We start from the raw sequence: 275,290 nt of genomic DNA on the forward strand, positions 1-275,290 counted from the left end.
CTACTGCGCTGCAGAAAGTTACAGTCGTTCATTGGTCATTACTGATTAGTACATACAACAAACAGCTGATCTGATGATGATATATTATAGCCCTAGATTTTAATTCCTTTTAAATGAAGACAGACCTAACCATTAGCAAAAGCATCTTAAACGAGCAACCTCTATGAGGCCATAGTAATTAGAGGGAGGGGGGGGGGGTGGGGGTGGGGGTGGGGTGAGCCATCTCTGAGTCGGAGAAAATCAGGGCTCACCGACGGCGGTGCGGCACGAGATCGACGGGGCGGCCAACCGCACGGAGGAGCCGGCGCTCCCCGTCCCCACGGAGGCTCCGACGAGCGCCGGCGCCCGGCGAGGCGGCGACGAGCCTGGCACCGAGCAAGCGGATCCGGGCCGGGCTGAGCAAGGCCCAGAGAGGACCATGGCATGATTTTGGCATGGAATGAGCAAGGCCTTGAGAGGACCATATTTTATTTTTCTTCACGGCCCACTCGACGTCACTGGGCCCAAAAGACCAACGACATGATTTTGGCATGGAATGCGAGGTCAACGAGGTGTACTCACCATCGTTGTATATAGTCTCAACTTCCACACCGAAAATATAGATAGTCTATCTACGAGTCTTCTTATTGTTTAACCCTTTTTTTCCCTTTGAATAGCACATAATTAACTAGTTCTTTTTTTTGAAATAATCCTTTCGACCATGCATGATCCTTAGCATGGCACCCAAATAAAATAGGCGCTGTTTTGGTATGGCTCTCTATGGAGATACTTTGGGCATATAGTAAAGTCTGCATAAATGAAAAGGATAAATTGCGTAAAATATCTAATAAGAATTAGAATAATGAAACTCGTATAGGTTTCGCAGTTGCATAGTACTCCCTCTGTTTCATAATAGTCAGCATTCTAGATTTTTTTCTAACTCAAATCTTTCGTCTTTGACCATTACTCCTAATAATTATATTTATATATATATATAGTTTTGCAAGAAAACAGATGAAGTATATAGCAAGCATCGATTTTATTTATTTTTGCAGGAAAAAACATATTTCTTTGTTGAATTCGTATACAACGAATTGACAAATACAAATTAGGTAGCATATATATCAAGCGCCACAGAATGCCTCCATATGGTGTGCACACAGACAGGCAGACGACAGGTGTACAGCTGGACGTACGACGGCGCGACATGCACGTCATCACATGGCGCTGCAGTCCGCCGGCTGGAAGGAGAGGACGCCATTGCCGAGGTCGTAGAGCAGGTGCATGTTCTGCTGCATGTAGTTGCCGATGATGGTCGTCTCGTTGACCGGCAGCGTCGCGTTCGGCCTCGCCGAGCTGAACACCACCATGCACGCCGTGGTGTCGTCCACGGGCGCCCAGTAGTTCTCCGGCGGCACCACCACGTCCGAAGCGGCGCCGCCGCCGCTTCCAAAGTGGAGCACCAGCGGCGGCACCAGCTTGCCGGCGTCCCCCCCCGCCACGCACAGGTCCAACCCTCTTGCCGGCGGCGGCACGAGGCTGGTGCCGAGCTGCCGCGCCAGCTCCGCCCTCAGCGCCTGGTACGCCACGTCGACGAGGCTCGTGAACGGGGAGCCGGAGTCGATGAGCGTGCCCGCCCACTTCCCCGGCGCGACCTGCCGGAGGTCGAACGCCGCGGCGGGGACGTCGAGCTTGGCTTTCCCGACCGTGATCCCGGCCAGGGGCAGGAAGTAGAACGTGCCGAACAGGTCATCGCTCGGGTTCTTGACGAACGGCACGGACGTCACCGGTGTGTTGCCGCCGAGGCCGGCGGACGCGCCGACGAACAGGCGGCTCGTGTTGACGGCGTCGCTGAAGTAGGGCGTGAGGCAGTAGGAGAACTTGGTGTCGCCGAGCTGGGAGACCAGCGAGAGCGCGCCGCGGCCGAGCCCGATGATGCCGGACGCGCCGTCGAGGGAGCCCGGTGTGAGCCTCGACGCGATGACGCACCCGAACGCGAGGCTCGCGTTCTGCGACCCGAACGTGAAGACCTCGGTGCTGAGGACCCCGGCGATGGCGCCGGCGCCGTAGGCGGTGAGGACGGCGCACGCCGACCTGTCGCGCGTGCACTGGGTCTCGGAGCCGAGGGCGCACGCGGTGCCGTTGCACGCCACGGGCTGGACGGTGCGCGACCGGGACGGGTCGTAGAAGGAGAGGTTCTGGCTGAAGCAGCCGCCGGCGGGGCGGCAGGCGGCGCACTGCGTCCAGATGAGGTTGCTGCCTGTGTCGATGATGGCCTCGGCCCGCTGCGGCGGGTCGCCGATGAGATACTCGGCGATGTACTGCGTCTCCACCCAGCGGACGGGCGCGGTCACCTCGCCCATGGACGCCAGCCGGCGGTGGGTGCGCTCGGTGGCGCGGCGCACGCGCTCCGCCACGGTGCGGTTCTCCCTGGCGTCGACGTGGACGAGCTCGAGGCGGATGCCGGCGCAAGCGGTGAATGTCAGGGAGGCGCACAAGAGCGCCAGCCAGAGCAAGGGTCTCGCCATTTTTGTCTTGTGGGAGAACTCCTTAGCGTGTATCAGTGGGTGTGTGTGCATGGAGAAGGAGAGGGTGAGTGTATATATAACAGATGGCATTATTGGATGGGAAATGAAGTGATCGAGTGCCCAACGATATATTGACGTCATTACAATTTGCAAGTGGATGTATTTGAGATTAACAAATTAAAGCATTAAAAATTTCAACAAAGAATTGGATAGGATAAGCAACATATATTTTATAAGGATTGATGAAGTTCTAGGTACATGATCAACGGGTTGACGATCATATCAGGCAGATTCAGTCGTGCATCATCTGGGAAACACTACTAGAAAAAAGTTTTATGGTATCGGTTGGAAACCGGTTTTAGTCCTGGTTTTTCAACCAGTACTACAAGATTGAGCATCATCGAGTAAAACACGTCGCAAGTCATAAATCACGTGATTTTTTCACACAAAATACGCGCACATGCGGCAGACGGGATTCAAACTCGGGGCCTCCTGTCTCGTGCGTACCTCCCTTACCATCTCACCTACAACACTTGTGATTGGGAGGAAGATACTTTCCTAATATGGATCTTTTAGTACCGGGTGTTACCACCCAGTACTAAAGTGCTCTATAGCCTTCGATCCATCTCAAAAATACCGGTATGAACTAGATCTGGTACTGTTACTTTACTTTTAGGGTAGATCAATAGCCCTTTTTCTGTAAGTGAAAGAATCAAGTTGACGAGACTGTATAACTGATCTTCTATATACTTTGCTAAATTGTTCAAATAATCGGACAAATTCTGATAGATGGTGTATTCTTTTAGAGCAGATGTCATGTACATGACAGCTGCTATATACAATATTGTGGTGCATTGGGCATTGGTATCAACGAGTAGGTAGCATTTTATTAGCTGTGTTATGTTGACTTGGTCATCTATACTAATACGTAGGACAAGTCTGTGCCAAATTGATGGCAAAAACAATCTTGATCTCCTAGAGCTTCTTCAGAACGATCTACTTATATCCCAACAAAATATAATGTTCCGTGGTTGGATGGGTATGGCCTGGCAAGTTACAATAGCAACTGGGGAGGTGGATACAATTATGAACAAGTCATAAATCTTGAGGGTTGCTTGCACGAGTCGCAATTCTTGTATGAGTGGTGCAATACCAACTCTCATTCTGTGGCACAAACTATCGAACGCGTGGTGACATTTTCAAAAAAATACTGGATGGAACTGTGTGCCGTGCGGCAACAGCAGGATGCTTTCGATTCTAAAGGTAAGAAACCAGCAGGATGAACTCTTTGGTTTCAGGGAAAGTGCAAGCAAGCTAAGAAAAGGAAGGCGTCTAGGTAGCAAAAACCAGCAGATGGATCGATGGATAAGGATCAATGCGGATGGAGCTCTTGACAGTAGAACTGGCGATGGAGGCATTGGTCTGGCTGTCAGAGGCCATCTGGGGATGATTCAACGCACGCTGTGAAAATATGTACGAAATGGAAACAACGCTGAGGAGCTGGAAGCAATGGCCTGGGTGGGTGGGTGGGTGGGAGGGCCTTGAAACAGACCGTACCACCATGGCAAGCATGTTGGTCAATCCATGTCAGGACTGAGACTACGAATTTAGTCAATCCATGCATGATCACCATCTTATTTGCTAATACGTGATCTTGGCCCAGCCGCCACACCCAATGTCATTCGTAGCGTGTGTTTGATGCACCTCTAAGAACAAACGCATGCATACCGTACCCTGTGAAGTATAGGTGGTCAAATGGGCCTGGCCCAATCAGCAGCACTAGGCCCAGCAAAAAAAAATACCACCCTAACCCGACACGGCCCAATAGAAATAGTGTCGTGCCAGCCCGACCCGATGCATTGAGCCGTGTTTAGGGCATGCAGTGTCGGTCCGAACACGGCATGAATTTAGACCGGCACGATCCAGCCCGTTTAACAGCCTAACTCCTCCCCTCTCCTCCTCTCTCTCTATCCCTTCTCTCTCCCCTGCTCCCCCCTCTAGCCCTCTCCCAATCTCCCCGCCGCCCCTTCCCTTCCCCTGCCGCCCTGCCGATGGAGGAAGGCAGCCGGCACGCGCCACCCTCCTCTATCTTTCTTCTCTCTCGCATGCACGCCTAATGGCCTCCCGCACCGCTCCCCGCGTGCCTCGGCATCGCCGGCAGCCTCCTCCCCGCGCGCCTGCCGCGGCGGCGGCTGTAGCCGCCCTACGCCGCAGACGGCATAAGGCCAGGGCCGGTACGACATGCACGGGCCAACCATACCATCGTGCCAGCACGACACGGTACGGTTAGCCAACTGTGCCTCGTGCCCAATTAGGCTCGTGGCGTGTTGGGCCGTGTTGCCCATCCGACCATCTATATTGTGAAGTATTAATATTTGCATGAGAGTAAGCCAGCACAACTTGAGATTAACAATGTCACCGTATGTTGTGACGAACACTCCATCTCTACCACTAGAAAAATAATTAGTTGTAAATGTGAGCACCCATCATGGGTCTTAATTTTTGAGTTATTTCAAATTCATCTATCAAATTTAGATTCTTTTATCTAATTTTGTATGTCTTCATGTTCACATTACTAATATTTTCTCAGTTATAGTCATTTTATGTTGTTTTAACATCCTTCATTCTCATGTAACTTGCATGTATATTACTTTCACAAACATGAACTTCCAATTAATTTAGCAACTTTTTTATATACTTAGAGGTAACTTATGCACAAATTTCTTGCTTGCCCTTTTTCGCATTATAGCATACAACTGAAATTTGCAATTCATAGAAAATCAGTGTTGTTATATGTTGTGTTGTGAATGTGACAGATGTCAGAAAGTATTATTCATATTTCGTTCCTCCAATATTTATATATTCTCAATGTAGTAAAATAATTTGAACTGTTTGTTCTCTGTACTGATTGTGGAATCTGTAAATTTGGTGTGTTATAACTTCAAAAGGTTGTAAAATATGAGGTGTTTGGTGTTGAGAAATTTCATCACAATATTCAATAATGAAAAGGGTATTACAGTTCATGCACACGTATAGCTAGCATCACACACATGACATGCATTGGCACACATAAACATGTACGTTCGTGCACAATGCACGAATTACATGGCACTGCAGTCCGCCGGCTGGAAGGAGAGCACGCCATTGCCGAGGTCGTAGAGCAGGTGCATGTCCTGCTGCATGTAGTTGCCGATGATGGTCGTCTCGTTCATCGGCAGCGTCGCGCCCGGCCGCGCCGCGGAGTTGAACAGCACCATGCAGTCCGTAGCCGTGTCCACGGGCCCCCAGTAGTTCTCCGGCGGCACCACCACGTCGCCGCCGCCCCCTCCGAAGTGCAGCACCAGCGGCGGCACCACCGTGCCGGCGTCTCCCCGCGCGACGCACAGGTCCAGCCCTTCGATCTGCGGCTGCACGAGGCTGGCACCCAGCTGGCGCACCAGCTCCGCCCTCAGCGCCTGGTAGGCTGCGTCGACGAGGCTCGTGAACGGGGAGCCGGAGTCGATCAGCACGCCTCCGGCCCATACCCCCGTCGCGACCTGCCGGAGGCCGAACGCCGCCGCGGCGATGGCGAGCTTGGCGCTGCCCACGGTCATCCCGACCAGGGGCAGGTAGTAGAACGTGCTGAAGGGGTAGTCCGTGGGGTTCTCGGCGAACAGCACGGATGTCACCGGCGCGTCGCCATCCAGACCGGCGGACGCGCCGACGAACAGGTGGCTCGGGTTGACGGCGTCGCGCAAGTAGGGCGTGAGGCAGTAGGAGAACTTGGTGTCGCCGAGCTGGGAGACCAGCGAGAGCGCGCCGCGGCCGAGCCCGATAATGCCGGACGCGCCGTCCAGGGAGCCCGGCGTGAGCCTCGACGCGGTGACGCACCCGAACGCGAGGCTCACGTTCCGCGACCCGAACGTGAAGACCTCGGTGCCGAGGACCCCGGCGATGGCGCCGGCGCCGTAGGCGGTGAGGACGGCGCACGCCGACCTGTCGCGCGTGCACTGGGTCTCGGAGCCGAGGGCGCACGCGGTGCCGTTGCACGCCACGGGCTGGGCGGTGCGCGACCGGGACGGGTCGTAGAAGGAGAGGTTCTGGCCGAAGCAGCCGGGGCGGCAGGTGGCGCACTGCGTCCAGATGAGGTTGCTGCCGGTGTCGACGATGGCCTCGGCGCGCTGCGGCGGGTCACCGATGCGGTACTCGGCGACGTACTGCATCTCCGACCAGCGGACGGGCGCGGCCACCCCGCCCGTGGACGCCAGGCGGCGGTGGGTGCGCTCGATGGCGCGGCGCAGGCGCTCCTCCGCGGTGCAGCTGTCCTTGGCGTTGAGGTGGGTGAGCTCGAGGCGGAGGCCGGCCGCGGAGGTGGCGAACCACCACAGGGAGGCGCAGAAGAACGCGAGACAGAGCAAAGGCTTCGCCATTCTTACCTCAAGTGAAAAATGCAGCCAGTTCATAACATATGCAGAGGATATCGGTGGGGAAAATGCAGATTTTTATATATATGCCGCTGCAAATATGCGCAATTTCGTTAAACTCACGGCCAATTCTACTCCCATGTTCTTTTTGCCATCACGATAAGTGACCGTGAGTTTATTGTGATTTTACCTACTTCCTTTGACTAGAAACTAGGCCTCAAGATTTTCGAGAAAGACCATGCTACCCCTGTAGGAATTGGGATAGTGGTCTTGTGGGATTACGTGTTCCTTCCTCGTTCAACCAAGAGAAAATGACGATAAGTTCAGGGCTTTGAATTATGATCAGGTCCGAGTCCTTGCTTAGGCAAGAGCATTCCCAACCAACTATGTAGAATAGTTTTTATATCATTAATTATACAGTTGCATTAAAATTTTTAGCTTATATATATAATAAATGAGAGAGAATGGAGAGAAAAAATTAGAATGCAAGATCCCGTTTTAACACGAAAATCTATGTGTAGCCACTAGAAATTGTGCATTGGAAGAGAATGATGTCTTTATGATAAATGTAGAATAAATATGATAAGTGGAGAAAAGAGAGTGAGTTTAATAGAGATCCAGATCAAGATACTATGGGTTGTATAGTGTAGTTTATAAAGGTGGTGCCTTCACGATATTACAGCATAAACATCACCTATAAATACTATAGGTTGGGACTGCCTAACTTGTACTCTCTCTATCCTAAAGTGTAATACATTTTGCTCTGTCCTAAGTCAAAGTAGTTTAAGTTTGACCAAATTTATAGAAAAAATTATTAACATCTAACATATCAAATAAGTAAATTATAAAAATATATCTCATAATGGATCTAGTTATTCTCATCTGACATTCAAAATGTTATTACTCTTTTTCTATAAACTTGATCAAATTTAGAATAGTTTAACTTAGAATAAACCAAAATATCTTACATTTCAGGACGGAGAGAGTGAGGCGCTAAGCCAAGGCGAGGGGATAATTGTCAATTGCCAAGCTCTACCGGGTCGAGCAGTGGTAAAAAAAATCTGGTGTACACTCTAAGTTTTATCCAAAAGCTCAATTTCAACCTTGCTACAATAATTTTTGGATACCATAAGTGCAAGATTCTATAAATTGCTGAAGATTTTCCTTACTTGATCATCGAAGTTGATATAGCGTAGACTTATTCACCTCTTCACGAATGAATCAAGTTGAACAGAATTGAGTTTACCTAGATTATTGTTTGTTAAATCTGAAAAAATTAGATATCCTCTAGAGCAGATGCCACTATGTCATTATTGATATTTATGTAAGTTAACTTTTTCACGTATTAGTTGACTAATGCTATATCTTTGTGGCAATTGGCAATTGTTGACACGGTTAAGATGATCAACTACATTCCTCTCATCACAAATATAAGTTCATTCAAAGGACGTCTATATGTGCTTCTAAAGCTTTTAAGCTGCCTAGCTCGCTTCGAAACAAAGCTTTTTATAGCTATGAGTAGCTTGATGATCCACCTCCGTAAAATAGCTCAGGATCACTACGTAATACTATGCTTGATGCCTGAACAACCTAAAGGAAAATCGAAAAGGCTTCGTCGAAAGGGCCCTTAGGATAATAAATGGAACCGTCTCTGGCTATGAAATGTAGCTGCATTGTTGGTCTTTACCCATCACGAGTTTGCTCATACCATCTCCAGTTTACTCATGCACCATGATCGCTCTTTGTCACGATCAAGGCCGCTTCATCAAGCTTTCTCCAGTGAGCTCCTGTTCCATAATGAATCGTTACACATTAGATTTTCTTAATAATAAAAATCAAATGCAAGCACTTAAACTAGTTATCCTTAAGATGGGCCTGTGATGTTTGTAGTATATATTCATCATAGGGGAGTTGTAACATCTGTTAGATGATGTACGTGCATAGGCTAATTCTTGCCTAGCAACTATCAATCTGGTTGGAAGTTTGGGAATCTTGGTCCAGTCTTATAAACGTAACAAAATATAACTTAGCATCCTAGCCTAATAAAAATATTAGATCGAGCGGGTCTTGGGTTTTAGTTTTGGTTTGGGTTTGGGTTCGGGGTTAGTTCTCAATCCAATATCGAGCTTTATGCATTTGCACCTCACATGTAGCAGACCTTGAGCTATGTGATGAGTGTATTTTGTATGTGTGTTCAAATCGACTGCCTAAAGAGAATCAAGAGCCAATCCACTATGGAGGCAGGGGGCTCATGCCCCCTTCCCTCTCACCCAATGGGCCACCATAGAAGAATGTCACGATAGTTTTGTGAATTAACTCTTCAAAATATTAAGCATTTCTATAGCTTCTATACCAATTCATTTTTCTATTCCGTAAGGTCTTGGAGTTTCGTCCACCAATAGTTTGGAACAATGATCATGCCGTCCTATGGTTTGCCTAGAAGATTTTTTTCTTCATATACATTGGAGACAACGTGATGGATGAGGACGTCTTCAAGATATTTCTTCTTAACAACATGTGTCATTCAATGAGTTTTGACATAATTTTCTCTAATACATCTTCGTAGTTCAGGTTCTCCGTGAAAGGAACAACGGGATTGGGATTCTCATTTCAAAATCCAGTAGGATGGATGGCCAACTTCTTTTCACTGAAGAACCCTTCTCAAATGATTTTTCTAATCCACGCGTAGGGATGGCAATTTTACCCGCGGATTGCGTACCTGATGGACAAGGATATAAAAATGAAAAGAAAACTAGCGCCAATCCACTATGGAGGCGGGGGGGCTCATGCCCCCTCCCATCTGACCCAATGGGGCCATCAGGTTAACAGGAGGAGGATTAGCACCCCACCTAATTATTTTTTCCTATATCTGTTGGTCATAAAAAAATCATGACCTAACAAATTAGAATTATTTTGTTAAGTTAATTACCAGGTAACCTTCTACTATATAGCATTCTTTATGTTTCAACTTAAGGATTTTCATATTAATTTATGAGGATACTTGATTGTATCTATTAAAATGAATAGATGGAATTATTAGTTCAACAATAATGTGATCTCAACAACATTGGCTAAAAGCAATTAATTTTAAAATGCATCTGAATACCTATGAGAAATCGTGAAATGCTTGGTAGTATGAATCATCCCAAAAATATTGTTTCCTATAAACAATGGCAAACCTAGTTGGTAGCCTGGAACAAACAAGCAAGGGAAAATTGATCAAAAGACGGTGTTTTTGTTCTCCAAATATAATTCCCCTAATTCATTTAGGCAAAGCCATGAGATAAAGTAACTAGTGCTACACGTACAGTACAAAATAAAAATAAAGACAAAACAAAGCAATATTTTTATTTCTTATTTTTTTAACCCCCATCCTCCCTAAAAGCTATTTTGGATGACCACGGATGCCGCTTGCAGAGAAATTTTATGGAGGGTTAGTCCCTTAGTTGATTCCCCCCTCTATATAATCATATGGTGTACATGGTACACATACTTTCTATTTGCTTGTACTCATACACCCTTTGTATGCTCTCCTTTAATTTAAGATTAACTATCAAAATTCTGATGCATGGAGTAGTCATACTTATGTTGTTATGCATATGCAAGCTCGTGGTAATGTCACGGATTGAATCGAAAACTCTTGGTCCTGCAGTAACCAAATGGACACATAAACTTTGCTTGCAGTTTAGGATGAATGCATCTCCACTTGTCTCGTGACTTAAAACTATCAGAAAAAAGAGGGTCAAAAAAAGTTTCAGAGCACCGGGTTGAGGATCGCACGTGCTCGGTTGGAACGTGGGGCCCACGTGGCGGATCAATCTGCACCGTCCACGCTCACGTCCATGGCGTAGGTTCGTTCTCTGTTCGCCTGGCCTCCCGGCGGCTCTGCGCCTAGCGGATAACGGGGGGAGGAGGAAAAGAGGAGTGCGAGGGAGCGAGCGTCACGGACGGGAGAGGCGCCATGGCGATGCGAGCAGCTACGGCGGCGGCGACAGGCTTCTTTTCTTCGCCCTCCTCCGTCTCCCCGAGGCGTTTCTCGTCCTCCTCGCCGCCGGCGTTGCTCTCCGCCGGGCGCTGCATCCGTCGCCATCGTCTCCGCGCCTTCCCGAGTATCGCTATCCCTCCGTTTCTTTCTTTGTTTTTATTTATCGGTGTCCCGATTTCTCAATGAACAGATAATATCCTCTCACCCCCATTTTCCTGGGATTTGTTGCAGGTTCGGAATTGCCTCTGGAGGAACTCAACCCATCCGTTGATCTACTCGTACGCAGCTTCCCTCTGTCTCCCTGCCCCCCTCTCTGCCATGTATTTCTCTCTCTGTTACTAGTTGAAATATTCATCCATTTACATGGTTTCTTGGCTGCAACCTGATGCAGAGAAAAACTGCCGAGGCCGTCGGTGATTTCAGGAAGACGCCAATCTATATCGTTGGTATGCTTCTTCACCTCCCTCTTGTTGGGATTAAAAATGCCTTTATGGTTTTCCACCAACGGCAACCAAGCCAAATGTTGGAGACAGCAATCACAATGAGACCGTATTCTTTTTGTACGAAAATTTGGTAACACAATGAAACCTAAATTTGCAGTTTACCAATCCACATGCGACCAAACTGCCCGTGGGAATGTTTCCTCTCTCCTAAAACAAATGTGAGCAAATTTGCTCTTGGAAATTTTGTCTCTCATGAAACCTGGCTTGGTTGCGAGCCAATCAACGTTAATACATTATTATGTTTGTTTTTGTTGCTAAATTTTGGCATATACCAGGTTTTTGTCATGGCAAAATATTTTGGGGAATAGCCTTGTCATTGTATAATGGGGAGTAAGTATTTACATGTTGCCTAGATAGTAGATACAAAGTGCCAGACTGCCAGGTCAGTATGCATCTAAACAGGACAAGAGAAAACAACTATCTGAGGATATTCTCGAGTTCTTGAATCTCTGAAGTTTCATCAGCAAACAAAAGCTGCAGTACTTGATCATCACCATGGAATAGGAACTTTGCTGTTGCTGCCTGGCTAAGCAATTCTAGTCCCACCCAGCCTTCAATTTTCTGGCAAACTTGAGAGAAAAATGCAGATTACTGTGTGGTCAAGGGCTATTTCATCCTTGTTCCTAATCCTACGGAGCTTTGTAATCGGATTGGCAACTCAATAGCTTGTGAGAACTTTGTATTGCCATAGGAGCCATGGACAAAACTTGCTTTCACTTTCAACCTATAGCTTCCAGTTCCAATCAGCATCCAATCTGTTTTTTTTCCTTTTTCTTTCTTTTTTTTTGGTAGACGAGCCAAATAATTGTGCCTTATAAGCTGATTTGCGGAAGAGTTTCCATGAGGAGATGAACACCAGGCTATCTTCTTCCTTGATACTATAGAGTTATGCCTTGGATATGGGACCAAACCAAAGTTTAGCAAACTGCAACAATTTGTTGTCGAGATGACATGCTCTGAAGGCCTTTCTTTTGGTTCCTGCTCTGAAGAGCGGCTGCAGCCTTCTATTTTTTCCTCTAGGCCAAGCTGTAAACTGCCAGTGCAGTTTCTTTCCGAGAAGTACCATATCTAGCTTGCTGTTCTGAAGCTGCTGCAATCTTCGTGCTCATGCTAGAATCTGACTTGTCTGGCTCACCTAGCATGACAGCTGCCCCAGCTCTGACGATTCCTTGTCACCCTTATCACATAGTGTTTATTCAGATCCATATTTTTTTCCCCTTCTGAGTTTACTAGAACCATAAACATCACTGATGTCAAATTTTGGATTGGTTCATTTGGGGCAAAAACCAAACAGGCCTGGCCAGGCCAACAAGACGCGGACACTGACTGGATTATTTTTCATGCATAGGCACGGACTGCACAGCCAAGCGCAACATTGGCAAGCTCCTTGCCAATTCTATAATATACCGCTACCTCTGCAGCGAGGAACTGCTCGAGGATGTTCTTGGTGGCAAGGACGCCCTTAGAGCCTTTAAGGAATCTGATGAGAAGGGCTATCTTGAAGTCGAGGTGCTTTCCTTCTTTCTTCTTTTCTTTCCATAATTATTGACTAGTTTTGTTGCTCCAAATATTGCTGCTCCTAAATTGCATTGCACCAATTTGTCATTCTTCTATCTTGGTACTAGACCGAAGGGTTAAAGCAGCTGACGTCCATGGGTAGCCTTGTCCTTTGCTGTGGGGATGGCGCCGTCATGAACTCAACTAATCTGTATGTACACATGTGTCTCCATAGTCTGTTCTTTTTCTTGTGCATGTTCAGTCAATCGATGCTGGTGTTTGTATTTAATGAACGTCCAGGGGCTTACTGAGGCATGGTGTCTCCATTTGGATTGATGTTCCTCTCGAGATGGCAGTGAACGATATGCTGAAGAGCACGGGAACACAAGCTACTACAGATCCAGACTCTTTTTCACAGGTTACCTCTGTTACCGATAGCCAGTTGTGTCATGCTCTCTGTGGACATAATAACTGACTGAAAGTCAAATATTATCCTAGTAATTAGTGTTCTTTTCCTGTGTGAAAGATGCTTCCACATCCTCTGGTTAGTTATTAGCATGTTTATCTCTAACTTGGCTTTATTATCTATGTACACGTGTAGGTGATGAGCAAGCTCCGTCAGCAGTATGATGAACTGAAAGAACGCTATGGAATTTCTGATATTACTGTTTCAGTACAAAGTAAAGATAGATCCTCGAACAGCCTTCCTACCTTTTGATTTTTGAGTAAAAATTAATGATAGATCAATCTTTACAATTAGGTGAACTTTTACTGACATGCCTTAACACCTTTCAGATGTGGCTTCTCAGATGGGCTACAGCAGTGTTGACTCTGTGACCCTTGAGGACATGGTTCTTGAAGTAAGTCAGCAATGCTAGTATCCATGGCACAGGCAGAGTTGCATGTGTCTTTATTTTGGGCAATTTGGCACAACACTTAATAACTTAACCCGAATACAACTGAAGTTAACATTGTCTACATTTTCTTACCAGATTGTGAGGCAAATCGAGAGACTGATCCGAACAAAAGCAATGATGGAAGCTGCAGGGAAGCCCTTCTAGACTATAGGCGTGACATTCCGCTCCGGCATTTACATATTATCTCCAGTTGCCAGAGCAGGCATTTGGCTCTTCCATGGAGCTGATTACAGTTAACCCAAGAATCAAGCACAAGCATTTTCAAATCCGAGGAGCAGAATCACACTGTTGTGCTCGAATATGCTTATTTCGTATTGTAAAATCGCATGTCATTTGATAGCGCACTGTGTAAATCTGCCATGGTGCAGCAACTTTCAGAATGTATTTACTGTCAATGGAAATGACAGATCTGCCTGTACATGGTCGAAAGGCCGAAATCTGGAGAATTTTGTTACGGGAAAATTTGAGAATGCCTTTACGATGAACATGTTGCCCTGTTAAGCAGAGGCTTTTGCAGGAAGTTGAGATTTTTCCCTTGAGCGATTTCATGAGGAAATATCCATGTTATTTTGTCATATCATATTTTTTTTCAGAGATAATGAGACATAAAAACTCTCGTCGCCTTTTCGGCTGCTGAAACTGAAAGGCAAAGCCGATCACGCAGTAGCACGCTGCACACGCGCTGACGAGGCGAGGTCCTGCGTGGCGGGCCCCACGTGCAGCCTCACAGGCCGCGTCACGCCCCGGGGCGGCGGGGCTATTACCAGTCGACGAAGCGAGCGAGCAGGCGAGACGAGATCCATTCCCTCCGCCGCTGCGCCTCAGCTGAGAGCCCTCGAACCCTAGCCAGCGAGGCGAGCTCAGCCATGGCGCGGTCCCTCGCGCTCGTCGCCTTTCTCCTCCTCGGCCTCGCCGCCGCCACCGCCTCCGCGGCCGACGCGCCCTTCGTCGTCGCGCACAAGAAGGTGTCGCTCTCCCGCCCCAAGCCCGGCGTCGAGCGCGTCGCCGTCTCCCTCGAACTCTACAACCAGGGATCCGCGTGAGTACCAGCCGCTCCCTCTCACCCCGCACCACCGATCTGGTTTGTTGCTTGTAGTAGTAGTTTCGCTTGCTCCCGGGATCTGATCTGACTCGGGTGTGCCTTCCTTTTCTGGGAGGTTTGAACGCACCTTCATATGCTTGGATCTGCGTCGTGGGGTGAGGGGGTGAGAGAGTCATGCGAGGTTTCCTTCTTAAACCTCAGCGGGGGATTTAGTTTACCTTTTTTTAGTGCAGGTCTGCTAAATCTAAATGGTAGATTTGCTTAATTGTGCAAGGACTACAAAATCTGATAAAATTCCGACCACTGATTGCTCTACTGATCATGGATCCCCCAATTATCCCAAACCCTTGCTGGAAAAGGAAGCAAACCAGCTTCTCGTCTGTTATGTTGCTGATGTTCTTAATTGAGTGCTAGATCACGAGCTTGTTATTCGCAATTGCGGCCTAATCAATGATTCCCCTGCATATGTTGTGGATGTATAATTATCTAGCTAAAGAGCTGGTAAGGTCAACGTTTCACTCACTGCATGAAGGATTGTGCTGGTAGGTGCCTCACTAATGGAAAATGCTTATAGTGTCCATCTGGTACGTTACATCATCTATTTTGTCACTTGCTATTCCTCTACGGGTCAGTCAAGCAGATGGTTAATGTTATCATAGTTTGTTTTGCATGAACATAGCTTAGTAATTTCTTTCATGTAGAAGAAACTGTATGTTTCCCTAGAGGAATTGATCCGCGCTGCGAAAAGGAAATGCACTTTCTATTTATCAGCAGAACTGTGAGTTGAGTTAGTTTCGGGATTAAGGCAATTGGTGCCTTTGCAGTTGAAGCATGCACAAATTGTGTTCCTTTGCTTACCACAAAGATACGCCTGTTTTGATATATCAGTCACATATTTATAGCTTATCTGGCTAGATCTACAAGTCAAGCACGTTATGACTGGTTGATTATGTTAGACATTATATCACCTGATAAAATGACCTGGAATTTTTTACCGCATGTCTAATTGTCTATGTGCTACTGCTTTCTCTTATACCACAGTTCCAGTAATACTTTTGATGTGCTTAAGTTTGAATTTGGGCATTCACATGTTATTACTACACCTTGGCTCTATCACTATCAGAGTAAGGTTTGGATAATTCTACAAGTGCATCACACCCTTTGATTTCCAAAAATCCATTTCTGTGAAATTTAATGCTGTGCTTGCAAATCTGATATGAACATTTCTTTGATTTAGATTTCTTTTTCTGATTCATATGATGGCAAGTTAATTCATATTTTTCACAGCACCTGCATGAACTTACTGTAAAACTTATTGTAGGACTGCCTATGATGTGACCATTAATGATGACTCTTGGCCAACAGAAGCATTTGAGCTTGTCACTGGAGAGAAATCGAAGACATTGGAAAGACTTGACCCGTGAGTACATTTTGTAATGCATCTCTTTGCTATAGGTGTGTCGGTAGTACGGAAAAAAATTCATTACTTTTACTCTTGCAGTGGTGCCACTGCTTCACACACATTTGTCCTGGAGACCAAAACACAGGGCAGGTTCCAGGGTTCACCAGCTGTTATTACATACCGTGTTCCCACCAAGACCGCTCTTCAGGTTTTGTCTTTTACCTCTACCGTTCCCACATTTCTTATGCTATGCATCTTGTATTATCCTCTTTATCTTATACATTGCAATTGCTCGAGCGATGCTATTTTGCTAAATCAGTGTTTTCTACATGTTGAAGGAGGCCTACTCAACCCCCATCTTCCCACTGGATATTCTTGCTGAGAGACCTCCAGAGAAGAAGTTTGAATGGGTAAGTAATCATGCCATTGCATTAAACATCCTAGTTTATCTTTCTTTCTGATACTGATATTTGGATGCTGTTTCTGGTGCTTACCGCTGTGCGTGGAAAATCCGGATTTTCTCTCCTCCTTTGTTCAGGCTAAGGTAATTTCTCTCTTTCCTTCAGTTTCAGTCAATTTTCCTTGTCCATCTAAATAAGCTGCTCTAAAGTATTTCTAGCATTCGTTTGAGCTGGATGGTAACAAATTGTTGTCCATCTGCAGAGGCTTGTGGCGAAATATGGGTCACTGGTGTCTGTTGTCTCGTTCGTTGGTCTGTTTATCTACCTGGTGGCGAGCCCGTCGAAGAGCAGCTCAAAAGCAAGCAAGAAGAGACGTTGATCTACTCGTAGATCGTTGTTGCCAGTGTAGCTGGCTGTTTTGCGTGGAGGAACTCTTGATCGTTTGAGCTGAACGAAAGCTTTGAAGTTTAGATTTACTCACCCCCACCATGAGTTGTAACGAAATATGCACATCGGTTAGCAAAGTGGACCTGTAATTTTGGTTGGTTACTTGGTTTTTACTTCCAGTTTCATTGTCAGTGACTTGACACAGAGGACCTGTAATTAGGAAAGTTAATTTTGCTTGAAAGAACATTTGATATGAGGCCCGTGTGTGAATTTGAGAGCAAAGCAGTTCTTGGGCAGAAGCTTGGCTGGCGAAGTTCATGCGCAGTTGCAACTGCACGTAATCCGGACCTTACATTTTTATACATTGTACTGCGGCAGCATTGCTTCATGGTTAGTTGGTAACCTGGAGATTAGCATATCGAGTGCCGGTGGTCATAAAGCTCTGCCCGATGGATGCCTCGATTTCAACATCTACTGCAAGTCAGAGCAACCTCACCTGCCCAATTCTACGACCTCTGCTGAGCCATCAATGCCATTTGGTAAGGAGTGGATCCGCCAAAAGATAATTAAAAAAGAGTAATAAGACAAGATGTTTGGGAGGAATAAGTAATTTTTGTAAGAATAGAAAAGGAAAAAAAAGTTTTTTAGGAAAATAAAAAAAGAATAGAGACGAGACAGCTCCACTGGGCCACCATTTAAGCTCTGCTCATTTCTGGGCGCACATACAGAGCACAATACAGTCGGCCTAGCCACCACACCTCACTCCACTGCGGGCGGCCCATCAGGACCAGCCCACTCCTCACTCCCCGAGCCTCTTTGTCTCTCTGACAGAATGATCCCACCACCATCCCAGCCCGATCCGACGGTCCAAATCCGCCCCGAAGGCTCAAACCCCCATCCAACCGTCCACACTAGGGTAAATCCCTCCCCAAACCCCCCGCTATTATACTATATAAGGCTCCCTCTTCTCCCTCCTCCAACCCTAGCCGCACAGCGCCCATTCCCGCATCCCCCTCCCGCCGCCGCGCCGCCGCCGCCGGAGAAGATGGGTCGCGTCATCCGTGCTCAGCGTAAGGGTGCGGGGTCCGTCTTCAAGTCCCACACCCACCACCGCAAGGGCCCCGCCCGGTTCCGCTCCCTCGACTTCGGCGAGCGCAACGGGTACCTCAAGGGCGTCGTTACCGACGTCATCCACGACCCTGGCCGCGGCGCGCCGCTCGCCAAGGTCACCTTCCGCCACCCGTTCAGGTACAAGCACCAGAAGGAGCTCTTCGTCGCCGCCGAGGGCATGTACACGGGCCAGTTCGTCTACTGTGGCCGCCGCGCCACGCTCTCCATCGGCAACGTGCTTCCGCTCCGCGGGATCCCCGAGGGAGCCGTCGTCTGCAACGTCGAGCACCACGTCGGCGACCGTGGAGTCTTCGCCAGGGCCTCCGGCGACTACGCCATCGTCATCAGCCACAACCCAGACAACGGAACCTCCAGGTACAAAATCCGATCAGCTTCTCTCCATTTTCCTCCGTATCATGAGATCTGTTGTGCCTCTGCTAGCAATTTTATTTCTCTAGATCTGATCTGGTGTGTCGTCATGAGCACTTATCTTGGTATTGATGCTGTTCTGTTCCCGTGGCCTGTAGTTATAACATTTAAGTTTGTATGCACTTGGTTGATGGCAATCGAAATCACTAGATGTGGATCGCTACTGTAGACATCATCTTTAATTTATTGATGCGTATGATTGAATATGAAATAGTTCCAAGAATACATCTATTTCAAGCTGGTTTTAGCAGTTGCACAACAGTTAGTGTTTTCTAACATTAGCTTAGTATATTGAGAATTCTGTTTATGATTAACTTTTCACGTTGATTCTGTTATGATGATGAGCCTATAAACAGTGTGGTCTATGCAATGGTGGTATGTCTTATAGTGTCAAGTTTGTGATTATTCAGTAGCTATCCATCATCATGTAATGGTCAAGTAACTTGCAGATGTTAATTTCAGTCACAATGTTTGTATATCTAAACAGCTTGTAGATGTCACCGAGTGAAATGCATGTGCCCACTCAACTGCATTTCATTTGTCAGTGTTATGTCCTTGTACCTGTGATGTTCCTGTTCATATGCAAACATAATCGTTTAGTGTTGCTGGATGTTGCGACTCATCCTGTTATGTTCTTGCAGGATCAAGCTCCCCTCTGGTGCCAAGAAGATTGTCCCCAGCAGCTGCCGTGCCATGATCGGTCAGGTTGCTGGTGGGGGTAGGACTGAGAAGCCCATGCTGAAGGCTGGTAACGCTTACCACAAGTACCGTGTGAAGAGGAACTGCTGGCCTAAGGTGCGTGGTGTGGCCATGAACCCTGTGGAGCATCCCCATGGAGGAGGTAACCACCAGCACATTGGTCATGCCTCCACTGTCCGCCGTGACGCCCCCCCTGGCCAGAAGGTCGGTCTCATCGCCGCCCGGAGGACTGGACGTCTCAGGGGCCAGGCTGCTGCCACCGCCGCCAAGGCCGACAAGGCCACTTAGAGTTGTTATCATCTTATCATCGTTTATCTATATCTGCTGCCGCTAGATGGTTAAAGGACATGTGTTCCAGTATGGATGTGTTATTGCCTGGTACTCTGGTGAACCATTGTGTCAGTTTTTATGGTTGCTGTCTGGATTTTGCGTTATGCCTAAAGAAGATTTTGCTCGGATATTTTGTGCTAAATGTTATGGATTTGCTAGGCCATGGTACTCTACAGTACCTGTTCGCATTCTTGCTTACGGTTCTGTTCTATTTTGGTTTCTCCCGAGTTTAGAATTGATGTGCGTGTTCTGTATTGGCAGCCATTTCAGTTTAATCCTGCCATTGTGCTAGTGTTGCAGTTGATCCAATATTAAACTCATTCAATGAACTGAGCTATCACACCACATAGTTGGAACTGAAATGAACTGATCAGATCCTGCGTGACAATATCAATTGAGTTTTGTAATTAGCGATGGAAAAGTGTATTCAGCATACATGGATAAGAGTTCATCCACTGGCATTCCACTTCAGTTTTCAGAGCAACAAGCTGCCCTGTCTGCGTGAAGTTGTGGCTGGCTGGCTGTAGCGCAGATAATGGTCGTGCAGTAATCTTCAGTTTTTCACTGTACGGCAACTCGAAACAGAGTCTCTGTTCTAACATTTCAAGCACTTGTCCTCAAGGATGGGTGGAATCGGTGAAACAGGTTCTCAGCTCCATGGGGCAGCCGTGTTTTGGAGGGGAGTCGGTGAAATTGGCTGTGTGTGGCCGTGTTCTCGGCGGCGATCGGCTCTGCACACTGTGTTTTGCTTCTGAAATCCTCGGGTTTCTGCGAGGTCCTCGTGCTCATGCTTCATGTGGCACTTCTGAGCGGCAGTTCGTGTGTACCATGCCTGATCGGACAATAGGTCCAACCTTCCCTTGGAAAAAAAAAATTGGCATTTGTGCTGTCCACATAAAGTGAAAGTTTTTGCCTGGAGGTTGGCGCATAGCAGCTTTCCAAAGCGAAGCGAAATCCAGGCTAGAGGAAGATGCAAATATGTGCGGACACGGACAGTATTGAGGTAGCTGTTAGTAAACTAGCAACAGATTCTTTTTATCAGGCCCCAAATCCTCGAAGGATGTCGTCGATTGTATCTTGAATGCAAGAATGCAAGGAAGCAATGGTCAACAAGGAATGCTGGGGATAGCATCATGGATTTGTTTGTCCTCAGATTCAGAGATGCTGTACTGAATTTAATTGGATATTTCGGTAAACCTGAAACTTAAAGCGTGTAAACCATTTTCAGACATGGAAACGTCCAAGGGAGGGCTACCAGGCTATGCGAAGAATCAATGCAGATGGTTCTTTTCAAGCGCATACATGCTCTGGGGGATGGGGATTTGTTGCTCGGGATGATCATGGAAGGGAAGGGTGGTTGCACCAGGGTAGGAGAGAATTTGATCTTGTGCCAATGGGAGCCCTCTTCCCTTTAGCTGAAGTCTATGAACTTCACTGATGTCAACAATTTTATTGGCATATACTCCATCTGTTCCAAATTATTAATTATTTTAACTTTTCTAGAATCATATAGGCTTTGTTATGCATCTAGACAATATATATATTTAGATGCATATAAAAACTATGAATCTAGAAAAAGCAAAATGACTAATAATTTAGGATGGGAAGAGTAGGCTCCGTGAATTTGTAGCTCGGTGGCTAGTTAGTATTTGGTGCTAGCCAGGGTCGCGGTGGAGTTGTAATCTAACCGCATTCAGTCGCAGCTGACGTAAGTAATCTCATTGGTAACCGCCGGTTCTGGGTTGGTCTCAGGTTAATGTAAGTTGTTAAAAGAAATGTTTCTTACCGTTTTGTGCCATTTTGGTGGTGCCAGAAAAGCAATGTCCGAAGTACGGTGGGCCTCGTTGTTATGTTCTTTCCTTGTCAGGTCTCGTGTTTAAGTGAGCCCAAAATACAGGCCCATCCCGTAACTGGACCGGAAGTTTAACGTAATCCTGGCGCACCCATGTTACAGGGCCACGACCGCTGGCCCAAGACCATCTGGCCAGCGCACCGGCTCGTCGTCGGAGACGAGGAACGTACGGCCCCAACGCCTAACCAACCTATGCCCCACCTGCCTAATTTCCTCAGCCGCCATGACGACGTGTAGGTGCCCAGGCCAGGCCAAGTCGGCCGTAGGATCACGCGACCTCCCCGTCCCGTCCCGTGCCGGCGCGCGGGTCCGGGTCGTGACCCGCACTATAAAAAATGATTTGCAGAAACATTCTACCCTTTTCTACAGTCCACTTTTATAAACAAAAGGTGGTTGCTGTAACATTCGATCCACCTCCAAAGAAGTAGTATTTATACACCCATCTCTAAAGTTAATATTTTTAGGAGTGGGTAATGCTACCACTTGTCCCTGGAAATGGTGGCACTTCTGTCCCTAAAATGTATTTTTAAGGGTGGATGATAGGATGACTCGCTCTTAAAAATTAATCTATATAAAAAAATTGATAATTTTTTCATATGATTTCGGATGAAATCAAACTCTACATCAAAATTACAGAGAATGACGAGATAGTTTTATAGTTGATAACTTTTTCATTTAAAGTCATTAATGATCAAAAAATTATTATAAACATACATATGGCTACGACTATATAGTATCTCGTACAAATGAAGTCATATCTTGAGATTCTAACAATCTTAACCTTTATATATACTGAAATATATTTGGCATATTTTTCTTTATATCTATAGTTTATAATAACCATAGTGTAGAAATTTTAATTTTTTATTTGTTTTGCTATATGAAAATATTTAAATAAAATTTTGAAATAAAATTAAAAATTATTTTTAGGGTGGGTGACGCCACCACCCGCCTCTAGAAACGGATTTTCTGGGGCGGGTGATAGCGTCACCCGCACCTACAAATCAATTTCAGAGTTAGAATTAAAGAATAGCATATCTTATAGAGTCAAAAGTGACTGTGTAGTGCGGTGGAGAGAAAGGTACACACGAGACTTGAGGTATGTGGTTTGAACCCCGAATGATGCAAGTGTGCATATTTTATCAAAAAAATATAACTCGATAATACAGAGGCTTGTGGTGGTGTGTGGTTGGCTGCAATATTTTTTTTATTTTTTAGAAATTAACTTTTAGAGACGAATCATGATGTAACTTGAAACGGATACCGCACGCACCTTCAAAAATACATTTTTACCCACTCTTGAAAATCTCTTTTTAGCAGTGCCGGTCGCGCGCGGCCGGCGGTTTCACACTCCGATCATGTGGGCGCGTCGTCCCCGGCAACGTCGGGTTCGCCCTAAACGCGTGCAGCGTCGGCCTGTCACGCACTTTTTTTCTCTGTGTTTTGACTTGGTGCACTAGATGGCCGACCGGTGTGGACCACTGGTGCTTCTAGCTTCGCTCCAAAAGTCCTTGCATGATCAGCTGACGTGTCATTGCATGACAGCTAGCTCGTTTTGTTCCTTGGATGGAGTAACCCACAAACTACATCTCACATTGGCGCACCTCCTCCTGTGAACGCAGCTACGCCTTTCAAAATATAGTATTTTTAAGTTTATAAATTTATATATATTTAGACATACAATATATCTAAATGTAAGCCCTTAATTCCAGAATATAAATTTATAAATTTTAGATTTATAAATGTATAGCAAATTCTCCGTGCGCGAAGACTTTGCGCCGCTGCTCAAACCGCGAGGCTACGCCAGCCATACGCACGCAGCACGTACACTACCAGCAGCTCTGCTTTCGGCGGGCGGTCGCCGGCCTTCGGCCGTGGTCACGGGGATCACGCCGCGGCCCGCGCCCAGGCGGTCACCTCGCGACCCCACCCAATCATCCGGGGCCGCCGCCGCCGGCTCGTCGCGCACGGCACGCCGCGCACCGGCAAAACTAAGCTGGCCCGTGCCACGTCACGCAAGCGCGGACCTGATGGTAGCCTGACTGAGCAAGCCGTGCAGCGTCGACCGTCTCGCTCAGTGACTTGTCAGCGCTCATGGGGCACGCTAGCACCATGGGTCCAGGACGTACGCGCGCCATCGTTTCTTTTTCAACGGCAGGTTGGGGGGATAGAAATGATTGCAACAGGGAGGGAAGATAGGAAGAAGACGACTGATAACAGATTAACACTGTGAGACTAAGACAGAGCGCACGTAACGTACGTGTCAAGCGAACGACAGGTACAGTTTGTCCGTTCGCCGTCGCGAAACAGTCACTGACAAGCAGGTCCGGCTGTAAAAAACATCTCCAACCGAGACCGCCAAATAAGATACTCGCCGCTCGTCCCAAGAATAGAGCTTTGGATTTGTGAAAAAAAGGGATATTCATAAAAGTTCAAGTGTCACTAGTTACCCGGCGAGGAGAAGGTCGGTTCGTTGTGTTTGCTAGCAGCACAACACTTGGCCTGTGACTCTATCGACGCTCTCGTGCCACGTGTCGGAAAATAAATGTATGAGATTTTCCGGTAACTTTGTACAGAGCAGGTTTGGTACCTGACATCGAGCTGATTTTCCCGACAAGCGCTTGTGCATTAGCAGAGCTCGAGTGTGCTGCTGGCCTGGCGGTGCTTTGGCGTGCAAAATGGACAGCGTCACAAGCGTACTACTCCACATTGATGCCCCCATTAATCCGCTCACATGTCCGCACCCACCCACCGGCCGCCGCACACCTGGCCAGCACAGCGGAGGCAGCTGGGGGCTTCCTCCCCTTTCCCCGCCTCACCGGCGCCGCCACGTCGGCGCCCGGCCCCGTGACACCCCCAGGCCCCAGCCGCTTGCCAACAGCGACGCCGCCTATATATACCGGCCCGAGACCGAGGGGAGGTCCCCGTTGAGCCAGCTGAGCCGAGACCCGCCGGCACCACGACGACGACGATGCCGCTGCAGAACGGCGCGCGCGCGGCGGCGGCGGAGGCGGAGGCGCAGGGGAAGGCGGCGGCGGCGGGGCCGCGGCGTCCCGGAGCGGCGGTGGTGGTCCTGCTGCTGCTCCGCGTGGCCGCGCTGTGCACCTCCGCGGCGGCCGCGGCGCTCGCGGCCACCGGCGGCGCCGCGCTCCTCGGCCGCGCGCCGTTCCGGCTCCTGCTGGCGGCCGACGCCATCGTGGCCGCCTACTCGGCGTTCGAGGCGGTCGCCGCGGCGCTGGAGGCGGCCGGGGGCGCCACGCTGCTCCCCGAGCCCGTGCAGCTCTGGTTCGACTTCGGCCACGACCAGGGGTTCGGCTACATGGCGCTGGCGGCCGCGGCCGTCGCGGCGCGGGACGCGGCGTCGTGCGGCGGCGGGGGGCGGGAGTGGGGGAGCGTCGGCGCCGGCGCCGCGACGTGCGCGCGCGCCGACGTCGCGGTGGGGCTCGGGTTCGCGGCGTTCGCGTTCCTGGCGCTCGCCGCGCTCCTGACCGGCTTCCGGGTCGCCTGCTTCCTCGCCACCGGCTCACGGTTCACGCCGCCGCCGTCCTCCTATTAATCGGCTGACCCGGCCAGCGGCTGATGGCTAGAGTAGCCTGCCGTGTGGGCGGCGTGCTCTGTGTGTGTGAACGGCGAGTGCTGGAGCGGGCTTTGGCAGCAGAGTGCATCAATGCAAGCAGACTAGCAGAGTGTTGGGTTGGTATTAGTGGTAGCATTAGTAAATCTGAGCGCGTGTAAAAATCTGTTTCAGCCGTACACGTACGTACTTGTGGTCTTGTGTGTATGCAATGCACGTACGTACGACTGTGTAGTTTTTCATGAAAATGTGTGGTGAGAGCAGTGTCAATCGTATCACCTCCCTCTGAACACGTACAAGTTTTTTTAAAAAAAAAGGTCTTTAAATATACTTTTTTTGTGAAGAACAGGTACACAACATCAGCATAATTTTGCGAACAATTATCACCCACATTTTCAGACAATAGGAACGTGACACGTACTTGACTAGACAAACGTACAAGACAACGAAGAGGTGAATGATACAGCCTTGATTCTCAAAACGAATTGTAGAACACGAAACAAAAGGAAACCTGAATGAAAACACACACACATATATATAGTAAGGAACGAAATCACTCAGATTTTGGATGAATGAAACAGTTAATGACACGTCACAAAAATGACCAAAAGAAAAGGCACATGCATGCGTCTCTCGTGGCACTTCACCTGTGAGGTGAGGGTGGTGTTCATGTGTTGACGTCCAGCATGTTCTCTCCTTGTCTTGGTCGGCTTTCTTGGACCTCGCCGTCGATGGCGTTGACGACGCACTCTGCCTCGTACCAAGGTCTGTAAGAGGCAGGATGCAGCATGAACAAAAACAGGCTAGGATGATCTCTCGTCTCTCGATCTCGATTCGCAAGAAATAACTGTGTGCGTGGAGGACGGTAACTCCGGCAGCAGCGGCTTCACCATGCAAAGGAAAACGAGCGCTTCGTCCGCTGCGTTGCCATGGTCATGTGCTCGCTGCTCGGCTTCATTCACCGCCTCGCTCCTGGGCTAGAGAACTCCTGTAACCTCGAATCTTCGACGAAGTCCTTTGTCTACCAACAAGCCACGTACATGCATGGGCCTCGCCACGTCATCTTCCTCCACCTACGTACGCCCGCAAGCAACCACAAAAGGTCCTCTTCCCGACCACATCTATTCTATGCATCAACCAACACGTACATGCATGGAACTAGCATGGACCAAAACGGTACAAATAATGGGACGGGGGAAGGCCGGCCTGGTTAGCTGCTCCATCAGTGGAGTAAGCAACCACGGGTGCACTTTTGTCAGAGCGGAAAGTGGCTCGGCTAGGAGTACTCCTAGTGCCTAGCGTCTAGTGATCCGGGGGGCTATTCTAACCTCAGCCCCTAAAACGGTACAAATAGGAGAGCACGACAATAATAATTCTAACCAATAAAGAAATTAAGCGATAAAACTATTTGTCTTTAAACAATCCGAGCTGCTAAAACACATAAGAAAATCATTCAAGTGATGCTTAGAAATTCCGTTTTGAGAAAGTATGATAGCCAAGTAGCTAGGCCAGGCGTCCACACTCGTCTCTTAACTTGACACTTCTTTTTCGCGAAAGAATCTAAACATCGGTAGAAATCACTCTTATTTCTCTCTCGAAAGTTCTCTTATTTATCTCTCTCAAAAGATTCATTTAATTTGATTTCTTAGGTGCGTGTCCAGTGCTGCCAATGGCCGTTGTTAGTAGTTATCTCGTGCAGCTCATTGTCCAGTGCTGCCATAGTGCCATGGCATGCAAGACCTCCAACTCCGACCCATGGCGTGCTTCCGTTTGCCACGGCCGATGTTCGAAGGAGGCTGTGGGCTTGCCGGCATGGTCAATTGGTCATCGCTACTAACACGCCAAAGGGCCTCTAGCCTATTGGTTAGAGCGTCTGAGTAGCACTTAGCATATCCGGATTCAAATCCTCACGAGAGCGAATTTACGGGGTTTTAGCATAGCCGGGGTTTGGAGGTTTTCTAGATCAGGAGCTAGTTGTTTCTTCTTAATGAAAAGCCGTGGAAGCAATCCTCCACCTGAACCTACTTCCGATAAAAAATAATTTCCAACTTGAGGACCCTTGATCAGATGAAACATAAATTTCAAATAGATCAGACGAAACGTAAACTCCCGACAGATTCAACATGTGTTGGAACTTCAGACGCAGGGTCAAAACTTTTAATAGCCCTAAAAATAGTGCAAAGAGCACAGTGCATGCGTTGTGATTTTGGTGTCTCTCAAGGTTGTTAATAGACCTCTAATAATGAGCACATCGACAACTCCAAGACAATCGACCATATCCCCTTTTATATCCCCTTTTATAGTACGATGATCATATACTCAAATTCAAAATGAAAATAATTTAAATTCTTCCACTGAGTCTGAAAGCCATCATACTTCATTTCAGGGGCCGCCAATTACATGCAAAACCTATATATCAACTTAAACATGTCCATCACTTGATAATCATCCCTTAATTGTGTATCATTATCACCAAACCTACCATGGGGGCCTAGATTCTCTTTTACTAGTACATAAAATTATCTAAAGCTTAATGCTTTTGAATATACTTCTAGACAACAGATATTTATCTTGAACATAGACCAGACTTGTTATACATAAATTATGCAATGATCACTAATAGGGTATAAGAATGACACTTGGCCATATAAGAGCATAGCGATTTCGATATAAGGAACCAACTTTCACAGCTATAGGTCCGAGCATTAGTACCAGGCGGGAATCCCCGGTTAGTACCGGTTCCCCGCCCGGTACATCCTAAGCGGTACTAAAGTGACATGCATAGCGCTCGTAGTGACTTAGGGGCTCGAAGACCAAGAAGTAGCTTATTTATACCAAGCATTCCTCTTATGGCTAGATCCAATCTCCTAGTCCCTGCAGAAAGAAAAAAGAATTTCACGTTCTTCCTTTCAGGAAGGGAGAGCTTTCTCCAGACCGCCGGGAAAAGCATGAAAAAAAATGCTCGAATGATACGATCCCTCCGTCACCCCACAATGAAAGGGGTGATCTCGTAGTTCTTGATTTGTGAAGATGCGTTGTTAGGCGCTCCATTTTCCCATTGAGGACGAACCTCAACCTGTGCTCGAGAGATAGCTCCCCATACACTGATAAGGGATGTATGAATTCTCGAGAAGAGAGGAGCCGCGGTGCCCCCCCCCCCCCACCGCCTGGATCCCACGAGTGAATAGAAAGTTGGATCTACATGGGATCTCACCAGAATCGCCCCATCTATCATCCTAAGGAGAAGTTTGTTTGATTTCAAACTCTGATTCAAACAGGAGGAGTACGCCATGCTAATGTGCCTTGGATGATCCACATCTTCAGGTCAGGCGCTGATGAGCACATTGAACTATCCATGTGGCTGAGAGCCCTCACGGCCGAGGCACAACGACGCAATTGTCAAGGGCGCGCTCTACCACTAAGCTAATAGCCCGTCGCGCGGGCCTCCCAAAGGGAGCCCTGCTACGCCAAAAGCCAAAAAAACTCCATCCCTTTCCTTTTGACATCCCCATGCCGCCACAAGGCCCGGTACTAAATGCCACATTTAGTACCGGCTAGTGTTACCAGCCAGTACTAAGTTTATTTTTTTATATTATTTGCTTTTTTAGTTTAATTTGTATTCTATCTGTATCCATCTACGTATAGCTGGCATTCATATTCGTATTTATATCTCGCATAGCAAAGACTACATATATATTAATTATATATATATACAATTTATATACACTTCAAATATTACATTTGGGATCAAATATTACAAGTAGCCACATAAGTTGTTTCACTACAAGTACTTTAAATATTACTCCTGTTTATCGTCTTCCTTGTTTTCATCCAATTGACCCACGCTTATCCTATGATCAGCATAAAATTCACCGGCGGAATTTATCACCTCATCCATCAGGAATCCATAGAGTGATTCTTGAATTGCCCTGATTCTTTCCGGTTCGATGAGGTCCTCTTTCATTTTCCAAAGCTATCACATACAAACATCATTATTTTAAATTCATACATGTACGTAATTAAATGCAAGAAATTTTTATTAATTTGATATGTACATCGAAATCTTTTTGCGTTATTTTCTTTAGGCCGGTAAGGTCGTGGATCCACTCACATACTTAATAGCCACATAAGTTATTTCCTTCCGCCTATCTCATAAACTATATACAGATGGGTTATGAAATATTCATGGTGTTTAAAGAAATGACACTAGGTGTGCGAATTGTATTCATACCAGAAAGTTTATCTTGATATAAAGATCACACGACGTGTCTATGACTCCTATTTGCTTTTTGATGAAGCGAGCTCCTGCCTTCTGGAGGATGTCTATGAAGTTGATATTGTGTTAGTAGTGTGCTCTTTCCGTCGAACACCACAACTCGGGCTCGATCAATCTCGATATTGAGCAAGATCTAGTGATAGCTGTTGATACACATATACAGATTAAATGTTGGATATACTTATTATCAAATTGAAGGGATAAAAATAGAGTCGAAGTACTCACTTGAAGTTGTACGACAATATAATGAATGTACAAGTATGCTGCCTATCCAAGACCCTGAATACATTATTCTCGGTCCGATTTGGCCATTTGTTTACACTATTCTCGTTTATAACATCCGGGTCCATGAAGTCGATGTGATAGTACCCCTTTCTTCGGCATTCTTTCACCTTCATCCTACACGATACAAAATAAAGAGGGGATGAGAAAGCACATAAGTAGTTGAGCTATATTGTAGAAATGAGAGGAAACATACACTGACGAGGAACTTCTCGAGGGCGTTTTGATGGTATAGAAATCAAAGACTCACAAATTCGATCCATACGTCAGCTAGCCCCCGATGTAAATCGCTATCTTTAAACCGAGCTGCGAACGTTACGTCTCCATCTGCAGTGGCCCTCATGTACCATTCATGCAACTCACGCATTCTTGTTGGTAGCATTTTCAGCAACTCAGGCCACATAAGAGGTTCCCCATTACAAATAATTTTCTTCCTGCCCCTAGGTGAATTGGGATTGGAACCTCCCCTCGGAGTTGAGCTTTTGTGAGTTTCGTTTCAGCCACAAACTCGGCCGTAGCTTCATCCTCTTTTGAAAGCACTTGGAGTGGAGGTATCGATTGTTGGGGTTGTTCTCCTAGCTAGGGAATGTTTTTGCCTCGACGATTACTCTTCTTCTGATAAGACTTTGTGATTGAGCAGTCATAGTCCAAAAGTGTTTTCTTTCTCCCTTGGTTGGCACATGGTTAAGAAGAACTTTTGCCCGGCTGGATCCACTGGTTGCTTCAGCTCAGGCTTCCTCGGCGCGAATTGTTCTCGAACCTCCTTTCTCACATGCTCATTCAATTCCTCTTGAGTCATTTCGTATGCTAACTTTGGAAGTGGAGACTTCTCTTTCTTCTTAGCTGGGTTCTTCTTCGCCTTAGGAGGTGGCGGTGGCGGGATCCAAGCCTTTGCGTTCTTCATCGCCTTAGGAGGTGGCGGCAGACTCATGCTGGGGTTCCTTGGTGTGGGTGGTGACTGCGAATCCATGCTGGGGTCCCTTTGTGCGGGTGGTGACGGTGGATCCATGCCATCATCCTCGGGTGCATCATCTTCGAGGGGCGGTGGGTGATTGGTACTTTTACGAATTATATTGTGAAGGAACTCCTGGTCATCATCACTAGCACTGATTTCAATTCCTGTGCGAAGAAAATATGCAATGTCTATAACATGCTACAATATTCAATAATTTTCTACAATAAATACATGAAGATGTACCGCAACAAAATTACATCACATATAATTTTCTACAATTTTCTACTATTTTCTACAATTTTTCACCTTCATCTACAATATTCTATACTATTCTACAATTTTCTAATATTCCCTATTATTTTTCATCTTCTTCTATAATATTCTACACTATTCTATAATAAATATATTTTTCTACAATATTCTACTTCTATCATTTTCTACAAATTTCTATAATTTTCTACAATTTTCCCCCACACTTTCAAAAAATTAGAAAAACTAAAAAGGCTGATGTCAGCACATTGTGGTGCTGACGTCAGCGTAGGGCTTACGTCGGGAGGGGGGGGACGCGACGGCGCGCGCGGGTGGGGGCGGCCGAGGGCATGGCGGTGAGAGGCCGGGGCACGGCGGCGCGAAGGCCGGGCCCAGGGCAGGGCGGCGTGTGGCAGGGAGGTCGGGCCGCGGCGGCGGCCGGCCGGGACGGGGACAAGACGGGATGGTGGCGCGCACGGATCGGAGGCTGGCCAGGACGATGAAGACGGGACGAGGCGCGGCGCGCGCGGTGTCGGGTCAGTAGACGACCCAGGGATGGCGACACGCAGCGTGGAGGCCCTACGCTGGCGGAGCAACGGCGTGGAGGCACGGTGGGTTGGGAGGTGGACCGAGGCGGAGCGGCGGCCAGCGACGGAGATGAGAGGGGACTTGGCGTCGATTGAGATGGACGCAAAGTCCTGTACGCTATTTAGGGCAGCCCGTTTAGTATGGGGCCGTGGCTAGTACCGGGCACATCCACGGTCCGCATGACCGGGCAATGCCTCGACCCGGTACTAAACTGCCTCCACTAGCGGGAAATTTTGGTGGAGGCAGTTTAGTACTGGTGCCTCTGCCCGGTACTAAGGAGCCAAATTCCAATTTCTTTTATATTTTGCATTATAGGTGTTTTAGATGTTTTTTATGTGTAATAAATTAATTAAGGTACAAAAGAATACAAATATATAATATTTTGAGCATGCAAAATTATATTATTGTATAGTTTACCTCACTCGGTCACATGACATATAGTTTTATGCACTTAATTCAACATATTGATTCCAAATTGCCTTTCATAAGTGTTTTAAATATTTTTGCGTGTAATAAATTAAATATAGGTGCAAAAAAAAATATATAATATTTTGACCACATTGTCCTAATAGTATCTTTATTCGAAAGATACGACAACATGCATTACATAAATCACTAAATAGAACATAATGGTTACATAAAACTATTTATCATTATTTAATGGAACATTGATAATCTTTTGTTTGACGAAGGTCCCTAGGTTTTGATCGTGGCGTAAGTAAGGAGCACCCTCTTTGGATAACAGGGTGCTGTGATCAACATTGACTGAGAATGGAGGAAGGTCATCAAACTGATCAAAATCTTCTGACTTGTCTGAAATGTCCTCAACTCTAATGATTGATCTTTTTTCTGAAAAAACTATTTGGCGTTTTGGCTCATCGTTCTTGGATTTGCTTGATATGTCCTTCTTAGATTTGCTTGACATGTCCTTCACATAGAACAACTGTATCACATCCTTGGCTAGGACGAATGGTTCATCTTTATATCCAATCTTTTTTAAGTCCACTTTTGTCATCTCATACTGGTCTATCGCCACGCCTCCTCCAGCTCGATTCATCCATTGGCAGCGAAACAAAGGAATCTTCAATGGTCCATTGTTTAGTTCCCATATCTCCTCTATGACACCATAGTAGCTGTCCTTTTTCCCATCATTACCTATTGCATCTATATGCACACCACTATTTTGGTTCGTGCTCTTTTTCATCTTGGGCTCTGATGTAATATGTATACCCATTTATCTCGTACCCTTGATATTGCATGATTGTGATTGATGGTCCCCTAGCCAACCATTGAAGTTATTCATCAGTCGTGTCGTCACACGTGAATGTTTGTCTGACCCAAACAGCAAAGATATCTAAGTGATGACGTGTGATCCAGGTCTCAGACTTGCCCGGGTTTTCAGACCGTGCAATATTCATGTGCTCCTCTATATATAGAGCCAACAGGGATGAATTATGTAGAACCATGCGGATTTTATTGTTAGGGATATGCATATTACATTTCCTCCCTAGTATGCCCTTTCCCTTCAGTCTCCCTTCATGGTGTGACATGGGGACCCCGATTGGACTGAGATCATCAATAAAGTCAACACAAAACTCAATGACCTCCTCTATTCCATAGCCCTTGGCGATACATCCTTCTGGACGAGAACAATTGCGAACGTACTTCTTTAAGACTGCCATATACCTCTCGAAAGGGAACATATTGTGTAGGAATACAAGGGTTCAGAATGTTTATCTCTTTCACAATGTGAATGAGGACATGTGTCATTATATTAAAAAAAGAAAGTGGAAACACCATCTCAAAGCTGACGAGATATTGGACCACATCATTCTGTAGCTTTATGAGCTTATTTGGATCGATTGCCTTCTGCAAAATTTTATTGAGGAAGGCACATAGCTTCACGATCGCCAATCTTACATTCTCCGGTAGAATACACCTAAGTGCAACCGGAAGCAATTGTGTCATCAGAACGTGACAGTCATGAGACTTTAAGTTTGTGAACTTCTTATGTTTCATATTTATTCTCCCCTTTGCTGAGAGTGTAGCTAGCAGAACGCAAGTAGTGTTGTCCATTGTCTCTCTTTTCAGGATGTAGGTCTTCTCATTGTTTCATTTCTTTCAGGTCATGCCTTACTTCGATTGTATCTTTGGCCTTCCCATACATACCCAGGAAACCGAGCATGTTCACGCAAAGATTCTTCGTCAGCTGCATCACGTCAATTGCGTTGCAGACCTCTAATACTTTTTAATAAGGTATCTCCCACAATATAAACTTCTTCTTCCACATTGGTGCATGTCCGTTTTTGTCATTCAGAAGTTGTTGGTTACCACGGCCCTTTCCAAACACTACATGCACATCATTTATCATCGAGAAAACATGCTTTCCGTCACAGAACATAAGCTTAGCACGAGTTTCTGGTTCCCCTTTAAAATGTTTCCCTTTTCCTCTTAAGGGGTGATTGAGTGGAAGAAATCGATGATGGCCCATATACACGACCTTCCAACAATTTTTCAAATAAAAGCTGTCGGTTTCTTCTAGATAGTGGGTGCAGGTCTGGTATCCTTTTTTCGACTATCCCGACAAGTTACCAAGTGTAGGCCAATCATTGATGGTTACGAAAAGCAATACTTAGAGGTCGAAATTCTTCCAACGGTCTTAGGTACACATACACCTTCTTCCTTCCACACCAGTAAAAGTTCATCAACCAACGGTCTTAGGTACACGTCAATATCGTTGCCAGGTTGTTTTGGCCTTGGATAAGCATCAGCATCATGATGTACTTCCGCTTCATGCATAGCCAGGAAGGAAGGTTGAACATACATACAGTCACAGGCCATGTACTGTGACTGCTGCCCCACTCATCGAATGGATTCATTCCGTCCGTACTTAAACTAAACCTTATGTTCCTTGCGTCGTTATCAAAATCTGGGAATTCAGTGTCCATGTTTCTCCACTACGACCCATCTGCGGGGTGTCTCAGCATCTGATCCTGCTTACGCTCTTCTTTGAGCCACCGCATCAACTTAGCGTGTGCCCTGATTCTGAACAAGTGCTTCAAGCATGGTATTATAGGGAAATACCACATAACTTTAGCGGTATTTTTTTCTTGGCAGGCTCCCCGTCGACATCACCAGTATCATTTTACCTGATCTTATATCGCTTTGTGCCACAAACAGGATAAAGATTTAGTTTCTCATATTCGTCGCCGCAATAGAGGATATAGTCATTATGACAAGTGTGAAGCTTTTGTACATTTAATCTAAGAGGGCAAACAACCTTTTTTGCTTAGTATGTGTTGGTGTTTAACCGGCTGCCCACCGAGGGGTATACCCAAGGTGGTAGATTTTGGGTGAGGGAACGCCGAGATCAGGAACTCGAAGGTACAAGGAACACGAAGCTTAGACAGGTTTGGGCCGCTAGGTGTGCAATAACCTACGTCCTGTAGTGGTTTGTATTACCTTAGGTGTAGAATGATCTAGAGATCGTCTTTTGAGAGGGGTCCCTGTCCTCCCTTATATATTCGGGAGACCAGGGTTACAAAGATACTAACCAACTCCAGCTAAGGAATCGTACCGGAACATATCCCGAGTAGATTCCCTCTGTATCGGTTAGCTCTATCTCCTATTTAAACGGGATAAATAAGAGATAAACGAGACAAATAAGAGATAAGATGGACTTAATCTCTTTAACTACGCTATGTACACAGCCCCGTTGCCTCGGGTCTGACAAGCCCCCGAGCTCTTCGTAGCTGAGTACTGTAGGCTTATCGAGTACTTCCGAAGCAGTCTTCGACTTCTTCAAAAGCTTCATCTTGAAGTCCTTCTTCGAGTACTTGCTTGGCTGCATCAAAGCTATGAGATACTCATGCCCCGAATTTTATTTTTAACATGGTGTGCGATTTGAAAAAATTGCACTCCATATGGAGTAGCCCCCGAGCCTTAGGTTGAATCGGAGAATCAGACCGAGGGTCCCATTAGTCTGTAATCCTGCTTATCCTTCAAAGAAATTTGAAAAATAAGTAGTCGATGCCACGTATCCTGCAGCCCCCGAGCCTTGATTCCAAATCCCACAAAATTAGAGATAAGGATCCGAAAACCGTGGCATGCAGGCTAAAAATGACAACTTGAGAAATTACCAAGATGATGATACAAATGATGGAAATTCGATCATGAATCCAAAAACCCCTTTTTTCGGACTAATTAACCCTGAAAAAATAAATAGGTAGATACGTAATCCATACAGTCCACCAAATGACCCCTCAGCTTCGGAATATTCCCAAAAACGACTCTTGAACTTCAGAACAGTAAATTTTTCCCACCCAGCAAGTTATTTAACCCCTGCGGCAACAGTGAGAAAAACTGTGCTACCAATCTGCATTTTGCCAAGATCCACAAAAATTCCCAACCAGAGCCACGCGTCGCCGCCATCCCCCTCAAAGAAATCCCCCAACCCTGATTTCCCCACCCCTCTCCCCGCAGCCCCCGAGCATCTCGTGGCAAGCGAATCGGAGATGGCGCCCAAGAAATCCGAGATTGAAGGGAAAAAGAAGGAAGCGCAGCCGTCGACCGGAGAGTGGACCTACAGTAAGTGCTCCCTCACCGATCTGAATAGGCTAGTTTCCGAGGGATTGCTACAAGAGAAGAGTCTGGTCAACTGGCGCCCCTCTTTCCGTGAAGCCTTTCCCATGGAAAATGTTGATGAAATCGTCACATTTTACCATTTTGCCAAATGGGGATTGGCTCTCCCCTCTTGTTCTTTCTTCCGTGGCCTTCTGTATTATTACGGGCTTGAGCTCCATCACCTCAACCCGAATTCCATCTGCCATATTTCTATTTTTATCCATTTCTGTGGGGCCTTCCTCGGAAACGAGCCCCACTGGGATCTATTCCGCTTCCTCTTCCGCGTCAAACCCCAGCCTACCTCAAAAAAACTTTTTGTTGTAGGGGATGCCGGCATTCAACTGCGTCAGTAGGCCGGCGAAAGATACCTTTCATACAAATTCCCCTCCAACCTTCCCGGTTGGAAAAACCATTGGTTCTATTATGAAAATCATGCCCCCCAGCTCCCTGAAAAAACAAATAACCCACCTGTGGTGAGGCCGGAGTGGGATCTCGAACTGTCCGGGGGAAACATGGATCAAGTCGAGGAGCTGTTAGACCTCATAGAGGCACACAAGATGACGGGGGTGACCGGTGCTTCCGTCATGTTTTCTTTCTTCAAACGCCGAGTCCAACCGATCCTACAGCGCCACCGACTTGGATTCGAGTATACAGGCCCTGAAGATCCATCTCGCATGTGCACAGAGGAGCTGTCAGACGACGCCGTCCTCCTCAAAGTCAGGCGAGTGCTGGTGGACATGGACGCCATGCCGTTTGTGCCGAAACTGTTTACCGCGCGGAATCCGCCCAAGCCTATAAGTACTCGACTACTTTTTGTGGAAAGCTACCTCTGTTATGCCATCGCTAACTGAGAGCCTACTGCAGGGACACACCAAACTATACCGCAGCTACCCGCCGCTACCCGATATCCCCCAGCCGGACCACCTCCTCCCCAGCGCCGCTGTAGAAGCCAAAAGGGCTCGCATAGCTGCAGCTCAGCGCGGCAACGAGACCTCAGAGGATGTGAGCCCCCGGGCGGAGGCGGAAGCTGAAGGAGAAGCGCGACGGGACAACTCCTCCGAGCCAATCATGGAGTTGGCCGACGCTTTGCCGCTGATGCCGCAAGGTCGTCGGATAGTGCGAAAGCGGAAGGCGCAAGAAATCGAATCCTCCGGGTACTTGTTGTTGCCTTGTTGTATTGCTATGTGTCAATAGTGTGTCGTGCTTACCATGTCCTCTTGTATTCCCTCCGCCTCCTCCTCCCGGGGTGAGCCCGAAGAAGAAGAGGAAGCTCAATCGGCCACCGCAGCTGTCACCATCGCTGTGGCGGGGACCGCGCCCTTGGCTGGTGAAACCCCACCGCCCACAACGGGAACGCCGCGGCAGGCCTTGCGGGTGAGAAGGGCCATCAAGAAGAAGTCTACACTGTAAGTTTGCCTCTGGTTGCACAATAAACATTTTGATCTTTCGACTTGTGTGTTGACTGACTTCGACTTCATTAGAGCTGCGACCGCCGCGGACCTCCAGCTGACGCCGGCCTCGACTACCCCGGCCCCCGGGTCTTTGACCCAGGAAGGGTCTTCAGGCGCGGGGCCAGTCGCGGCAGCTCCAGCCCCCGAGCCATCGGCCCCCGAAGAGTCGACGCCCGCGGAGCCAGCCCCCGAGGCGGACGCGACGCTGCCCCACCTGCCGCCTCCCGAGCTCCAACAAGTCGAAACCGAAGCTGGTGGCGGGGAACAAGTCGAGGCCCCTGGTGCCGCTCCTACGGATGGCACAGGTAAGCAATCGACCGGCCCCGGCTATCTGCCGAGATCCAAGCGCTATATGCTGAAGACACTTTGTGCTTGCAGGTGCTCAGCGGTCACCGCCCGAAGAGGTGATGGGAGCCTCAAGGAGACCCGTTGAGCTGCTCCTGACCGGGTCTGGGTACCAGGATGTCCTTGCCGATGACTTGGTGGATGATCCGTTGCTGACGGACAACAACATAGAGAACTTCAGGAAGGCGTTTGGCTTTGCCATGGTACGACCTGAGTACTTTCCTGCTGGTAAACACTGTCGAGTTGCTTATCTGAATTTCCCTCCTTATGCAGAATGTGATCGCCTGCTCCCAGAAGAAATCAGAAAAGCTGAAAACCGTTGTGGGTGATCACCAAGAGCTCGCCGCCCTGGAAAGGCGCATCGCCGACGACGAAGCAAAGATCTGCTCTCTCGAGAAAGCGAATTCCAAACTCCGAGGACAACTCGAGGTGCAAGGGAAAGCGCACCAAGAGCAGCTCAGAGAGCAGGAAAAAGTGCACCGGGAGCAGCTCCAAGATCAGAGGAAAGCGCACCAAAGTAAGCCATTGCTTCCCTCGAGTACTTGCATTTATCAATTTGTACTGGGTTCTGAAAAAGCTCTTCACCACAGAACTTAGGAAAATGTTAATATATAAAGAAGAGCTGCTTACTGACGTGAAGAACCTGCTGTATCGGTGTACATATGACATTGAGAGGCTGGAGAAGGTGATCAGCGATACTGAATAACAGTTTGCCGACTGCCTTCAGCAAGTCAAGACGCTGGGCGAGGAGAAAGAGCAGCGACAGAGAGAGCTCGAAGATCTCAGGGGGGCCGCCCGGGAATTGGTGGACATGGTGGATCCCCCAGAGGAAGGCGAAGCAAGCCCGCGGCCCCTACTAGAGCAACTCCGTGAAGCCCCGAAGAAAGTGCTAAAATTCCTCACTGAGGCTCCAGTTGCGTGCGTCAGCAACGCCCTTGCTGTTGTGAAGTCTTTTTTGCCGGACGCGCGATTGAAGATATTTGCTCAGGGCATAGCTGCAGACTGCACCGAGGGTCAATTCGACCAACACCTCCAAGAAGCCCGACCTGTAGCGGAACAAATAGTCCAAAGTGTACTGCAGGATTAGGGTATAAAGAACAAGTTTTTACTTTCTTGTACATATAGTTTCTTTGATGTCTCTACTTGTGTGTGTGTGCCTTGGCTGAATTGGAATCCAGGCTTACGAGGCTAAGTAGTAGACATTACCCTGGGTGCAGCGACCCGGAAGGTAGTCATAGCTCCGAGCGGGTACTCATCTAATAAGGTAGCCACAACTCGACCGAGCGGGTCCAAACTGTTAGGAAAGAACGCGAGCATCATCGCGGAACTGCCGTGTGTAAGGCAGAAAAACAAAACTGCCCCGAGTGCACCGACTCTGGGTGTAGTCGAAGTCACTCCCCATATGAGCGCGCTCCTTGAGTTAGGTAAGAACCGGACGGACAGTTCAAACTCGTTGGGAGCGGACGCGGGCATCGCCGCGACTCTGCCGTGTTTATGGCAAAAATGAAACTACCCTGAGTTGAACGACTCAGGATGTAGTCGAGGTAGCTCTTTACGCGAGCCCATCCAACAAGCTGGATATAAACCAGTCGAACGGATCGATTTGTTGGGATAGATGCGACTGCTGTCGCGTGCGACCATCCAAGGTCGCGGCGGAAGTTGAGCTGTAGAAGATATGAACGGAGCGGATGGTTGCATCGAGACATGAAATCGATGAGATAGAAACGTGGCCATGGCCTCCGTACAATTCACGACAAGGAGCTGAGTTATGTAAATGCTGCAAGTGGCCGTAGCCTCCGCATGTTCTCAGAAAAACTTTCAACCCGAGTCGTATGGCGCGTAGCCTCCGAACTGATTCGAGGGAAGGGGGCATCTAAGCCCCCGGAGATTCGGCTATATCCGGCTGTCTTCTCATGGGTAAAACTTGTGCAGGTTCTGGATGTTCCAAGAGTTCGGAACGTCTTGACCCTCGGGGTATTGTAGTCGATAAGACCCTGGTCTTGTAACCTGTTTGACGACAAATGGGCCCTCCCATCTTGAATTGAGCTTGTGTAGGCCAGACTCGTCTTGAATGCGATGCAAGACCAAGTCACCAATGCTGAATGACCGCTCCCTCACGTTGCGATTATGATATCGCCGGATCCCCTGTAGGTATCGAGCTGACTGAACAAGAGCAGTGCAGCGAGGCTCTTCGATAGAATCGAGCTCTAATTGCCTCACCTCGTCCGCCTCGCCTTCATTGTACATTTCAACCCTTCGGGATTTTCACATGATATCGGCCGGTAAGATAGCCTCAGATCCGTATACGAGGAACAAAGGCGTTTGTCCTGTGGCTTTGGACGACTGAGTCCGAAGCCCCCAGACGACGTGTGGCAGCTCATGTATCCATTTGCCCCCCTTCTTGCTGTTTTCATCGTAGAGACTCTTCTTGAGGCTGTCGATGATCAAACCGTTCGCCCTTTCGACTTGTCCATTGGCCCTTGGGTGCGCGACCGAGACATACTTAACCTTGATGCATGCATTCTCGCAGAATTCCCAGAACTGGTTGGCCGTGAAATTGGATCCTAAGTCCATGATGATGGTATTAGGGAAGCCGAAGCGGTGCAAGATATCCGAGATGAAGTCAACAACCCGATCTGGTGTGAGCTTGGCTACCGGCTTGTACTCAATCCACTTGGTGAACTTGTCGATAGCCACCAGAACATGGGTGAAACCGCCTGGCACCATTGTGAAGGGCCCAATCATGTCGAGGCTCCAACAAGCAAAGGACCAGGATGGCGGTATGGTGATGAGGCTGTGGACAGGAACATGAGTCTGCTTGCCGAAGAATTGACAATTTTGGCATCTGCACACAAGATCCTCCGCGTCGGATACTGCAGTGGGCCACCAGAAGCCAGCCCTATATGCCTTCCCCACCAGCATTCTTGAAGCTGCGTGGTTACCGCAGACACCCTCGTGGATCTCCCACAGAATGTCACAACCTTCTTCCTTTGTGACGCATTTCATGAGAACACCTGACTGAGCGCCGCGCCGATAAAGCGTGCTGTTGACCAGGACAAAACCCTTGCTTCTGCGCATGACGCGTGCCGCCTCTGCGCTTCTGGCATCAATTCCTGCCGGTAACTTTTGATCTCGGATGAAGTTGATAAAAGCCTCTCGCCAGTCCTCTAGCAGCACCATAACCTGTCGACCGGGTTGTTGGGGACCCGCGTTGATGGTTACCTGCGGAGAAGAATTGATGGATGGCTGCTTGAGCTCCTGGACGAAGACTCCCTGTGGAACCTGAGCACGTGTCGATCCCAGTTTGGACAAGGTATCTGCGCCAACATTGTGCTCTCGCAGCACATGATGAACCTCCAAGCCGAAAAATTTGTTTTCTAGCTTGCACACTTCCTGCACATAGGCCTCCATCGTCTCCTCGTTGCAGTCCCACTCTTTGTTGACTTGCTGCACAACGAGAAGAGAATCGCCATACACAAGTAGTCGCTTGATCCCTAGTGATATTGCCAAAAGAAGCCCGTGAAGCAAGGCTTCATACTCGGCTTCATTGTTGGATACCGCCCACAGGATCTGAAGGACATACTTCAATTGTTCACCTCGTGGAGAAATAAGCAGAACTCCAGCGCCGCCGCCATCAAGCTTGAGGGACCCGTCAAAGTACATGGTCCAGTGCTCTGGCTTATCGACCGGAGTTGGGATTTGATTCTCCCGTCATTCAGCCATGAAGTCGACTAGAGCTTGAGACTTGATTGCAGTGCGTGGCTTGAAGTCGATTGACAAAGCCCCCAGTTCCACTTCCCACTTTGATATATGCCCCGTGGCATCTTGATTATGGAGAATATCGGCCAGTGGGTAATCCGTAATCACAGTGATCTTGTACTCGTCGAAATAATGGCGCAGTTTTCTTGATGCGATTAGAATTGCATATAAAAGCTTTTGCACAGCGGGATATCGTACCTTGGATTCAGAGAGTACCTCGCTGATGAAGTAAACAGGCCTATGCACTCCAAATGCATGGCCTTCCTCACCTCACTCGACTACAATAGCACTGCTGACAACATAAGTTGTTGCCGCGATGTAGAGTAGTAGGTCCTCCTCCGGCAATGGTGCTGTAAGGATCGGAGGTGACTGAAGGTGATGTTTCAGATCCTGCAGAGCCTGCTCGGCCTTCTTCGTCCATTGGAACTTATCTTAGCGTTTCAGGAGCTTGAAAAAGGGTAGTCCCCTCTCCCCGAGTCGGGAGACGAACCTGTTCAGGGCTGCCATACAACCTGTTAACTTTTGCACATCCTTGATTGTGGCCGGAGCCTCCATATTCGTGATGGCCATGATCTTTACAGGGTTGGCTTCGATGCCCCGGTTGCTAACGATGAATCTGAGCAATTTTCCTGAAGGTACTCCAAAAACGCACTAGTAGGATTCAGTTTCCACCAAAATCTGCGCAGACTGCTAAATGTTTCCTCCAAATCTGCAATCAAGTCATCGGAATTCCTGGTCTTGATGACCATGTCATCCACATAGGCTTCAACATTCCGGTGCAGCTGATCCGCGAAGCACATCTGGATCGCGCGCTGATAGGTTGCTCCTGCATTTTCAACCCGAAGGACATGGTTTTGTAGGCATATGTCCCGTACGGGATGATGAATGCAATCTTGATTTGGTCCTCCTCCTTGAGCGCTATCTGATGATATCCTGAATAACAATCAAGAAAATAAAGAAGGACACAACCAGCAGTCGAATCGACAACTTGGTCAATGCGCGGCAGCCCAAAGTGGTCCTTTGGGCAGTGCTTGTTGACATCAGTGTAGTCAACACACATTCTCCATTCATTGTTCTTTTTCTTTACAAGAACGGGATTAGCTACCCACTCTGGATGGATGACTTCTTTAATGAATCCAAGAGCGAGAAGTTTAGCTATCTCCCATTCGATGGCCTCATGCTTATCATGAGCAAACCTTCGCAGGCGTTGCTTCTTAGGCACGGCCTTTGGGGGTACATTCAAAGCATGCTCGATCAACTCCCTGGGCACCCCTGGCATATCCGCTGGTTTCCACGTGAATATGTCTCGGTTAGCCCGAAGGAAGCTGACGAGCGCGAGTTCCTATTTGTCCCTAAGCCCGCGCCGATGACAGCGATTTTAGATGAGTCTCCCTCCTGGAGCTGGATCATCTTGAGGGCCATGTCATCAGTCGACTGGATGCTCAACTTGCTGGCCTTCTTGGAGGGAATCTCCAGCCCGGATTGGGATAGCTGCTGCGCGGCCGTGAGTACTTCTCCGGAAGCATCTGGCACACGAGTAGTTGAGGCGTACTGAATTGCCTCCTGATTGCAGTCGTACGACTTCTTCAAGGCGCCTCGGAGAGTAAGAACTCCACTTAACCCTGGCATCTTGAGAAGTAGATAGACGTAATGTGGCGCTGCCATAAACTTGGCAAGTGCCGGACGGCCCAAAATTGCATGGTAAGAAGATTCGAAGTTAGCTACTTCAAACTTGATAAGCTCAGTGCGGTAGTTCTCCCTCGTGCCGAAGGTGACTGGGAGGACGACCGTGCCAAGTGGATGTGCCGCGTTACCTGGGATGATGCTGTCAAAAGGGGATTTGCTGGGAACCAGCATGTCCTTGAAATCCAGGCCCATCTTCCTCAAAGTGCTGACGAAAATGAGGTTGAGCCCACTTCCACCATCGATGAGAACCTTGGTGAGCTTGACCTCCGCCACCACAGGATCGAGAACCAAGGGGAACTTTCCGGGTTCTGAAAAGCTCATCCATTGGTCGTCACGGGAGAATGAGATGGGGACCTCCGACCAACGGAGTGGTCATGGTACCGCCGGCTCGACGGACATGATCTCCCGGAGAAGCAGCTTCTGGTCCCGCCTGGAGCTAAAATTCTCATCCCCCCCGAAGATGACGTTGACGACCTTTGAAGCATCCTGGAACTTCGGGTTGCGCCCTTGGTCGTCGTGGTCGTCATCCTCGGGTTCTTTGTCTGCGGGCTTCTTGTTCTTCTTACCACCACCGGAGTTGCTGAATGTTCTCCGAAGGTGGTAGCAGTCAATGGCAGCATGGTTGGCACCCGGGTGCCATGGGCACTTTTTCTGCAGGAGCTTCTCGAACTCCTCCTGCGTTATCGACTTCTTGCCCCGCGAAGGACGATCCATAGCCACGATGATATCATCTGGCTTTCGTTTTCGGGGTGGACCCGAAAAGTCCCGCTGGCCTTTGTCGTTGCGGTTGTCATTTGGGCGCCTCCGGTTGCTATCTTGACACCGCAGGAACCGCTCCCGCATCTTCTCCTCCTGTTCGGACCAATCGTGCATCATATCACGAAGACCTGCAACGGTCTTCGGCCTGTTCCGCCCAAAATCTCTGTAGATGCTTGGGTCGGTGATGCCGTTGTAGAAGCAGCTGATGATGTCATCCTCCGAAATGTTCATGATAGTGGCGCGGACGTCGAAGAAGCGATGTGTGTAGGACCGCAGGAGCTCGTTACGTTCCTGCTTACACTGGGCAAGATCGTGACGAGTACCAGCACGAGCGATTGCTCCCTGGAAGTTGTCGATGAAGACCTTCTTGAGACACTCCCAGGAGTCGATGGAGTTGCTGCTGAGGCTCTCCAGCCAGGTGAGCGGCGCCGGGTCCAGAGCCATCGGAAAGTAGACGACTTTGGTGATGTTCGAGCCCCCTGCGACCTCAATGGCTGTGGAGTAGCAACGGAGCCACTGCTGAGGAGCCTGCTTGCCGTCGTACTTGGTGATGCCGATCGGCTTGAAGCCCTCAGGGTACTTATAGCTGCTGAATCACGCAGAGAAAGCAGGAAAACGATCACTGCAATCAGTCCCTTCAGTCTTGACCTCTTCACGTACCTTACGCCTGGAGGAGATCACCGTCCGCGCATCGCGGCCTTCATTAATATGCTGGCGCAAGTCTTCTGTAGGAGGCCGATGATTGGCCTATCGTGGGTTACCCCCCGAAGGTGGCTGTTGCCTCCCGCCAGGGGCCTGGCTCCCGCGAGCGTTGTTGTTGTTGTGGCTAGGCTGAAGTCGAGGACGACCGCCAGCTGTTCGCTTTGGGCCTGGCTCCGACTCTCACCCACGCTCTCCTCCCTGATGGTGGAAGCTGGATTTTGTTGATCCAACTGGATCCAGGCCCTCTGCGCATAAAGGAGTGCTTAGCGCACGTCCGGATCGTGGCTGCGCTCGAGGATGGCCGTGACCCTAGCAATGTTAGCCACCAGGGTCCTGAAACCCCGTTCACTTACAGCGACAAACTCAGGTCAAGCTCGCGATACATAGATCGCCTTCGCTCATTGGCCCTCCTTCGCCGGATCGCGCGGGCCGTGTTCCTGGCCCTCCACGCCTCGCGATCGGCATCATTCTCTTCACCAGCGTTGGCAGTGGCCTCATCCTCAGAGCCCGCTTCGAAGTCGACGATAGGAAAACCACCATCGTCCTCGCCTTCTTCCGCCATTAACATTTGGTGGGAGGAAAGCTCGTGAGAGCTCGCGTCGACTAGTTCAGTCGACCCCTCCGCCGCGGTAACCAATGGCCTGCCCTCTTGAAAGGGCAAGGGCTCAAGGTGAGCCACAAGTTGACCCTCTGCCTCGAGTAGATCAGAGAGCGCCATGCCCCTCCAATGCACAATGCGCCCCTCCGGCATGGAGGTGATCACCAGATCACTGGCGCCGAAACAACCCGAAGCCCCCCGACACACGGTGGCTTCAGGCTTTCCGTCCTGGAGCAGAAAGTCCAGGTCCTTCTCTAACATGGAGAGGGACCCAGAGACGTTGGCCTCCTGGAGATTAGTGGCCGGTTTGCATGAACCGAGTTGGGATCGGCTATGCGGGTCCCTAGATTGGAACGAGTCCAACCCAGGGGAAGTTGCTGCAACGCTGGAACAAGTCGAGCCTGGAGCAGACTCCATCTCGATCTTTATTGCAGAAGCACAGGTTGACAAGTTGTCGAGATCATCGACAAACTTGTCGAGGTCGCTGCGGAGATCCGCAGCGGAAGTCTTCGGCTTCATGTCGATGAGGAATCACCGAAAATCGCCCACACCATCTGCGATGCAGACCCACGAGCCAAAAATGAATGTCGTACCTTGAGAGGGAACTGACCTGGAGAATTTGAAAGTCGCCATCGAGCTCGCCGATGGATCTTCGACGCGTCCCCCTACCTGGCGCGCCAGCTGTCGGTGTTTAACCGGCTACCCACCGAGGGGTATACCCAAGGTGGTAGATTTTGGGTGAGGGAACACCAAGATCAGGAACTCGAAGGTACAAGGAACACAAAGCTTAGACAGGTTCGGGCCGCTAGGTGCGCAATACCCTACGTCCTGTAGTGGTTTGTATTGCCTTAGGTGTAGAATGATCTAGAGATCGTCTTTTGAGAGGGGTCCCTATCCTCCCTTATATATCCGGAAGGCCAGGGTTACAAAAATACTAACCAACTCCAGCTAAGGAATCGTACCAGAACATATCCCGAGTAGATTCCCTCTGTATCGGTTAGCTCTATCTCCTATTTAAACAGGATAAATAAGAGATAAATAAGATAAATAAGAGATAAGATGGACTTAATCTGTTTAACTACGCTATGTACACAGCCCCGTTGCCCCGGGTCTGACAGTATGTTGTCGAGGGCAGTTCATTACCCTCGGGAAGCATGTTCTTTACGATTCCCAGTAGCTCATAATACCATTTGCTGCCTTCCACTGCAACAATTCCAGTGTGATACCCAACTTTGTGTGATCCTGTTTGCAATTTGGATACAATAACTTTTTGTGATCCTCCAACATCTTCTCAAACTTCTTTGACTCCTTCATAGTTTCACTGTCTTTTTGTGCATCTAGCAACACCTGGCCTAGTTCGTCATGTGGTTGCATTTTCTTCTGCCTCATCCATTGGTTCATTATCAAAGGCACCCACTTCATACAAGTAAGCCAAGTCTGGAATATCGTAATCATCATCAGCATCTTCATCGTCTTCCATCAGAACTCCAGGTTCACCATGCTTGGTCCAAAGAGTATAGTTATCCATGAAACCCATTTCAGCAAGGTGGATGTATAGAGTGCTTCTTCTAGATAATTTCTTGTTATTTCTGCAAATGCGCCATGGACAGCACGTGAAACCATTCGATGACCTGTGGGCCTCAGACGCATCGAGAAAAGATGTTAGACCATTAATCCACACCATGGTGCACCGGTCGGCGTACATTCATTGTCGGTCTATCTGTAATCAAATTATCCACGCCATGGTGCACCGGTTATACTAATTTTAATAAGGAATTATAACCAAATATGCATATTTTTAACTATTACCATAACATGAATAATTAAAAGGTCTGAGATCTCCATCACACAACATGAATAATAAATTAAGAGGTCCAGTATTAAAAGATCCAAATAACCATCACACACCATGACTAATAAAAAGGTCTACGTTATCATTACACATTATCAATTACACAACATGATTAATTAAAAGATCCAAAATTCTGAATAAGCTACATGCTAATACAAACTACTCATGAGACCTATTGACCAATGTCTCATGAACCGCCTCGCAAACTCTTGACACCGGACGCTTCGCGCCTTGCATTACATCGAGCCATCAAATCACGATCATCATATGTACCATGCAACTCGACATCTAATTCATACTCAACTTTGCGCCTTGCGTTGCATAGGGCGAGGCAATCAAATGCTTTCTTAATCCAACGATGAATACGACCACTAACAAGTCCAAGACGCTCTTTAGGATGGAACTCAAGGGAATGGCCGGTGTGCCTCAAATGATTGCATATCGACGCCCGAGCAAAAATACGGCGCTCCATGCATCATGTTGCAAAGCCATTTCTACATATTAAACATTAATTACTCATCAATTAAATACTCATCATGTTGGGTGAAGCGCTAAACTACACTATTTTCAAAAGTAAAACTAATTTCACTACACTTGTCAAATAAATATAAATAATAGAATAAATTCTTAGAATTACAATAAAAATATACTCATACTCACTGGCTATATTCAAATTACATCTTTGCATTCACATTCAACTTCATTTCTAAACCCTAATTATTTTGACACTCTTCAGTTTAAGGTGAACACTCATCGTCCCACGATATAATCAAGGTTCGAAATATTTATTCAGGCTTTATATGCAAAAACCATCAAGAACAAAATAAATCTTTATTTAGGAACATGTACCTATTGTTAACCTTAACCCTACGGTGATGACACTGTCATTCGGGGCCAACATTGATATCCGCGACATGGAGCGTTACAAGGATGTGATGAAGGAGTACGGCCTTGGTCCGAATGGCGGCATCCTCACCTCGCTCAAAGGTGAGGATTTCTTCATTGGGATCAAGACCGTACTCCATCATCACGTCCTTATACCGCACCGTGTCGCGAATATCATATTAGCCCCGAATAACAATATCATCACCGCATGCTAAAGGTTAACGACACATACATATTCTGAAACAAAGATTTCTTTTACATCTCAATGGTTTCAATGGGAGCCTGAATAAATACATCATTAGAGTATCAAAATAATTTCTTTATAATACAAAATAAATACCAAGTTTATATATTTTTTACTTTGAAAAATTAGATATTTCACATTCATTAATTATACATTTCACTAGCTTCAAAGCGTAACAATAATGGTCGCCCTTGGAAATACACGTGTCACTTGAAATTAATTGAAAAGAAATATTAGCATAATAATATATACACACATGTCACTTGAAATGAAAAAAAACACTCTACATTTCCTATATGCAAACTAACCACATTCAAATTCTAGTCATGGCTTCTAGCTATACATCTCAAATGAATGTGTAAATATAAAAAAATCACGCTCATTCTCACTCTTTCTAATAATCACAAATTTCTCCAAGTATAAAGCATGAAACGAAGCATAAAAGACCATCAAAGAAAAGAGAATGAAGTTGCTAACCTTTTGAGCACTTAGATGCGTGAAATACCCACCAATCTTGAGAAAAATGGGCTTCACCTTCTCTCTAAAGTGCCATGGGGAAGAAGAAGCTCGAGCTCCAAATGAATAGTTCGGGCTCGAGTAGGTGCTGATATACAGACGAAGGCACGTTAGTACCAGCTGGTGGCTCAAGCCGGTACTAGATCTCTCTATTTAGTACCGGCTGGATCCCCCAGCCGGTACTAAAGTGGCATTAGCCGTTTCCCCCCGGCATCGGTTGCGCACTTTAGTACCGGCTGGAGACTCCAGCCGGTACTAAATGGCTCCTCGGGGCACTTTCTTTCGGTCCGGTACTAAATGCGGGTGTTAGTACCGGCTCAAAATGCAGCTAGTACTAACGTTAAGGACGAATGCTCACTTCTTTGGCTGTGTTTGTTGCATTGACGGAGTTAATATTTTTTTATCTCTCTGTTTCTCTAAGCGCCCTTTATCCAATCATCATTCTATTAAGCTCTTTCTACATAAAGAAAACAAAAAAAAGGTTCATGACCATTTGGTCTCTAGCATTTTTGAAAATTAAAGGTTGAGGAGTCGGATTAAACGCCTTAATTCTCACATACAAAATGTAATACTTCATCTTAACATATCTATTGATTGGATCTGAATGATAAAGTAGAGAATAATGAAGGCCTTCTTGAAAATGAATTTTTTGTTTCGAATGCGAAATATTACTTTGGCATATATTTAGTTCTATCTATATATGTTAACAAATATCAATTGTGGTGGCGCTCCTACACGACTGATGACTCGTCGTTCGATGACGTGGAGCACTCCGACAAGAAGGCGAGGCGCGACGTAGCGGGTGTCGGCTATGGTGATAGCAAGAAGCAGCCCGAGGACGGGCCGGGGATGGTGGACGGGACAGTGTAGACCCGCGCGTTGGACGTCGACGTCGACGCCGAGGGCGCACACCACCGCCATGATGGCGTCACCCATCTCGGGGCTGCGATATTAGGGCATGTACAGCCTTAAGACTCCTTGTATAGTTTTCAAGGCATAAAAGATACTAAAAGATACTTAAGTACAGCCCAAGGTCTCTACAAGCTATCTCTTAATAAATGATTAAGAGTAGAGACTCCCAAAAAGATAAGCATTTATAGGGTTGTACACACTAGAGACTGGGTGTTGTCTCTTACTCTTAAAAAGATGTGCAAGAGACCGTCTCTTAACGAAGAGACTGTCTCTTAAAATTTTATTCATTTACCCTCCTAAGACCTCTCAAGAGACGGCTATAACAATGGGCTGTACATGCCCTTATTCGTGTTCTACACGTTCGACGCCACGAAGCGCTCCGACAAGGAGGATACTGAGGAGGCGGGGCCCAGCGCGGCGGCCACGCGTAGTTATGTTCTGATGTCGGTGATCAGCAGGATTAGTCATTGGTTTCTTTCGCCGTGCGTGAAACCATCAGCCATGTCGTTCCGTTGTCATGGGAAACGCTGGATTTCCGCAACAACTTGTTCCGGTAGCAACACCATCGCTCAGGGACTGCCATTGCATCCCTGCTGCCGCGTTCTCCTCGTCGTCCTCTTCCAGTGCCCCAGTCCCTGCCTTCGGAGGCACAAGCGGAGCCTCCTCACCTGGGAAGATCGTGGACGGCTCACCTTCCGCGCGGGGGACTTCGACGGCCATCGCCGACAGTGGCCACGACTACTTCTTCGATCAACCATGTTACCTTGTTTTGGCCATTGTGATGACTCTTGCGACCGTTGTGGTGGCGCTCCTACACAGCTGATGACTCGACGTTCTGCTTAAACCAAGAACTAGTTCTAGTAATGTCATGTTAACAGCTTCATATCATTTGGCTGTTCTTTTATGTTAGAACTGATCTTTTGTGTAGTTCTTACAGATTATTCTTCGGTGTTGTCGGGAGTTTGTAGCTACTGATAGAAATTTTTGTAATAGAGACATGCATGTGATGTGAAGGTTGTCTTTTATCTTCAGATATAATTTGCAAAGCAGCAGATTCATCTAAAAAGAACAGTTAGAAGAGAAACCTTAAATGCTCTAGTAGTTAATAAGTTGGTCATAGCATGTAGTGACTGCTAATAACACAATTTTCATGAACAGCTACTGATCGCCAAGAAACAATGTTGCTATAATTTACCATCTTTGCCTTGTTCAGAGTTCAGACTTGTGATACCAAAAATAGCATGCAACGGGAACCTAATTTACACTGAAATCAACAGTGTATTATTAGCCTTTTTGCAGCAAATAATGCACTCCTTCAGACAGAACGGAAACTAATTTACACTGAAATCGTCGCTGCTCTACAGCGCCGCCTCCTCCTGAACTTCTCCGCCACCGCATCTACAGCCACCAGACCCACCGCCACGCTCATCACCCGCTCACGAGCCATGGCTGTGCAGCGTTCGTTCCAAGCGAGCAAGATCCTCACCAATCAGCCTGGGCATAATTATCGATACTCGAGAACCGGACCGAACTACTCGATAACCGAACCAAATTGGCCGAAACCGAACCAAATTGGCCGAAATCGATCACCAATTCGGTCCACTTTCTTCACTAACCGAGATAGTTTCGGTTAATTTGGTTTTGAATCTCGGGTAACCGAATTAACCGATTTGACCGAATATACTGGAGGCCCGTAGGTTCATTAACTAGCGCTACACAGCTCAGCCCAACACCCAGAAAACCCTAGCATATTTAAGCTCGCACCTCCTCCCCCGCCACTCCCCTGCCCCTCCTCAGCCTCCCCACTCGTGGCGGCCGCTCCCCTACCCGGCTGCCCCCCCTCAGCCGCTTCCCTGCTCCGCGTTCTCCCCGGCCACTCCCAGCGCAAGCAGCGGCCCGGGCCGGCAGACAGCCCAGCGCTAACAGCAGGACCTGGCATCACGGCACGACCCGGGCGGCAGCGACCCAGCGCAAGCAGCGGCAACCCCCGCCGCGCGCGGCGGCGGCCCAAACAGCACGGGGTGCAGCACAAGCGGCGTCGCGCGAGCGGTGGCAGCCCCCCCGGCACACGAGCCGGCGGCCCCAGCAGCGCGGGGCGCAGGACGAGCGGTGCAACGTGGGCGGCTCAGCGCAACCCGCGGCGCTCAGACAGCGCGGGCGTAACGGTGCAGTCGGTCGGCTCCCGACCGGCAACCGTGCTTCCACCGGCTCCCCGGCTCTTCTTCGCGATTCGTGGATTTTGGTTGCAGTACAAACTAGTTCGGTTAATTCGGTTGGAAACCGAGACCGAACCCGAATTCACTCGGTCTTGATTTTGGCAAGGAACCGATCGGTTCCAATTTACTGGGAACCAAATTTTGATAAAAATCGAAGAACCGATCGGTTCAGGTAGACCGAATGCCCAGGCTGACTCACCGATACCACGGGCAGCACCGGGAAGCAGCTCCGCCTGGTGGTCGCCGAGATCGTGTTCATGGCGAGCAACATCCACGCCGAGCTCGAGCACGGGCCGCGGGCCCTGTGGGGCTGCGGCGTCTCGGCGTGTCCATGGCGAGCCGCGTGAGGACCTCGGCACCATCGCCGCCACCTCACGTTGCCGACGTCCGCGTGCTGGAGCACGGCGCGGAGGATGTTGCTCGCCGTGAACACGGTCTCCGCGACCTTCCGGCGGAGCTGCTTCCTGGTGCTGCGCCCGTGGTATCGGCGAGCATCTAGATCACCTGGAACGAGCGCTGCGCAGCCTTCGAGCGCGAGCAGGTGACGAGCTTGGCGGAGGGTCCGGAGGCCGCGCGTGTTGCCGATCTTGCTGCACTTGTCGTGGTGGCGCACCAGCTTCTAGATCATCCAGAGGCCGAGGAGGTTGGACTCCTCGTCGGCGGCGTAGAGCAGCGACGGCACGGACTCGGCGTTGCGCTTCTCGCTGGCGAGCTTTGACACGAGGATGACGGCACTCTGGCTCTGACGGGGTGGCCCTGGCGGTGCCCTTTGCCATGGCCCAGCAAGCGTGCCCGTAGCTACAACTACAAGTTTTTCCGTGGCCATCCTAATTTGTTGTTGCAAGTAACCATATTGAGGGCCTTGTAACATTGTAGAAGGTCCATGTAAGAATCATAGTACAAGCGTGGGTCTCAGTTTAGGATTGACCCAGGTCAAAGATTTGGGTAAAATAGAGATTAAATCAAGAGATTAAAAGGACCAAGTAGGCTGAGTTTTCAACTGAATCCTTCCAAGACATGTTATCAACTGGCAAGGTTAAGATTTAACTTTAAATAGATTCTAAATTCTTTGTAAACACTTTGCAAGTGTTTAACAGAAAAGTTGTAGTATAAGCACCTCTGAACAGCTTTGGTTGACTTTCGTCCCATAAAATTAAATTTAAAGATATAGAATAAGTCTACTAAGTTGGAACCTTGAGCTGATTTTCTATGGATACTAGAACATTCGGTGCGCGATGCGCGCCCTATCATGATCATCATAATAGTTATGAATACGAATGCTCTGTTGTTTTTACTGCAGATAATTTTGTCATCTTAAAGTACTCTTATATCCTATTAGCCATTTAGCGGATCCTTATGCTCAACAATAGAGAAGGGATAATAATAAAAAAGCAATAGTGAATACAGAATTATAGAAAATGATATCGCACTATATTGAGATCATAGCAGCACAACAACATCAATCATGGTATAAACCAAACAATTTTTCATGCTGTTTCAAGCATATCAAAGCACACATTAATTTAACAATATCGCATTTGGTGAAACAGGATGTGAGAACTTGATATCTTGAGCTATTTCCAAAAGATCTAGAAACAGAAAAACATTCTGAAGATAGTACAATAATCAATCAAATCAGATTAATATATACATTTTGGACCATCAATATCTGCAATTTAGAAAGCTGATGAGTACAAAATAAATATAAATTCGCCATTCCTAGCAGCTGCATTTGATCCCCTAATATTTACAAATTGCATACCATCTTGCACACTGCTTATTTAAAAGAACAAATGATAAGGACCTACTACCTACGATAGAATAATGGGGGCAACCTGCATCTCCATCTCTCAAGAGGTCTAAGATCAAATATAAGAACACCACGTGAGTCTGGATAGAATGTTAAATGCTTGCATGAAAATACTGATGAAAATGGCAAGTGAGCTCGCCATAAAAGAAAAAGTAATGCTATAACAACACAACGAAACAGGAAAAATGAGTTGACACAACCTCAACAAAATACCATGGAAGCACTATGAGCAAACCTACACCTAACTCAAGCACAAACTAACAGAACTTAGAGGTTGGCACAGAGTTAAAAGAAAGGCAGAACATCTGAAGGGACCATGCTGTTAGAAGTTAATCTAACGAGGAAAAAATGTCAGCCGCGTGTCTATGATTTGGAAGATGTGAGAAAGAACATATCTCAACTGAAAGAGTATCCAGATTTATGAAATAGACAAATTAGCTCATGGTGTCAGATTCTACCTATATCCAAGGTCCCTTGACATAGTGCTGTCAGGACCATCTTTCATGAGAGCAGATATTAGGCATCGATTAAGACAAACCATTTGTGGCCAAAGTTGACTACAATTTCTACAACCCTGCGTAACTTACCTTGCAGTAGGAAAAAAGAACCTGAATAGTAAAATATTTGTAATCCGCACATGCTAATGCTCCAATGGATGAGAAGGACCTGAACTTAATCCTTATGCAAGGTAAATTCCTTCTAACATTTCAGAAGAACTTAATCAATGGTTTTGATTCTTTTCTTGGATTTGATGTTTTTAAGCAATGTATACTAACCAACTTGGTGACCCAATGTAACTTTGTCGAATTAAGGATGGTTCATTCTGAATATGCATGGACGATCAACGGATCAAGGTGCTCTAACGGCACCTAAGATGACTTAAACACATAAACCTAAGACTTTGGACCATGAAACTACACAACTCAGTGAGGGACAAAGGAAGCTGATTCAGTAAATGATCTTATTTGCAAACTTACTAATATCACGAAAGGGAATATGGCAGCTTTATCTATCAAATAAGATGCATGGCTGAAACAGTGTGGCTGGAATTACCTAGTAAGTGTTTTGCAGTTGCCCTAAACTCATTGAACATATGTCAATCTCTCTACTAAACTCTGAACTTAATAAATATGCAAAGCACAATTGTTAAAGATGTGTAAGCAAAATTGAAAGGGGATAAAAGAAAACAATGTATACTTTTATGCCCATTTGATCGAACACAATGAGGGCGTCGTCCATGGGAGGTTGATGGCGCCAGCAATAGGGAGCAGGAAGGAGCAGGGGGGGGGGGGGGGGGGGGGCACGGAAGCTGCAGATACACGGTGTGTGTGTGGGGGGGGGGGCGGGGGGGGGGTGTGGGGGGCGCGGGGCTGTGCAGCTCCGCTTGCGCGAACGGCTTCTGCTCGCTGTTGGCGCGGAACCTGCCCACCTTCACGCCGGACCCAACAAGCTCCATTTAGGAGGCCTCCGTAGCCCAAGACGTAGGCCCCGGCCCCGCCGCCATACTCTCGGTCCTTTCCACCACCGCCGAGGCCGAGATCGAGATCGACGCTGTCGGTGACCACCTAGCCGAGCTGCTGTCCAGCACCTCGCCGTCCTCCTCCAACCTCCAGTCCCAGACCATGGCGGCACGCACGCTGCGCTCACCAACGAACCGCGTCGTCACCCCGGCCGAGACCGGCCCGCCGGTGCGCCCTCGAGTCAGAGCCGGAGCTGCGTGTCGCTCCCCCACGCCGGGCCGCCGGCAGCCGCAGCACGCTGCCCCCGCACGTGCGCCGGCGGGCGAGCCCTGGCCCCGTCACCGCACCCTCGTGCCACTGCCGGAGCAGTGCAGGAGCTTGCTGTCGCTCCCACTCCGAGCCGCGCCCCCGCACCGGATCTGGATCCCGTAGGAGTGGGCTGGACGGCAAAGCGCTGGGCGGCAAAGCGCTGGGCGGGGCGGCGGCGGGGCGTGGCAACGGAGAGCAGGAGGGGCGGCGGTGGGAGGAGAAAGGGGGAGAGAGGGCCGCCGGGAGGAGAGAGAGGAGAGTAGGGTTTAGGGTGGGGGGTTTCTGAAAAAATGCCTCACGGGGGTTTCTGAAAAACAACAACACTTTCGATTTCTTCTTCGTGTTGAAATAAATTTTAGTCTGAGGATCTATTTGAAAAATATCGGAATGATGTTGTTACACGGTCCAGATGAGCTGGACTTAGTTGTGATTCTTAAAAACTTGAAGGATATTTTTGCAAAATAGCCAAAGAAAAGTGTTGCCTTTTCCTCGTCAAGCGCGGCGGGGAGGCCAAACGAGGGTAACTTTCAATCAAGCTGACTCGTCAATCTTAGCAAAGAGTGTCATAGTACAGTTATCAAGATTTGTTAACTTTGTCGAATAAGTGTTATCACCATGATACTTCTTTTTCATTCTATAAAACTCTTTCCTTCTCTCTTCTTGTTGTGTCAGCAAAATTAATAATGTGATACAGTAATATCACTACGAAACTTTTATTGAGACTGGTCTTAGAAATGTGGCTGTGTATGTAGCCATATTGTGGGCCAGTTCTAAATTTATTTCGTAAAACTTCACAATAATTGTAGTACATAGTTACGTTTAATCTACAGTCTATGGTCGCACTTGCTATAGTCTTAAGAATCGAAGGTTTGGAGGACGTCCAATTTAGCCAGCAAAAATGGAACCCTGACCACATTTTAAAACACTGAAGATCTAGTCTGAACTCGTGTGTTTTGCCAATTTCATCGCTCAAACCACTCACCGTTTTGCCTTAAAACCTGCATAGAAGTAGTAGCCCTATGTACCAGCTTCAACTCTTGGTTAAGGTTACCCGCGAAAAAAAACTCTTTGTTAAGGTTCGCAGAGTGTTTGGTTTCGATTTGGCCAAAAATTGTCGAACAATGCGCTAGGTTCAGAGTGTTGGCGCAGCACCAAATCGACCGTCAGCCGCCTGCTTGCCTGTTTCGCCGCTAGATTGCCTCTTTGGATATAGCGGCCCATGGTCGTTACCACTTGAGCAACGGGCCATGACACGACGGGCTCGCGGGTAGTAGCAAGTAGCAACCTGCAGAGCGGACGGCGGCGCCCGGCCGGGCATGGCCGCTCCCTTCTCCTCCCCTCCGTGGCACGCCAAGGGCGCCGCCGTGCTGCCCTTGGTGGCAGGAGCATGGTCTGCAGGGTGAGCAAGCGGGCCGCCGGCGGTGGGCAGCGCGGCGGTCAGGCACCGGCACCGCCCGCCGCGCCGGCGTCCCCCGCCGTCCGCTTCCGGATCACCGCGCCGCCGTCCACAGGATCGGATCCCGCGCCCACCCCGACGGCCTGGTGCGCGCGGCGCACGAGCGAAGAATGAGGCGCCAGCTGAGCTGTTCGTCCATGGGCCGTGGTTGGCACGAGCCAAAGAGCGACACGTATCACAGGTTGGAGTGGACATCGAAAGTCATCAGCTGGTCAACGCACACAGCATGCCTGATCTGCCCGACGAGCAGTGAGTGAGTGCAGGATGCATCCATTGGGCCGGGCCATTCATGCATGCCATCGGGGCGAACTGGGCACCGGGACTTGCCGGCCGGTGCGTGCCTTTCAAAATTGGCCACCAATGGGCCCAAGCTCGAGCCGGTGAATATCGTCACCGTCGTCCAGCACGTACAGCTCTCACCAGGCTGGGCTTTTAAAAAGTACACACTGTGAACCAAAGTTTTTTTCTTAATCCTACTAAACCAAAGTTATCGAGCGTGCAAGGTAGACGCTGAAGCTTCTGATGCAAGCTACGGCTATAGTTCCACGAAACATTTATATTTTTTTAAGATCCCAAACAAGACGAGCGGTAGACGGCAGTTAAGCCCGTTTGGTTCATATAAAAAAAAATCTTGCTATTTAGAAGTATTAAATAATTTTTTTTAACAGATAGATACTAATTCGCGAGATGAATTTAATAAGCCTAATTAATTCATAATTTTACAACAATGATGCTACAGTAACCATCCGCTAATTATAAATTAATATATCTTATTAGATTCGTCTCGTGAATTAGCCTAAAAATTCTACAATTAGTTTATAGTTAGATTTTATTTAATATTTCTAAATAATAAGATTTTTTTCTGATGTGATTCATGAACCAAACGCTCCTTTAATATAAGTGGATGAGGATAAAATGAACGTACTGCATCCGAGAATGGCTAAAAGTATGGACGATGTAAGATAAAATTGCAGCCACTTCTTCCTAGCTAGTACCGCGGTTGAGTGAGAGTGTGAGATAATAACAATGTTTCAAATGTTTTTGCATAAAAAAGGCTCGACGGTGACATACAAATACCAAACTATTCCCGTGCTCGTAGTAACACTGAGTTTATGAAACAAGATAGATAAATATGTATGATCAGTTATTTTATCTACACAAATATTCAGTTTTCAGATGGTGATTTTACAAGTTTATAGCTACTTAAGAACACTTTATATATAGCAGAGCCCACAAGTCCAAAAAATCACTTATATACAAATTCTAATTTTGGAACGTAACCAAGTATAGAAGAGTTAAGAGTGCAACAGTACAATATTACCATATCCAATATTACTGAAGAATCGAGGTTCCACGTTTCGACTAAATACATATTATTCATATTTTCTCTACGGTTGAGATACATACGAGATGTATACAATACACTTGTATTGCACGTGTACTCTTGGGCCAACCAGTGAAAAAGAAACCTAGAGGCAACACCGTAATAACCGCTGAAAATCTTCAAGGACCGACCGCGAAACCACCAGCGCGGGCCGTGAAAACCACACCACCCACACGGCAGCGTCCAAAACGGCAAAACCCAATAACCAAACTCACACGGAAACCATTATTAGAAAAAAAAAATCGCCGCACCCAATCAGAAAAAGAAAACCCTCTCCCCTCATCCGAACCGTCCACCCCAGATCGGACGGCCACCGGCGCCCCGCGCCCAACCCGCTCCCCACGTCCCACCTCACCAAAGATGCCCTCCTTTTCTTTTCCCCGCATTATTTGATTTCCTCCTCCCCTCTCTACCCTCCTCTCCCTCTCCGCCGCCGCCGCCGCCTCCACCCCCTCCGCTCCCTCCCCTCCGCGCCACCGATCGGGTCCGCGGCCGCGCTTCCCCACCGCCCTCCCGCCGCGGGGTGCTGAAGACTCCAGCTCCGGTCCCGCCCGTACGCCTCGGGGTCGTCTCCGCGCGCCCAGCGACGTAAAGTGCCCAGGTCAAAACCCTAGTCTCCCCCTAGTCGGATCTAGCGGCCGGCCTCGATCCACTCCCGGATCTCCGCCCCGATCCGTCCTCTCGGTTCGCGTGTGGTTCCGGCCGCCTCGATCTGTCGGTTCGCCGGCGGGTGGTTTGCGTGCCCCGGGGTCTGGGCTGTGCGTGCGATCGGTTTTGCCGTGTAGCTCTAGATCTGAGTTGAGTTGGCTCGTGCGGTTGGAGTTGGCTGGTCGATTTCTCGGTGTGGGGAGTTTAGATTCGCTGGTGGGTCGTGGTGCTTGCGAGGAGGGGCCTGTTCTGGCCGTCGATGAATCTGATGCGCACGTGTTGCCGTCTTCGCGCAGCTGATGTTTTCTAGTGTAAATAACTGGCTCCTGAACTACCGCGCGATATCTCTAGTGCTGTGTTGCCGCTCTCTGAACTATGAATAGCGTGTGGCTTCTAGTTTCTTTTGTGTCAGTGTTGCCTTCTTAAGTGAAAGTTGAAGCGTGTTACTAAAAAATTGAGTAGAGACCAATCATGCCCTGCCCTCGTGTATTGGATTTCAGGTCTGTTAGTTACAGTTAAGCTGTAACTGCATAGCTAATCTGTCGTAGGACAATTTTACTGCAGCCAGTTAGTTACACATGTTTTACTTGCTTGCTGGATAGCTCTAGCTTTACTGATTTCTACTTTTGTCACTGTTAATGTGTTAGATACTTAGATTGGAGGCTATAGGAAGTTGGCACTGTGTAGCAATTAGAGTGCCAGCTCTTGTATAGTGGGGCCAACTGAATATGATTCATGCTCAAGTCTATTTTAACATTTGTAAATGTTTATGCAGCAATTATAATGGATCATCCTTTTTCTTCATTTGGCAGCTTGATTCCTAGTTAGACTATAAGAGTCTATCATATTTTCTTGACATGATTGATTTCTCCAATTTGTGTGGATATATTTACTAATGAACTATCGTTTTCATGAGATTGCTATTGTATAAAGCATACATTTTTTGTTCCTCTTTATATGACTATTTAGCTATACATCTAATAATAATAGCTCTCTATACATGCATATTTGGTCTAACTTCACATTATAGAGCAATTTAGTGTGTCTTGTTTGGCTTTTCTTAGAGCAGTTTGATGTGCCTTTAGGTTTTACAATACGGATCACCTTGTTATAGTCTAATTTATATTGAAGGGACAATTTTTCTTTTTGGTGCAAATGGCTTTATTTCGTGATTTTTTTTCATGCACATATATCTGATTCCATCCTGTTTTGGTATTCACAGAGTCAATATGTCACTCGACGTTACTCAAGTTCTCTTAAGTGCGCAATCTGCTGATGGCGCCATCAGGAAGCATGCTGAAGAAAGCCTCAAGCAGTTCCAGGAGCAAAACCTTCCAGGATTCTTGCTCTCCCTCTCAAGTGAGTTGGCCAATGAAGAGAAGCCTGAGGAGAGCCGTAGGTTGGCTGGGTTGATTCTTAAGAATGCACTGGATGCAAAGGAGCAACACAGGAAGAATGAGCTTTTCCAGAGATGGCTGGCACTGGATGCTGGTGCCAAGGCGCAAATTAAAGGATTGCTGCTGCAAACTCTCACATCTCCTGTTGCAAGTGCCAGATCTACTGCTTCTCAAGTTATCGCCAAGGTTGCTGGTATTGAGATTCCGCAGAAGCAATGGCCTGAGCTTATTGCATCATTGCTCTCAAACATACATCAGGTCCAGCCAAACGTCAAGCAGGCAACGCTTGAGACACTTGGCTATTTATGTGAGGAAGTTTCTCCAGATGCTGTTGACCAAGACCAAGTCAATAAAATACTTACAGCTGTTGTTCAGGGTATGAATGCTTCTGAGGCAAACTCTGATGTGAGGCTTGCAGCTACACGGGCATTGTATAATGCATTGGGCTTTGCTCAGGTTAACTTCTCGAACGACATGGAGCGTGACTACATCATGAGAGTTGTTTGTGAAGCAACACAGTCTCCAGAGGTCAAGATAAGGCAGGCTGCCTTTGAGTGTTTGGTGGCTATCTCATCTACTTACTATGATAAGCTGGCCGCCTATATGCAGGACATATTTAATATCACTGCAAAGGCTGTGAGGGGAGATGAGGAGTCAGTTGCACTTCAGGCTATTGAGTTCTGGAGTTCCATATGTGATGAGGAAATTGACATTCTGGATGAGTACAGTAGTGAATTCACAGCTGATTCTGATGTTCCTTGCTTCTATTTTATCAAGCAGGCTCTTCCTGCATTAGTGCCAATGTTGTTGGAGACTCTTCTGAAGCAGGAGGAAGACCAAGATTTGGATGAAGGTGCTTGGAATCTTGCAATGGCTGGGGGAACTTGTTTGGGCCTGGTGGCAAGGACTGTTGGGGATGATATTGTTCCTCTAGTGATGCCTTTTGTGGAGGAGAACATAACCAAGTCTGAATGGAGGCAAAGAGAGGCAGCAACATATGCTTTTGGATCTATCTTGGAGGGCCCATCAGCTGATAAACTGGCTCCTCTTGTAAATATTGCATTGAACTTTATGCTGTCTGCATTGATGAAGGACCCAAGTAACCATGTAAAGGACACAACTGCTTGGACTCTTGGAAGAATCTTTGAGTTTCTTCATGGTTCAGCGCTTGAAACTGCTCCTATCATTACAGCTGAGAACTGTCAGCAAATACTTACGGTGCTGCTTCACAGCATGAAGGATGTCCCTAATGTGGCTGAGAAGGCATGTGGAGCCCTATATTTCCTTGCTCAAGGCTATGTTGATGCTGGATCTGCATCACCATTATCCCCTTTCTTTCAAGATATTGTTCAGAACCTTCTTATGGTTACTCACAGGGAGGATGCTGGAGAGTCCAGGCTGCGCACAGCAGCATATGAGACTCTAAATGAAGTTGTCAGGTGCTCCACTGAAGAGACAGCACCTATTGTTATGCAGTTGGTACCTGTCATCATGATGGAACTCCATCAGACTCTTGAAGCCGAAAAATTGTCAACTGATGAGAGGGAGAAGAGGAGTGAACTGCAGGGCCTCCTTTGTGGCTGCTTGCAGGTCATTATCCAAAAGTTGGGAGGGATGGAGTCAACGAAGTACTCTTTCTTGCAGTATGCAGATCAGATGATGGATCTGTTTTTGAGAGTTTTTGCTTGTAGGAACGCCACAGTTCATGAGGAGGCTATGCTTGCTATTGGTGCATTGGCATATGCAGCTGGTCCAAACTTTGCAAAGTACATGACACAGTTTTATCAGTATTTGGAGATGGGACTTCAAAACTTTGAGGAATACCAGGTCTGTGCCATTACCGTGGGTGTTGTGGGTGACTTGTGCAGGGCACTCGAAGACAAAATTTTGCCCTTCTGTGATGGCATCATGACCCAGCTTTTGAAGGACCTATCAAGTAACCAGTTGCACAGATCTGTAAAACCACCGATATTTTCGTGCTTTGGTGATATTGCACTGGCAATTGGGGAGAACTTTGAGAAGTATCTGATCTATGCCATGCCTATGCTGCAAAGTGCCGCTGATCTGTCAGCACATACCACTGCGACTGATGACGAAATGCTCGACTACACCAACCAGCTAAGGAATGGCATCTTGGAAGCGTACTCTGGTATTCTTCAGGGATTCAAGAGTTCACCTAAGACACAACTACTGATGCCATATGCCCCACATATTCTCCAGTTCCTTGATGCTCTGTACAATGGCAAGGATATGTAAGTCCTGAAAACAACATTCTGTTTTCCTAATTCATTATTTGAGTAATAGTTCTGTGACCTGGTTCATTATAATAATTGTTTTCTTTCCAGGGATGACACTGTGATGAAGACTGCAATTGGTGTCTTGGGAGATCTAGCAGACACTTTGGGCGTCCATGCTGGCCCTTTGATCAATCAATCTGCGTCGAGCAAGGCATTTTTGGAGGAATGCTTGGCGTCAGATGATCCTTTGGTGAAAGAATCAGCTGATTGGGCAAGTATAGCAATCACCCGTGCAGTTTCAGGTTGATGTCACAAGGAGTCTCGAGTCTGCACTTGCATCCATCCACATGTCATCATGTCTGGGTCGTCGATTGCATCATGTCCAGACCTGCTCTTTGGAGAAGTCCAACATCCTTACAGCAGAGTCGGAGGGTCCTCACTAACTCATGCATCAGTACATGCGTCAGCCCATCCTTTCCGCCCCCGCGAGAAAAGAGGGTTCAAGTTGGCTGCCTGCTAACTTTGGCAAAGGGCATCTGCGGCCTCCATTTCTTATTGGAGGTGAGATGAGCTTCTATCGTCGCCAGACATGCTGACAGTTTCCTCAGCATGGCGCGCCTATGGTCTGTGGCCTATAATTTTCCCCTGCATTCATTTCATGCATCGAACTCTGGTCGGATGGTCACTTGGGACAAAAGGCCCAGTTGCTTGCTGCTGATCCAGTAATCAGCAGCGGGCAGGAACGCATTGTCACAGGATTATTTTGTATTAATCAGGGCGGTCAAGTCCATTATGTCAAGACATACCCTCCCTGCTGGTTGCTAGTAGCTTGTTTTTCTCTCTTGTAGCATTCTTTTCCCTTTGTCCACTTGCATTGTCTTGCATTTCACTATTTGTCTGTTTTGTAAGAGTTCTTTTTTTTTCTGGGCAAAACTTGTGTCCTGTCCAGTCTGGTACTGCACGCTGTTTGTACAAGTCTAGCTCCTGCGTGCATGTCAGTTTATTTCCAGGTGTCATTGGAGCAGCGGGCATTTCTGCTTTTCAGTTTTGTTTTTGGTAATCTATACATGCTGCTCCATTCGGGTTTCTCTGAAGCCGGGCTGGTGAAGAAACATAGAGTTATACTAGGTCTGTGGAGTGGTTTTTGCAGGGGGCAGGGGCGAGTTGGTCGGGGTTTGATTTGTGAACTGTACTATGATGGTGTGGGGCTTCTGCCTCCTGCTACCAAACATGTCACATAATTTGTTGAGCATATGAGAATATCATGATGGAATGTGATATGGTCTCTCGTTTTGCCGTCTGCACCTTGCTAGCATGTGCAAGTACACATGCCAGCATGAAGGATTGCTTGGTGATAATTGGCATCCCTGGGCAACAACATTAGAGCTGCTAGCGTTGTGGTAAGTATTGTCAGTGATGGGGATGTTATGTCAGGTCATTCGCTGCGGACACGCTTGGCCGCGCCTGCTTTTAATTGCATCCTCCGAGTAGCAGAACAGCGGCTCTACTAGGGACTTTGCATAGAGCACGTTCTTCATAGTGCCATGGAAATTCCTCTCCAGTTCAGCCTCTCTTTCTAAATGGTTTGTACTTAGCTGTGTCAGAAAATGCTCTACTTGTTCTCTCTTTTATTATTGAGGGGAATTACAGTAGTGAGCCGCTGTCCTAAACCGTTTGTATTATTTTTTGGTAGGGGGTGTCACAAGAGACTTGCTCCTCGCGTTTACCTTTGCTATGCTCCTCTTCTCTTTCTTTTTCTCTCTTTTTTGACCAACGCTCATCAGTCTCTTGCACATCGAGACAACAAAGGTGAATAACTAACGTTAACCATGGCCCCGAATTCACTCTTAGCACCGTAGCTTTTATACATTTCATTAGAACATCAAAGCATCAAAGATCTCCTGTCCAGTTAGACCCTTCCCACGGACGCCACATTACTAAGCTGGCCTATAAAAACCAGCCAAACCCGTCTCACGTCTCGTAACAAACTCACGCCTCACAAGTTCACAACACGATCGGCGAGCGAGCCAGCTTTGCTAAGGCCATGGCTGCAGCCCTCGCCTTCGTCGTGGTCCTCCTCGCCGCCGGCGCCGGCGCCTCTACGGCGACCACGCTGACGATCCACAACCTGTGCCCGCACCGGGTCTGGCCGCTGGTCACCCCGAACTCGGGCCTCCCCTCCATCTCCGACAACACGGCGGGCCTCGACCCCAACGCGCTCCTCTCCCTCTCCTTCCCGCCCACCTTCTGGGCGGGGCGCGTCGCCGCGCGCACGGGCTGCGACGCCGCGGCGTCGGGGTGCTGGACGGGCGCCGCGCCGCCGGCCACCGTCGTGCAGGTCACCGTCCACGACGGCGGCAACCTGGACCGGGCCGCCTACAGCGTGAGCCTGGTGGACGGGTTCAACGTGCCCGCGGTGGTCACCCCGCACGCCGCCGCCGGCGGGCAGTGCCCGGCCCTCGGCTGTGCCGCGGACCTCAACTGCGACTGCCCGCCCGCGCAGCGCGCCGCCGAGGGCGCCGCGTGCCTCGGCCCGCCGGGGTTCTTCAAGAGCCGGTGCCCGCTCACCAGGACCACTCCCACCGACGTGGAGCCCACGCCGCAGAGCTGCCGCGGGCCGGGGGAGATCAAGGTCGTCTTCTGCCAGGCGACCATTGTCACTGGCGCCGCCGCGGACGCCGAGGCCATGGTCATCCGCTCCGTCGTCGCCGACAGCTAGATCCATCGAGGCGTCCCATCTCGATTGGCATAGATGGCTTCGTGTGTGAAATCGTTGTTGCCATGAATCCTTTTGTCCATGTGTGTTTAGTCGGGGACTTCTCCTTTGGCTTCGACGCGTGTACTCCTTCCGGTGTCAGTAGAAATCAGCCCTGAAGCAAAATAATAATGCAAGTTTTTAAACCTCAATGTCAATCTTTTGTCTTTATACAAGCAAAACTTATCATGTTCAGGTAAACTATTCGTGAATTCCCAAAATTGATGATTATACTTCGAACTTCGAACTAATTCTGTGAAATAATCCTGAACTTGTGCAAAACTCAGATGAGGCAAACTGAAACCGGGGCATCCAAAATCCACGGTGCGCACGCATGAGGTGCTTCGATCTGAACGTGCTTGAGGACAGTGAAAGCGCCTGTGCAGTATAACCTTTGGGCATATATGCTTTGCTTCTGGCAGGAAAAAGAGCTAAAGCAAAAGTCGTAGAATTACGGGCCCGATGTCGTCGTCATGGTTAGCTTGTCAACTTTTGACAAAGCTGAATATTGTGCCAAAGACCAAATAAAGGCTCTAGGGCTTAGGTAAATATTTTTTTTGCGGTACGGAATTTCCTGTCGACGGATATTATTTTTCTGAAGCAATGGTAATATATAGATTTGATTGTCTTAACATTACGAATTAAATACTCACAAATAACTTTGCAAAAAGATTTGCGTATAAATTCAAATGGGGAATTTTTAATTGAGATTCTGAAAAATCGCATCATTTTACAATTTACAGGTATATGTGAAATTTGGATAAGAGCTGCAAAAGTGAAAGACAGTGTCCATTTGTTCTCTTTTCTATGACTTTGTTAGCCCACATGAAGAAGCAGGCTCGAGAAAGTGCACATAGTGCGGCCTGAATCTGTCTAAAGTTTCGTGTTCCTTGCAACTTCGAGTTTCTGATCTCGGCGACACCCCACCAATAATCTACCACCTCGGGGTATCCATCGGTGGTCTTCGAGGTTAAGAACCAACAGCTGACGTGCTAGGTATGGGTGTTCATCGAGCATCCACCGGAAAATTTGATGGCATTTTTCAACTTCACCAGCGTTGCGCTCGTCGAGGGTACAACTTTCATCTTCGGCTCGTGGGTCTGCGTCGCTGACAGCGCGGGCAACTTTCGTCGGCACCTCATCAACGACATGAATCTGGAGGCTTCTGTTGCAAGCCAACTTAACGGTCTCGACGAGTTCATCGATAATCTCGACAAGACGCTGCTCCCTGATCTCACTAGGGAGATCGAGGAGGAGGACTATGCGATTCGAGACCCTCTTCGTATTGGAGAAGGACTTGAATCGCCTGCTCAAGGTCGGAGATGACTGCTCCGACTACTACACGGAAGCTACCAGCCATGATCATGCTCTAACTACTTCGACTTCGCGAAGACGCTCGGTGACCAACCGACGACTATTTCGACTACTCGTCTTGACTATAGAACTAGTCGGGAGTAGACCTCACTTCGTCGGCAACTGGTCCTTCGGTTTCCTCAACAAATTGTCATGGCTCCACCGACGACCGCCACGGTTTCGTCGACAATCGTCCACAAATCAAGCTAAGTCACTTATACCTTTTCTGACTTGTTCTTCATAGGATCGGCTACTATTTTGGGTACGCCTCTCGACGGGAGTTATCCACAGGGGCTACACCATGATCGACTATTTTTAGGGTTTGCTGACTAAACTCACGCGTTAGGAACACCGAGTTGTGTCGGGCTCACAGCGGCTACACCCTATGGACATACGCGCTGCAACACGCGCTCTTGCCGGATACTTTATGCGCAACGTGTATTCTCTTTGTTGCATGCCGACTACTTATTTCTGCATTCATTGTCTTCAATTAACGGTTGGTGAAGTACTTAGGTAGCACACGCCTTAATCCGTGAAATCTTAACTCTTCAGCACACCTATGTTCCTACGCGTGCACGTGATCAGCTCTCTGCGCTATGGGCTACGGCTATCAGTAATCATTGCTTAAACGTAACAGGCTAACTATTCAGAAAAAATACATGGCTGACAAGAGCAAGATGAACTTTTTATCATGCATTTTACAATGCTAGGATCCGCTCCCGACTTGATATCATGTTTATCAGTTATAACATATTTTTATGTTTCCCTTGAGGAGGACCAAATCCGGACCATATCGCTGGGTGAGTTATGCTCCCGAGAGCTGTCTTACTCGGCCATCACTTCATCGGCACAAACCACTCGGCGTGCTAGCAGCGACTCGGTCAACTCCCAGGGTCGGGGGCTGGCGCCGCCGACCATGTGGCGTATCTCCTCTGATTCGGCTGGTACCTACGCTATTCAGTGTACCTTCGGTGGCTCGTCTAACTCCCATGTTCTGAGACTGGGCGTGATAAGGCACTCGGCGTACCTTTGGTGGCTAGTCTAGCACGCATGCTCGGAGGCTGGATGCGACAAGGCACTCGGCGTACCTTCGGCGGCTCGTCTAGCTCACGTGCTCGGGGCTGGGCGCAACAGGGCACTCAGCATGTTTTCGGCGGATCTGTCGGTGTTTAACCGGCTGCCCACCGAGAGATATACCTAAGGTGGTAAGTTTTGGGTGAGGGAACGCCAAGATCAGGAACTCGAAGGTGCAAAGAACACAAGACTTTAGACAGGTTCGGGCCGCGCGGAGCGTAACACCCTACGTCCTGTATGGTGGTTTGTATTCTCTTTGGTGTAGAATGACCTAATGATCTCCTTTTTGAGAGGGGTCCCTGACCTCCCTTATATACCCGAGAGGCTAGAGTTATAAAGATGCTAACCAACCCCCTCCGAGGGATCACACCAGAGCTGATCTCGAATAGATCCTCTCCGTGTCGGTTAGCTCTATCTCCTATTTAAATGGGATAAACAAGAGATAAACAAAATGAATAAGAGATAAGACAGGCTTAATCTCTTAAACTTCGTGACATGCCCAGCCCGGTGGCCCCGGGTCTGACAGGATCGTCTGGCTCCCACGCTTAGGGCTGCACGCTGGAAACAACTGGGCGTATCACTATGTAGAAACTGAAGAGTTTATATCGGGATTAGATTTGTTTTGAGCGGTAATTTCGGGTTTATTTGGAAAAAATATTTTCTTAACTATTTTTTTAGGGATGCTATCCCGAAAAAAGATATTTTCAAATTTTTGAACCAATTGGCTTATTTTAACCATCAACTCAAATTCTTAATTTTTTACACAATCTATGCCACGACTCTTTGGATCTTTTTTTTTTAAACCTTGGGATTTGGATTCAAGACTCGAGGGTTGCATGTTGCGGGACACGTGTCATCAACGACTTATTTTCAAATTTTTTGAAGATAAGAGCGAAAGATTCAAGACTAATTTGACCCTCATCCTGATTCTTCGATTCAACCTTAGACTCGAGGACTACTCCATGTGGAGTGTGAGTTTCATCGCATCCTATATAAAAGAAGACTTGAAAACTACTCAGGCATGAGTCCCTCACAGCCTCGAAGCAGCCAAGTAAGTATTCGAAAGACACCTTCAAGACGGAGTTCGAAAGAACTCGAAGATGCCTTCAGAAGTACTTAGGAGCCTGCACTACTCGACTACAAGGAATTCGGGAGCTTGTCAGATCCGGAGCCACAGTACTACGCACATAGCGTACTTATTCTAGAATAAGTGATGGAACATGGCCCACACCCTACACCAGCTGTAACTACTTGTATAGGAGCAGGACTAGTCGGAATATAAGAAAACTACCCGAGTAGTACTCGGCTGGACTCCTAAGATTTCCATATAACGCTATCCCTCCAGACTATATAAGGGCGGACAGGGACCCCCTCCAAACATCACATCATCTAAGGCAATACAAACCACCACACAGGACGTAACGTATTACGCATACTGCGGTCCGAACCTGTCTAAAATTTCGCGTTCCATGCACCTTCAAATAATAATTTGGGAAGGAGTAGCAGTAGCTAATCCAATTGGTATACTCTCTTGCATGGGTGTATCACTTCTACTGTATGTATTAACAATGGCAGATGCCGCAAAATATTGTAGAGGGGCTGAGCTCTTTCTTGCTCCTTTATCTCTTCATTTTTCTTCTTTCCTTTTCTCTTTTGCGATGTCAACTAATTCAGATGGCCAATTGCACACAATCATTCTTCGCATATACAACTTGTGCGCTTTATTAAATGTTTCCTATCCTCAACAGGAGCTCAGGCTTGAGAACATATCTAGTATTACCACCACTTTAGGTGTTACCGTGTTATCAAAACTAATAGCATTTGCATCAAAAGTTCATCCAAAAATACGAATAGATAGAGCACATAAATATCTACCATCATGCAAAGTTTGAGGTTAAGCAAAAACTGGTGCAAGAAGGGAAAAAAAGAAAAACTTGCACTTAAATAGTTGCGCAACTTTTGAAGTGCAAGGGAGTGGGTTTGAAGGGCCGGATACATTCTCGCTCAGGCATTACCCATCCTGGGCCAGGCTGCTTGGAAGGTACTGGAGAACCAAGGCCCGTGAGTGGGTTTGAAGCCTCTGATGGCCCCAATACAAGGACCTGAGAAACCCAGCCCAACTTGGCACGTCCAGGCCCGCTGGGACCCGGCACTGTAAAAAGGTTCTAACCAAAAGGTTGGATTGGCTTTTACCGTTTTACTTTTACTTCCACGCCACGGTAAACAGCAACCGCATTTATTTTTGAAAAAAGTAAACAGCAACCACATGATCATGGGGTCGTGCTAGTTTGGTCGACCCTAGGGAGGGGCGTCGATCTTACGACCGTTTTTTTTTCTTTTTTTAGTACTTTTTTTTTGTCTTTTTCTGAAGAAACTTCCCAGAGAAAAAAATTGGAGAGCGTGGAAACATTTTGATGGGAAAAGAATTAAAAGAGAAAGTTTTGAGAAAAATTGAAATTTTTTAACAAAAACTGTTGCATACAAAATCAAAATAAGTTTGGGTAGAAAAAATTTTATGAAAACTTTTGCGTCTAAAATAAAAAAAGTTTGGAAAAAAAGTTTTGTAAAAACTTTTGCATCTAAAAATAAAAAAATAAAAATACAAAACGCCGCTACCCTGCCTCGGGGTGCTCGCAACCGCCACTGGCTCGATGCACCACGCCTCCCTGTCACCGGCCCGCCGCTCCGCCGCGAGCTCGTCCGGGGGAGGTCACCGCCGCCTCCGCCCTGCTGTGCCGCGCCGCTGCACCGCGAGCTCGCTCGGGAGAGGTCGCCGCTGCTCCCGCCGGGGAGCTCGCCGCCGCTCTGCACCATATTCAGAGGAAGGAAATGATGAAAGGGAAGGGAAAGAAGAAAAAAAAAAGAGAGACAGAGTTTAAGGGATACGGATCGACCGTAAATTTCAGAACTTACAGTCGAGTATATACTTAAGCATCGGGATGATCGTGTCTTACTTCGAGTGTTGGAGACTACATCCTGCGCTGCATGTCTGCATTGGTACGTATCTCAGTGCCGACATGGCGACACCGTGCCACCAACCGCTGTGCTCATGCATCGAATATGCATTGCATTGATTCCTCCCACCCGTTGAGGGTACGTACATTTTGGTTTGTATCGTGCATAAGCTAGTACAATGAATTGTAGCTGCAGTACGATGTTTATCCTATCTTTAGTTCTTAGAGTAGGTGCTCATTTTTGCATCTAGGTCTTCCGCATACAATCGCCAGCGTAGAGCCTAACATTTTCGGGGAGAAACTAAGGCTCTATTTGTTTACCCATAGATTATATAATCTAGCTTAAATAATCCTCAGTGATCAACAAACATCTTAGATTATAATCTAGATTATTAACCCATGTTCTAGATTATGATAATCCTATAAGCTATAGAAAAGATGCTTATTTCAAATTATAAGCTAGATTATATAATCCTACAACTATAAGCTTAGATTATATAGGCATAAGGAATTTAACCGGGAGCTAGTTATGATGATACACCGATGCTATGATGTGGATGTGGCTTTTGAGAAAGATGACACACCCATACCTTTGATGATCTGATACACATGTGCGCCAGTTAGGGGTGGTAAAGAGCTCAAATTTTAACCTAGATAATCTAAAGGGGAGTTCTGATCTTATATAATTTCAAGCTAAAAATATATTTGGATCAAGTTGGATCGTGAAGAGAGTATTAGGGCCATAATTTGTTACCACCCCTAGCGCTGGCGCTAGGTACTGTATGTGTTTTTTCTTCAAGAAGTAATCTGTGTATTTATCATAGATTTTGCTCATTGTTTTTAGATTACCGAACTATATATATAAGAAAGAACGAATTGAACAACCCATTATTCTCGCTAGAAAAGAAAATGAGGGTATAAATTTATAAAAAAGATTCGGGTTATTTTTTTTACCGTAGACTGTAGAAGTGTAGAGGATACGAATTCACCCACCCGGCCAGTACCCACCGGCCCATGCGCGTAGATGCTAATCATGTTTCTTTTTCCGAAAGGCCAAGATGCTAATCAAGTCGAACAGACATTCCCCAAGCACGAAGCCTAGCTTCGTTAAACAAACTCCTAATGGGCAGTAACTTAGGTTAAACCAGCAATCGATCTTCTGATCTTTTTACCAAAACAAGATTCTTTTTAATTTAACCTGTATCGCTGCAGTGCCTAGTGGGCGCCCGTGCCCCTCCAAGCTGCTCGCCTGCTCCAGCCTCCTCGCTCATCGCCTCATCGGCCAGGGCCCCGTTTAGATTGCAAAACTTTATAACATTTGGTACTGTAGCGCTTTCGTTTGTATCTGACAAATTTTATCTAATCATGCACTAACTAGGCTTAAAAGATTCGTCTCGTGATGTACAATTAAACTGTGCAATTAGTTATTTTTTTACATACATTTACTGCTCCATGCATATATCCCAAAATTGATGTGATAGAGAGAGAGTATAAAAAAATTTACTGCTCCATGCATATATCCCAAAATTGATGTGATAGAGAGAGAATATAAAAAATTGGAACTTCGAGTGCATCTAAACAAGACCCAGTACGAGCTGCTGCTCGGATCTCGATCCATTGCCCATCATCCTGATCGAATGCAGGCACCGGAACTCTGCACTGACGTTCACTGCACAAGTGCACAGACAGGAGAGAGAGAAAGAGATGCTTTTGATGAGTAGGACCGCACGTACTCGGTGGTTCATTTTGGAGTTTTTTTGAGTGGGTAAACAGTAAAGTACTGTAGATTCGCTGCAGCGTTGCATGCCGATGTTTCGGTGTCTGTAGCCTGCCAGAGAAAGTCCCCAGGCACGTTCTCACTGACCCTAGGGGCAGTGGCTAGTAGTAGAAACTAGCCGCGTTTCTCACGCGTGGTGACAAATGTGCAGTGACGGCCAAAACGTGTGTGCTCGTCGAGTATAATCTGTCCAGTGTGCCGTGACGACGGCCTTCTAGGCTGGTAAAAATGTGATCTTGAGCGTGGTTTGATGCATGGTCAGACTTCTGAACATTTTCCTTCAAAAACGACCTTATGAACATAGCCGTTGCTCCTGCTTCTGCTCGAAGAAACAGTACAACATTGAGCACTACATACACGTGCTGTGTGTCTTCGTGTCAGCATTTTTGCTCTGAGAAGATAGATGCATCATCGTGCTACCAACTATCAAAGCTACAAACAAGCCATTTGCTGCCAACAATTTTTGAGTAAAATACACCCCGATCCTTAAACTTGGCTTGTAATATTATCTACGTTTCTAAAGTTTTAAAATACATATTCAGCTCGACGAATTTACTAATTGGGTCACCTGACGTCTAAATTACTATTTTAAATTATAAACCGGAAATATTTATGTTGGTATGGAGCTTATATGTGACATTTTAAATTTTTTTCACTCAACTCTTATATTTTTCTAAATTCTCTACAAGATTATGTTTCAAAACTTTATCTCTGAATATTTTTTTTCTTTTTATTTCCCCAAAATTTTTCCTTTTTATTTTCTAATTTCTTTACAACTTTTGGCATATGAGTTTCATTTTCCTACAAAATTTTTATACAGATCTTTTGTATTTAAACATTATTGTATAAGTAAATTTGTTATGTTTCTTGAATGTATATGTTTATATAAATTTTATATTTAAATAATTATATAATCTTTAATTTAGTTTAAATAAATATGATTTGAATCTCACGTATCGATTAATATGTTTAAAGATTTGAATATGTATTTTAAAAATTTGAGAACTTGCATGATATCCCGGTCCAAGTTTAAGATCGGGTGCATTTTACTCTAATTTCTGTGTGCGTTTTTTTTCCAACCTTGTAAAAGGAACCCTTTACGTTCGAGGAATCACGCCACCTCATCCAAACTTTGCGAGGTGCCCGATAAAGAGGTGAAAAGTGAAAAAGTCGCATGGCAGCGCCTTTAGTTTCTCTTTATTACGGTCCTATCCGGAGGAGGCTCAAACTGGCAACTGCAGCGCTGCCACGTCGTCGCAGACTCGCAGGGCACGCCCGCATGCATTCATGCAGCCCACTGGGCGAGCACGCAGCATCCGATCCATGGCCGTCCCACAGGCTACACGACGCCACCGACCCATCTCTCAACGCCATGCCCTACTCCTCTCTGACAGGCCCCTCCTCGATCTGTCTAGAGCATCCATCAAAGTTTAAAACTTTTCTTTACCTTTTCACCGTGCCCTCACCCAGTTTTTACCGCGATCGCAACACCATCGCCCACGCCTATAAATGCCCCCAGGGCTCTAAACCCTGAACCCATCCCAAGCAAGCAGCACCCCAGGGCTCCAAACCCTGAACCCATCCCAAGCAAGCAGCAATCTTCTCTCCGAGTCAGTCAGTGGACAAGCCACTCTCCGAGAGCGAGGTAGAAGCAGACGGCGATGGCGGCGGTGTCCAAGGCCTCGGCGGCGGCCCTGCTGGTGGCGGCGGTGGCCGTGCTCCTCGCCGCGTCGGCGTCGGCGCAGACGACGCACGACAACTGCGCCAAGAACAAGAAGATCACGGTGCAGAACCTGTGCGCGCACGACGTGGCGCTCACGCTGGAGCCGCTGGCCAACAGCCCGCACCTCTTCAACGGCGCGCCGACGTACACGCTGCGCCCGCACAGCCACGCCGAGTTCCCGGTCTGCTGGTGGACGGGGCGGCTCAAGGCGCCCGGCGCGCCCACCGCCGAGTTCCACGTCGGCATCGACGGCGGCTCCTTCTACCTCGCCGCCAACACCCGCCAGCCCGGCCTCGGCGTGCCCGTCATCGTGTCCCCGCACGGCTCGCCGCTGCAGGGGGAGTGCCCCGCCGTCGGGTGCCCCGTCCAGGGGCCCTGCTCCGCATCGCAGGTGCCCAGCGGGAGGTGCCGCAACGTCCAGGAGATCAAGGTCATCTACTGCAGCCCGCACGTGTGATGATGTGACCGGCCGCTCGAGCTCGAAGAAGAAGGACGGCAATGGTTGTTGAGTGCTGTTGCTGTCGGTGTCGTCGTCGTCGTCGTCGTGTTCGTTCGTTGGGATCGGATTAGCCGGCCGTTTGCTTTAATTAGACTGGATTAGTAGGAGTCGCCGCTGATTGCTCAGCTCAGGTCGATGTGAGCGAGCGAGCGAGCGCGACGCGTGCGTGTGTCAGATCATCAGATGTGTCGTCGTGTGTTCGTCGGGAGCGACTCGTGTCTCTGCTCTGTGTGTTCGTGGAGCCAATAATAATTAGTTTTAGTTATGGAAATGCTGACGCGTCTTTCCATGGATGCATGCTTTTCATTTGCTGATAAATCGGACCGCGTTTTTCTGAAAAAAAAAGTTCAGACACACACATGGACATGCAAGCACAAACAGGCCCACCAAAGTTTTTTTTAAAAAAAGTAGTTATTAAAAAAAACTGTAAAAGTTCTATCTGGCTCGCTCAACCCTCGCCGCAGTTCGTTTTCCCTAATTGTTTCTCCCCCAATCCACAATAAACGCTTCCCTGTCGGCTTCAAGGCGTAGCTACTAGCTAGGGCTTTTGCAAACCCAAGCTTAACACATAGGAGTATTATAAAAGATATTCGAATGGCTGCAAACAACCGAAGACATTCAAGTTCAAGTTGCGCCTTCCTCGGCTCCGGCTGCATCTTCTTCGTCGGCTCCTCCTCCTCCTCCGACGCATGCTGGATAGCTCTGCCGACTGACGCTGCAGCTCCCCTCCCTGTTCTCCCCACCGTCCGCGGCAGCTACCTCCTCCGCCACAAATTGATCCGCGCTCTTCATCCACCTGCTAGGGGCTCGGCGCTGGCGTCGGCCATCGGAGCCTCTACCTCCTCCGCGTCCTCGCGCCCAGGCTTCCATGCTGAGCTTGCCGCCGCGGGCGTCCTGGCTCTTCCCGACGCCGGATGCTCCGCCGCGTCCCCGCGCGGCAGCGCCCACGCGCCGTCGCCGGAGGCCGAGTACGCCCATCGCGGCCAGCATGCTGGCTCCACTCCTCAGTGTCAGTTTTGGCTCGCAACAATCGCAGCATGGACGGGCAACAAAGGTCCTGACAGGGCAGTTTGGTGTGGGCCCCTTCGGTGTAATGGCGTTAAGGGCCTGGGCCTCAGGCTGCCCTGACCCACCTACGCGGACGGGCGGGCGGGCGGCGTTAGACGGCCCATGGGCCTAAGCTGGAGCACGGAGGGTGATGCTCTGGGCCTCTGGGATGGATCATGGATGGGGTCGGGAAACTTATATTTATCTTCCTCTTCCTCTGTTTGAGATTCGTGTAAAACTAAAAATGAATGGATGAGATGAAAACACGTGCTATAGCGGTTCAACGTAGGCTGGCTTGTATGGGAAGGAGGGGGCACGTGTTAGCCTTTAGTTGGATGATGTAGAGGAGTGACGGAAGGGATTTCTTTGGATTTGAAGCTTTGATTTTATTTTTCTCTCAAACTATAAATGTGTTTTGTATTCCGTTTGCATAATCGTGTTACTTAAAATTTATACAACAAAATAAGATCCAATATAGATATTTTTATTTTTATTTTCAAAAATCAATATTTGAAGTTACTAATTCAACATTTTGATGTACATGTTGAACATCTTTAATACACTGCTTCAACATTTTCACGTGAAATATTGAATTGGATTATTAGAAATGTTGAATCTAATATTTAAAAATATTGATTATATCAATCTAATATTTTGAGTATACTGGTCACAGAATATTTAGCACGAAAATATATTACTGGCGTAGTTTAAAAGAAGAATAAAAAAAAGATGGCATACTGCTTGATTAGCTTGCCCTCCGCGGCTGTCTATGCTCACGCGTTAAAAAGGGTAGGTTGGACTGCAGCTGCTCTTCTGATGGAAAAGCTCCATACGTAAAATGTTAGCAAGCCGGTGATGATACAGAACAGGCATTCACCGATCAGCCGCGCTAGGCAGGTGACGGACTGACGACGACGGTGAAAACTGACATTATTACCCTTGGGTCGGTAAGTAGCAAGGCAGGTTGGTTCGCTGGCATCTCCATCCATCCGCGCCTCGCACAGTCACCCACCATCCTTATCCCCGACACGCCGTACGAGCCGGCGGCTGTCCAAGTTGGCACGCGTGGGCGTGCGGTCGCGGCGCAGTGATTTCGCGCGGAGACCGGCGACGAGTCGCCGGGGGCTCGCGACACCTGCCTAGCCAGCACGATGCCTCGGGGATCGGGAAAAATTTATCCGGAGCGAGCACGTGAAGGTGATGATGCTGCACCGCGAATTCCTCGGCGGTAGGCCCAGCACGCACGACGGCACGAGAGGTACGCGATGGCCAATGGGGGCTCGTCCTGTCGCGTTGGTTTTTGAATTTCACCCTCTTCATTTTTTTTCCACCAAAAAAGAGCTAGCTAGGGTGCTTTATTTTTGGTAATAAATCAGTGTGTGATGTGACGTAACGGGTCCTGTATACGCGACATGGCACGGTGCACCGTAACAAAAAAAAGAAAAAAAACGCACTACACTCTTCTAATGTCCTCATACAGGAATCTTCCCTCCATTCGGATCTACCCTCAGCTCTTGACTTGATGATGTGGCGAGTTACGTTTGAACAATCCATCTCAACCATCGTCGTTGGCTTCCTTGGGCATCCAGCAAGCACCAAGGATTTACTCCTCCACGGCGAGCGGATATTTCACCTTGGCCCTCCCGTTGGTTTTGAGCTTCGATGCGGTTTTATGCTGCAGTTGGATTGGAACAGTACGAGTGCCCCCCTAAGGAGGTCTCAGGGCCCAAGGCTGAACTCTGATATAGGAGGGAAGGGGGCGAGTCATTGCTTACCTACCCTGTCGAAATTATATAGATTAGTGTGTTTGAATTAACAGAGATCGCCAGGAGCAGATTGACATTGACAGGTACGTTACATTAACATGAATAAACAATAATAATTTATATCTGGGGTAGTTCATGGCAGTGACAGTGTGGCGGCGATAATATCACCGATGAGTCGGGGCAGGGGAAGCAGTGGCGATGGTGAAGTGGGCTTTCTCCCCTCGCTTCAGCACTTCTTTCAGATCGGGTTGAGTCTGAGATTTTTGGTGGGACACTGTGGTATGGTGATATTTAGATGGCGTGCCCCGACGTGCTCCTCTTGACTTTATATTGTGTTGCGCGAGAGGGTCTATTGCCAGTGAATGACAGACGCGCCCCCGATCAGGGCACGTGGGAGGCGGAGGAATCAGTCATTTGACCGATCAGAGATCACACAACTAACATAGCGAAGGTTAGAGGAAGTCGTAGACACACACGGTGGTGGCAGCATGGATCAAATAAACATGACTAGATTAGAAGAAGGAAAATAAAAGCTTCTCCTCCGTAAACCTCTCAACACGTATCTCACCTTGGGTGTGCACTAGTTACACAAGTAGGGAGTGTAAAATAAAATAACTCCATCAGCTTGCACCCTCCAAGTGTAATTATTGGCATGATTAAAATCACGTGCAAAAAGCCAAAGCGATTGATATGATTAAAATAGTGGAACCCCATGCGGCTTCAATGTCTACAAATTGCAAATCATGCTTCAATGTCTACAAATTGCAAATCAAGTTTATACATATACTAGCTTGGTTCAAAAAAAAAACTCAACCTAAAGATAGAAGATTCTTCTAGGATCCTCGAGTTTTTATCCCCTTCATTTGGCAACTTATTCTCATACAAGTTGGGCAATAATTTCCATTTTGTGGTGAAAAGAAAAACCGTAGAACCCCGCGCTTTGATCTACACATTGCTAGTCAAAGCCTCACCAACTCCAACCCCATTATCCTCGTTACTTGGTCACATTGGATGATTGCATAGCTATCCAATGTAAATTTCAGTTTTCTATCCTACATATCTCTTTTTTCTTTTTGCTTGACACTTACAGTCACCACACTTTTTTGTCTATAAAACTAGCAACCTTGCCCATTGCTCTTCAGTCTCCACCAGGCACCAGCACTTCACTCCAAAGCAAAGACAAGAAATTAACCAAGAACACGCCATGGCGCCCGCGACGGGCAAGCTTCTCTTCCTCGGCTTCCTCCTCCTCGCGGCAGCCTCGTCGACGCCGGCGGCGGCCACCACGCTGACGCTCCACAACCTGTGCCCGTACCCGGTATGGCCGCTGGTGACCCCGAACACCGGCTTCCCGTCCATCTCCGACAACACGGGCCGCCTGGACGGCGGCGGGCGCGGGCTCGTCTCCTTGCGCTTCCCGCCGGGCTTCTGGGCGGGCCGCGTGGTGGCGCGCACGGGCTGCGGCAGCGGCAGCGGCGGCTCCGCGGGGGCCGCGTGCGAGACGGGCGCCTCGCCGCCGGCGACGGTGGTGCAGCTGGCGGTGCACGCGGAGGGCCGGGACCTGGCGGCGTACAGCGTGAGCCTGGTGGACGGGTTCAACGTGCCGGCCGTGGTGAGCCCGCAGGCGGTGGGCGGGGGCCAGTGCCCGGCGCTCGGGTGCGCGGCGGACCTGAACGCCGGGTGCCCCCGCGCGCAGCGCGTGGTCGGGGGCCGGGGGGACGTGGTGGCGTGCAGGGGCCCCGCAGGGTACTTCAAGGAGCGGTGCCCGCTGACGCGCACCACGCCCGCCGACGTGGAGCCCGTGCCGCAGCGGTGCTTCGGCCCCGGCGAGCTCAAGGTCGTCTTCTGCCAGCCCGCCATGGTGAACGCCGCCGCCGCGGGCGAGACCACCGGGCGCATCCGCACCGTCGTCGCCGACAACTAGATCGAGCGAGCAACTAGCTGCGCAGCCAGCCAGGCAGCCGCCGGTGGCCGGAGGGAGGAGGTGGCCGCCTCTGATTAGTGCGCAATAAAGGTAGATTAAGGAGGTAATTAAGCGTGTTTTAGTGCTGTGAGACCGTGTCAGCGTTCGTGTGTGTGTGGTAGTGCCCGTTGGCTTGGTTGCCAAGTGTCCGGCCGGCCGTGCCGAGTGAATAAATGAGCTCAGCACACGCGTGCATCACGTGTGTTCTTGAGTTTGTGACAGGTGTCATGATGTCTCGTGTGTGCTCTTGAGTCAGTGGCGTCGCCTACGTTTAAGCACGAAGGCCGCCATGCACGGGCGCGTGAGGTAGAGGAAGAGTATGGACGCGAAGCATGTTGTCGTTAGTGCTAAGCTTAGCTCGGGGTCGCGATGCATTCACTGTGTGCTCGAGGAATCTGCAGAACGTTGGAGCTTCGAATGCAAAGGAAAACATATTGGACCTGTAGGGATGCAGAAAGTTTCGAACGAATTTGGCCTTCAACTCCCGTGTTCTAAATAGGAACACAGTAAATTTTGAATCGGAACGCCCAAAGTATGAGATTTGAGTAATACCGAACGAGGTCGTGCTTGGAACGAAGGAATGTAAAATTGAAGAATGGAGAAGCCGTTTGGAACGCAGGAACTAAAATACATGAAACCTTCTCATATGAGTGGCAGAAAACGAGCAAAAAACACAATATCCAGCCACATAGTAGCACATCTCAACCACCACTGACACTGAGGAAGGGCACTCAATTGTTCCTGCGCAAATCCGTCTCAGAAGCCGAGTTCAGGTAGCGAATCCAGCCCACGATGAAGCCGGCCTCGGCCCTGCAGCCTTGATCGTGTGTGGCGCGCGGGACCGTCTCGTGCCGCCGGCGGGAGGGCACGCCACGGCGCTGGGGAGCACGCGGTGGCCGGCGGCGCGGACCAGCTGGACGTCGGCCGCCGGCCGCCCGCACCCTATTTCCTGCCGAGACATGGACCTTTTCCTTCTGTCTTTCCAGGCCGCTCGCTAGCGGCTGCGAGCACGACGACGACGCCAGCACGTGATGCACGCGTGCCGCCGCTAGCAGCTAATCCACAGCTCCAGCGCGGTACATATTTGCCGTGCACGCCGTCGAAACTAGAAACCTCTGCGAAGTTGATGGACCTACTCGACGCCCTAACAACTTAACAAGTTTAAGAACTCCAGCGCATTTTACTCATCTTTATTTTTAGAGAAAACCACGGCAGGCAAGGAGGCGCCTGAACTATTTCATATTAATGCGAAGTTGTTGCAAACAAAGATTTGCAAAGAGGGGTAAACAGGAGAGATTACAGCGCAGCTAGATTCGCCCACCACAATAAGGCTGCAGCTTCATCAGCCCTAGTGTTGGGTCAATCTCGCAAGTGCAACCAGCAGGTTCGACGACGAGCGGCACGTGCTCGGCTTTCATTTAGGCTAAGCAACCTGCACAAGTTGCAGGAAGGATTACTTTCGGTAGCGGTCTTTCTTGTATAGCTGTATCTGTATGAATGGGATGGAAAAATTATGTAGAGTTATTGATTAAATACTAAAGTTTGTCACAACCGAACATAGATAAGTATTTATATGAACAGACTATAACGAGCTTTTTTTTTCCCCAAATGATGCAGGAGAACAGATTATAAATTAAAGAGTAAATATAAGCAATTCTGATTAGCTATGGATCCTAAATTTTTTAATAAATTTGTAACACTTACTATCTCTTAAAATTATTACGTCATGCAAGAGCATGGATTGGTATACTAGTTCATGAAATTCCAACGTCAATTGAATTGGCGGAACGCTAGCACAGGAAGGCCTGGTTATCGGAGCATGAGCGCTTTCTGGCGCCGGCGATGAACGTCCGGTGCAGCTACCTAGCCGGCGAGATCCAATTCAGGAAAGGAAGAAACAACATTAGACTGGCCTGTTGACCCTACAAAAAGAAAAATCATGCCAGCGTGGACTCAACACAAGTGCCACGGTGGTAAGACAAAGTGGCGACAAAAGAAGACAAAACCACAGTCCAGTTTGCGCTGTTCAGGATTTTAGGGAACCAAAGGAGATAGCTAGAAAAAAAAGTTTAACCTTTCAAGGAAACGAAGGTACTGCCCGACCCAAAATATAAGTCGTTTAGATTTGAACAAGGTTAGGAGAATGCGTGAAGGAAAAGAGCCCATTTACTAGAAAACGGGAACAAAGTGCTGAAGTAAGTAACTAAAAAGTTGATCACTAAACACGCACAAAGTAAGAGACAGTCACAGACCGAGATGGATCTTAGTAATGCATGATTGTATCATGTTGATGTAATTGTTTAAGATTAAACAAAATTCCCTTACTGAAGAAAAAAAAACAATCGGAGTCACTTGCGTGGGGAAGTTTCAGCCTTTCAGGTGCTACCACCCCTCTGACAACAATCTCAAAACGCCAGAGGCGGGACAACAATTTCTCCATAGTCTCTAACAGTTAAACCAATAGACAGTTGCCATGCACATCACAAGCTAAATTGGATAAAAGTATCATATCCATTTCTCAGGCTTGAAATCTCAGCAAGCGGTAGGTGGGACCAATGAAACATTGGCATGCACATCAGGAAGATGGAGCACATATGCACTACGAATCTTGGCTTGTCACTGCCACATCTTCTTGGCTAGAAGGTGCCTCAGGAATACTGGCGGAGGAGCCTTGTTTCCTTTCTGCCTGTAGCGAACGACACAGGGATTCAAGCTTCTCCTTTTGATTTTTCAACTTTTCTATTTGCTTCTTTGTTAGCTCACGCTGCAGAGGCATCATAAATGGGTCAAAATTAGCAACTAGAATGGTGGTTTTTAGAACATGGTACAGGAGGTCAATGTGCAGAGCTAAAAAGGCAGTGTGGTATAGCTATCGAAAGCTCTGGTCTCTAACTCCAATTTAGCACAATTAGCTTTTGTGATGCACTCATTACCTCTTCAATGAGCTTTACGAGAGCGATATCTGAGTTCTCACATTTTCCCTTCAGAAATTCATTCTCCTTCTTCAGATTCTTTATCACCGAGATCATCTGATGCAAAAGATCACACGAGACTTACTTCAGCAAACAAACAACTGTTGACTAATAAAGCAGATATAATGATATTGAGCATTAACCAACACAAGCTGCAGAGCATACCTTTTCCATCTCCTGCTTGTATGTTTCAAAGACTTCATTGCTTTTTGACAGGGCATCCTGCAAAAAAAGGAATAAACAAAAAAAATTGAAGTGCTTTTTTTTTGGGTCCCTGGAATTTAACTTTCATCTACAAGGACAAAAATGGCTACCACTAAAGCAGGTAAAGGTGCAAGACTATTTTCACAAGTTTCATTGGGTTTCATCTCTATCCTACCCCAACTTGATTGGGACCAAAGCTATTTGTTGTTGTAGCCATCTACTGGGGACCATTATGTATGCTCTGGCCATTTGGAACCTGGAGATGGTCTTATAACTTCTAAGTAAATGTACCTGAAACTGCTGAAATCTTTCTCCATCAGAAGCTAGTTGCAACCGCAGGTTCTTCTCAGTAGTCATAAGCTGAGAAACTTGCTCAGCATATAACTGCATTTGGGTATGTTCCTGAGCAGCCTTCTCTTGATGCTGTTGAAGTTTCAGATCCGCAAGCTCAAGTTCCAGCATCTTCTCTTTCAACTATACAAGTCATAACAAGTTAACCAAAAGCACGGCAAATAGCATTTAGAACTACCCTTAAATCATGGTTGTACAAATATCAATGAGACCCAGAGATCTATTAATATGGCATAAATAGCATACCTGGTGAGCATATTTCTGCTGAGTAATGTTATATTGATCAGCAAGATCTTTGAGTTTACTTCTCAACCTACAAAACCAACAACTGTCAATATACCTGACTAGAAATGTCAAAAGGGACTTCAACTAATAAACTTGCTAACAAAACCAACTAATGAAACTCCTAACGTTCAAGACATGCATAAGATTATCATCTTACAGATTGTTCTCTTCTAGCTGAGCAATGCATTCATTTTTCTGCTCCTCAAGCTTGACACTCACATCCTACAAAGATATTGTGAATATCTGATAAATAAGAGCTAAAAAGTAGACATACTATCAAAAGAATGAAGAAACTTGTATATATTTATCCTAGACAATAATCAGAAGAAGCTGTCAACCTTTATGGCATTATTGAATTTGTCAGACAATTCCATACGCATGTTCTGCCCCTCTGTCGACACCCTTTGGCACTCTTCCTAAGTAAAAGATACTAAAATGGTATAACAACTGAACAAAAGTGCAAAAACCTTTATAATAATTGATTCAAAGTTCAGATACGCTGAAAATACCTTCAGCATTTTGTTTTGACGCTGAAACTCCCTACAAAGAGATTCTAGTTTTTCTTTGACTGCAATGGCTGCAAGGGCCCAAATGTAACGTGAAAATGTTAGGTTCAAATACAAAGTAATAACATGGACACAGATTATCTATGATGATAAGAAATTAAGAAGTTTCAAATAACACTACTTTCTTATAGCATGGACACGGAGGAACATCCATCTGACCAAAGAACACATGTTTTGTCGATGAAGATTTAAAGGAGAATCAGAAAGGGAGGTATGCATTACTTTCAACTGTATATTTGTATAACAATCACAGATTCACATTACAAACCTGCATCCCTTTCTGCCACCACTTTGTGGTATTGCTGGGCAAGTTCAAACAGCTCTCTGTCCTTCTCGAGCTTACTACGCTTCACGACCTTGCGTTTCGGCTCACCACTCTCCTACAAAAGCAAGCAAATCAGCCCCATTTTGCAAAGACCAATCCTTCATATAAATGCTGATGAGATACTATGAAATAAGAAGTCTCAGCATCAACAACCTTTTGTTTTTGAGCAGTTGGAGATGCTTCTTGTTCAGCTGCACAGCTCTGCTTCAAGGATTCTTCAGCGTCTGTAAAAAGAATCACAAAACATGGTAAATTTCAAATTTCGCTCGGTGATGGAAAACACACTTGATTATAATGTTTACTGTTCAGAAATAACTTAGGTCAGGAAGCTCATGGTGAAAAAGAGAAGTTCGAAAGAGAAAGAGCTAAGAAGGGATCACCTCTTGCAGCATTGCCAGATCCATGCTCCCCTAGAGCGCGTTCCGGCTCCGCAGCGGCGTGCAGAGAGAGTGCCTCCAAGGCTTCGGCAGCGGCCGAGGAGGCATCCTCGACAGTTGGGGCGGGGAGAGAGGGATCGCCTAGGGTTTCCCTACCGCCTGGGCTGGTGGCTGCAGGGCGACCGGAGTCGAGAGTGACATGTGGTGGATCCTCCGAGGTGGGCGCAGGGGATGGAGGAGAGGCCGTGCACGCGCCCGAGCTCTCCACGAAGCCATCAGGGAGAGAGTCGGCCTCCGGGAGGCGTGTCGCCGGCGAGCCTTCCATTGTGCGTTAGCCGCTGCGCTGCACTCGAATTCCCGTTGGGAAAATTGGCTCTGTAGCACCGAAAGAGCATCGTTTTCAGAAAACAATGGCGGACCAGGATTAGAACTTAGGGTAGTCCTATTCAATTCTTCAATATGTGATTCGGTATAATCCAATACACAATGCAGTATACAAGCGCAAAATTTGCCGAGAAAATTTGGTACACATATAAATACTAGCCTAGGTTATTCGCTTTTCTCTTCCCCATGGCCATGAAAGTGTCAGCGCTGACATATTCACTTACATTGGAGAAAATATCACCCTCAATGAAGGCGACTTAACAATCATTCAATAGCTTTGATGGACTGAATAGCACCAAATTAAATGATTCTGATTTGTAATGTACATATATTCACCTGAGGCGGAACTAATTTACAAACAAAATGGACCATCCACTCATCCAGTATCTTGACATGTTACTGAACCAGTACAGTAATAACTAAGCCATGCTTGATATGAGAGAGGGGTGAAATTTGAGCTCACCGCCTCTTGATATGAGGGAGGCGGTGCAGCGGGGGTCGCCGGAGGTGAACAAGCCGAGGCGCAGCGGACGGAGACGGCGGATCGACGACCGGTCGCGGCAAATCCCAGTGGAAACCCTAGAGTACGGTTTTGCTTGCGGGTTGCAACGGCAGGGCAAGTGGTGCGCAGGGGCCGGCGGCACGGGAGTGTGAGGAAGCCCGACGGCGGCGCGTGGCGTGGGCAGGCGCGGAGCACGACGGGTCGGCGGTGGAGCACCGCGAGGCCGGCGGCGCGAACGGCGAACGCGCACGCGCGGGGGTTCGGGGGAAGTCGGGAGAACCGGAGAAAACAGGGGGGAGTCAGGTGAGGAAGACAAAAGCTTATTGGGCCGTTTGATGCCTTTTTTTGTTTTTTTTTTGCGGAAGACAAAAACAGGGGGGATGCTTTAGTTGTAGAGATTTGGGCCTCCGTATGCCAACTACTAAAATAAATTTTGGTTCAAATTCTAGAGTAAATTATTACTACCATTTTGAAGTTCGGTCAAATTCGGGACTCTGTATGCCAACTAGTAAGATCATATTAAGCTTGATCAAAATTATACAAAAGAAGTATCAGTATTTATTATACTAAATAAATATTATTAGATCTATACTTTTTTATAATATACTATATCCGTCTCAAATTATAATTTATTTTAGTTTTTCTACATATATATATTCTGCTATGCATCTAGATGTACATTATGATTAGATACATAGAAAAATCAGGTACATAGCAAAAACTATGTATCTAAAAAAGTCAAAATAAATTGTAATTTAAGATGGAGCAAGTACTGATTTGGTGTTGTACATGTTGATAATATTAGCTATAAATTTTGTTAATTTTAATAAAGTTTACCTTGTAAAAAACTAAAATAACTTGCTCTTTTAGATTGGATAGAAGCATATATGTAATTTGTAGTTTGCTCATGTTACCTTGAAAACAGAGGCGACCAGTAGGAGGAGCAATGGTCAATATTTGATTTTAAAAATCGCATCAGAATAAAACTATACATTTTGTATTCTTGAATAATTAACAGAGGAAGATAAGCATGCAGCGCATGGACAGCACGTTCACTGAAGCCAATTCTTTGAGTTGCCACGGCCCATTTGTCAATTCGGATCCGTTTTATCACACGCCCTTCGAGACACAGGTCCGTACACACACAAAGATCATGCGCAGTTTGTGCAGTGCCAGCACACTGTTGGAGCAAGCGGATTTCTGTGACCCTTTGGGTGTGTGTTTGTTTGCCATTAGAGCCCTCTAAAATCTTTAGAGTGCTTCCCTCTCTAAAGAATCGCAATCTTAGATGCCGAATTAGAGGGCTGTTAGATGCCGGACCTTTAAAGTTTAGATATTTCGAATTTTAGAGGGGTGAAACGAACACACCCTTTGTCTCTGCGCAGCCGCAAGAAACCCAAACCCAACGTCACTTTACAAAAAGCACGTGGCCAATCGGGTCACCGTGGCCCATCGGGTTTGAAGCTGTTTCAGTTTATCCTACGGTTGGTTCCAAAAAAGATGTTGATGCTTGAGTGGTATTATTCCTCTCCTCACAAATTATTCCTCCCGGCGGTCAAACGTGGTCCATTTTTAACTTTGTATAAAATTTATTTAGACTAAGGAAATATGTTTATCTCTATCTCTATTATTACTGAAGTAAGCAATAATTTTTTGTCAATTGCAATTATAATCGGAACCTGGGTAATCACTGCACGTTTTAGTTTTAATCGGAGTCTTAATCAAAACTTGTTTTATACTTCGAGTTCCATCAAGCACATGTCCCTCGTGCGCCACCTTTACATAAGTGGATACAGTGGGTTCTACCAACTAAGGGCCTGTTCGTTTCTCACCCTCTAAACTTTAGACTCATCACATCAAAGAGAATCTTGCTATTTAGAAGTATTAAATAAAATCTATTTATAAAATTTTTTGCACAGCTGTGTGCTAATTCGCGAGACAAATTTAATGAGCCTAATTAATCCATAATTTGTCACAGTGATGCTACAGTAATTATTCGCTAATCATGGACTAATATACCTCATTAGATTCGTTTCGCGAATTAGCACTAGGGTTCTGCAATTAGTTTTGTAATTAGATTTTATTTAATACTTCTAAATGATAAGATTCTCTTTGATGTGACCCCTCTAAACTTTAGGTACCCGAAAACGAACACACCCTAAATCTCGCGTAGGTAGGTACGAAACCGATGAGATGGAAATATACTACTTCAAAGCTAGCATGCGAGCACTAAATGACAACCGGTGCTTAGTGATGCACGAGAACTTCAAGTAGGGGTATCTCGTGCTTGCGAGGGGAGCCGTGCGATAATTTATATATTATTCTTTGCTGTAGCAATACGCGTGCATATTTGCTAGTATTTTATAAGTGTACGGATTTTTTTTACAAAATACAGTATAAATATAGACACTCACAAATAAATGTGCTGAGTTAGTACTGAAATCAGATAGATATGTTTTCTTTTCGGAAAGAGCCTCAGCTCAGCTACGCTGAGTTCACAAAACCATTTATGCGTGTGTGGAGTGTACGGGCGCGCGGACGTGGCCGTGTACGGCGTGAGCCTGTCGGGCGGGTTCAACGTGCCGGGGACGGAGACCCCGGCGGGGAGGCGCGTGACGGCGGCTGGCGCGTCGGGCGTGGTGGCATGCAGGAGCGACCAGGCGCCCGGCGGATACTTCAAGCAGCGGTGCCCCAAGACCCTGACATGGAGCAGCGACGCGGTGGACGTGGAGCAGCTCGGCGTCGCGCCCGGCGAGCTCAAGGTCACCTTCTGCCCGAAGACCATGGTTACACGTGCTGCCGGCGACGAGCCGGCGGAGCTCGCCCGCGCCGTCGTCCTCGCCGACTCCTAGCTTGCCGGCGGCGAGCAATTATACGTGTGTTCCTCGCATGTGGATTGTGGTCACGGTAGGCTTGGGTTGCCGTGTGTCGTGTCGTCCGGCTGTGTACGTGCCAACGGAATAACGCGTGCGCGCGTATGCGTACTTGCGTACGCATACGTACGTCCGCGTCCACCGTATCAGTGTACTGTTTATGTACGCATACATCAGCTTATAGGGTATGTGTTGGCTCATGACCTCAAAGCAGCCAAGTCAAATTTTGTATACGGCCAAAATCAGGGCAATAAAGACAAAATTTAGCGAAACTATCGATGTTTGGATTGGCACCAAGCCAGTGATACCAAATTCATTCGTATGGAATAGGGACGGAGCTATAGCTTGCTGTCGTCGTGAGCTGACAACAAAGGATTTTAGAAAGCTCAATGTAAAATACTGTTCAAGTACTGTATCCAAGGTTAATAACACCAGTAAAAAAAAAAGTCTGACACCGGTGAATCAGGATGCCAGCTTCGCCCCCTGGTGTGGATGACATTTGGGCCGTACATGTCGTTGATGTTTTAGATTTCAAAACGGATTACGAAATTTGTAGAGTTGATTGCAAAGAATAACTTGGCGCAAACGGATTACGAATTGGATCCATAGGTTAGGAGAAATAATCACTTGTAGATGGATCACCATTCCGTGCATCTATTATATCATTCTAAAATTACGTGGCATTACACGAGATCGTCTATAACGTATCGTCAACATACTATATAACATACCAATCAATGTAGAGTTCTTATATTAAAGAGACACACGGTGGGTATGGGATTTGTTGGAAATTTTGACAAATTGGCCAGAAACTTATGCGTGTTTCAGTTGATTCAACTGGCGTATATATTTTTGCGAGTTTTGTTGGGGTTCTATCTCTTCGTGGGCTGCTTCTAAACGGGCCTCGAAGCAAGGCAGCCCGGACGATGGTTTGTGCCTTGGGCTGGGCTGAGATTTGATCACAGCCCATCCCTCCCCGTCAAAGATTCCTTTTTCGCATGTGAAAGCAACCCAATCAGAAAAAAGAGCCGTTTGAACCAGCTCGGCCGAAAGGCGCCCGCGGAAAGGACACCGCCACGCGCCCCCCGCCGCAGGATCCCATCTGAACGGCTCGGATCTCCGCGCCCCGCGGCCCGGAACATTCTAGAACCCCACTCCCACGCGCTGACGGGCCCTTGCCCCCCTATAAAATCTCCCTCCCCCGCGTCCGTCTCTCCCCCTCTCGAAACCCTAGTCCCGCTCCACCCCCCGCCGCCACAGCTCCCCGTCTCGCTCCCACCTCCGGCCCTCGCGAAGCGCCTCCTCGACCGCCGGGAGTGAGAAGAGATGGCGGGGAAGGGCGACGGGCCGGCGATCGGCATCGACCTCGGCACCACCTACTCGTGCGTCGGTGTGTGGCAGCACGACCGCGTCGAGATCATCGCCAACGACCAGGGGAACCGCACCACACCCTCGTACGTCGCCTTCACCGACTCCGAGCGCCTCATCGGAGATGCCGCCAAGAACCAGGTCGCCATGAACCCCATCAACACCGTCTTTGGTGAGCACATCTTCGATCCCCCTCGCTACTTACTCGCCCCCAGCTCAGATCTGCTTTGTTTGACGTGACTAGTCCTTCGATCTGGTCGGTCTCTAGCGGATTTGCTGGATCTGCGTTAGTGCTAGATTTGTTTATGGTGTGTGTCCTGTTGGAGCTTGGATGGTTGCTCAGATCCAATCGAGTTGTCGCTGCGTTTTAGCTTGGATCCAACATAGTTCTATTTATTCTGGTTTGACTAGATCTGGTCACTAGTAGTGTCTTAAGCTTATACGGTCTGTTATTTGTGATCGATGTCTGTTCTATATGACTTGGTGTCACCTGTTTGGTCAGATGCCGTGGATTTTTTAGTACATGACATGAACACATATAACCTGTTTTTTCAGTAGATCTTGATCAATTCGTTTGTCATCTGCTGCTCATTATTTTAGATCTGTTAAATATTTGAGTTTCCATGTAACATTTTATCTTGAGCTCGGGAAGTCCAGTTCTGTGTAGCTAGGTACTTTGCTTTACACAATTGTCCTTGATGTTTAGCTTCAATGTTATAAGCTGCCAGTTACCTTCATACGTTGTTGTTTACAAGTGTTACTTGAGAATATGTCTTGTCTTGATGATTTTTGTCCTGCACCGGCTAAGACTGCCTGTGTTACATATACCACTGTTTTATAAAGCTTTTGATCAGATGTTCCTAGAGTAGCATTTTATTTGCCAATTCCTGAGCTGGCAGATTCATGATGAAACAATTACCCCAAGCGCTTTATCCACTGATTCAAGTGTGATGGAAAGCTATGTTGTTGCAGCTTTTGTGGTTTTCAATCTGAAACATCTGCCGTTCAAGCATTACATCTCTTTCCAGTTTTTTTATTATGTTGTACTAGCATTTTCTCCTTACAGTCACGCCAAAGTAAATCAACTTTACTAGAATATATGATATTTTGGATTTTTGGTGTTAAGTGTTCCCTTTTTTTATAAGAGTGTTCTCTTTTGTTTTTAAGTAATGGGAGAAGTGATGAGATTATATCCACACGAGATATCTGCATCCATTGTGATGATCACTTCATGCACTACCATCTGATCTCTCATTGTTGATTCCAACCTTTTGTCTTCATTATAAACTTTTGAACTTGTTTAGAAAATATCAACAGAAACTGTTCACAACATTAGCTGTGTGGTTGCCACCTCTGCATATCAAGCAATCCTATCAGCCTATTTTGATTAAAAAAGCTGTGATAGTATTTGTGGCTCTGATCTTTGAATTGTTACAGTGAAAGGCTTAGTAGAATCTTTGGTCTTTTTATCAATTATAATGGGAGAAGTGATATGATCTTTGTTTGTTTTGCAATTTTTCCGCACTATAAACTTATTTGTGATTTGTATATTTGATTTGAAAAGTTTGCAGAAATATTTTGAAAATCTTGTACCCTGGTTTTAGTTTTATGTGCAGTCTGTGATGCAAGAATTCCCATTTCATGAATAACCATGATTATTAAAATGAAAATCACCATCTTTCGGCTGAGATTGCACAAAGTTTAAGCTGCCATCTCTTTAGATCCATGCTGCTTGTTCTTTGTATAGTTATTGCAGTCAATGCCATTTGGTATCTGATGCCCAGTCTTTTTTTGTGATTGTGTGTCTCGAAACATGGCATAAAACAAGGGGGAACGGATCTTGCGACACTGGTTGCTCATTTATGAGCTTCCTGTTACTATATGCCCGTTTACATTGTTTGTTCTTGCTGATGTATGATTGTTTAGTTAGGGTTGGTGTGCATTATGTGTTGTCTGAGTATGATTGTTTGATAACATTATTTTTGTGAAGTATACATTCTTACTGAAGAATTGACATCTGCTTGTTGGTGTACATTTTTTATGTATGATCTATTTTCTTTTGAGCAGTCTCTGACAGAATTGTTCTCATGCAGATGCCAAGCGTCTCATCGGCAGGAGGTTCACTGATGCTTCTGTCCAGAGCGATATCAAGCTCTGGCCCTTCAAGGTCATCTCTGGTCCTGGGGAGAAGCCCATGATTGTTGTCCAGCACAAGGGTGAGGAGAAGCAGTTTGCTGCAGAGGAGATCTCCTCCATGGTTCTGATCAAGATGCGTGAGATTGCTGAAGCTTACCTTGGCAGCACTATCAAGAACGCTGTTGTCACAGTTCCTGCCTACTTCAACGACTCACAGAGGCAGGCCACCAAGGATGCTGGGGTGATTGCTGGCCTCAATGTGCTGCGTATCATCAATGAGCCGACTGCTGCCGCTATTGCCTATGGTCTTGATAAGAAGGCTACCAGTGTTGGTGAGAAGAATGTCCTCATCTTTGACCTTGGTGGTGGTACTTTTGATGTCTCCCTCCTCACCATTGAGGAAGGTATCTTTGAGGTCAAGGCCACAGCTGGTGACACCCATCTTGGTGGTGAGGACTTTGACAACAGAATGGTCAACCACTTCGTCCAGGAGTTTAAGAGGAAGAATAAGAAGGACATCACTGGCAACCCGAGGGCTCTCAGGAGGCTGAGGACAGCCTGTGAGAGGGCGAAGAGGACTCTGTCTTCCACTGCTCAGACCACCATTGAGATTGACTCGCTGTACGAGGGCATCGACTTCTACTCCACCATCACCCGTGCCAGATTTGAGGAGCTCAACATGGATCTGTTCAGGAAGTGCATGGAGCCTGTTGAGAAGTGCCTGAGGGATGCCAAGATGGACAAGAGCACTGTGCACGATGTTGTTCTTGTTGGTGGTTCTACTAGGATTCCCAGAGTGCAGCAGTTGCTTCAGGACTTCTTCAACGGCAAGGAGCTTTGCAAGAACATCAACCCTGATGAGGCCGTTGCCTATGGTGCTGCTGTCCAGGCTGCCATCCTGAGCGGTGAGGGCAACGAGAAGGTGCAGGACCTGCTTCTGTTGGACGTCACCCCTCTGTCCCTTGGTCTGGAGACTGCTGGAGGTGTGATGACTGTGCTAATCCCGAGGAACACCACCATCCCCACCAAGAAGGAGCAGGTGTTCTCCACCTACTCGGACAACCAGCCTGGTGTCTTGATCCAGGTGTACGAGGGTGAGAGGACCAGGACCCGCGACAACAACCTCCTGGGCAAGTTCGAGCTCTCCGGCATCCCCCCTGCTCCCCGTGGTGTCCCCCAGATCACTGTCTGCTTTGACATCGACGCGAACGGCATCCTGAACGTCTCTGCTGAGGACAAGACCACCGGCCAGAAGAACAAGATCACCATCACCAATGACAAGGGCCGTCTGTCCAAGGAGGAGATTGAGAAGATGGTGCAGGACGCGGAGAAGTACAAGTCGGAGGATGAGGAGCACAAGAAGAAGGTGGAGTCTAAGAACTCGCTGGAGAACTACGCCTACAACATGCGCAACACCATCCGCGATGAGAAGATCGCCTCCAAGCTTGCCGCCGACGACAAGAAGAAGATCGAGGACGCTATCGACGCGGCCATCAGCTGGCTGGACGCCAACCAGCTGGCTGAGGCGGATGAGTTCGAGGACAAGATGAAGGAGCTGGAGAGCCTGTGCAACCCCATCATTGCCAAGATGTACCAGGGCGCGGGAGCGGACATGGGCGGCGCCGCCGGCATGGACGAGGACGCGCCTGCGGGCAGCGGCGGCCCGGGCCCCAAGATCGAGGAGGTCGACTAAGCGGCTCGCCGTCGTGTCGTCGTCTGCGGTGGCTAGCATTATCCTGCTGCTGCGAGTTATCGTTTTCTGCTGCGTCGAACTTAATTATGGTTGGTTGGTTGGGTCAGTCGGTCGGAACTTTGTGGTGGTAATTTTTGGACCTCGTGATGGTCTGTAGCGTCTGTCGGTAAACAATGTTATCTCGGTGGCTTGACTGGTTGATCAAGCGTTAAGTAATACGGTATTATTCGGTATCTCTGTTTTGTCCGTGCTGTTTTGCTCGTTCGGTTTTTTGTTTTCCTTAGCAAATGGTCTCCTGCTGCTATGTTTTTTGCTGTTAGTCTCTGGCCGCGCCAAACTTGACGTGGATTCTCGTCGGACGGTCAGGACGTCGGTTGCTCGGTGCGGTGCCGCGTCGCGTCGGCCAAGAGGGGCCCAGGCTCGCGGCTCGCTCGGCGCCGCGCTTTTCCTTGGCCTCGAAGCATGCGACGAGGCCGGCAAGGCTGCGCCGGTCGCTGGGCGCTTCCACTGGACGACGGCGAGGCTGGCCGCCCGCCTGCTCGGGTCGGCCTGCGCTTTCCTTTCCCTGGGCGGCCGCCGCTTTAGCCGAATCAGCCCAGGCACCCGCCAAAGCCGCGGCGCCTCGGTGTTCGCGTCACGACAAGCCGAGCCGGCGAGCCCCGTGCCGTCCTGTTGCCATCAGAATCTCCCGGCCTCGGCCGCCGCCGCATCGCGCGTCACATGGGCCGCGCGACGCCGCAGGCCTTTGCCATCTTTGACCGCGCTTATATAAATCCGACCTGGAGGGGCGAGGAGTCTTCAGGGCCAAGACACTCGCGCTGCCGGCTGAGAAGGCGCGCCGCCGTGGCCGCCGGCCGGCGTCTGAGTGCTCGCTGACGCCGCCCCCTGAGGTCTCGGCTTTGCTTGATGTGATGTTGCCTTTGGTCGCTCAGCTCGCCGTTTCCTCAACCACGTATAAAATGAAACATCATTTGTTTTCCTTGAAAAGATACGAGGGTAGAAGGGAACGGATCGGCGGCAAGGGTCACCGCACAGATGTCTGATGGGTTCCTCGCAAAAAAAAAGAAAGAAAAAAAAGGTCGGTTTGTGGGCCCTGGCCCAGTAGGCATCTTAACACTGGCCCTGTAGGCGTGCTATATGTTTCTTACAAATCGTTCAATCATCACCGCTCCCCCTTTGCTCACACATTTTCAGTCTTTTATTACGCTTATTTAGATCCGTTTGGCACGGCTCGAACCGGCTTCAGCGTTAGTACCGTAGCAGCGAGTTACTATGAATAATGCCAGCTCAGGCATATTTTAGGCCTGGTTTACGCATGATTTTTGCATCTAGTTGATAGAATGATCCCTTCCCCTCGCACTTGCTCAACTCTGTCCAACCAGCTGTTTCTCAACCGCTCGTCGCCTATAGAATGATTTTTGCTTACAACTCTCCCTTGTTTGATCTTTGACGGACCATGCAAAAAGCAGCAACTAATCTAATGAATATGAGCCAAATTCTCCCTGCATAATCGCGTAAGCATCAAGTACGTCCGTACACGTACACGAATATAATTCTACGGTCCTCCTACCATGCTACCACCTCGGGGGTGGCCCCCAGCGAACAAACACCGGGTCGTCAAGCTCAGGCAGTCAGGCAGCGGGCAGACCAGACCAGCTCGCTTTCACTTTGTTTTTCGCTTTCGGAGGTGTATAAATACAGGGCACCAGCACAGGGGGGGGCCTTCACCTTCATCTCATCGCCCCGTCCCTCGTTTCCAGTTTCCTTGCGCCCGATCCCATTCCATTGCGTGCTGGAGCCCTCCTCGCTTTCGCTGGTGGCGCCGTCCATGTCTCCTCCTCCTGCACACTGATTGATCGAGCCCGGCCTCCTCAGTTCCCTCTTCCTCTCTCTCTCTCTCTCTCCTACTGTTAGCTACCTAGCTAGGGTTTGCCCATTGCCCTTCTCCTTTTTTGAGCCATCACCTTTTACTCTCTCTCTCTCTCTCTCTCTCTCTCTCTCTCGTGACCCATGACACATCCTTCCCCACTAGCGCTCTAGCCATCCTCATCAGCACCCTCTCATCCTCTCTCTGTCTCTCTGGTCTCTACCTCTGTCTCTCTTAGCTTGCATACTGTTCCTGCTCGATCGTTCTCTCTTAGCAGCTAAGGAAGGCCACATAAATTATAAAAGGAACCACTTTGAGGGCAGGCCTAAGGAAAGTTGCGGTTTCCCTTCTTCTTCTTCTTCTTCGTTCTGAGCCTTCTCCCTCAAAGAGTCACGGTCACTGTGAAAGGAAGAGGGCAAGAGGTTCTTCTTCTTCGCTCTCGAAGTCTCGATCGATCATCATGGTGTTCTCCTCGCTGCCGATCTTCCTAGACCCTCCCAATTGGGGTCAGGTAATTGATTCACCCTATTGCTTGTGCTCTTCTAGTTCAACAACTTACTTTTAATTTCATCATATATGTGTGCACAAGCATGATAGATGAACTGGTGCATGTTTTTTTGTATCTCTGTTTCTTTTATTCTTTTTTGGGGTGAATCATGGGGTTTTAGATATCAACCTCTCACTTTTTGTTGATTGATGATCCAATTTTGTTTACTGGCTTTGTTCATGCCCAAACTGAGGGTAGACGCAAAGAGAAGGGCATGATTCTAGGCATGTTCTTGAATATACCGTGCTTTGGATTTCAGCCTTTGTTAATTTAATTCGCTCCTTTTATTCGCTATGCAGATGCAGATGCAGCAGCAGCAGCCACCACTCCAGTGTCTCCTCGGCGGCGGCGGCGGGAGCGACCACCACCACCTGATGCCTCCGCCGTCCGGCCTGGCGCCGCTGCCGGGCGGCCCCGCTGACACGGCGGCGAGCGCTCCGGCGGGCGGCAACTCGTCCACCTCGATGCAGACTGCTGCGGGGGTGGCGGCGGCGGGGGCGCAGCCGCGGCCGGTCGTGTCGATGGCGGAGCGCGCCCGGCTGGCGCGCGTGCCGCTCCCGGAGCCCGGCACGCTGCGGTGCCCGCGCTGCGACTCCACCAACACCAAGTTCTGCTACTTCAACAACTACTCGCTCTCGCAGCCGCGCCACTTCTGCAAGGCGTGCCGCCGCTACTGGACCCGCGGCGGCGCGCTCCGCAACGTGCCCGTCGGCGGCGGCTGCCGCCGCAACACCAAGCGCTCCAGCAAGAAGTCGTCCCGCGGCGGCCAGGGCGGCGGCGCGGGCGCCACCGCGGCCACGTCCTCCTCATCCACCACCTCCACCACGGCCACCTCCACCACGACCACGAGCGCCGCCATGGCGGCGGCCGAGGCCATCGCCAGCATGCAGGCGCAGCTGCCCCACCTCGGTCTCCCGCCCGCCGCGGCCGCCGCCGCCCTGGAGGCGTCGCTGGAGGGCTACCACCACTACCTGCCGCTCCAGATGCAGCCGCAGTTCCTACAGCAAGCTGGCCTGCACGGGTACCATTTCGCCGACGACGGCAGCGGCGTCCTCGCCGACGGGTTCCCGAGGGGAGTCGTCGCCTCGGGGCTGCTCGCGCAGCTCGCCGCGGTGAAGATGGAGGAGCACAGCAGCGGGGGTGGCGGAGGTGCCGTCGCGGCGCATGAGCAGTCGTACTGGCCCGGCAGCACCGGCGGCGGTAGCGGGTGGCCGGCAGAGTTCCTGTCAGGGTTCAGCTCGTCGTCTTCGGGGAATGTGTTGTGAGTTGCATGTGGCCGTCCAGCTTGGGATGCATGGGGGCCATGCATGGATTCTACTGAAGCTGGACAAGCTCACCCTTAAATTAGTTCTAGGGTTTATGTGGTTTGGAAACTTGATCAGAGTTGTGTTCTTCACCGATTAGGATGGTGATCATCGATCATGAGTTGGGGTTTTACATGTTTTTTTTCTCATTTTAAGAGTTTCAAGCTGGTTAATGTCGTGTAGTTGGTAGTGTTGCATGTAGTGGGAGGTGCATGTGTTAACTCATGGAGGTGATATGTGTCAAGTTACTTAACTATACTATGTTTAATTACAATGGGAAGTTGGTCATGGTTGTACTAGTGCGAGTTCAAAATTTCAAATGTGTTTGGATTTTTCTTGTTGATTGAAATGTCATGGAATGATTGATGTACGAGCATATGCGGCAATGGCCTTGTGTTGGAAATTTGATCAATGTGATGTTTTGGTGATCAAGTCTACGGATTTTGTTTTTACAATCTTAATTTGATGAAATTTCTCTCCATATGCCACCTCATGAAACAAATTAAGCCTCTTAGTTTGAGCACCCGGAAAAAGGACAATCGAAACAATTACCTTTGAGCATAAATGGTTATGTCTTCGCATTCAAATTTGAAAACGTTATACCTTAGAGATTAATAGTTCACACTTGATTACTATCAAAATTAAATCTTAATTCAATAAACTTCGCTCCATCAACCACCTTGTAAAAGAATGAATTCCCCTTAGTTTTGTTAACCTCTATCGAACAACCAAAAATTAATATTACGGGAATGATTCATGAATGGATATGTTCTCACATTCAAATTTGAGAATTTGTTGTCTTGGTGGTTGCGACCACATATTCAAATTTTCGTATAAATTGAGTCTTAATTCCATGAAACTCTCGTTCCATCAACTCTTGAAACACAGAATTCCGTTCCATCAACTCTTGAAACTCAGAATTCCCTTAGTTCCGCATCGAGAGAATGTTGAAAACATAATAGTAATAAGACGTGAGACAGACGAATTGCATATGTACTATTCATCGAAGTGTTAAGTCAAAAGAAACTTTCTGACGAGCCAATCAAGTTATGATGCTAAGCATGAATAATTTTAGATGATAAAGAAATTTTCAGCTGGGCTGATGCTCTATAAAGGTTTTAATGTGGGAAGGACTAACACTATAATTAAAACAATCTAGCAAAACTTACCAAGTTTAAGGTTACCTAAAGTTAACTACTCATCGTGCTTTGTGCAGAATCCATCAAGACCATTCATTCTTAAGTTTAATTTGAATATTTAGTCTTAGCATTCTAGATTCTCTTGCTAGTGGTATAAATATATATACAAGTAGAGTACCTCCAATGATCTGGCTATGCTACAGTACTCCGAGTGCTGCTGAGCAAGTCTCTGAGTATCTGTTCACTATGCTAGTATGCTACACAATCTGTTCCAGGTACAGGTGGTATAAAGCACCCGATCACATGATTAGCAGCTAATGTTTACTCCTAAGATCCCAATAAACTAGCTATGATGCCTCTACTGTTCCTCGTGATCTTCACCTCCTAGTTATTTATGTCCCTAAAATCCTTTCTTGATGTTGGTGATGATGACTAGCTATGATCTCAGTCCTATCAGATTAAACAATTCATCAGATCAAAATGCAGAGAGAGAGAGAGAGAGAGAGAGAGAGAGAGGATGGCATCTCATTCAAGGCTGTGTGATCGATCAGCTAGCTGCTGTAAGCAATTCCTTTGCTGCAAGATCTGACACCTGCTGCCTATAGAAAGCAAGAACCAAAAACCCGTTTCTAGCTTGTTTGAGAGAGACGGTGTGTAAACGAGAGAGAAAGCTGGGGAGAGAGAATGGGACATGGAAGCACTTTATGTGGGGAGTGTGCTGCCAAGATCTCCATGTCTCGCTCTTCAGATAATGCTGGTACAGTTAACCATTATGTTAATACAATGCCATGTACCTCCATTTGATGGGACCGAGCAGGAGACCATGTTCTTGCTGCAGCCTCTAGAATGTAGAACGAAGAACTGCACACAATGCAAACTACAAGTCTAAAAGCAGTCAATGTCAGTGCGTGCTGCCGGCCGGCGACGAACTGATCGTCCAAACTCGAAAACAAGATGGCATGCACTCCAAAAGAAGATGCATACATGCTATATACTCCTTTCGTATCAAATTATAAGTCGTTTTGGCAAATATAGATGTATAATTTTATTATGTATCTAGACATAATTGTATATTTAGATGCATAATAAAATCTATATATCTAGATTTGTCAAAACAACCGACAATAATTTTGGAACGGAGGGAATAGAATGTATAGAAATATAAATGCCGATGTGCCATGGCCGATCGGTCGAGGAGGGGACATGCATGAAATTCCGGGCACTCGATGAGGGTGAGGTCAGGCGATTGAGCTAGGAATACTGCTTTTCGCATCAAATGATGGTGGCGTCGATGATCGGATCTCACACCAATCAGGTAGCTGGTCGATCACTGACCGGCCTGCAGTACTGCGCTACTGGACCCTAATTGGTATTTGCAAAGGTAGTGTATGGTGTAGAGACAGGCAGGGATGGCTTAACAGAATCATCACTCGCTTTGGGCCATGTTTGGTAGGAGATGCAAAGGCGATGCAGGGAATGATTCTCTTTTGCTTGCTTATGCAAACATGAACATGATTGCATTTGCTTGAAATCAGCTTTCAGCTAAGCACCTGCATGAGATACTGATTTCAAAACATGTGCTGACAAAAATTTATGCATCCAACAGTTTACAACGGGGAAAGATTATGCTAAAACAAAACCTAACCTTACTTAAGCTGTGTGCAGGCGAGTGATGGAGCTGCAGTCACCATCAGAGGGAATCTGGTGTGCTTTGAGAGATCTGCTTTTGCAAACTCCAATGCAGTCTAGCCACCCTCCCCTCCCATCTCTCTTCTCCTGGGGTGAGGAGGAGGAGGAGGAGGGCAGGTCCAGGGAATAAAGCGGCTGGCCCAAGCCTATGCAAGATATCACATCAAAGAAAGAGAAAGAGGTTAGCCCCTGCTCCCCCAGGCCCACGGCCCTATCCGCCTACACGGATCACACACAATGATGGCTACCTGCATCAGCAGCAGCAGATGTGTTGGAAGGGACAACGTGCTGACAAAAGCTGTAGGCTGGAAGTTTGCTAACTCAGGTGCACATGCTTTGGACTACAGTAGTACTGCCTTGGGTACTTGCAGTGCTGCCGCTTGCATTGATAGGTTTAGATCACCGAGATCCACTCACTCTGAGGTCTGAACAAACCATGGTAAGCACTCCATTTCAGGCCAAGCTTCAGATGCAGTGAGTTTTCTCCAGGAATTCACACAAGCAGATCAATCCTGGACCAAAAACTTTTGGATCCACAATTTTTTAGGGTCCACAATGACTAGGAGTCCCTGAAATCCTGGGATAATTTTAAGACCAATTCGATCTCCTTAGTTAGCCTCGTGGTGGTCTAGAGGCTCAACCTTCTTCCTTGCCCATGCATAAGCCAGTCAAAAAAGGAGCTAGGCAACAGGACACCGAGACCAAATAGAAGCCTAGGCCAGAGCTATTGCAGCATGCATGCAAGGGGATCGAGCGCGGACTCCGATGCATACCGGCCGATGACTGCGGCTGTCAGACAGGGAGAGATGCCTGCCCGCGACAAAACAAAAAGCGCAGCCAGCGAGCAATCCGTTCGATCTTTCTTTACGCATTCTCTCTCTCTCTCTCTCTCCAAAACTTCCCTTGCTCGTCTCTTTCGTTCATGTGCAGATGTGCTCGTCAGTCTCGCTCTGAAGAATCTGAAGCGTAGTTTCAAAAAAAAAAAATCTGAAGCGAGGCGATCTGGTCCAGCCAGTCTTGTAAAGCAGCGGCAGCGGCAGCTTCAGCTTCAAGTTTTGCATCTCCTCGATCAGATGGCGGTGTCGCCATGTGACGGCCTATGTGGTGTGCTCTCGGCCTCTTTGCGAGCGTGTTTGCTGGTGTCAGAAATCCAGAGAAGCGATGGCATGTAGTAGTGGTAACCTAGGCGCCAGGACCCAGCAGCAGTGCTTTTGACCCTATGGAGAAGAGGGACTCCCGTACCGTACTGCTCTCGATCCGCATGCATGACTCTTATATTAGCTTGGAAAACTTCAGGGGAGATGTTTGATAGATATTCATAGATGAAACCATTCATAAAATTGTTTAAATTGTCCACTTTTATAATTTTATTATTGTCTTTTTTCTAGGGGAGGGGAGGGGGGGGGGGGGCGGGGGTGTTAGGGTCTGCTTGGCTTGGTGCCCAAATTTTGGTCACCATTTTGTTTTGCTATCAAAATTCGTCATGGTAGCCCTCTGCTTTGGCTGCCTTAGTTCACTTGAGTGGCCAAAGTTGGCCTAAATCTTGGTCATCAATTTGGTGAAAGAGTCTATTAACCCGTGCTCCTGCACATGCTAATTAGAATTAATATAAAAATAAAGCTTATAGCTAGTAATTATAATTATCTATCTTATGCCCTATTTTATCTATTAAATATTCTAACACATACTTTAAAATACATATTTATCATTATCTAGTTGTAATAAATTTTATTTTGCATTACACCTCCAAGTATGTTTGATATATTTGCACTACTAAAAAAGAGTTTTCAGAAGCAGGTAAAAACATATTTTTAGGGGCGGGTGCGGTACCCGCCCCTACTTCTCACAGCTAGAAATGCTATTTTAAAGGCGGGCACATTACCCGCCCCTAAAAATAATTTCTAGGTGTGGATCATGCCATAACCCGCACCTACAAATCAATTTTCAAAAAATAATTTTTTTCCAAAACAGCAAAATAAAAAAATATTGCAGCCAACCAGTCACCACCACAAGCCCATGTACTATCGAGCTACAATTTATTTGACGAAATATGCACACTTGCATCATCCGAAATTCGAACCGCATACCTCAAGCCTCGCGTGTGCCTTCCTCTCCACCACACTACACAATCACTTATAAAATTGATTTGTTTAAGCAGGTGACGCCATCATCTAGGGGCGGGTGATGCCAAAACCCGGCCCTAAAATGTTTTTCTACTTTATTCTGAAAATTCATTTAAATCTTTACATATAGCAAAATAAATAAAAAAGTGAAACTTCTATATTATGGTTATCGTAAACTGTAGATAAAAAGATATGCCAAGTATATTTTAGTGTATATAAAGCTTAAGATTGTGGAAACCTCAAAGTATGACTTGAGTTCTATGAGATACTATATAGTCATAGCTATTAGACAACTTATAATATTTTTTTTGACTGTAAAATCATCTTAAATGAAAATATTTTCAACTATAAAATTGTAGGTCTCATCAATCTCTATAATTTTGATATAAAGTTTGACTTCATCCGAGATCATATGAAAAAGTTATATTTTTTTACGTGGGACTGTTTATAGGGGCGGGTCATGCTATCACCCGTCCATAGAAATACATTTTTAGGGGCGGGTCTAGTACTTCTATATAAATAATAACATAAATGATAACATAAATAATATATTAATAATGATAGAAATAGTAATATATAATTCTATATCGATGCACTTTAAAATTTTGTTATAATTATATAATTTAGATTCAGATTTAAGGGTTATTTAATTTCTAATAATGATATAATTGGATAATTTATATGTAAATTTAGGATGTTATTTGCGTTATTTTTATAATGGCATAGGTGCATAATTTACATGAATATTACGGGGTTACTTTAGTTTTTTTTATGGCAGAGATAGGTAATTTAGATACATATTTAGGGGTTACTTTTAATTTATTTTTATAATGGCATAGGTGGGTAATTTACATGAATATTACAGGGTTACTTTAGTTTTTTTGTGGCAGAGATAGGTAATTTAGATACATGTTTAGAGGTTACTTTTAGTCTATTTTTATAATGGCAAAGGTGGATAATTTATTAGGAAAGATAACAGATTCAATGACTACCAGTATTAGAGATGTTAGATTGATGACCGGACGTTTCTGATTTTTATAAGAATTTCTAGAATTTCTCTATTTTTCTATAGTGTCCATCTAATATCTTAGGCGGCTTCACATAGAGGCTTCAAAAGGATTATCCAATTAGTAACAGTAAGATTATTCTTGCTGCTGAAATTTTTCATGCCCCTCATGAAAGAACGATTTCTACTAGCGGAGGTAGGGGTGTTTGTCGGGGTGAGCCGACCCCGACGATTTTTGTAATTGCAATAGAAAATTACTATTATCAACAATAATAATCCCTATCTAGCATTCATATTAGACAGATGACCCCGGTCATCTCCAAGGCTATCTCCGCCCTTTTGGTTAGTGTGGGAATGATAGGCTTAAAAAAGATCCAACTCTCAACAAATCCCGGTGCACAAATTTTGAAGATAAATAGTCATGTGCCTCCCCTGATTTTTGCGGCGATTACCTATTTACCTCCACTACCTAAAGAAATCTTTACAAAATATACTATATGAAGAGAATACAAATGTACTAAATTGTTGTTCTCCGAATCATATGATCTATAGTATCTTTTGGAGTGCCCACTTTTTTATTCGTACTATGTCCATTGTTCCTGCACCAATTGTGTGGGGCCCTATTTTCAATAAACCTATCTTCATTTCCAAATCTTTGATTCCTTAGTGCCTCTTGTGTAAACATTGGTTTCAAATAAAGGACCTGATACTATTCTCGATCAAACAAATTCAGTAAGGGCATGGATCATCATCTTCACGCTGTATTAGAACTTTGCTTTCTTTTTCAGCGAGAAGTGGTGTGTACATGAATACATGATGTCAATTTCACCTTATAGTAGAACAAAAAATGTATACCTGAGTTTTGTACTCAACTATAGCACTAAGGAACTGTAGTGGCATACAAAGAAAAATTCACTGCTGTACAGTAAATTATTACATGATCGAATCAAGATAACTCTACTTTGCATACTCGATAGAACAAATCAAACCCATTTTGATGCTCATAGACATTAATAACAACAGGAGATGTTCAAGATCTATCAAAGATTCAGCCGCAATCGGGCATAGGAATGAAGCCACCGTGATGAGAATAGTGATAGACATGAGGAATTCCAAGATGGCTCCAGTTCTGGCTCAAAAACATGGCTTGGATCGCCAACAAGGACCTGCTCATTGATCTCTACATTGGCTCGCTTTACGGCTCATTTTCTTCTGGCTCGGGACATTGGCTCAAGTGCGCCTCAGCCCTCAGATCATCGAACACTTGGCCTGGCTCGCCTTTGCCTCATGGTTCGTGTTGGCTTGCGGCTTTTGGCTCGACGTGTGACCGGACAGTTCACAGCTTTGGCTCGTAGTGTGACCTGATGGCTTGGGGCACCTGCTGTAAATCCACAAATTTGTAGGGTTGGAATACACATCTCTGGATACCTCGACCTAGAGCTCTACCAAACATGCTTCAAATTTCCTGGTGCATAAAGATGGGCGTGGGTGCTTCACGGAGCGACCCTAGAACTATCCATCGATCCATTTAAGGATGGAAGGAGCACCGCTCTAACCATTTCTTCCTAAGCCACCTGCGTGGATGCTTCAGTGGTTCTCGTGGATCGAACCATTTATTAATCATATTACGGCAGTTAATGTGCGGATGAAACTTCACGATCTATTCATATTACAGCAGCAGGAACGACAACTATTATGCAGTTTAGAAATTCTATATGCTACTTACTGCTGTTCCTATACACATATTTTAGCTAGCTAAACAATCTGAAGAGACTACCATCAAAGTTAAAGTCCATTCCTAATTCTTGAAAAACCATCTGAATAACAATGCTAGTCAGCAAACTTCCCATTTGACCCTATTGCTGTTGGTTAATGAACTCCAAGGCCGCTAGCACCCTGCGCAGCAGCAATAATCGGCTTCAGCTTCATTTCATGCTCCTGAAAGACGTCGCTAGTGATGGCGGGAGAGGGGGCACAAGATACTGCATAAATAGACAGGACATCAGAAAAGCATTGTGTAAACATTAACAAGGATAATGGAAAATAAACATCTGTGGCTATGCAGACACACATTATCCTATCAATTGGCCAGAGATAATGATCTGATAAATTGATATTACCCTGTCAGTCAATTGGCCAGACACACATTACACAACAGCCTTCATATAGATATTTTCAATCCCAGCCCAAATGCTAAGATACAAGTTAATGTCCCTTGTCTTTGAACTCACGCTCTCACAGAAATCAAATATATTACTTTCATTACAGAAGTAAGTGACATAGCTTTGAATAGAACACAGTAAGTGTAGTATATTTAGACTCGACTTTTTAAGCAAAAGATGCACACGGAATAGAATCAAGGATGAAGCATCATGCCTTTGAGTTTATTTTAAATCTTTGATAAAAAAAGGTTAAACAAAGAGCTTCTCCAATTTATTTGGAAGTCCACAGGGACACCCTGAGGTATTTGACCAACAACCTCCTTCATTTTCAGAGATCCCACCCAAAAAAAGAACGATAAAACTTTGACATTGGCTTATATTTAACATTACAGTAACCATTCATTTTTAGGGAAGCATCAAAAGTAACTGAAGCATTGTGTCATCCAAAATAGAAGTATTGAAGACCGCTCTTTCAGTAGGATAGAGAAGCGATATCATTCCAAGTATAGTACTGGATATAGGTACTAGACACAGCAAACAAGTGGCGACTGGAATGTTTAGAGATCCAGCATATTCAATTTCCCATAACCCCATAAATGATCTCAAAATATTTCACAAATTATTATCTTAAGCACGTCATTCTTATGAATCAGGTAGCTCGACGAAATCCTCAATCACTTCCATGCAACATTTTGATAAACCTATCAAAGTTGGATTGAAATCGGATCTGAAAATATTTTTCTATTCCAAATCATACAAAATTGAGAACTGGAAAGAGAGTGTACCCAAGGCCTGCATCCAATCTTGCAAGCATACCAGTGCTTCCATAGTGGTAGCCCGTGAAGGAAGATCATCCGGATTAACTCTTTCCTAGCACTTCTTGACTGAATCTCTCGTTGTCCAAGAAAACTCCTTCAGGAGATATGACAGTTGACCTAAGCTGACGGGCTATACTTGTTACACTTTTCCTAACCTTGCATCTCTTCAAATAAGTGAACTTGTTCAACTTCCGGAGCCTTGGTATTGTGGTCTACTCCTTCAAGTACTGGAGTATTGGTTGGCTGACGAGTTCTCTTCCGCTTTCTACTACTACTTGACTGCGCTTCTCCAACTCCGTGTGGCACATCCATTATCTGCACAAACATAAAACATTATCAAAAGAAATAAAGCATACTAACAGTTTGGCATGGACAAAGAGATGTTATAAGGCACCATGCTAAATAAAAAACTATACAGTGAGGCACACTCATTGTTCTGCCTATCTACTTTCTACTTATGTCTAAATGTCCCATAGAAAATGGGCAATATAAAAAATGCTACGAATACAAAGCAAAGAGCAGATTATATCTAAACTCCAATTGCATCTTGTAACTAAAATAACCCCAATTACTCATGCAATTCCTAACCCATGGAATTATTGCTCCTAGCATAAAGGCTCACACTTGCTCTGCATTCTGCAGTTCCCATCCATCGTTCTGAGCTTGTGAGATATGGACACCAGCCTAGCTATTAGCTCAGCTGCTCAGGCTGGAATATTCATTAGGAAATTGACTACACGCTACAGGCCGGAAATTAAATAGTTGTTGGTGAACTAACGAACCAGCACATGCTACAGAGGTCAGGATCCATCAATTCAACAATTACCGTCGGGGATGACGCGGGGCAAGAAGGGGATGGCCTTCCAGGCTTGGGACCAGCCGGGGTCGCAGTGGCACTAGTAGTTGGGCACGTCGGGGATCAGCTTCGGCAGCTTGGTGCAGCTGCCCTTGCCGTAGTTGGCTGCGTCGCAGATCGAGGCGGCGGCCACGTCGCAGCTCCGTTCCTTTTCCGTCTGGAGCTGCTCCAACTGTTACTCGGCAGCGGCGGGCAGCAAGTGCGGATGTGTGTGCAGGATCTGCGAGAGGAGCTGCCCCGGAAGATCGAGGCGGCGGCGGCACCGGAAGGCGGAAGAGAGTCACGAGGGAGTGAGGAGGTGGGTCGAACCAATCTACCCTACGGTTGCAGTGAATCCGATCCAATTACCCAGACCGAGTTCATGGTTTCCAAAAGGAGCCTATTAGGGTTATTTTCGTGGGCCGGTTCGGCGAACCGATAGGCCGACACCCACCATCCCCATCAGGACTGGTGCACAACATTCTAAAAAGAGCCAAAGTGGAAGAAACATTTTCTTTTCAAAATTCACCTTAGGTTTGAATCATTGCAACTTTGCAAGAACATGGAATCACCAACTGAAATAACTTGAGGAGGCCATGAGCCATGGCCCATGGCTCATCACTTACCTTCCAAAGCCGTTCTCTGCTTCGAGGGGATGCTAGACGCCTTCGGGGTCTCCTCTTCTGTAGTGGAAATCTGGTGCCAGCAGTTACTTGGAAATCTGGTGCCAGCAGTTACTTGTGACCTTATGAAGGCATGGAGCATGGACTCTCCTACAGTCCTACACGAGTATTGCTCTCGATGTACATGTGCTGCTCTTGTGAAAGTCACTGGAGATGTTCGATGAATCTGCGTAGAACAGAAATATTTCATGTGAATTTGATATGAAACACTTCAATTTCCACGTGGGTGAGTACAGTTCCCATATTTCAAGGAGGGCATGAAACGGCGTTCTGCTTACAATGCAACTAGCGCTGACGTAGACTACAATACCATGTACTGCCAGTGTTGGAATCACAATGCCTTGGGGTCACAATAGAAGCTCTGAAACTTGAAACCCACGGTAACATGCAGCAGCAAGCAACAAGATTTACTGATTATGTCCGCCGCTATAACTTCTCTTTTAAAATGTACATATACAAGTTGTATCATGGCTACATGACATTTGGAGCAGCATCTTTACTAGACTGTACACATCTTAACATTCTGGGCTAATTTACATACCCAGAAACAGGTGGCGCCATGGGAGCTTCAGCACACAAGCATGGGAAGAAGCGTCTGGGATCATCACCGATTAAAAGTTACTCTGACAGCTTAAAAACTCTCGTTCAGTGTATGAATCCTGGATCCAGAAGCCAAGTGACTCAGATGCTGCTTGCCCAACCTTTTGGCAGTGTTGTTGCAAATATATTCATCGTCATCATGCTACCGTGGGATATTAAGGTGAATGACTTTCCAATTGTTCAGGGATCTCGGTCTCTTGGACCTGTTCCGGGAGCCGAGGAATGGCCTGTGCGCATGCCAGCAGCTGGGCTTCCTTTTCCTCTTGCTGCTGAACCAGGAATCTGCTCATTCGCTCGAGCAGCAGCACCGCCTTTCTCTTTCCCCTCTCCGTGCCGTTCAGGGCCAGCTCCCGTAGCGGGACCATGATTCCGCACTCTTGTGCACGGGTCAAGTGCACAAGTTGTTGCTCACCACTGCAAAGATGCAACATCACAGCTGCAGCATTGTCTCTATTCCTTGGTGACCCGCTTCCAATCATCTCCACAAGAACAGGAACAGGCTCTGCTGCGCCAATAGCCGCCTTCCCCTCAGGGTGGCTGGACAGTATCGAGAGTATTGCCATAGCCTCGTCCATGAGAGCTCCTGTGGGGTTTGTCACCAGCCCCATGATGAGCGGCACAAGGCCAGCTCGTATCGCACGACCCTTGTTCCCTTGATAAATGCAAAGGTTGAATAGAGCTGCAGCTGCATCTTTCTTCCCCCGTTGGCTGCCCTCACTTAAAAGAACTACGAGGGCAGGGATAGCCCCTGTTCCCCCAATTGTTACTTTGTATTCGTCGATCACTGAGAGGCTGAAAAGAGTAGCTGCAGCATTCTCCCGTGCTTCCATGCTGCCATTCTTCAGAACATGAACTATGCTCGGCACAGCACCAGAGGATATGATGCTTGCCTTATTATCCTCGTGTATGGAGAGGTTCAGAAGTGCAGTCACAGCATGTTCTTGAGTCCGCAGGTCAGACGAAGACAAGAGACTCAGTAGCAAGGGAATGGCACCAGCCTCAGCAATGCAAATCCGGTTGTTTGCATTCCGCTTTGCTAGGAGCCGGAGTTCAGCAGCAGCTGACCTCTGCTCCTCAGGATCATAAGAGCATAATTGGGACAGAAGAGCATCGATGTTAGCACGTTCGCTTGAAGAGCATGCTGATGTAGGCTTGTTAGGTTGCGATGAACGCTTGGGTGGCTCAATCCCATTGGCCTCACACCACTGGGCAATAAGACTTCTAAGAACGTAGTTTGGTGTCAGTGTTGTGTTTGTCATCCTCTGCTGAGTATTTGGACAAGTATGGTGCCCAGAAGCTAGCCACTTCTCAATGCACAACCGCTCATATGTCTGCAAAACATAAACAAAGCACAACTATCTCAGACTATGCATTAAAGTTGGATTGTATTTTGAGTATAAAAAAAGTTGAATCAGATATAGCCACCTGGCCAGTAGCAACAATAACAGGATCTTTCATTAGCTCAAGAGAAATTGGACAGCGGAACTCATCAGGAATGTTTACAGGTCTTGGCTCCCCGTTGGAATCCATTAGCTTGGTACCGATTGGCGGCCCCATCTCAGGGTTTTGAGTTTGCACAAAGTCCTTGATCTTCTTCAATAGCATTGACATTTTCTCAATGTGTTCTCCTGGATCCTGACCACCACCAGATGCCACCATCTCATGCAAAGCAAGCGATTCTTGTGTCAGATCAGTGATGGTTATCAGGTGTAACTTTTCTGACAATCTTTCAAGGATATCAGATTCAGCACTTGGGTCATAGCTCTTGTTATACAGAGACAGTACGTCATTGTAGAACTCATCATCAGGCATGTCTGCCCGTTCTTTTGCTCTTCTGAGCTGTGCATGCACTAACTCAACCTGCGGAGTGATTTTGGTTAAGTATCTCCTGGATGCAAGTGCTTAACAACAACCGAAAATAATTCTTTTCAGTAGTGCTATTATTGTTACCTGCTCTCTAACTTCATCTGATATATCCAATTTATCGTATGGAACATCACACAAAGCTTGCTCCAGCTGAGCAATTACTGCTTGAAACTTCTTCATTACATTATCCCTCTCAAGGACCTGCAAATCATACACCGAAAGGAAGCAGAAAGGCAATTTAATTAATTATAACAATTTAGACTTGTGGACAGCGAATAAAAAAAGTACTATCCTGAAAAGCATGCCCGTGAGAAGATGAACTATACAATTGTCACAGGCTTTTGCAATGTCAACAAGAAAATAGATATTGGCAAAAAAAAACATGAATACCAATAGGCCCTGTAAACTGAAACTATCAAATTTCTCAATCCCAAAAGAAAACAGGTTCAAGCAAATCAAAATTTCAAAAGCACGAACACTATCAACTAAGATCCTAATAAAGACCTAAACTACACATGAAAAAGTAAAGATATACTAAAAATACCCTACATTTTCAACATGGTCTAACTACATTCTGAAAGGAACTAAGAATGATATAGGTGCAGCCACGCAATGGAGGTTTAAGATACAAGCAGTCAACATTTCAGCAAGCTAACTACAAACCAAATTTGACCAGAACCCACGGGAGGAATCAGTCCACGTATTTCTGCCACAAGAGTGAGAAAGTAAATCTGCCTTGGAATTCTTTGACAAGTTCACCTTGTTCTAACAAAGGTCGAAACATTTCCAGGCGACAAGTTTGACACTTAATCCCAAATTCTTAATGAACTGACCAAAGCAAGACAATACAAACTGCTCACGAACAAAAGATCAAAACTTTGACTAGAAGACCAAACTTTCAAACTGATAACATGAACAGTTGAACACTGCCTGCGAAGCCTACAGAATTACACCACAGAGGCAACAGAATGACCATATTGCCCAATGAAATCATCCCCAATTAATGGAAATGAGACTGGTCCCAGAAATGCAATTAAAAGCTACAAACTTAGCAACCTGAATAATCGAAACACCAGCCAATCTAAGAGCGCAAACAACTTCGATCCTAACAGAGAAGGCAGCAAAAGCTAGAGCCTCAATTTTTTTTTGGAATAACATTCATATAGCAAACTAAACGCAATATAATGTATCACGATGGAAGATGATAACCAAGACTAACAAAGTCAGGATTTTGTTTCGAATATCTAGATCTACACGCTTAATCCAATCCAGAGGGTGTCAAGCTAAAGGGCGCAATTCTTATCCAAAAATCGGATTATACTGGCAAGCCACAAGTTCATCTTTGCTCGCAGAGGCAGCCAAGCATCACGAATCTAGCAGAAACGAGTTAGCTAGCCGAGAGAAACACGCAAGCGCGTACCAGGAAGATCCTGCTCCCGTCGCGGCCGAGCCGGAGCAGGTCGAGCGCCCGCTCCAGCGCGTCGGCGAGCGGCGCCAGCGCCCGCTCCCGCTCCTTCTCCCCGTCCGCGGGGCCCCGGAGCGCCTCCCGGAGCTCCTCGGCGAAGGGCCCGAGGAGCCGAATCCGGCGCGACAGCGCCAGCAGCTGCCGCCGGTACGCGTTCCGGAACTCCCAGCCGCCCGCCGCCGCCGCCTCCACGGCCGCCGCCGCCCTCTCCGCGGCGGTCCCGCCGTCGCCGGCCATGGCGTGGCGTGGCGAGGCGACCGGCTGCGGCGTGAACCGGGCGGAACGCGTCGCGGCTAGCTGCTGGGGGGGTAGACCAGGGAGGGGAGTGGTAGTGGCAGGGGAGGTAAATATCGGCGAGAATGGGCGTGTGGAGGCGTGTTATTGGGTGGCGGCGGCCGGGTCAGCGTCGCGGCCGAGCCGGGTCGCGTCGTCGGAGTTGCCCGCTCCCCTACGGCAGCAGATCTTCGCGTCTCCGGTTGGGTTTGGGTGTGGGTGTGGTTGCACCGGCCGGCGGCCAACCGAGCCGACCGGCGACCACTGACCGCGACCGGGCTTGGCGGCTTGTGGACAAGTAGGTGAGGAATTGCGGTGAAAGATGCGTATGGGGTGTCTGGTTGCTGAAGGTTTTGTGTGTTCAAATGAGTTGATCTTCGAACCGCTCAGAATTTGTGGTCCATATAAATGTGATAGCAAAGTCCTAATTAGTTTGAAGCGAAATTGATTGTTTTTCGGTGAGTGAAGTTGACGTACTCTCTTGTTAAAGAGGAAAGTGGATCGGCGCCTTTGGTAGGAAGTCAATTCGTGATGATAAATAGGTTTGATTATAAAAATGGTATTCTTATAGTTTGAATAAAAATAATGATCAGTATATTAGAAGAAGTCTGCTCTTCGTATTAGTGCGATTATTTTCAAAGTTTTCTTATGATTCCATTTCAAACGTCAAAAATATCAAGTATTCATATCATGGGAGACGGCAAGCACAAAAGAACAAATTAATGGCAGTCCACGTTACATTGACTTGACGCAGACCCTACCCTATTTTGCACTTGCACCAGACGTTGGCTAACCTTTGACTTCCACGCCGTAAGAAAGTATAGGGCCATACGTAGACGCGTATTTGTACGTAGTTGAAACGGAACATCAAGTCTAATTGCATCTTGATGGACCGTCATCCTTTCACATCACAGGCTGCTACGTGGCGTTCACTGGCCAATGATGCGTTCGTCTTAACAACCTCATAGAGCTCAGTATAGTTATAAAATAAGCAACGTTTCCATATTGATATAATCTTCAAAGTCTAGCATTTTGATTTGCACACTTTTGTGATATATTCATAGCAAAACTATACTGCCATGTTGCTGGTGGAAGAAAGGAGAAACAGAGAACTAGCTTTTGAAAATTGCAATAGCCATCTGTCGACCAAAGAACACAGTGATGAGAAACCAATAGGGGGCACTGGCAAAAAAACCTGAAGATTAAGAAAAAAACTAGCTCAATATTTAGTGTTTAGTCCACGAATTAACTTAGCTGGTCCACTAATAATGTTTCCATTCTAACTTCGTCCCCTGCAAGAACAGATCCATCATCCATAGTAGAAATACTTAAGAACCATCGGAGAGGCGCCGCCCGAGTATGATCCCGCTCCTAAATGCTTTGAGCAATACATTATATCACCAAAGTAAGTGCTACCTCTGTTCTCAAATATATGACACGATTGATTTTGTTCGCTTGTTTTACTTTTCTTCTTTCTATATATATATGTAAATAGATAAATCTGCAAGTAAAATCAAAAATATATTCGATAACATATTTGGTGGTACTTGTTTGTTATAATTTACTTAGCTAATTGAATAAGTAAATATTATATTGATCAAAATTTGAGGAGAAAGATCAATAGCATCAAATATTTAATAACGGAGATAGTATCCTGTTGATATATACTGGCTTGATCGGAGTCCCATCGGTACGAAGGAGTCCACATTGGTCGTGGTTTTTCACACGGCCATGCGTTCGGCCGGGTTTGGTTGGGATGTCACTGTAGTCGCACACAAAGTGGCAAACCCCCACTAGTCGGCACCACACCACAACCGGGTCCAGTCAGAAAGCAACGTAACATGAGTACCAACCAATGGGGCAGCTGCCCACGCGTCGATCGGTGCTTGGGAGTCACCACGAAGCGACGCAATCAGGCAACTAGCCGCGCACGAGCCTCGTCATCTCGTCACCAGCTAGGCACTGTGGCCGTGTGACGGGATCACACAGTGCCTGTCTGCCCTGAGACGTCACTTGACCCGACCAACGGGCAACTTGGTTGTAGGGTTTGCGTGTGGGCCCGGGCCCAGGAACGCGTGGAGTGCGAATCTGTCTCTCTTTTTCTTTTCTTTTTACAGATTTTTTCCTTTTTTTAAGATTAAGAATGTGATATACTTGAACATCGTCAGATAACTAAGTTCATAAATTACAGGCAGACACACAACTACGGTAAGCACAAGACTTTTTTTTCAAAAAGGGATAAAAAAATAAAATTCGAAAAAGGGAGCCGGATAGGATAAATTCGAAAAATGAGTACCTCCAGCCCGTTCACGGGCGGGATGAGTGGGGCCCGAGACTTCCCGCCCATCCAGCGGGCGGGAGGTTGCCCGAGGACCTCTTCGCAAATAAGAAAGTTTTCTTATTCGCGAAGAGGTCCCTGCGGGGGCATCCCGCCCATCTAACGGGCGGGAGGTGGTGCCGAGGGGCATCCCGTCCGTTGGTCGGGCGGGAGGTCCCCCCCGGCTATATAAGCCCCCACCTGCCCCTAAATTTTCATTTTATTCAGCAAAAATCCGAAAAAAAGAAAGAGAGGAGAGGAAGAGAGAAGAGGAAGCGGCGAAGCCCTGTTCACACATTGATTTGGAGGTATATTCTCATTCTAGTCGTATAATTACTTGAAAATAACTATAATCTAGGAATCGCTGAAATAATCTAGTCGTATATTCTCATTCTAGTCGTATGTTTTGAATAGTTTTTAGTATTTTTGTCGAAGGAAATCTCCAGCCGGGTGGCGGAATGCACCCGCCTAATCCTAGTTAAGGATGGGTTTGGAGGAGACTTAGGAGCGCTAGATCGGTGAACAGATGGACGCAGGAAAAACACAAGGATTTTAGAGTGGTTCAGGCCGCCGGGGCGTAATACCCTACGTCCACTTTGGTGTTGTATTGATTGTGTGAACCAGACTGAGCCTGAGGCGTGTGTGTTTTGTTGTGTCTTCTAACAAGTGCACTCTCACTTTTATAGTCCAAGGGGAGTGCTTACACTGAGCGGGGCCCCGACAGGTGGGTCCGGCCAACAGGAGCCTGTTCTACGAGAGATATGGAGGTCATCACCTCGAGCTCCTCTCCGTAGTCCTCTCGATCGGGAAGTTGATGTGCGTATCCACAGCCAGGATATGGCCGTGTGCAGCCTTGTCTTGTACAGTGTCCGCTGTCAGCGTTGCTCAACAGTGAAGCCGTGCTGTCACTGTTGGGATGGAACCTTCTGTCAGGCGGTGAAACAGCGCTGACCCGTTACGTGCGCACTGTTACAACGCACGCCTTGGCTCGCCTATTACAGGCCATCATCACGCACTGTGACGGGACTGTACGCCGCTTGTGCACAGTACACGGTGATACGACGCGCCGCCTTCAGATCAGGCAGACTTATCGTGGTGTCAGCATACCTGCCCCGTATGTCAGTGGCAGGCCACACCTTTTGACTTGGGCGCACCCGACCCAGCTCCCGCATTGAATGCTGGTAGGTGGGAGCGGTCTGGCCTGTGATGGTCCGGCCATCACACGTGGCGGCCCCGGACCTCCCTAGGGAGTCTGGGGCTGCAGGGGCTACCCGAGAGCTCCCCCGCCTTCCCGGGCACATGGAGACCCCGGACCTGGAAGAGTACGGGGAGGGTCCGGAGATCATGGTCCCAGTTGTCAGGCCCGGGCCGTATGCCACGTCACCCAGAAGGCGAGGGGGAGATCACGGATTGTGAGACGCCAAGGGTCTGGACACCCTAGCAGGAGGTACCCCTGTCCGTGTGTACCGACAGATGCCCCCGGGCCCACCTTGGGTGAAGGATGAACCCGCCGGTGGGGCCAGATCCCAGCATTGCGCCGGGTGGACAGCTTGTTCCCGCCGGGGAAGGGTATGGATGTCCTTTCCCCCAAAGCGGGATCCCCGAGGGGCCCGTCCCCCGCCCGCGCCGTGCGCGTCAGGCGGTTCAGATTCTTATCTTATTCGAGCCCATCCCGCGGCTCGGGCGGTTCGGATTCCGCCTTTCCCCCTATCCTCCAGCGACCACGCCTCTGACAGGTGGGCCCAGGCCCACCGGTCAGAGGGTGTGAGAGGAGGGGAGGCCGGTGCAGGCAACCGTTCGACTTCTTCCCGGTCGCCGCGGAGCGCAAGAGGGGAACAACTTTTTGTATAAAAGGTAGGCGCTGAAGGGATCGGCTACCTTTTCGCTCTTGCCGTCAACAGACGCTGTAGCCTCCCTTCACCTCCGCTCATTCCTTGCGATCTGCTTTCTTGAGCTCGGCATCTTCTCGCCTTCCTGCTTCCTTGCGCTCCATCCTTAGCGATCTCAGCGCCATTGCCATGTCTTCGCTTCCTTTCCCGCGCCGCTTCCAGAGCCAGACCCAGCTGGACTCAGTGCGGCGCCTTCTGGGATGGACAGCTCCTGCGCTAGCCGGGAAGATTAGGGCCGGCGAGATCCCCCTCCGCGACCTTGCCACGGGGGAGTTCGTTCTCTTCAACTCGTACATCATGTGCGGGTTGGTCCCTCCGTTCTCCTCCTTCTTCCTCCTGCTCCTAGAGGAGTTTGGCCTTCAACTTCATCATCTCACCCCCCACTCCATCCTCCTCGTGGCGGTCTTTGCCCATTTCATGGAGATGTTCGTGGGGTGCGCCCCTGCACCACCATCTTCAAGCACTTCTACGCCTTGGTCGGGACTGGAAGGGCTAAGCGCGAGATCGGCGCCTATTACTTCCAGCTCCGGCACGGGATGGCGAGCTCTTACATTAGCGCCTTCTCCAGCTCCAAGTGGGAGGATTGGCGCGAAGGCTGGTTCATCGCGGAGGCTGACCCCCATGACCGCCTGGAGCTGCCAACAGAGGGTCCCAGAGTGACCGGAGCACCTGGAAGGCCAAGCCGACAATACCAGCGGAGCTCGACCCGATGCTGAACCGGATTAAAAAGCTGGCGAGGAGCGGCCTGACATCCACGATGGTGCTAGGCGACTTTCTGAAGCGGCGAATTGCTCCCCTGCAGCAGCGGTCCCGAATGGCCTACATGTACACAGGGCTAAATGACTGCTGCAGGATCGCGCGCGGGCCCGGCGGCGACTTCACCAGGGCGGAGCTGGAGGCGGCGCTCCGGGCGATGACCGGCGAGGCGTTCAGCCCAGAGTCCCTGGTCCTCCCGAGCGGGGTCAAGGCCCTGTGTGAGGACCAGTCATTGCGGTCATCAGTCCTGGTGTCGATGCCGGCAACTGGGAGAAGACCCCAACCGCGGGCTCCAGATCTCTGGTGCCACACTGGACCGCCAGCAACGTACCAGCGAAGGTCCCGGGGAGCCGAGACCCGGAGGTCCGGCCCCCGGCGGGAAAGGGAAGGAGAAGGTGCCGGTGCCAGAGCACCGGCACAAGGACCACTCGGAGGGGTCGAAATCCCGGAGGCTCCAGCGTGGCGACGGCTCCTTGGTCGGGGAGTCGGCGCCCAAGCGCAAGAAGATGGCGGGGGCGGAGGAGCAGAGCGGAGCTCCACCACCTCCGCCCCAACGCCAGCAGCCCGAGAGGAGACCGGAGGAGGCGCGCCGGCCTCCTCCGAGGCAGCAGACTCCTCCACCGCCACCGCCGTCACGGCGGCCAGCTACGCCACCGCCACCGCCAACAGAGCAGATGCCGCAAACCCCACCCCCGCCACCAGAAGCACCAGCAGCCGGAGACCATCACCAGAGGTCCGGGGGGTCCTCGACAGGGAAGAAGGTCCCCCCAGCTGCCCGGGGCAGATGGGAGTGGTATGACTTCGCGTAAGTAGTCTTCCCAGAGTTTTCATTATCCCTCTTAGTTTCAGGGTGTTAACCATATCGGTGATACGGCAGGCCCCAATCTTCAGATGCACCAATTGGGGGATCCGGCCCCCAGCCAGCGCCGGAATCCCGCCTAGGACAGCTCCAGAAGCCTCCGGACCTAAGGGTCTGGAGCCGGAGGCCACCACCCCGCCACGACCTGAAGCCGCCCCTCAGGAGGAGGCCGCCAGACCCGCTGCGGCGACCGAGGCACCGGTTGCAGCACCGGGCGTCGAGGCCGGGCCTTCTCCAGCTGAGCCAGCAACAGAGGGGGCCGCTGCCACGGCGGAGGCTGCAGCGCCAGAGGCAGCGGAGGCGGCGGAGACTGCGGCTCCGGAGGTCGCTGAGGTCGCCAGCACCGCCGCCCCACCAGCGGAGGAGGAGGAACCGGAGGTGGTGCTGGGAAGGCGCCTCCTCCCGAGCACAGCGGAGATCCCTCTCCCCCGGCTCTTTGCCAAATGCCAGCAGGCTCAGGAGGAGCTGGAGGCTTACATTCGCCGGGAATGGGAGAAGCTGGAGGCGGAGCATCTCCGGCTCTCCGACTGGGAGCACCGCCTAGGGGACCGCATCAAGTTCGTCTCCGCCCGCTACGCCGATGAGCGCGTCAAGCTCGTGCTGGAGCGCGAGCTCCTGCAGGAGCAGCTGCAGCAGGCTCCCGTCCGGGAGGCAGCAGCGTGCCAACGGGAGAGAGCGGCCACGCGGCGGGAAGCGCAAGCTCTCGAGCGGGAGATCGCGGCGGAGGAGAAGATACTGACGGCAGCAGACAAGGAGCAGACCGCCCTGGAGCTGGCCGACCAGGCCAAGAGGGTGGCGACAGCAATCAAGGCGGAGGAGACCATCCTTGCAGAACTGGTGGCAGCCGCAGCGAAGAAAGAAGAATGGCTGGCCGCCCGCGAAGCTGAGGAGGTGGCCCTGACAGCGGACACTGTACAAGATAAGGCTGCACTTGGCCATATCCTGACTGTGGATACGCACATCAAATTCCCGATCGAGAGGACTACGGAGAGGAGCTCGAGGTGATGACCTCCATATCTCTCGTAGAACAGGCTCCTGTTGGCCGGGCCCACCTGTCGGGGCCCCGCTCAGTGTAAGCACTCCCCTTGGACTATAAAAGGTAGAGTGCACTTGTTAGAAGACACAACAAAATACACACGCCTCAGGCTCAGTCTGGTTCACACAATCAATACAACACCAAAGTGGACGTAGGGTATTACGCCCCGGCGGCCCGAACCACTCTAAAATCCTTATGTTTTTCCTGCGTGCATCTGTTCACCGATCTAGCGCTCCTAAATCTTCTCCAAACCCATTCTTAACTAGGATTAGGCGGGTGCATTCCGCCACCCGGCTGGAGATTTCCTCCAACATTTGGCGCGCCAGGTAGGGGCGGCACGTGGCGGCACCGGACCCCTTCCCGGGGGGAGAAAGGTCCGGGCCCCCGAGGCCGGTCGGAGCGGTCTGGCCTGTGATGGTCCGGCCATCACACATGGCGGCTCCGGACCTCCCTGGGGAGTCCGGGGCTGCGGGGGCTACCCGAGAGCTCCCCCGTCTTCCCGGGCACATGGAGACCCCGGACCTGGAAGAGTACGGGGAGGGTCCGGAGACCATGGTCCCAGCTGTCTGGTCCGGGCCGTATGCCACGTCACCCAGAAGGCGAGGGGGAGATCACGGATTGTGAGACGCCAAGGGCCTGAACACCCTAGCAGGAGATACCCCTATCCGTATGTACCGACAATTTTCAATTGTTTTTAGTATAATTTATATTTTGAATAGTTAAAATTCTAGAAAATATAATATGTGAATCGCTGAAATTTAGGGTTGTTGTATATTAATATGTAGTATAACTAGTTTTTAAATGATTGACAGATATGTCTTCCGAGAAGGGTATTTTCAGTATATATTACGGAGAAGTAAATGTGATATATGGGCCGAATGGGGTAGATTTAAGTGAATTCAACTATGCGGTCAGAGGAATTACCAGACCGCACGAGAAGACATTTGAATCCCTATGCAACTGGTTAATGAGGAGATTAAGAATTAATCAGGAGACACACAGTGTGAGTGTTCAGTGCGTCATAAATCTTATCACTCCCGCTTTGATCTGGGAGCTGATGCCACTTGTAAGCAACGAGGACTGGTTAACCTATTTGCAAAATGCAAGTCATTGGCAATGGCCACTGGTACTCTTTGTTAGTGTGCATCAGAACTCTTTGATAAACATTGAAGCTGATTCGGGGGATAAAAATATTGATGAAGAAGTTGAGAAGGCAAACATTGAGGCAGGTGGCATCGCAACACCTTAATGCGTGGCTGATAAGGGGGAGAACATACCCTTTATTGTTGAACAACTGCAAGACGAAGAACGTGAATTGGATGAAGCAATGAATACCAATTCGTCTGATGATGATGATGATATGCCTGAATAATGGGTAAGCAGCGACTTCAGTCATCTTGTCGTAGATGAGGGATCTAGCGTGCCTTCGGATTGCAAGGAGAACGAAATTGTCCAGGGTGCGAGGTACCACTCAATTGAAGAGGTGAAGGAAGCTGTTAAGTGTTGGTCTCTCTCTCTTATGCGAGAGTTCAAAACAGTCGAGTGCAAATCTTATAAGTACGATGTGGTATGTGTGAAGGAGCGCTGTCCATGGTGAGTGCATGCCTATAAGGGTAAATGGAAAAATTATTGGGAATGCTCAATTGTCACTCAGCACACTTGTCATTTGCCGGGGGTGGAGAAGATCTATCACAACCTTACATCGCAATACATCGCAAATGAGATGTACAGGATGATAGTAGAGAACATGTCATTTGAACCAAAGTTTATTATCAGGTATATTCAGAAAAAATACAAGTATACCATCTCGTACAGCAAGGCGTGGAGTGCAAAACAGAAGGTGTTAGAGATGAGGTTTGTGACGTTCGAGGCTGCATATGATAATATTCCTCGATTGCTGGCCGTCCTATGTCAGAGAAATCCTGAAAGCTATTATGACCTGAAAAGTCTAGACAGAGGAGAAGATCCGCCCTACATATTGCAGCGGGTCTTTTTCAGCTTGGGTCCATGCATTAACGCATTCCAACACTGTCGGCCTCTCCTGTGCATCGATGGGACCTTTCTCACAGGAAAGTATAGATTGCAAATGCTGACAGCTATTGGAGTGGATGGAAACAATCAATTGCTTTCTGTTGCTTTTACCTTTGTGAAGAGTGAGAACACAGATAGTTGGTACTGGTTCCTGGAACGGGTTAAGCTTGCAGTCGTTCGGGATAGGGAAGATGTCTGCCTGATTCATGATCGTCACGCCGGTATACTGAGGTCAATACTAGATCTGCAGGAGGGGTGTGCAGAGACCGGAGAGCCGCCCAAGTGGCGTGATATTCGCAGTAGGTGGTGCATGAGACACGTCGGTGCAAACTTTTTCAGGCAATTCAAGAACAAGCACCTTGTGAATATGTTCAAGAGGCTATGCAAGGAAATAAATTAGCGAAAATTTAACAAGCAGTGGTAGAAACTTGATGAACTGACCGGGAAGAAAAGAAGCGAGGACGCATCAAAAAATAGAACTGCACAGGATGAAGCAGAGGCTTTGTGTCCTTTGCTAACAGATACTGCACATACGCGCAGAAGGTCTGGGTCAGCGGTGAAAACATTTTCTGAATGGATTGAGAATGAACCGAAGGAGAAGTGGGCGTTACTTTACGATACCGATGGTGCAAGGTACGGCATAATGACCACCAACTTCGCCGAAGTTTACATTTGGGTGCTGCGAGGTGTTCGTTGGCTTCCACTGGTTGCAATTGTGGAATTCATCGTCCGCGGGTGTACCGATTACTTTAAGGATCAGTTCACTAAAAATCAGGCATTCATGCAAGATCCTGACAGATATTTTAGAAAAATGATGATAGAATATATGACTAAGAAGGCAGCTAGCGCCCAGCTACACCATGTACGGCAATGTGGTACACAGGAGCTCAAATTTGAGGTAGCTCCCAAAGATAGAGCACGACGTGGCATGAGACGTCAAACTCCTGTAAAGGAGTGCATTCTCAAATTTGATGGAACTTGTTGTTGCTCATGCATGAGGCTAAAGTTGCTGCACGTACCTTGTTCTCATGTAATTGCTGCTTGTGCGGATATTCGATATCCTGTCAATATATATATTTCCCATTACTTCAGAAAGGAGACAATTGCCAGCACCTGGCAGTATGAGATCTATGGGTTCCGTATGGTTGGATCGTTTACTGAGACAGCGAATCCTGTGATATATATTCCAGACCCAAGATCAGCTCGGGTTAAGAGAGGGCGCCGTTAGACACGGCGTATTCGTAATGATATGGATGAGTTAGAGTTCCGTCCGAGGATACAGCGCTGCAGTGCATGTAATCAGAGTGGACACACGTATAAACGTTGTCCAAACAATGATGCTGGCCCTAGTTCTGCTGAAGCTGGCCCTACAGGTGATGCTACAGATGGAAGATCTCCGGTTGCATCAAGGAGTGGGAGACGTCGCCGATCCAGTGCTACTACGTCATCAGACATCATTTAGTTGTAATTTTATTTGAATGTTGTTTGGTCATGTGTAATATTTGCCGCGTTGAGTTTGTATCACACCTGGATGTGTATTTGTAATATTTGCCGCATTAACTAAAGACAGATCATTATTTGTGTTTGTAATTATAACTGTGACTTGACATTTGTATATTTAAACTTATTTGTTATCATACTATTTTATTTTTAATGGCTTCATGTATCGTACTATCGTAATATTTGGATTCTACGTTGCAAAACGTTATCGCTTAACCATCTTCATACGAGTTTTAGATACCGTAATCTTCTTCGTAAAATTGAACTAAATTTTTTTATGTATACAAAAGAGCATGGCGAATAAATCTTGTATTTAAAAAAGTCTGAATTTTAAATAGTTTGTGAAACATAAATTCCAACAAAAAATAAGCAGGGCCACCTCCCGCCCACTGGCCGGGCGGGATGCCTGCCTCAGAGACCTCTTCGCGAATAAGAAATTTTTCTTATTCGCGAAGAGGCCCTCGGGAGGGGTCTGGAAATATTTTTGGAACCTCCCGCCTGCTGGATGGGCGGGAGGTCCCCGGCCCCACGCCTCCCGCCGATCAACAGGCGGGAGGCACCCTTTTTTCAAATTTTTCCCATCCGGCTCCCCTTTTTCAAATTTTATTTTTTTATCCCCTTTTTACAAAAAACTCGTAAGCACAATGCACACTCTCTGGTCACGAATTGTTGAGTGGCATGCTTTGCTTTGAGCTGGAAGATCATTTGGCCCAACCAATGGGCCAACGTTGGTTGGGCCTAAAACGACTAAGCCCACGTGTACATGCATGTTGCCTTTTTAAGCGTTTAATCAAACGATCCAACATTCCTTAAAAGCACTGAAAATAAGGATCCAATTTCTAAAAAAGAAAATCCAAAATGGCGAGATACTATTGTTATCCTTACCAAATCTAAACGTAATTTGTTACAAATTAGAAACAACTTTATTCTATATATATATTCGTGCGAATCCACGCTCGAAACCGCTGCATCGTGCTGGTGTGTATATGTTTCGTTTCAATCATGCATCCATCAACCAACAACCATCATGCCAGGTGGAGGCGGCCGGCGAAGAGGTCTGGGCGGAGGCCGAACACCTGGAGGCCGTCGAAGTGCTCGTCGGAACCGCAGTGCGCCCGGAACACGTCCCGCCCGCCGCACTCCACCTGGCACACGCGGCACCGCCACCGCCTCGTCCTCCCCGCCGCTGCCGTCACGCGGCCGGGTTGGAACGCCTGGTCGTGGTCGGACTCCGGCAGCCCCCGCAGCGGCTCCACGGCGGCCTCCATCGGTGGTTGGGCGCTGGTCCTGACCGGGCGTCGACGAAGTCGGTAGCTGGCAGTCTGGTTCGGTGTTCGCAGTGGAGCGCTAGCTGTCACGGCGAGATTGTCACCCTATCGTCCGTAGCGAGGCGAGACGATTGGCAGGTCGTGGCCATGGAGGGTACTGTACCATATAGAGAGGGAGCCCGGGAGGCAGACCATGTCCGAAAGCATGTATACCCTGAGTCGGAGTCGGACTCGGAGTCGGGCTGTTTACTCCACAAGATGTAAAGGCGGATGATGAGCAGATGACAGATGGTACACACAATCACACATCAGGTGTGCTTTGCTAGTTCAGCAAGGAACGCCTCGGCGTGCTCCTCCTTCACCGAGAGCGACAGCACGTTGACCCCGTCCTTCCCCCCGCACGGCGGGTACACCACGCAAGTCGGCACCGGCGGTGCCCGGCCCGCCCCGCGCATGGAGCATCACCCTCGCCGGCGGCCCGCTCCCCAAGTCGACCCCTTCGAAGCCGATGTTCCTCCATGACGACACGTGCAGCATGTCGTACCGGTACCGCCCCCGCAACCCTCGCGTCACCAGCCGGTCGTCGCCGGCGCCGCTCTCGTGCTCCTTGAGCTTGTCCGGCAGCCAGCCCTTGGCGCGCCTGACCATCCGACGAGGTCTGCGAGGCCGGCGCTCGCCACCGGGCCGCTCGTCGCCGCGGCCAGCGGCTGGTTCGCGACGCAGTTGCCATAGTACCCGGCCCTGGCGCCCACGTACCCGCGCATGTTGGTGGCGAACGTGAGGAGAACCGGGGTCGTCGTCCCCGGGCCGGGCGTGGTCGCGCGGACTCGGCACCGCCACAGGAAGGCGAGGACGGCCTCGAACGTCGTGCACGGCCGGCCGTCGTCGGAGCAGCTGCGGGATTCTGCCTTGACGCGGTCGATCAGGCCCGACGGGACCGTGACGTCGAGCGGGACGAGGAGCTCCATGTCCGGTGACTCGGGGCACGCCAGCGTGGCCTGCAGTACCGAATCCGACAGCGGAGGGAGGCTGGAGACCGCGTCGTCGCACCTGGCCGGAGCGACGGACGGCGATGGCAGCCCGCGGGCGAGCTCGCCGACGGCCTCTGACCCCGCCGCAAAAGAACTCCGTCACCTGCACGGACAGCAGAGGGTCGTCGGAGCCGTAGCTCCCCACCGGGTAGTAGACGGCGAGCTCGTCGAGGAGGGCCTTCGCGCCGGACGATTCGCCGAAGATCTTCGCTTCCGTCAGGCCACAGTCGACAGATGCGGCGACGGATTCCACACCCTCGCCGGTGCACCGGATGCTGAATCTGTCGTCGTCGCCGTCAGCTCCTGATGAAGAAATGCGACCGGCAAATGGGTAGTAGTGGACGAGTGCCTGGGACAGCGCCCTCTTTATGCTCTCAGTGCCCTCGTGGCTCGGACGCTCGAACACGAGCAGAACCGTGAATGGAAGCATGACGAGAACCCTTTCGAAAGGTGTGAGCTTTATGGCGCCGCTCGCCGTCGTCGTCGTCACCGGCTCCGGCGGCCTGATGACCGCTGGCGAGGACTTCCTCACCGCAACACTCATTGTTACTGTCTGTGCTGTGTTGTGTTGCCCGAGCCAATCGAGTGCATGTGCATCTTGGCCCTCCAGTTCACGTGCTTATATAAAACGGTGACATTAGTGTGTCTGAAGTTACACCCACCACGATCCATACTTGATAGATCGATCACGTCACTACCGGAAACAGAAGTTTTGCCGAGCGCCGGAACCTTTGCCGAGGGTCAAAAAAAGGGCACTTGGCAAAGCTTGTCTTTGCCTAGAGCACCACTCGGTGAAACAAAAAACTCGGCAAACAGCTCTTTGCCGAGTGCCGGGCACTCGGCATAGAAAAGCTCTCGGTAACGACAACTTTGCCGAGAGTTGGGCACTCGGCATACCAAGGCACTCGGCAAAACACAGCTACGTTGTACAGGCCGTTATCTTTGCCGAGAGCTCTACGCGCGACGCTCGGCGAAGATACAATTTTGCCGAGAGCGGCCCGTAGGCTCTCGGCAAAGGAGAATTTTGCCGAGAGCGGCACTGGGCGCTCGGCAAAGGATACTTTTGCCGAGAGCCTTGCAGTGACTCTCGGCAAAGCATTTTAAATTTTTTCCCACTTTGACCTCAAACTTTTTCTTTGTTGTTCCTGCATTATCCTAAACAAGATATGGAAGTTTGGTCAGTTATTGAAACTTATTGCTATATTTAGCAAATTAATGTCATTTCATCAAATTTCTTGGGATAATTCAATTTGAACTACATGTCATTGAAATGATGTTGCAAACTGTGTGCAAAAATTATTATTAATGTTTTTAGCGTACTATGACACCTTCCCTACGAAAATATAAAAATTTTCAAACGTCTTTTACACGAAAGAAGACCTCAAACTTCCGTTCAAGTTGTTTTTTAATTTTATAAAATGCAAATTTGGTTAGAAAATTGTGAAACTTGTTGTGGTGTCATGATGCCATATGCGTAGGTTGTGATAAAAATTTGAAAAGGATTCGCGAAAGTTTTCACATATGACGGTTGTAAACTGGAAGTTACTCGATTAGGTTTCATATCATATGTGAAGCACGAATAGGTTTTAAATATTGCATTGGTCAAACTTTTGCGAAATACTGTGAAAATTTTATCATAGACTCTCTGTGTGGTATCTTGACATCTTGAGAAGTTTCATGATTTTTTGACATCATTTGCATCTAATAAAACTAAAAAACATAATTACTTTGCCGAGAGCAGAAACTAGGTGCTCGGCAAAGTAGTCCTTCGCCGAGTGCTTCTGCCTGGCTCTCGGCAAAGTGGTCCCTTTGCCGAGAGCTACTGTTTGGCTCTCGGCAAATGGTCCCTTTGCCGAGCGCTAAATCCGGCTCTCGGCAAACGGTTCCTTTGCCGAGAGCTACTGTTTGGCTCTCGGCAAATGGTCCCTTTGCCGAGCGCTAAATCCGGCTCTCGGCAAACGGTTCCTTTGCCGAGAGCTAGGATCCGGCTCTCGGCAAACTGTGGGTTTATCCCCACGAAATTACCATTCCCGCTCTAGCTCGCACCCCATTTGCTCCTGCCATCCCAGGCCGCATCCCCAGCCCCGCAGCCATCCCAGCCCCGCCGCCCATCCACTACGCCGGGCGCCGCCGCCATCCCCGGCCCCGCCGCCATCCGCGGCCCCGCCGCCCATCCACCACGCCGGGCGCCGCCGCCATCCCCGGCCCCGCCGCCATCCCCGTCCCTGGCCCCGCCGCCCATCCACTGCACCACGCCGGGCGCCGCCGCCATCCCCGTCCCCGGCCCCGCCGCCCATCCACCACGCCGGCCGCCGCCGCCATCCCGGGCCCCGCCGCCCATCCCCGGCCCCGCCGCCCATCCACCACGCCGGGCGCCGCCGCCATCCCCGGCCCCGCCGTGCGCCCATCCACCACGCCGGGCGCCGCCGCCATCCCCGGCCCCGCCGCCATCCCCGGCCCCGCCGGCCATCCTTGCCGAGCCCGACCCGCCCCCCGCCGTCCCCGCCGCCCATCCTCGCCGAGCCCGACCCGCCCCCCGCCGCCCATCCTCGCCACGCCCGACCCGCCCCCCGTCGCCATCCTCGCCGCGAACCTGCCCCCTGCCGTCCCCGTCACCATCCTCGCCGCGGTTGACCCGCTCCCCGTCGCCATCCTCGCCGCGGCTGACCCGCCCGCACCGCCCTGGCTCCCCCAACGGGCGGCCCTGGTCCAGCTCCCCTGCCCCGGCCTCCTTCCTCGGTGGTGGCCGTGCCCCGACGACTTCGGTCCGGTCCCTCCTCGCTGCGCCCCGCCCCGGCCAGTGCTCGCTGCCCTCGGTAAGATTTCTCGTAGAATGGTAGCCAATGCAAAACTGAAGAGTATATGTCTAAGATATGTCTAAGATATACATTATGTTATACTTTTTATGTAAAAATTATCGAAGTTATGTCCAAGATCTGTCTAAGATATAAAGATCTGTCCAAGATCTGTCTAAGATATACATAGGCGAGGAGTCAACAGTTGGAGGCGAGGATGAGTGCCGACCAAGCGAGGATGGCGGAAATGTTTCAATACATGCAGAGTCTGGGCGCCGCAACGGGTGTACCTCCGCCAACTTCTCTCTTTCCGCCAACATTCGGCACTCCGGTGAGTTCAGTACGCTCTTTGAATGTATTGTTGTGTTGTGTCTCAAACTTCTTTTCTTTGCAGAATCAGTCGGCGGGCTCAAATGATCCATATGCATCGCCAAATTCGGGAGCGTATCCTAATCCGGGGCTTGGAGCGTCTCCGGGTGTTGGAGCGTCTCCGGGTGTTGGAGCGTCTCCGGGTGTTGGAGCATCTCAGAATCCGGGAACTTGGCCACCACCACAGGGAACTTGGCCGCCACCACCAAGTTGAGCTATTCACACTTTGACTTATCGATATGTTGCAACTTTAGGACTTGTGTATGATATTTGAACTTGGAACTATGAACTTGCTCTATCGTGGATGATTGTATTGTGTTGCAACTCTAGAACTTGGTCTATTGTGTTTGAACTTGGCCTATTGTCTATTGTGTTTGAACTTGGCCTATTGTGGATGACTGTATTGTGGTCTATTGTGGATGAATCTCTTTATTGTGTTGTGGTCTATATTGTGGTATATTGTCTACTGAATAAAAATAGGTTCTGGACCCTTTGCCGAGTGCCCCAGGTTTTGCCGAGAGCAGGCTCTCGGCAAAGGGTCCTAAACTTTACCGAGAGCATGGCCTAGCTCTCGGCAAAGAGGCCCATTCTTTGCCGAGAGCAGGCACTCGGCAAAGAGGCCCATGCTTTGCCGAGAGCAGGCTCTCGGCAAAGGTGCGCCTGTTTGCCGAGTGCCGGGTCAGGTTCTCGGCAAAGGTGCCGTAACGGCCACACAGCCTACAGGTAGTATCCTTTTCTTTGCCGAGGGCCCCGTTTGCTCTCGGCAAATAGTTTGCCGAGCGCCCGAGAAAGGGCTCTCGGCAAAGCCTCCTTTGCCGACAGAAAATTTGCCGAGAGGTCTTTGCCGAGAGCCCCTCTCGGCAAACTCTTTGCCGAGAGGCTTTGTAGATTTACCGAGTGCTTCTGGCACTCGGCAAATCTGCTGCATCCGGTAGTGCGTGCTGTGTTTTGTAAAGCAGCAGCTCGCCCGTACACGTACTTTTAATCCAACTAAATATGCCGTGACAAGTCACGGTCAAAGATCCCCATGCGTTGTTATGGTTAAAGATCCCGTAGGTATCGCTATAGATGGCCAAACGGATCGTGCCTGGTGGACCGCACGGGATACGAAACTGAAAACACTGTACGAACATGGGCTGACATGATGGACATAGTGTTGGTGCTAGCACGATACGGCCGTAGTGTCGTGCGGGACCGAAACCCCAGCATGCAGTGCCGGCACGGGCACGACACGACTAATGGGCCGGCACAGTAGGCACGATCCAGCCCACAACCTCATATATATACTCTTCACCTCTCTCTCAAACCCTAATCTTACTCCCTCCCTTTCCTATAGCTGGCCACCACCCTCTCATGCTCTCCGTCGCTCTTGCGCGGTCGCATGCGAAGCACCTCCCCTTCCCCCGCGCGCCCCCCACCCTCACCTCTCTAGCCGGTGGCCTGCCCTCCTCCCCGAGTCGCGCGACGCCGCCCTTCCACCTCCCCAAGCCGTTGACGTCTTGGCCGCCGCCACCGCCGCGGCCTTCCCCACCCCTCACCGTCACGGCCGCCGCCGCCGCGGCCTTCCTCGCCCCTCGCCATCCCGGCTGCCGCCGTGGCCTCCCCCGCCCTTTGCCTCGGCTACCGGGGACGTAACATCCCTAGCGCCATCGCCGCCATAACCTTCACCGACAACAACGCAGGCCGGCATGGCACGCCGGGCTGCTCGTGCTGGCGGGCCAGCACGGCACGACTAAACCCTAGTCGCGTCGTGCCTGGGCCAAGGAGCCGGCACGCACGGCACGGCATGAATAAAGCTTAGTGCCTAGTCGTGTTGTGCTGGTTTGTGCCGTGCTAGGACTGTGCTAGTGCCATGTAGTGCCGTGCGGCACGTTTGGCCATCTATACGTATCGCGGCTGATTTCGATCTGATTTTTTGTGATAGATTTTCTTCGATACGGATTTTGTCATGTTTTTACGTTATCATTATATTCGAGTCCGTTTAATTTACATTGTATTCGAGTCCGTTTAGATTATAATATAGTGTTGTTGTTCGATTTTCATATATACACTTTGGGTCCACCTGTTAGTGACACATGTTTGACCGAACCAAAATTTCAGGTGGAAATGTTGCGTGCTTTAGAAATAGATAAAGATAAGTAAGCTGGGATTTTGCGGAGTACAAAAATTCACCTACACTATTCTAATCTACAGCAACCATCTTTGAGACCACCTTTTTTTGAGAGGAACAGGAGGGGCGAGAAAGGGAAAAAGTTCAGACCACCACTCTTGCACTCTCTGGGACAAGCTGTAGCAATCAATCCAGTAACACAAACTCGTAAGATCAGTGAAGAAGAACAGCAACTTACCCTAGAGAATCTAACTATATTTTTTTTCCTTGATGAATGATGATCACAGGCAGCATGCCTCAACAGCTCAGATATTGAGCTCGTTCTCCTAACTCTCCAAGCTCGTTCAACCAGTTGTCTTTACTTTACAATTCCAACATCAACACTGAAATTAATGCAAAGTCAACTCCTGCCCAACTTTCCAAGCTGGCCATTGACCTCTGACTCTCCCCTTCCAGATGCAAACGTGCGAGACCGCGAGTGCTTTCCCACCCGCACTCCACTTGCCCAACACTCCACTCAGCTGCCAAACATGCACGCCGCCTAGAGCTAATCTCCCGGCGCACATCCGATCCCTCACCAGGCTCCAGATCTCCACACCACGACGCGGATCACCAGGTCTCCGCCCGTGACCTCGAGTGTGCAGGAGATGGCCGGCGCCGACGGCAGCCAGCGGCGGCCCTGGGACCTCTCGCGGCGGGCCGCCTCCTTCCTGCGCATGGCGCGGCTGGCGCTCGCCGGCGCCGCTCCGGCGCAACTGTGAGTCCTCACTCCCTCTCCCTGTCCATCGCGTCGTATGCACGGTCGTTCTTCCACGTGCTGGTTAGATGATCGACGAAACCGACGCAGGCTCGCGGAAGAGGAGAAGATCGGCGGCGGCCACATCTGCGACCCGTACTACAAGAGCATCAGCACGGAGGACGACTGGGAATCCGACGGGCTTTGGCTGGAGGAGGACGAATCGGAGCTGCTCGAGGATGGGTCAACGGCGAGAGGCGTGTCGTCTGAGATCAGCACTCCTGGTAGTGGTCCTCTGAACAAGAGGTCTCAGTTCATCAGGCACCACCGGCCTGCGACGGCCGGTGCGGCGCTTCGTCCGGAGAATAATGCCGCGGCGGCGGCGGTGGCGGAGGACTCGTCGTCGGAGCCGCTGGTGCCGCGCCGCCCCGCGAAGCGGGCGAACGACGCCGAGATGGTTCACCATCCTTTCGGGTGCGATCGCCGAGGGAGCGAGTCGTCGTCGTTGCTGCTTGTTTCTTCCTAATCTCCTCGTCTGGCTGGAGCAAAGGATGCAGCCGGTTGCTCGAGTCCGAGAAGCGAAAAAAAATTGTTCCTAAAATTATATGCAGGGAGCGAGGTATCAAAATTTTGTGTCCCACTCCAGACCATAAAATTTGGTGCTCTAATTGTTGTTTGGTTATACGTCTTGGTACTTCACGAATGCGGCGCCGCCGTGGAGAGGAACGCGGCGCGAGTGCATGCGCTGAGTGATCCGACGTCGATCTCCAAGTTTTTATCCCGCCGACGCCAAGATGTGCCGGCGGTGGGAATTGTGCCGCCGCGCTGAAGCAGGTTATCCGTCGGATACGGCGGTGGCGAAATCCTCCGAGCTTAGCGCCGATGATGGGCGGTTACCGCCAGCGATCGGAGAAGGGGCGTCGGAGGGTGGATTGCGGTTGAAATATTTTTGCAAATCAACCCCTTATTTGAATCGTGATTATTCTCCGCGATCTAAATATTTACGCAAAACTTCTGGTTCGTATTACGATTATTCTTTACGAACAAAATATTTACACGATGCTCCCTGGTTCGGATCGTAATTATTCTCCGCGATTTGAATGCTTACACAAAACCTCCATATTCGGATCGCAATTATTCTACGCGATCCAAATATTTAGATATCGGTCCCTGATTTCTAGCCGCTATCCTCCTCGCTCTCCATGGCCCCGGTCGCCCTTCCCGACCGCCGCCGACATGGACTTAGCAGAGAGCCGCTGCTGATGCTACTATCGGATCGCCCAGCCGTGGCCTGCCGCTCCTCTCGTGGCTTTTTGGCTTTCGTCGTCCTCGTCCTCCCTTCCGCCGCCTAGTCATCCATGGTCGACTCCACCCCCTTCTCCGCACCCGGCGGTCGTGAGCATCAGTCACGAAAGATCCCCGAGTGATCCGCGTGGTACATGCCGCACGGAGGGCTCATCAACCACGCGGGAGACGGGGAGAGCTCCAGAACGCCGCGCTCCCCCGCCGCAAGCTCCTCCTGCTTCTGCTGCTCGACCGCCACGCCGCCGTGCTCGGAAGCAAACCCCGAACTCAGAATATGCGACCCAAGCGGAGGTAAAAAAGCCTGCGCCTTTTGCCGTCAAATTTAGCTGGAGTTGGACGCTTCCGGCAGGTATTGCTGGATTTCGATGTGGTTTCTGCCTGCACATTTATGCAGTTTTTGCTTGCCGCACTACAAGAAAACGGGTAAAATTCGTCGGCCAAGAACCGACGAATTTATAAGGGTAACCGACGACTTTAATCTAAATTCGTCGGTTACCGACGAATATAGGCCGTCGCCCAAGCGTCGACGAATTTAAGACCTTATATTCGTCGGCCCCGACGAATTTACATTAAATTCGTCGGTTTCTCGTCGGCGGCCGACGAATTTAGTGTAAATTCGTCGGGGCCGACGAATATAACGTCCACGTGGCAACTTTCCATGTCCGGCTACAAAACGCCACGTGTACATTGAGTTCGTCGGTCACCGACGAATTTATGGCCAGCGTGGACTAAATTCGTCGGTGACCGACGTATTTGCTGCCCACCTGGCTCATTCCCTCGACGGCCAACTCGGTGCCACGTGTCCGTTATATACGTCGGTGACCGACGAATTTATGGCCAGCGTGGACTAAATTCGTCGGTGACCGACGATTTACTGCCCACCTGGCTCGTTCCTTCGGCGGCCAACTCGGTGCCACGTGTCCATTATATACGTCGGTGACCGACGAATTTAGGACACGTTGTCACCTAAATTTGTCGGATACGTTGTCCAAGTAGTGGCAGAAACTATATTAGAATAATGCTTAAAAAAAGTAGCAGCAACCTGAGTGCAGCAATCTTGCAAGATAACCGACATGTAAACATACAACACTACTCATACTCCAGGAAAATTAGTACCAGGCCTAAACCGAGATTATCAGCAACTAGGTGTGATGCTCTAATAGGCACACGGAACACTTGACTTAAAAGGACATCTGATCTGTGACTTAAAAGGAGTGTGCTCGTGCTCACCTTGCCAAGTAGTGAGGCCCAATTGTTGAGGGCGCGCCGCCGTGAGCACGGCGACGGAGGGTGTTGCCGACGATCCGTAGCAACAACGGTGAAATCTGCGGCCATTTACAATATACTAAATTAGCATACACACATCAATTAATTGGACTAGAAGTTGGAGGATTCAGTACTAAGCAACTAAATAAGGATCTGATTCATAGTACTAGGTCTTCTAGACATTAATTCAGCTAGGCAATTCAGCTAAACAGTGCAGGCATGATATGAAATCCTTTTAATTGTAGGTATCAACACGTGATAGATTGATCTTGGGCCGACCTATTCATACACTTATAGATAATCTTTAACACTGGTACAACTTTATATCGCATTCGTTATCGACCTTGTCCCATCGATCTGATGGAGCCAAGCAGCAGTCAGAATGAGTACCAAATTCATCATAGTTCTGACTAAACCTCAAGAACAGTTCTGAATGAGGGCATTGAGCTCCTTTCGCATACTAACAACAAGGAGTACCGGGCACTTACTGCAAGAACTCGACGGAGCACGGCTCGCGGGGAGATAGAGGCCGGGGAAGGCGCGGAGGAGGCCGGCGCCGGCGACAGATGCAGAGGAGGCCAAGGAGGGCGCCCCGGGTGGCGCCGGCGACAGGCCGAGCGCGCAGACCCCCGAGGGAACGACGAGCGGGAGGCAGAGGGCGCCGGGGAGACGCACACGCCCGCAGACTGGCGGGGGCGTCACCGGCGATGATGAGGGGCCGCGCGGATCTGGGGGACCCCGGCAATGGCGAGGGGCGGCGCGGATCCGGAGGCCGCCGGCGATGGCGAGGGGCCGACACGCGCAGAGGATGGCGCAGCAGCCGGCGGGCGCGAGATGTGGGAACCAGGTGGGAGCGGGCGGGGTGAGCGCACGGATCTGGGGGACGCGGGGATCTGGAGACCTCGGCAATGGCGAGGGGCAGCACGCCGCGGCTCCGGTGGACTTGCGGCGCAGCAGAGCTGCGAGATGTGCGAAGTCCAAGTTGGACCGGGCGGGCGGGAGGTAACCCTACAAACAATGTTCGTCGGCCCTTATACGTCGGTCACCGACGAATACAAATATAAATTCGTCGGCTTCCGTCAGGTACCGACGAATTTAATTTATATTCGTCGGTGACCATGTATTCGACGGGACCGACGAATATAAGGCGTTAAATTCGTCGGGCCCCGACGAATTTAACTGGGCCGACGAATCTTTGCCATTTTCTTGTAGTGCCGGTTCCTCCCTCCGTTCTGTGCAGTGAGATGATTTAAGCGATGGCTTGTTGTTTGGAAGATGGTGATTTGTGAAATGAATCAACGACACTAGTTGTTTTGCAATCCCGCATCGTGCCCGCGAGGACACCGTCGTGGTCGGCTGCTACGACGTCCCCAGCCGCCGGCGCGCGCGTGCTGGTGAACGTGCGGGCCGTGGCGCGCGACCCGGCCGGCGTCGTGGCCCGACGCGTTCCGGCCGGAGGGGTTCCTCGCCGGCGGCTTGTACGTGCGCGGGGCGCGCTTCCAGCTGCCGGCGCCGTTCGTGTCCGGGCGGCGGATGTGCCCGGCGACCGGCGTATGTACAACCCCTCGCGTTGAAGGAGGTGGCGGCGACGTTACGTTGGCGAACGGAACCTGGTGCACGGCTTCACGTGGTGGCTGCCGGAGAACCTCAAGGTGCCGCTGGTCGCCATCGCTGAGGCCAGGCTGCCGGCACTCGGCACCCTCTACGCAGCCATCGGCTAATCCCGGGGTTTCTATGTTCCATAATTCCATTCGCCAGGTGCCAAGTTAAACATTATTGGGCGCAAATTAAAAGGTTGTATTCTTGGTGGGGCTGAGCCTTACAATACTACCCTTATTCAAGTTTGTGGGCCAAATAAATCTCAAAAAGGAAAAAAAATTCTTTTTACGACGAATCCACGTTTCCTTACAATGAAACCGTTCGTCTGGACTCCTCGGACTCACGGTACTGGATACATAACCTCCCTACCTGGTTTCTCACGGTGGTTTTTCTCCTTTTCTTTTATATTTATTTTGCCTGAATCTTTAAAAAATTATAGTAAATAAAAAAATTATAAAATAAAAAATCTAATTTTGTTGAACTCCACATGAGTATATCTATGCAGTGAACATATGATATGATATAATTTAGTAAAAAAGAATTGTTATACTTTAGATTATGTACTTTTCTGTAATTAATTCATAGCTACAGTTTTCGTGGTCTAATTATGATGAAATTTTTATGGTGGGCTAAAGCATTTAATGATTAGCCCACCATAAAAATTTCACCATTATTGAACCATGAAAACTTTTCCATTATTAGCAGCCAAAAAGGAAAAAGACCTCTTCAACAGACCTTTTTGGGATTTTGAAAATGTATCGATCCTTTTGAGTGAGCTGAGAGGCGAGAAAAATCCTGCTCATGAATCAAAGAACCAAATAATGGCGCAAAAAACTGACGGGAGGTATCGCAGATTAACTGGGGTACCTCTCAGTAACTTTTCATGGGTTGTAACAAAGGTTTGACAAGAACATCCTCAGGTGTCACCATTTTAACCTCCTAATTCAATTGTAAAAAGAGCACGAACTGAGCACAAGGGAATGGACACCTGTGAACTTTGGATCTGCCTCACTGCATTAAAAACCAGAAATCATCAGGACCACCTGTCTTATTCAGTCCATATGTGGCTTCTTTAGTTTCTTGGAGTACAAAACAGAAACAGAATGGACAAGACATTATTACCAGATACATCAGCTGAACACATTCACTGATTCAGTCGCATCACTCACTATCTGATCGCTCTCACCGTCTTGTAAAGGAGAGAATAACTCTTGTAAAGGAGAATCACTGATTCAGTCTGATCAGCTGAACAAAAACAGAATGACTCTTGTAAAGGAGAGAAATTCTCTCTATCTGTGCCATCATAGGACCTGCAATTCATGTCACAAGGCTCTTTCTTACATGATTGTAAAGGGACGATGCTTGTAAGGATTTATGTACAGTCAAAGTGATGATGGTAACGCAATGTGACAACATGACGTGTGTTATTCAGTCCACACATGTGGCTTTTGTTTTCTTCCTGCAGAATAAGGATAAACATACACTAATGGACGGCATATAGACACGTCATCGGCAGGTTTGCCGCATCCACAGGTATATCAGCTGAACACTATTCAGTGATTCATTAAGGTCTAGCAATTGATCGCATCACTACACTCACTGTTTGACACTGATGATGACTCCATCATCAGTCTGTACTCTGTTGCAAGGTTGACAGTACAGGTGAACCTAGATATTTTTTTGGCAGGAATATCAGTGCCACAAATAATGCCACGGCCTGAATGTAACGATATCAAAAAAGACGAAAAAGGAAAAAGGAAACTTTTCTCTTTTTATACCGCGATGAAACCTACTACGCCCTCCAAACTTCCAAGGCTAAAGCTTCCATTCTCATCGTCTCCAGAAATGGAGCTCACGCTAACAATGTCCATGGCCACGGCACTGATGGTTACCATCGTCGTCATCCTCGTGCTCGGCTCCGTCGTGAGGCCGCGCCGCAGACAGCGGAAGGCGCTGAACCTCCCGCCGGGCCCAAGGGGATGGCCGGTGTTCGGCAGCCTGAGCTTGCTAGCAGACACGCTCCCCCCGCACCGTGTGCTAGCCAAGCTCGCGGCGCGCTACGGCCCGCTCTTGCACCTCCGGCTCGGCTCCTTCCACGTCGTGGTCGCCTCCTCCGCGGACACGGCGCGGCTCGTCCTCAAGACCCACGACCTCGCCTTCGCCGACCGCCCGCCGGCGGCCTGGGGCGCGATCATCGCCTACAACTACAAGGGCATCGTGCAGACGCCCTACGGCCCCTACTGGCGCATGGCGCGCAAGCTGTGCGCCACGGAGCTTTTCTCCGCGCAACTCGTCGACAAGTTCGAGCCCGTGCGCGCGGAGGAGACGCGCGGCCTGACGCGCGGCCTGTTCGAGCGTGCCGGCACCGCCGTGCAGGTGAAGGAGCTCCTGATGAGCTTCACGATGCGGAACATCCTCCGCATGGCGCTCGGGGAGAAGTGGTCGAGCTACTACTGCAGCGCCGAGGGTGAAGGGTTCCGGCGCTCGCTCGAGGAGGCGTTTGCGGTGAGCGGCGCGGTGAGCAACGTAGGGGAGTGGGTGCCGTGGCTCGCCTGGCTCGACGTCCAGGGTTTGGTCCGGCGGATGAAGCGGGTGCACGTGGTGTTCGACCGGTTCAACGAGCAGATCCTCGACGAGCACCAGGAGGATCGTCGGCGCGCCGGCGCTGGCGGGTTCGCGGCGAGGGACCTGGTGGACGTGCTCCTGCGACTAGCCGAGGAGGGGCAGGAGGAGCCAACGGAGACCAGGCTCACACGTGCCGGAGTCAAGGCCATCGTCCAGGACATCCTCACCGGCGGCACGGAGACCGCAGCGGTGACGATGGAGTGGGCCATGGTGGAGCTCCTCCACCGCCCGGACGCTATGGCGGCCGCCACCAGCGAGCTTGAACGCGTGGTGGGGCGCGGCCGCTGGGTCACCGAGAGCGACCTGCCGGAATTGCCCTACGTCGATGCCGTCGTGAAGGAGACGATGCGGCTGCACCCAGTGGGTCCCCTCCTGATCCCGCACCAAGCCCGCGAGGACGCGGTGGTCGGCGGATACGACGTCCCCGCCGGCGCGCGCGTGCTGGTGAACGCATGGGCCGTGGGGCGCGACCCGGCGTCGTGGCCCGACGCGCCCGGCGCGTTCCGGCCGGAGCGGTTCCTCGCCGGGGGCAGCGCCGAGGGCGTGGATGCGCGCGGGGCGCACTTCCAGCTGCTGCCGTTCGGGTCCGGGCGGCGGATGTGCCCGGCGCACAACCTCGCGATGAGGGAGATGGCAGCCACGCTGGCCAACCTGGTGCAGGGGTTCGCGTGGCGGCTGCCGGACGGGGTGGCCCCCGAGGACATGAGCTTGGAGGAATCCTTCGGGCTGTCCGTGAGCCCGAAGGAGCCGCTCGTTGCGATCGCCGAGCCAAGGCTGCCGGCACACCTCTACACCACAGTCCACTAGTCATCCGGCCGGGTTTATGTTTACCATTCATCAGGTGTTTGTAAATGTATGGTATGTCACGTTAAAACATCAGTGGTGTTCTTGAGTTGTTCGGCACTAATTACAGTCCCGTGGCACACTACAAGCTTCTGTGCTCATCCGTATAGTATCTCCAAGAGTTACAAAGCGATAAATTAAGGATACTTTGCGATGAATGTGAAGTGCTCAACGTTGGAGTTTAGCTTACTAGCACTCGACCAATCCTCAACTTAACTCCCTTGTTTTCTTAAATCTCATTGTTTTCTTAAATCTCAAGCAAATCTAGAGAGAGGAGCGAAATTTTGGCACCAACAGCAAATCCTGAAGGTGCCAAAATGAGAAGCTTCTATTATGCTGGCAACCTAATCCTGAAGGTGCCAAAATGAGAAGCTTCTATTATGCTGGCAACCTGCAGGAAGGCATTACACCAGAGACTGCTGCAATTGTAAGTTACAGAACACTGATTATAAAGGAAAACTATATTTCTTTCATTTTTTTTCTATTTTTCTCAACATCTCTCTCTGTCTCTCTCTCATTTTCTTTTTCTGACGGTTGACATGATGTCAGGGCTCCAGGCTGAGCTTGATTTCGCTTCAATGGTGCGCCTGGTACGTGCAACTACGTGTCTCTCTAGCTCTAAGACCACTTTTTCGATGGTTCTTCAGCTTCCCGGGGAGGAATAATCGCTTCCGCATATTAGCAGCAAAAACGACAAAAAAAGGAGAAAAGAACGCCTTAACAGACCTTTGGGATTTCGAAAATGTATCGATCCTTTTAAAAACTCCTGAGAGGCAACAAAAATCCCTCACTATAGTCCTCTACGACACACACACCACATATGTATTAGTAGTCACATGTGCAGAACGTGTGTTTCTATAGTATTCCTCTCGGTCTGGGACCTTCTTGATTTCCAACCAACGGAACAAGAAAGAGCTCTACAATCCTTTGGCAATGTGTATCACGAGTACGTACTAATCCACTCAAAGTGTACCAAACAATGGTGTAATAAATACCTCTCATGGCATGACGGAAGGTAGAATCAAAATCTGCTCAATACATTTTGGTAATTTTATAATAAAGAGCTCGGAGAACATTATTACTATTTTAACCTACAAACATTACCAGCACGTGTTTTATTCTGTCCACATGATGTGGCTTTCGTTTTCTTACCGTATAAGGACAACTATGTATAGACACGTCTCCTCACATCACTCAACGTCTGGTACCCTGACTCCTATAGATTCCATCGATCCGTCTACACTCTGTTATTTCAAAAAAAACTGTCTGCACTCCTGTAACATCCCAGTTTTTATCACTATTGAAAGAAATGCAAAACAACCCTCAAGTTACTTCTCCACTAAGTAAGAGTGGGATATTTTCAAGACAACACTCTAGTTCCTTCTCTATTAAGCAGAAGTGGGATATTTTCAAGACAACCCTCTAGTTCCTTCTCCACTAAGCAAGAGTGGGATATTTTCAAGTCAACGCTCTAGTTCCTTCTCCATTAAGTAAGAGTGGGATATTTTTAAGTCAACCCTCTAGTTCCTTCTCCATTAAGCAAGAGTGGGATATTTTCAAGAAATACTCTAGAATTAATAATAAGTAAAATTTTGAAGATGCTAGGATATTTTGGAATTCTCTAGAAAGGGGACACTTGTCCTAATACCATGGCTTCCCTTGACCTATAATAGAGCCCCCCCTTTGCCATGCCATCCACCCATGAGCAAGGTAGATAAGTTGTGGTAAGGCTAGAAGGGTGAGTGCTGGACTAGCCACTTAAAGGTGTGCGTTCCTTCGTGACTTTGTCGCTCCAATAAGGTAAGTGTTAGCCTCCTGGTTAAACTTGAGTACTTAGTATATAGATTGTGATTCATCTGTTGGTAGACTCCACCTCGCCATAAATCAGGGTCGTCGCACACAGCGCCGGCCGAGATATTTTTTCCGCCACGCGAACCGCCTCACCTCATTTATAAAGGAAGCCGACGCCCCTCCCTGCCGTCCCCACCCGCGCTCGCTTTCGCTCGCGCACGCGCGACACGCCGGCCCCACGACGGGACCGCGCACTGCCGTCGGCACCGCGCTGTGCCGCCCACCTCCGCGTCCCCACCACGCCCACGCCGCGGCAGCGTCCTCGCCGGCTTTGCCGCCTCGACGCTCGCGCCTTCAGCGCTGCCACTGTTTGAGTTGACAGCGAGCTGCCGCAGCCCACGCCGTCGCCCGTCCCTGTGCGACGCCGCTGCTGCTCTCCTCGCCTATAAAAGGAGCGAGGCCGTGATGAACTCCATCATCAGCCCAAGCACACCGAACCGCTTCACTTCGCTAACTGAACCACTTCTCCCGAGCCCAGTTCACTCACGAGACGAAGCTCCAACAGTTGACCCTTTTCCTCGAGCTGTTCCACGCCAACGTGAGATGGCAAGCAGCTCCCCGATCATTACCACCGCAATATTAATAAAGGCCCAAAACACCCACCAGGCCGTGAGCATCTAATCCAAATCATTCTATTTAAACACCAACCAATACTGTAAACCCAATATCTCCTTCGTATCAACTCCTTTCCACATAACTATTTTCCCTAAACTCTCCTCCAATCATATACTATCTATTCCTCCTATTTTTATCTCCATTTGAGCTTATTTTATAGCTTGCTTGTGTTTGTTTGCCGGTTGTGCCGTTTCCGCCCGTAGATCACGGAGTGACCGAGGAGGAGCCGGCCAAGGAGTACGAAGGCCAGTACAGCGGGCCGGAGCCAGAAGACCCGTACCGCGAGTAGGAAGCCGCCGCCGCCGACGCGTACGTAAGCGAAGGCAAGTTTCATCGACCCCTACGTGAGCGGTTGCATCCATGTGAGGACGTCTAGTTGTAGCTCTGGTTTAGGATCGATTACATATACCGGTGCTTGAGTGATTGAGTGTGCTCATACATGCATATGAGTAGTTATGCATATCCAGAGTTGAGACTAGGATATGAAGGGTTTTGGCTGAGGCTAGGGCAGCTGGGTATGCTGGAGCCGGCGCTACCGTGGTGGTAGACTGGCAGGTGAGTGCTACCGTGGAGGTAGGCTCGAGTTGACATGTTGAGGAATGGTTGCTGCCCTGGTGAACCATAAGGACCGAGTTGTTTTGACATCTCACCTAGCTTACTTTAGTACGACCACAGGTTCCGTTATGGGCCGGACTTAGCCTAATCCCACTGGTTAGCCTGACGGTCGTAGGGATGGTTCACGGGTATAGACCATTGGGGTCAGGGTCCGAGGGTTTGTGCGGCCGGGCTGGGGTATGACCACGGCTGGGTGTTGGCTATGTCGGTTGTCCGTTTGGGCAGTCGAGCTTGTGGATACAGTGTACGACCTCTGCAGAGTGTAGAATCCATTCGAATGGTCCGTGTCCACGGAATGGACAGGCTACGGTGTGGTCCTGACAACTAGTGAGCTACCTACTGTGGGATGTGTCGGGAAGAGTTGCATACCATAAGTTGCTCTACTAATGCATTGTGCTTAATGTGCATCGTGCATGTCATTCCCCTCCCGTAGGGTGAGGTGGTACTTGCTGAGTACTTTTGTACTCACCCGTTTATGACTTGTTGCAGAGGATCCTGATTTCGTGCCTGAGGAAGGCCAGTAGTTCGTGCCTATACCCAAGTCTGGAGTGGTGCCGTTGCAGTAGAAGCCACCATGTCCGATAAAGAGTTTACCCTTGCATTTATCACGGCTACTGTTGTATTCCTAGTTTATATTATTATTGTAATCGAACGTATTAAATGAAGCTATGTATGACTGTGGCACCACTTGTGTAATGTATTTTCACCAGAGACTGTTTTTCTGGTGTTTAAATACAGGTTGTTTAGGCCGGGGCGTTTCAACTCTTTTGCAAGGTTGATAGTAAAGGTTCAGCATCACTAACATGCATGCCACAGATATCTTTCAGGAGGATTACCTGTGCCACAAATAATACTACCTAAATATAGTATAAAAAGAAGAAGAAAACTATTTTTATATACCACGATGAAACCGATCAACACTCTCCAAGTTCCAAGGCTACAGCTTCCATTCCCATTTCCACCAATGGATCTCACGCTAACCCCAATGTATATGGCCATGTCACTCAAAAGTAGAAACAAATCCGCTCAAATTGTATCAAATAATAGTGCAGATACCTCTCATGCATGACAGAAGGGAGAATCAAAATCCGCTTGGTAAATCTTAGTAATTTACAAGGACAGTAAAAGAGCTCGGAAAAAGAACACGCTTAATATTTAATATTTTAAGCTTCAAACATTACCAGCACGTGTCTTATTCTGTCCCATGATGTAGCTTTTATTTTCTTGCTGTAGAAGGACAAATATGTATAGACACGTCACTTTCAGGTATCCCCCATCACTCAATGTCTGACACCCTTACTCCCACAGATCCCATTGATCTGTCCACACTCTGTTATTTCAAAAAAAATATATGTCTACACTCTGTTGCATAGTTGATAGTAGAGACTCAGCATCACTAACCTGCCACAGATATCTTTTAAGGGGGGCATTATCTATACCACGAATAATGCTACCTAAATGTAGTATAAAAAAGAAGAAAAAAGAAAAGAAAAAATATTTTTATATACCACGATGAAACCTATCGATACTTTTCAAGTTCCAAGGCTACAACTTCCATTCCCATTTTCACCAATGGAGCTCACGCTAACCCCAATATCTATGGCCATGGCACTCAATGGCCATGGCACTCAAGAGTAGAAACAAATCCACTCAGTGTATCAAATAATGGTGCAAATACCATTCATGGCATGACAGAAGGTAGAATCAAAATCTGCTCGGTACGTCTTGATAATTTTACAAGAACCGTAAAAGAGATCGGAGAAAGACATCCTTAATATTTTAAGCTCCAAACATTACCAGCACGTGTCTTATTCTATCCACGTGATGTGGCTTTCATTTCTTATCATACAAGGACAAATATGTATAGACATGTCACTGCCAGGTATCCCCACATCACTCAACCTTTGACACCCTAACTCCCACAGATTCCGTGGATCTTTTTGCACTCTATTATTTCCAAAAAAAAAAGAAAAGAAATCTATCTGCACTATGTTGCATGGTTGATAGTAGAGGTTTAGCCACTACCGGATTCAGGGGCTTTGCCGAGTGTCTGGGACACTCGGCAAAGCCCCGATTACACTCGGCAAAGAGCACTCGGCAAAGATTTCATCGGTAAAGACGTCTTTGCCGAGTGCCTTTTGTCGGGCACTCGGCAAAGGCTTTGCCGAGTGCTAAAAAACACTCGGCAAAGAGAAGCACTCGGCAAAATGTAAATCGGAAAAAATCCAAAAACTGAAATAGGAAAAAATAAATTTTATTAGGGGAGGCATGCACAGCCAGCTAATGACCCATCTAATGGGTTGCACATTTTTTTCAGCAATTTTTGATAAGTTGTCGATGATAGGATTCGAACTCACGACCTCCTGCACACAAACAACACCCTCTACCACTGCACCATTGAACCACATGTGTCAACATTACGTTTTTATTCTCCACGTATTATAATTGACCGAGTGTAAATTGTTTGTTTGAGATAGTAACTAAATTCAAATGAAAAAGTTGTTAACTACAAAGTGGCATAACTTTTCGAGATCTACAACTTTTATTTTGGTAGTTTCTTCATCCGAGATCGTTTACAAAATTTGAATTTCAAATTTGAAAACTTCAAACGTATTTTAATATGACACAATGATTTCAAATTAAAAATTTGTCAACTACAAACTTTCATAACTTTTTGAGATCTATAACTTTAATTTTGATGGTTTTTCCATTCGAGGTCATTTGCAAAATTCGAATTTTAAATTTTCTATATTCAGATGTAGTTTTTGTTGATAAGATGACTTCAAATTAAAATGTTGCCAACTGTAAAATCTTATAACTTCTCAAGATCTACAAAGTTTATTTTGGTTGTTTTATCATTTCTTCATCTGACATGATAATTCTAATATTGTTCACAAATCTTATATATCTCTCTTATAGTTTCATAAACTACGAGAGAGATATATATATTGTGAACAAATGTACATTTATTTTGTCAAATGAAGAAATGTCCAAAATAAAAATTATGCATCTTGATGAGTCATACAACTTTGTAGTTGAAAATATTTTTATTTGAATTAATTTACTACTTCAAAATATGATTTGAAAATTATCTTTGCCGAGTGTATAAACAAGGCACTCGGCAAAGAGCTTCTTTGCCGAGTGCCATAGAAAAGCACTCGGCAAAGAGCTTCTTTGCTGAGTGCCTAAAAAAAGCACTCGGCAAAGACCGGCACTCGGCAAAGAAGCTCTTTGCCGAGTGCCCGAAGAAAAACACTCGGCAAAATATTTGACACTCGGCAAAGATCTTTTTTCCGGTAGTGAGCATCACTAACCTGCATACCACAGATATATTTTGGGGAGATTATCTGTGCTATAAATAATACTACCTAAATCTAGTATAAGAAAGAAGAGAAAAAGAAAAGAAAAACTATTTTTATATACCATGATGAAACCTACCGACACTCTCTGAGTTCCAAGGCTACAACTTGGATACCCATTTCCACCAATGGAGCTCACGCTAACCCCAATGTCTATGGCCATGACACTCAATAGGTAGAAACAAATCCACTCAAAGTGTACCAAATAATGTGCAAATACCTCTCATGGTATGGCAGAAGGTAAAATCAAAATCTTCTCGGTACATATTAGTAATTTTACAAGAACCGTAAAAGAGCTCAGAGAAAGGACATCCTTAATATTTTAAGATCCAAACATTACCAACGTGTCTTATTCTGTCCACATCGTTTTCTTGCTGTATAAGGACAAATATGTATAGATACGTCACTGCCAAGTATCCCCACATCACTCTACTTCTAACACCCTGATTCCGACAAATCACATCTATCGGCACTCTATTGCAAGGTTGATAATGGAGGTTCAACATCACTAGCCAGCGTGCCACAAATATGTTTTTAGGTGGATTAATCTGTGCCACGAATAATACTACCTAAATCTAATGACAAAAAAGAAGAAAAGAAAAGAAAAGAAAAGAAAAAAAATCTGTTTTTATATACCACGATGAAACCTATCTACACTCTCCAAGTTCCAAGGCTACAGCTTCCATTCCCATCTCCACCAATATGGAGCTCACGCTAACAATGTCCATGGCCACGGCACTGATGGTCACCGTCGTCGTCGTGCTTCTGCTCAGCTCCGTCGTGAGGCCGCGTCACAGCCAGAGGAAGGTGTTGAACCTCCCTCCTGGCCCAAAGGGATGGCCGGTTTTCGGCAGCCTGAGCTTGCTAGCAGACACGCTCCCCCCGCACCGTGTGCTAGCCAAGCTTGCGGCGCGCTACGGCCCGCTCATGCACCTCCGGCTCGGCTCCTTCCACGTCGTGGTCGCCTCCTCCGAGGAGACGGCGCGGCTCGTCCTCAAGACCCACGACCTCGCCTTCGCCGACCGCCCGCCCACGGCCTTCGGCAAGATCCTCGCCTACGACTACAAGGGCATCGTGCAGACGCCCTACGGCCCCTACTGGCGCATGGCGCGCAAGCTGTGCGCCACGGAGCTCTTCTCCGCGCGGCGCATCGACTCGTTCGAGCACGCCCGCGCGCAGGAGATGCGCGCCCTGACGCGCGGCCTGTTCGAGCGCGCCGGCGCCGCCGTGCAGGTGAAGGAGCACCTGCTGAGCTTCACCATGCGCAACATCCTCCGCATGGCGCTGGGGGAGAAATGGTCGTCGGGCTCCTGCGGTAGCCACGACGACGGCGGCGGCGAGGCATTCCGGCGATCGCTCAAAGAGTCGTTCATGGTGACGGGTTTGCTGGGCAATGTTGGGGAGTGGGTGCCGTGGCTCGGCTGGCTCGACGTGCAGGGTTTCGTCCGGCGGATGAAGCGGGTGCACGTGATGTTCGACCAGTTCAACGAGCAGATACTCAACGAGCACCAGAACGACCGGCGGCGTGCTGGGGCGGGGATGGACCTGGTGGACGTGCTGCTGCAACTAGCCGAGGACGGGCAGGAGGAGCAGCCGCCGGAGACCAGGCTCACACGCGATGGCGTCAAGGCCTTCCTCCTGGACATCATTGGCGGCGGCACGGAGACCGCCGCGGCGACGTTGGAGTGGGCCCTACTGGAGCTCCTCCGCCACCCGGCCGCCATGGCGGCCGCCACCGAGGCGCTCGACCGCGTGGTGGGGCGCGGCCGCTGGGTCACCGAGAGGGACCTGCCGGACCTCCCGTACATCGAGGCCGTCGTGAAGGAGACGATGCGGCTGCACCCGGTGGGCCCTCTCCTCATCCCGCACCACGCCCGCGAGGACGCGGTGGTCGTCGGCTACGACGTCCCCGCCGGCACGCGCGTGCTGGTGAACATGTGGGCCGTGGGGCGCGACCCGGCGTCGTGGCCCGACGCGCCCGGCGCATTCCGGCCGGAGCGGTTCCTCGCCGGGGGCAGCGCCGAGGGGGTGGGCGTGCACGGGACGCACTTCCAGCTGCTGCCGTTCGGGTCCGGGCGGCGGATGTGCCCGGCGCACAACCTCGTGATGAAGGAGGTGGTGGCGGCGCTGGCGAACCTGGTGCACGGGTTCTCGTGGCGGCTGCCGGACGGGGTGGCACCCGAGGACATGAGCATGGAGGAATTCTTCGGGCTGAATGTAAGTCGGAAGGAGCCACTCGTTGCCCTTGCCGAGCCAAGGCTGCCGGCGCACCTCTACGCCGCTCTCGACTAGCCATGCTTCCTGGTTTATGTATTCATCAGGCGTTCGTATATATACAAGTATTTTGACACGTTAAACATCAAGTGATTTGTATCAATTATATCATATTTGTAAATGAGTACCAAGTATCATTTTTATTTCTATCCCTAAACTATATTTTTTTTGAAGAACCTCTTCGAAGAGTGCAGAGAGCTCCCGCATTTTACTCAAGAAGAAAGAAATTGATCCGGTTTATGAGGAAAACTGGACCCGAAAACCATACATCATTTTGCTTTGCAGCCAGTCACATCACTCACGGTCTGACTCACCATCTTTGTTTCTGTGTATCCAAATGCTATATGATAATAAAAATACTGCATTGTGGCATTGCATGATTGCATCATTCTCTGCTGCAAGGTTGGTAGAGGTTCAGCATCACTGCTCTATGCCACATCTTTTAGGAGAATAATAGCTGCATCTAATAATAGCGACAATTGACAGTTCTTCGGAAATGTATACATGCATGGTTAGATAATTATCGTAAAATGTGAGCATACGTTAAGACTTATGAGTCGGGGACATCGTACTTGAGTGGATATGCATGTTCTACTATGAGAAAATACGCTCATTTTTCATTGCAATTCCTCTTATGTCACGGCACGAGGTATAGATAAACTAAGGCTCGGTACATCCTGATAATTTATGACACTATAAAAGAGCTCTACGAGGGCATCCTCCAATGTGACCAGTTAACCTTGTAATAGAATTTGGGTCAGTTGTACCCCTACCTATTCACATGTTGATTTCCTCTTTACTCATTGCACAAGTTTTTTTTTTTCAAACTCAAATTTTGTATGCACATAGATGATTTTCTGTCCATTCCATTTGTAGTTTTGTAAAAGATTCCGTGCACTTTTAGAGGTGCTACCAACGTATCAAAAATTTCATAAAATATATGAATCGATGTATCAATTTCATAAAAAATATTTTTAAAAGCGAAAAGCATGTTATCTGCAAACGGACTTTGAAGGCGCTAACAAGTAGAGAACGTATCTGCAAAGGGGGGACTGTCTGGAGGAAGAGGACGAGCGGGTTTCTCTCTGCCTGGCACTAACAAGACTCAGTTTAGTTTGTTTGGCTACGGAAGGAGAGAGAAACGGCGGAGAGGAAATAGCCATTAGCCCATGGACGGGAGGAGCTCCATTCCCCCCATCTCCTCCTCCTCCGCATGCGTGTCCCGCGGAAAGATCAATCTTTCGCTTCTTCCTTGGTATGATCCCTCAATTTCCCGTCCTTATATTGTGTAATCGAATCGAATAATCGAATCTTGGTCTTGCCGTGCGGTTCTTGGATTTGGATTTTAGCCTCGTGGTTAGGGGATCGAGATTGTTTCGATCGCATTTGGTCCTGACCTGCGTGATCCTTGCGAAATTGCGATTTGGCGAAGGGTGGGCTTGGATGGAAACTTGCCGTATCGATTCCGGTGGTTGGTTCGTGTTTGTCTGAATTCTCCTCTAGTTCACAATTATTGATCAGGCAAAGGAAATAGATTCACATTTCCGTGCGTCCCCGCGCCCCCCCCCCCCCCCCAAGAACCAAAGAAAAATGTATTTGCATTTCTTTTTAACGCAATGATTTCTTTGGTTACATATTTTATCATCTGCCTGAAAATGAACCGTTGGAGAACAAATATAAACTTCCAAAAGTTTACAGCTTTTGGCCTGAATAAGATCACACACATTCACCTTCATGGAACTTGAGTTCAGCTTTGGTATTTGGTTTACTAGAATTCAAAACATACATTCCCTTGCTTTGCTAGAGAAAAATTAGTATTTAATTGATGCATCTCACCTTTGAGAAAATCGAGTATTATTAGCATCTGCATCTCACCTTTGAGAAAAAAATAGCATTTAATTGAACCTTCGATATGTGTCTAGGTCTTGGTATATATCAATATCCTGAGACTCTTACCCTCTTCTGCACTGATGATAGCTTTTGCTGGAACAATGGCCGAGAGCAAGCGGTTCGACACAAAGAGCCCAGGCTGCCTGGAAGGCCTGTTCAACTTTCTTGCCCTCAACCAACGGTTGCAAAAGCCGAAGATGATTGCCTATCGAAAGCACAGTGAAGGAAGTAACAATACACTCAGTAAGGTTTTACATATTTCTAGCTGCAAGTTTGAAGTTTGTTGAAGCTTTGCTGTTGATATGATAATGCTGATTCCAACAAGGCTTGATTGAAATAAACTTGCCTTTTTATTTGGTTTTGTAAAGTTGTATGTGTTAAACATATTTGTATATCTGTTGTAGGAGTGAAAGTCCCAAAGCCCAAAAATCGCGGTGAAAAAGATGAGACTATCCCGGTAGGTGGCAGAAACTGCATTTCTTCTTATGGTAAAGGCAGAAGCCTCAAGAGATATCTACTGGTAGTGAACTGATGAATCCTACCATATCATTGGTATAATAGCACAACCAACAAACTGTAATGATTATTTAAAATCTTCATGCTTGCAATCTCTGTGAGCCACGCAAGTTTTGACGCTTTTCAATTTGCTAGTCTTAAATCACAGGATTTTTTTTTGCATATATGTTCAAGAAGTGTTAAAGCAATGCACCTCTGACACCTTTTTCAAAATCTGTTTGTGGTGTTTATTTTCAGAAGGAAACGAGCAGTAGTTCTCCATCTGGAAAGGCCCACATGTTCATATGGAGGACACTCATGTTCAAAAAGAAAACACCTGAAAAAAATCAAAAGAAGAGCAGCTCATCAGCCATCACTCCATCCTCATCGCGTCTGATGCGCTCCAGATCAATCCATCACTCAAAATGCTTTGATTATGAGGTTTCCGATGACTTAGCTGCACATTATCACGCAATGAACAACTCGAGCTCCAATGAGATGGGCTTCTATCACAGCGAATCACCACCATTGTCACATGAGAGCCCACAACACCCCAGTACCCAAGAGACCTGCAGGTCATGTGGCAGCATCGGTGGCAAAGATAGCATTGATCTGGAGGCACCTTGTGAGACTGCACCTGGGAATCTTACTGCTGAGAGTGAACTCCCCTCTATGCCTAAAAACTGTGATGCTGCAACGCATCACTCAAAGGAGTTCTTGGATTTTCTCGAACTGTTCAATGCACACCGGGAACTGTTTCTGAAGATTCTCCATGATCCTTCACTGCTAGCAACAGCTGAACAGCAAGGAGAAGCTTCATCAAGTGGTACTGTACCGCTGAACAGATTGGAATCATTTCCAAGACCAGGAGGATCATCAGGGAAACGTAACCCTATATTTGATCGAAGTGATAGTGAGAAAATCAGGAAGTCAGAACTCCACAAGTCACCCTCAAGGCCTAACACTGATGTAGAAGCTGCAAAAGTCATCAGTACAAGAATGCCTTCCGGAGTCGATGGCTCAGCAGTTTCTCTTTCAGAATCAAGAAGCCTGAAGAAAGCTGGAACAACTTCAAATCGTTTTAAAGCTATCAGTAGGAAGATCAAAGACGTCGTAAAGGAGAACCGCAAAGAGCTTGCTCGGATAACAAAGGATGGAGTTTTCCACAGACTGCCATATGGCCAAAAAATGTCCGAATTAACCAGGAGCCCCTCCACAGAGAAGTTTGTCCATGAGGAGAAACAAATACGAAGATCATATTCTATTGCAGAATATGTAGAGAAGTATTCGTCACTTTATGAGTCGATTTCGAGGGAGTTAAAAGTTTCTCCAGAAAGATCAAGCACAAAAATGGGAGGCAATGCAAGCTTAAAAGACAAGAAACCACCATTGGGCTTCAAAAGAATAACATCTCTTCCAGAAATGCGATTATGTTCACCTCACCAAGGTGGCTTAACTGAGGTTTCAGATTCTCGGATTGAGCCCAAGACTTGCATAGTGGAACCTGATCGCTTATCTTCACATAGAACTGATGCGTTCAGCACCTATGAAGAAGGAAATTTCTATCCTGATGATGTCACAGAAAGATCAGGAATTCACAGTGAAGTAAATTATGGAGGTAAGGCAAATAAGAGGTAGTTTACAATATTGTTGTTAGGGAAAGTGATTCTTACCCCCTACATATTGATGCTAGGGTGGATGTCTCTTTCTCCCCCTAGTAAGTTTCTGTTGGACTTACAATATTGTTGTAATCTTCTGCAGAAGCTGATTTTGTAGGCGCCTTGGAAGAGAATTTCCGCAGCATCCTTCGGAGTCCAAGTTTATCTTCTCTTGGTCGGTCTTTCACCCACCGCCGCATCAATAGTTTGCCTTCTTTCGATCGGTCTTTCTTCCAAGATCGCTCTGGCAGTTTTACAGAGCATTCTGTAGCAGGTGAATTATATTTAAATTTTAAAATCCACTTTTACTGCACAATGGAATATTAGTATGTAAAATATTTTGATGTTTTCTTCCCTCAATTTGAGACTCAAGTTATCTACTATTAAATCGATCTAGGATCATAGAACTAATAATGGTGTTACCCTCACTTTTAATTGTGTTTTTCTCCTTTCATGACTATATTATATTTTTTTAAAAGTAATTGTGCATATGCAAAGCCTCCGTAATGTTCATTATACTCATGGTGAATATATTTCACTATTTCGGAACACCAGATAATTTTACTGATTTACTCTCAAGTAACCACAAAAAAATATTTCTTATTACTTCTGAGTTCAAAGCCTCCTAGTATGCATTAGCAGTAGGCAAATTTGTTATGTCTGATTTGCTAAGTAGTAATGAAATATTGTTCAATTGCTTGCTATGTTTGAGGATTAGAAGCAGATGAGTTGCACTTTTGAAGATTAATGTCATATTCCCTTCATTACAAAATAACTAAAGTTACATATAGATTAGAAATTAATGCAAATGACCATGTATTATTTCTTTTCTATGTCATTACTACTTTAGACCATCCCATTCCTCCAGGCAAGTTATGAGAATGAGTGAATGAGGGTAGCTAGAGCTAGAAGTTAGAACTTAGCTGCATCACAATTATGAAGAATATATTGTTTTGTTATAAGAATACCTTAGGCAGCATCTTTTCTTTTTCTATCCGAGGTGCAGCTTTTTTACCATGCTGAAACTCTAGACCTCATTGCTTGGTGTTTTTCCTATAACAAATATATCTACTCTACCCTTGTAACACTAATCTTTTCTGAACAAATTTTTAGGCTCGGAGCCACCATTTGAAAATTTACAGCTTGAGGATGAGGACTGGTTAGTCAAGCCACCAGAGTCCCCAGGAGCATACGCTGCTAACTTCAAGGATGATGAGTGGGTGGTCACACCACTAAAGCATTCCGGTGTCCTCAATGGTATCGATCATGAGGATCAAGAGTGGCTGGTTAAGGCATCACAACTGTCAGGTGCCAAGGCTGCTGATCTTGAGGATGAAGAGTGGTTAGTTAAGCCAGGGCAGCCCATAACTAACGATGCTTTGGATTCGGATTTCCGGTTCATACATGAATTTGCTGAACAAGGTGCTGCAGAACCCTTGCACATTTATGTCAGTGACAAGAACGAGGCTGATTTCCAGTATGTCAAGGACATCCTCAAGAAATCAGGGTTCAGCTGCGGCGATGTTGACTGGTACGCATCCAATCAGCCAGTCAGCCCTGTGGTCTTTGAGGAAGCAGAATGCTCATGTCAGGAGCTCAGCATGGCAAGCGATGAGCCACAAAGTATTGTCAGGCGCATGCTCCTGTTTGATCTCATTAACGAGGTCCTACTGGACATCTACGACTCTTCCCTGGTCATCGGCCCATGGCATTCACGCTTCGACTTGCGAACCAGACCGATTCCCATGGGGTCTCATGTCCTTGAGGAGGTGTGGGCAAAGGTGAGCTGCTACTTGAGCCTGCATTGGAGGGAAGGCCAGACGGTGGAGGACATTGTGGCACATGATCTTATGAGGAAGGACAACTGGATGAACCTGGTATATGACGCTGAGTGCACGGCGTTGGACATGGAGGATCTAATGGTGGAGGACCTGCTGGATGACGTTGTCATTCAGATAGTGTTAGAATCGATTGATGAATGACTATCAGGAGCTAATTTTTTTTCAGCATCTTGAGCTTTGAAGTGATTTATTTAAAGGCTGAGCAGTAACATGGTACCAGAAGAAAGGTATTTTTAATAGATGGATCACTGGTCTAGCATTGTGGAACAGTAACTATGTAGATCGTTTTTACGGTTTTACCAGAATTCTGGCAGTTGTCAAATGTAGTAAATGTTAACAAGGCATTAGGTATTGTTTTAGAAACAGAACCTAAAGGATAGGCCGGAAATAGGTAGCATCACATAACTGTGAATTGTAAGTAAACCATCATGAGTTCTTAATTCTTATTAGTCCATATTTGTACATATCCAGCTCATAAATTTGTTGTGTAAGGCACAGTTTTGAAAGCAGAAAAACACTACTCTGCTCTTCTATATGCGTGAATAATATGCTCATCTTTTGATGGATCTCGTCAAATATTGTACATGCATCTGTATTTGCAACCTTCTTGGTTAACTAGACAAATAACTAGACAAAGGTGCTTTTATGTAGTCTGGGTCTGGCTGGCATGCTGTTAGCTGCAGAGGTTCTGTGGAGTTCAGGGTCAATGTCTGAAAAGCAGAACACTAGAAGAGGATAGTGTAGGATGTTACAGGATCCGAATATTGGCACTGGATCATTGTGGCTTCAAATGGATGCTTTTGTGCACAAAGGTGCTTCTATTAGGCAAAGGTTTCTGCAATTTGGCATGCCGTGACTGTAGAGGTTCTGTGAAGTTCACATGAAATTTTTGAAAATCTGAAAAATTTTATTTCCACAATGCAGCATGTCATGAAGGAGCGTATAGTTGATCAAAGTCAGTTAAGAAAGCGGGATTATCCGTTTTATTAATTATCATGTCATTCTTGACACGAAGCCCGTCTAGCTCAGTCGGTAGAGCGCAAGGCTCTTAACCTTGTGGTCGTGGGTTCGAGCCCCACGGTGGGCGTTCAAACTTTTTGGTCTTTTTTTTTACATGTTTCTTCTTTCTTCAGTGGATTTTCAGCAACATGTACTGCGCAGATCATTATTATTGGATCTAATTTTGTTCCATGTCCGCTTCCATTTTCCTTGTTCTTTCCCCAGCATGAGTGTCAGCTTTTAATAATTCAAATCATCCGCATCGATTCTAGTACCAAAATAAAAAAAAAAGACCAGCCTCTAAATTTGCGCATTTTTTTAAACCCATTTTTTCAAACTTCCGTCCATAATTGGTCTTTTTTTTACATGTTTCTTCTTTCTTCAGTGGATTTTCAGCAACGTGTACTGCGCAGATCATTATTATTGGATCTAATTTTGTTCCATGTCCGTTTCCATTTTCCTTGTTCTTTCCCCCGCATGAGTGTCAGCTTTTAATAATTCAAATCATCCGCATCGATTCTAGTACCAAAATAAAAAAAACCAGCCTCTAAATTTGCGCATTTTTTTAAACCCATTTTTTCAATCTTCCGTCCATAACTATACGAACCGTGCAAGCAACGCTCAACTGAAAGTAAGTTTTCATCCATCATTGCACACACCGCATCAGTCTGCATGTATTTGAATTCAAGTGAATCTTAAATTTCTTCCTTTTGAAAGTAAACACCTTGAGTTTCTTACTGCTCCGGAGAGAGCAAGGAACTCAAACCTCTTTGTCTGATATTCCTTGCTTGATGGAAACGAGGATTTCTGTCACGAACATGGAATTCGGTTCTCTTTTTTGCTATATTTTTTCTCGTAATTTCTGAAACAGCCCGTTTAACATTGGCATAATCCATCCGAAACTAACGAATTTATTTGTTTTGTACGAAGAACCGAAAGAAACCATATCTTTTGGACTGATGAAAACGAGGCCCTCTCATAATAAGGATTCAAAATGGAGCTCTTGCTTTTGATGTTTCCCCAGTGTGACGTGTGGAAGAGTACACCCAAGTTTGGACAAAATCTGTGTGAACCTGGACCAATTGCAAACCCCATCTGTTTAAAAAATTTATCCACGGCTGTACAAGACGCCGTGGGATCAACGTTCAGTTTGAAAGCAACCATGTTTAATCTATTTTTGCTTGTTTTTGGACTAGATCATGAATATGGCAGCTTTATGAATGATCGAGGCCGTCGGTGTACAGTTTCTTCTCCACTGCTATAAAGAGGGTGCCAAGTTGCTGAGCAGATGAACCTCAGTCCTCGAGCTCATCTTCAGTCTCCACAGACTACAGAAGCACTTGAGGCAACAAGAACTTTGAGCTACTAGCTTGAAGATGTCTTGCTGTGGTGGAAGCTGCTGCTGCGGTTCCTGCGGCTGCGGGTAAAATATAAGTACTGGGATCTTTTGTTCTTCAAATGCTTACATCTAAAACAAAAGGAATCTTGCTGAATTTTTCAGTTCATCTTGCTAAAGTATAACAAGAAACATGTTAACTGTGCTGCTAATTCTGTGCATAGTATGATGTACCTTGGCTTCAAAGAGGAGAACACCAGCAACACCCCAGGAACCATGGTCCTTGGTGTTTCAGCAGAGAAGGGGTACCGGTTTCTACCATGAACAATTCACAAAAACCAATGCTTTCCGAACCACAATGAGACAACAAAAAACTTGTATGGATTTTTTTAGCAGGGCTGGAGAAGTGCCAGAGAAGGCTACGGAGTCCGGCGAGGCCGGCCATGGCTGCTGCTGCGGCTCCGGCTGCACGTGCAGCCCCTGCAGCTGCTGAAGAGGCCGGGGCCGGCATGAGCACACACTTTCCTGAATATACATGGTCTGCTACTAGTAAATAAGAAGCCATTGGTGCAATGGCTCAAGATCATGTCAGACTTTGGGTGTATTGCTTGTATCCTGTTACTGTACTGCTGTGTCTTGTGAAACCAGAGGACTGGTCTTTGTGTTTCCTGGCCAGAATCATGCAGGCTACCATGTGGCCTTGTGACTGGGTAAGGAAAATTTCAGGTTTCCAAGCTACTTTGTTTGTGTCTGCATATATATTGTGTTGTTTCAGTGAAAATTGTGGTGTGAAATTAATATAATCAGGTCATCTCGTGCATGTTCCCGTGTTCTTGCTACTTATCTGGGAAAGTAATACTAATAATAAAAGTAAGCAAAGGAAAACTATACAATGAGGCAAACGTTATCTAGTAAACCTATATTTTTGCACGTGTGCATTTTTTTTCGAAAACATAGGAGAGCTGCGCTTCATTGCATTATAGAGAGAATAATAGTCCCCATACAACTCCCATCTCACGTACGGGGACCAAATGTAAGAGATAGGTTCATCAGATCAATAGCTAGCCTATGAATCAAATAAGAGCATGACCAAAACTTGACCTAGCGGACTAGATTACATCAATAAAGCCCAGGCCTTGCAGCTTTTTAGCGCCGGCCAGGCACCAAAGGTTATGTTGTGCATTGAGTAAGCAGAAATGGCATGAAGATCAACATGTATAGTCTCACAAATATTTGTACGAATGGACCAATGGTCCAAAAGAAAAGTGAAAAATGAACCTTGGATTTCCTGGAGAGTTAACAAAAAACTTTTATGCCAATAACTACTTTCCTTGGGAAGAGACTGCGCAGAGCAGTAGAGCACTTGCTGCTCAGTTTTTTCTTTTTTTTTATGCCAAGGGGAGAGCATGTCTTTGAGTATGTGGCTGACATAGAGTTGAGGGTATTAAAGCAGCATTGGTTTGGTCAATAGATTAAGAAAATTGAATTCAATTGTGCAAGAAACTAGAGTTAATACCTTTTTGTTGTTTGTATGAAAAACCCATACTCTATCCAAACCAGACCTATAGATCCAATTTTGTACAGCACTGACGTCCACGATAGGTATGGAATTGGTGTAAGGTTAACTTTTATCGGAACTCTGTCAAATTCAGCGGTTTTCGTGCAAGAAATTTGAATACAATTCGTACAAGCAATGTATGCGATATGAAGCAGAGCGAGACGCCAGTTTAAGCAATGAGTTGGCGTCACGATCTGAAGAAAGATTTGAACAGATAAGAACTTTTATCAAAATTAGGGCATGCTGTGCAATAAATTCGAATTCGACTCTTACATGGAATTAAATCAATTCAAAGATGTGCAACAATGCACCAATTCACACAATGAACTGGCGTGGCAGGCCGAAAGCAAAGTTTGAACAGATAAGGATTTGATCAAATTCAATGCATGTCGTACCGAAAAAACTGAATTCAACTCTTACAAGAAACGTATTCAATTTGAGTATGTGCAATGATGCATGTATTTAAGCAAGCTATCACATCATAGTCTGAAAGCTAGAGTTTAAATAGCTAAGGATTTCACCAAATTTTATGCAAACAGTGCAAGAAGTCATCATATTAGGCTCATTCAAGAAACATCACCATCACAAAAGCAAGGTCCGAACCGGCCAGCAGAGGACTTATCTTCTGCCTACCATTATTTATACAAGAATTTTATTCAGGTTTAGATCAAAAAAAATATTGCAGCTAAGTATATAAGCATCTGATACAAAGAAATGTTTGGTTACTGTTAGCAAAGTCAAATTGACTAGGCAAACAATTGGATTTTTAATTGATGCCAGCTTTTTCAGTAGCAACATAACCTTTATTTTGCTCGAAACACACACAAAAGCTGGCGTCTTTGGAGTACTGGGATTTTCCTGAACTATTTCAACCAAGTGGGAAGTGGCCAACCAACAGCGTGACGGCATGTAAATGCTTCACAAGCCATGCAGTTGTTTGATTGCCTCTCAAGCTCTATAAATTGGGGGCACATATGCCCTCTCCTCGGCAGTTGCTTTGTGCTCAACATCTCAAGCTTCCTCTCTCTCTTTGGATAGAAGTTCTTGAGGTTACAAGAGCCCATAATCCTCAAGATGTCTTGCGGTGGAAACTGCAACTGCGGTTCGAGCTGCGGCTGCGGCGGCGGCTGCGGGTATGTTTCATTGGATGCTACTTTCATGAATATGTGAACCTAAACTGAGATAAGTGGTTCAGAGATATAGCAGCTACTGACGATTTCAACATGCAGTGATTTCAACATGTTTTGCTGAACTGATGCTCTTCCATTGCTTCATGAATATCTGAACCTACACATAATTCTTTAGATAAACGTATTACTTTTAGAAACTAGTTTTTGCAGAGGAGTACTATGAGCAAAGATGATGCTTTCTAGTTTCTGAAATTTGCGTGCTGCCTTTGCCGGACACAGAAAGATGTACCCTGACCAGGCTGAGAAGAGCACCGCTGCTGCCCCGGCAGCCATGGTCCTCGGCGTTGCACCTGAGAAGGGGTATGAATCTCCACCAAACTTGTCGGAAATTTACCTCGAACTTGAAACGAACGTCAAGTTCTTCCATGCCTGAATCTGGTATGCTTCTGTTGCAGGCGCTTCGAGGAGGGTTCCGAGAAGGCCACCGAGTCCGGCGAGGCTGGCCATGGCTGCACCTGCGGCTCCAGCTGCACGTGCAACCCCTGCAACTGCTGAAGATGAGGGCATGCACACACATGCCTTCCTATCTATAACAATGCCTGCTTGCAAGAAAATAAGAAGCCATTTGACGCAATGGCTCGGCTGCTTGATGGTCTCCTGTTACCGTGCACTACTATTGTGCCTTGTGAAACCAGTGGACTGGTCTTTGTGTGTTCTGACCGGAATCATATAGTACATGCTCAGGCTACCATGTGGCCTTGTGATTGGGAGTGGGAAATCTGAGGTTTCCAAGCTACTGCTATTGCCCTTTTGTGTCTGCATGTGTTGTACTGTTTCAGTGAAGTTAATATAAATCCAGTTTGCTTGTGCATGTTCCCTTGTTCTTGTGGTCTGCACTCACTGTGATTCCATCGGCGTCCATCGCCGGTGGTAAGACGCCGGCCGATCGGTGAGCGGTGTGGGTCGTTAGCGTATAGGCCATGGTTCCGGCGCCGACGCGCGGTGGCGCGGGCTTCCAACTTAACTTTACCGGTAAGGGAAAAAACCGGAGATTGCCAATAAACGTGTTTATCGGATTTCTCGAAAATTTATCAGATTTACCGTTTTTATTTCATACAAAATTTAGAGAAAAAACTTTCAAACTGTACATAAAAAATCTAGATTATTTCCAAACAATCTAACATGAAAAATAAGACATCTCAATGCATAGAAATGAGAAACATATGTACTAGGAGGAAGGGGTGGGCACAGATTCAAAATTACCGAAAATTTTCGATAAACCGGTCACCACCGATAATCACGATTATCGGTTTTCTCGGGGTTTTTTCGCTGAGAAATTTTTCCATGCTCCTGAGTCCGGTGTTACCTATGGAAAGGATTTGGTATTAGTGATGGAAGGATTTGGTATTAGTGATGGTTCGGGGTAAAGAATTGCTAGGATTTAGGATACGGTCTAATTCGATTGGTTTCATCCTAGAGTTAAATTTGAGTTCGGTATTTCCACAAAATTCATCAAAATTCAATCTTCTAGACGGTGGCTACTACTTGGATCATAGAATTGGTATAGCACCATGAATTGTGATTTTAAATTTAAGTGAAGCCACGCTGATTGGGTCGAAGAAACCATTCAAACTCAATCCATTTCGCACTACATGTTTGAACTTAATTGGGGGATGCGTCAATTCCTACAAGCTATGTAGTATGTCTTTAAATTTGTGGCTGGTGAAAACCCGTCGGTGCTTTGGTCAAACTAGTGTACAATTTTGCATTCAGTTTGTACATGAATCTGGAATGATGTACTTCCTTCGTAGAAGAAACCTGTATTCTGTTCAAACCAGAACTTCTTCAATCTAGTTTTATGTAGCAGTGACGTCCAAGTTAGGTATGGAAATGGAACTAGTGCAAGTTTGACTTTTACAGAAACTTATCAAATTTGGTGTTTTTTGCACGAAATTTGAATACAATTCTAACAAGCAACGTATGCAAATTTGAAGATATGCAATGATGCATCAATTTAAGCAATGAGTTGGCATCAGCAATGTCTGAAAGCAATATTTGAACATATAAGGATATGGTCAAACTCGTTGCAAGTTGTGCTGCAGACTTGAATTAAGCTATTACAAGCAACGTATGAAACTTGAAGACTTGCAATGACACATTTTATTTAAGCAATGAGTTCGCAACTTGGTAAAGGTCTGAAAAATAGATAAGGATTTGATCAAATTTAATTCATGTTGTCCAAAAAGTATCTGAATTTCACTCATACAAGAAATGTATTTGATTTGAAGCTGTGCAATGATGAATCAATTTAAGCAAAGAATTGGCGTCAAGGTATGACAGCAAGATTCGAACAGATAAGGATTTGAACAAATTCAACACAAGTTGTAGTCAAATTTGAATCCAACCCTCACAAGCAACTTATTCAATTTGAAGACGAGCAATAATGAACCTACTTAAGCAATGAGTTGGCGTCAAGGTCTGAAAAGCAAGATTCGAACAGATAAGGGTTTGATCAAATTCAATGCATGTTGTCCAAAAAAGAATCTGAATTCAACTCTTACAAGAAACGTATTTGATTTGAAGATGTGCAATAATGCATCATTTTAAGCGAAGAGTTCCATCACAGCATGAGAGCGAGATTTCGAACAGCTAAGGATTTGACCAAAATTTATGCAAGCTGTACATAGTTCAGATTCAGTTAATTGAAGAAACAGAATTTAAGTAAAGAGTTGGATCACTCTCTGGGAAGCAAAGTTCGAACAAGCGGAGGATTCAAATGATAGGATAGCGCCAACTTGCAAGTAAAGTAACTGCTTTAAAATTATTTGCGTTCCAGAAGTCAAACTGACGAGGCAAAGGAAGCGGTTTTCATGCCGTCCGGTAATACACATCAGCATCATAGCTGGAAAATAAAAGGCACAGAAAAACCTGACATGGTCGGAGTCCGGAAATTGTCCATGACAGTCTCAGCTGACCTGTAACATCATGACATGTAAATGCTTCACACATCATACAGTTGCTGGACTGCCCCTCAGGTTCTATAAATAGGAGGGGCATCTGTGCTCTGCTTGTCAACTGCTCTGTGCTCATCAACTCAAAGCTTCCCCTCTCTCATTTGTAAGTTCTTGAGGTTTCAGGAGACCTAGAAGTTTCAGAAGATGTCTTGCGGTGGAAGCTGCAACTGCGGTTCGAGCTGCGGCTGCGGCGGCGGATGCGGGTACGTTGCGGCAACCACTGATGATGAATGTGTAGAACTAAAACTGACAATAAGCTGTTCAGAGAATAGCGCCAAGTTTGAGTGATTTCAGTTCAGCATGTTTTCATGATACAAACGTGCCTCCCCCCCCCCCCCCCCCAACTCCATTGCTGATCTCTTCTATTCCTTGAGAGCTGTACCTGCTGATGATTTATGTTCAGGCAGAAAAAAGGCTCATAAAATTGCTTGCAGAGGGTAATAATTTTGAAGGAGGAATGATTTGAGCAAAATGTTTCTGAAACCCGTGTGCCGCTTTTGCCGGACGCAGGAAGATGTACCCTGACTTGGCCGAGAAGAGCGCCGCCGCCGCCCCGGCGACGGCGACCATGGTCCTCGGTGTTGCACCTGAGAAGGGGTACGCATATATGCTCACCATGTGTCCATGTCAAGCTTCGATCCAAGCCTGAACTGCTCCCTGTCTCAAATTTGATACGCTTCTTTGACATGCAGGGGCCTCGAGGAGGGTGCCGAGAAGGCCGCGGAGTCCGGGGAGACCGGCCATGGCTGCAGCTGCGGCTCCGGCTGCAAGTGCAGCCCCTGCAACTGCTGATGGACAAGGTGATCTGTGTTCATACTCTTCAGCCTGTATGTGTGTGTGTGACTGTGTGAGTAAATAAGGAGCCGTCCAGAGTTCAAGACACCCAGTGTGATCTGACCATGTGAGTATCATGTATGAACAAGAGTGAAACACATTGTGATGGTGTGAAATGTGGATTGTGTGTGTGATTGGGGAACCGTGTGGCTACCAAGCTTCTGTTCATCCAATCGTTGTGCTGTCCAGTGGAATATAAGCCGATTTCCTTGTGCATTTTCACTTTTTTTAACAAAAAGTCCTTAATTTGATGAAAAGAAGGACTAGCTCGCTTCGATGAAATGACCAATCCACGTTAAAACCGTATGATTTTTTTTGGCGAGAAAATACTATATAAAATTTTGTTGTAAAGGGAGCGATTTCTAACAAATTTCTACCAAATATCATCCAGGTTAGGCCAGGAAATCCTACAAAAAAATTGGGCTACTCATCTACTAGGCTTCGCAGCGAGGCCCATAAAGGCCCGGCCCAACCCGAGAGTCCAGTACACAATCTCTCCCTTCTCGTCCCCTTCAGCTCCTCCTGCCATTACCAACTACCAAGACTCCAAAACCCCTCGCTTCCTTCTTCCTCGGGCGGCGGAGGCGGTGGCCATGGACAAGGACGTGCTGGGCGGCATGGACGGCCTCGCCGAGGAGGACCAGATGCGCATGCCCGCCATGGTTGAACTGCTCCAGATCCGTGACAGGTTCGAGGACTGCCCATGCGCGCCGCTCCCTGATCACACCAGCTGTTGACGCCTAGTCCGTGCTTGAATCTGCATCCTCCTGGCCCTTATCCGCGATAGCTTCTCTTTGTCGGCTCCTAGCCGCGATTTCGCGTCTGGTGCTTCGACGAGCTAGGCGCTTCGCATTTGAAGATTTAGTAGAGTAATTCCGGGAAAGCGGTAATTGATCTTTGTGGTCTGTTGCCGTTAGTTTCCGAGAAAATAATTGCAATTGATTAGCGTGCTTACACGGTGCACTGGGTATCCACTAGGTTTATGTGATTTGCACCTTTTTTCTAGGGCTGTGATTTGCACCTTGTGCGTCCCAAATCATGCGGATTTCCTAGGCGTTTGGTATAGGAATAGAAAATCGTGTTTGTGAAATGGGAAGGCTATGTCGTTATGTTCAGAAGCTGCCAAACTATCAAGTGATTAGGAAAACCAGAGTTTCTAGGCTTGAAAAAATTAACTGCTTTCTAACCTTTAGCCACTGTGGGCCATAATTGATAGTTTCATGGCTTCTCTGCATTCCTTCTGTTTTCTGATATGTAGATTCTAGGAGTTGAGCTATTTGCATGTCCGGTTCTGTCGCATTAGATTTGTTGGTTAGGGGTTCTAGGCTAAAGGCAAAATCGTCATGATTGTAAATTCCTGTGCTTTTGGTTTTGAGAGAGCATGGATTATTGTGCAGAGCTATTGGGTAAGAGTATGTCATCCTTCTGGATGATTCACAATTTTTTTTTGGGAGACTGGATAATTCACAATTGTGCACTCGAATTGCTCATTGATTAATTCTAGTTTACAGCATTTAAGATACCTAGAAAGGGATAGTTTTTGTTCAAGGCCATGCTGGTGGCAGAAATGCAAGTTTTGACGTTATCTTGTTGCTTGAGGCTACTGCTAGACATGAAAATGTGAAGTTACTCAAAGGTGTGGAGAAATAAGGATGTGATGATCGAACAGAATAATATTTCCTAGTGGAACTAATTAATGATCCTTGCTTGTATCAATGTATCCGCAAATAATGTGATACTTGACTTTTTCCCTTTTGTCTAACCCAAAACTCCTGGGTAGCTCATTGAATCCTTCAGACCTTTTGCATCTGTCAAACTGCATATCCAGAACACTCACATATTTGCTCTATTATGTTTCAGTCTGAAATTTTACTATTCCCTGGTGGAGAGGTGCTTCAGGGACTGCGTGGACACTTTCCGCCGCAAGACCCTGGACAAGCAAGAGGAGTCATGTGTCCGCGGTTGCGCCGAGAAGTTCATGAAGCACTCCATGAGGGTTGGCCTGAGGTTCACAGAGATTAACCAGGGCGTGGCCACCCCTGACTAATCGTGTCAATTTCGTTGCCCCTGCCAAGATTCTAACCGTGGAGATTTTGTCAGCATCGATTTGTGATCCTAAAAAGATTTTAGCACTTCTTGAGATGTGCAACTCAGTTAGGTTGCCTCTTGAACAAACTGCTGGGTATGAAATTGGGTAAAATTACCTTGAACCAACTCTGTATCCATTCATACTTGAGTAACTTGCTAGCTGCCGAGAAGAGTTTGGGTTCATGTTTCACACTTGAATCAGCAGATTTTGAGCCACATAAGTGCATATTATGGTTGCTATAGCCAGGTATTGTTTGTATTGTGGACAGCATGGTGCAAGGCTGTAAAGGCAACTTTCTTCTTGCCCTCTCTTAAGACATCTGCCTTCTTTGACAGCAAAGGATGCAGGACTATGCACATGAGCTCATCATGCCATGAACTGATGCACTTGGAATTGGAATTTGTGAGACAAAAGGGGGCAGGATCCAGCACATGTATTGTGTTCTGGGGCGGTACACGTATTGACCACCCGATCGTGCCGTCAACAGCTCAGATCAAGCTGCCGACCCCAGTTGCCATTGGAGGTTCACAATGGTTTGGACGTGATCACCTTTGGCATCTCATGGAGCTTGGCCAATGGCCATTGGCGGCAATTTGGGCGGGTTGGCCCGCGGCCACCTTGTGCCCACTACCCGCTGTGTGACCGTCCAAGTTGGCGTGTTGTTTTCTCATGTGGAGCCAGCAGGGCGGACAGCGGCATGATCCCATGGCGAAGGTGCAGGACAGATCTCCAATATCTCATTTGGAGCTGCATGGCATGGCGTGTCGGTGCTGTGGCACTGTAGCCTGCCCTACTGAAGCTGCTGCTTGTTCTGGTGTGTGTGTGATTCAGAGTTCAGAATTCAGCATCGTCAGTAGACTCAGTAGTCAGTACTGTTGGGGCATTAAGACTGGAACATGCTGGGTCATGATGTGCCCAGTGTCCTTTTGAGCCTGCATCTTTGAGCTCTCTGTACTTTTATGGCTCCTTGATCACCAGTTTAGTTTTGGCATCAAGATTCACAGTTGTCAAAAACTAGAATCCCATTCCCATGGCTGTAAAGTGCAGCTCATCTTGAGGCAATGATGGAGCTCAGCTCAGTTGAGTGCAGTGTGGATGCTGATGCGCTGCAACTAGTGTGCTCAAAATGGAGAAGCAGCTGAACAGGCCATTGTCCTTGATGCACACGCATACATTTGCCAAATTCCTGTGTGTTGATCATGATCCCACTGAAGATACAATACAACCAGTCGAATTCATGAACTGAATTGTGACAAACTTGCACGACACAAACATGTCGGTCGCCGCAGCACGGAAACTAGGGATATTCATTCATCTCTCCAACTGAAACATAGCACCATGGTCCAAGGATCAACATCTCACTTCCAACCTGAAGAAAAAACAAATCCTAACATTGGTTGGGTTTCCTATCAGCAGCTTAGGGGTGAAAATCGCCATGGCATCTTCTAATGCCAATGCACAATTTCACAGTAGGGAATCAAGGAATTGCACAACATCGATCTCAATCCAAAAAGGAAATGATCACATTCAGAAACCAATGCACACGCCGAGAGGAAGAAAAAAAAGCTAGAGGAGCAACAAGAGGATTCTATTCACAGTTCGTCACAAGCCACAGCTGCAATCGAGCGCGTCAATGCACAACGCCCACCGGCGCAGCGGCGGCGGCGACGTCGATGCTCCTCTGGCCCGGCAGCGCGAGCATAGCGGTATGGTCCAGGAAGTCCTTGAGCCTGGCGACGGCCTCGACGACGGCCCTGAGCTCGTCGGCGCGCGCGAACCCGCGCGCGCCGGCGGTCCGGACGGCGTAGACGTAGAAGGTGACGCAGCCCTTGCGGAACTTGAACCGCGCCATCTCGGGCGCGCCCGGCGCCGCGCGGATGAGGCGGCGGCCGACGTCCCCGAGCGGGACGACGCCCGGCCACGCTGCGTCCGCTGCGGCCTTCATGGCGGCGGACTCGAAGACGAAGACGGCGGCCTTGGAGTTCTTGGTGCCCAGCCCCAGCGTGAGGGTGTGCCACGCGTGGTGCGCCAGGATGGCGAAGTTGGTCGGGATGTACGCCGTCGTCGTCGGCGCGAACGACAGCGCGTCCCCGGCGGCGGCGCCGGCGCCGGGGGAGGGCGCCGCGCGGAGGAGGTGCGGGAGCTCGAGCGGGGCCGCGCGGCGCACGGTGAGCGCGCGCGTGACGAGCTGCGCGCCGAAGCGGAGGCCCTTGACGTCCGCGCACGGCGCGAAGAGCGCGTCCAGGGTCCCCGGGCCCGCCGCGGCGGCGGCGCTGGCCTTGGACTTCTTGGACGCCGCTGCGTCGTGGCTGGGGTGGCTGCTCTTGGACTTGGACTTGGACTTGCTCTTGGAAGACTTGGGCTCCGCCATTGTCAACAATGGCTGGCAAGGTCTAAGGTCTAACCTCCTGGGTGGCCGGCAGTGTCGCTGTGCTATGCACTGTGTTGCAGAGACAGGGAGGCCGGGAGGGGGAGGTGACTCTAAAGCTTGATGGCGTCAGGAAGAGAGATGAGAGGGAACAGGGGAGCTGGAAGGAGGTGGGGTTGGTCAGAGCAGTTAAGAGGACAAGATTTCCCTCCATATCTTTTCTTCATTTCTTTTTCAATTATTCTAATTCAACATTGTCCATTTTGATAATTTCGTATTGTCCCTGTCGCCTGCTTTTCAGGGAATCCCAATTGAGTGTTTCAGAAAAAAGGGTCCCTGGAGATTCCAGCTTCAGGACAGGCACCACCTTTCATTTTTCTTCCTCTTTTAACCTCTGAAGAATCTGAACTCGTTCCTGTTGGGACATGCCTTACAATGGTGGGTTCTGAAGTCTCCGGGCCAGTTTGGTACAGCTCCAACTGATCCTGATTTTCTGTGGGAGCTGATTCTCTAAGAGAAGTGATTCTGTGGTTGAAAGTGATTTTTTTTATTCTCTAGCATAAACTCTTAAAATCAGGATGGAGAATCACTTCACAGAATTAGAAAAACTATTTTTTCCAGCTCCCAGCCTCTTAGTTCATTTCAGATAATCACTTTACAGAATCAGCAGAGAATCAGCTCTGCGAGGTCTGGAAACTGGCCCTCCATGTCAATGTGCTTGCACCTGCCTGCAGCTCCCCAAGAGTCCCAGCCATTCTGATTCGTGTACCCTCACATGATTCAGCACGATTACAACCCATGGTAACCTGATGGGTTATTACATTCTGAATTTCTGATTTCTGCAGGCTGTCACTGAAACTGAACTGGACATACATACCTGCCTTCACCCAGATCTGGGGCGTGCAGATTGGAATAGTAAACTGCCAAAGGAGTAAGTAAGAAAGAAAAATGTAAACTTTTCTTGCTGAAAGGTAAAGATTCAGGCTGCAGGAGAGGAGGATCAATCGAGCTGGTGATAGCTGAGCAGCAGCATGTCTCTGAATATAATACGGCACGCGCATGGCCGCGTCGCGCTAATCAGTGCGGGTTCATGTGCTACAGGACCTGCGCCATGTGCCGCTGCTTCCCCTCTTCCCTTGCCTTGTGTTGTGCTGTGCGTCGTCGTAAGGGCCCTGGCTTCTTCATGTGAGCTAGCTAGCCGCATCCCCAGGCCATGACGCGCTGCTGGATGGATCACTGTGTTTCTGCTGGATTGTGCATGGAGATAACGCCCGTGTCACATCATGGTGTTGGTAATTTGGTGATGATGGTGACGGCTTCCTGAGCAGTTTATGGTGGTAGATTCAGAGCAGGCGCGTTCTTGGCAGGAGAAAATGAGATGTACTAGCTGTCTGTAAAGTGGTAGCTGCATCAGCTTCCTTTCGCGGTAGCGGGGGAATTAAACAAGTTCAACAGCACGGACGGTGGGGATGGTAGGGAAGGTAGAGCTGCGACCTGGGGTTGAATTTAGAAGAAGCTCTGGGATAGGTTTAGGCAGGGAAAGTCGATGTTGTAACTGGCACTTGCTGTTCTAGAAAATTTGATAATTATTTTAAACTGTGGATGGTGATACCATGAATCTAACAGAGTTGGTTTCATGTCATTTGGAGCTGTATTTGTTTTTCCTATGAATTTTGCAAGATCATGAATTAAATTCTGCACTTAACAAATGCTAGCTACTTTACCTATTTTCGCCCAGCCTTAAGCTTCCCGTGGTCGAAAACACGATCAATCGACAAAGGGCTTGTTTTCACCGTTTGAAGTTCTGCTTATGGTCTTTTTTTGGAACTGTGTGGGTTAATTATATAAATATAATAGGAAATGTATTAAAAAATTAAAAAATATGGGGAGTGGGGGTGCTCAAGCGCCCCAGTGCCCCACTTGTCTTGCATGTGTTTAAATTAGTGTAAAACTTCTTCTGCAAATTTAATGATGCACTGGTCCGCTTACATCCTCTTCCTAGTCTACTATTAACGTTGGGTGTCCCTTCCATAAACTGATTGCCTATTTATCAGGCATAAATGTCATCCGTTATCATCAGGAAGACGTCGAGAGTATGCCTTCTAGAGCTACAATATTCAGTGATGTCTTTAGTTATGTGTGAGTGAAAAAGTCCACTGATATCGTCTAAAGAGGTGGTGAATAGGTGACTGTCGGAAATTTCTGGTAACAGAGTAGAATTCAGATCTAGTCATGAGTGCGCTGATTTAACCTAAGTTCCACATATGGATCACTGTGTTGCTGCTGGATCGCGCATGGAGATCACGGCCGTGTCACATCGTGGTGTTGATAGCTTGGTGATGATGGTGACGGCTTGTGACTTGCGAGCAGTTTATGGTGGTAGATCAAGAGTAGGCGTGTTCTTGACCGGAGAAAATAAGATGTACTGTCTGTTAAGTACTACTCCTAGCTACAGAGCTTCCTTTCACGGTAGGTCAGTAGCGGGAATTAAAACAAGCTACGGCGTGGCGGCGATCGTAGGCAAGGTAGAGTTGCGAGCCTGCGACCCATCGAACTTTAGAAGAACACCCCTGGGCCCTAGTCCCCCTGAAATAGGATAGGAAGGGGAAATCGACATTGAGCGTGTCCATGTTGTGAGACCAGAACTTTCTGCCGTGGTGAATCTGGAGGCTATTCGCTCAATGAGGTACGGTAAAGCTCGCGGAAACACGGGCTTGTCCATTGGCATGCGCTACCTGCGGGTAGCGAGCAAGGGCTGATTTTCTGCACGTGGCAGGTGACGGACGTGGATGCGGGTTTGGATTTTAGATTACAGATATGAATATCTGAAGCGTATATCTGCGCGGATTTTATCTTTACCCATATCTAGTTACAGGTTTCTCATGCATGATAGAATGGCTCTACAATACTGCTCAATTGTACATGGGTTGTGGGCTTGTGGCTAGTCTGTGGGCCGAAGCAGTATCACAGAAGCTTGACCCATGTAATATATCCAGATCTCGTATTTGGGCCGCCCATCCGGTCATCATGTACTAATGTGCGTTCATGAACCCGTATGCCGCTCAACCTGCCATGGGGGCTCGCCCAGATGTAATATTTATTTAACGTTGCTACGGTAGAAAGTTCCATACATTGTAATTATTATATGATCGTGTCCTTAATCCATCCTTGATGCTGTTGTTGTATCGTCGATGTGCCAGCCCACATCCTGATCAAAGACCCAACAACGGTATATAGCACCCTAGCCGCTAGGCGCAGGATGCAACCAACACGAACTGGAAAAGGATGGCATGGAGCCTAGGCATAATGACACAGTAGGCGCGTGGATCGCGGCTAAATATTTTTACTAAGATGAGTTTTCTTCTACATGAATTTTATTGTGTTTTCACATTCTCATCGTATTCGACTCCATTTATATTACAGTATAATGTTGTTGTTTAGTTCGTATTATATACGATTTGAATCCACCTCTCGATTAAAAAAAACTGGTTGGAATTTATCTTTAAAAAACTTGAACTCGTACTCTCTCTCTCTCTCAACATGTCCTCCTTTTATTCCTTTGTTTTTCCTATTGTAAGACCTATTTAATTAATTTTAATATATAAATAACTAATGGGGTTTGTCCATCCTGTTCCATCAAGAAAAACATGTCCTCTTTTCTTCCTAGCTGGCTCGCGCCGGTCTTTTCTGTGTCATGTAGTATATTGCTTTTGCCTTGAATATCACAATGAATTATGGTTATAGTAAGGATATATCAAAGTCGACTCCTAAAGACAACTGGGTTACAATTTGTACTACCTTCAGTTACAAATAATTGACATTTTAGCGAGACCGAGTTGTTCACCTAAATTTCTGTTTATCAGTTTGTTCAAATTTTATCAAAACATGAAATGGTAATCAGTGGTGTCCATTTAACTATGTGTTTGTCATGTTTAAATAACAACTTAGTCTATTTAAATAGCCATTTAGCCTACAAATAGATGGCTAGACATAATGGATGCTTGGTTGTTTAGCGTTTAGGTGAAAGCCGACGTCGAAACGGTCTCCAAATTGCAACTTTTAATAGTATATTTTTACAATATACTTATCTCTATCTCTTCTATATATATATATATATATATTATATACTATTTCTAAAACAACCAATGATTTCTTAGTCCGTCAATTGGATTCCTAATCGGAAGCTAGACAAATCAATAGGCATCTCAATCAGAACCCGGACAATCAATACCTTACGCGGTCACAGCACGGCTTGTACACAGAGTGAAAGAGCATAAAATTGATGGTCTTATGTACATCCGGGTAAAATTTATATTACCCGTAGCAACGTACGAGCATCGTACTAGTCTTTATCTTTATGTTTACTTATTTCTAAAAAGCGGACCGTTTCTACGATACATTTACTTTTGATCCGTCTTGTAACAATAATGGATGAGTCCGAACTCGCGCTCCTCTCCCTATCTGCCTCCGACTCCGCCTGTACTGTGCTTGTCAAACCTTTTGTGCGGCTCCGTCTGTCCCATGCTATTGTAAACGAATTCAGAGGAGAAGAAATAGATCAGGATTGGTAGAAGAATACTCCCTCTATCCCAAAAATAAGTTATTTTTGAAATTCTAGGACAAATTAATAAAAAGTAAAATGACCATGTTTGCCTCTATTTATTACCCATTTGACACTAATTAATTTTTGTATGCACACGTGCTTTCTAAATAAAGTAAAATGATTTATTTTTTGAATAAATTTTGAATGTAGAATGACTTAGTTTTTTTATGGAGGAAGTACGTGGGAGATTGATGGATGGCCGGATGGATTGATGTGACGGGGGTTATTATTGGAGGGAGCGGTATGGTGGCTTTCGACTCGCACGGACACGAGCCGGGCAGCCGCGCGCCGAAGCACCTAGCAGCGTAGAATGGCGCAGGCCATCGTCGTTGCCCGTGTGGTTGGGACTCGTGAATACTTCATTGGCCATCATCGCCAGCTTGTTGAGCCGGTGCCGGTGCGTCTCATACCGCTTGGGCTGACCGCATACCGTCGTGGCAGGCGAAGAGCAGTCGCATGCGCAGCAAGCCAGCAAATGGACTTGCACAAGGCCGCCTGCTCGAGCATTTGGTAATGTGCTCTGAAAAAAATAGGGATGTTTGCTTTTTAATTTCGGGACTCTGGAAAAGGCTCGTGCACATGCACATGGTAATGATCGAAGGAAGGTGTTTAATCATCTAGACAAGCTCTTCAATACAATCTAATGCAATTTGTACTTATTGTCTCTGATGGTGTCTCATACTTTCATTTAGCTCTTTTTTTGTCATTGTACCAAATTACATATATGTTGGCCCCTGATCCTAACAGAAATCTAGGGTCAAACAATGCATGGTAATAGATGATACTACCTCCATCCTAAAATATAACAATTTTTTGATTTGGTCAAAGTCAAATATTTTTATCTTTGACCAATAATATTTTAAAAATAATTACTTTTAAATAGAAAAAATTACATGTTATGGTTTCATTATGAATATTCTAATATCATTTTTATGTTATCAATCTCTATAGTTTTTTTACAATACATGGTTAAAGTTTTAAAAAATTGACTTTGAAAAAAAATTCTAAAAGTAGCTGTATTCTGGGATGGAGGGAGTAGATAAAATTAAAGAAACCCACATGAACGTGACCTTCTAGAGTTATGTTTCCCTAAATTGAACTCTAGATGCTAAACACTAGAGTAAAAACGGAGGTATTTGTGTATTTATCTTTTGAATGTCACCGCTACGAACACGTGTGGACCTTTGGCTATGCCAAATGTGTCACCACCATGGTTGTTTGCCGTCGTCTTATGTGTCCTATTGCAACGCACGAGCATATTGCTAGTAAAAGAATAAATTGTTTATATAAGTGGTCCTTAAATCTAGGTCCTTTGAACTTTAATTACATCTTTTTTCAAATAATAGAAAATTCTGGCTTCAGACATCTTTTGAAGATAGGTGAGCTAAACTACAAGTGTAGATTTTCTACAAGCATAAAATTCTTGCCTACTAGATCTTTTCAAAAATACGTGCTTGAGTCACCACAAATAACTCAGAGTCGACTATGTGAGAAGATTAATACACAAATGTTGGATTATCCATATTGAGCCTCTTGGGCTATTTATACATTACTGGGTGGCTTGGATCTCAAGCAATAATAGAGATATAAACTAAACTAGGAAATTACAATCAATTGATGCTGATTAATTCTATCCTACCGCAACAGCCAATTCTATCTTATCTCTTCCATATACTCGAACAGAGTGGACTTATTCATGCATGTGTTCAAACCAAATATCCAAATACAAGTCATTCTAGAGCTGAAAGACTTAAAAGAGAAAAACCCAGTGAAAACAAGAGAAGGAAAATCAAAGTAAACTGGTGTGCGGGGGTGGGTGGGTGGGTTGGGTTTAGAGAGAGAGAGAGAGAGAGAGGGAGGGAGGGAGGGAGGGGGGGGGTGGGGGAGAGGATTGCTCCGTACAAAAAACATTGGAGGTGTCCCGAAGAGACGAAAGAGAGAGAGAGGGAGAGAGAGAGAGAGCGAGCGAGCGCGAGGGAGGGAGGGGGGGACGGGATTGCTCCGTACAAAAAACATCGGAGGTGTCCCAAAGAGACGAAGTTGCTTGTTTCGAGGAGAGTAAATGGCTCCATCTAATATCCTGGAGTTTATCCCAATTCCCCTTTCGAAACAGGTGAGAATGGAAAAGGATCCCTAGCTTGAGGTTGCATGCATGTGCTTGCACTGGCAAGTCGCCGCGTGCCTCCTGAGGCTCGAGGTGCCATTCTTGGGAGAAGCTCTGAACACCTTGTCACAACCATGGCACACTGCATACACCAAGCTGTAGCAGTCTTTCTTTTTCGACCCGGCCTCCTTGGGAGCTTCGATGTATATCTTGGTGAAGTGTTGCCACACTCCAGACTCGCCGGTGGTGCGGGTCTTGGGACCATCGGCTCTCGGGCGCTTCGTCCCCGACGATGGCGCTTGATCGCTTTGCACGACAGCATCATGGTGCAAGTGCAAGCAGTGGTCATTGTGCGGGAGATTGTTCCCGTCTAGCTCACCCTCAGGTTCACCTAACGGGGAAAGTAGAGACGTTTTGTGAGTTTAAAAAAAGTTTTGTGATGTTCACTTTTGGAAGGAAAAAGAAAGAGCCATTGATGTATTCTCGGGGATCAGCATTCAGCAATACTATAAAGCATACAGTTCCAACGTACCATCGTTGGCCGTATTCGTCGAAGGGTAAGGGACCCCATCTTTGCCATTGTTGAATACATTGCACAACACGATCTCCTCCTACGAGCAGTGTTTTTTAAAAAAAAAACAGAGAGAGAATGCATTCTGAACTGAAAACTCGCCAAAATTAAATGATTCAAGTAAAATGAAAGCATATGAAAGATCATGTACCTTTTACGTATGCATGGTAAGTACTTCGCGAAGTGATGGCAACCATACCTTGAGGAACAAATGGCCATCGGAATGATGGAGCATGGCGTACTCGTGCATGAGCCAGTCGGTCTTGGTGCCGTCGTCCGTGTGGAACTCCAGAGTCCTCCTGAACCCGACGTACCGGAGCGCGCGCGGCAGCCACGGGTCGCCACGGATCGCGGTGAACTCGCTGTCTCTCTCCTTCCAGCAGCCGCGGCGTGTCTTCTCGTCGGAGCCGAACTTCTTCCTCGCGGCGTAGCACCGGCGGGGGAGGTCCCACGGGTCCGGCTGGACGAGGCCGGCGGCGGCGCTGGCCTCCAGCTGGCTGAGGCTCTGGCTCTCCTCTTTCGCCTCTCTCTTGTGGTGCTCGTATCTTTCACAGAGGAGGCGCACCATCTCCTTATCGGTGGCGGCGGAAAGGTCGATGTCGACGGCCGAGTAAGGGTCCGGCTGCGCGAGGCCGGCGCCGGCGATGGCCTCTCCCGAAGCGCTCTCCATGGCCATGTGCAGGACCCCCATGCCGGCGGTGGCCGTGTAAGGGCCGGTGGTGTCTCCGGCAGGGTACGGGCCCGGCCCGGCGGCGTTGACCTGCGGCGGTTGGATGAGCTCCGGCGGAGCACTGTCCATGCCCCCGAAGACGTCGGCGGCGGCCATGTAAGGGTAAGGGCCGGCGATGTCCCGGGCAGCAGCAGGGTACGGGTCCGGAAGGTGGGTGAGGCCGGCGTTGAACTCCAGCAGTAAATCCTGCACGTTGCAGGGCCCGTACGGGCTTTCTTGGAAGCACATCGGGAAATCCTGGTAGCCGGTGGTGAAATGGCCGGGTCCTCCGGCCGAGTAGGCGGGTTCGTTTTCCATGACTAGATTATATCTGGTGTCGACGGGTTGGAGCTGCTGCTGCTGGATAATGGCCGGCGGTCGCTGGAGGCTGGCGAGGTAGGCAGGTATAGATCCGTAAGCTTAGTTGGATTAGCTGCTGCTGCTGCTGCTCTGGCTCCAATCTTGGACTCGGGGTGCAGCAATTATATGCTACGACGACGAGCTGAGCTTGAAGACACCGGGCCATGCCTAACCCGCCCGGGTCACCGGCGACCCGGCCGCGGACAAGTCTCGATCGGCAACTTCTTTCTTCCGCGTGTCGTTGTCGTCGCTTTCCTCTCGGCGTCCAGCTTGCGGTGGTAGTGGAGTGTACTCCCACTCGTTCGTTTAATTTCTGGAAGGCGCACTGGATTTTCAAGAGACAAACTTCATGAATTTTCACCACTAATCAATTATTAGAACTCTAAAACCCCTAATACGATAGATGGTATATAATCTCTCTAACCCTTGTTGTGCCAGATCAGCTGCCAGCATGACCATTTTCTTTCCATGTCGACTTAATTATATGCACTCGGCTGCCAAGTTACTACTACACCGAAATGAACAATTAGGTATATATATATATATATATATATATATATATATATATATATATGTATATATATAATACACCTACAAGTGCATCACCTGCCAAGTTTGTTTACTAATCGTAATCGTGTATTCAACTCTATGCCTCTCTTTGGATCCTTCCCAATTAAGATTAGCTAACTAATAATAGTCTCTTTTAGCTAGCTATTAGCTGGATGTATTTGGATCCACCAACTAATTGCTAATTATTAACATTAACAGACCACGTCACTCCTATGTTGGAAATTTAACAGAAGGGCAAGGATAATATGGTCTTTTGATGTTTTAAGCTGGAACCAGCTAATGAGATAATATTATTTTAATTAGCTAAAATATCATTAGCTAGTTCATTAGCTGATCTATTTAATCTACGGTAGCTAAATTAACCTAGAGGATCCAAATAGGACCTACATCTTGCTTACTCGGATTGGTGAATTTTGTCGAGGAAGAAGATTCTTTCGTTGAACGTCGGCAAAGCAAGACCTGCTACTGCCTTTACCTCCCGGCGTCAATACTATTTCTCTTTTTTATAGGGAAGTTGGTGTTCCGATAACTACTGCTCAGACTGGTGCCAACGGGGGCGGTACCGCCCCCCTATCGGCGCGGCTCAGGCAGGAGTCGGGCGGGAGGGAGAAAGAGCGCTCTCGCCCGTGTTGGCAGGCGCGCGGGGGCGGGAGGTGGGCGGGAGCGAGGCGGTGCGCTGGCGTCGGCGTGCGCGGGCGAGAGGGCGTGACGTGGCGCGTTTTGATTGGTCCACGCGGACTATTCGTTGAACTAGCCGTTATTTGACCATTTGAACTTTAAAAAATTTGAAAAAAATTGCAAAAAATCCCAAATTTCATCCCCAACCCCCCTATAAATACCCCACCCGATTTTCACTACTTCCATACCTCATTTGAGCTTATTTCTCTCCTCTACAATCCAAAATCTCTTCCACCATGACCTGTTGGTCTCCAGATTTCCATACCTTCACCGATCTCTTGCAGTCCGACGGATCACAAGCATCTCCCCAAGATGGGTCTTCTCTGATGCATCACCGCTCCGATGTCAATTCTTCACCACAACCCTAGGCATTATTCTCCCCTGCTGCACCTCCGGCTCCGGGGGCACCTCCACCGCCATATCATTATCCGTACGGTCCGTACTCATACCCACCACCTCCATATGCTCCACCTCCAAGCACAAGGAGAGGGACTGAAGGTCCGTACCCACCACCTTCGTTCGCTCCACCTCCATATATATGCCCCACCTCCATATGCTCCACCTCCACACGCTCCACCTCCATATGGTCCATACCCACCACCTCCGCACGCGGCACCCACGGTTCCAAGCTCCGCCTCCGTTGAGTCTCAAAATGAAGGAGCGGGAGCGACCGAACCAAAGCGTCCAAAGAGACTTGACTGGACGATTGCGGAGGAGGAAAAACTGGTAATTTAATTAGTGTTCATCTATTTAAATATCATATTTTTTCAAATAACTAACAATATGTTCGGGCTAGGTAAATGCTTAGGTTTATCACTCGAATGACTCTATCACCGGCAACAACCAGACCGATTTGAGTTTTTTGGACCAAATAGTGGAGACCTTCAACTCTACTGCGGAGCCGTCCCGTCGTCGCACCGCGAAGCAACTGAAGGATCATTGGAACGTGTACAGCCGTGAGGTGGCCCTGTTTAATGGATACTACATCCAAGAAGAAAGAGTACGTCTGAGTGGAGCAGACGATGCAATGGTCATGGAGGGGGCAATGGCGAGGTACGAGAACGATCCGAAAGTGATGACAGCATTCAAGCGCCATCATTGGTGGAGTGCTGTTCGCCACGAACCCAAGTGGGCAGCGAAACATGGTCCTGACAGTGGATCCGATGTGAGTAGCTAGAGAACCCGCCTCGGAGTTTCGGGTGAGTACAGCTCCAGCGGAACAGAAGACTGCGGGGAGGACAATGAGACTCGTCCAATAGGCCGTGATAGGGCCAAGGCGGCTAAGTGGAAGGAGAAGACTAAGGGGAAGGAGAAGGGGAAGGAATCCTCATCAAGTAAAGCATTTGCAATGAAGAACATGTGGGGTGGCTTAGTGAAGGCTAAACTATTCAAGCAATGGAACATAATGAAGTCCCGATCAACCGCGGATATGGACGAAGCAGAAAAACATACTCATTTCAAGGCCGTCAAGATGGTGGAAAAAGAGTTTGGACTAGACGAGAATTCGGAGGAGGATTAGAATTTTTTTTAATTATTATGTATTTTTACTATTTTTAACTGCAATGTAATTTTTTTTAATTATGATGTAATCGGTAATTTTTTGTTGAATAAAATTAGTTTATTGAATTATTTTACGTACGTGAACAAAAGAGAGTGAATAATTAAATCTGGAAAAAAAAGCTGACGTGGAGAAGAGAGAAGTAAGAGCTGGCACTGTAGCCTGTGCATTGGAGGGGTGGGGTGAGAGTGAGGTGAGAGTGAAGGTGAGAGCTGATGTGGACGTGGCGGAGAGATATCTTCCTCCACCACTGGACTCAGCCTCAGAGTTCATGGGTAAAGCATTCGATGAATAATTCAATGATCTATGGCGGAGCTCACGGGCACCCGGCCCCGATGCTGCTCCGCGTGCGCGCGGGCCGTGCCGGCCGGCCGGCGGTCACTATCGTGCACATGAAGCACAGACCACGGCGGCGTCCTTTATCCATGCCTGCCCCGACACACACGACACACCGGGTCACGGTGAGCTCTCGGGCACCCGCGCCACGGTAACCGCCCGGCCGGATCACTATCCTACACGTCAGCAACGACCACAGCCGATCCGTCTCCATTATATAGGAAGTACGAGTATTTTGAGGATTTTTTTATGCGGCTAATTTAGATGCACTTTGGATTATTTATCGTAACGTAATGACTTTCGTACGGAATAATTTTAAATGAAGATGTATGGCGTCAATATGTATTATTTTTTACAGTGACAGAGGTGGGCCAAATAGTTTCGATATTGACTTAGGAGGTTATTTTAGACTATATTTCACTAGTAGAAGAGGTGAGTATTTTTTAAAAAAAATAGATCCAACAATTATTATTGTCACTAATAATTCTCTATTCTTCACTTAAAGCTCCCATCGACGAGGCATGATGCTAGATTTTCGCAGGAATAGTTGACCCTCTATTCTTCATCCCCGATGGTTAGTTTTTTATTTAGTCTAGTTGTTATTTTCGCAGGAATAGTTGTAGGATCTTTTTTCTTTCCGCAGTTCTATAATTTTCCTTTTTGAGCTCTCGGTGTGAGGTCGAGTGAGTGTCTTGTAAACTTCTGCTTCTCCTTAATGAAATGCCTGCTCATGTAAGTTCTCGGGGAAGAAACAACCGGTCTGAAATGGTGCCGAGGTAATTTTCTAGTAGTAGGTTATTTTTTCAATTTTCTTTCGTTGTAATTTTTCTCTTCTATTCTGGATTGAGATCGAGTGTTTTGTAAATTTACTTTTGCTCATTCTTAATAAAATACTTGTTCAGGCAAGTTCTGAGGGAGAAAAAAGGAAATGGTGCCGAGGTGCCTGCTGGGAGCCTGCTCGATGTCTTCCTCCTTGCTCTATCCGCCGGTGCGCACGAACGCAAACGCATTGGGCTGGATGTAATACGGAGCATCTAATACAAAGCACGGTAGTGATGAGGCACCCCGGCCAGCCCAATCAAGCGGCGCCTGGTGCACGCCACGCCATCCTCCTCGACAGTCGCCACCGCCGTCGCCCTCCTCTGCTCGCCGCGGCCGCCGGCGTGTACGGCGACACAGCGGTGATCATCATCCGCGCGGCGCCCTGGCGGACGGCGACGAGGGTAGCGCCGGAGTTCGGCGCGCGGCCTCTGGCCCGGCCCCTGCCGACGGCCGGGCGCGTATCCGTGCCGTGCGGGCACGGAGCACGGGCTTCCCTGGCGCTGTCCCCAAGAGGTAACGCCAAGCCGCCCGGCGGCCGGCCACTGTTCCTGTGTGTCCTTTGCGTCGGTTTGCCCTTCCCATCGTGCACACGCACGCACACTTGTACTGCGTCCTATAGGCTATAGCAGTAGGCATCTGCTTGCATTGTACGTGGGCTATTTACAACAATTCAACAGCGAGGTCCAAAATGATTGCAATGGTGGTTGCAATAATTCAGCAGCTTAGGTCCAAAACGGTCTCAATTATTCGGTCTACAATGATTGTGTTCTTGGTGGTTTCTCTCAATCTCCTTGTGCACATATAGAAGCTCCAAGTGCCGGCCTGAGCAACCATCAAGCCAACCGAAGCCGGCAGGTTCATTCACCATGCCGGCCAGCAGCAGAAGACCGCCCCTCGCTGCCGTTATCCTCCTCCTCCCGGCCGCCATCGCCCTTCTCCTCTCCCTCTCCTGCTGCCCGGTGGCCGCCGCCAACTACGGCGGCAGCAGGGCGGTCGCCGCCGCCGCCGCCGGTGCTGCTCCTGTGGACAGCGAGTGGCTGCGGCGGCGCCTGGAGGACGAGGTGGCGCCGGAGCTCGGCGGCATGCTGGCGCAGGGGGCGAACCAGCGCTACATCACCTACAAGGGGCTGAACAAGGACGGGCAGGCGTGCGGCGGCCGCGGCTGCGCCGCCAAGGGAGCGTCCTACACCCAGGCGTGCACGTACGCCGACCTGTGCCGCGGCGCCGGCGGGTGATCACCCGGCGCGTGCTCGCGTCGCCACGACCAGAGGCGGCGGCGGCCGTTGCCAGCATCCGAGGGGAGGAGCCACGCGTGCGGCCTTGTTCGCTCTCCGTCAATCACACGCACGCCCACCACTTAGCTGCTCCTGTTGTGCATTCTCGATCTATGGAGGTTGCTGTCTTTCCTTTCCTCTTCTTTTTCTTTGGGGTTGAGTTGGTACCTTGTGAACTGCTGTGAAATAAGAGAGATGCTACTTGTGTTAGGCGTCTGAAATTTAACATTTATTCAGACAATAGGATCAAAGTTTTCTGCCGTTCTATAAGAAAACTAAAGTTGTTCTAGCATCTCATCAATCAAGAGTTAAAATGTGTGAACGCCCTTTGCAAAGGTGGCCCTGGTGGTTCATCAGGTGCAGCACTTGTTCTCCTGGCTACACTCATGAATCAGCGTCATCAGCACTTGCAGAAATTGTGACCTGTGATGCATGAGCAAGAAAAAGAAAATTCTAATGCCTTCTACGATTGCTTTTTGTTCAACACATTGGAGGTCTGGAACACAGATGTCACTTTCGTCTCTGACAAAACTACTAGCTAGACCAATCAGGTGATTGTTGTTGTCACTTCAGGAAGAAAAACCCCACAATAGCACTAACTGATTGATTATTACAGACAAAAATTCTTTTTTTTTTGCACTGGTTTTTTCCTGGGAAAGAGCTTGTCAATGGTTTGAGACCTCTCAGTAATGACAAAGAGTGCTCTGACATGTTACAATGCATCACAAATGGTGCTATTGTAGATGTGTTTGCAGAGGTTGTCCATGAAAATTCAGCGAGGAGGATGCGAGTGGTTCAGAGTATCAACTACAAGAGCAGGAAGAGTCTGATTCAGAAGAAGATGACCAGGTGATATCTTTCCAATAACTATTGCCAATCCCTCTAATGAATGGGTGTACGAAGATTCAGAAAATTCAGAAGAAGATGAGGAGGCCAGTCAGTATAGAACATATGCCATGATGGTGAAGAAAGGGATCAAAGGGTGGGAGGAAATTTACGAAGCCTCGGTAGAAGCAGGACATCAAGTAACACAGCTACCTATTGATGAAGATATGGACTCAGGCAGTGATACACCATATTTTGATTCAAACGAAAGAAGCCTCTTATGATGATGATAAGGGTCCTGATATTAGTGGTTGCAGAAGTAAGAGCAGATACCTTAAGTTTGATGACACTGCTCCATTGCCTGTATTCAAAGTTGGCATGACTTTTAGGGGAAGTGAAGAGTTAAACAAGGAGTGGTTAATTATTGGCCGGCAATGAAGAGACATATTTCCTTCCCCAACGATGAGAAGACGGCGATCAGAGCTAAATGTTCTTGGGTTGCTGTATATGTTGGGTGTGTTTCTGTTCGAAAACGGAAGTCATCAACTGATAATGATTGTTTTTGGAGCTGCAATCTTTTAGGTTTTCCTTTTTTGAACATCTGTGTAGCTACAAGTTGAATGTTTGTGTTACTGTTGTGATTAGCAAAAATTAAAGTGGAGTCTTTTTACTCTATCATGAACTTATGTCCACTACTATAGAAAAACATTTTTAGAGGCGGGTAAAAATCAATTTTTAGGAACGGATGCGGTACCTGCCCTGCTTGCCGCAGCTAAAATTAGCTGTTTGCAGGGTACCCATCCCTGAAAACCGATTTCCAAGGGCAAGCATAGGCTTACCCACCCTAGAAAAAACCGATTTCCAAGGGCAGGTGACCCGCCATTGGAAATGGATTTCCAGCGGCAGGTTAGGGCATGACCCGCCCCCTGGAAATAGAGGTGGGTGAGGGCATGACCCGTCCCTGAAAATACCTTGACTGCCAAATGGCCAAATGATTCAATGATTTCAATTTAAATTTTTAGAATCTATCGTATACAAGCACATCACACTACATGGCCACAAGAACTTAAAATGGGGAACATCTAAATATTTAAAATGCATGCGATTGAAATATTCGATAAGTCGATATATATTACATCCAAGGTGCATTCAATTGCATGCATACATTACATCATCTAACAGATATTATTCACAAGCACGAGATACTTAACATAGTGAACATCGCCAATCTTGTACCCCAGGCTTTCGTCAATAAAAACAAAGCACGGATAAGTGCGCTTTCCTTTGCTTCACATTTACGAGGAAGTGCTTTGCCATAGATGGTGAATATTGGTTCCGCAGCATGAAACGAGGTAGATTGAACTTCAATAGAAGTCTGGTGTAGATCTTCCCTGGTGCTAGCAAATCGTATTAAAGACTTATTGCTCATCCCATTTAAATTTTCACGAAATTAATATAGGATTTGCGGACAGTCTTGGACCTGATTCTGGTACATAATCTTACCCAAATAAGAAATAAGCGTTCTATCAAGGTATCATAGTGAACTGTGGGTAATGAAGTTCCGGTAGTGAATTAAAATACTGCTGACGACGCATTGATCCGGTTTTACTGTTGTACTGAGTGTGAACATAAGTTTAAAGCGAACCTAAGTTGTTAGACGTTCGATCAAATGGGAGAATGTTGGAAATTTGTGATCTCAGAATAACAACCAAAGATCTGCATGGCAAACAATTCCACAAATTAGAGATAACATACCAAATATAAGTCATGTACCGTGATTGGCAGGTAAAACTAAGGTTTTCATCCATAAGTTGGCCCTGGCCCCATAGTGCTATATATATATATATAAGATGGAGGGTTACCCTGTGTAACCCTAATTCCAATCTGATCGCGAGATTAATCTAACACCAATCGATTGGAGGGGGAGGAGGGGGGGGGGGGTTGGAAGCTCAACTTCTTCATCTAGATCTGCTGTCTATCTACATCTACAGCAAGTTCTTCATCTACCAGGGGTTATAAACTCCTGATACGGTGAAGATTCATGTTCTGCTTCATCTACATCAACAAAACTAGGCATCTATGAAGACTTCAGGCTCTGGTTAGTCCTTATGTAATTAACTCCGCATTAAGTTTAATTAGCGATCATGATTAGGCTAAGCCAAGATCCTATTTATGGTTAATTAGTTCACAAGAATCATTACCGTACCTTAGGCAATGCAAGTAGCCTAAATGTGTCTTCAATCTTCTTGTTTTCATCAAGTAGGACTTCTCTTGTCAGCTGCATATTTTGTCAATTTTATTCTCGCTTGTGCAGAAGTCAGGGAATGATGGTTAATAATGAAGGACAAAGAATCATTGTCCATCTGTAAAAGCAAATATGTAGTATAATGAACTTGACATAGACTGGTGCAGGAGGATGTCCAAGGAACTTTTAGCTTGTTGTAAATTTATTGCTTAAAAAGTTAGATTCATATCCGAGGTAGAATCATGCATTATCTTAGACAAAGGCAACTACTAGACTAAATGTGTCTTCTTGTTTCATCAAATAGAACTACTTATCAGCGCATGTGTAGTCACTTGTATTCTTATCATGGTTAATTGGACGGTGTTGCTGGGGCAAACCATCAAACACATGCGTGCAGCTCCATCGATAAAGTGGCATGTTAGCTTTGCACGGGCAAATCATCGAACACATGGTGTGCATTATCCATTGTTGAGGCACTTGTGCACAGAAGGGGACGGAATTGGAGTGGATGCAGCAGCCTTACCGCGTGCTACACACCGGTCGCTGGTGCCGGCAGTAATCCTAAGGCATCACTAGTGGCACTGCATGTGTTCAGTATATACTTGCTATTACTAGCTAGACTAGAGGGCAAAAAAAAAAAGAATGTGTGAACGCCCTTTGCAAAGGTGGCCTTGGTGGTTCGTCAACTGCAGCACTGGACTCCGTTCATTCGTGAATCAGCCCCAGGTAGAAGAGGTGTCAATTAAGGTCCAAGGAGGTCTCAAAGATCTAGGAAACCAGCGATCTCTGAAGACTACAAAGTCTATATTAGTGAAGAAATTCAAATGGAAGATGTTCAACCACATTTTAAGAAGCCATGAGAAGCGCTCACTCATCGAATTGGCTTGAGGCCATGCAAGATTAGATGAAATCAATGAGTACCAATAAAATTTGGGACTTAGAAGAAATTTCTAAATGAGACAAGATAATAGTCTGTAAATGGGTCTACAAAACAAAATGTGACTCTAGAGGGAATGTAAAAAGATATAAAGCGCGACTCGTGGCGGAAGGTTTCACGCAAAGAGAAAGAATAGATTATAATGAGATATTTTCTCGAGTCTCATGCAAGAATTCTTTTAGAATCGTAATGGCGTTAGTGGCACATTATGATTTAGAGTTACATCAAATGGATGTAAAAACGGCATTCTTAATGGGGATTTGTATGAAAATATTTACATGGCACAACCCAAAGGTTTTGTCATGGAAGAAAAAGAGCGTATGGGATGCCGCCTGAAGAAATCCATTTATGGATTGAAACAAGCCTCTAAACAATGGTATTTAAAGTTTTATGAAACAATAAGAAAGTTTGGGTTTAAACAGAATGAGGAGGACAATTGTGTTTATGCAAAATTTAAAAATAGAAAATTCATTTTTCTAGTCCTATATGTGGATGACATCTTACTCGCTAGCGGTGAGTTAATTTTCTATTGGAGACGAAGAAGTTCTTGTCCTCAAATTTTGATATGAAAGATCTCCGTGAAGCTTCATTCGTATTAGGAATAGAAATTCTCCGGGATAGAAGAAATGGGGTATTAGGATTATTGCAGAAGGCATACTTAGAAAAGATTCTAAAGAAATATAGTATGCATGCGAGTAAGCCAATATCTGCTCCTATAGTCAAGGGCAATAGTTTTGGGAAATTCCAATCTTCCAGGAACCAGTATGGAACCAGTATAAGATCGATCAAATGAAAGCGGTTCCATATGCTTCAGCTGTCGGAAACTTACAGTATACTCAAGTACATACACGCCCTGACTTAGCATTTGTTACCGGGATACTCGTCAGATATCAGATAATCTAGGAATACAACACTGAAGAATGGTAAAGACAGCTCTACACTATATGCAAGGCACAAAAGGCCTTATGCTAACGTACAGAAGATCTGATTCCCTAGAGATAGAACGACATTCAAATTTAGATTTTGCGGGAGACGTAGATGACAGAAAATTCACGTTAGGTTATGTATTTACTCTCGCAAGAGAAGTAGTATCGTGGAAAAGCTTCAAGCAAACTGTCACTGCATCGTCGATGATATATGCTGAGTTTGTGTTATGAGGGCACGGGGCAGGTAAAATGGTCAAAGAAATTTGTACCTGGGTTAAAAGTGGTAGACAACATTCAAAGACCACTTAAGATGTACTGCAACAATGAGCCAGCAGTGTCTTATGCTCACAACAAGAAGTCAAGTGGTACTGCCAAACACGTTGATATAAAGTTTTATGTTATGAAAGAGAAAATCTAGGATCACACTATTAGTCTTGAGAATGTAAGAACAAAAAAAATACTTGCGGATCCGCTCACAAAAGTCTTACCACGCAATGTGTTCAGAGAACAATTAGCCGGCCGGCATGGATTTACAGGAAAGCCTATGATCTCTTACTAAGGGTCTAGTTGAAAAGTTGTTTCAAAATAGAAAAGTGTACTGTGGCTATTAATCTAATGGTATTAACTGTTATGACGACGCATGCTCTGTACACTTATTTGTGATGAGATAGGTTAAGTTAAGAAGCGTAAGAAGTAAGTAAGATGAGATCAAGGGAGTAAATGTTAGGTTGATCCCACCCGGATCGGTCCAATGAATAAGTCGGACTCGATCTCACGCCCTGATCGGGGGTGCCTAACCCAAGCATAGTTGGTGGGCCCCGTCGCGCAGCGCTATATATAGAGGTGGGGGCTGGCGGCGCATGGTACGAGGTTCACCGTGCGCCACCAACACCCCACCGAAAACTCTAAGTTCCGATTCGATCCACAGGAGCGCTGAAGCGGCCGGAAGCGCCGCCACCTATGCACTGCATCGCCGATGTCCACGCCGTCGACACCGTCACCTCTTCTACATCTACACTGACCCACCGTTGACCACTTCACCACCACCGTCATGTCGAGCTCTTCCACCAAATCCGAAGGTTGATCTAACTTCTTCTCTCTCTTTTTCCCCTCACTCTCAGATCTCGATGTTGTACCCTCTGTAGTAACTTATGAACTCAAATAAATACCCGCCGATGTATGAGCTAGAGGTCGTGCTGGACTTAACAGCTGGTGCGCACGCGTGCTTCTTTCTCAAATGGAGCACGAGCACCCAATACTGGCATGCTTTTGTTCGGCTAGCTTGTGTGGCCGGTTAGCCTCGCCGTGGCTGCAGCCTGCAGCAATCATACAAGAAAGATCAGCGTGTGCATAAGCGCACTAGCTATCTGTGAATATATTACACACAAGAAGGGCCCGGCCGGCCTTACCGAACGAACCATCAAACCGGTGCAAGCAAGATGCCGGCGAGCCCGTCGTCCTTCTCGCCGCGTCGGCCAGTGATCTCGTCGCCGCTGACAAGCACGGCGGCGGCGGCGTCGGCGGCAGGATGGTCATCATCCGCGCCCCCGGGACGACGAGTGCCGCCGCCGGCGCTCGTAGCAGGCGGCAGCGGCGCCTGGAGGACGAGGTGGCGCCGGAGTTGGGCGGCGGGCCTGCTGCTGGGGGCGGACCAGGGCTACATCTCCTACGACACGCTGAACAAGAACAGGCCGGCGTGCGGCGGCAGGTGCAACGCCCCCGGAGAGCCCTACAGGCAGCCGCCGTGCAAGTACATCGATCGCTGCCGCGGGTGACCCGGCCGGCCGCGCGTGGGTACGCCACGAGCGGCGGCCGAGGAGATGACTACTGGTGGTGTCAGCGTGCGTGCGTGTGCTGCGGTTGCACGAATAAACGAGTATGTTGCATGCTCCCGTGTGCGTGGGGAACGGGCGAACACGGCAAAACACACGTGTGTGCAGCACTGGTGGAGTAATGTCAATTTGACAAACATCAAACTAAAAGACAGGTTTCAGCAAGAACATGCATCAATATTTGGGTTTCTTGACTGGAATTATATGGGATTAACTTCAACACTGGTGGAATTATATGTCAATTTGTGAAGAACGGCAAAGGTTACTGGAATGATTGAAGAAGGGGATCTATCTGACTATACTGTCTCTTTTGTTTTTTGGATGTCTATGTAATATATATGGGATGCATTTGTTGAAGTTCAGGTTACGGAACATGGAACTGGAAAAGGCTTCACCAGATTTAGGGCCGGGAACAGATTAAATTTAGTCCTCTGATGATCTCCTTGATCTCTACATCATCAACTTGACTGCTAGCTACAAAATTTTCAATCTGGCCATCTGTGCATGCATTGCAATCGCATTGCTTGATTTTGATTCACAGGATGGTCAAAGCAGCAGGTAGGTCTCTAATGATTGCGTGATCATGAAGGCCCAACGTCTACTACTGGCCTGTAATTAAGGTTATGAACTTACTAACTAAAGTTTAGCTAGGTGAGGTTTCTTTTGTTAATACTTAATAAATTAGCATCCCTACTGTAGTGAAGCTATGGCTATGCTGCCAGGCACCATATCGATGACATGGATTTTCCCTCCTTTTCGTCCCACAAGTGCCCTTGGTAGTTCAAGTGCAGCCGTCAGATCCAACAGCTGTGCAGTGAGCACCATCGCTCCACTCGAGTCCGCACCACTGACCACCGAAGATGCCTTGTCGTCAGATTGACGTGGCTGATGAAGTAAGCTTGCTGCAGGCCGGCCTCTCCTGTGTCACCTACTCACCTCAACCTGTGCATGCCTGACCGCAGGCTGCGTGCACGCACTACATTAAGAAGACGCGGCACGGCCAGCCTGACCGCCGCAGAAACGGAATCGGTAACGTGCGCGATGGCAGCCAGCTTGCCCCTCGCCGTCGTCCTCCTCCTCATGCTCCTCGCCGCCTCCGCCGTCCCGGCCACCGCTGAGGGCAAGCACAGCGGCGGCGGCAGGATGGTCATCATCCGCCGTGGCCCGAGGACAGCGGCCGGCCGCGCTCGTGCTAACGACAGGTGGCGCAACGGCGGCGGCCGGCTCCTGGAGGACGAGGTGGCGCCGGAGTTGTTCGGCGGCCCGGTGGGGGCGGGTGGCGGCGGCAACATCGGCTACGGCGTCCTCAAGTCGGACACTACGGGGTGCCCGAGCGGCGGCCAGTGCGCCGCCAAGTCGGGTGGGTCCTACACCCGGGAGTGCACGTACAAGGAAAACTGCCGCCACTGACCGGCCGGCGCCGCCGCCGCCGGCCCGTCCGAGAGGCCATGCCGGCCAGTGCGCGGTCGTTGCTGCTCGGAGCCGCACGAACATATACGAAAGTTCTTATCTTAATTCCAAGAGTGACAAAGTGTCCCAAATAAATGTTCTGAGTTAAGTATGTTGGTTGTTGATGTAAAATCCACCTAGTGATGATGTGCACAAGTTTGCAATGATGCAGGAGATAGAGGAGCATGCTTTGTTTGGGCTTTAGCTTGGACTTTGCGTCAACATTTTCCCGGTAGTGGGCTCCGGCCCATAGCCTGCAGTCAATAAGACTGGCCCATAGCCAGCTTCAGAGAGGTTTGGTTTACCCCCCACAAGGCCCAGCCCATAGCCTACCCCATCTATTTCCTCCCCCTCCGCGTCGCGCTCCGGCCCTTCCTCCTCCACTCGCATCGCGACATCGCGTCCACCCGGCACCACACCTCGCTCTCCGCTCTCCGTCTCTCCCCGCCGCGGCTGCGGCTGCTCCCCGGCTATCACCGGACGCGCCCCGGTAACCCCCCCACCGCTCACCCCCTTCGCCCTCCCTCTCCTCTCTCCTCGCGCTTACGTTCGTCCGTAACCGAGCGCGCCCGCGTCGCGTTTCGCCGCCGCAAACCCTAGGCGCGCCGCGGCGGCGGTGGGCTCGCTCATTCAGCTTAGATCCGCGCGGGACCCGGCGGGTTTTCCACCAGCACCGCCGCGAGGAGCCGGCTACTAGATGCGCGGTCGCGTGCCGTGACGGTTAGCTGCTGGGAACCTTACTTAGATCTCGATTTCCGCCGGGACGGGTGGAGCCCTCGCGGCGGCGTTCTTGGGTTGTTTTGCCGAGCTGAGCCTTGTAGGTGCTTAATGCCATCTTCCGGGCTGTGAGAGTGAGTGCATGGCCGCTTGTGTCGTCTTCGGCAGTGCGTGAGGATTTGTTGGATTGTGCTTTTGGATCTATAGGGTTCTGCTTTTCTTTTTTAGAAAAAAAGGTTTTGGTTAGGCCTTGTTAATGATTCTTAACTGGAACTGGAACTTAATAATTGCCCGCACATTACAATGGATTCTAATAAATATTCTTTAAAGCTCTGTCTAGGTCCTAACAATTGATTAAGTATAGTGTTAACCAGCAAGAAATTAGAAAATGGGAGGGATCCAAGAGTTACATGCCATACAAAAGCTAGGCACAGATTGTTGCACGGAAGATCCTGATCCACCACAGATAACAAAAAGAATGGTGTCTCCATTTGTCAACTTTGGTTCAATTTGAGCCGAAACAAACAATAAAAATACATGCTAGCACAATTTTCCGCATGAATTATAGCCATCAAGCAGCAGCTTGCCACATCTTTGTGATTTAGGATTAGAATGATCTATTCCATTAATCTATTCAACATCACCTGTGAATTGACTATCTTTTGTTCTCATCTTATAAATTGTGCATCGAATGGTGGAGTGGTAGTGAACTGTTTCATACATTTGTGGTCCAAATGCTGCAGTATCACATGCTCCGTAACATGTAACACTTTAAATAAATTGCTGATAAGGCCACTATTCTCCTCCAACTGATTGTGCTCGTGCAATTCTTATTGAGTTATTGTTAACAATTTGTTCTATTTTTGTGTAATTACAGACAACTATGAGGAGATACAGTCCCCCATATCGCAGCCCCCCCAGGAGGGGATATGGTGGCAGAGGAAGAAGCCCCCCACCTAGGAGGGGATATGGAGGACGGAAGGAGGGTAGTGGAAGTCTTTTGGTCCGCAATATCCCATTAAGCGTCAGGTACAGAAACTAAGGCATGTATCATTGCATGTACCTATTTTTTTTTTGAATTAAAGTAACTATTGTTATGACTGCTCTGTTTCAAGATAGAAGCAAATGCTACCTTGATTCTTTATCTTTCCACAAGTTGCTGACTTCAGTTTGCTTCTCAAACTTTTGCAGAGCGGAGGATCTTCGAGTTCCTTTTGAAAGGTTTGGTCCTGTCCGGGATGTTTACATTCCAAAGGACTATTACAGTGGGTAAGTGTTACTAAATCATCTAATCTTGTTGCTTAACGCTGAAAAAGTTACCTTGTTTTGATATTGACCGGAATCGTAAATAGATGGACACCTGTCTACTTTTTGGCTGTCATAAGCATCAAAACCATTTTTAGAGGCATGACTTAAACCACTAAACAACCTATATTTAACAAAGTGAGCATCCTCCAGCTTGAGTGCAACATCAACTTTGCACTGTGTTTGGTGCGTTTGAGCGCTTTGACCAAACTGCAATCATGGAACTATACGAAATGCCCCTGCTATTTTTTGTCCACTGATGGACATCATTGGTCATTATCTATCAATATAATTATATAATGTATGAATCTGTATTTTGCTTTCTCCTATCCATTCATCCTTATCCTGTGTGAATTACCTTTTTCTTCGAAATGATTACCACGGTTCTGTTGGTTTGAAGTAAATACAAGCTCTTCATTTGTTGAAGAATGCCTTTTAACCTTACTAACAATTGATTTGCTTGGCAAGATAGAGTCTTGTCCGATGAAGAAGTTCTTCTATGAAGACAAGATTTGATACATTGAGAAAATTAATTTCATGAAGTGAAGATAAGAGATATGTACTGGTACATATGAGAAGATAAAAGAGAGTCAAGTCGATTTCAAGTACTTTCGTGACTTTTCAAAAGTTGGGGAACTTGAAGCGAATGATTTTGTGAAGATGCTCTTTATGAGGATCACCATACGTAGTTGTATACAAGAAATTTGGACACTAGAGCCTGGACGTCTAACAGCCTTTTGCAACACTTGCTTCCCTTTTGATGGAAATGTTAGTAAGTTGTTGACTGTGCTTCACCGAGAACTATAGAGGGCACCCTGAATTTTTGAACTGTGATGGTTACACAGCAGGAAGACACCATTGTGAACACTTTGCACCCTCATATTTGTTTGTCATTTTCATGAATTTTCCTTATCCTACTGTCATAAAAATCAACATATGCAGGGAGCCTCGAGGATTTGCGTTTGTGGAGTTTGTTGATCCTTATGATGCCTCAGAGGCCCAGTATCACATGAATCGCCAGGTTTTCTTTGGTCGGGAGATAACTGTTGTTCTTGCTGCTGAGTCACGAAAAAGGCCAGAAGAAATGCGCAGCAGAGCTAGAGTCAGGTGTGGTATTCCTTCTACTGTAGTTAATTTTCTGCCTCATTGCCTATTATGTACTTGCTTGAAATGACTTTGTGTGATTGCTGGGCAGGGGTTACTCTGGTCATGAAGGTCGCCGCTCTTCTTATTATGGTAATTTCTTGCTTTGCTGTTTTTATAGCACTAATGGTCCTATGCCATCCAAACCATATAGATGTAATCCTGGGTTCCCTGATTCTATTCGCTTCTATGAAGATTGTACCGTGTCACCCCAAAATTAGAAATTGGCACCTAGTGTTCTTAGGTGTTGGTTATTAGCGTGAGTTGGGTATTGTTTGTTAAGTTTTGTTCTGTTATGGTTAGTCCTCTTCTACATCAAAAGAAAAGGCATTAACTCTCTTTTGTGGATATTGTCTTATAACTTATAATAGATAGAATGTTGAAGACCTACCGTGTAGTCTGTTTATGCCTTATGGAAAGCCTTCTTTTATGTCAAAGAAAAGACATTAACTCTCTTTCATGGGCCAGGGCATGATTGGCTGGGACAATGCCAGTTTTCTTTTAGCCTTGTTACACCTTTTTTGCTATGCATCTTATTAATATCATATTCTCAGTTTTTTTCACTGCTACTTCTTATGGCTAAAGTGTATATCATATCCCACTCCTCAACCCCCCAAAACATGCATAAGCATAAGTGCCTTTCAAATTTGAGAAGAGCATCTCAGAATTGTCTCCAGTCGCAATGAATGCTTTTGTAAATTCAAGTTTCCAAATTCCTTTTATTGAAGTATCAAATTACTGATAGCCTTTCATCTTTCATATAGGGCGTTCTCGTTCCCGTTCCCGCTCTCCACGCTATCGGGGCCGCCCTCGGTCAAGGTATGCTTGGCTGACATAAGGCTTCTCACTCTTTTTTATTATTTTACTTATCTTTTTCTTTTGAAAAAAAAGATCATACTCACCTGCTCCAAGGCGGCGAGATGATTACTCTGCTTCTCCAAGGAGAAGGGAGGCACAACACGCATCTCCTCCTAGGCGCCCGCCAAAGGAGATTGATGAAGATAAGAGGAGATCCTATTCTCCTGCCAGTAGAGATGATGCTGATAATGGTTATGAGAAGTAAGTTCTTCATTGCTACCACATTTATCTGCCTTCTGTCCATAGAAACCGAGGGTACCCCTTTGCCAATTACTGTATTGTCAGTTGCATCAAGTCCAATTAGTCTACTAGTCACTAAAACTAGCAACCTATTGTTCAAAATCTCCTAGCAGAGGTGTTGCCAGGCTCCAAATTTCATTCTTACACGTTTAAACTACAACCATGTACTGTAGCCTCTATGGTATTATAGCAAGGAAATGGATATTTGTTAAGTCACCATCAGACAAGTGGATTGCAGGACTTGTGTTTGATGCATGCTAGCCAGGTAGTTGATAGATAATACAATCGGAGTACTAGCTATCCCCCAAACGGCCGTACTACTCTAATGATGTAGTGAAAGCTCTTAAAAGTCTAACAATTGTCATTATGTTCACAGGAGGTCACCCCCACCTGACAGCGACGGATCCCCTCCGCACCGGAGGTCTCCCAAGGAGTACTCAGGCTCGCCTCCTGGATCCCGCTCCAGGTCTGTGGATGAGTCTCCTGCCCGCAGCGACTGATTGCTTGGTCACATCTCTGGTGGTCCGCAGTCCATCCGTGCCTACATTGTACCGTCTCACTTTGCTGGACCCGACTTATTGAACTTGGCCCATCGGGGCAGTGTTGTATTGCTAGAAAGTGTCTATCGTGCTTAGTACCGTGTCCTGTGCTACGTGCGCTTGGTGTTGGCAGCTTGTACTAGTCACTGTTGTTAAAACCTTGAACTTGTAGCATGATGCTCGTGTGCTGGGCCACGGCCCATTTCCTGAGAGACTTGTGTATCTGCATCGCATGCGTTCCCACGTTGTGTCCCCGGCACTGGATCTTGCATCGAGGCAAGGCGATAGGTCCTGCTCTCGTCTCTGTTTGCGCTTCACCGAGGCGTGGCATTCTGGGTTTTGGTTGGGTGATTGGTAGGACTTGTGAATGCGAAGTGCTGGTACCCTTCGTTGCTGTTGCTGCCAGGTGATGCTTGCGACACCAGTTGGATTTGCTCTTCCATTGTTCATGCATGCCTTGTTGCCTGCCGTGAAATGGTCATGATGTGCGGGTGCTGGTGGAAAGCGACCGGATTGCTTTCGCCGGCCGTGAGTGCGAGCGATGATTTGGTCGCGGCTGAAAAGCCGGCAGACGGATCCGGCTTTTGTAGTCATCTTTGCTTTGGGCTGTTGTGAGTGGGTGAGATATCCAGAGGGCAGAGGGAACGAACGGCCCTGCGCCCCTTCACCTTGTGCCGAATGCAGGCGTAGCGTAGAGGTCCTTGAGAGTTGAAACATGCCGAGCTTGTTGTACTGTGGGACAGGGCGTCGGACAGACAAGGGCATCAACATCCAACCAATGTAAGGCCTGCGATCTGGGGGGCCCCGGCCGGCGGGGCGGCGAGTTTTGCCGGCCGGCGGGTGGCGTGGCGTGGAGGCGGTGGCGGAGGGCCGGAAGAGGACGGCGCCCGGCGGGGGCGGCGCGTGGAGCATTAAACTTGAGGCCCCTCCCTTCTTCTCTGGATGGGACGCGTCCCAGAGGGGGGCCGAGCCAATTTGCGCCTGCGGGCTGCGACCACCCCTGCAGCTGCCTGACCTGATTTGATCATACATGAGAGAGAGAGAGAGCAGGACAGGCATGGGCAACAAGAGTGGAGAGAAGAAGAGACAGCGTCCGCCGTGAGCCCCGACCGTGCACCGCCCCGCGCGCAACGTCACGCTCGTACGGGACACACGAGCATGGACACGAACACTCCACTAAGGCGCTGTGCTGTGCAGGCCCGGGGGGCGGTAGCTGGGGCATACGCGTCGCTGCGGCAACGTACCGTACAGGGCAGAGGAGGCTCCGGACTCCGGAGAGTGCGTCGGCGTGGCATGGCACGGCCTGCACCGCGCCGCAGAGGGGCCCGGCACCAGCACCAGCCGCGCTACGCGCCACCGCCACGAGTCCGCCACCGATGGTTGCCTTGCGACGCTCCCGGGGGGAGTGGGGACCAGATCGACCCACACGAAACCCGATCGATCGCCCTGTGATTGACCGGTGCTGCCCCGTGCTCCCACCCGTGCCCGTGCACTGATGCACCCATGGCAATGGGTGGTCCTGCATGCACCTTCGTCTCTTTCTCTTTTCTTGTTTTTTTTTTGAAAATTTCACCTTGGTTCCATTTGGACCCCGGCCGCCCGGCCACTGCCTTCCGTCCACCTCATGCTGTCCTTCCACTTTGAATCGCTCCACTTTATTTTTCTCTGGTAAAAGGCCCGCTGGTAAATCAAGCTCACTTGCATCTTTCTACTAGGTTTTTCTAGAAAGAAAGCTAGGGGCTGTCTACATCACGACCGGGCTTTTTTTTTCCTTGAATTTTTTTCTTTATGCCATTGGATCAAGATTTGACGGTGGATCTCCTTCCTTACACTATTCATCTTCTTCCTTCAACATTCTTCTTCCTCCCGCGCCCGTGGCTCCTCCACCTGCCCCTCCCGACGCCGCCGCTGCCACCATGGCCGTCGTCGGCCCCGCCCCGGCCTGATAGAACCGGCCTCCTCCACCGCCCGCCCGCACTATGGCGCCACCGTCCCCACAACCTCCACCAAGCCTGCCTGCCACCCCCGGCCTTCGTTCTAAGCTCGGTAACGGAATCCAAACCCCAAATCCCAACCCTAAATCCTAACCTCGCCGAAGATCTCGTTAAGGGTGGAGAAGAAGCTTGCCGGAGGTGGAAAGAGGTAGAAGAAGCCTTGAATTTGTGGGAAGAGGAAGAAGCAAAATCTGGATGTAAGATGGAAAAAAATACCCAGTTATCATATACCTTTCCAGTTCTAAAAGGCCTCCTAGTTCAGTAGGAGCTCTCACACTTCCTATTGTTCGAAAAATTTCACCTGCCTCGGCGGTCTTATAACAAACTGATATCGACAAAAGTATACCAGTATATCCACGTACTCATTTATCACTTTAGTATGTTTGTATACTAGTTCTAAGATATTTCAAATAGATATGTACGAAAAATTTTAAAAATATCTCTATTTTTAAAATATATCATGATTATATATTAGTACTAATATATAAAAATGAGTATATCCATATACTCCATGTATGGTCATATACTTGAAGTATATACCATTACAGATGGTCTAGTATAATTATATGTACCTCGTACATATCTTTCGTTGGATCAGATACGTCCTACATCATAAGATACAAATGTATGAATGAGTAGCTACATGTAGAATGGATTTTATATATATATTGACAACCTCCTATTGTCACTATCAGGATGGTTGGCCCCACCAATCGTATCGTATATATACGTACGCTGCGCACACGTAACGACGTGCAGATGTCACGGGCATTGTACACGTACGCGTATGTAGGGGGGCCGCCCGTGCCGTTCGTATTTCGTGTTCAGTAATACTCACTTGTCTCACGCGTGCAGCGTGTAGGCCAGGCCACCAGCAGCCGCCGGACCGGAGCAGCACGGATCGACGAGGGCCGGAACGGAAAGCGACGGCCGGGTAGCCCTCGACCAATCGGGACCATCTGCTGGCTCGTCGTCGACGTGTTGGGAGCACGACGGCTGCTGCAGGTCCTCGTGCATCACCCGGCAGCCAGGCGACGACGCGACCGCGTCCACATGCACGCATGCGTAGTAACGTGCGAACGTCTCGTCCGCCGTGGCGTCGCTGTCGTCGTCCGATCGAGCAGTCTCCGACCGACGGCGATGCTGATTCTGATCCAATCCTCCGTCCCGTGCCCGCATGAGCGACGGGTACGGTGGTGATTGCTCGATCGGATCAATGGTGTTTTTTTTTCTGAAGCGGGGTCAATGGTGTTAGACGGTTAGTAGAGCACATCACTAGCCTAACAGCGGTCGATCGTAATCCAATATTTCAATATACCCCCTCACTCTATAGAAAAACTACACAACGTAAAATTTAGAACGGATGTAGTATTGCTAAGAATAATTGTTTGTAACTGAGGACAGATTTGGGAGGATTTGTTCCCGCCACAGCTTCATCTGTTTGGAACAAATAGCGTGAATTACCGGAAGCTGTCTCGAGATAATAACGTCTTCACAAATTTGCTTCGATTTGTTTTTTCTTTCCCATCACCCACCCGTGGGGCCCACCGCCAGCATACGCGCGCTCGTTCAGGCGTCCACGGCACCACACGCCTGCTGGTGAACAGTGGATCAGTAGATAGATGTAACATGGAGCGCGGTTCAGACAGGTCCGGGGGCCCGTAGCGCGGTGCACGCGCGCGCTCTTACCGTCGTCCGTCGCGCGCAGGCGCAGCTCACACTGCCGCTGTGTTCTACTGCGGATGGTGGCCGGAAGGGGACAACCGCTCCGGCACGCACGCCGGTGCCGGTGCCGGTGGTCCCCTGTCGCCTGCCGAGCCCACCGCCCCCGCGGCCGGCGCGCGGGGAGGCGGGGGCGTGCAGGAGCGCAGGACTGCCGGACAGCGACGTTACCCGTCCGTCCGATCCCCTCTGGCCTGCATGCATGCTGATCGCCCCTGACAGAGCACCGGTGGCAGCCGAGCTACTCTACTCCAGCTACCGCTCGCAAGTCGCAACAGCCGGCCGGTGCCCCTGGAGAGAGAGAGCGAGAGAGAGAAGGAGCACTGACCAACTGAGCAGTGGGGCCGGGCGCCCATAAGTTGTGCGAGGCGGGGCGCAGCATCGGGTTGGTGGCGCCACTGGCGCGCGCTAGTGCACGCACGCATGCAGAGGGCAGAGGCCATTGTCACGCCGCCATGGGATGGCCGGGGGAGGGAAGGATGGGCGCCCGCGGCCGCGCAGGCACGGCGCGCGCGCTCCCTCCGTCTTTGGGTGCGCGCGCCCCCGCGCCCATGACACGCTGCCGCGGGAGAAGCTGCATTGCCCATGCGGGTGCCGGGTGCGGCCACCGTGGACTGGACTGGACCGGCCGGTCAGGCACGACGAGGCGGCGGCGCTGCTCCGGCTCCATGCTCGCGCCGCGGCCGTCGATTAGCTAGCCAGCCGGAGGCGGCCTGTGGGGGGTAGGGTTCAGGTCCAAGCACGCGCGCGGCTAGTAGGGCTAGCCATCGGACACGCGTGGACAGGGACGGAGCGAGCAGGCGCGCCACGACGACGGGCGGCCGGCCGGGCCTGCCCCTACTGCACGGCGCCTGCATGCAGCATGGGCCGGACGATGATGGCAGGCACGGTGCTACACTGCTACTGCTGGTTGGGGGGAGGGAGGAAGGTAGGAAAAGGCGCGAGAAGTAGTCCGTGTTTCGCGGCACGATGTGGCAGCACAGCTAGCTGTTGCGGGCCTCTGCCCATGCATGGGGTGCTCTGGAGTGCTCAGCGCCGCCCCCACCCCCCCCCCCCCCCCTCTGCTGCTGCATGCGACTCGACGGGACCCTTCCCTTCTCAGCCACCCTTCTCTCTCTCTCTACCCCAATCTCACAACGGTAGTACTTGGGCATGGCTAGTACTTGTACCGCTGTACGCACCTAGCTAGTAGCTTGATGCTCAGTAGCACTTGACACGTACTCCTTAAACGCAGCACCGCATTTTAACTTTCGAAGAGAAACCCCAGCCTTACCTGTTTTCTCCCTCCTGTGGCAGATTCGAGTGTGGACACGTATACATGCATGGCAATGTAAAAAGTCAACGGATGATGAGTAGCTGCACTAGGCTGCTGCTCCATTCACTGCATGCACATACAACATGGCAACGTCAAATCAGGTCCAGTCCAGCGCCTGCCGACCCGATGGAAGCCAAGCTACCCCAGGCCTAGCTGCTACTCTACTCTACCACCTCAGCTTCTCCTCTCCGGCTCTCCCTCCCCGCGGCAGTGGATGTGCACGACTTGAAATTTCTGTTGGAGTTAAAATACACGGCCGGCCTTTCAACTTGGCTTGGACTGTCATCCAATCCCTAAGCTTTCAAAATACATATTTAGATCCTTAAACTTGATAATCGTATCACATGAAGTCCAAATTATTATTTTTAAGTTTTAAAGTAAAAATGTTCAACTTATATAGAGCTTGCATGCGGATCCAAATTTTATTTTTAAATTCTCTGCTCAACTCTTATATTTTTAAAAAAATTCAAAATTTTATTTCAAAAATTTATGCCGAATATTTTCTTTGCCAATATTTCCTCCAAAATTTATTTTTTTATTTTCTATATTTAGAAATTTGATCATATAAGTTTCTTGTTTTACAATTTTTCTATACGGATCTTTTGTATTTGAATATATTTATACAAGTAAATTGATATGAATTATTTTTATGCGTATATAATTTTTTATTTAAAACGATTATATAATTTTTTATTTAGCTTAAACAACTGTAATTTGAACATCACGTGATATAATTAGTAAGTTAAAGAATTTAAATGTGCATTTTAAAGTTTGGAGATCGGAATCACACCCCAATTTAAGTTTGAGGGCCGGTGGTGTATTTTGCTATTTCTCTGTAGATTACTTCCATGGACCCAGGAATCCATGCGTGCACCATCCTCCATGGTAGTAGTCGCTGCTGTGTTCCTCCTAACTGCCAGCGCCTGCACTGCCGCTGTTGCTGGGCCGTCGTCAGGAGCCAGGACGCCCACGAGGGCGGCCCTGAAGTGGTAACGCGCCTCAGCTCGCCCGCGTTGGCATTGCCTTCCATTACAAAGCAAAGGAAGAAGAGATCATCGATCTCAAGAGAGAAACCGAGCAGCCACGGCACAAGTGGTGAATCGAAACAGATTAGTAGAAACAAGCACACATAAAAAAAAACGAAGTCGCGAGAGGATGAACCGTAAACTACCTGCAGACAAAACATTAGGTGCAGAGGGTTTAACTCGCACAGTGCACAGGAAAAAAGAAAGATAAAAGATCCGCACTACGGCCTGCGTGATCGACTGATCGAATGAGAGCGCGCAGGTAGCAGAGGGAAGCTATAACAGACCCAGGTACGCAGGCGCTATCACGTCGCATCACCCTGACGCCAGGGGGGCGAGTGACTGCCGTACGGCCAGACGAGACGTCTCCTCCGTCGATCGCGCATGCACCGGCGAGACGGCGTGCCTACCCACGCACATGCTCGCCGAGTGGCCAGCGGCAAGCTGCTACTGTAGCCAGGTCGCTGCCGCACAGTGGCCGCGCCCAGCACGTACCAACAGTATTCTACGTTGTTCGCGGCCACCGGCAGGCGGGCAGGGGTCTCGACCCTCGAGCAGCGCGCCCAGGCCGGCCGGCGCCCGGCGGACGGGAGCCTGCCTGCCGCAGGGGGGGGGGGGGGTCGGGGTTCTGTGCTCCCGCCTCCCGGGCCGCCGGCGGCCAGGCATGGGCGTTTGCGTGCGCCGCTCGCCTTTGCCGTTCCCACGTCTCCCTCGCGCCCTGGGCGCTCTGGCCGCGTCGTGCGCCCGGCCCTGAATGGGAATGCTGCCCGCGAGGAGAGAGATCCCGCGTCGTCGATGCATCATGCCGACCTGCGCTTGGTTGTACGCCCTGCTGCACGCAGGGCTTCGGTGGTCTGATCGAGGGCGGGGATCGTCGCCCTCGTCGTCGTCGTCTCGTCTGGGGCGGAGGATCGGAGATCCGATCCAGATCGATCTTCCTCGACGGGGCGGTGGATGTGCTGCGCCAGGCAGGGGAAAGCCGGGGCGCAGAGTTGCCATCATGGTCCGCACCTCTCTCGTAGAGATATAGCTTCTGCAGACTGCAGATAGCTTGCCCTGCCCGGCACCAAATGCTGGCGGCCCCGTTAGCTCGACGCGCTTCGATGCTACGTTTTTTGTTATGTTTTTTTAAGAGGCTTCTATGCTACTTCGTCCGTCCATAAAAAAATGCAAGTCTCCTTTCCTAATGAGTCAAATAATTTCAAATTTAAGTAAATTTTTAGAAAAACTATTAATATTTATGTCTCCAAATAGATTTAGTATGAAAATATATTGCATGGTTAATCTTTTATTTTGTAATATAAATATTAATATTATTTTGTATAAATTTGATCAAATTTAAAATTATTTAACTAATCGGTAAGCGAGAGTTTCATTATTTTATGAAAGTAGTGAGTATCTTGGCTACCGGATACTATACCTCCTAGTGTCATTGCCACAGCAATAACCTTTCCGTGCTAGTACAAGTATAGCATACATTTGTCATATGTGGACGATGCAGTCCCTTGACCGTCGGGGACCACGAGTGAGGGGTCTGTAGGCTTCTAGCTTGGGCTGTGAGTGGCCTGTCATTTGTGACCCTTTGGTAAATTTTGCCTACCATTTAGTTGTATATAAAAAAATGATAGATATCCACTCCACCTAATTAATTTTGGTGCCCCAAGTTGGACGAACCAAAACACACCTTCGATAAATTTTGCTACCATTTAGTTGTATCAAAAAGATTTTATAGATAATCATATCCTTTTTGCCATCAGATATATTTTGGTCGCAAGCGTTGGCCACCCTTCACCCATTTCGGAACTCGTTGACCAATAAATCTAATTCTATTTTAGACTGCATTGGTGGCGTCTAAGAGGGTGTCTCCAGTCTCCACCTCCTTTTGGTAACATCCTGGAGGAGAAACACCCCCACCCCCCCCCCCTCCCCCCACCCAACAACCCGGTGTGCGTTTGTTGTTACTGTGTGTGATATGAAGGTGAGGCGGAGATGGTTTAGTGTTTGTTATACATCTACATAAAATATATATTCTAGATGCCTAGCAAAAATTATGAATCTATAAAATTTAAAACGATCTACATTTTGTAATGGTGGTTTCTGAATACTACCTCCTAGCCTAGTGCCATTTGCCTCACCAATAGACTTTCCGTGCTACAGGCATAGCATAGATTTGTCACATGTGGGGACGTTGCAATAAAATCCCTTCGCCTTTCGTATCCGCGTGCAATCCATGCCATACCGTGCTAGAAGTAAGTTTTTAGCTTCATCCTTTAAAGATGTTTCTAGATAATAGTTTTTTATACATAGAAGACATTAATCTATACAGAGATAATAATGTATATATTTTAAATATGATCGTATTGGAGCAATAGTTATTTTTCATATTTTGATTTGAAGAACTATAGTATAATCTATTATTGAATATATGTCGAAGCCATTTGACTAATGAATTTTCTTATTATTGAAGTACAGAAGCTAACACGATGTTTGTCAAGATACATTGAAAAACACATGAACTTGCACAAATTACAAAGCATATAAAACTTGTACTCTGCACTGTTGAGACCATGTTACTAATGTGTTGAGAATTACTTGTTTCTCTATCAGCTGTTAATAAAGTTTATTAAATTGAAAAGTCTTTGTTTGCTTCAAAAATCATGTATTAGAATGGCATATATTTAGAAACAAAACTTGAATATTATGTATATAGCGATTATTGGCGTATGATGGCCTTGGTGGAGATCGACACCCGTGGTTGAAGAATATGAAAGAGAATGAGAATTGTTGAGGAAGCTCCCCTTTTCTTTCATCTTCGCAAGTAAGAAATCATAGTGGAAAAACTCACCCTAAGATAGTTGAGGAAGTACATGATGTTGAAATGAAAATGAAGTTCTTGCTTGAGGAGGGTTGAGACTTAAAAGGGAAAATTAGAGAGCAAGTATTGGAGAGTGAGCTGAGAGGGAGGAATGGGCTTGTAAATAAGTAGGTCCCGCGAGAGTGCTTTTAGACAACAAGAGAAAAGTACGTAGCAGTTAGGAGGATGAAAATATAACTTAAAAAAATCCATTTTGCTATGTTAATGAAACTTCGCAGAATACATCCTAGGGTGAAAGTTCAAGTTGGTTCAAGCATTGCATTGTATATGACAGTGCGGACAAAGGTCGGCGGCTATAACTCATGCATATCAGAAATGATATATCAAATACAATATGGGAAATGAGAGTGGAGGGGTAAGGACTTTCACATATTTATAAAATAAATAAATAAAGTAAACAAATTATTAATCATTCCTATCATGGTGTTATGGCAAGAGGGTTAAAAAAAACACTCCCACTAACTAGATCCATATACACCATGTATTTTTCACGAAAATAAATTTACATGATCATTAAGCAGCGCACCGGTGTCATTTTACACCTAGCTTGGCCCCTCCTACGACAGCCAAGCAACCCCGCGAGCCCTCCCCTGTACGTATGACAAGTAACAACATCTTCCCCCTCTTTTTACCGCAAGCTAACACGCTCGCTGGTACAGGTCCTTCCAAGAGCCTCTCGCTCCATGGCCTTTCAAAAAAAAAAAGGAGCCCCCTCCAGGCTCCATGGCGCTGCACACCTGCAGCCGCTAGCAGGAAACGTACAAACAGGTTGACCCTCTCGATTCACGGGGTGTGGCGCACTAGTACGTACGTGCGTACCCTGGTACTAGCTGCTGCGTCGTCTCCGATGGATCCATGCATCGACAGCACCGTACAAAACGGCCACGCGCGTCGCCCCGTCCGGTCTCCACCACCAGGTCGCCGCCGTGCCAACTCACGCGCGCGCGCGCCGCCCGGCCCGGCGCCCCCACTCCCCGGCCTCCCCCTGTCGGCTGGTGACCACACAGAGTCACAGACACCGCCATGGCCCATAGGAGGAAGGGACCTCACCTCCTCCACCTGTAAACAAGACATCGTTGCCCCCTAAACGAGCCTGATGATCAGCAGGCCAAGTACGCTACCTCTTAGGCTAAGCATGCAAAACCTACTTGACGACCATGATCACCTACACGGACGGCTACCAGTGCCGGAGAGAGGCCGGAGAGGACAACACGACGTGGACACGGCCGAGGGCTCGAACGAGGTCCCCGTGCAGGGCCCGGCCGCGGCCTCCGGCGTGGCTTCAATAATGCGGCAGGAGGTCGGTCCAATGGCCCTATGGGGTCGCACGCTTGGAATTGCAAACAGTGCTGTGTCAAGGGGGCGGATCACATCACGTCAGGGCCTGCTGGTCACCACACGCATGTACGCGACGACGCATGCCATTGCAACTACGCGCCGGCGCCGGCACCGGCACCGCCCCGCCAGGGACCATGCTACCTAGCACGGGCCGCGTCACGGCCAGCAGCGGCCTCAAATGTTGGGCGCCACCGCCAACTCCCTCCCCTCCTAGCAATAGCATAGCACGGTTTCTTTTTTTCTTTTGGGGCCGGTGCATCAGCGTACTTGCGGTGTACAGTAACATGACTGATGGTGCTAGCTGCGGGGTGGTGTGGTACTTGATCGTCGTCGTGCCAACCGGAAAAGGTACGTGCTAACTAACCTTGCTTAGTTTCCTAGATCAGTAATATTGCGTTGTAGCATGCGCGGACTATTTGGTTAACCCTCGACGTCACCGTGTAAGGCTATATTTGGTAGGGCTCGGGGCTCCTCCTTAGGGGCGGGGCGGACCGACGCTATAACGAGCGAGGACCTCAAATATGAAAAGCAATGAATTTTTAATTTTTTTTTTCAGCGTATGTGTCTCATAATTTGTATGTTTCTTAAGCAATAAATAGTGATAGTTTCATCTTTTTTCTTGATGCACGTGGGTGCATGCCCCCACTCCGAATTCCTATCCTATGTCTGCCCTTGCCGTCCTGCTTTGTTGGATTTTGCCTTATGAGAAAAGGCGGCGGAGGTTGCCTTCTCCTTGTTAGTTCATTCTTGGATTCGGCTTACCGATGAGCAGTAGTAGAGAACCTTGCAATTCTACTTATTACCAGCTTTATTTGACCCAATGCTCGAAAGTACATAAAAAATATCGGATCTTTTCTTTCACCCAACGGCTCAAATCCTAGCACGATAACCCTTTTTCTTTATTCAATCAAACTGATTCTCAACAATTTTGAATACAATAGAGTAAATCATAAAATAAACAAAAAATATCTACAAATGCTGCAAAAAGAACAATGTCTACTTCAGAAAGATACAACTTATTCTAGCACTAAACTACATTCTTTGTTTCTTCGAAAAAAAAACTACATTCTTTCTCATTGGAACCTATCGCTGACACCTTGGACCCACGGACCCACGCACATAACCCGTTAACCCAAGAGGCATGAATGGGAAGCATCACATGACGCTGAGGCTGACAGGTGGGCCCACGGCTCCGGTAAATGGTTTTGCCGTGGAAGGTGTAGGTTTACGCATGGATTGGAAACTGCTTGGCCATAGGGAGGGTGGTTACCAAGGAAGGGACCCAATCAGGCAGCGGCTACAACAACGATCCCTAAGCTAATCCGTCCCGGCCATGCCGTCCTGATTTGACTCGTGGAAGCCCTTTTCCCTCCCCATCTTTTCATCGCTTTCCACGCGCGCGCGCTGCCGCCGCGACAAGACGCGACGCCGCCGACGACGTACGGCGCCTTTCCCACCGCCAGCCCCAGCCCGCTGCCGCCGCCAATCCGCCAGTGGTTTCCCATCCCATCGCCTCCTCTTCGATTTCCCTCCGCCTCCGATTCGAACGTTCTCCTCCATCGCCCCCCACCCCACCCCACCCCGTTTGGGCATTTCTGATGAATTCAAAGCATATGCTCCCACCAATGCATGAGGGTTCCGCCCGTCCAAGGAATCACGGACGCATCCGTGGGCACTTTTTACGCCGAACTTGTTTCCGTTGCTTGAATTTTACATGGATTTGAAAAGGCAGCAGTTTGATTTGAGGTGCCCATCCCGGCCAGTGGCCACCCATCCCTTGTTCGTGGCATTGTTCCATCTCCTCTCCAACAGTTCCCCTCTCTCTCTCTCTCTCTCTCTCTCTCTCTCTCTCTCTCTCTCTCTCTCTCTCTCTCTCTCTCTCTCCACTGCGTGGCCAGCCAGTACTGTGAAGTCAGCTCGGCGCAGAGAAAGAAAGCGCCCCAGCCCCACACCCACAAGCACGTACTGCCAGCCACTGCACGCTCCTCCCAGTAGACCAGTCCTCTTCCTCCTCCATCCAGCTCCAGCTCCGTCCATGTGCATGCTTCTGCATGTGTAGCCGTGTGGGTGTGGTTCTTGCCATAGTGGTGCCTGCAACTGTTGCCGCTGCGCCTGCAGTGCTCCAGTCCAGCCTAGCTAGCCACCACCAGTACCTCCACCTCCCACTCTCCCTGGCTCACTCTACCGCGCCCTGTCTATATATACACGCGCGCCCCCTTTCCGGCCAACTCTTTTCCGCGGCTCCCCCTCCCCGTCTTTTCCTTTCCGCGTGCCCTAATTTCTCGCTGCTCCTTGTCCCCCACCTCCTCCTCACCTCGCCCCCGTCCCCTCCTATACATACACACATACACACGCTGCGAGCGAGCCGGCCGGCCGCGGAAAGGAATCTTTCAGCTCACACCTCCCTATCCCTGCCTCCCCCTCCCTTACTCCTGCTAGCTAGAGAGCCGGGTCCTTGGTCGTCGTCTTCACCTCGCAATTATTTGGGCCCCCTGTTCCTTCCTTCTTCCAGCTGCTCCAGCCTCGACCAAGGAGAGGAGGGAGGCCAAGAAGCAAGAACTGAGCAAGAAAGGAATCGAAGGATGGTGTAGCCGTGCCTCTGTAAGAATCCCTGCTCTTCAACCACCATCCCACTAGTTTCTTCAGTTCACTACCACCCTGTGATGCCAGTTCTGTGCTGCGTGCTCTCGAAAGATAGCTAGTCTCTCCTTTCCTGTGCCTGCTCATTCAGTTTAGTTCCAACTTCCAATTCGTTGGTGTTTGGGCTGTTTCAGAGAGAAAAAGGAATGGTTTGCCCTCAAATCTCTTGCTTGTGGTGTGGAGTAGCCTGATCTATTCGTTGCTTGGCTTGCACAAACAGCAGGTGCTACTACTGTGGTAGATGCTGATTCCGTGACAAGGATTGCTCCATGGTTCCTGGGTCGTGTTTTACTAGGTTGTGTGGAAAATGATGGCAGGTCGGCAGTGCTACGTCGTTACAGTTTTTTTCTGCGTGTATTTCTTGTTTGCTATGCGATTAGAAAATTTCCTCTTTTTGATTCGTAATAGGCTCCCAGCACTTGAGCCTGCTGCATCAATTCACATGCTGTTGGGTGTCTTGTGCTTTTTTTTTTGGCGAGTATTCCTGCATATGCAAGTACTGATTTTTTGCATTAGGTTCTTGGTGCCCCTTATCATTCATTATTTTGAATTATTTTGCAGTGTATGCAGTGCATCACCGTTTTTCTTGGTAAAGCCTAGAAATTCAGAAAGTAAACTATGTCAAGTCATATTCTTGTCATGTTGTGTGCTAGAGAGAGTTCTTTTCCCCCTTCAGAAATGACTTGTTTTCCCTCATCATTTCTGGTTGTATTGCTTCATGATTGTTTCAACTACTTTGCTACTCCTCCCTAGTGCCCTTCGGAATATTCACTTACATATGCGGAAAATAGGACCAAAGAAGGTTGCAAAATGATGAGGAATCTGAAGAAAAGGGAGCTTGCTATATGGATTACCTGAACTGAAAGTTTGTACTACTACCTGTACACAGCACCACAGATCCAAGTCGCCTCCTAACTGCAGCTAGCATGACCCCACTGCCTTCAATTTGTCACCTGTCAGTGCCATAGCCGCTAGAATACCACATCAATTTGGCTTCGATACATTGCTTTCAACGTCGGTTTGTTTTGTTTCCCATGATTATGCTTGTTAAGACGATGAATTTCATAGGACCAACCAATCTTAAACACCAACAGCGTAGGCTTAGCTCTGTTTGCTAACAGTACCTTGTTCAAGATTCACTTTAACTGTTATATGCCTCATAAGTTTCCTCTAAAGTCTAAACCTACTCTCTTCAAGAAATTGTTGTTGTCTCGGATCCTCTTTTTACAGTTTCACGGTCGGTGAAAAAGGCACCCAGTAATTTTAAGCTCGAGGTGTGGCCGCTTCTAACCTGCATTAGCTAGGCGCCAAAGAGGCAAAGAGCGGATTAGCGCTGGTCCAGGCATCATCAAGGTCGCATTTTTGTCTCAGATTTGCTGGATATCCCCCTGCCTTGGTTTTTAGCTTTCCCTGAGGTACGAGTATTAGGTTGGCATTCAATTTGGCGGATTTGAGCTTCGTCCTCAATGAGCGCCGCGTTAATGGCGGATGGCGACCCCGCTCCAGAAACAAGACAAGCGCGCGAGAAACCAGCGCGTGCTTGCTCGTGTAGGCCGCGCCCACACCTTTGTCTCCATGTGTGGGCTGATTGATAGCGGCCGGCGTCGCCATGGATGCATGGACGGGTATGCCTGCCTGCTTGCTTTGCTTAAGTGAGCCTCACTTCAGTGTAGCTGCCGGTTGTTTAGCCTGACTTGGTGAAGGTTGATGGCTTGTGGTTTTTACTACCTTGGTATGGTAAAAGCTATGGGTTAATCTTTGTCACTTTGACGGTTAGTTTTTGTCCTAGGTTACTGGCAAGTTCCTACTCATGGTCAAGAAAGAAATGTGAAAAAGAAAAATCTGTGCTTGGTCATAGTTGCAGCTGTGTAAATGTTGCCTGGAGAAGTTGCAGATGATCCTGTCACTTCAGTAGGAGTAATTACTGTTAGAGCTGCAGTAATGTTTTCCGAGTGTGCATTGGCTGCCTCTGTGGGCTGCCCCCAGCAGTGGCGACTAGCGAGGTTTGCAGGCCACAGTTACTCCTCTCCCTGCTCTCGCCACCCCAACCTGAAACCAGCAGTTATGAATGCTGCAATGCAATGAATTAGAGCAGCTAACCACCACTGAGAACAGGCATCTACCTGGTTGCTTTTCTTCCCCCTCTGCATCTGCCATGGCAATCACTGTTCTGTATGTAGCAAGCTTAAGACTCTGACTCAGACATCTGTGCTCCATGTCAGATTAGCATAGTTAGTTAGCCCCATGTTGCTTGATGTTTCTTTTCCAATGTTACAGTGAGCTAAAGATTTGATCCATGCTTACAATTTGGTGTTCCAGCTGATGTTGCCATGAGCTAAAGATTTGATCTTTCTTTTCCTGCATGGTGGATGGGTGGGAGCAGCGCGCATTATGAGGTGTGGTGGTGCGGGATGGGCGATGGCCTGTGCAGATGAAGGAGCGACAGCGCTGGCGGCCTGAGGAAGACGCCGTCCTGCGCGCGTACGTCCGGCAGTATGGCCCGCGCGAGTGGCACCTGGTGTCGCAGCGCATGAACGTGGCCCTCGACCGCGACGCCAAGTCCTGCCTCGAGCGCTGGAAGAACTACCTCCGCCCAGGGATCAAGAAGGGCTCGCTCACCGAGGAGGAGCAGCGGCTGGTGATCTGCCTGCAGGCCAAGCACGGCAACAAGTGGAAGAAGATCGCCGCCGAGGTGCCCGGGCGCACGGCCAAGCGCCTCGGCAAGTGGTGGGAGGTGTTCAAGGAGAAGCAGCAGCGGGAGCTCAGGGACAGCCGGCGACCGCCGCCGGAGCCCAGCCCGGACGAGCGCGGGAGGTACGAGTGGCTTCTCGAGAACTTCGCGGAGAAGCTCGTCGGCGAGAGGCCCCAGGTCGCCGCGGCCGCAGCCGCGCCTCCGCCGCCGTCGCTGCTCATGGCCGCGCCCGTGCTGCCGCCCTGGCTGTCGTCCAACGCCGGGGCCGCCACGGTCGTCACGCAGCAGCCGCCGCCGCCCCGGCCGCCGTCGCCGTCCGTGACGCTCAGCCTCGCGTCCGCCGCCGTGGCGCCGCCGCCGCCGCCCGGCCCGGCCCAGTGGATGCCGGAGCGCGCCGCGGCGGAGGCAGCCGCGGCGGCGTACGGGTTCCCGAGCCCGCAGCATGCGCCCCCCGGCGGCGCGCCCCCGCCGCCCGGCATGGCGGTCGTGGAGGGGCAGGCGCTGGCGGAGCTCGCCGAGTGCTGCCGCGAGCTGGAGGAGGGGCAGCGCGCGTGGGCGGCGCACCGGCGCGAGGCCGCGTGGCGGCTGAAGCGCGTGGAGCAGCAGCTGGAGATGGAGCGCGAGATGCGGCGGCGCGAGGTGTGGGAGGAGTACGAGGCCAAGATGCGCAACATGCGGCTGGAGCAGGCGGCCGCCGCGGAGCGCGTCGAGCGGGAGCACCGGGAGAAGGTGGCCGAGCTCCGCCGCGACGCGCAGCTCAAGGAGGAGAAGATGGCCGAGCAGTGGGCTGCCAAGCACGCCCGCGTCGCCAAGTTCCTCGAGCAGGTCGGCTGCTCCCGGCCATGGTCCGCCGCCACCGACATGAACTGAGCCGAACTGAACTCGACACCCGCTGACCACCACCGCCACCACCATCGTACCGCCGCCCGACCTGCTACCCCGTTTGACAGTTTCTTGCCTTCTTGGACGCGAACATGTAAAACCAACAGCAATCAGATGACGACGCCATGAATCTCCTTATGTTGTTTTTCTTTTCTCAACTGTTGTTAAGGTTCCCTCTTTCTCTCTAGCTGGTCAGAAATTCAGGATCCAGAAATGCATGTAATGCTGCTGCTGCTGCTACCTGTACTGTCTTGGTTTCTTCTCTCCAAGCTTACATTACATCCTGTCAGTCATGGATCATTTCATGCCAAGCTTCTTGCCTACGGTGCGTTCGTTTCCTGGGACCTAAAGTGGTCACATCAAAGAGAATCTTATCATTTAGAAGTATTAAATAAAGACTAATTACAAAACTAATTGCAGAACCTTAGAGCTAATTCGCGAGACGAACCTAATGAGATATATTAGTCCATGATTAGCGGATGATTACTGTAGCATCACTGTGGCAAATTATGGATTAATTAGGCTCATTAAATTTGTCTCGTGAATTAGCACCCAGCTGTGCAAAAAGTTTTATAAACAGATTTTATTTAATACTTCTAAATAGCAAGATTCTTTTTGATGTGATGCGTCTAAAGTTTAGAGGGTAGGAAACGAACACGCCCTTAGCACTGAATAAGCGAGAAATTGAGACAAAGTTTCAAATCAAAAAGTGATTGCATCGGATTTGCCTGACAAGCATCAAGTACATGTCATTTCTTTATGTCAGTGCGTGTTCTGCTGGTTTATTTGCTGATGAGTTAGAAAAGCTCACAAATAAGGATAAAAAAGAATAAAAAGAAAAGATTTTGGGTCTCCAACCTATGGACACGTTTAAGATCCCTGGGCTCAATGGGCTGGGTTTCCAGCTACCTGGTTTTGTTTGACGGCTTCAGGTCGGGAGGCCCAATAAACGCAAACGCATTCATATGTGGTGCACATCAAGGCCAACCTTGGTTTCACAATATTTACAGCGTTTGCCAAAGGCTTTTTTTTTTCCAAGTGAAATGCCAATTTATACGTTGTATTCCATATATGATTGGTGGCCTGAAAAAATAACCTGCATGTTAAAGCATATCACACATATTTTGGTTCATAATTACGTGTGTACTGGTCATAACCCATTCATCATGGATTTCGATGGCATTGGATCAAGCAGCCCCTTCATCGAGTATGTTTCGAGCTTCCTCTTAAGTCTACGTTGACAGTTAAAATTGGTAAATATGCTGACCGGAATTTTGCGTCAACAGTCTTAAAGGGTCTTTTGCGTGAAGGGAAGAATAATTTTTTAATTACACAGTAACACGTACGCAAATCTTACCCACTTATACAATTAATTTTATAATTAAACTATATTTAATATTTCTAATTAATGTTAAAATATTTGATCTGAACGGGCGCTCGCAAACTCAAATTTTTGGTGAGGAGTTGCTGGTACCTGGTATCTCACCTATTACAGTCGGCATTGGAATCACCAATCGGCTAGTTTCTCCTCCTAGGTAGGTCCCAGCGATCAGTTAGCTCGGTGAACCCACCCTACCCAAGACCCTACCACTGATCTGTGGGCCTACTTGTACCCTGACCCCAGAAACCTGTCACTCAACATCCTATTCTCCTCACTTTCGGCAATAAGGAATCACCTCTAGCAACTCAGACCTTTCCCTTTTAATTACCCCAACCGAATCTCACACCCCGAGGCTCGATGACACGTGGGCCCTCGTTGGCGTGACATGTGCCTAGGCGGCGCCATTTTTGGCTGCAAGGTACAGAGGGCAGCGCCGCTCTCTGAGTTTTCTTCTTTCCATTGCCAACCAAAAGAAACTCGAAGCTTTTGGAATTGTTGGGTACAACATTCATCCGCACTGCTCTGACCATCGGCGTTCGTCTTGGGTGGTTTGCGAGGTGGGCGTTTCTTCTTGCTTCCCTTTATTCCGTGCGGGTCTGTGGTTGTTCTTGGTTGACGGATGGTTAGGCCATCTCGGGCTTCGATCCTTTTATATGATCTTCGAAGGAAAGGTTCTCTGACCAGGTGGTAGCGGCTTCTTGAGAGCGCAGATTTTCCCAGTGCTGCGCCTGCGGCTCTCGTATCATTTCATTTCGCGATGTTACAAGAACTGATGCAGTTTTGTGCTTGCTTCAACAACTTTTGCTCTCTGCCGATTCGCTTTCCGCAATATGTCTTTGGTGAAGAAAATCTTGCCTTTCCCCCTTCTCGCTGCCTCTCTCGGCTGGAGAGAAATCTTTGTTTTATACACCCCTTCAATCTGGTTTTATTACATGAAGATAAATGAAATTGATAGGGATAATACTATTATCTTAGAAGTTTGGTAGTTTGCAAAGATTCCATACATTGAGATTTTCCGACGACTCCAAAGGAGACATAGATACACCATCCAATAGGCCAGTATGCCCATTTTCATCAGGACCGTAGTCCAAAAGTCCTTCAGATGGTCGCATTTTGAGGTATCTCTTGCTGTTATAAGTGTTAATGTGAATGCAGGTGCAAACAGGATCAATAGAGGAACAGACAAGGCTGTCTGAAAGACCTCTGGGCAATGATGCTATCAATCTTGAGGTAACAGAAGAGTGCCCTAGGGAAGGGCTAGTGAACAGCCCACCTGTTGGCCAAACCTCATTTGTTATGGTGAGAGGAGAAGATGACCTAGAGGCTGTCAGAGACGAGCTGATCAAGGTTCAATCATATCCCTCAATATTTACTCACTGTACTTTGATCCATCATAATTTGAACTGTTTGTACTGGGAGTCAATGTTACATGCAAGTTGGTGTTCCAGGGATTCCTTGAAATTGATACCGGCGGAAGGAAAATCGGGATAAAGGAAATGGAGAAATTGAATGAGAAGGCATTCAAGGCCGCTTGTCTTGCAAAGGTACCTCCTGAAGAAGTTGCTACGGCATCTTATGAGTTATACTCATCATGGCAGCAGCAACTTGGCGACCTAAGCTGGTATCCGTTCAAAACTGTCATAGTTGATGGCAATCACCAGGTATGTCGATTCTAGAAAGCTTCACCGTATCTCACAGGTTGCTTTTAAATTTTAATCCATTACCAAGGATAATAAACTACGTGTTGCTTACATTATCAGGAGATTGTGAACGTTGATGATGATAAATTGCAAGAGCTGAAGAGGGCATGGGGTTCTGGTGCCCATGATGCTGTGGTTAACACACTGGTGGAAATGAAACAGTACGACCGTCTGAGCGACGGAAGCATCGCCAATGAGCTATGGAACTACAAGGAGGGGAGGAGGGCTACTACGAGGGAGTGTATCAACTACATGTCCAATCAGGTGAAGCAGCTTACCATGACGAAGCGCAGGAGGATTCGCAGGTAGCGCAACATTGTCCTAGACTCCTATTGTGAAAGTGCTATTGGGTGGATAAAGTTGCGGGTTGCAGCATTCTTGCTAGTTTATTATAGCATCAGAGTAGTGTACTATAGATGGCAGTTGCATGGGGCACTTCTTCTGGCTGAAGCATTTTCTTGTCTTTAATCATGCTGAGACCAAAAACTTCTTCTGCCTGCTAATTTGTTAAAATTACTGCTGCATAATATGAATCATATATAGGAGTGTCCAATAATCAGTATGACACTTAAGAAAAATTGTGTGACTGAAGGGACAACCGGACAAGTGCTAGTAGCATAAGAAAACATGGAAATATTGCAATAAAAAACTGGTAATTAACCTTACTGAAGAAAAAAAGGTTCTTTAAATTCCAATTTTTCCACTGTGAATAACCAGAAGTGAAACTGATATACTCTGAAAGTCTGGATGATACCGGCATATGCCAGTAAAGTCAACTAACACCTTACTGGGTACTATTTGTAGTTCTCACAAATCTTCCCTTGAGAACCATTCATCCAGGTTCATATTCGCATCGAGAATTGGTGATATCCTGGGGTTACCTTAATGTTCCTTTTCAAGTTGCCACATTTCTCTTTGAGAATCAAGCCCCCAAATGCCAAAACTGTCTTCTACTGTGAACTGATGCTTGCCTCTTTTTGTGCAGGTTGAACGGCAAGGCATGAGCTACCTTACCGCCTTTTTAACTCCCCAAGGATCTGAGAAGTAGCATCGCAGGAAATCGCAAGCCCTTTTGGATCATGTACAAATATGTCATGACTTCAGTATGCTAATGATTCTGCTTCATAGAAGCAGTGCTTCTGATGTAGTGATCTCACGGCTCTTTGACTGGTGCAGGATCAGAGCGTAGGCTGTAGCAAGGAACTTTATAAGACAACTAGGGAGATTCCTACTCCGATGAACTCCCATGCTTCGTGTTAGAACTCTGATGATCTGGCCAATGTGCCTGTAGCAAGACGCGGCGAGGTCCTCTTCATGCGGCGGCTTGACCTTGCGGCGGACGAATGCAGCAACGTCTTCAGGGCCGACCTCACCCGCAGCCATGCCGCGAAGGTCCAAGGCGCGTTCCCCGCGAGGAAGCTCGCTTCCAGCCGGAGCAGGGCCGCGGTGATCACCATATAGGTGGTTCACTATTCTGCAGCTGTAGACGTATGAGTGGATGATCACCACATAGGTGGTTTCACTATTCTGCAGTTGTAGACGTATGAGTGGATTGTGGTTGGCGTCCGACATCTTGGTTGTTTATTCCTTGAGTAATCACCATACTTTTCTTACGGCTCTGCTACGTTTTGCTCTCCTGTAATCCGTAGTGGCCTTTGCTACGTTTTGCTCTCCTGTAATCCGTAGTGGCCTCATGGGCGCTCATAGTGTGTTGTACTAAAACTTCTTTCTACTTAATACAAAGATACGCAGCTCCTCTGCGTATTCGAGAAAAGAAAACTATAATGATCCGGTTATCTGAACCTTTGTGTCCTGTCTGATGTCTGATAGCACTTGCCCTGCGCTCAACCCCGAGACCAGGTCGTCCTCGCCGAGGCCAGCATGGACGTGGTCCGCTTCCTCCCCGCCATGCCGTGCCGGTTGGCACCATCGTCAAGCTGCTCGGCAGAAGGAGACAGAACAGCTCAGCTCCACCGCAGATTTATATATTGGAGTCCAAGAATCCAAGATACAGCTTGAAACTAGAGCATCGACACTACACAGAGGATAATGAGTGTTGCGGTGAGCAAGTCCTCGCCGGTGGTCGTCCGGCCATCGGAGCCGGCGACGACGAGCAGCACCACCATAAAGCTCTCGTCTTTCGACAAGGGTCTAGAGAGGATGCCAACCGCCGCGCTGCTCGTGTTCGAGCACCCGATCCATGAGACCACCGAGACCATAAAGAGGGCCCTGTCCCAAGCGCTAGTCCACTACTACCCTTTCGCCGGCCGTATGGTCGCCGGAGCCGACGGCGACGACGCGGGGCACATAGAGTGCAGCGGCGAGGGCGCGGTCTTCGTCGCCGCGTCCGCCAGCTGCGCCGTGGAGGAAGTCATCGCCTCCGACCACTCACCTGCCTCGAGGGCGCTGCGGAATGACCTCGCCGTCTGCTACCCAGGCGAGAGCTGCGGCCCCGCCGACCCTTTGCTGCTGGTGCAGGTGACGGAGTTCTCGTGCGGCGGGTTCGTCCTCGGGGTGACCTGGAACCACGCCGTCGCCGACGGCGCCGGGATGGCGCAGTTCCTCAAGGCCATCGGCGAGCTCGCCCGCGGGTTGCCATCGCCGTCCGTTGCGCCGGTGAGGCGGGACTATTCACTCCCGAGCCTCCCGGCCGTCGTCCCGATCGACAAGCTGCTGAGCCTCGAACCGTTCGACGACCTCGTCTACCTCGACTTCACCGTACCCTCGAGCGCGATCGGCCGCCTCAGGGCCGACTTCGGCAGCCGCTTCGGCGGCCATCCATGCTCCGTGTTCGACGCCGTCAGCGCCGTCGTGTGGCGGTGCCGCACCCGCGCCGTCATGTCCGACCCGGAGGCCCCGGCCGCGCTCTTCTTCTCCGCGAACGCGCGCAGGCACGTCGGTGCCAAGCAAGGGTACTACGGCAATTGCGTGACGGCGCAGCTGGTGACGGAGAAAAGCGGCACGGTGGCCGGCGGGGACGTCGTCGAGCTGGCGAAGAAGATCCGGGACGCCAAGGAGACGATAGCCGACCAGTTCAAGGACGCCGAAGGCGGCGGCCCGCGGCGAGCGGCCACGCGCCCGGTGCTCCAGGATCGGTACGACATGGTGATCGTGTCGTCCTGGCAGAACCTGGGCTTCGACGAGGTCGACCTCGGGAGCGGGAGGCCGGCGAGGGTGACGTCGCGGATGCGGGAGAGGCTGCACTTCCCGGCGTTGGGGATACTGCCGCCGTGCAAGGGGAGGGACGGGGCCAACGTGCTGTCCGTCGTCGTCAAGGAGAAGCACGCTGATGCCTTCCTCGGAGAACTAGCAAGGTTCATAGATGTTATTAATGCGGTCTAATACTCGTGGAATTGAAGCTTAATTTGTGTTGTCACGTAACTACATTATTATCTTACTCAGTGTGCCGTTGCATTTGTATTTGTGTTCAGGGTCATTTCCAGGTTTGTATACATACATGGCAATTTTCCAGTTTAATTTCCTCAATCCAATAATGTTTGTGCAATTTTGAATCAAATCTATAAAGTTTGTACAATTTTGTGTACCTAGATTGCTAAATTATTTTAATATGATCAAATAGTTAATTCAAATAATTAATGCTAATATGATCACGTAGCTTCCACGAATAGTTAATTGTTACCAACATAGTTCACGAGGTTAACGAGATCGCTCGAGCTATTATTGAATCAAGCCGAGCTATGTTTTGCTTGTTTCCTTAACCATGTCTACTCAAGCTAGCCCATTATTTTTGTTAAAAGTAGAAAGTAGAGTGCAGAATGGTTTGAACAAATGATTCATTGATTAGTAATACTGCTTTTATATAACCTTTTATCATCCAAGCAATATAAGTCGTATTATCCTGTAGATAACCTAAGTGATTTGAAGGAATTACAATTAACTATTCAGTGAAATTATGCATATTCATGTAATGCTTCGGAATGGTAGGTGAAGTTACCATTACAATTAATTTTGATAACTCCAATGAAAATTTTACTAAATTTTACTATCATAGAATCAGTCAATAGTCTGGTAACATGAGGTTTAGTTAGCTAGTGTCTTGGTATCCCACTTTTATCACATCATGTTTTATTTATAATAAGTTAAAACCTTTTGGTACCATTTGATATCTGTGGATATCCTCTTTGACTCCCATCTATATGGTGTTATTGAGTTGTGCTATTTTGAGCTATAGCAAGATATCTAGAAATATAGTATTAGGCTTGTTGCAATTTGTAGGATACATAAGCGCTTTGATGGTACTAAGGATGTCATCCCACGGTCTTTATGGAAAATGATCCATCTTTAGGGATTGACTGACTACAAGTGTTGATGGATATAACTTTCCAATATTATTTGAATATTGGTGTACAATATCAATTCTATATTGGTAAATTGATGTTCGTGCTTAAGTTGTAGATTTAAGTATAGTTTGGTTTTATCTAAATTTGATCTTAAAATCCATCTTAAAATGATTGCTTGCTGATTTGTGTGCTGAGATGATAAAATTCATTTCAAAATGCTTTATAGACATACATATGCAATCACAATAATTGGAGTAATCTTTATATGGAAGATACTCACTTGGTTAGCTGTACCACATCTACTCAACCTTTTCAAGTCCCCATGACTTGAATTATACACAATATATGTTGTGATTTTAATTTTGATTTAAAAAACAAAATCCATTATATATTTGAATATGTCAAATTCATTTGATCTGCCAATGATTGAATAAGGGAACATAATTTTCACACATACCATGCGGGTACGTTGCTCACTCTCTGCGTGAAACTATGTATTACAAGTTCTCACTATTTTACCACCTTGCTTTCATAAAGAATGCAATATGAGAAGATATCACTATCCTGAATACTTCTCACCATTGAATGAGAACACTTCTCCTTAATTGTCACCTTTGATTTGACCGATTTGAGTGTTCGGACACTCTGCCTAGGACTTTTGGTCTGGATCTAGTTGAAGGTGTATGACAATTTTGATAAAGAGTATATATCGATAATTTGTAGTCTTTGTATGATTGATTCGATGGAACCAATATAGCTTGCGAAAATATCCACCCTTCAGAACTTCATCTAATTTTCCACTATTATGGAGTTAGGGTGTTCGATTAACCCAGTCCCTGAATTTATGTGCATAAATATTGGGCTTTTGAGTGTTAAAAACATTCATAAACTTTGGATTTGAACATCCACAAAGTGTCTAACAACATGCAAGATGTTGATTCGTACTTACTATCCTGGAGGATGTCTCCCCTATTTCCATGGATGCTTGAAATAAGCTATATCCCTAATGACTATACTTCTCCCCTCTCTTATTTTGACTTGGGAGCTGAGTGATTTGTTAGGTACTTCCACTCTTTCTGGTACATTATCAGTAGGGTTCGGATGTGATAACACTTTTGATGAGTAAATGCATGTGGCAGACTATTTGTAATATGTTACAAATATAAGATATTTTAAACTATGGTTAGATATTCTTTGGTGCCTACATGGATTTGAGGATTGAATTATTCTCAAAACGTAGTCAGCATACGTGTTGTATATTAATCCTCTATGAGCGATCGAAGGTATTTTATGAATGACGAATAACAATACCTTATTATAGATCCCCATTTGCCATGTACGTATATTGAGATGGTGATATCGTTATGTGTAAAACATAACTGACATGCAGATGGAAAATATTTGGCTGAGGCCAACCTTCACGTACTAATAGCAACGGAGGAAGCCATATGATTGCAGTTTAATAAATTTATTATAATAATACAGTGTGTAAATCCGCATTTACCAATATAAATTATAATTTTATTTCATTGGTCATACATTTAAATTTTCTCAATAAGAGATTCAACTATTTAATAATTAATATGGACATAAAATATTTTATGATATCATTCCCAAAACTAAATAATTCCATGAGAATGGATTTCATCCCTTACCCGGGATAATTTGCTCTAATAAAAAAATACGACCAAATGAATTTGGTAAAATTACGGTGCCTTATGAGTAAGGTACACATGCAGAACTAATTTCAAATGCCTCACTAAGCATTCTAGATTACCTAAATGTTCATTTAAAGGCTAAATTAGGCCCATGAATGCAGTCACGAAATTGGGTGGCTTATTATTTCGAATTTTAAGGTAAGTGAAAGATATCTAGGCCCCTTAGTGGGTTTTGGTAGTAGATGATAAAATACATGTATATTTAATCATGTTATCAAGCATGTGTACAGGTGCTAAGGGTGATTAAGCAAATCGTATTATGAAGCATGACCCCTCAAAAGGGAAAATAAAAAATGGTGTTTCAAATTTACTTGAAGAGTAGATTTTATTTTGAAATTGAGTACAGGAACGCCGTACTATCAAGAGGGACTTTGATCTACAGGTGTCGACGTGGTAGTTGTGCTTAAGAGAACATACAAAAACCATGAGAATCAAACCTACCACTATAAACTGCCATCTTGTGAAATTTCTTGTTAAACCCGGAGTATCCGGATCCTTGTCCGGAATGTCCGACAAAAATTCTCACAGTATCCGGACATATATCCGGTGTCTCTGGGTAACTATTCCCTATCCGTAAATTGCTCTAAGTCCGGAGTCTCCGGACCCCAGTATCCGGACTTATATCCGGAGTATCCAAGTACCCTTTCACCAACGGCTAGTTTTCTATGAGAGAGAGTATAAATACCCCTATACCCCCTCACTCAGACCAAACTCTTGCTCATTTCGACCAGAAACGCCCACAAGCTAAAGAAGAACTCTCTCAATTCCCCTTTCTTCATTCTTGAGTGATTTCCTTTGGGATTCAAGTGAGATTGTTGCAAGAGTAAAGATTTATGTTAGTGAGCTTCCATTCCATCTCTTGAGCACATCATCCTTGTGTAACTGGTGGATTCAAATTTGTTACTCTTGAAGCTTCAAGCTCCTAGATGGCTAGGCGTCGCTCGCGAGTGCTCAAGCAAGTTGTGAGCATCACGAGAAGTTTGTAATCGTTATTTCTCTCAGAGGTATTTATAGTAAGTGATCTTGGTTTTGAGCGTTGGTCTCACCCTTAGGAGAGGAGCATAGGGGTTTTTAAGCACCGTCTCTTGAATCCTTCCTCAACGGAGATGTAGCTCCTTTGGGAGTGAACTTCGAAAAATAAATTCTATCTCTCTTTTGTGCTCCTTACTTATTTTATTGGTTATTTGCTTGTGAGACTAACTTTTTAGGGTTTGAGGTCGATCTACTATTATACAAGTCTCTAGAGCAAGACAACCGGTGAGAAACACTCCAATGGTATCACTAGATCTTCCAAATTTACTCGATCAAAATTATAGCATCAGTATCTTTATTTTTTGTGTACATTGTTTCATACCCGATAGTCCGAAAATTATCTCCGAAAACTCCGGACACAAAGCCCAGAGTATCCGAACATATATCCGGAGTATCTGAATATATGTGTTACTGACAGTGCTTAAAGTATTTTAAGTTTCAGATTAGCCTATTCACCCCCATCTAGTCATCATGATGTCCTTTCAGTAAGAGAACCCTAAAATAATTCCCCTTGTAACATATGCCGTGCATAAAGAATATGAGGATTCCAGGAATATAATCTATGACTAACAAAATTAAAAATAATTTTACTTATCATTCCTTATGCATAATGACCGAGACTATCATGCCAAGTCTTCATTTAATTAAGATTGAAAAATTATTTTGTACGCAACATAGGGCTGATGTATGCATAATACACCCCAGATGATATGAAAAATAGTTTATTTTTATGAGTATTTAGTTTTCCTATCCATTGTACCAAACCATTGTACCAAGTTGAGTGCTGATATTTCATCATCACCCTTAGTATTAGATTTCAATCATATAAATGGATATCATGAAAAACATATCGCGGTATTGAATACCCGTAAGGAGAGTATGATCTCCATGTCAATTAGCGGTGCAGTGCTCCACTAAACAGATTTTCTTTTCTATCTGGTTGGATCCCAAATAAAATATAGTATGAATTTTAACTCATACAAGATACAAATATCATGTATAATTACATGATATCTATGATGGGCAATATACTATGCGTATGTTAATTCCAGGATTATATGGAGATTTTTGTGGGTCTTATTTATTTAAATGAACTTCAAACTTTTCCCCTTAAACGGGACCATCTCCAATAGATCGGAGGAATGATTCAACCAAATATTTAATTTGGTATGCATGTAAGCCGTACAACCATACCTTGGACAAATGTGAGACTTGCCATTATTGACATATGTGTTTTGAAGATCCATTGCTTTGTAAATTACCATTTAACTTAAAATCATGATAAATGACTAAGTAAACAATTTCTTATGTTTTAGAAAATATTACATTCTTCGTTAGCAATTCCAATAAAAATTGCAAAAGTTTATGGATCTTCTCCTTTGAATACTTATCTTTTTTAAAAAAAATTGAGTAGACGGAACACACTATGTTGCATGTGTGGTTAGTTTAGGTATGGGTTAGCACTTCTTTTGGGTGGAGCTATGGTGGCAATGGTGTCATGAGCATCCCAATGATATCATTAATATCTAGTTCATGTACTAGATAATTAATCCCATTCAATGCGAGTTTAAGAAAAAAATCCATTTTGGAAACATTAGTAATATCCTACATGAGTTGATCATGTATCTAATTAATTTACTTGGATCATAAATTACATAGCATAAAATATTGATGTGCATATTTCTTAACCAAGGTGATACTTGATGATAAGTGGACTATCCAATAATTGACAAGTGACAAAAAAAGTCACTACTATTATTTTGAACTTTATTCTGCAATGAATAGACGATGCAGGAATCATTGTCTAAACATAGGCTCTGCTTATTTGAGTGAAGATAGTCACCAAAATATGTTGTACTGTTTTCTGCTATTTAACTAGCAAAGATGAATGCTTTAAACTTTGAATCCAAGATGAGTCTTGAATTAATGTATGCAAAATTTTATATATCCAAAAAGCTACTTGATCTACATGTAGCGTGTGGACCTCAACGTTAATAGATGATAAAATCGCTGCAATTATATATTAAAGATGAATGATGCTCATCATCTAGAAATCAACTCTATCATTATGTACTTGCAGTTTAACACATCAAAGGTTGTTACTTAAATAGGGTAGATCTCACATTAGTGGATGATAAACTTGTTTCTATAGGCATAGTTTGATGTGATCGCAATTAAATTACACTCCACTCATATATGTTATACTAGTAGAGATGGTTACTAGGAGTAATCACCATGTTGGTGTAGATCTTGTTTAATTCGTATTCAAAATTGGGTACATACATCGAGGATAGTCACTATATGGTAGTGTAGATCCCGCAATAGTATTACGATACTACCTTGTGTATGGCCAATATGAGATATGAATTAAGGTAATCACCGGAAAAAGGTGTATAGCCTTTAATGATTCCAAACTTTGATATTGATATGCACGTTGAGGATGAGTATATATATCCTGTAGTAGTAATAAGGTAATATTTTGTGTATGGCCAATATATAAAATTTTAAAATTTTATATTGTACAAAATGATTAGATGGCATTTGTCTTTTGCATATAATTTTTCTTGAATTAAGCGTATTGTTGCATGACATTTGGTGCTTAATCAAGATGAATTATTGTCGTTAAAATTGCAACAAGTAGCAAATTGCAAAACTAACAATTCACTATGTACTGTATGTTGTTCTAGTGATTGCATAGACACAAACACATTAAATAATAACAATATCCGGATCAAATTGGGTCTCAAGATTGAATATCCATTTGTAAACTGTAAAATTACACATGATGGTGCAATTTATAGAGACTATTTGACCTTTTGGATTTACCATGCATTGTTAGTCATTGTTCTTTACCAGATGCCTACGGGAATGGTGCTCTTCTGGATTACCAGGGAAAAGTTTGCCTCTGATCTTTCTCCTTGCAGAGATCTTGTTTTTCTTGTTGGCCGGAGAATAAAATATTCCTGCATGTTTGTTGATTAGCAATGCAAGGACAAGATTGGGAAATAATGTAAAGATAAATCGAACTCGGGAATTGCTGTTCTTAATCTTCTTCATCTGTTCAGGCCAAATCTTTGTTGTTGATGAATGTACAGTCCTCTCTGTAGAGGGCTGCCATTTCTTTTCCTGCGAACTGCAGTCGTCGTCGTGGCCTGTCCTGGGGACCGTGGGTGAGGCAAGAACACCTCTGCTCTTCTTTTTCTCATTTATCTGATTGATGCCGGACGTCTTGCTGGAGCGTACTCAGTTCTTCTGTTGATATTCTTAATGCTCTGCGTGAACTCGCGTCGTCGCCGTGGCCGTCTATCAACAATGAATAGCAGTGAAGAACAAGTGCCCATGGCCGAAACATTAAAGTATTCCTGCATGCCGTGGACATCATGTGGTGACTTCCATTTTTCTAGTTCTACTTGTTCATGGCCTGAGCATCAAAATATTAATGTATGTTGTTGATTAGTAATGCCAGAGCAAGCGAGACAAAAAATATAAAGAAATAGATAGAACTTGAGATGAGATTCATGTTCCTGTAGGCAGAATGGCCCTTTTTTTTTCTTGTTGCACGAGCTCAGCGTGAGTGAAATGAAATGTCGATGCAGAAACGTTGTTAGTGAAGCCAGAAAATGAAAGATGCGCTCTCCGTTTCCATCAAGATCATGGATGGCTTGTTTGTGCAGAACAAAACGTGGTTGCATGCAGTTCTTTCGTTTCATGTTGAAACGATGAAACTTACAGGTCCTGTTCTTTGTCTTTATCTTCAAAATTCTTCCGAATCAGGGCTAAATAAAATAGGCGTCCATTCTTCTTTTGTGGCCAATTCAGTTCTTAGTTCATGCGTGTGGTACTCGATTAGCGATGCTTTGAGCAAGAGAGGGAAATGTAGAGACAAATTGAGGCCGGCAAGCAGTTGTAATTTTCCATTCTTCTTTTGTTTTCTCCTGTACTCGGAGACATCATCGCCGGCCTTCGTGCTTCTCTTCGTTGTTGCCGCCGGCAAGTAGACGCCGATCTTCCAGTCTTCTTTCCGCTGAGCGTATCGCCGGCGAGCCGCCGTCGTTCATCCGGTCTTCTTCCTTGATCGTCGTGCCCGGCGTGAGCCACGTGGTGGAAGAAGACGTGATGCAGCGGTGAGGCCATTCTTCCTTGCGTCGTCTGGAACCGTCGATGATCAAATCGGCAATCCATTTTTCTGATCTCCAGCGGCGGAGCATGGGTCCTCGTCTGCTTCTTCTCCTCGCTTCTTCCGACGCAAGAACACAACGGCGAGCAAAAGTGCTGATAACAAATGATTGATTTATTTATTGAATGAATAGTAGAATTATATATTTATACACGATGAAAAAGTGTGTCTAAAAAATATCCCTTCAGGGTTCAGGCCCCTCGCGAAAGGTGCGTACTCTTCCGTAAAAGATCCTGTCTATCTACCAAGAGATATCTTTTGCAAATTAATTGATCATTAACAAACCTAATTGTAACCATTTTTTTAAGAAGCTAGATCGAGCAAGCACGCTCGAACATCCAGCCTTACATGAGTCTATAATTAGGCAATCGGCTTATTTGGTTTCAAAATTTCAATTTCCGTTATACTTCCAAGTCATGGTGGTACATATGGCGCTGAAACCATTTTAGAATTTTTCAATGTATTTTTTTGCATGTTTCTTTGCTAGCGGTTCAACTCAACCTGTATACATAACATGTCGGTATCCTAAAAAAATAATCTGGTTCAGCGTGAGAAGGAAGGTATATAGTTTAATGACTCAGGATACTCAAAGGTTTAGTACGCCATTTCTTCCAATTTTACCCTGTTTGATTCCCTTAGGCTGAGTCTAGCGGGCACCGTAAATGGCCCCGTATGCGTAAAAAGCACATCCGACGCCACTGTAGCAGGTTCCAGCAAATACCCTAAGCGGACTCCTATTTTGCGAGCACCTCCTGTGGGCGCGTATAGCCACAGGTTCTCTCTCTTCTTCGTATTCCATCGGAACCAACCGTTTCGGCCCTATCCACAGTGCGGGAGCCCACGGCTGGTCGCCGCCGAAAAGGGATGCGCGGGCGTATGCGAGCTATTGCTAGAGACAGCGATTTGCTAAGTACATTTCGCTGGTGGGATCCATGCTGGGGGGCACGCAGAATGCGCGTCTGCGTCCGCAGTGCGCTGAACTCAGCCTTATGAGCAGCCCACTAGAGTGTTGAATGAGAGTAACCTCCCTAGACATTCGGTAATTTTCCTATCCCACACTTTTGTGTCATCGGCCATGAGTTCATGTTGAGCACCAAGATACTCCTTTCCTAGGGAAGAATAGCAACGCAACATTTGAATGTTCAATGCTGCCATTGGGTTCTTTCCAAGCTGAAATGCAACTATTGAGTCTGTTATTATTACCAGTTCACTGCTTTTTTACTATTACCAGTTTACCACCAGCGACCACTGACCAATAACCCGTGCCCCCACTGACATGTGGGGCCCGGTGAACCGAGCTGTCATGCACTTTCGACCCTGCTTGTCTCTCTCCACTCCTTTTTGTCGTCTCCGCTCCCAGGCCTCTAGTTCGTTCTTCTCTGGAGCAACAAGCACAACAGATAGTTATCACTTCATCAACCCGCTCTGGTCTGGTCTCTGGTGTGTGCCCCCGCCCCCTCCCTCCTCGTTCGCACTCGTTTGCATTTCTTGATCTGCATTGGCTCAGATTGATCGGCATTTTTGTTAATTTGCGTTGGCTCGTGTTTGCCCAGACTGATGTGTTTGACATGTTTAGAAAGAATTTTTTGAACACATTTTCAGAAAGTACTTACGGAGACCTATTTCATCCTACTATTCTTCAGATCAGTGCTCATGACAGAGTTACATTCTCTGAACATCATGTAAAGACAGCGAAGCATTCTTCGTATAGTCCCCATCTGTCTGCCACACTTGTGAAGTTGATAAGCTATTTTTTTGGGATTTTTCGTTCTTCGCATTTGGCTGCGATTTTGTTGAAATTCTTGGGGGCAAATCGGTGCTACAACGTGTGTGAGCAAGTATAGGGTGATCCCTATCAAATCCCTCACTTGAACACCATGAATTTGAGGTTTTCATCAATCGGTTCGTCACGTAGGGTTTCCTCGAAATTTCTGAAATTGGTGATAAATTCTCCATCTTTTTGGATGTTTACGGTTGGAATGGGTTCCACATGATCCGCTGTAGTTTAATTTTTGTGTCACTCTTAGTAGATTTGACTCGTTTGTGGTGAAAAAATCTGCAGCTCGGTTCAGCTGGTCTGCTCAGTTTTTCTTACTCTGCGCATCTGCAGTTTTCTCTTGCGTCTCGAGCTTGTTTTACTTCCTGTATTGTGCAGTTCGGAAGCATCAGCAGGAACGCTGCGACATATTCTCATTTTCTCAGAGCTACAGCAGTTCGGTTTTTGTCTTCTTTAATGAGCAGCGACAGCAGCGTGTTGCTTGTTGGATTTACTTGTGATGTTTAAATTAGCCAATATTTAATCCATTCATTTGCCTGATCTTTCACGAGCTACTCAGTGCTCTAAGTTTTTCGGTCTGACCTTTCTAGCTAGTTCCTGTATGCTTGTTTGTGCTGATTGGCTAGTTCACAGTAGGAGCACACATCACAGTCTGACATCAGTGACAGCAGCAGTGCAATAGCGCGAACTCAGCTTCTCTCAGCAGGAAATTAGCTCGGTAGTTTAAGAAGCACCGCTGCACTTTTCTCCATTTGTGAACTGCAGCAGGTGATTGACATTTTTGTTTCAGTTCAGTACCAGCTCATGGGTCTTTATTGAGTGAAAAGCGTTCCTGTTATTTGCTTGTCAATAGGAGCTGCAGCTTACTTCATTTTTGTCTTTGAGTTACTGTTAACCGCCTACTTGAGTAGCTTTGTTTATTCTTTAGATGTTTTTCTGGCCGGTGGTTGCAATAGTCAATAGCAGGTCTTTTGGTTACTTGTTCACGTGCATGCAGTACTACTAGCTGCTTGTCATGCTTCGTTGTAAATCAAAGTCAGTGCTTGGTTTGGTTGTTTCTTACTGCACACATGTTTCTCATGTGTGGTCAACGATAGTGGCTCTGTTCTATTATTTTAGGAAGAGCAGCTCATGGTGGTTCATTTCTTTGATTTGTGAAGTCCTTTCAAGGAATAGTGAAAACATTCTTTCAAGCAATCATTTGTGAAACTGGAAATTACTTTATTGCTTGATTGATCAGCTTGCCAGGTCTTTTGTTAAAATTACTTTATTGCTTGATTGATCAGCTTGCCGGGTCTTTTGTTAATCTTATTCTAATTAGCTCTTGATATTTGTTTATTTGGATAAACAGTGAGCTTATCATTGCTTGTCGAATTTGCTTGGCATGGGTGAACTAGAAATTATTTAATCCCCTCACGTGCTTGTTCTATGACTCGTTTTGCTTCCACGTTGCATTGAGAAATTCCTAATAATTACTAGGGTGAGCATGTCTCTAGTTGTCTTGCATCACCTTGGTAATTAGAAGAGAGGCATGTGTTGGTTTGTAATTGGGATATAGGCCAAGTTTTTTGGTTTGTTGAAATTTTTATTGGCTCCCTTTCACCGACTCCCCTGGTCGCCATTTCGGTCCTTCACTATCTCATAATCTTGGTTTACTTGGTGCCATAGGAAACTACAAAATCACCTGAGATTTGGCTTATAGAATTATATGAACTGTTGTAAGGTGAACTTGACTATGTTATGACATTCTATTGTCTACTGGTCCTGCAGACTGTTGTTTACAGGCCGGAGAGTGGCCACATGGCAGGGGGACATGACGAGGCAAGCGATGCGCTGGACAAGCGCTTGAAGCTGGTGGCGTCCAAGGTCAATTCCAAGATCTTCTTCCACAAGGACGTCGTGGTCGAGTACATGGATATGAAGAGCATACTCGGCGACATCGCCGAGGAGAAGAAGAAGGTGGAGCAGGAGCGCCACAGGGCGGTGGTCGTGCAGCGCGTGGAGAACCTGGCGCCCGTGCAGGTGGAGCTCATGGCAGCAAAGGGGGAGCTCGCGGCGGCGAAAGAGGAGCTTGCGGGGGCGAGGGAGCAGCTTACGCAGAGGAGCCAAGAGCTAGATGAAAAGGATGAGGAGCTGGCGGCTCTGATGGTGAGGCTTCAGAAGATGGAAGCCAGGAACAATCACACTGAGCAGCAGAATGGGACTGGACCTGATCCTGTCCAACTCCAACCCACTAGGGTAAAATCTCAACACATTCATGTGAAGTAATAGTGAATTCCTGGACTGTGAAGTACTGTCGTGGTGTTTCTTGGATCTTTTATGTGCAGAGTCTCGCTAGTAAGAGTGACTGACCTGTTTTTGCCCCGCTAGTCCATGTGAAGACATAACCTTAGCCGGTAAATGCAATATACCTTTGCAAAGAACATGGAATTCTTGCCCTATCCTAGTTTTATTTCTGACATCACACTTGCCAATCGATGCAAACCAAACATCAAATTTCTTCTCGACCTTTTTTCGTTGGATTCTGTTTTGTGCTTATATGAGTTTCGTTGGGAAACCAAAGGCAGACAAGATCCATGAAGAAGCAGGGAAACCCGCTACAACGTGTTTTGAGTAATCATCATTTGAAGGTGCAGCAGTTCAGTGGCCATTGTGGAAGCAGGGATACTGCCTTGGAGGTGCTGAGGGAAAAGCTGATCAAGGTTTACCCACACCCTGAACTTGCATTATTAATTAGTGTCCATTTGATATCCCTGAAGTTTGAGGTGTGACCAGATGAGTTGATGATACGTTTCATATATGGTAATTGTGTGTTAGGGATTCATGGAACTTGAGGGTGCACGTAACTTTGGAGTGAAGGAAATGGGGAAACTAAACGAGAAGCCATTCCAAGCAGCTTGTGCTGTGACACTGCCTCCTAAAGAAGCTGAATTGGCAGCCTCTGAACTGTACTCCACATGGGAGAAGCTGCTCAACAAACCAAGTTGGAAGCCCTTCAAGGTAGTTGCGGTTGGCGGTGATTGTCTGGTAAGTCATTTGTCCAAAGCTTTCTATTAAATTAATTTGCAGCTTGTGTTTTGACAATTGTGAACGTACGTTTTGTGACTAGAATGAGGTCATAGATGTTGATGACGAGAAGCTGCAAGAGCTGAGGAGGGAATGGGGAGAAGGCCCCTACAAATGTGTTGTTGATGCACTGATGGAGAGGAAAGAGTACAACTTTAACGGAGCATTTCCCTATGATCTTTGGAACTACAAGGAAGGGAGGAAGGCCACTCTAGGAGATGTCATTGAATACTTGATTGACCAAGTGAAGCAACTCACCGTGGCCCGCCGTAGGAAGTCTCGCGGGTATAATGTCAGGGTTATTACACGTATTAGCATATGTTCACTGCGGCTGTCTGTCACTGCTCCTGGCTCAAGCATTAGCTTGTCCTTAGTCATTTAAGTTGACATATCATTTGATTTATTAATTCATACGCGGTTTAGTAAATTTGACATCAGATCCTTACAAATAGTGGAATATGTTTGGTATTCAGTTCAGTAGGGAAAGCTAGTGCAGCTAATCTTCGGGTTGTTGAAAATGATACTAGGGATGATGTGGTATGACCTTTTTCTTTTTTAAGAAAACTATGGCAGCCAATGGCTGCTGAACTTTTATTACCAAAGAGAAACCATATAAGGGGGGCAAGGCAGACCTTGCAGAGAGTTACACTGGGGAGCACTGGAACCAGGAATCTATATGATCTGAACGCATCTTATGTGATTTCAAGCTTACAGACATCATATTTCCTTCTCCAGGAAGCTGTTATAAGTTGAAACATTTCTCTTTGAGAATCAAATCCGCTATGATGCCATGCTGTTTTCTGCGTCGAGCTCACGCTCCTCTCTTTTGTTGCGCAGGATAGCTGGCTGGGCATGATCTTCCGCTAATTAACCCTCGAAGGATGTGACCAGTAACAATGAAGGAATCAAGGTCGTGAGCTTCGTTTGGTTCTGTATCAATGTCATGATGGCACCAGGTTATGATGTATCTGTTGTCGGTTGTGGTTGAAGAATCAGACTGTAGGCTGTAGCAAAGAATTCCATGTAACTTGGAGAAGCATGGTGTTACCCACACATGAACTCCTTATTAGGACTCCGATGTTTAGGCACCCTGAATCTGTAATCGTTCTGTACTCCTGCTTGATGACAGATGATGACATGACTGAACAATGAAGTGCAGTAGTTTGAACTTTGAGGTTTTAATTCCACATTGTGTATGCTGATTCCTGAACTATTTGACTTCCAAACTGCCTGCGTTGTATGTTTTGTGCTCCTGCCTCCTGCCGTTGTACCTGTGCCCACACCTGTGTAGCTTGGTACGTGCCGCTGACATGTGGTCCCGCCCCGAACCATCTGTGCAGCCAGTTGTGGTTTTTGAACCAACAAAAAGAAAATGAAGATTCAGAAACATCGAAAACCACAAAGCCATGGAGGATCTTCAGCGCCACTAATCCTGCATGCATGACTGCCATTCCGTAATTAGCAGCGCCGGCCATGCTCCCATGCACGCGCCTAATCGAACATCCTTGGGGGCGCGTCTGTGGATGGAAACATCCTAGGCAGAGACGCGATCAAGAATGGGAACGGATCGAGGCGGATCCGCGTCGCTGATCCAGTATCGACGGCGATCCCGCGACGCGCTGGTGGGGATCGGCAGCTGCAGCGTCCAGCGGCGGCATGGGTTGGAGCTGAAGCCGCCGCGCAGTCGGCGGCGACACGGACGCGGGCTGTGAGCGAGCATTCGCCTTCCTTCCCCGGCGGCAGACCGGGCGGCGGGTGTCTCTGCTTGTTCGGTGACGCGCCATGGGGAGCTGGCGCGCGTCGGCGGCGGCGCTGCGGGCCGCCAGGTGGCTCCTGCCGCTCGCCGTCCCGGCGTGTTGCGTCGTGTGGATGCTTCTCGCCTTCGCGCCCCCGACGCCGCCCGCGCTCGCCGCGCGTCGCCGCGAGAGTTTCCAGGTCAGCGTTGGGGGGATCGTTGGCGCGATGGAGCGACGCGCCGCCGTCACGCCGCCGGTGCTCGGGAATGAAGATATTGTCCACGCGTTACCTCAGCTGCCAGAGCGTCAAGAGACCATTGACACCGCGCCGGCGCCTCCGGGAAGCCGAGCAAGAGCAGACACGTCGCCGCCACCGCCGCCGGAGCGTGAGCTGATCGTTGACGCGTCGTCGTCGCCGCCGCCAAAGCTTGAAGAAATAGTTGCCGCGTCACCACCGCCACCGAATCGTCAACTAAGAGTAGGGACTCCACCTTCGCCACCACCGCCTCAGCCGGCACGTCAAGAACGTCAGCCGCGCGCGGCGAAGCGGGCCGCCGTGGCCGACCGGTGCGCCGGCCGGTACATCTACGTCCAGGAGCTGCCGAGCAGGTTCAACACCGACCTGCTCCGCGACTGCCGGTACCTGTCGGAGTGGACGGACATGTGCAAGCACGTCGCCAACGCCGGCATGGGCCCGCGGCTGACGCGCACCGGCGGCGTGCTCCCGCCCACCGGCTGGTACGACGCCAACCAGTTCACCCTCGAGGTCGTCTTCCACAACCGGATGCGGCAGTACGGCTGCCTGACAGCCGACGCCTCCCGCGCCGCCGCCGTGTACGTGCCCTACTACGCCGGGCTCGACGTCGGCCGCCACCTGTGGGGGTTCAGCAACAATGTGCGCGATGCGCTCGCCGAGGACCTCGTGGACTGGCTCCGTTCGACGCCGGCGTGGGCGGCACACGGCGGGCGGGACCACTTCCTCGTCGGCGGCCGCATCGCGTGGGACTTCCGGCGCCAGGACGGCGGCGAGTGGGGCAGCCGCCTGCTCCTCCTCCCGGAGGCGACGAACATGACGGCGCTGGTGCTCGAGTCCGGCCCGTGGCACGTGGGCGACGTCGGCGTGCCGTACCCAACCTACTTCCACCCGTCGCGCGCCGCCGAGGTGGCGTCCTGGCAGCGGGCCGTCCGGCGCGCGCGGCGGCCGTGGCTGTTCGCGTTCGCCGGCGCGCGGAGGCCCGGCGAGGGCGGCACCCTGCGCGACACCGTGATCGACCAGTGCGCGCGGTCGCGGCGGTGCGGGCTGCTGCAGTGCGGCCGTGGCCGGCGCAACGACTGCTACGCCCCCGGCAACGTCATGCGCCACCTCAAGAGCGCGGCCTTCTGCCTGCAGCCGCCGGGGGACTCGTACACGCGGCGGTCGGCGTTCGACGCCATGCTCGCCGGCTGCGTGCCGGTGTTCTTCCACCCGGGCTCGGCGTACACGCAGTACCGGTGGCACCTGCCGGCGGACCACGCCAGGTACTCGGTGTTCCTGCCGGGGGACAGCGTGCGCAACGGCACGGTGCGGGTGGAGGACGTGCTTCGGCGGTTCGGCCGGGCAGAAGTGGCGGTCATGAGGGAGCAGGTGGTCAGGATGATCCCCGGCATCGTCTACAGGGACCCGAGGACCCCCGCCGGCGGGTTCAGGGACGCCTTTGACATCGCTGTCGACGGCATGATCGACAGGGTTGGCAGGATCAAGCGGGGGCTTCCTCCCTGGGAGGACGACGATGATCAGCGTCGGTGGAATGGGTACTTCAACAGCCGGTGATCATGTGCTGCTCGCTCCAGCTAGGGATGAAAACGGACGGAAACGGGCAGCAAAACCCCTCAACCATTTCCGTTCCCATATTTTATTATGGAAAACGGGAGTGGGAGCGGAATAGCCAGGAACGGGAGAGAAACGAGATATACGGGTTACGGAAACGGGTGTTATTGTTAAATCACCGTTCACCTCTCATGAATATAACACTACACACTATTTTACGCAAGCTATTTTTAAAAAATATGATTAAGGTTCATGTTCCCTGTGATTAAACCGTGAAGTGCACCAATTGATATTGAGAAACAAGAGAGGAATATGAAGTGTCTATTAAATTTTTTCCGGATTTTATAAATATGGGGAATAATATGGGATCATCCGGGATCCCGCAAATACGGCTGGGATACACTCCTTCCCACTACTGATCCCATTTCCGTCCTGTCTCTACACTCCTTCCCACTGCTCATCCCATTTCCGTCCGTTTTCATCCTTAGCTCCAGCGCTCATGCACACTGTTCTTGCTTTCATTTGAATTCCTTGGCTGACGTTAGTACTTTCACCATCTACTGTTCACCACCATGAAGTTACTGTTTGGTGTCATCTATTTTTCGTTTCATCCCATTGCCATGCAATTGCGTGTCCTCATAGTCATAGAAACAGAACCAGGGGCAAAAACATTCGAAGCGTTCCACTTGGACATGCACAGTAATATCCAGAAACGAAGCTTGTCAGATTTCACAGTTAATTTAAAGACATGAAGTCAAGCATGATCTGTCTTTGCAACTTCTAACAGAGAGTACAAACAAGACATACTTATGACTGCTGTTGATAACAAGGAGCGCAGACCCATTCTGGGACTGTCAAATGGAACCCGACAGAACTGAAAATCGAAGAGCCATACATTCATGGATGCAACAGTGGTCGAAACAGCATAACCAATAGCCTAAAATGAAAATTGATTGCTCAAAAAAGATGCAAGACACACAACTACGATTCTGAATGCAATGTGATATAGTATAATGCTATGCAATTGTTCGAAGAAAAAAAATATAATGCTATGCAGAACAACCAAATTGAAAAATGCAGACAAACATTGGTTGAACTTGACAATAAGAAAGAGAAGCAAGAGCCAGACGAACCAAATTCAGACATCAGGACCAGGAACATATACAAAATGGGCTTTGCAAACACCACAGCCCCAGAGATATTACTTTCATAGGTTTACAAAATGAGTGCCATAATAGACGCGGGGGGGGGGGGGGGGGGGGGGTGGTTGTTACATGGTATTACTGCCGATGTCAGAGCCGTCACAAGCTCACAGAAGCAGAAATAGCATAGCAACCAAGCATGTCTGACTAGCATATCTAAGCAAGAACAGAAGGGAGCAAAAGAGAGCACCTCAGGCCCAGAAGAGCGAGGGCGCCTATACCACTACCAAAATATCCTGTTAGCGCATCCCACAAGTGTGGCAAAACCGAACGAGAGCATGTCAGATCTCTCCTTCAGATTGTAGGATAGCTTGCTTTATTCTATACCTTAGGTTGCATAGTAAGTAATACGACTGTATTAGGGAGGTGAGTCTTGTCAACCAAACATGAAGTGCTGAATCATGCAGCCACAGGTGGTGCAGGTCTTCAGTAACGTCACTGATGCCAGGAGGCATCCTCGGCAAGCAATGGCGTGCCTACAGGGGGAGCATTTGACGATCGCCTCAGCACCACGACAGACAACCATCAACTGGCACCTTTGATCCGGAATGCGCTCCGTGACTCCCTGCATATTCGACGCAACTAATCAGACCAGTTCAAGTCAAGTGCAGTGAAGAAAGAAAGCACTAAACGTACAGGTCCTTTTTAAAAAAATAAGCAGCTACAAATGATATGAGCTATTTCTCAACAAGAGGGAATCAAAGGCAATTCTAATTGTTTAGAGGATTTCCACTACCATGTATCTGTATGGCGCATCCACTGCTGGAGCAGACTTCACTCCACTTACACAAGTGCCACAAGCCATGCATGCCCTGACATTACACCTCATCATGCAAGCAACACATATCTTATGATGGCATGGGACGAGCTCCATCGCAGCTTCGCAAGATCGACAGATGATGCAGGAGTCACTCTTGGGATATGGAGTCTAAAATGCAAATAACAATATTAGTACTTCGGAGAACATTATTCAGATCTTATAAGCAACATAATAAACAATGCAAGTTCGCATGCAGGGAGCTCTTACCAGATACTTGTCCCACTGAGACTCGAAGAAAGAGAATCTCATTTCAGTCTCACAGCTGCTCGGAGGAACTGCTGGCCTTTCAACTGGACAATCAACGAAGCACGCTGAAGGCCTGGACTGAATGAAGTCGAGCTTTCTTGTAGGTCCAAACTCAAGCAAATTAGGCTTCCGGACTGGTCCAGACTCGTTTTTGTGAAGAGATCCATACTGTATCAAATCAGGCTTTCTTGTAGGTATGCAGTCAATCAAATCTGGCTTTCTTGTAGGTACACACTCAATCAAATCAGACTTTCTTGTAGGTGCAGAGTCAATCACATCAGACTTCCCTGTAGGTACAGGCTCAACCAAATCAAGCTTTGGGGTGCTGACAGGAATATCATCCAGCAAGCTACCATTATCAGAGGAACTTCCATCCAGCATGCTTCCAGCACTGCTCCTGCTGCTCCCATCGGCCTGATGGCTCTGACCATTGCTCTTACTGCATGCATCATCACTCTGCTGGATCTGAACATTAGTTCCACTGCATGCATCATCACCCTGCTGGCTGTCAGTGTTATGAGGGGAGTCATCTGTGATGTTGGCATTAAGTGGAGATCTTGGGGAGTGGTAATCTGACACTGATTCAGGGAGCTCATCACGATCAAAGGAGTAAGGCTCTAGCAAGGGTACATACTTCGGTCTTGAGAGTGGTGGAAGAAGGACCATGTGTGTTGCAGGTCCGCATCCAACAGGAACTACACACATCCTGCAGATGCCGGGGAGGGAGCGCATAAAGTCACTTAGCTTAGGATAACCAAGTGCAGTGTGATCAAGCTCCATCCTGCAAGTTGCTCTGAAATCACCCTTCAAAGAGCTTAATGGATACCTCTCCCCCCCAAGTCGCTCAGATGCATCCTCAAGAAATCCTGGCAACCACTTCCTGAATATAAAGAACCAAGATGGAAGGCATTTCTCAGGCAATGGTCGCCGCTTCCGAAGGTTGTGTTCCTCAGTTAGTTCACCATCCAGCACACTATGGGTTACCTTTGGGCGCTCCTTCATGAATTGCCTCAAAGAAGTAGCTCTTTGTTCTTCTAAAGGCAAGTATGCTCTAGCAACAGCATCCTTTACCTCCACTCTCTTCCCAAGCATGTATACATGATGAGCTTCCTTTGCACTTATCATATCCTCCTCTCTTTCAAATTTTACAAAGCCAAAACCTCGGGACTGCATTCGATTGCCTACCGGTATCCCAATGACCACTGCTTCCTCCACAGGCCCAAATTCAGCATTGAAGAATTCAATAAGGTACTCTGTCAGAAAGGGGCAATGCAGAAGGTTAGAAGTGTGTCTTGGTTCAAATTTGTTCAACACCAAGCAATGTCAGGATTTATGAAATTTACCAGAGTCTACTGAAGGTGGGAGGCCCCCAACAAAAATTTTACGAGTGTAGTCATGCTTCGGCCAATGATTGTTCTAAAAAAGAATGTAATGTTAGAAGCAAACCGAACAAAGAAATATATGTTGATAGAATGAGGTTGAGCATGCTTAACTTACGCGTGGCACAAACTTTGAGCCTTGTCCTTGTTTTGTAACATATTGGCTCTTACTCTTAAACCCTTGAGCAGAACGGTTACTGGACCGCAAATCACGCTGGCCTACTGATGGCTTTATCCCAGTATAGCTGCAGAAAAATTCAAAGAAAATACAGGTGAGAAGCAAAGATGTCATAGTTCAAGTAATCATGTAGTATTGTAGTGTATACCAGATGTACCTTTCACTATAGTCATCATTATATAAGTCATCAAACTCATCACCCAGGAGCTCTTTGCAAATTTCCTTTTTCATCAAATGATTCTTTTGGGGTGAGCTATGGTTCCCTGAAACTAGAGTACTTTTCTGTTAAAATGACAATTCTTGATGTCCAAAATTATGTAATAATACCAGCAAAAGAACAACAAATATATATGTGCAGTTTATTAAATTCCTTCCATCTAATTGAACTCCTGACTTGTATTTACTACTACACTTGCAGAAAACGAATAAGCTAACAGAAGAAAATGTGAACATATATTAAGATTAAGCGAAAAAACAGAAAAAGAGTAAATCTCTTTTAGTCTCTTACATGGTACCACATTTGCAGAGCTAAGAACGAAACGCATGTCCTGGGACGTTGCCACGTCAATGGGTCTTTGCTTTCTGTTCAAGTCAAAATAAGCATGTTAAGTGCATTAGACCATAATTAAAAATCATTTTATGTATTTTCCTATTTGTGATTTATTCCTGTAATTCGATTGTTTGAATTATTCTGAATTTACTCACCGTAGGTTCCTGGCTTTGGTATCAGCCCCAAAACGCAAAAGGAGTTTAACACATTCCACAGAACCATTCTTCACTGCTAAGAATAATGGGGTTTCTTTGGTCTTGGTAGGTATATCAACACAATCTTGGGCATGAAGCAGAAGTGACTTTCAAAGCAAAGAAAAATAAAACCATTCAGTGACAACTCACAACAGAGCAATTAGGTACTATGAAAATAAGTAACAAAAGGCTACCTGAAGAGCCTTGTAATTGCCCTTAGCTGCAGCACTGTGTACTGGCGTGAGCCCTAATTTGTTCCCCTGGAAAACTCTGGCACCGTTCTTGAGCAGTAGCCACACAATCCTGCACAATGCCAGAAGACAATCGATGTCTAAGAAGACAACTATCTTACAAATTAGAATTCACTGGTTAGGACGAAGCAGTTTCAGAGATGGGCACCTTGGCTCCTGTGTACTTGAGCTACCACTAAGACACCAGTGAAGTGCTGTGTTTCCTTCAGAGTCTGCTTCATTTACATCAACATTCCCCATCAGAAGCATCTTTATGACATTCATATCTCCAACCTACGCAAGAAAGGTCGATTAGCAGAATCTTTGTGAAGATACAGTTGTATTCCCAAAAAAAACTTCAGGTTATGATGCATAGCACGACTAGGTAAATAGCATCAACCTAATTTGCGAAAAATCCACTGTTTTCATGAAAGTCAGTTTAGATCTCAAATTAAACACATCGAATACATAAGTGAAAGCCATAGTAACTAAAAGTTCACACTATACACGCATTGATATGAATACACGTCACATGCGAGTACATTTTAGTACTTATTTGATGTCATGAAAAAGAATAAACAAAAGCCTTGCTTTTATTATGAGTAGAATTTTTTGATAGCTATACTACTGAGTGCTGACCAATGTATTTAAGCATTACTATATGAACAGTAGTACCTTAGCAGCCCTGAGTAGAGGGGGTAATGTTCTCCTGTCACTGTGCTCCCTCCAAGATGCCGACCCAAATTGGTTAAGCAGCTGAATCTCACATAGCAGGGCCTTTCTCCTTTCATTTCCGTCACGAGCTGAAGCATCTCCCATGGATAAAGCCTCATCCACAACAGCATTGTAAATTGATCTCTTCGTTCTGACACCCTCTATCACCACACTCACTTGTGCCGATATCTTCTCTTCCACCACGAGAAGCAGCATTGCCAATGCAGGAACACGTCCCTCCATGGCATATCTGTAAGCAAGCTCCCCAACCACTCTGGTTTTCTCTGCCAGGAGCCTTACTGCTTTGAGATCCTACACAAAGAGAGAGGTGGCAATTTTGAGTAAAAAGCTGCACTTAATCCTACAGATCAGCTGTGGAATAATTCAGATAATGTGCAAGTGTAGTAATGAGGATACGAACCCTTTCTTTAAGAAAAGACAGAAGATCTTCAATTGGGTTGTCCAGCGACCAATTAGTTTGAACTCTGAATGAAACAGCAGTACATTGTAAATGAGGAAACAGTACAGTTATTGCAGGAAACTTGGGGAGTGAGTTCAATCAAATCCATGCATTAACTAGCAATGGGATACATTCACATACCTCCTGCTCATTAGCGCGATCTCAAGCGGGAGAAGTGTTCTCCCATCAACCACCCTCAGATCAGTGCGGGCGTTCTTGGAGAGCAGCAGCTCGATGCACCTGGCCGAGTGTGTCTCAGCGGCAACGTGCAGCGGCGTCCGCGTGAGCTGGTCCCTGGCATCGACGGGAGCCGCCGTGATCCCGCTGCCGCCCTCGAGGAGCAGCCTGGCGCACTCCACCGCGTCGTGCTTGCAGGCGAGGTGCAGCAGCCTCGTGGACATCTCCTGGTCCAGCACCCTCGAGGCGTCGGAGCCCTTGCGGATGCGGCACAGGGCCTCCTTCCTGAACTTCCCCACCGCCGAGAGGAGGAGCACGGTGTTGTCCTCCACGACGGCGCGGCAGAAGTTCTCGTGCTTCACGCGGTCCATGCTGCCGCCAGTCCCCGCACCGCTGGTTTCTTCACTTGAACTCTGCAAATTCAAAAGACGAAATTCACTTCAACCACCTTATGTGTTACAACAAGAAATGATCAATTTGCTTCAATTGAAACATGTCCCAGCAGAATGGGTGAAATCTTATTGCAGTAACCCCAAGTAACTCATGATCGAAACTTCCACTGCATTTGCAGGGAGCAATGGCAACACAAAGCACGAGCAGAACAGGAAACAGCAGGCTAATAAAGACAGCTCGGAGCGGAATCTGACAAATGCAGGCAGCGAAAATCGAACTAATCAAGTTTTGCTTCATTGGGTTGCCACTAAAGACAAGCCAGAATGGAATCCGACAAATGCATCAGTCACCCTTGCTCAAAATTGCTATCGCTGAATCTTACTGCACTACCCAAGCAACTCAGACTTACTCGACTTGAAGCACAGCACGGAACTGTAATAGAAACAAAAATGCAGCAAAGTCAAGACGCTGAACAGACACGAAAACGGAACGCTACGAATCAATTGACCACGCCGTGTAAGAACAAGCAGAAGGGACTAGTGTTTTTCCCCAGCCAGTGCCTGCTCACTGCTCAGACCATGGTCAAATCACAAGTAGAGCAGCTAACTGAGCTGGGTCACATCAGCACATCAATGGACAATGGCCGGAGGTCGGGTCACCTAGATGCGAATGACACGACATGACCACAGGTACCAGATACGAAGCTACCCAGCCACGCCACAGATTTGTGCGAAAGATTTCTTCGGAATCCACCACCACCTAGGAAATAGTAGCAGCCATCGGATACGGGTAAGCAAGCGAAACCTGCCCAACCCCAGAAGGAATTCCGAAAATAGCATGGATGATGGTGGTGGATCGCATCGAACCGCGCCGAAACGTCATTTGCGCGTGAACGAAAAACCCAACAAGCCTGTGGAAAAACCCCAAAAGCAAAGCCCGAAATAGGAATGGGGTGGAACGGGAGCACATGGGGAGCGATCAGACAGCTCGCGAAGGAGTGAGGAGAGAGCAGTCTCGCAGAAATTTCATCATCCCATCCCTTCCATCAACACGGTTGCAGCCAAAAAAAAAATGCACCCACCACCGAAATCGATCGAAGAAGACCGCGGCGTGCAGAAAGGCAAACAACCCAAAGCAATGGCAGCGAGCTTTCGATCGAAGTAAACCGCCGCGCAGGAAAAGGCAGCAACCGAAAGCGAAGCAATGGGGGCGAACTCGATGCCCAAAGGGGGGGAAACGCGGAGGCCAAAAACCCTAACAGCAACAAAACCACACAACCATCATCTACGGAATCCGCCGAAACGAGGCGGGGCGGGGCATAAACGAGCACAAATTCGAGAGCAGCTCAAGGAAAACTCAGGGAAATGCCGGACCCCGCAGCTCCAGCCGCCGGCGCTCGCGCTGCTGCGAGCTGGGAAACACACGGCGGCGGAGGAGCCCGAGGGCCGCCCGGACGAAGACGCCGGCCAGAATCGCAGGGAAGCCCCCGGGAAACCCCCGAATACTGCGAAGCCCCCAGGGAAATCGAACCGCCGAACGGAAAGCAACCGGAGCGAAACACGCGCACGCACAACACTCGATCGTCCCCGATCGCAACTTCCCCAAAAAAAGGAAAAAAAATGAGGGAGAATTCCATTCCAGCTCCGCGGCCGCTCGGCTCGGCGAACCATCATCGGCGGCATCAAGCCCAAGCGACGCCGGGAGCAGGGAAGAGAGGACGCACGCCGCATTCGAAACCCCGACGAAAAATCCACCGAAAACCAACTCGAAACCAAACCTCACGCACGCGACGAGCCAAAACCGAACAGGGGTTTCGACGAACCAAATCGCACGAGAGCAGCGCGGAGCGAAAACCCCACACACGGCGCGTGCGCCGGAGAACAAGCCGATCGCACCCGCGTGCGGACGCGCCATTGCTAGCTAGCTAAGCTACCTCTCGGTGCACGACGACTCACCTCCCCCATGCGGGCTCGGCGCTTCCGGTGGCTCGGGCGCGCGCTCGGCTCCCAGAAGGATCCTCCTCCTCCTTCTGCAACCCCCTCCACCTCTCCCCCTCGCTTTATGCAGCCCCGGCCCTCAACCACCTCCCCTTCCAGCTCCCACCCCTGAACGATCCTGCCTCTCTCGTGTACTCACCACGGCCGGGGACAGCAAACCCTCTCGGCCTCTCCTCCCTGCTGCTCTCTCTCTCTCTCTCTCTCGTCTGGCAGGGCTCTACCCACTCCCCGTACCCGTCACAGCTTTTGCCCCCCTCGTCGCCCCCGCTTTAAACCGCCTCGTCGCCTTGCGCTCCCCACCCCTCTTCCCCCCTTGCCGTTTCAGGCAACCGGGCCGCTGCCACGGGATGAAGCCCCCAACCCCAACACCAACACCAAACCAATGACACCCCCGTCCGGCCCGGTCCGTGCATGCAGCTGCTCGTACGTGCCCGGCCGCCTGATTTGAATCGCTCGGCGACACGTGGAGCCCGGGGGAGAAGCGGGAGCTGCTCGGAAGGCGCCGGTGGCGGTGGGACGGGCGGGCGAGGACGAGGACGACGCGGCCGGGTGGCGGGGCGGGGCGTGGCTCGCCGTTTTGTCGCGTCCCGGCCGGTGCTCCGCTGCCGCCGCGCCTGTGTGTGTCAGGGACCCGGGGGGCAGGCCCTGCCGCTGCGGGCCGGGGTTTCTTCTGCCACCGGACGGGGGTGCCCCTTCGGAAGATTCCGTGGGGACTCGCTGAGAGGTGGGGCCCGAATAAGCGTGGCCCGCGAGTCAGCGTGGGTAGCGTGGCCGGGTAGGAGCGGTAGCGGCCGTGCGAACGGAGCTGCAAGGCCCTGCAAAGCGTGGGGGAGGAGGGGTTTGGAGGTGGGCCCCGCGTATCGTTCTTGGTGGGCGAGCGGGGCGAGTTTGTTTGGTGATGACGTCAGAGGGGTAAGGATGATCAGGAGCGTCGCCAGCGATGATGATGCGTTGTTGGAGGGGCAGGGAGGCATGGCATCTTGGATTGATGTGTTATTCCACGTGCTGTGTCCCATCAGTAACTAATTGTGTAGGGTACGCTAATTATTGTTGCTATTCTTTGTATGTAGTTACTACTATGTTACAACTATGATAGTGTTGTACTCCAAGGTCATTAAAAAGAAAGCCCATCATGTGTTTGTAATTATGAGTGCACGCTTTCTTGCTTCCTTTCGTAGAGCAGATGGCGATCGTAGGTTGCAAAACCAAAACGTACGGTCGCCATAGGCCGATGGGCTGAAATGGTGAGAACCAGTGTGGACGAACTATCAATGATGAGGTCCAATGGTAATGCCATGGATCTAGGTGGCCCATTCACACACACATCAAGCCAAAAAGCTGTAAGAGGAGCGCAGCGGTGATAGATTTTTGGTAAGCTGCAAAGCAAAGATACAACGTTGTGGAAATGTGCAGCGAAAGCATGTGTGACAAAAATAGTTGAAAAGTTGTGCGTCGGAGTGTTCTGTTCAGAAACATAGAGCTTGTAATTTTTTTTTTAAAAAAGAACAAGGATAACGATTGAGAACCATGGACTCCGCTCAGTCGATGGAACGCTGCTGGCCGCGCTGCAAGACGAACGTTCTCGGAGGAGAGAAGGCAACGCCCACACGCGTTGCCGCGAAACAAAAACGAGCCGATCGATGTTCCGAGCCAAAAATGAGAACAAATGAAAACAGGAAGGGTGAGAAAGGCGTTGTTGATCAGGCCGACCCGGCCTAACAGTTTCCAGTTTCGAGAGGGATCAACGGCCTACTAGCCCTACGCCACTCACGAACTCGCCGTGCACGCACGTACACGCGCCGCGCACTCGAGGGTCGAGATCCAACAGCCTCCCCGGCTCCGGCCGTTGGCGTGCGTGCCGCCGGGGGGACAAAAGCCTGCGCCCCCAGTACGGCTCGTGTCAGGAGGGGCAGGGCGGCAGCTGGCTGCAGCGCCGACGGCAGGTGTCGGTTCTATCTCCTCTTCCTCCTCCTCCCAAACAAAGAAAGGAAGGAAGGGCCCGTGCGTGGTGGCCTTGCTGCATGACAGGCATGGCCCGGGGAATATAGGATCGGATACATGGACGAGGAAGTCGCTGGCGTTCCTCGAGCAAAGCTAGCCGCCAATGTTCATCCGGTTACTTCCTAGCTGATTCTTTCCCCTCGACCACGTCTGTCCTTTAAACGACTACAAGCACCCACTGTGCTCACCCGTTACATGGGCTATGCTTTCAGACGGCCCAGCGAGGTCGAGCGAGGGGGATCACGATCGCATCAACCAGTCGCAACCCAGCGAGCGAATCATTGTACTATTTCTACCTAGCTAGCTTCCACACGAGAAAGAATCATCTACAGACGAGTTAAAAAAAATTACAGCAGGTAGTAGCTTGATCAGGTGCGTCACCGGCACTGGATCTCACCTCGGGGACGCCGTGCGTGGAGGGGACGAGCAAGCGTGCGAGTGGTCGGTAGCATCGCGCCGCCGCCGCCCGACCCTGCGCGCGCATTCCAGCGAGGTATTGCCCCACGTACTGCAGCGACTTGAAGTTCATGCATGGATGGCAAGAATCAAATGCAGCCTAGCTCCTTAGGATGGTTCCACGTACAGGGAAGCCAAGGCCGAAACATGCCATGTGCCTGCCCTTCGAAACCCGGCGGCGGTCAAGAAGAGCAGGGGCTCAACCGTTGGACACGCCGCGCACGGCGCACGGCGATTGGCGAGCTGAGTCGAGAGCCGGAGCCGCCTGCCGCCGCCCGCGCGCGTGGACATGGCGTCTCCGCACCGGACGAGCGGTCGGGTTCCGCCGGCGCCTGTACGTGTTGGCGTGCGTGCCATGCAGGGGACAAAAGGGCCGGCGCCCGGTCCCTTTCTCTGAACCGCCTGCCAGCAGATCAGTGCAGAGCTAGCCGCAGCACAGGGCTGGTGCGCGCGTGTCAGGAGGGAGGCCGCGAGGACGGACGGACGGCGGGGACCCGACCCGCCCCGCGCGGCGGCGCCACGAGAACCATGGACGACGATCTCTTCGTCCACTCCGCTTCGAGTTCGAGCAGAGCCTCTCGCCGCCTCTGCCATTCCCCCAAGCAGAGAGAAAGAGAGCGCGAGGCCCGGAGGTGCCACCACAGTCACCAGCCCGCACGACAGGACCCAGAAGGGGCAGCAGGAAACGGAGGGGACCGTGATCGAGCCCGCCCGCTCTCGCGTGATGACTTCCCGCGTGCTGGTGGTGCAGCGGGACCCGGCCGGAGCGAGCGAGCCGAGCTTCCTCCCATCGGCCCGGACGGAGCCGCAAGCCGCACGGCGGTCCGTATGCACAAAGAAACGTGCCAAGTCAGCTGCGAACACGCACTACCTAGTTTACGTTTCCATGCTTCGAAAGCGTAAGCTGGCGCCCGTTGGCCCCCTGAAGGCCTGAATTTGCTTCCCTCCTCTCTGTCTCTCTCTCTCGAACCCTCCTCACCTCGCCAGCCGGCCACCACCTCCGGCGGCCCAAATTCCCCAGCGGCCTCGCCCCGCGCGCTCGCTCGCCCGTCCGGTCCCGTCGCGGTTCCAGCTCCGGTAAGCCCTACCTCGCCCCGATTCCTGCTCGATTTTTGCTGCCGGCGGCGACACCGGCTGCCCCCAAACCCGTGCGGGCCGTGATTGCTTCTAAATTTTGCTCCGTCCCGTTCCGGTTCGATGCGCTGCGAGAGCGGTAGGGAGTCCAGTTCTATGACCCACTCTGTTTGTAGGTCCCAGTCCGAGTTCTGTTGCTCGTAGCGGCGCGATTGTGTTGCGCCCCCTTCCAATCCAGACGTTGCCCGGTGCTGTCTGTGAGACTGTGACTGTGAGGAACAGTAACTCTTTTGTTGATGCAGTCTGCTCTTACACCGCTCCATGTGATGGATTTCCTTTTGTTTGTTCTAGACTTTGTCCAAAATTAAGCAAAGAGCGATCGGAGAAATGCTGAGTCTCCTAGTTCCATCTGGCCGTTTACTGTTGTCGGTCAATTTAAGTTCAACTATCGGCAGGCTTCAGTTTATTTTTGTTCAATTCTGCTTAGATTAATGGCATGTGCGATCGGTAGCATGCAGTCAGGAGTTGAATGCTGTGACTCACTCTGTTTACAGTGTGCAGTTCAACTTTTATTTCTGGTAGCCTTGCAATTGTGTTTGTGCCTCACTCCCAATTTTTTACGGGAGGGGCAGTAATTCTTTTCTTGATATCATTTGGTCCTACACTGATTCATTTGCCGGATTTCCCCTTGGAAGTTCTATACTTTCCGTCAAAATTTAAACGGACAGTGGTTTTGGAGACTCATCCCTCGACTTGGTCGTTTACTGCTTTTGGTTAACTTAGGTAAAACTTCCTGCTGGCTTCTATTTCTTCAGTGCTACATAGGGCTGAAATTTGTTTCGTAGTCTGTATGGATAAGTTCTTTTGCTGCAGCTTATTTTTCGTTGTTTTGATGCAAACTGTTGCTTGACCTAGTATCCTTTGTATGATTGTACCCACAAGTTTATATACTGACAAATATAAACCTAGCCCTTTTTTTAGGACTTGAACATAACTTTATTTTGACACCACATAGAATTGATGGATGGATGGCTTGCTATTGTGCTCACATATCGCAGCTTTTCTTGCTAATATGTCTGAACTTGAATGGTCTAGTGTTACTTTTCTGTAAATTTGCATTGTAGATCTTCAGACGGTTTCTCAAACTTTAGCGTTGTTGTTAGAATTCATTAAGGTATCCAAGAACTGGTTTGGCATGAGGATCGTTTATGTCAACAACGTGTTGATTTCTATAAAAAGTTTTTGGTTGTACAACAAAGTGTTTTCTATACAATTTGTTTATCAAAACTGTTATATAGGGGTTGTAGCTTGATAGTTCTTGAAATGTAGCAAATCTACCAGAAAACAACATGATGCAGCATTTTTGTTGATAATTTAATGCATCTGTTTGCTGATGTATTCTCATTTCTTGTACATAATTTCTTTCATCTTAATTGAGTGGCAGAGCTCTTGGCTTTGTTTCAAAAAAAAAATGTATTCTCATTTGAAATTAAATGCTTTTTTCTTAGCTTTATTCGGATAATCCATATAGAAATGCTTTATCCATGATGATGGTTAGCAACTTGCTCTTTACCCTTGTCCTGCATCATGTTCTTTGAAGTTAAGATATATTTACTTTATGAATACTTATGAATGGCAGATGGGATTGCCAGATGAAAGAGTGCAAGTAGATGCACTAGAAAGACATTTATTCGCTGATTTATCTTCAAACGACTATAACAGAAGTATTGAGGATGAGGTCCTCCATGTTGCATCATTTGTGGAAATGGAACATAATTTTGTTAAGTATCAAATTGCCCAGTGGATTCTTTTATCTGTATTACTAGTGTTAGCTTGGGGAGTAGGAGTGCTCATGCTACTTTACCTACCTATTCGGATATATGTATGTCGGAGGGACTTCCGCTCAAGGAAGTTGTATTTGACACCACATGCTGTTGTTTATAAGGTATTCACATGAGGAATGAGTAAATTACTCTTTTGTTTTATAGTTATTTGATCTATTTAACACAGTAATCATATCAGGTAAACAAGCCTGTTGCATTTCCTTGTTTTGGGGTTTTCAAGAAGGAGAAATATGTTATCCTCCCTTCAATTTCTGATGTTGTTGTTGAGCAAGGTGAGCCAGATGCTATGCTGAATAAAATCGTCAGTGATTGATAATGAAAATGTCATCTGATTTCAACTCACATTTCATATGATTGGATAGTGAAAACAGCATAAAGAAATTAAGGTTCTATGTACTGTGGTTGGTGCTGTGGAGGACAATGACACGAGTTAAGACAATGACACGAGTTATTCTTCCAGTGTTTTTTTCCCAGCTCTCATCTATAAATGTTCAGGTGTATGTGTAACTTTATAGAATGAAAGTAGAAGGACTGTATGATCTGGACTGTAAGATCTTGACTTGGTTTGGGGATAGGCTATATTATACTAGTAAAGTGCTCTTACTAGAACTTAGCTACAACATATTCATATCCTTTTCCATACCTATCTTTCTCAGATTATTTCCAGAAGCCAATTCTTTCTGACAGATTTACAGAAAAGAAACTCCCTTCTTTGTTCTTAGTTCTTATCTGCGAGAACCTGTTCAAAAAGTTTCTTCATTATGAGTATAAGAGAGAAGCGATGTTTGCTGCAAATAGCTCAGTTATTTATCATATGATTTCTGTAGGTTACCTCCAATCCTTTTTTGGGGTATATTCTCTCAGAATTGAGAATATTGGTGTTAGAAAGCCTCCGAGTGATGATGTAAAAATAACCGGGGTTGCTCATCCACATGATTTCAGGAAGGTATTTCAGTGTTTAATTGTGCCTCAGTTTATCTTGAGTTTTTGTTGAAATTTAATCTTGGATGTACTTATTCAGGCTGTTCTAGTCCATCTTTTGAACACAAGGAACCTGAATTTCAGTAGGAGAGCTCCATCTGATGGACAACAGAGCACAAGTTTGAATCCTCTAGCTAGTGCTTGGGTATGTCTTCACTTTTCTTGTTTCATTTACTTTTTAACACTGAAAGTTGCACATTGTTTTAGCGAAGTTATTGAGCTACATATTGGCATATCAAACTTTCAAAATATGCTTTACTTATATCAGCTACTACTCCTAAACAATATTTGGTTTCCAAAATGCTTGTGAAATACTGAAATGTGTTTAAGGAACTTGTTCTGATGTGTGATATTATGCTGTTCTGATGCATGTAATGCTGGTGATCACTGTAGAGATGTATTCATAGCGATGGCTTTAAAGTATCACACTTAGAGGAGAAGGTTCAGGCCAGGGAGAGGAAGAAACTAGAGAGTTGGGAAGTTTTTGCTAATTTATTTCCTTAATGAAACAAGGAATCCAGGATACAATGCTATCCTTTCATAGGAATGACTCGCTTGATACCTAAGAAGTATCTTCTCAAATACATAGAAATAGGTAACTAGAAAACAGATAACTAGAAAGCTTATTTCTAACAACCATAATCCTTGAATATCTGGGATTTTCAGTTGTTGCACTGGTACTGAGTACACTATAGAACAGTGTATGAACAGTATTTTCCGCACATGGCAAGTTTTCATGCAGTACTCATGACAATAATATTACATTCAGTCAACCATTGAACCTGGATTATAAGTTCTGTCAGCATAGTGTTATGCATCATCTAGCTCTGTTTTAATAAATGCATATTTCTCATGTTAAGATCAAGTGATATGATGGTCTCTAACTTCAACAATTATAACAAAAATCGGTCACATGAATTGTAATGCAACCTCGAAGTTAGTACTGTTTTCTCTGACAGTTTACTTAAACATAAATATGTCCTAATATCTAGTGTATTGCTTTTTTTAACAGTATACTATGATTAAATATGTTAAGTTTGCGTTTATCTATAGAATCAAGTTCTTGATTTGTGGTCACATAGACTGTTTTCATATGCTCTTTGTGCTTCACTGTGCTATCTAAAATTTGGAAGTATATACATTGATATTTTCAGGAGCCTCCTCTTGGGGATTTGATACTAGAAAAGCTTGATGAAGTTGAAACCTCTGTAAAGGTGACATTTGCAGAAACGCTTTGCACTTGATTTATGCAATTCTTTCAACACTCTATTTTAATTGATATCATTGCATCACTAACAAATGTAGTGACTAATGTAGAATTGTAAATAGGTTGTGCTAGTAGCTGTAAAGGATGTATAAAAAGCTTCAAAAGGCACAAGAACTTCAGATTTATAACTTACTGGTTAAGACGTAGGAGCATGTGCTGCCATCAAATTGTAGCTGAGCACAGGATTTATCTGACAGTTTATAGATGTATGTCCTTTAATGAACTTCAGTTTTCAGAGTTGCAAACCTTTAGCTCAGAGTTAAAGCTATTCACCAAACTTCCAGTATTAGGGCCTGTTTGGTTCCTCGGGACTAAACTTTAGTCCCGTCACATTGAATGTTTGGACACCAATTAGGAGTATTAAATATAGGCTAATTACAAAACCCATTGCATAAATAGAGGCTAATTCGCGAGATGAATCCATTAAGCCTAATTAGTTCATGATTTGGCAATGTTGTGCTACAGTAAATATGTGCTAATGATGGATTAATTAGGCTTAATAGATTCATCTCGTGAATTAGTCTCCATTTATGCAATTGGTTTTATAGTTAGCTCATATTTGTTCCCCCTAATTAGTATTGAATGTCTGATGTGACCCGGACTAAAAGTTAGTCTCTGGATCCAAACACCCCCTTATTTAGTGTTCTGCACTGATCTAGGTCCACGTCTATCTATCAACGTTTTCCTTTTCTTTTCTTTCCTTTTTTTGTGGAGTGTGATGCCTTTATTGGTAACTTAGAAGTTCAATTTACTGGTGTTGGTTCTCCTCGTTTGTAACATAAATGTTCTTTTGACTCAGAAAATGCAAGCAATGATACAGGGTGTTGAAACTTCCAAGACGAAGACCACATCGAGTTGATTAAATATATGTTGACGCTTGACAGGTATGCTAAGTTTAGTTAAGCTGGCTTCTTTCCTACTTTCACTATCCTGCGAAATGATACAGAAGTATCCAGGACTTCTAGTGCCATGTATTCATCTTCAGTAGTAGTTCCTGTCCTCAATAATTACAGAAAGGTATGAGTAGAGGACTACCGTTATCCTTGCTTGTGGTACTAGGGTGTGTCCCAGGATCATGATTGGGCAGGAGAAGAGCATACACTTCCTTTAACTACCGAGTTTTCTGATATAGCAGAAGGGGAAGAAAGATGTGCTTGATGATCAGATAAACTAAGCGCGCGGAATCTAGTCGCTGTACGTCATGCAGTTTCTGTCGTCAATCTTTGTAAATCTGCTGGTAATCGTTTTACTGTTTGCTGTGGTCATGCCTGTATTTATTTTGAATTCACGATGACTCATATGCTTAATGTTTTCCCCCTTGCTGTTACGTTTTTGTTGAATCCTACAAGAGATGATGCACTGTAGGATAAACACAGTCCAAATTTTGTTGTACTGGACTGTCTTTCTGCAAAAGTAAATACTGCACTAAAAATTGCACGTTTCCTGCGGCTGGTATATCAAACTTTTTCTTTTGCGTTTCCTCAAAAATTGCTTCTGCTTAACTGATGCGAGAATAACCTTTGATATCTTGAGGAGTACGCCAGTACAAACCACAAACCACTGGTGGTGGGCAGCCGCAGGTCAAAACTGTAGTTTTCTTGTTCCCGTCGCGTCGTCGCCGTTGATGGTAGCCGGCGGCCATGGACCATGCGTCACGAGGGTCACCAAGATTTTTCTAAGCTACCCCTCTTGACTCGAGTGTTTATGCACGTTAACAAACATTACCTCTGAACCTTGCTCGTTGCATTTGTTTGAGGCTACAGTACGTGGGTCCCGCAGGCCCGGGCAGGCGCCTTCTGGGTGCCCGTGTCACTGTGTGGTGTGGGGAGTAGCAGCTTGTGCCTGCTGCATGCGGGAGCCTTGTGTTGGGGGTCCATGTCTCGTCTCGTAGTGGGCATCTGCAGCGTGATCTTCCTATCCGTTCGTATGTGGCCTTCGGGGGTCGGTACCGGCGATCAATCAGGGGGTCTAGACTCTAGACTGTACCAGGAGATACGAGGTTGCTAGTTTGCTACGAGCTACTAGCTAGCTAGAGAGGCCACAGTGGCAGTCATGCATGGGGCAGAGCCGCTCGTCGTCACGTGAAGACGATGAGTAAGGCCACGCACAACGCGTAGACGGCTGCCGCCGTTTTTTTTTCGCCACGCAAGCAAGTCCATCCAGCGTGTACCATCGTCTTCTCTTCTCCCGATGACGGCGCCGGCCGATCCGCTGCGGCGCGTGCGTTTTGGTGTGGGAGGAATCGGACATGGCGCCAAAAAAAATCTACAGTACAGAGCTTGCCTATACTCCTACTTCCCCGGCGCTGCTGTCCCTTCTCTCTACTGACAGCGGTTGTTCGGCCTCAAGCTTTAGATGCTGCAGTTACTTTTTGTCTGCAATTATCTATCTGTTAAGTTGCAAACTCTTGATCATGCCCATAAAACTATGCATATCACTATTCCTGAAATATGACAGGTGGAAGGAAAAAGGAGAAGACACAGATGCTGTAGATGATGATGGACGCCCATGCATGACAAATGATTTTATACTCTGTCCATAACTTGCTACTCTCTGATTCCTGAATAATTTCGAGATGTCATGTATGAATAAGGGTGCAATATGTGGTATGTGCGATGTAAACATATAAATAAGAAGCCACGGGTGGCAGTCGGCATAGCTACTTGCCTGAACCCACGATGCCGCATTCTCTCATGCGAGCAACAAATAGTTTATAAAGATCAATTTATAGTTGATCACCAGAATTCATGTGTCCATATAAATTAAATAGCATGCTGACAACCTAATAGACAGACTGTTGTACAAGTTGTCTATTCTGTTGTCTATATATATGACATGGTATATGTTTACAGACGGCAGCCGTCTAAACTGTCGCACATGATTTTTGACATTGGAATTTTGCAGTATTATTTATAGAAGGAAAAATGAAGCCGATGGAATTCTAAGGAGAGCCATTTGAGTTAAAGCTGTCCGGAGACTCCCGTCAAAGATGGCGTGACGTGGTCTTGGTGAAGGGAGCAGTTGGCCGGGAACTTTGTAAATATAGTAGTTTTATCTTTTTAAGGTTAAGTTTGTAACAAATCATGATCGATTAGGAGTCTGAGTATAAACAGAAGCAGTCTGAGCTTGTAAAAGGAATAATCATCAATCAATATAACATTTCTCAGTACTTTGCCAAAACCTTAAGAGTAAGAGTAGTATGCTTTTTCTCGGCGAATTCTTCAGTAGGTAGGACTGCATCGGATCAATCTCCGGCTTGCTGGTAAGTTTGTATCTATAGGATTCTCTAGGCCTTAGCTACCGGTGCATCGCTGTAGTTTCGTCTGGTTTAATCTACCAATTTATCGGTTTCTATCAAGTTTTTGTAAGGCTGCATCTTGACCTCTTGTTAGTTTTTAATAGATTTTACAATTTATCTAGTGATAATTATAGATTTATCGGCTCTCATCTAACCTTTTCGCGCAGCAATTCGATAAGCCGATTTCTTCATTGATTTTCACTAAAACTGTGGAGTTATATTTAGTTCTAGATTTCGTTGTGGGTAATCTTATCGGCTAGTCCGTTTGCTCTAATTTTATTATCTCAAGCTGTCTCGGTTAAATCCGAATAATAATTGAGGACAAGTCTTATCAGCCAGATTCATTTACCAGGTGACAATGACATGACCGTGATATCTTGATAGCATCAAACGACTCTTTTGGCCGATTTTGAACTTAACGATAAGTATAAAATCTGATATAATTAGATGTATCAGCTAATTATACTCGGTTTGTCGCTATGCTGTTAGCGTTGTTTCGGTTAAGTCCGATCAGACTAATAGTGATGATAAATTAGTTTATTAAACGTATGTATTTAATTATGAAGATTTTATTCTTAATTCTACCTCATCGAATCGGTTCTGTAGCCGACGAATGGTATAAGTATCAGACGTCCTGGCCGATGTGCTCTTTGGAATCCTAGCTGATATGTTTCTTATTATTTACTGATTAAATTTCTTTTTTCTCTTATCAATTGTAGGTGAAATTGACTGGCACACTCCGAACCTAATTTGCAGGATCTGCATTGGAGAAAGCAGAGCTCCTGGATCTTAGATCTTAGTGTGTCGTGCTCCGCAAGACTTACCGTCTGATTTTTACGGTAACAGTAACCTAAACCATCGAGCATGTTGTTTTTTGGTATACCTAGAGTAGTGTTGAGCCTATATTAGGATAGGCCAGGGAATTCTGGTCCTTCAACTGTTACTTTGTTAGTCAGTGTTTTTGGGTACAAGTAGTCACGGGTGGTTTAGACCTCGATTCTGTCATACAATTCTAAGACGTGCAACGCAGATTGATCGGTACATATAATATGTTAATGGTTAATTAGCTCTAACCCATCGCTGCTCATTTAATTGTTAGGCCAGTTTTAGTGAGATTTATAAGAGTTTCATGGATCTGATGTGCCAGGATTATCATAAGAAAAGAGAAGAGAAAGTCTCAGAGGATGAGAGAGGAGTTCCACCATATGATACTTACCCGGTTCGGTTATTAAATTTTTAATCTTAGTAACTATCATAAGTAGAAAAATGACCTTTCATCGCACAAGGTCAGTACCGGTCACTCTTTACCGGGTACTAAAGGTAGCACAAATCCATTTAGTACCGGCTCTAAATTTAAAAGCCTCCGGAACCATTTTAGTACCGGACCAAAACACCGACCGGTACTAAATGGTCCTCCACGGGTTATTTTAAAAGGAAAGCATTTTCTACCTAGTCACATGTGATGCGTACGCGCGAGGCCGGAGGTCGTGGGCTCGAATCTCTGCGGCCGCACACGAGAATCTACGCGTAAAAAATGCGCGTGTGCGGGCCTCCCGGGGGTGATTGATTTTTTTTTCATTTTTTTCTAGGTGGTGCATTTAGTACCACAAGCGCTGCAGCCGGTACTACATGATCCTCCATTTAGGGCCCCTTTGGTAGGGCTCCCAGCTCCGGATTCTCCACGAGAATCCGAGGAGCCCTACCAAACAGGTGTTTTCCGGAATGGATTCTGGCCAGGATCACCGATTCGGATTCCTCATTTTACGAAAGGATCGGAGAATCCAAAAAAACTGGCTCCTCGCGCGGCCTAAACAGATTCTCAACCAACCAAGGATGGACCTCCCCACCAAGTTCGGGCGAATTTACCCGCAAATGCCACTGGACAAAACTCCCGTGCCCCCCCTTCTCTCCCCTCACGGACACCCTCCCAGGCTCGACACAGAACCCATCGAGCTCTCACGCGCAAGACATGGAGCTCCCGGCCTAGGGTTAGCTCTGCAGCCCGCCCCCACGTCCGCCGTCCGCCGTCCGGTCGTCCAGGCTGCAGTTCTCCGTCGCCGGCGACATCCCTGCGCCCCCGTTTTGCTGCCTCCAGGTACGCCCCCGCCCCCCTGCTGTTCGCCCGCCATGGAGAGCCGAGCAGAGGCGCCCCTTGCTCAAGACGCCTCTTTTTGCTGCCAAATCGCTTCCTTGGGTCGTCAATCGGTCGCCTGTTCAGTGAATCGAGTTCTTGTGCTATATCCGTGGAGATTGTGGTCTTCCCTGGCCGTCCCTTTATCCTCAAGTTGAGGCCGCGCTGCTTGGCCGTGTAGTCCGCGCCGGCTAGTTCTGCTTCCTCCCGTGCGCTCTGCCTCCAGATCCCGGCCACGTACGTCCTCCTCACTCTGACATGTGGTGATTTTGACATCTGTAGGTGGAACGGCCTCCCTGCTTGCTACGTGCTGCCTAGCATTCAGAAGGCTTGTGCTTGGTTATTTCTGCACCACCATTTGCCGGACTGAACAAGGTTTGTGTCACACTCTTCAATTTTTTGGACTGCTCCTGTTCACAACGTGCTACTAGTTAGTACATGTAAAAATTGTTGTCCTATGTGCATTTGTTCTTCAATTTTTTGGACTGCTCCTGTTCACAATATGCTAGTAGTCAGTACGTGTAAAAATTGTTGTCCTATGTGCATTTGTTCTTCAATTTTTTGGACTGCTCCTGTTCACAACATGCTAGTAGTCAATACGTGTAAAAATTGTTGTCCTCCTCACTCTGTAAAAAAATTTTAGTTGGTCTGTACAAAATGTGTGATCACTGCTTGTTACTTCTACGTTTCACAACAATGTATGTATATCATGTATGCTCTGTGGACTATTTTGTGGACAGCAAGATGTCTGACAACGCAGATTGGAATGACGAGAACACTAGACTTGTGTGTGAATTATTTGCTGAACAAGTGACGGCACACAATCGCAGTGGCACTCATCTTAACAAGAGTGGCTACAAGAATGTGATGGAAAAATTTAAGGACAAAACCGGGTTGGATTATTCTAGACGGCAGTTCAAAAATAAGTGGGACAAGATGAGGAGAGAGTATGCTAATTGGAAAAGATTGGTTAAGGAAACCGGATTAGGATGGGACAATGAGAAAAAAACCTACACAGCACCAGACAGTAGGTGGAAGCAGCTGAATAAGGTAGTCTTTATGAGTTCATTGTTTCTTTTTTGCATATCTCTCAAGCATCCTAAATTTTTAAAACTTGTTTCTATATATTTGCAGGATTACCCAGGAATTAACAAGTTCAAAGATGGACCTCTTCAGTTCGAAGAATTGAAGACTATTATGTTTGAAGATATTCGGAACTCGGGAGACGACCATTGGGCTCCATCAAGTGGTGCTGCACCGGCTAGTCAACAGGATGCTGATCCTGATGAAGCGGATGATAGGGATGAAGATTGTGATGATAATGAAGCAAGTGATGACTGTGATGAGTACTCCCCTGAACCTTCAAGGGGAAAGCGTCCTGCTCCTGCTAACCGGAAAGATAAGGGTAAAAAACCAAAGACTTCAGGAGGGCATTGGGTACAAAAAGAATTGAGCAAGCTTGTTTCTTTGAGTGCGAGGAGCACTGCATCATGTGAGTCCTTGGCAAAGAAGGATGAAAGTTCTGGTTGTTCAATCAAAGATGTTATGGCTTTGGTGAGGGAGTGTGGAGCTGTTCCTGGGACCAAAGAACATTTCATAGCTTCTCAAGTGTTTGTCAAGCGGGCTGAAAGGGAGATGTTTCTGACATTGGAGACGCCGGAAGAACGATTCCAATGGCTTTCCATGAAGCATATGTGGATGACTAGGAATGATTCATCCATGTAGTGTGAGAGCATGCACTTTGCATATTCCTCTGCACCTTTGCCAATTTTCCGGTGTGGTTGTACCATTTTCACATGAACACATGACTTGTTTTCTACCAATTTCCTGGTGTGATTGTACCATTTTCATATGAACACATGACTTGTTTTCTACCAATTTCCTGGTGTACTTTTGTTTCATTAATGGTTATTCATGTTGTAGTAAAATCATGATTATCTTATTTCTTTTGTGTATCTAATGTACAGATGTCTTCTCCTGAGAGTGAAAGAGACTCAAGTGACTCGGAAGATTATGATTTGAGAGTCGTGGAGGCAATAAGAGAGAACCAAAACACTATCCATGTTGCTGCATCATTTTTATCTTGGTACTATGCATCTTATATTGACAAAAAAGAGCGTAAAACTCCAACATATTCTGGGTTGGCTTGGGTGATGGATGCTCTGAATGATCCAGAGGAATGTTATGACATTTTCAGAATGATGCCACGGTTATTCTACAAGTTGCATGATGAATTGGTTAGTGATTTTGGCTTGACTTCCTCTATTCATATGTCATCTATAGAATCTCTTGGCTTGTTCCTTGTGATTTGTGCTCATGGTTGGTCCAACACTGGTGTCAAGAAAGATTTCAAACATTCTCGTGAGACTATTAGTCGCAAATTTACGGAGGTGTTGAATTGCATGGTGGCAATGTCTAAGAAGTATATACAACCTAAGGATCCTAATTTTCGAACAGTTCATAGTAGAATTACCAATGATCAAAGAATGTGGCCTCACTTCAAAGATTGCATTGGAGCAATCGATGGCACTCATATATCTGCCACACCACCTAAGAAAGACTTTATTAGATATATGGGAAGATCTGGAAAGACCACTCAAAATGTGATGGGAGTTGTTGATTTCGACATGCGTTTCATATATGCATCGATTGGTCAACCTGGTTCTATGCATGATACTACAGTGTTATACCATGCAATTGAAAATGATGCAGATATCTTCCCACATCCTCCTTTAGGTACGCTTCAACGGTCTAGTGTGTTACATATTATTTTAACGATTATTTGTTGTTTTAACACTCAATTTTTATCGTCTATGACATAGGGAAGTATTATGTTGTCGACGCCGGTTACCCAAATAGAGATGGTTATTTAGCTCCATACAAAGGCCAGAGATATCATGTTCCAGAATGGAGGAACGGGGCTCCACCCAATGGAGAGCAAGAGAGGTTCAACCACTTGCATTCAAGTCTTCGTAATGTTGTGGAGCGCACCTTTGGTGTATGGAAGATGAAATGGAGAATTCTTTTGAAGATGCCGACATATCCACTAGATAAACAAATGATAATTATAGCTGCTACAATGTGTCTCCACAACTTCATTCGTGAGAATGATGAATTTGATGAGGAATTCCAAAGGTGTGATCGAGATCCTGATTATGTGCCTACAATTCCTACCCGCTATAGGAGACATATGCCTCAAAATGCATCAGACACATCCACCACAGCATCTAGTAGTAGAAACATGAATATGTTTCGTGACGATCTAGCTAAGGCAATATGGGAGGGAAGGTGAATGGTCTCGTATTGTAGTCATGACTTGTGTATTTTGGAGAGCTCTGCTTTGCATTGTATTTTGGATTATTGTATCTCAATGGTATTTTGGATGATTCTATTTTAATTGTGTTTTGGATGACTCTAAGTTCTTAATTATATTATTTTATTCCTAAATTTATATTATCTCAGTTCTTTATGTAATAGTTGCGAATAGTAGATATAACAAAAGGTAATATAAACATTCTCATCAAATCAGTACAAGAATCTGTTCGCCAGCCAAACGTTTTTTCACAGTGATTCTGATTCTTCAGGAGAATCAGGAGAATCAGCTCCTCATGAGGATCAGGATCCGAATCCGGAGAATCAGAATCTGGAGCCCTACCAAAGGGGCCCTTAGTACCGGCTAGGCGGTAACGGCTGCGGCAGTCGGTACTAACCGCGCCATTTGACCGGTACTACAAACATTCTCTAGCTCTGTGTATGATAAAACTATGCATTGACACTGGCTTTAGATATGCATAATTTACTTTTTGTAAAAAGTAGTTAGGGGGTGGTTTAAACCTCAAACCTGTCATACGATTCTAAGACGTGCAATCTAGATCAATTCAGACGTGGTAGTCTCTTTCGTCGGAAGACCACTGCTACATGTACAAATGAATGTTCAATTGCTAAGGCTTGCACTATAGGTTGGCCAGTGACCACGGCTAACGCAGCGTTCGGTAGCGCTCGCTGTGGCTGCACCTGCACCCGCAGCAAGCCAAATTGCATTAGCCTTCCTCGCTCACTCGCTCGACCGGCCGCTTCCCCTCGCTCCCCGCCACGCCCCTCCTCTACAAAGCCAGCCGCTAAACCCTCCGTTGCCGCATCCACTCGCCCACCCACCCACCTACTCCGCCCCCGCCATGGCCTCCTCCTACGACCCCTCCTTGTACCTCTCCGACCTCGGCCCCGCCTACGTCGACCTCCCGCCCACCCCGCAGCAGCCGCAGTGCCCCCAGCCCAGCGGCGGGGCCGCGGCGTGGCCGGAGGACATGGTCCTCCCCTTCATCTCCCGCATGCTCATGGAGGAGGACATCGACGACAAGTTCTTCTACGAGTACCCCGACCATCCGGCGCTGCTCCAGGCGCAGCAGCCCTTCCTCGACATCCTCTCCGACGACGCCTCCTCGTCCCCGTCCGCGGCCCGCAGCGGCGCCAGCGTCACCCACCCCTCCACCGCCACCTCCTCCTCCGACGCCGCCGACGCGCTCCTCACCCCTGCCGCCGTCGACTCCTACGCCCAGTTCAACGCCTTCGACCTCGACCCGGCCGCCTTCTTCAGCGGCGGGGCCAACTCCGACCTCATGAGCTCCGCCTTCCTCAAGGGCATGGAGGAGGCCAACAAGTTCCTCCCCAGCCAGGACAAGCTTGTCATCGACCTCGACCCGCCCGACGACGCCAAGAGCTTCGTCCGCCCCGCAGAGAACAAGCTCGCGGCATCCGGGTTCAAGTTCAACGGCGCCGCTCCCGCTGCCGCGGTGGCCGTGAAGGTGGAGGAGGCGGTCGTGTCGGCGTCTGGAGGCGGCGTCGGGGGCCGCGGACGGAAGAACAGGTTCGACGACGACGAGGACAACCTGGAGATGGACCGCCGGAGCAGCAAGCAGAGCGCGCTGCAGGGGGATGGCGACGACCGGGACGTCCTCGACAAGCAGTACATGATCACCTCCCACGAGATGTGCGTCGCCGTCGAGCAGATGGAGAAGCTGCGGATCCCCATGCAGGAGGAGGGCGGTGGGAACGGCAAGGCCAACGCCAAGGGAGGAGGAGGCCGCCGCGGCGGGAGGGAGGTCGTGGACCTGCGCACGCTGCTCCTCCACTGCGCCCAGGCTGTCGCCACCGACGACCGCCGCAGCGCCATCGAGCTGCTCAAGCAGATCAAGCGGCACGCCAGCCCGCAGGGGGACGCCACGCAGCGCCTCGCCCACTGCTTCGCCGAGGGCCTGCAGGCGCGGCTCGCCGGCACGGGCAGCCGCATGGTGTACCAGTCGCTGATGGCCAAGCGCACGTCCGTGGTCGACATACTCCAGGCGTACCAGCTGTACATGGCCGCCATCTGCTTCAAGAAGGCGGCCTTCCTCTTCTCGAACCAGACCATCTACGATGCCTCCCTGGGTAAGAAGAAGATACATATCGTCGACTACGGGATACACTATGGCTTCCAGTGGCCATGCTTCCTGCGACGGATAGCATGCAGGGAGGGCGGGCCTCCGGAGGTGAGGATCACTGGCATCGACCTTCCCCAGCCAGGGTTCCGCCCGACTCAGCGCGCTGAGGAGACAGGGCGCCGGCTCAGCAAGTACTGCCAAGAGTTTGGCGTGCCATTCAGGTACCAGGTGATGGCAGCGTCCAGGATGGAGACCATCCGTGCTGAGGACCTGAACCTGGACCCAGAGGAGGTGCTCATTGTGAACTGCATCTACCAGTTTCAGAACCTGATGGATGAGAGTGTTCTGATTGAGAGCCCAAGGGATGTTGCGCTCAACAACATCAGGAAGATGCGGCCTCATGCGTTCGTCCATGGAGTCGTGAATGGCTCCTTCAGCGCGCCGTTCTTTGTGACGAGGTTCCGGGAGGCTCTGTTCTACTACTCGGCCCTGTTTGATGTCCTGGACACAACCACCCCGAGAGACAGCAGCCAGAGGATGCTGATTGAGCAAAACATCTTTGGGAGGGCTGCCCTGAATGCCATTGCGTGTGAGGGCACTGATCGTGTGGAGCGCCCCGAGACGTACAGGCAATGGCAGGTGCGGAATCAACGAGCAGGATTGAAGCAGCTGCCACTGAACCCTAATATCGTGCAGGTGGTGCGGGACAAGGTCAAGGGGTGCTACCACAAGGACTTTGTGGTTGATATTGATCACCACTGGCTCTTGCAGGGATGGAAGGGCCGCATCCTCTATGCCATCTCGACATGGGTGGCAAATGATGATGATGCTGGTTCTTACGTTTAGCTACCTGGTTTTTTTTTTCACTCTGTTGTCTACAAATATATATAGGTTTTGGTATGTCATCTAATAGATATATCTAGTGACAGTGTGTTCTGTATGGCCGAGTGATAGAAGGCATGTAGAAATCCATGCTTTGATGTAATATGAAATAGATGTTTATTATGGAGCCGTGTTTCTGCTTAGTGCTATTTAGGACCTGTTTAGTTCCCGTAGCTATAAACGCAAAAAACTTTTTGCAAAGGAATCTCGCTAATTTGATATACTAAATGAAGTCTATTTACAAAACTTTTTACACAGATGGGTTGTAAATCGCGAGACGAATCTAATGATGCTAATTAATCCATGAATAAACAATAATTAGCGGATGGTTACTGTAGCATTATTGTTGCAAAATATGGATTAAGTAGGCTCATTAGATTCGTCTCGCGATTTACAGCCCATCCATGCAAAAAGTTTTGTAAATAGACTTCATTTAGTACTTCAAATTAGCAAGATTCCTTTGAAAATTTTGCGTTTACGACTTTTTTGCGTTTACAGCGTGGGAACTAAGCAGGCTCTTAGTAGAATTTGGACTTAGGTCCTGGTGGTCTGGATCATGTTGGGTGATTTGCTGCAGCCGCCGATCGTGGTGTTGGAGGTGACGGCGGAGGGTGGGGAGTGCCAGGAAAGAAGGCGGAGGGGTTTTAATGGGCCTTTATGTCCCCCGATCCTCTCCTCTTGTATGGTCGTAGGCCATCAGAGCTCAAGCCCTAATTTCAAATTGCCGTCTCGACCACCACCGGCGGTCCCGGCCGCTCCTGCCCACCTCCCACCCCTCCGTTCCCAAGGTGGGTTACGCGGGGGTGATAGGGACGGAGCATGACGGTGGGAATGGAGGTGGCTGGAGGAGGAAGACGAGCTGCGCAGGGCTTTGAGCCGTTGTGGGCCAGTTATTGGGCTACTGTTGACTTATAGATGTTTAATTATTTATTTTTCGGATCGGCGCGTAGGGCCGTGGCCCTAATCGCGGACCAGGAACTCCATTTAGTTTTGGCCCACAATTCTAGGCCCAATCCGCTGACTCGCTGAGACAGCCCCGCTCTGCGTTTCCGCCTTCAGTTCCGCGAACTCAGCGAACTGGCGTCCGCATCTGCCGCCGCCGCCCAATCGTCGCTGCTTCACTTCCGGCGGCGCCCCGACCGGTGCGTCGCATCTGCCGGCTGCTGCTGCCACTCGTCGTTCGTCGATTCCTCGCAGGCTCGCACTTCACCCCTCCGCAGCTCAGCTCGTTCCTCTCGACGTCGCGAGCGGTGCAGGCCACCGTCCGGCAGGCAAGTGCAGCCCTCCTTGAGTCCGTGACTCTTTATGGAAACGTGTTCGTAGTCGCAGGCCGCGGCCGCGGCCGCTGGTCACCGGCGCCAGTGAGGCAGGAAGCAACCACGCACACAGCCACTCGAAGCCTCAACAGCTTTTCTGCTCCGAGCCTCCAGAAGTAATTTGAGTTTGTTCTCTTCTCCATAATTCTCACTCACCCTTCGTAGAGTATTCAATTGGTTTAACGTTGAATAATTTTTTGCCTACTGACTTATACGAACCCACTGTCTTTCTCTTAACTCGTAAGAATGAGAAGACTTGCAATTTTAATTGCACAATGAAGAGGACAAAAACTGAAGTCAAATATGAAGAAGTTACCTAAAGTACCCAGTGTAGAAATTTCAAAGGGTGCGAATTCAGGTGTTGCTAATGAGGCATCACAATGCGGTAGCAGGTCCTTTTTCAATGATGCCATGGCTCTCAGGACTGTAATTGCACTGCTTCGTCAAAAGTTTTTGGAATGTTTCGGTGGGTATTGATAACAGGTGTTTTCGTTTGGTTATGCTAATCTGATGAACTAGGCCTTGTTTAGATTGCAAATTTTTATAACAGTTGGTACTTTTTGCTACCGTAGTACTTTCGTTTGTATTTGACAAATTTTATCTAATTATGGACTAACTAGGCTTAAAAGATTCGTCTCGTGATGTACAATTAAACTGTGCAATTAGTTATTTTTTTACATATATTTACTGCTCTATGCATGTGTCCCAAAATTGATGTGATGGAGAGAGAGTGTAAAAATTTAGAATTTGGAAGCGATCTAAATGGGGCCCTATAGTTCCAACATGTGGTTCATTGAACCTCAAACATCTAGTCGTTTCTTCTAACCAAGGTAAGGTGGGAGATCATTTCTTTATACGAACAAAAGATAGCTGTTACCGGCTGCCTCGCGTCTGGCGATAAAGGTGGTATCTGCTTAGTCAATGCTGACTGCTTGACTTTTGCCACCTTTTCTCCATCCTGTGTTCACACTTCACAGTATTTTCGTGTTTTTTCTTTGAAAGACCACCCCTCGATATTAATCTCCTGGGTTCATGATACCATGTCATGCTATGCCTTTGGAGTCCTTGTCCTGATGTATGTGGAGAAAAATGGACCCAACGCATCATATCATAATTTACTGATTTGGTGGTTATGGCTGCATTGCTTTATGTCCAATCTAGCATAGTTTAAGTACATAGTGGTTCATGAATTATGTTACCTTAGCTTTTGGTCTGTTCCCCATCATATGGCACCATAATCGGAGTATAAAATCAATAAATTCTAGCAGCCATCCAGAGCAGTCTCTAGTGCCATCAGAAGGTCTGGTCTCATTTTAACTGGGCAGATCTTACTTGTACGTGTCTTTATCGTAGTGCGCATGATCTAGGCTAAGCTGGCCATGCGAAATCAGACGGTTTTCCAGAAGCCTGGGATCACTACCACTAGCTGCCTGTAGCTTGGGACACTTGAAGCAGATGATGATAAAGTTTGTTTCCTATCATCTGTTGATTTTAGGATTGGACAAGATATGACTGATGCCGATCGGTCCCTTTGGTGGCTATCATCATCGTCGCCGAGGTTGCTGTCGATAGTGGTGGGCTGTGCGAACATTTTCACGGTATAGCTCAGGATACTTGTAACTATGTTATCGTCTTATGTTTTGCCCTGTCTAATATTGTCCAATAATAGATGGTGATGGCTTGCTACTTTTTGCCGCGTTCTATAATCAAGCCTGGAATTTCACTTTCTGCACATAAAGTTATGTATACAGTTGAAAGGGAACAACCATTCAAAATTGCAACTAGAAAAGGATCTGCTTGGTGATCACATATAATAATCGAAACCAAGTCACTACCCTGCAACTGGTGATGTCGATATCAGATGCTGCTAAATGGTATAAGACTCTTACAGTTTTACTGTTTACCATGGGGGTGGGTATTCTGTAGCTTGATTGCCAATACAGCAATCAGATAAAATAATAAGCGAACAGACTAATGTTGATATCAGATACTGGTAAATGATACTAAGACTTCTACTGTTTAGTGTTGGAGATGGCTTTTCTGTAGCTTGATTCCAATGCGGCAACCATTTTTCGTTTGCTTCTGAAGTGTTTTTGGCATTCAACAGTACCTTTTATGATAATATTTGCTTTAGCGAATCATTTAGCCTGAACAAGTGGCACCCAAATTTTCTTCAGGCCTGGGGCCCGTTTAGATTGCAAATTTTTGCAACCGGAGATACTGTAGCGCTTTCGTTTGTATTTGACAAATTTTATCTAATCATGAACTAACTAGGCTCAAAAGATTCATCTCGTGATATACAATTAAACTGTGCAATTAGTTATTTTCTTTTACATACATTTACTGCTCCATGCATGTGTTCTAAAATTGATGTGATGGAGAGAGAGTGTAAAAAATTAGAATTTGGAGGGGATCTAAACAAGGCCCTAGTTGTTCTTCCCGATACTGAAGCCTACTTTTCCTCACACCTAATTCACCTTTGATTCTTTTGACCAGATTTATAGACTGGCCAGCAGAAATCAAACCTGTAGCCTTGTTGTTGCTGTTGACCCCTGCAGCCATGGACCATGACGAGGGTCACCAGACGTCCAAACGTCTTTCCATTTTCCTAGGCTATCCTGTGGGCAGAGGCACACAGTCTACAACAGTTAAGAGAGTAGCATCCTTTGACTGGATGCACTGACATTATTGGATCCCTGTTGACTGAATCTTTGGGATAATGTAGCTGATGCAACAATGTTTGTATACTTTTATGCCTTGACTAGCAACAGAAGTTAAGATGTTACTTTCCCGGCATGGCCTCTATTTCATCCACGTTGACATTTTGTTCTTGGTAGACTCCGGATTGTTCTCCAAGAACCAGAGAAAAGTATGAGTAGAGGACTACCGTTATCCTTGCTTGTGGCACTAGGGTGTGTCCCAGGATCATGATTGGGCAGGAGAAGAGCATACACTTCCTTCAAGTAACGAGTTTTCTGATATAGCAGAAGGGGAAGAAAGATGTGCTTGATGATCAGATAAACTAAGCGCGCGGAATCTAGTCGCTGTACGTCATGCAGTTTCTGTCGTCGATCTTTGTAAATCTGCTGGTAATCGTTTTACTGTTTGCTGTGGTCGTGCCTGTATTTGTTTTGAATTCACGATAGTAGTAGCTGAACGTCCCGTGCATCTGATATATCTTTTTTTTTTTGCTTTGCTCGTCGAAATGATTCTGTTTAACTGCAGCTTTTCTTGCTCCCGTCGCGGCGGCGTCGCCGTCGATGGTTGCCGGCGCTGCCATGGACCATGCCTGACGAGGGCCACCAAGCTTTTTTCTAAGCTATCCCTCTTGACCCGACTGTTCATATTCATCAACAAACATTGCCTTGCGTTCCATGTTGACATTGTGTGGGTGCCTTTTACTAGTCGTAGCCTCGTACCCTCGTAGGCTCTGGATTGTTCCCCAAGAATTACAACAGATAAAAAGAATACGTTACAGGTTAGTAGTGATTTCAGTTTTGTGCTTTGACCGACGAATTAAAGCTCCAACCCTGCACTCCAAACTTTGATTTTCTCCATTCCTCACGCACCAAATCATCTCATATCGTATAAAAGACGAGGACAATGTTTTTTAAAAAAATATTTTGGATGCTCCTGCCTGCCTGAATTGACCACATGCTCTTTTTTACACTGGTTGCTGCGGATCGTGGCAGGCCGCGAAGTCACACTGCGGGCTACGCACGTCACACTCTGCTACAGGCCCGGGCAGGCGCCTTCCGGTTCTGGGTGGTGTGGTGCTGCTGCCTGCTGCATGCGGGAGCCTTGTGTTGGGGGTCCATGTCACGTAGTGGGGCATCTGCAGCGTAGCGTGATCGTCCGTTCCGTTCCGTTCCGTTCCGTCACCTTGCCACCAGATATTTCCAGTCCTCCGAGCGTGGCTGTCGCGGGCCCCACGTCTCGGTCCCGCACGTCCGTCTTCTCCCGAGCGAGCGTCGCCGAGACTCCGGTCCGCACGTGCGGGCGGGCCCCCAGCGCGCGTGCCCGTAGGCCCGCATGTCAGCCAGTCTAGTAGGCGGCACCAATTTTTACGCTGTTCTATCGAGTATTGGAATAACGCAGTCAGCATCAGGCCAAATTGCAGATTTTAGATGATTTCGCCTTAACGAGTACTCTCTCCGCTATTAGTCGTTTTTGATTTTTCTAGATATATAAATTTTACTATGCACTTAGATATAATATATATCTAAATGTATAATAAAAACTATATGCTTAGAAAATTCAAAACGATTAATAATTCGAAATGGATGGAGCATCTTCCTAGAATAGAATGAATGGTCAGATCAATTTGCAGATTTTCCCCTGAGATCATAAGTGGCAGGATATGCCGAGGAGAACCGTATAAATCGATTTAAATTGCAAGTCTATCTAGTTAGAATCGATCGAGATTTAAACCACCACGGATGGCGTAGCGTGCGTACGGGCCAGGTCACTTGCTCTTTTTTTTTTTTGATGAGGACAGGCCACTTGGGTTGGATCCACGGAGTCGGAGTGGATGACTAACCTGTCGCCATCACTCCCCAGCTTCGATGCGCTGCATGGCACCGTTGAATGCAGACCCTGCTCACATGTGTGTGCTTGTAAAGCTTCGCGGATCGGTACCGGCGATCAATCAGGGGTCTAGACTCTAGACTGCAGTAATAGTAGTAGACACGAGGTGGCTTTGTGGCTACGAGCTAGCAAGAGATGCCGGCGGAGTCATGTGGGGGCAGACCGGCAGAGCTCGCTCGTCGTCACGTGAAGACGAGTGTGTAATAGACCGCCGTCGCGAGCATGTTGTTTTTGGCATAGCTAGAGTAGGGCGGTGCGCCTATATCAGGGTCTTCTTTGGTAGAGCTCCTGCAACCGGTTTTTGCGGGAGCTCTACCAAACATCAAAAATAAAATGATTTTGATGGAGAAGCTCCACAAATCCCGTTGAGAGGAGCCGTTCCGCCGAACGGGAGTTAGAAAATTGGCTCCACGCGACTCCTCCCGTCACTTGCCATGTTTGTCCTTTGGGAGGGGCAGCGGTCGGCAGCGGGAAGCGCGAGTCCTGGGCGGACGTGGCCGGCGCTCGATGTCAGGAAGCGTGAGACGAGGGCCGCGCGCGGGAGCTAGAGGCGAGGGCCGTGGTGGGCGGCGCGGGAGCGCGAGGCAGGGGCAGCCGGCGGGCTATGGCGGGAGCGCGAGGGCGACGTGAGCTCGAGGTTGGAACAGAAAGAGCGATGCGGAGGTGGGGGAAAGAGGCAACAGGGAAGAAAGAAGAAGATAAGGAGGAGAGAAGGTGGGGAAAAGAAGAAAAGGATAAGGAGGAGAGAGAATATGGGAAGGAATGAATAAGAAGAAAAGAAATAGAAAAAATAAGGGTATTATGAACATTTGATCTAGTGGAGTAATTGAAAAAGCTATTTTGCGAAATGTTTCGCAAAACAGCTTCAGCTAAAAAAACCGCTCCACTAGAGGAGCCGGAGCTAGAGCCGTTTTTAGAGAAGCTAGAGATTTGCCAAATACGGCAAATAGGGCCTAGTTAGGATAGACCATTGAAATTTTTTCCAGCATGGGATAGTTATAATGTTAATGGTTATATAATTAGCCTTAATCGACCGCTGCTCATTCAATTGTTAGCTAGGCAGGGTTTTGGGTAATTAAAAGTAGTCGGAGGCTGGTTTAAACCTCAGTTCTACGTGTCATATAAACAGTTTTAAGAATTGCTGCGATCCATATCGATCCGTGCGTGGCAGTCTTTATCGAAAGAACAGCGCAGCTAGCTGCACAAATGAGGTAGCTGCACTTGCCCCCCGAAAGCTACAGGCCATTGCAAAGCTAGGTTGGGCAGTGGCCACGGACAAGAACGGACCCTTTTTACCCTGGAAAAAGTGCACACAATCCTCTCGACCCTGCCTTGTCGTTTGCGAAACATATATATATGCGTCTCCCGGGCCGTGAGATCGACACGCGCGCACGCCAATAACCACTTGCAGGCACGGTGAATCGAAGGAAAGACGATGGACGCTGGATTCTTCTTCAATATATTGTACGTATGCATATATATATATATATCTTTAATTTGCTTCCGATATTAATTAATAATTAAATCTGTTGTTCAACAGAATGACGTTCGGATCGAGCTAGGTTGAATTTCTCGTGAAAAAAGAAGCTTTGGGACGACCCGACGACTGTCGGGTTGAGGCCCACACGTCAGATGTTCGAGGCTAGCTCATGACTGCAGCTGTGGCATTGTTAGCAGGGTGGGACTAGAGTGGCTGGATTTGGGCTTTTGGAGTTAGGTACAGGGAGGTCTTATGCGGCGGGACAGCGAGCGTGACGAGACTCGGCCGAAGCGGCGATGCGGTAGGATGTCGACGACCATGGGTGATGGTGGAGGACCGTCGTCTAGCTAGAAATGAAGGTAGCGAGGATATCATGATAGTGTCCCGATGTCACCGATTAAATATTATGGTTGGAGAGAGGTCGCGTGCAGCGCAGACGAAGGATATTAGGAAGTAACTCATGAGAAGATCATGAAAGAAGGCTAGAAATAAAGGCCGTCAAAGGTAAAGGTATTGGAAAAGGAGCATGGAGCAGGCGAGCTTGAAAAAAACGGGTAGAGAGGTGAATGGTATCGCTGTGCATATTATGTAACGGTCGTATAGCTTTCATCTCTTTCATTCGCGAAAAAGATATTGCAGTGCATACGTAGAGATATAAGAAGATACCAAGGGTCAATTTTGAGTGGAGCTGATGACCCAAAAAATCAAAGCTTGCATCTCTACGCATGAGGCGTGTAAACGATCGAATTACCGGGAACCACCACCAACTACACACACACTCGATTAAACACTTGTGAATGAACGCCGAATGCTCATCGCGTGCGTTCACCGTGCCCGACGTTCAAATCTATTTACCCCATCGGTACCTACTGATCTACGGATACACATTATTCTCCTGCCATTTTTACCCGTTTGCAAAAGGAAAAAGAAATAAACCCTTGTCTACACGCCTACACTGCGGAGAGAGCTGGGATGCTCCCATCACTCTGCCGTCGCGGGCAGCCATGGCACGGTGGAAACCGTCAAGCCGATGGGGGAAAGTCGCCGCCGGGCCCGGTCCAGCCCACCCGAACCGGGCCCGGGGCCACGCGGCTCCCGATCCCCTCCCTCTTCCCCTTCCACCCCTCCACCTCTCCCCTCAATCCCCAATCCATTTCCGCCGCCGCCCGCCGCCTTCCCGGAACCTTCCTCGCTCGCTCGCCCGCCCGCCCGCTTCCCCTCGCTCCCCGCTCGGCCGCTCCCCTACAAAGCCAGCAGCTAAACCCCCCGCCTCCTCATCCACTACCCCACCCACCCACCACTCCGACGCCATGGGCTCCTCCTACGACCCCTCCCCGTCCCCCGGCGCCGTCGCCGACGACCTCGCCTTCTACCTCTCCGACCTCGGCCCCGCCTCCCCCTCCGCCTACCTCGACCTCCCGCCCACCCCGCAGCACGAGAAGCCGCAGCAGCCGCAGCACGCCCAGCCCGACGGCGGGGCCGCGGCGTCGCCGGAGGACATGGTCCTCCCCTTCATCTCCCGCATGCTCATGGAGGAGGACATCGACGACAAGTTCTTCTACGAGTACCCCGACCACCCGGCGCTGCTCCAGGCGCAGCAGCCCTTCCTCGACATCCTCTCCGACGACGCCTCCTCGTCCCCGTCCGCGGCCCGCAGCGGCGCCAGCGTCACCCACCCCTCCACCTCCTCCGCCTCCTCCGACGCCGCCGCTAACGCGCCCCTCACCCCCGCCGCCGTCGACTCCTACGCCCAGTTCAACGGCTTCGATCTCGACCCGGCCGCCTTCTTCAGCGGCGGGGCCAACTCCGACCTCATGAGCTCCGCCTTCCTCAAGGGCATGGAGGAGGCCAACAAGTTCCTCCCCAGCCAGGACAAGCTCGTCATCGACCTCGACCCGCCCGACGACGCCAAGAGGTTCCTCCTCCCCGCAGAGAACAAGCTCGCGGCATCCGGGTTCAACGGCACCGCTCCCGCCGCCGCGGTGGCCGTGAAGGTGGAGGAAGCGGTCGTGCCGTGGCCTGATGCTGTGCCTGGAGGCGGCGGCGGGGGCCGCGGCCGGAAGAACCGGTTCGACGACGACGACGAGGACCTGGAGATGGATCGCCGGAGCAGCAAGCAGAGCGCGCTGGAGGGGGACGGCGACGACCGGGACGTCTTCGACAAGTACATGATCACCTCCCACGAGATGTGCGTCGAGCAGATGGAGAAGCTGCGGATCGCCATGCAGGAGGAGGCTGCCAAGAAGGAGGCGGCCGCGGGCGGTGGGAACGGCAAGTCCAAGGCCAAGGGAGGAGGGCGCCGCGGTGGGAGGGAGGTGGTGGACCTGCGCACGCTGCTCATCCACTGCGCACAGGCTGTCGCCACCGACGACCGCCGCAGCGCCACCGAACTGCTCAAGCAGATCAAGCAGCACGCCAGCCCGCAGGGGGACGCCACGCAGCGCCTCGCCCACTGCTTTGCCGAGGGGCTGCAGGCGCGGCTCGCTGGCACGGGCAGCATGGTGTACCAGTCGCTGATGGCCAAGCGCACATCCGCGGTCGACATACTCCAGGCGTACCAGCTGTACATGGCTGCCATCTGCTTCAAGAAGGTGGTCTTCATCTTCTCAAACCAGACCATCTACAATGCCTCTCTGGGTAAGAAGAAGATACATATTGTTGATTACGGGATACATTATGGCTTCCAATGGCCATGCTTCCTGCGACGGATAGCATGCAGGGAGGGTGGGCCTCCGGAGGTGAGGATTACTGGCATTGACCTTCCCCAGCCAGGGTTCCGCCCGACTCAGCGCATTGAGGAGACAGGACGCCGGCTCAGTAAGTATGCCCAAGAGTTTGGTGTGCCATTCAAGTACCAGGTGATCGCAGCATCCAAGATGGAGACCATCCGTGCTGAGGATCTGAACCTTGACCCTGAGGAGGTGCTCATTGTGAACTGCATATATCAGTTTAAGAACTTGATGGATGAGAGTGTTTTGATTGAAAGCCCAAGGGATGTTGCACTCAATAACATCAGGAAGATGCGGCCTCATGCATTCATCCATGGAATCGTGAATGGCTCATTCAGTGCGCCGTTCTTTGTGACGAGGTTTCGGGAGGCTCTGTTCTATTACTCGGCCCTGTTTGATGTTCTGGACACAACCACCCCAAGAGATAGCAACCAGAGGATGTTGATTGAGCAAAACATCTTTGGGAGGGCTGCCCTGAATGTCATTGCGTGTGAGGGTACAGATCGTGTGGAGCGCCCCGAGACATACAAGCAATGGCAGGTGCGGAATCAACGAGCAGGCTTGAAGCAGCTGCCATTGAACCCTAATATCGTGCAGGTAGTGCGGGACAAGGTCAAGGAGTGCTACCACAAGGACTTTGTGATTGACATTGATCACCATTGGCTCTTGCAGGGATGGAAGGGCCGCATCCTCTATGCCATCTCGACATGGGTGGCAAATGATGATGCTGTTTCTTATTTTTAGCTGTTTTTTCACTCTGTTGTCTACAGATATAGGTTTAGGTATGTCATCTAGATATATCCTAGTGACAGTGTGTTCTGTATGGCCCAGTGAATGGCCATGGTTCCGTGGGTTCCTTGACTCGAGGTATGCCTAATCAGAATTCAACATGGACCTGTTCTTTCCATGGGAGATTGTTTTGCGGATTCATGCGATTCACTGAGGAACATGGTTAACAGAAGATGCGAGGGATCAGAAGGCATGCCGAAATCCATGCTTTAATGTAATGTGAAATAGATGTTTATTATGCAGTCGTGTTTCTGCTTAGTGCTATTTAGTAGAATTTAGACTTAGGTCCTGGTCTGGATCAGGTTGGCTGCCGCATCACTTGCGAGTTGTGATCAATCCAGTCAGTTGATCAGGTTGTAATGGTGGTCCGGTGCTTGCTGCGCTGGCATTGTATGATAAAGCGCTGAAGCCTGTGTCTGTCTAGACGTTCTGTACATGTGAGCTCTTTCCCGATGGGCATGTGCTACATATTCATGCATGATTCATGTTCTGTGAATCAAATGCTTTTGGGGTACGTACATGTTGGGTTGATGTGGTAAAGGAATAAGGATAATTCCGAATCGTGTCGCAATGTTGGATTCTTGGAACTGTTCATTGATCAGATTATGTGCCTATTATCAAGATGCCATTATCTGTTGTACAAACAAGTGTTAATATTGCTTTTCAGGCTACCATTTTTGTCTGTTCTGATTCTGTGAGGCTGTGACAATGACTGCCACGAAATTTGCCATTGAATGATACTAATCCACCGACAGATATCCCAATGTAGAGAGGAAGAAAACGGCTGCTGTCAGCCTTAATCAGGAGATTTGTGATGATTCCATGTATCCTGATATAATTGCACTGCAAATCCCAGCACCTGGTTTAACTAAACGCATGCACAGCTCACAGGTTGGAATTCGTCAAAGACAAAGTAGTCAGGCGTCAGGTTTTGTTGTACTATACCATAACAATATTAGATGTTTCTTGAGAACAAAATAATTGTACTAGGTATGGACAGAGCGAGAGTGTACCTGAACTGCTGAGCGAAATCCTTGAAAAGTGCAGGGCGGGATTGCGAGGATATCCTTCAAAGTCGTTGCCCATGGCATTGACCTGGTGAGACCTGAACCTGACCAAAGAAGACCAAGGGATAGAAATATAAAGCACGAGCAGTGGTATTTCTTCTTTATGCTGTGTACAATTTGGACTTGGGTCCTGCTCTGGAATCTGGACTATGTTCGCTGCAGCATCAGTTGTTCTTGTGATCAATCCAGTCAGTTACTCGCAAAAAACAAATCCAGTCAGTTGATCACGTTTTAATAGACACTTGTTTCTGTGTCAGCTTCTTATGCATTGCCTCAAGTTTTGTTATCTTATACCATAACAATATTGTGGTTGTTGGGATTGTTCAGTAATCAGGCTATACCTACTAGACGATTACCAGGACGCCATTCTGTTGCTGTACAAACAAGTGTGTCTTTGCGAGTTCAGGCTACATATGGAGTAAAGTCTGGCCTAGTGCTGTTCTGTACATGGGAACAATAATTCAAGTTCAATAGATCAATTTTTTTTCTGCTACATCTTAATGTAGTAAAGAAATTAGATATTCCCTCCCAAAAACATCAAATTCTTGGAATTGTTCAGTGATCAGACTGCACCTAGGATGCATCCATCAGTTGTTGTACACACAAGTGTGTTCTTATGGTCATCTTGTTTCGGGCCGACCATCCATTCCTTTCACTTCACACCAATCACCAGTCCACCTGTTGTGAGCCCAGGCCGTGTGATGAGGACGTATTTTCTTCGTCATACTGAATACGGTCACTGAATGATATTCCTCCTTCCCTGAGGAAGACAAGCAGTTTCCTGCCGTATTCAGGAGATTTGCAATGGGTCCATGCGTGACGTCATCGCTCCGGTCATCCCAACACCCACTTTAGGTCTGGTTGCACATGCAACGGCCACTGCACAAGCTCACAAAGTTGGAACTCGTCAAAGTATTCAGAGTAGAGTTTGTCATACCTTCACAGTATGCCAGATACAGTATATCTTCAGAACAAAATAATAGGCACTGCCAGATACGGACAGAACGAGAGCGCACCTGAACTGCTGGACACAGCCCTTGAAAATGCAGGGCAGAACCGTGAGATCCTTGAAGATCCTTGCACATGGCACTGAGGTGCTGAGACCTGAAACCACCCAGAGAAGACCAAGGGATAGTAGTGATACAAAACATGAGCAGCATGGGACATTCACGGCACCTGTCAATACAAGTGCCAAAAAAAGGTGTCTGACTACAAGAACCTTCAACAAGTTAATCATAGAGATCAGGAGTTGGAATGGGTCAAATGATCCGTTTTTCCTATTCTTTTATATACAATTGCAGGAAGGGTGTCAGGTTTGCTATACTAGTGCAGCATTTGGATACCTGAACACAATCCCTGAAAAATAATCCAAGACAGATTATGGGGATATCTCCTGGCACATGGCACTGAGCTGGTGAGGCCTGAAACGATCAGAGTTCGGAGCAAAAGTTACCTGCAGAAGGTGAGCAGCACGAGACGTTCAGAGCACCTGCCTCTGATCCTGAACGATAGATAGGAGGAAAAGAAAAATAAACAAGTGGTTTGACTACGAGCTCAGGATCCATGGGTTAATCCGTATCCAAGGAATCTTGTGTGATTTTCCGAGTTTTCAATTGGAGACCAAAACGAATATGATGACAGTCAGAGATTATTCTAACTGGGGGGCTTGCTGGGAGACCTGATGGGCTGACCCTGACCTGGTGAGGATATTAAAAATGGCTGACGGTGGTATTCAGAGAAAACTGTCCCGACAGGATGCGAGGCTTTGCGACTCGTGAGGTCGTATGATTGTGAAGGTTTAGACAGGCTTCTTGTGCAAGAATGCGAGTTCTAGAAGTTGACAGAGCTCGGGTTAGTTTAAGTGGGTGAGCATGCGAAGTTTGTGATATAGTAAGAAGATTAGAAAAAAAAAAGGTAGGTCCATGTATTTGAAAATGGGAGACACTGTTTGACTCGGTTTTAGTAGCTAAATTAAACTATGAACTCCATTTATCTTATGGTGTTTATTACTCATGACAATCAGAAATCACTAGCAGAGGTTAATCAGTATAACAGAATCTACAAATTGGTAGGCTTAATATTCGGTGAAAAGCTATGGAGCTTGATATGGGAGTTATTATTCCCTAAAAGGATTGAGAGTCTACCCGGAGTTTAAACAGACTTCCTGTTGAAGAATATGAGAATTCTTCTTGATATATGGGCGTCACAGTTGTTAAGCTAAGGATACAGCCTTCAACTTATCCGATAGTCTTTCTGATCTCGTTGGTGCTGGATCATCAGGTAGAAGAGGTCACAGCATGTATGAGTGCACGCATGGGCCACGCTCGCCGCGAATGGTTGGCTTTTAAACGCCTCCATTTCTCGATGGGCTCGGCCCATAAGCTGATGTTTGATGCTTCTGCGAAAAGCTCACGCCTGGCTCGGTAGCGCTAGTAGTACCAATAAGGCCCGTAAGTGTTTAGGTGCCGAGCTTACTTACCTATCAGAAATTTAGATTTCAGCCCAAACGTAGGCAGACCGCGGGATAATACAGTTGTTAAGCTAAAAAATTGTAGGATAATAGAATTGGTGCATAATGCGATGGATGTATTAGCATGAGCTTTGGGGCTGAATATATAGGGGTACATGATTTGAAGACAAGGAGCCTCTCCTACGGATATCGTATGACACGGATATAATTCTAATCTACCTAATATACCCTAACAAAAATGCAGGCTCGAAACTGAATGGGTACTATCTTCTGGTCTCCTTGACGTCGCGTCAGGCAGAAAAAAGGTCATGCAGTGCTTGCAACAGCCCAGCACCAGGCTATACATACACACCCGCAGGATCAGAAAGGCCAATGAACTACCAGCACAACCTCCAACTCCACAATATACATGACTCTTGAGTACTGTCAGAAGAATTTTCAGGAAGCAGCTTTCCTCGTGTGTGGCAGAGAAAGATTTTCATTAGTAGCACTGGCACATATAAACTATAAAGCGATTGGATTTGAATCAGTAAATTCTTGCACATAAAACTTGGCTGGCTGGAATACATCACAGTTGGGAAACCAAATTATAGAGAGAACTTTGAAGAAAACTATCGTTGCTGAAGGATACTTGAATGACACAGAAGAAATTAAAATACATAAGCATCAAACATCCCGACTGAACATGTGATGGCTAGAACCCCTGTGGCACCAATCCCAGCTTGGAGCTTCATTGCTATCTCGAGAGCGTGTTGTTGGCAAGCTCTGAATATCGGCGACGCAACATCAAAGCAAGTTTATTTGTCTTGGTAGAGGCGACTCATCAGCTGCAGATATTCACTAAGTGCGAGTACAACACATAACACAATTGAGGCAAGAGGTGCCCGTCCATTCGGAGCTCATGGTGATCTCCTTTGACAAATGAGAAGGAGTCCTCTGCCTGTATTGAAAAAAAAAACA

The 275,290-nt window shown here is 47.7% G+C and overlaps 37 protein-coding genes, 2 long non-coding RNA genes, 5 other non-coding genes and 2 pseudogenes across 60 annotated transcripts; 35 read left to right on the forward strand and 11 right to left on the reverse strand.

The window, feature by feature from the left end:
• Positions 1-1,017: 1,017 nt before the first annotated feature.
• LOC112887932 (aspartic proteinase nepenthesin-1-like) lies at positions 1,018-2,514 on the reverse strand. Its single transcript, XM_025954227.1, has one exon. The coding sequence runs from the start codon at positions 2,505-2,507 to the stop codon at positions 1,197-1,199; it is 1,311 nt and encodes a 436-aa protein (XP_025810012.1). The 5' UTR covers positions 2,508-2,514; the 3' UTR covers positions 1,018-1,196.
• A 3,094-nt stretch (positions 2,515-5,608) lies between these two features.
• On the reverse strand, positions 5,609-6,916 carry LOC112883951 (aspartic proteinase nepenthesin-1-like). Its single transcript, XM_025949226.1, has one exon. It carries the CDS (start codon positions 6,914-6,916, stop codon positions 5,609-5,611), a length of 1,308 nt encoding a protein of 435 aa, XP_025805011.1.
• A 3,878-nt stretch (positions 6,917-10,794) lies between these two features.
• LOC112884006 (probable inactive shikimate kinase like 1, chloroplastic) lies at positions 10,795-14,299 on the forward strand. Its single transcript, XM_025949287.1, has 9 exons — positions 10,795-11,019; positions 11,127-11,173; positions 11,287-11,341; positions 12,747-12,907; positions 13,024-13,106; positions 13,196-13,313; positions 13,497-13,575; positions 13,691-13,755; positions 13,888-14,299. The coding sequence occupies exons 1-9, from the start codon at positions 10,872-10,874 to the stop codon at positions 13,954-13,956; spliced, it is 825 nt and encodes a 274-aa protein (XP_025805072.1). The 5' UTR covers positions 10,795-10,871; the 3' UTR covers positions 13,957-14,299.
• Positions 14,300-14,577: 278 nt separating this feature from the next.
• On the forward strand, positions 14,578-17,340 carry LOC112884007 (translocon-associated protein subunit beta-like). Its single transcript, XM_025949289.1, has 6 exons — positions 14,578-14,851; positions 16,176-16,274; positions 16,356-16,464; positions 16,595-16,666; positions 16,795-16,800; positions 16,920-17,340. Exons 1-6 carry the CDS (start codon positions 14,679-14,681, stop codon positions 17,034-17,036), a joined length of 576 nt encoding a protein of 191 aa, XP_025805074.1. The 5' UTR covers positions 14,578-14,678; the 3' UTR covers positions 17,037-17,340.
• A 678-nt stretch (positions 17,341-18,018) lies between these two features.
• LOC112884005 (60S ribosomal protein L8) lies at positions 18,019-19,804 on the forward strand. Its single transcript, XM_025949286.1, has 2 exons — positions 18,019-18,529; positions 19,225-19,804. The coding sequence occupies exons 1-2, from the start codon at positions 18,090-18,092 to the stop codon at positions 19,568-19,570; spliced, it is 786 nt and encodes a 261-aa protein (XP_025805071.1). The 5' UTR covers positions 18,019-18,089; the 3' UTR covers positions 19,571-19,804.
• A 4,601-nt stretch (positions 19,805-24,405) lies between these two features.
• Positions 24,406-25,308, forward strand: LOC112887411 (CASP-like protein 4C1). Its single transcript, XM_025953577.1, has one exon. The coding sequence runs from the start codon at positions 24,436-24,438 to the stop codon at positions 25,018-25,020; it is 585 nt and encodes a 194-aa protein (XP_025809362.1). The 5' UTR covers positions 24,406-24,435; the 3' UTR covers positions 25,021-25,308.
• A 28,251-nt stretch (positions 25,309-53,559) lies between these two features.
• LOC112887133 lies at positions 53,560-55,033 on the reverse strand. Its single transcript, XR_003227502.1, has 2 exons — positions 54,944-55,033; positions 53,560-53,795 (listed from the first exon to the last, which is right to left on the reverse strand). It is a non-coding gene; the product is annotated as an uncharacterized LOC112887133 (long non-coding RNA).
• Positions 55,034-58,746: 3,713 nt separating this feature from the next.
• LOC112884442 (importin subunit beta-1) lies at positions 58,747-63,917 on the forward strand. Its single transcript, XM_025949827.1, has 3 exons — positions 58,747-58,956; positions 60,226-62,652; positions 62,746-63,917. Exons 2-3 carry the CDS (start codon positions 60,233-60,235, stop codon positions 62,942-62,944), a joined length of 2,619 nt encoding a protein of 872 aa, XP_025805612.1. The 5' UTR covers positions 58,747-58,956; positions 60,226-60,232; the 3' UTR covers positions 62,945-63,917.
• Positions 63,918-64,602: 685 nt separating this feature from the next.
• Positions 64,603-65,593, forward strand: LOC112887229 (osmotin-like protein). Its single transcript, XM_025953357.1, has one exon. The coding sequence runs from the start codon at positions 64,682-64,684 to the stop codon at positions 65,354-65,356; it is 675 nt and encodes a 224-aa protein (XP_025809142.1). The 5' UTR covers positions 64,603-64,681; the 3' UTR covers positions 65,357-65,593.
• Positions 65,594-74,097: 8,504 nt separating this feature from the next.
• LOC112888111 lies at positions 74,098-75,043 on the forward strand. The gene has a single exon (XM_025954463.1). The coding sequence runs from the start codon at positions 74,212-74,214 to the stop codon at positions 74,728-74,730; it is 519 nt and encodes a 172-aa protein (XP_025810248.1). The 5' UTR covers positions 74,098-74,211; the 3' UTR covers positions 74,731-75,043.
• A 3,668-nt stretch (positions 75,044-78,711) lies between these two features.
• Positions 78,712-79,779, forward strand: LOC112888110 (osmotin-like protein). The gene has a single exon (XM_025954462.1). It carries the CDS (start codon positions 78,790-78,792, stop codon positions 79,507-79,509), a length of 720 nt encoding a protein of 239 aa, XP_025810247.1. The 5' UTR covers positions 78,712-78,789; the 3' UTR covers positions 79,510-79,779.
• A 2,026-nt stretch (positions 79,780-81,805) lies between these two features.
• On the reverse strand, positions 81,806-85,833 carry LOC112888038 (alpha-taxilin). Its single transcript, XM_025954370.1, has 12 exons — positions 85,476-85,833; positions 84,632-85,003; positions 84,405-84,475; positions 84,195-84,306; positions 83,870-83,937; positions 83,699-83,776; positions 83,518-83,582; positions 83,322-83,388; positions 83,016-83,198; positions 82,686-82,742; positions 82,482-82,577; positions 81,806-82,312 (listed from the first exon to the last, which is right to left on the reverse strand). The coding sequence occupies exons 2-12, from the start codon at positions 84,951-84,953 to the stop codon at positions 82,148-82,150; spliced, it is 1,284 nt and encodes a 427-aa protein (XP_025810155.1). The 5' UTR covers positions 84,954-85,003; positions 85,476-85,833; the 3' UTR covers positions 81,806-82,147.
• A 3,764-nt stretch (positions 85,834-89,597) lies between these two features.
• Positions 89,598-93,826, forward strand: LOC112888055 (probable mediator of RNA polymerase II transcription subunit 37c). The gene is made up of 2 exons (XM_025954392.1): positions 89,598-89,927; positions 91,849-93,826. Exons 1-2 carry the CDS (start codon positions 89,714-89,716, stop codon positions 93,582-93,584), a joined length of 1,950 nt encoding a protein of 649 aa, XP_025810177.1. The 5' UTR covers positions 89,598-89,713; the 3' UTR covers positions 93,585-93,826.
• Positions 90,650-90,755, forward strand: LOC112888194. Its single transcript, XR_003227737.1, has one exon. It is a non-coding gene; the product is annotated as a small nucleolar RNA Z194 (small nucleolar RNA).
• Positions 90,927-91,008, forward strand: LOC112888244. Its single transcript, XR_003227781.1, has one exon. It is a non-coding gene; the product is annotated as a small nucleolar RNA Z195/SNORD33/SNORD32 family (small nucleolar RNA).
• Positions 91,367-91,450, forward strand: LOC112888245. Its single transcript, XR_003227782.1, has one exon. It is a non-coding gene; the product is annotated as a small nucleolar RNA Z196/R39/R59 family (small nucleolar RNA).
• LOC112888197 lies at positions 91,513-91,652 on the forward strand. The gene has a single exon (XR_003227740.1). It is a non-coding gene; the product is annotated as a small nucleolar RNA F1/F2/snoR5a (small nucleolar RNA).
• Positions 93,827-95,333: 1,507 nt separating the features above from the next.
• On the forward strand, positions 95,334-97,601 carry LOC112886527 (dof zinc finger protein DOF2.2-like). The gene is made up of 2 exons (XM_025952450.1): positions 95,334-95,962; positions 96,298-97,601. Exons 1-2 carry the CDS (start codon positions 95,912-95,914, stop codon positions 97,261-97,263), a joined length of 1,017 nt encoding a protein of 338 aa, XP_025808235.1. The 5' UTR covers positions 95,334-95,911; the 3' UTR covers positions 97,264-97,601.
• A 10,505-nt stretch (positions 97,602-108,106) lies between these two features.
• LOC112884268 (protein spotted leaf 11-like) lies at positions 108,107-112,013 on the reverse strand. The gene is made up of 4 exons (XM_025949637.1): positions 111,644-112,013; positions 110,308-110,424; positions 109,783-110,217; positions 108,107-109,688 (listed from the first exon to the last, which is right to left on the reverse strand). The coding sequence occupies exons 1-4, from the start codon at positions 111,923-111,925 to the stop codon at positions 108,513-108,515; spliced, it is 2,010 nt and encodes a 669-aa protein (XP_025805422.1). The 5' UTR covers positions 111,926-112,013; the 3' UTR covers positions 108,107-108,512.
• An 11,752-nt stretch (positions 112,014-123,765) lies between these two features.
• Positions 123,766-125,328, reverse strand: LOC112885584 (annotated as a pseudogene).
• Positions 125,329-130,494: 5,166 nt separating this feature from the next.
• Positions 130,495-131,286, forward strand: LOC112887799. The gene is made up of 2 exons (XM_025954073.1): positions 130,495-130,679; positions 130,770-131,286. Exons 1-2 carry the CDS (start codon positions 130,570-130,572, stop codon positions 131,182-131,184), a joined length of 525 nt encoding a protein of 174 aa, XP_025809858.1. The 5' UTR covers positions 130,495-130,569; the 3' UTR covers positions 131,185-131,286.
• A 2,360-nt stretch (positions 131,287-133,646) lies between these two features.
• On the reverse strand, positions 133,647-134,980 carry LOC112885585 (WAS/WASL-interacting protein family member 3-like). Its single transcript, XM_025951173.1, has 2 exons — positions 134,630-134,980; positions 133,647-134,237 (listed from the first exon to the last, which is right to left on the reverse strand). The coding sequence occupies exons 1-2, from the start codon at positions 134,978-134,980 to the stop codon at positions 133,647-133,649; spliced, it is 942 nt and encodes a 313-aa protein (XP_025806958.1).
• Positions 134,981-136,620: 1,640 nt separating this feature from the next.
• LOC112886314 (flavonoid 3'-monooxygenase-like) lies at positions 136,621-138,433 on the forward strand. The gene has a single exon (XM_025952181.1). The coding sequence runs from the start codon at positions 136,674-136,676 to the stop codon at positions 138,258-138,260; it is 1,587 nt and encodes a 528-aa protein (XP_025807966.1). The 5' UTR covers positions 136,621-136,673; the 3' UTR covers positions 138,261-138,433.
• A 6,980-nt stretch (positions 138,434-145,413) lies between these two features.
• Positions 145,414-147,159, forward strand: LOC112886436 (flavonoid 3'-monooxygenase-like). Its single transcript, XM_025952338.1, has one exon. It carries the CDS (start codon positions 145,439-145,441, stop codon positions 147,026-147,028), a length of 1,590 nt encoding a protein of 529 aa, XP_025808123.1. The 5' UTR covers positions 145,414-145,438; the 3' UTR covers positions 147,029-147,159.
• An 895-nt stretch (positions 147,160-148,054) lies between these two features.
• Positions 148,055-153,427, forward strand: LOC112884036. 5 transcript variants are annotated; one of them, XM_025949338.1, is made up of 6 exons: positions 148,055-148,265; positions 148,988-149,143; positions 149,305-149,357; positions 149,654-151,013; positions 151,157-151,327; positions 152,167-153,427. In XM_025949338.1, the coding sequence occupies exons 2-6, from the start codon at positions 149,002-149,004 to the stop codon at positions 153,033-153,035; spliced, it is 2,595 nt and encodes an 864-aa protein (XP_025805123.1). In that variant the 5' UTR covers positions 148,055-148,265; positions 148,988-149,001; the 3' UTR covers positions 153,036-153,427. The 5 variants fall into 5 exon arrangements, with proteins under 5 accessions (XP_025805123.1, XP_025805125.1, XP_025805126.1 ...); XM_025949340.1 differs by having other exon boundaries at positions 149,657-151,013; XM_025949341.1 differs by lacking the exon at positions 149,305-149,357 and having other exon boundaries at positions 148,988-149,148.
• A 481-nt stretch (positions 153,428-153,908) lies between these two features.
• Positions 153,909-153,981, forward strand: TRNAK-CUU. Its single transcript has one exon. It is a non-coding gene; the product is annotated as a tRNA-Lys (tRNA).
• Positions 153,982-155,191: 1,210 nt separating this feature from the next.
• LOC112886385 lies at positions 155,192-156,049 on the forward strand. Of its 2 annotated transcripts, none has more exons than XR_003227381.1 (3): positions 155,192-155,316; positions 155,454-155,534; positions 155,623-156,049. It is a non-coding gene; the product is annotated as an uncharacterized LOC112886385 (long non-coding RNA). The 2 variants fall into 2 exon arrangements; XR_003227380.1 differs by having other exon boundaries at positions 155,626-156,049.
• Positions 156,050-157,759: 1,710 nt separating this feature from the next.
• LOC112886384 (metallothionein-like protein 4B) lies at positions 157,760-158,788 on the forward strand. Its single transcript, XM_025952278.1, has 3 exons — positions 157,760-157,920; positions 158,197-158,277; positions 158,373-158,788. Exons 1-3 carry the CDS (start codon positions 157,862-157,864, stop codon positions 158,470-158,472), a joined length of 240 nt encoding a protein of 79 aa, XP_025808063.1. The 5' UTR covers positions 157,760-157,861; the 3' UTR covers positions 158,473-158,788.
• A 2,207-nt stretch (positions 158,789-160,995) lies between these two features.
• On the forward strand, positions 160,996-161,981 carry LOC112886962 (metallothionein-like protein 4B). Its single transcript, XM_025953011.1, has 3 exons — positions 160,996-161,134; positions 161,442-161,528; positions 161,624-161,981. The coding sequence occupies exons 1-3, from the start codon at positions 161,076-161,078 to the stop codon at positions 161,721-161,723; spliced, it is 246 nt and encodes an 81-aa protein (XP_025808796.1). The 5' UTR covers positions 160,996-161,075; the 3' UTR covers positions 161,724-161,981.
• Positions 161,982-162,303: 322 nt separating this feature from the next.
• Positions 162,304-164,679, forward strand: LOC112887514 (mitochondrial import inner membrane translocase subunit Tim9-like). The gene is made up of 2 exons (XM_025953703.1): positions 162,304-162,453; positions 163,626-164,679. The coding sequence occupies exons 1-2, from the start codon at positions 162,359-162,361 to the stop codon at positions 163,810-163,812; spliced, it is 282 nt and encodes a 93-aa protein (XP_025809488.1). The 5' UTR covers positions 162,304-162,358; the 3' UTR covers positions 163,813-164,679.
• Positions 164,680-165,118: 439 nt separating this feature from the next.
• Positions 165,119-166,454, reverse strand: LOC112887593. Its single transcript, XM_025953816.1, has one exon. The coding sequence runs from the start codon at positions 166,223-166,225 to the stop codon at positions 165,485-165,487; it is 741 nt and encodes a 246-aa protein (XP_025809601.1). The 5' UTR covers positions 166,226-166,454; the 3' UTR covers positions 165,119-165,484.
• A 5,859-nt stretch (positions 166,455-172,313) lies between these two features.
• Positions 172,314-174,718, reverse strand: LOC112886403. Its single transcript, XM_025952300.1, has 3 exons — positions 173,700-174,718; positions 173,462-173,540; positions 172,314-173,320 (listed from the first exon to the last, which is right to left on the reverse strand). The coding sequence occupies exons 1-3, from the start codon at positions 174,525-174,527 to the stop codon at positions 172,959-172,961; spliced, it is 1,269 nt and encodes a 422-aa protein (XP_025808085.1). The 5' UTR covers positions 174,528-174,718; the 3' UTR covers positions 172,314-172,958.
• A 12,881-nt stretch (positions 174,719-187,599) lies between these two features.
• LOC112887742 lies at positions 187,600-188,314 on the forward strand. Its single transcript, XM_025954002.1, has one exon. The coding sequence runs from the start codon at positions 187,614-187,616 to the stop codon at positions 187,980-187,982; it is 369 nt and encodes a 122-aa protein (XP_025809787.1). The 5' UTR covers positions 187,600-187,613; the 3' UTR covers positions 187,983-188,314.
• A 53-nt stretch (positions 188,315-188,367) lies between these two features.
• On the forward strand, positions 188,368-193,035 carry LOC112885876 (serine/arginine-rich SC35-like splicing factor SCL30). Its single transcript, XM_025951561.1, has 8 exons — positions 188,368-188,511; positions 189,616-189,767; positions 189,930-190,007; positions 190,986-191,150; positions 191,239-191,279; positions 191,951-192,005; positions 192,078-192,245; positions 192,661-193,035. Exons 2-8 carry the CDS (start codon positions 189,622-189,624, stop codon positions 192,782-192,784), a joined length of 777 nt encoding a protein of 258 aa, XP_025807346.1. The 5' UTR covers positions 188,368-188,511; positions 189,616-189,621; the 3' UTR covers positions 192,785-193,035.
• Positions 193,036-205,083: 12,048 nt separating this feature from the next.
• On the forward strand, positions 205,084-209,617 carry LOC112884164 (protein rough sheath 2). Its single transcript, XM_025949518.1, has 2 exons — positions 205,084-205,693; positions 208,116-209,617. Exon 2 carries the CDS (start codon positions 208,164-208,166, stop codon positions 209,292-209,294), a length of 1,131 nt encoding a protein of 376 aa, XP_025805303.1. The 5' UTR covers positions 205,084-205,693; positions 208,116-208,163; the 3' UTR covers positions 209,295-209,617.
• Positions 209,618-211,072: 1,455 nt separating this feature from the next.
• Positions 211,073-213,991, forward strand: LOC112885586 (factor of DNA methylation 1-like). The gene is made up of 5 exons (XM_025951174.1): positions 211,073-211,105; positions 211,843-212,034; positions 212,136-212,348; positions 212,448-212,692; positions 213,373-213,991. Exons 1-5 carry the CDS (start codon positions 211,073-211,075, stop codon positions 213,389-213,391), a joined length of 702 nt encoding a protein of 233 aa, XP_025806959.1. The 3' UTR covers positions 213,392-213,991.
• Positions 213,992-214,436: 445 nt separating this feature from the next.
• Positions 214,437-215,729, forward strand: LOC112885587 (acyl transferase 15-like). The gene has a single exon (XM_025951175.1). The coding sequence runs from the start codon at positions 214,437-214,439 to the stop codon at positions 215,727-215,729; it is 1,293 nt and encodes a 430-aa protein (XP_025806960.1).
• A 9,250-nt stretch (positions 215,730-224,979) lies between these two features.
• Positions 224,980-229,609, forward strand: LOC112886998 (factor of DNA methylation 2-like). Of its 7 annotated transcripts, none has more exons than XM_025953067.1 (6): positions 224,980-225,055; positions 227,163-227,630; positions 227,956-228,094; positions 228,210-228,419; positions 228,502-228,743; positions 229,296-229,609. In XM_025953067.1, the coding sequence occupies exons 2-6, from the start codon at positions 227,590-227,592 to the stop codon at positions 229,312-229,314; spliced, it is 651 nt and encodes a 216-aa protein (XP_025808852.1). In that variant the 5' UTR covers positions 224,980-225,055; positions 227,163-227,589; the 3' UTR covers positions 229,315-229,609. The 7 variants fall into 7 exon arrangements, with proteins under 7 accessions (XP_025808852.1, XP_025808850.1, XP_025808851.1 ...); XM_025953065.1 differs by lacking the exon at positions 229,296-229,609 and adding an exon at positions 227,720-227,788 and having other exon boundaries at positions 228,502-229,282; XM_025953066.1 differs by lacking the exon at positions 229,296-229,609 and adding an exon at positions 227,720-227,788 and having other exon boundaries at positions 227,960-228,094; positions 228,502-229,282.
• Positions 229,610-230,240: 631 nt separating this feature from the next.
• LOC112885588 (xyloglucan galactosyltransferase KATAMARI1 homolog) lies at positions 230,241-232,004 on the forward strand. Its single transcript, XM_025951176.1, has one exon. The coding sequence runs from the start codon at positions 230,241-230,243 to the stop codon at positions 232,002-232,004; it is 1,764 nt and encodes a 587-aa protein (XP_025806961.1).
• Positions 232,005-233,346: 1,342 nt separating this feature from the next.
• Positions 233,347-240,508, reverse strand: LOC112885589. Its single transcript, XM_025951177.1, has 14 exons — positions 240,500-240,508; positions 238,116-238,564; positions 237,936-237,999; positions 237,476-237,826; positions 236,970-237,094; positions 236,765-236,873; positions 236,532-236,677; positions 236,335-236,408; positions 235,984-236,089; positions 235,767-235,893; positions 235,613-235,685; positions 234,231-235,522; positions 233,991-234,131; positions 233,347-233,768 (listed from the first exon to the last, which is right to left on the reverse strand). Exons 1-14 carry the CDS (start codon positions 240,506-240,508, stop codon positions 233,580-233,582), a joined length of 3,255 nt encoding a protein of 1,084 aa, XP_025806962.1. The 3' UTR covers positions 233,347-233,579.
• A 3,409-nt stretch (positions 240,509-243,917) lies between these two features.
• Positions 243,918-264,324, forward strand: LOC112884746. Of its 5 annotated transcripts, none has more exons than XM_025950285.1 (9): positions 243,918-244,075; positions 244,768-244,855; positions 245,712-246,017; positions 246,095-246,188; positions 246,744-246,862; positions 246,938-247,042; positions 248,052-248,111; positions 248,964-249,048; positions 264,120-264,324. In XM_025950285.1, exons 3-8 carry the CDS (start codon positions 245,712-245,714, stop codon positions 249,021-249,023), a joined length of 744 nt encoding a protein of 247 aa, XP_025806070.1. In that variant the 5' UTR covers positions 243,918-244,075; positions 244,768-244,855; the 3' UTR covers positions 249,024-249,048; positions 264,120-264,324. The 5 variants fall into 5 exon arrangements, with proteins under 5 accessions (XP_025806070.1, XP_025806071.1, XP_025806069.1 ...); XM_025950286.1 differs by lacking the exon at positions 264,120-264,324 and adding an exon at positions 249,300-249,605; XM_025950284.1 differs by lacking the exon at positions 264,120-264,324 and adding an exon at positions 249,224-249,605 and having other exon boundaries at positions 243,919-244,075.
• On the forward strand, positions 253,371-255,494 carry LOC112884745 (L10-interacting MYB domain-containing protein-like). 2 transcript variants are annotated; one of them, XM_025950280.1, is made up of 4 exons: positions 253,371-253,557; positions 253,876-253,968; positions 254,334-254,643; positions 254,728-255,494. In XM_025950280.1, exons 3-4 carry the CDS (start codon positions 254,338-254,340, stop codon positions 255,316-255,318), a joined length of 897 nt encoding a protein of 298 aa, XP_025806065.1. In that variant the 5' UTR covers positions 253,371-253,557; positions 253,876-253,968; positions 254,334-254,337; the 3' UTR covers positions 255,319-255,494. The 2 variants fall into 2 exon arrangements, with proteins under 2 accessions (XP_025806065.1, XP_025806066.1); XM_025950281.1 differs by having other exon boundaries at positions 254,354-254,643.
• Positions 257,769-259,948, forward strand: LOC112885591 (scarecrow-like protein 34). Its single transcript, XM_025951178.1, has one exon. It carries the CDS (start codon positions 257,769-257,771, stop codon positions 259,854-259,856), a length of 2,088 nt encoding a protein of 695 aa, XP_025806963.1. The 3' UTR covers positions 259,857-259,948.
• LOC112885592 lies at positions 260,712-264,107 on the forward strand. Its single transcript, XM_025951179.1, has 4 exons — positions 260,712-260,781; positions 260,952-261,324; positions 262,704-262,806; positions 263,705-264,107. The coding sequence occupies exons 1-4, from the start codon at positions 260,712-260,714 to the stop codon at positions 263,777-263,779; spliced, it is 621 nt and encodes a 206-aa protein (XP_025806964.1). The 3' UTR covers positions 263,780-264,107.
• Positions 264,325-268,403: 4,079 nt separating the features above from the next.
• On the forward strand, positions 268,404-271,283 carry LOC112885793 (scarecrow-like protein 34). The gene has a single exon (XM_025951439.1). It carries the CDS (start codon positions 268,586-268,588, stop codon positions 270,746-270,748), a length of 2,163 nt encoding a protein of 720 aa, XP_025807224.1. The 5' UTR covers positions 268,404-268,585; the 3' UTR covers positions 270,749-271,283.
• A 3,595-nt stretch (positions 271,284-274,878) lies between these two features.
• LOC112884065 overlaps positions 274,879-275,290 on the reverse strand; it is a 5,784-nt pseudogene continuing 5,372 nt past the window's right edge.

The sequence above is a fragment of the Panicum hallii genome, chromosome 3, assembly GCF_002211085.1.
Source record: "Panicum hallii strain FIL2 chromosome 3, PHallii_v3.1, whole genome shotgun sequence".
Classification (NCBI taxonomy): Eukaryota; Viridiplantae; Streptophyta; class Magnoliopsida; order Poales; family Poaceae; genus Panicum; species Panicum hallii.

Excerpts from the sequence above, each read along its gene's own strand:
- LOC112886314 (XM_025952181.1), top strand. The coding sequence starts at position 136,674 with ATGGAGCTCACGCTAACAATGTCCATGGCCACGGCACTGATGGTTACC.
- LOC112884005 (XM_025949286.1), top strand. The coding sequence starts at position 18,090 with ATGGGTCGCGTCATCCGTGCTCAGCGTAAGGGTGCGGGGTCCGTCTTC. Across the intron at positions 18,530-19,224 it reads CCAGACAACGGAACCTCCAG|GATCAAGCTCCCCTCTGGTG; the intron begins GTACAAAATCCG and ends ATGTTCTTGCAG.
- LOC112888055 (XM_025954392.1), top strand. The coding sequence starts at position 89,714 with ATGGCGGGGAAGGGCGACGGGCCGGCGATCGGCATCGACCTCGGCACC. Across the intron at positions 89,928-91,848 it reads CCCCATCAACACCGTCTTTG|ATGCCAAGCGTCTCATCGGC; the intron begins GTGAGCACATCT and ends GTTCTCATGCAG.
- LOC112887229 (XM_025953357.1), top strand. The coding sequence starts at position 64,682 with ATGGCTGCAGCCCTCGCCTTCGTCGTGGTCCTCCTCGCCGCCGGCGCC.
- LOC112885587 (XM_025951175.1), top strand. The coding sequence starts at position 214,437 with ATGAGTGTTGCGGTGAGCAAGTCCTCGCCGGTGGTCGTCCGGCCATCG.
- LOC112888111 (XM_025954463.1), top strand. The coding sequence starts at position 74,212 with ATGGCGGCGGTGTCCAAGGCCTCGGCGGCGGCCCTGCTGGTGGCGGCG.
- LOC112885588 (XM_025951176.1), top strand. The coding sequence starts at position 230,241 with ATGGGGAGCTGGCGCGCGTCGGCGGCGGCGCTGCGGGCCGCCAGGTGG.
- LOC112884007 (XM_025949289.1), top strand. The coding sequence starts at position 14,679 with ATGGCGCGGTCCCTCGCGCTCGTCGCCTTTCTCCTCCTCGGCCTCGCC. Across the intron at positions 14,852-16,175 it reads CTCTACAACCAGGGATCCGC|GACTGCCTATGATGTGACCA; the intron begins GTGAGTACCAGC and ends AACTTATTGTAG. Across the intron at positions 16,465-16,594 it reads CCACCAAGACCGCTCTTCAG|GAGGCCTACTCAACCCCCAT; the intron begins GTTTTGTCTTTT and ends TACATGTTGAAG.
- LOC112885591 (XM_025951178.1), top strand. The coding sequence starts at position 257,769 with ATGGCCTCCTCCTACGACCCCTCCTTGTACCTCTCCGACCTCGGCCCC.
- LOC112886436 (XM_025952338.1), top strand. The coding sequence starts at position 145,439 with ATGGAGCTCACGCTAACAATGTCCATGGCCACGGCACTGATGGTCACC.
- LOC112886527 (XM_025952450.1), top strand. The coding sequence starts at position 95,912 with ATGGTGTTCTCCTCGCTGCCGATCTTCCTAGACCCTCCCAATTGGGGT. Across the intron at positions 95,963-96,297 it reads ACCCTCCCAATTGGGGTCAG|ATGCAGATGCAGCAGCAGCA; the intron begins GTAATTGATTCA and ends TTCGCTATGCAG.
- LOC112885592 (XM_025951179.1), top strand. The coding sequence starts at position 260,712 with ATGACGGTGGGAATGGAGGTGGCTGGAGGAGGAAGACGAGCTGCGCAG. Across the intron at positions 261,325-262,703 it reads TCTGCTCCGAGCCTCCAGAA|GATTGGACAAGATATGACTG; the intron begins GTAATTTGAGTT and ends TGTTGATTTTAG. Across the intron at positions 262,807-263,704 it reads GCTGTGCGAACATTTTCACG|ATTTATAGACTGGCCAGCAG; the intron begins GTATAGCTCAGG and ends TCTTTTGACCAG.
- LOC112884746 (XM_025950285.1), top strand. The coding sequence starts at position 245,712 with ATGGGATTGCCAGATGAAAGAGTGCAAGTAGATGCACTAGAAAGACAT. Across the intron at positions 247,043-248,051 it reads ATCCTCTAGCTAGTGCTTGG|GAGCCTCCTCTTGGGGATTT; the intron begins GTATGTCTTCAC and ends TGATATTTTCAG. Across the intron at positions 248,112-248,963 it reads AAGTTGAAACCTCTGTAAAG|AAAATGCAAGCAATGATACA; the intron begins GTGACATTTGCA and ends CTTTTGACTCAG.
- LOC112884745 (XM_025950280.1), top strand. The coding sequence starts at position 254,338 with ATGTCTGACAACGCAGATTGGAATGACGAGAACACTAGACTTGTGTGT. Across the intron at positions 254,644-254,727 it reads GGTGGAAGCAGCTGAATAAG|GATTACCCAGGAATTAACAA; the intron begins GTAGTCTTTATG and ends ATATATTTGCAG.
- LOC112887593 (XM_025953816.1), bottom strand. The coding sequence starts at position 166,225 with ATGGCGGAGCCCAAGTCTTCCAAGAGCAAGTCCAAGTCCAAGTCCAAG.
- LOC112885876 (XM_025951561.1), top strand. The coding sequence starts at position 189,622 with ATGAGGAGATACAGTCCCCCATATCGCAGCCCCCCCAGGAGGGGATAT. Across the intron at positions 190,008-190,985 it reads CCAAAGGACTATTACAGTGG|GGAGCCTCGAGGATTTGCGT; the intron begins GTAAGTGTTACT and ends CAACATATGCAG. Across the intron at positions 191,280-191,950 it reads TCGCCGCTCTTCTTATTATG|GGCGTTCTCGTTCCCGTTCC; the intron begins GTAATTTCTTGC and ends TCTTTCATATAG.
- LOC112884006 (XM_025949287.1), top strand. The coding sequence starts at position 10,872 with ATGGCGATGCGAGCAGCTACGGCGGCGGCGACAGGCTTCTTTTCTTCG. Across the intron at positions 13,107-13,195 it reads GTCATGAACTCAACTAATCT|GGGCTTACTGAGGCATGGTG; the intron begins GTATGTACACAT and ends ATGAACGTCCAG. Across the intron at positions 13,314-13,496 it reads ATCCAGACTCTTTTTCACAG|GTGATGAGCAAGCTCCGTCA; the intron begins GTTACCTCTGTT and ends GTACACGTGTAG.
- LOC112884036 (XM_025949338.1), top strand. The coding sequence starts at position 149,002 with ATGGCCGAGAGCAAGCGGTTCGACACAAAGAGCCCAGGCTGCCTGGAA. Across the intron at positions 151,014-151,156 it reads CAGTGAAGTAAATTATGGAG|AAGCTGATTTTGTAGGCGCC; the intron begins GTAAGGCAAATA and ends AATCTTCTGCAG. Across the intron at positions 151,328-152,166 it reads TACAGAGCATTCTGTAGCAG|GCTCGGAGCCACCATTTGAA; the intron begins GTGAATTATATT and ends ACAAATTTTTAG.
- LOC112887799 (XM_025954073.1), top strand. The coding sequence starts at position 130,570 with ATGGCCGGCGCCGACGGCAGCCAGCGGCGGCCCTGGGACCTCTCGCGG. Across the intron at positions 130,680-130,769 it reads GGCGCCGCTCCGGCGCAACT|GCTCGCGGAAGAGGAGAAGA; the intron begins GTGAGTCCTCAC and ends AAACCGACGCAG.
- LOC112885589 (XM_025951177.1), bottom strand. Across the intron at positions 235,894-235,983 it reads AATGATGACTATAGTGAAAG|CTATACTGGGATAAAGCCAT; the intron begins GTACATCTGGTA and ends ATTTTTCTGCAG. Across the intron at positions 235,686-235,766 it reads GCTCAAAGTTTGTGCCACGC|AACAATCATTGGCCGAAGCA; the intron begins GTAAGTTAAGCA and ends ATTCTTTTTTAG.
- LOC112888038 (XM_025954370.1), bottom strand. The coding sequence starts at position 84,953 with ATGGAAGGCTCGCCGGCGACACGCCTCCCGGAGGCCGACTCTCTCCCT. Across the intron at positions 83,938-84,194 it reads GGTGGCAGAAAGGGATGCAG|CCATTGCAGTCAAAGAAAAA; the intron begins GTTTGTAATGTG and ends GGGCCCTTGCAG. Across the intron at positions 83,389-83,517 it reads CAGCTAGAAGAGAACAATCT|GTTGAGAAGTAAACTCAAAG; the intron begins GTAAGATGATAA and ends TTGGTTTTGTAG.
- LOC112886403 (XM_025952300.1), bottom strand. The coding sequence starts at position 174,527 with ATGGAAAACGAACCCGCCTACTCGGCCGGAGGACCCGGCCATTTCACC. Across the intron at positions 173,541-173,699 it reads ATGGCCATTTGTTCCTCAAG|GAGGAGATCGTGTTGTGCAA; the intron begins GTATGGTTGCCA and ends CACTGCTCGTAG. Across the intron at positions 173,321-173,461 it reads GACGAATACGGCCAACGATG|GTGAACCTGAGGGTGAGCTA; the intron begins GTACGTTGGAAC and ends TTTCCCCGTTAG.
- LOC112887514 (XM_025953703.1), top strand. The coding sequence starts at position 162,359 with ATGGACAAGGACGTGCTGGGCGGCATGGACGGCCTCGCCGAGGAGGAC. Across the intron at positions 162,454-163,625 it reads CTGCTCCAGATCCGTGACAG|TCTGAAATTTTACTATTCCC; the intron begins GTTCGAGGACTG and ends ATTATGTTTCAG.
- LOC112884164 (XM_025949518.1), top strand. The coding sequence starts at position 208,164 with ATGAAGGAGCGACAGCGCTGGCGGCCTGAGGAAGACGCCGTCCTGCGC.
- LOC112888110 (XM_025954462.1), top strand. The coding sequence starts at position 78,790 with ATGGCGCCCGCGACGGGCAAGCTTCTCTTCCTCGGCTTCCTCCTCCTC.
- LOC112884268 (XM_025949637.1), bottom strand. The coding sequence starts at position 111,925 with ATGGCCGGCGACGGCGGGACCGCCGCGGAGAGGGCGGCGGCGGCCGTG. Across the intron at positions 110,425-111,643 it reads ACGGGAGCAGGATCTTCCTG|GTCCTTGAGAGGGATAATGT; the intron begins GTACGCGCTTGC and ends TATGATTTGCAG. Across the intron at positions 109,689-109,782 it reads TTATTGTTGCTACTGGCCAG|ACATATGAGCGGTTGTGCAT; the intron begins GTGGCTATATCT and ends TATGTTTTGCAG.
- LOC112886384 (XM_025952278.1), top strand. The coding sequence starts at position 157,862 with ATGTCTTGCGGTGGAAACTGCAACTGCGGTTCGAGCTGCGGCTGCGGC. Across the intron at positions 157,921-158,196 it reads GGCTGCGGCGGCGGCTGCGG|AAAGATGTACCCTGACCAGG; the intron begins GTATGTTTCATT and ends TGCCGGACACAG. Across the intron at positions 158,278-158,372 it reads GGCGTTGCACCTGAGAAGGG|GCGCTTCGAGGAGGGTTCCG; the intron begins GTATGAATCTCC and ends CTTCTGTTGCAG.
- LOC112886998 (XM_025953062.1), top strand. The coding sequence starts at position 227,590 with ATGGGACTGGACCTGATCCTGTCCAACTCCAACCCACTAGG. Across the intron at positions 227,631-227,955 it reads TCCAACTCCAACCCACTAGG|GCAGACAAGATCCATGAAGA; the intron begins GTAAAATCTCAA and ends GGGAAACCAAAG. Across the intron at positions 228,420-228,501 it reads CGGTTGGCGGTGATTGTCTG|AATGAGGTCATAGATGTTGA; the intron begins GTAAGTCATTTG and ends TTTTGTGACTAG.
- LOC112884442 (XM_025949827.1), top strand. The coding sequence starts at position 60,233 with ATGTCACTCGACGTTACTCAAGTTCTCTTAAGTGCGCAATCTGCTGAT. Across the intron at positions 62,653-62,745 it reads CTGTACAATGGCAAGGATAT|GGATGACACTGTGATGAAGA; the intron begins GTAAGTCCTGAA and ends TTTTCTTTCCAG.
- LOC112885585 (XM_025951173.1), bottom strand. The coding sequence starts at position 134,980 with ATGGAATTATGGAACATAGAAACCCCGGGATTAGCCGATGGCTGCGTA. Across the intron at positions 134,238-134,629 it reads TCGCGCGCCACGGCCCGCAC|GGTTACCTCCCGCCCGCCCG; the intron begins GTTCACCAGCAC and ends CATTGTTTGTAG.
- LOC112887932 (XM_025954227.1), bottom strand. The coding sequence starts at position 2,507 with ATGGCGAGACCCTTGCTCTGGCTGGCGCTCTTGTGCGCCTCCCTGACA.
- LOC112885793 (XM_025951439.1), top strand. The coding sequence starts at position 268,586 with ATGGGCTCCTCCTACGACCCCTCCCCGTCCCCCGGCGCCGTCGCCGAC.
- LOC112885586 (XM_025951174.1), top strand. The coding sequence starts at position 211,073 with ATGTGCCTAGGCGGCGCCATTTTTGGCTGCAAG. Across the intron at positions 211,106-211,842 it reads GCGCCATTTTTGGCTGCAAG|GTGCAAACAGGATCAATAGA; the intron begins GTACAGAGGGCA and ends ATGTGAATGCAG. Across the intron at positions 212,035-212,135 it reads TCAGAGACGAGCTGATCAAG|GGATTCCTTGAAATTGATAC; the intron begins GTTCAATCATAT and ends TTGGTGTTCCAG.
- LOC112887742 (XM_025954002.1), top strand. The coding sequence starts at position 187,614 with ATGGCAGCCAGCTTGCCCCTCGCCGTCGTCCTCCTCCTCATGCTCCTC.
- LOC112883951 (XM_025949226.1), bottom strand. The coding sequence starts at position 6,916 with ATGGCGAAGCCTTTGCTCTGTCTCGCGTTCTTCTGCGCCTCCCTGTGG.
- LOC112886962 (XM_025953011.1), top strand. The coding sequence starts at position 161,076 with ATGTCTTGCGGTGGAAGCTGCAACTGCGGTTCGAGCTGCGGCTGCGGC. Across the intron at positions 161,135-161,441 it reads GGCTGCGGCGGCGGATGCGG|GAAGATGTACCCTGACTTGG; the intron begins GTACGTTGCGGC and ends TGCCGGACGCAG. Across the intron at positions 161,529-161,623 it reads GGTGTTGCACCTGAGAAGGG|GGGCCTCGAGGAGGGTGCCG; the intron begins GTACGCATATAT and ends TTTGACATGCAG.
- LOC112887411 (XM_025953577.1), top strand. The coding sequence starts at position 24,436 with ATGCCGCTGCAGAACGGCGCGCGCGCGGCGGCGGCGGAGGCGGAGGCG.